This window comes from Gorilla gorilla, chromosome 7 (assembly GCF_029281585.2).
Source record: "Gorilla gorilla gorilla isolate KB3781 chromosome 7, NHGRI_mGorGor1-v2.1_pri, whole genome shotgun sequence".
In the NCBI taxonomy this organism is placed as follows: Eukaryota; Metazoa; Chordata; class Mammalia; order Primates; family Hominidae; genus Gorilla; species Gorilla gorilla.
Window position 1 is genome coordinate 128,232,021 of NC_073231.2, and position 288,358 is coordinate 128,520,378.

At 40.6% G+C, this 288,358-nt stretch overlaps 2 long non-coding RNA genes across 2 annotated transcripts; both read right to left on the bottom strand.

The window, feature by feature from the left end:
* Positions 1-32,070: 32,070 nt before the first annotated feature.
* LOC109027966 (uncharacterized) lies at positions 32,071-186,493 on the bottom strand. Its single transcript, XR_002007016.4, has 4 exons — positions 186,444-186,493; positions 185,426-185,538; positions 34,648-34,845; positions 32,071-32,349 (listed from the first exon to the last, which is right to left on the bottom strand). It is a non-coding gene; the product is annotated as an uncharacterized lncRNA (long non-coding RNA).
* LOC129524033 (uncharacterized) lies at positions 103,181-107,391 on the bottom strand. Its single transcript, XR_008667677.2, has 3 exons — positions 107,267-107,391; positions 104,964-105,043; positions 103,181-103,270 (listed from the first exon to the last, which is right to left on the bottom strand). It is a non-coding gene; the product is annotated as an uncharacterized lncRNA (long non-coding RNA).
* Positions 186,494-288,358: the final 101,865 nt, after the last annotated feature.

The window sequence follows — 288,358 nt, forward strand, 5'->3', positions numbered from 1 at the left end:
TATAAGACTCATGAAAACAGTAGATGCTCTTTTTCACCAACTTACCTCAACATAAATAGTCTTTCTGAAAATAAAAAATTAAAGAGTCAACATAGGGCATCTATTATTTGCTGTTTACTCATTCTCTTAAAAAATACAATGAGAGATATAAAGAGATAAAACTACTATATTTAGGTCATAAAAGTCATTAAAGAAAAACCTCAAATTCAGAATTCAAATCTTCTAACTATTACTGTATGCCTTTTAAGACCACAATCAATGACTGAATTTTTGTTTTTCACTTAATTTTTTGTCTTCCTTTTCTTTTCTTTTTTTTTTTTTTTTTTTTTGAGACAGAGTTTCGCCCTGTCACCCAGGCTGGAGCGCCGTGACGCAATCTCGGCTCTCTGCAAGCTCTGCTTCCCAGATTCACACCATTCTCCTGCTTCAGCCTCCCAAGTAGCTGGGACTACAGGCACCCACCACCATGCCCGGCTAATTTTTTGTGTGTGTTTTTAGTAGAGACGGGTTTCATCATGTTAGCCAGGATGGTCTCGAACTCCTGACCTCCTGATCTGCCCGCCTCGGCCTCCAAAAGTGCAGGGATTACAGGCGTGAGGCACCACGCCTGGTCGTTTTTCACTTAATTTTTAACAGCAGTTTTAAGTTCACAGAAAAACTGAGCAGCAAGTACAGAGATACTGCCTCTATCCCCTGCCCCTCCATCAGCATAGCCCCCTTCATATCAACATCCCCAACCAGAGAGGCACATTTGTTGCAATTTAGAACCTACATTGACCATCATTATCACTAAGTCTACAATTTACACTGGGGTCACCCTTGGTATTGTATATTCCATAGGCTTGGAAAAAATACATAATGACATATATCTACCATTATACTATCCTATTATACTATTCCACTGCCCTAAAAATCCTCTGTCCTTCACCTATACATCCGTCTCATCCCCCTAAACCCTGGAAACCACCGATCTTTTTACTGTCCCCATAGTTTCACCTTTTCCTGAATGTCATATAGTTGGGATCATACAGTATGTGGCCCTTTCAGATTAGCTTCTTTCACTTAGGAAAATGCAGTTACATTTCTTCCATGTGTTATCGTGGCTTGATAGCTTATTTCTTTTTAGCACTTAATAATATTTCATTGACTGGATAGACCACATTCTATTTATCCATTCACCTCTGAAGGACATTTTTGTTGCTTTCAAGTTTTGACAATTATGAATAAAGTTGCTGTAAACACTCATGTGCAGGTTTTTATGTGGACGTAAGTTTTCAACTCCTCTGGGTAAATCTCAAGGAGTATAATTGCTATATCATTTGGTAAGAGTATTTTTAGTTTTGTAAGAAACTGCCACAGTCTTCCAAAATGGCTGTACCATTTTGCATTTCCACCAGCAATCAATGAGAGCTCCTGTTGCTCCACATCCTCATCGGCATTTGGTGTTGTCAGTGTTCTGGATTTTGGCAATTCAAATAGGTGTACAGTGGTATCTTATGGTTTTAATTTGCACTTTCCTTGATGACAGATGATGTGGAGCATCTTTTCATATGCTTATTTGCCATCTATCATTTTTGGTGAGGTGTCCATTAAAGTCTTTGGCTCATTTTTAATCAGGTTGCCTATTTCCATATTGTTGAGCTTTAAGTGTTCTCTACATACTTTGGATAACAGTCCTTTATCAGGCACATGTTTCCAAGTTTTAAAATGTCATGTTTTATATACTTATTGAATTCCTATGACAAGCCCTGTGCTTGTCATAGAAATTGAGCATCATTTATGAACAGAAAGGATAGTCCCTCATAGAGCTTAAAGCATAATGAGAAGACAGACAATACAAAGTAAATCAAGAAAAACCCCCATAATTCAAACTGTGTAAGTGCTATTTATATAACACAGTTCTGAAACAGAGAACACTGAGGTAGATATCTATTTAGATAGAATAGTCTGGAAAAGTCATTACAACTTAAGCTCTACCCCCTAAAATAAGGAGAATGTAGGCATATGAAGGTGAGAGGCAAGAAAATTCTAGGCAGACAAAAAGCTTTGTAAAAATATTCAAAGACAAGAAGGAACTTGGCCTTAGCTTGTTGGAAAACTAACAAAAAGTATATGTGGTTAGAACCTACTGAGCTAGAGCCAGCCCATGCAGTCTTGTAGGCCCAGTTAAGGGATGGGGATTTTATTCTATGATTTGGGTGTCAAATGATTTGAAGCTTGGAAGTTGCCTGGTCCAATTTTCTTCTGTAAGATAACATTCTGGAGCTATATGGAAAGTAGATTAAAGAGAGCTAAGAGTGGAATTGGGGAAACTTATCAAGAGGCTATTGCAAGAGTTTGGGCAAGAGAATAAGGTAGCCTGAAGTGAGGGTGGCTGTGGTAGAAATGGGAAAAATAAATATACAGATTCAATAAAGATTAAGTAGATAGAATCAAAGGAATTGATGATTGAACAAATAACGGGTGTAGAAGAGGGAAAGTTCAAGGATGTTATCTAGATTTCTGTCTTGTGTCTATGAGTCTATGATGCCATTGACCAGAGATAGAGACTGAGGAGCAAAAGATTCCAAAGAGAAATCAAAGGTTCCAATTCAGAGGAATTAAGTTTGAGATGCCTGCTATTCACTCAAGAGGAAATGAGAACACATGAGGGCTGGAGCTCTGAAGAAAGGTCCAGGCTGAAGACTGATAATGAGACCTATGTAATGTAAAAAGGCTTGCAATGGACGGAATCTCCTCGGGAGACAGAGTTCAGAGAGGAGAGATCTGCTTTGAGCTTAAATGACCAACAACATTAATGGCTTGTTTTCACTTTTTTCAGATATGACTTCTATTGCCTCTATCCCTAATTGTTTATGTAACCATATCTTTCACTATGAATTTTGCTTTAAAATCAAATTCCCTTTTTAATTTGGATTCTATTAATTCAGAACTCATGATAACTAGGAAATCTGTGGTAAAGAAGTTTACTTTTGCATTATATAATGCAAATAAGAAATGTTTCTCCTATTTAAGTATTTCAATCCTCTTTTATAATTATCTCTAGGCATATAAATTGCAATTAGCCTTTATTGAGGACTTATTTTTGCACCAGATGCTATGGTAAATGTTTTCCATGTATTGGTTTATTTTCTTATCATATTAATAATTTTGTTAATAACACAATGCTATTATCTGGAGTTTTATATGCACAGAGATTAAGAAATCTTACTTACAATTGCAAAGTTAATATGAAAGCAACTGAAATCAAATGTATAAACTGTAATTCCAGGATCCCGTTTCACCACTGCGATAAGCCGCTTTTATTTAACTCTTATGTCTCAAAATATTTTCAATGAACACTTACAGCTTCCCAGAGAAGTTGGAAATACAGGATATAGATTTTAACATTTTGAGGCTCACAGACATATGTGACTTGCCAAATGCATGATGTTAGAACTGGAGAGGATATTTGCCATAGTGATGCTGTTCATTTATACTTGATTGGGAAAGACTTTGGAGACATCGAAAAGTGATCGGAGGCACGTTGAGGACAATGAATTACAATTGAATACATGAAGCTTCATCTAACCCCCTTTTTATTACTAAAAACTCAAAGCCTAGCCAAGTGTCTTAGTGGTATAAATAAAAATTTTCTTATAAACCTAAATATTCACCTCTCTCCCTGATTACAAAGCACTATTGTATTCAAATGACTTGTAAATAGCCTCCCTCTCCACAATGGAAGGAATGAAGGAAGAGATGGAGGAAAGGAGGAAAAAAGAAAAGCTCTATTTGCTTCATTAAAAGATTCCTTTCTCATAATCATAATTCACTCTCACTTTTCATTTAATACAACAGAATGTTTCTCAAGGAAATATAAAAAGTGGGCATTGTTCAGTTTTTAAAAAGCTCACCAAAAGGGCTATGTGGTCTGTTGAAGTCCAAATAACCAGTGGATTAATGAATTCTTTCGATCCCCATTGTTTACATGGGCCTTGCATAGATGGGTGATCCTTACTCCTTTTGAAGTTTTCATTTCAAACAGCATCTTTTCTTTTTCGGTTCTTTATAAAATATACTTACCTTAATTTGTAAAAAAAAAAAAAAAAAAAAAAAAACCAGTGGGTGAAATTTTGTAACACGCCTTGAAACTACTGGAAGCAACAACACATTGGGAACTCCCTGGTGTAGCTGCAGCCTGAATCACTCAATTGTTTTGCTGTTGTGTAGACATCGCTTCCAGGGCCAGTGATGGATGAGCGATGGGGTCAGCCTGATTCTTCACAAAATCCATTTTTGACGTGGCAGCCAAGGTCAAAAGACAAAGCTGGCTGGATCTCTGCACCTAATGTACTATTCCTGTTCTTTCAGGGGCTCTGGGGAGGGCCTTCAATGTAGGGGGGCCAGGCCTAATATCAATTCACTCTTTTTCTACTTCCCCACCCAAGATATGCTGTCACCTCATTTCCATGACAAACTCATATGTTCTGGCCATCATGTCAAAATGCCACCCATGTTTAGTGCCAAAATAGAAAAGAGGGATTTTGTTTGGCTGAGTTAATATGAATGTATTAAAAATTCCCACATAACAAATGTTGTCTGATTCAACCATTCCATTTCTTCCCAATCCTATTTACTGAGAAGTATACTTTGGCTCAAATGAGTATTAACAAGGAAATCTATGTTTGTGGTGACTGCTCTGAATGGGCCCCATTCTTACAGAAAGTCTTCTATTATACCAAAAGAAGGAAAAAAGCCTGATAGGTTGGGGAGAGTAATTCATAGAGAAAGATGTGCTGACAGCTCTGAATTGAACAGCTTTCCTCCTCTAGAGCTTCAACTCCAGTTGGCCCCCAGGCTCAGGGAACTTACTCACTCACCAGAATCCCAGAACAGCAGTCACATCCAACTAAGTCCTGGAAGTGATTAGAGAAGAGACCTCTTTCCTGAAAATGCAGCTTTCAACTAGCTACATGTGGTCTTTTTTTTTTTTTTTTAACTAGTGGGTAGAATAAGATGAGGTTTTCAGACTCCAGGTTTTAATAAGTCCCTGATTTCTCTATCTACAATGGCCTCTTGTGTTTGGTGCATGATATGTCCAATGGAGCCACCATGTTGAAATAGTTGTGGACTATTCAAGAGCAGACTAAAAGCATGAAGCCTATGATGAACTGGGATTAAATATTATCAAGTTGTTGTTTATCATGACGACAAAGCAGAGGGATGGAAGATGAGAGCATAATGAGGGTTATTTCCTTGATGTGCAGCATGATGAAAAGCAAAGAGCCATGGTTGAGAGAAATAAGTCCTGTATTCAAGTCCTAGGTTGTTGATAAATCTGGATGACACTTGAAAATGTATTAAGATTAGCTAAGTCTTAGTTCAAGCGAGAAAAACAGGTGCTCCTTGCTGAATTTAGGCACCTGAATTTTTATTTAATTTCATTTAATAATTTCATTAGTTTATTAATTTTTGCCTTAGATATTCTTTACAACATATGTTTGAATGCTTTAGGCACTGGGCATTCAGCCATCCAAAAACAGACAAAATCACTGCTGTCATAAAGCTCAAATTCCATTGCAGGGGATGATGGTTGCAGACAACAATTAAATTAAGCAAGTAATGTGTCAGGAATATAAGAGTTATGGCAGAAAGAGCAGTAGATGAATGCTAAATACCAGGATTGTAATTTAAGATCAAGTTATTAAGGAAGGCCTTACTGATCTGGTGATATCTGAGCAAGACCTGAGAGAAAAGAGGCATGTCATGGGCATATCTAGGGAGAATATGTTGTCAGAAGAGGGGATGCTGAGAGCCAAGGCCTGAGTGAATAATGCATTTGGAGTGCCCTAGAGCAGAGTGGAGCTTGGGGAAAGTGGTGGGGATGATGCTGGAGAGGTAGAGGAGGGAGGCCAGATGACACAGGGCCTTGTGGCCCATGGCATGGACACTGGCATTTACTCTAAGTGCAATGAGGAACTTTTAAAAGGTTTTCTTCAGAAAAGTACAAGACTTCCCCCTTTTTATTATGATAAATACACACAAGATTTAGCATTTTTATCATTTTAAGTGTAAAGTTCTGTTGCATTAAGTATAATCACATTGTTGTACAACCATCACCATCGTCCATCTCTAGAATTGTTTCATCTTCCTAAACTGAAATTCCAATCCCATTAAACACTAACTCCCTGTTACTCCCTCTCCCAGTCCCTGGCAACCACTGTTCTCTATTAGTTGGATTACTCTAGGTACTCCACAGATATGGAATCATACAATATTTGTACTTTTGTGAGTGACTTTTTCCACTTACCATAATGTCTTCAAGGTCCATCTATGTGGCAGCATGTATCAAAATTTCCTTCCTATTTAAGGTGAGCAATATTCCATTGTATACATATATTGCATTTTTTTTTGTCCATTTACCCATCAGTAAATTCTTGGGTTGCTTCCACCTTTTAGCTATTGTAAATAACCCTGCTATGAACATGGGTGTGCTACAGTGACTTGGTGTTACAATTTATAATCATTCCATATATTTTCACAATCCTGACTTGTGTCTGACAATCTAATCCCATTCTTCCCATCCTGACATGTAGACGCTATATTAATATACTTTTCCTACCAATCCCCTCTTTCCCCTTTACCCCTTAAGTAACTCTTTAGGAGATACTTAACCTGAAGTATCCCTGAGCAGACATTTCTCCTGGCTCACCACGGTGCTACAGATGTACTGTTGTAAACAATTAACACTGAGACTCTTATTTATAATCTTTTGGAATCTGGGAAATTTTTTAGCAAAGAATTATTTCCATCACTATGACTGCTACTACTACCATTCATGGGAACTGACACATATTTGTGAAATACTCATTAAATAGATAAATGATAACCTGGATCTATTCCCTCAATTATATACATGGAACAATTAAGCAAAATTTGTCTTAATTTCCTCCTTGTAATTATTGTCATTAGTAACAATAATCTCTTTTTATTATTTTTCTTTTTAATTGACACATAGTATTTGTACATACTTATGGAGTAAGTAAAATATGATATTTCCATACATGTGAATAGAATAGCAGTTACCAGTAACTGGGAAGGGGAGGGGGAAGAGGGGCATGGTAAGAGTTTGGTCAGCAGATGCAAAGTTACAATTAGAAAGAAAGAATATGTTCTGGTGTCCTATTGCACAGTGACATGATTATAGTCAACAAGAACCTCTTAATTTTACAGAATCACTTTGACTACTGTGTTGAAAATACACTGGAGGTTGATAAGTGTAGATGCAAGAAAGTTAGAAAGGCATGGCTAAATCCCAATGAGCAATAATGGTAGCTTGGATCAGGGTGGCAACCATGGAGGTGGTGAGAAGGGAGCAGATTATAAAGATACTGTGATGGTAGAACCAACAGGTTGCTAAATAATCATGTGGGATGTGGGAGACATTTCCAAACTTTTTAGCCTGAGCAACTGGAGACATGGAGTTGTTATTTACTGAGAACAGAAAAACTGAGAAGGTGGTATGTTTGGAGAGAGGAAATCTGGAGTTTCTGACACATCAATTTTGAAGTAATTATTAGACATACAAATGGAAGAGTCAAGTAGGCAATTTGGTATTGAAGTCTAGAATCCAGAAGAGAGGTTTAGGCTGGAGACTAAGTTTAGAAGTTACTATTTTTAAAGTATTTGAAACTGCCAGACCAAAATAAGATCAGCTAGAAAATGAGTGTAGATAAATAAGAAAAGAAGTCTAAGGACTTTCCTAGGGAGATACAAAGACAACAACAAAGAACTCCCTGTTATCTACCCAAAGACATGAAAATCTATGCCTGTGTCCACACAGAAGCCCACATGCAGACAGTCATCACAAATTTACTCATAATTGCCAAAAATTGGAAGGAACCAAAATGTCATTCAATAGGTGAAGAAGTAAATAAACTGTAGTACATCCAGATAATGGAATATTATTCAGTGCTAAAAAGAAATGAACTATCAAGCCAGGATAACACATGGATGAAACTTAAATCCAACTTAAATTACCAAGTGAAGGAAGCCAATCTGAAAATGCTACGTACTGTGTGATTCCAACTCTACCACATTCAGGAAAAGGCAAAACTATGGAGACAATAAAAAGATCAGTGGTTGCCAAGAATTGAGGGGAAGGAGGAGTGAAAACAGAGAATAGAGGATTTTTAGGGAAGTGAAACTACTCTGTATGATGCCATAATGATAGGCACATGCATTATGTTCAAATCCATAGAATGTACAATGCCAAGAATGAACCCTAATGTAGACTATGGGACTCTGAGTGATATCAGTGTAAGTTCATTGATAACAAGTGTATCACTCTGGTGGGGAATGTTGACCATAGGGGAGGCTATGCATGTGTGGGGCAAGTGGTTTATGGAAAATCCTTGTACTTTCTACTCAGTTTTAGCTGTGAACCTAAAACTGCTGTAAAAAATAAAGTCTACTTCAAAAAAGAGTATTGAGAAGTGATCTGTGAGTTAGACCCAGGTGAAAGTGACATCCCAGAAGTGCAGTCATGGAAGTGACTAAGACATCCAGCTTCAGTGTAACTTGCCCGACTCCCACTCTATTCATCTAAATCAGAGTTTATCAAACCTTTTCTGTGAAGGTCCAGAGAGTGAATATTTTCAGCTTTGTGGGTTATATGGTCTGTTACAACTGCTCAACATTGCCATTACAGTGCAAAAGCAGCCACAGACAATACGTAAATGAATGAGTGATATGGTTGATATGGTTTGGCTTTGTGTCCCCACCCAAATCTCATCTTGAATGAGATATCTCCACATATCCTCTATAGTCGATAATCCTCATGTGTCATGAGAGGGACCCAGTGGGAAGTAATTAAGTCATGGGGGCATTTACCTCCATGCTGCTGTTCTTTTGATAGCGAGTGAGTTTTCACAAGATCCGGTGGTTTTATAAGGGGCTTTTCCCCCTTTGCTCAGCACTTCTCCTTGCTGCCATCACGTGAAGAAGGACGTGTTTGCTCCCCCTTCTGCCATGATTGTTAGTTTCCTGAGGCCTCCTAGCCATGCTGAACTGTGAGTCAATTAAACCTCTTTCCTTTATAAATTACCCAGTCTCAGGTATGTTTTTATTAGCAGCGTGAGAACAGACTAATACAATGAGCATGGTTGTGTTTCAATAAAACTTATTTAAAAAAACAGGTAGGATGCTGGGTTTGGTTACAGGGCTTTAATTTGCCAACCCGGATTTAAAATGGTGGATTTAGGCTAACTGATTCATAAAGCATTAAATTATACTCTAAAAGTGTGCAGGGTCTCTGTTTTTATCTAAGACAGCCTAAGAGTAGTTCTAAGCAATTTACATTTGGATTTAGAATGTTGTGAGAAACTGACAGACATACACATCCAAACACACATTTGCTCTTCCTATAACAAACCTCAAACTCCTCTTCTATCAGTCCTAGCATCAGAAAATATATAAAACAAATCCTTTTCCTATGGGTCACAGTTACAGAATTTTCATTTTACAGCTCTATTCATTTGGCAAATAATCCAGCTGATGTCCCACACTTCCCAAGAATTTATCATGGAAGACACATTTGTACTATCAGAGGAAGAAAGGTGGGAGGTAGAAAGGTGAGAGCCAGTGCCATATACAGATCTCTGCTTTGTTATTTATCCTTAGGCCTTAACTTATCTGAAAGGAGACCTCTCTATTGAAATGACACATTTTCTTGTGAAAAACTCGGATATAAAAATGATATGTTCTTACTTACTCCAATCTCTCATCTAAATGATATCCATTTTCAGGAGACTCTTTAAGGAGTCTCAAAATTTCCCCAAGCTTCTACTTAGGGTTTGGATAAAGAATCTTCATAACTACAGCAATGCTTCAAGTTCTGCTCCTACCTGTCTGTCATCAGTCCACTACACTTTTTGTCTTGGGTTTTACTTGGGCTTCCTCTCTTTGTTCCCTTGAACAAGTAGCAATTTCACCAGGTCCACCTGGCTCTGATTTAGTTCTTCCTGCTGGAGATGCTCTGTGTGGTAACGTTACCTTGGCTCCAAATGAGACCATGGCAACATATCCCTACACTGTCCCAGGTCCCCCAGACATGCTTCCAGGACTTATCTGAAGAGGATATGGGGCAAAGTGCCAAACATAGTTCAACTCTTCCTGGTACTCAAAACACAGTGACGCATTGCAGCATTTCAGTAGGCTTCTACACATTGAAATGTCCTTCAAATCATCTTACAGTGTTATTCAACCTCACCATCCATCCTCCTCCCTACATGATAAATAATGGAATTTCAAATTCTCCTTTCTGGGCATATGTCTCTCTCATTAACCATGCTGTATAGACCATACCCAAGGACAGGGCCAGGGATGGCCATGTGAGTAGCAGTAGTAAAATGACCCCTGGTGGACACAAGAACTGAGGAAGTGAAAGAAATCCAGAGAAGGTAGATCTTGGAAATAAGAACTCATGTGGAGAAAAATCAAGGCTCTTAATACTGTTTCAGTTTCAGCTTGTATCAGCTGCACAAAAAGCAGGCAGATGGCTTTTGGCAGTTGGGTGTCCCAACTGAGTTTAGGCCAGCACTTAGAGTGTGATGTACTGGTCTCCTATTTCTTTAAGATGGAGATGATAAATGGGTCACATTGAGGGGAGATGCTCTTCAGGTACTTCTCCAAATAATTTAAAGACCACTACAAAACAGCCCTAGACGCCTGTGGTGTCTCTCATGTTTAGGTTTGTGTTTGCGAGGCTAGTGCTCAAAACCAGCTTCCTCCTATTTGAGCTTCGGTTGGGAGTAAGCATCCCCAAAGCGGTATCTTGGTTGGGGCAACAAGGTGCATGGCTAGGAAGCCAGACCTGGATTCAAATCTCTGCTCTGCCACTTTCCATATCTGTGGTTCTGAACAAGTTGCCTAACTTTTCTGAGCCTCAGTTTCAGCCTTTCCAGGAAGGGGATAATGTTGTCTACTTTGCAGCAGTTTTGAAAGACCTGCAGGCAATATGGATGAGATTCCTGTCCCATTAAAGGGGGCTATGTATTACATAAAAGTAGTACTATCTACAAGGACAAAATTGTATGTAAATATTTATGTCTTGATCTTAAAACGTACATTTGAGAAATGCACATTTTAGAACAAAATATAAATAAATGTCACTATGTTGGCATTCATTAATAGACACAATATTTGCTAGATCCAAACAGTTTCATTCTCTGTTTAATGAAACATGGCTATCTCCACAGCTTAGACAAGAATTACCTTACCAGGGATTCTCTGACTTAGAGTTGAAAAGTCCCCAAAGTATGTTCACACCTCTGGCATGCTTCTAAGTATCAAAAAAAACCCCAGGCTTCCAGCACACAAAGAAAGGGACTTCAATCAAGGTTAGAAGCTTATGAGTTATATTTTCACCTTTTTTTTTTACCTTTTCCTTAGTAATGTATCCTTCCCCTCCTTACATATTTAGAAAACCATAACATCTCATTCCTATTTTCATTACTATTCTCTTATAATTTTCTTTCCCTTGACTTACTACTTGCATAATGCATTCTTGTAAGGGATGTGTTACCTAAGGACTTATATTATGCAAAGCTCACATTGCTCAAAGCATGCTGAGTATTTCTGTTTACCAGCTAAGTGGGAGCAAGGAAGTAAATACATTTTACTGTCTACTGAGTCCTTTAACTTTGGAATTCTCCTCTTCTCAGTGAATTTTTAATTTGAAAGGTTTCACATTATTTCTAGTTGTATACATAAAACAAGGCTTCCCTAGGGCTTTTGTAATCTCACCATTTCAAATAACATGATTCAAATTAGCATAAGTTTGATTGTGTTGATACTATTTGGAGAAATTTCTTTCCAATGACCATTCCCTAACTATGTCAGAGAAGATAAGGGTAAAAATTGCTGGACTTACAGAGACAAAAGGAGCTATAGTCATGACTCAAGTTGTCACCTTTGAGCAGACACAAGGCAAGAGGGAAGAGAACCCTTTGAGGTGTCCGTAGTTTGTTCCCAAATCTTGCCCAGTCAGTGCTCTTATTTTTTATTTAACTGAGTTCGGGTTCAACAAACATTTATTACGTGTTTACTATATGCCAAGTACCCACCAATTACTTTCACATGCATTAGCTCAAACTCTATTATTCTCATTACACAAATGGAAGAAAGAGAAAACAAGGCAGGTTGAGCTTCATAACCAAGATTACACACGTTATAAAAAAGCAGAAAGATATTTAAAACCCATGTTTTCTAAACCCAGATCTTTTCAATATTCTACATACTCCAGCAGCATTTTTTAAAATCTACACAGGAATGAGATGTTGGAGGAGGGAATAGAAGGAGAGCAGAGGAAATTATAACAGAATGCAGTTTTGAAATCAGAATAATTTATAGTTTTGAATAAAGTATTAGTTGAGAGGAGAAAAAAAATCAAGCTGGTTTTAGTTGTTCAGTAGTTGTGATGAACTATGTAGCTCATGTTCCAGCATGAATGTTTTCAGTGTTCATCTGGTGGAAAAACACTATCATTCAGTATTTAAGTCAGATATTTATTGTTTTTTATTCATTGCACATTGGGTCAGTTGGATGATCAGCTAGCTGGCTGGCTGCCAGGTGACTTTGTGTAAGTCATTCAATTAAAAATAGCTATCCTTAATGCCCAGGGCTATCTCAGGATCTTAAGGATTATTACAATAAGAGACCCAGTCCTGGATAGCACACTATGCCCACATCAGATAGGTAGATGATAAAGATAGATAGATGATAGATAGATAATAGATAGATAGATAGATAGATAGATAGATAGATAGATAGATAGATCAAATAAAACAGCCACAGGGCTCAATGAAAAGAAACATTCTGTTTCCTTCCTTCTTCACCTTTTGAATATAGTCCTGCTTAGTTAGGACAAAGTTTTAATAATGATACCATGCTCTTAAAACCCACTCATTCCAAATAACTCTTCTAGCCTGGCCCCACACGCTTCATGAGTTTCACAGCCATATCGGCTCACCCAACAAAACCACTCCCCAAGAAACATATGCAGGAGGACAGTGAGGAAAGAGTGACCCTACCATATGCACAACTCCAGAGGGCAATGTTAACATTGCAATCAGTGAATAGGCCCCTAGAGTAGTGAAGGACAGAGGCTGCATGACCATAGGCATCACTATAGCTCCCAACTGGTCCCCATGGCATGACTCCAAGAGAACATTACAAACTGGATAGAATCTTAAACCTAGAAAGGATCTAAGCAATCAGTCCAATTACCAGACTAAATAGGTGAGGAAATGGTGGCGCTCGGATAAGTTGGATGAGATTTCTAAACACCGTATACAATGGCAGTGCAAGGGCTAGAACCTACCCCTCTGTGTCATATTCTTCCCAATTCAGACAGTATCTGCAGGGGCAACAATTAACATGCAATTCCTATGTGTATAGTTTATCGACTATTTCATTCATTTTATCATTCGGGATGCCTTGTTTATTAAGTACTAACATACTGGCAATTTAACTTGAGGAGCTGTGAGGATCTTCTATGCACCAAGGACTGTAGCATGGCGTGACGGTTAAGAGTGTGGGAAATGGAGTCATACAGACCCGTGTTTGAAACCCGCCTCGACATTTACTAGCTCTTTGACCTTTGACAAGTTCAACGTCTCTGAGTCTTAGTTTCCTCATCTGAGGTCTTGATGAGCAAGCAGACATTCTGTCCATCCTGTCTGTATGTACATGTATATCCCATCTGCTTCATCATTCCAGCTCTACTTCCAACCAGTTCAAGCCACAATTACCTGTCATCTGGACTCTTGCACCGGCCTGCATTCTATACACAGAAGCCATGATGCCCACCAGATTATATAATTTCATTCTAAAAACCCTTCAATGAATACTGCACTCCGAAAAAAATACAAATTCTATATTGGCTTCTAAATCTTGCATGGCCGGAAAATTTGCGTCCATCTCTGTCTTCACCCACTGTTTCTGCTCACTATCTCTCATTTCACTGGCCTTTCTTTGTTTATTGATTTTACAAAAGGCAGAGCACTTCTCTGTCTTAGGGGTTTTGCATATGTTGATTTTTCTTTCTAAAACTCTCCCTCCAATTTTAAAAAGCTAGTACGTTTTCATCCGTCAGCCTCAGCATCCTCTCCCACCACATTATCTAAAGTTGTGTTCTATCTTATCACCATGGTTGCCACATACATAGTGCAGGTTGTACCTACACAAGGGATACTGTACAAGTTTTACCTATACAAAGGACATTATGTAGGTCATACCTACACAAAGAACATTGTGCACGTTGTACCTACACAAAGGCATCCAACCAATGGAGGTCAGCAGGAATTGAGCTCTAGCTCTCTGCTCCCCAAACTCTGCAGCATATGCTCAGAGAAAGTGTCATATTCTAATTTCATTGAAGAGGTATACCATGGACCAACAGTGGCACTGTCCATCACCTAATTTATTTCCTCCTTAGAATTGTTCATATTATTTCATTTATGACTTTATTAGTTATTAGATTGCTTTCTTATTTATTGGTCTGCCTATTTGAATCCACTGCAGGAAAATAATGATAGGTCCTATATGTTTGTTTCATTTACCATCACTGAGAATGAACACAAGGGAAATGGTGTTTGACAGAAAACACCAAAAGACACAATGAAACTCCTCTGATGGAGGAAACAAATGGGACAATGATGGCTACACAGAGCAAGAGGCACAGACGCCTAGAGCTAGTGAGAAGAACAAGTTTCCCTGACTTCCATGTCTCACGGAAAACATGAAGCTGACAATGAAACTGCCTGAACAAAAACAAGATCTCATTAAAACAATTGCCAAATATAACAGTACATTGTGCTCTTATTTATTAAGTGCAGAAAACTGTGTTGTTTATCACCACCAACCCTTAACCAACCTCCTCGTAGAGCCACAGCTCCCCTACCATGCTGTTTGCAGGGTGTCCCAGCATCCCCACTCTGCTGTAAGGCCACCCAGTGGTTCCTCTTTTTTGTTGCTGTGGTTTGAGCCCTCCCACTTTGATATTAGCCTCATTAAAGCAAAAGAAAATAAACCCAAGGTCCTTTTAAGTCTTCGTTTGAGATCACCACTCTTAACCGCCTCCTGAGCCTGTCTTCCCAGCTTTTCTAAATTAATCTCATTAAGATATACCATGTCTTCTTTGGAGAAACATCTGTTCAAGTTCTTTGCTCATTTAGGAAAAGCCAGTCACTGAAGGACAAATATTGCATGATTCCTCCACATGAGGTATCCATAATAATCAAACTCATGAAAACAAAGAATACAATAGCGGTTGCCAGGGGTGGGGGGTGAGGATGGAAACAGAGAGTCGTTGTTCAGTGGATATAAAGTTTGTCATACTAGAAGAATAAGTTCTAGAGATCTGCTGTACAAGATGGTGCCGATACTTAACAATAAAATATTGTACACTTCAAAATTTATTAAGAAGATAGCTCTCAAGTTAAGTGTCCTTACCACAAAAAAAGAGAAGGTGTTGGATGTATCTATTACCTTCATTGTGGTAATGGTTATCACAAGGATTTGGAACTGTCCAAACTCATCAGATTGAACATATTAAACATGTGTACTTCTTTGCACATAAATTATACCTCAATAAAGCTGTTAAAAGATGTACTATGAATTTGTCAAGCACCTAGAATTGGAGGTGAGGGCAGTTTTGCAGATAAGTTTTTACATTATTTGCCATTAAAGAAACTTTATGTTCTTAAATCCTGTCTATTGACATCCTTTTGACAACAGTATCACTTTACCCACTTACAAGGGCCTGGAACATGGTGGACACTTAATAAATATTTGTGGAATGAATAGAGTGTAAGGTGCTTTTAACGCCCAGGCCTGGAAGTGGTGCACATTACTCTACCGACACTCCATTGGTTAAAACTCAGTCATAAGGACACATTAACTGCAATGGGCATTGAAAAATGTGTCTGGCTTCATTCCCAAGAGAAAAAAGAAATTCATATGGTTACGAGCTAGCCAATCTTTGCCACATCCATGCCCGCTGGTTTCACCTTCAAAATCCCAATTGGCAAAAATATGTACAACTACTAGATATCAGAGAAAAAAAACTCCCCTTGAATGTTATTTAACTCTATTTAATTCATCAGGTTTCATTCAAAAAGGTGTCCTATGCAACTTAAATGTCATCAAAGAAATTGAAATTCCCTATTCTATTAAAGGAAATCACATATAGGTCAACCAAATTGGGAAAACAAGCCCCTGCCTTGTTTGAAGAAGTCAAGGAAGTCAAGGGCTGGTGCCAAATCAACTATTAACATCTTAAAGAGCTAGAGGAAAAAGAAAAGTAGATAAAAATAATCATCAAATATAGTTTTAGAAGTTGAAAATAAAGAAATGGCATAAAAATCACTATAAATATTCTGTTGTCCCTCTGAAGAAGATGCACACAAATATATTTATGAGCAAGATCCATATGTTTTGCAAAAAACAATGAAACTAACAAGCAGCGCGGCAATTACGTTGTTTTCCTAGGCTGTTTCTTAGATTGTTTTCCAGTGTATGCATCTGAGCAAGGATTGGCACATTTAAGCATGGAAAATAAGACAAAATAAGGATCAACTCATAAAAAACAGTTATTGTGAAAAATACCAAATGAGTCAAGTGGAAAAGTTAAACTCAGAGTCCAATGATGGGATCATGAGGCAGCCAACTCGACTTCTGTATTCCCTAGGCTTTCCCAGCAGAAACTAAGGTGCAAAGGGGAAAGCATCACACTTCCCATGGGGTATTAAGCTAAAATTACCTCGTGGAATGGATCACACTGGAAGCCTTAAGGATGTCAGAAATCATAAAGTGAGAAGTAGCAAAATGGTGATGAGAGAGAGCACTGGTCCAGGAGTGAGGAGACACAGATCCTAGTCCTTATGCCTACTTGATGTATAATGTTGAGCACATTACTCACCCTCTCCAGGTTTCACATGTGGATTTAAATAACTTGAAAGCATCCTTTCAGCTTGACCTTCCATGATTCCAAGAAAACTTTCAACCTTCTCAGGTTGCTCTGAATCTTAAAGCAACTATTTTAGATGAATAAACAAGTGAAGTCATTGTTGAGACAACTACTTTAAATAAACAAATGAATCAAACCATCACCATTGTAAACATTGCTGCTTTAAAACGATGTTTTTGTTCAAATATATTATTAAATAGAATGCTTGAACAGAGGGAGCACGACAGAGATCAGCTTGGAAATATTATAGCCTTATGAAAATAATCTGGAAGGATTTGCTATTTATCCAAATAGGAAAAAAAATAGAAGTTCAGGTAAGCAACACCAAAAAGAAACAAATGAAAAAAGATCCTGATTTTGCTTCAGATAGTGACCTATCATATGAACTAGTTTTGTAGACTAATGGCAGTCTCTTACCATCCCTAATGCTTAAATTGGTGAAAGGGAGGAAAAAGAGGAACACAACCATATCCAAATTAGCTGTGCATCAGAATCACCATGGTGTTGAGCATACAACAGTTTGTAATAGTACTTTTGTGTTTGAACACTTGAAAATCACTGAGCTAAAGTAGAAATGTTAAAAAGACTTGATAGGCAGATGTACTGTTGGGGAATTTTCTGTCTTTTAAGGTAATTATTAAATCTCTAAGGAAAGTTAAAAAGGGGTGGGTAGTTTTAAATTGTTCTTGCTCTCCTGAAAGGTTTACCCTGTTCTGCTTTTTTGGCAATAATAAAGCTTTGTAATACAAATAATTTAAAAGGTACGTTGTTTTGTGAAGATGGAACAGCTCTAGAGACTACATGTGTTTCAAGTGTCTGTACATGTATAATTGTATATGTATAATTCTGGGGAAGAGGCCATTGGGAAGTCTAAAGTCTAATAGTGTAGGGCATAAATAACTATTTCATTTAAAATTTTCAGGAAACCTTTAAGGAAACAGAGCCTCAGAGATGTTAAACTAGCCCAAGAGCTAGTTTTAACATCTAAAAGGTTTTTGATACCAAGCAGGTGCATCCTCAGCAGCATCTAAAGACATGGCTGCTGCTGAGGATGCACCTGCTTGGTATCAAGAACCTTATCAGCTGCAGGTAAAACCAATGAATGCCCCTTGGAGAAATGTTCCAATCTCTCTCTCTCTGAAACTCTGGTGCTAAAGCTTACCAAAAAAAAAAAAAAAAATTCCAGAAACTTTCCAAACACCCAATAGTCTGATTCTATCAAAAGGCCCTAAAATTACCTTACCATTCATTCTGGGGATTTCTTGATTCCTAAAATAATAAATAAAATCACTATTTGCAAATCTCATTTATAGAAGAGAAATGCCTCATCTACTACTTCAAAAAAGGTTTGGTTTAAACACCACATGTTCTCACTCATAGGTGGGAACTGAACAATGAGAACACTTGGACACAGGGCGGGGAACATCACACACTGGGGCCTGTTGTGGAGTTGGGGGCTTGGGGAGGGATAGCATTAGGAGAAATACCTAATGTAAATGACGAGTTGATGGGTGCAGCAAACCAACATGGCACATGTATACCTATGCAGCAAACCTGCATGTTGTACACACGTACCCTAGAACTTAAAGTATAATAATAAAAAAAGTTTGGTTTTAGTAAAATATAATTTTCTTATTAACTACTAAAGGAAAGCCCCTATTCTGTCTTAAGTGGTTCACGGTGAAGGTCTCGGAAGGCCTAGGCTATCAGAAATTACAGCAGTAAATCCTAGAAATTAAAGATAATTTGTAACTTAAAGTACAAATTTTTTGTACGAATAGGTTTATCACACTTGTTCTTTCTGAGATGTATTTCACAAAAACAAACTCATTTCTTTTTGGTAGTATGTTCATAACTTTGTTCAGAATGACTTCAGCAAAGAGACTTACAGCTGAAAATGTGCTGAAATTATTACATGAAACGAAGAAAAAAACTAGATGGAGAATAAATAATTCCATTATGAAATTTTCTTGTTACTCCTCAAAGTCAAGTCAGTGAAGTAGACCACATCAAAAGTGTTAAGGTTACTCTTTGAGTTTTGTTTGGGAGACAACCCAGATTACATAAAATGCAAAAGCAGAAGAACCAAACGAGCAAGAATGAAATTAAGTGGAGACTGTTACAACATAAATAATAACTGACTCTGCATCTGCACAAGGGCTCGATAAACATACGAGAGTTTCGATTAAGCTGAGGTGTATAAACACTGGGTTCTAGTCCTACTTTCTTTTTTCATAATAGATATGTCACTTTGAGCTGGTCACATAATCACTGTATTCCTCAGTTTCTTTATTTGCAAAGGAAAAAAAAATCTTCCTATGTGATAGCCTGTTTGTTTGGACCAAATGTGGACTTAAGAGTGCTTTGTAAATTCTAACACAGCGTAAAACTGTTCTCCTTGACCACACAGTGTTTCCAAAAATTAAAAAGTGAATGAATTGCTATCATTTAAAAATTGGTAGGATAAATCTAGAGATTTAATGTGCAGCATGAGGACTGTAGTTAATAATATTGTACTGCGTACTGAAAATTTGCTAAGAGTAGATTTTAGGTGATCTTAACACAAGGAAAAAGACGTAATTATGGAAGATGATGAATATGTAATTTTGTTTGACTGTACTAAGTATTTGACTATATGTATATGTGTATATCGGAACATCATGTTGTAACACCTTAAATATAATGCAATAAAAAAGCAAAAATAGAACAGTGGGATGATATCAAACTAAAAAGCTTCTGTACAGCAAAGGAAAACATTAAGAGAGTGAAGACAGAACCCCCCCCCCCTCCAATTGAGAGAAAATGTTTGCAAATCATATATGTGATTAGGAGCTAATGTCCAAAATATATAAGGAACTCAAACTACTCAATAACAAGAAAACAAAATAGCCTGATTTAAAAATGGGCAAAATAAAAAAGAATGAGACCATATCTTTTACGGGAACTTGGATGAAGCTGGAGGCCATTATCCTTAGCAAACTAACGCAGGAACAAAAAATCAAACACCTCATGTTCTCACTTATAAGTGGAAGCTAAATGATGAGAGCTTATGAACACGAAGAAGGAAACAACACACACTGGGGTCTTCTTGAGGGTGGAGGGTGGGAGGAGGGAGGACAGCAGAAAAGATAACTATTGGGGACTGGGCATATTACCTGGATGATGAAATAATCTGTACAACAACCCCCCGTGACAAGTTTACCTGTGTAACAAACATTCACATGTACCACCAAACCTAAAAGTTAAAAAAATAGAAATTAAAATGTAAAAAATAAAGTGGGCAAAGAAACTGAATAGATATTTCTCAAACGAAGATGTAAAAATTGCTAACAGGTAAATGAAAAATGTTCACCTTCACTAATTATGAAGGAAATGCAAATTAAAACCAAATGAGCTATCAATTCGCACTTGTTAAAATGGCTATTATCGAAAGCACAAAAGGTAAGTGTTGGAGAGAATGTGAAAAAGAGGGAACGCTTGCACGCTGTTGGCAGAAATGTAAATTAGTACAGCCATTTTGAAAAACAGTATGAAGGCTCCTCAAACAAACTAAAAACAGAACTACCATGTGATCCAGCAATCCCACTTCTGGGTATATATCCAAAGGAATTGAAATCAGTATGTCAAGGAAATAGCTGCATTCCTATGTCCACTGCAGCATTATTCACAATAGCCAAAATATGGAAACAACCTCAGTGTCCATCAACGGATGAGTGGATAAAGAAAATGTTGTGTGCATACCTCATGGAATACTATTCTGCCTTAAAAAGAAGAAAACTTGCAATAACATGCATGAACCCAGAAGACATTATGCTAAATAAAATAAGCCAGGCACAGAAAGACAAATACCATATGGTCTCACTTACATGTAGAATCGAAAAAAGTCAAACTCATAGAATTGGAGAGTAGAATGGTGGTTACAGAAACTGCAGGAGGAGGGATAGGAAAACAGGAGATGTTGATCAAAGGGTGCAGAGTTTCAGTTAGGCAGGAGGAATAAGTTTTAGTAATCTATTGCACAGCTTGCTGACTATTGTTAATAATAACATATTGTATATTTCAAAATTACTAAAAGATTTTAAATGTTATCACCACGAAGAAAAGTATGTGAGGTTATGGATATGTTAGTTAGCCTAATTTAATCATTCTGCAACATATACATGTCCCACAACATCACCTTGCACCCTATGAATATATGCAATTATTATCTCTCAGTTAAAAACAAAATATAATTTGTAAGTAAAAAAAATAATATTTTAAAAATCAGAATATTTCATATAAAATGTGTATTTCAGCCTTCTATTAAAAAATCAGACATTCTAGCAACACTGGCACCACATTCCTGTATAGCACAGTTGTCTGGAAGTGAGTATTAGCTGCTCTCTGGGAACAAAATTCTCTTCAGTTTCCTTAATCCCTAAAGTTCCCTATAATCTTACTCAGGGGCCATCCACATAACCTGCTGGGGCCTTCAGGTATTAAGTTTACCTGCCTCCCCAAACCAAATAAATAAATAAATAAATTGCAAAGGAAGATTAGATGTTAAGGCTAATAGTTAGTAGATTTCACTATCACTACTTATTTGGAATTCTATTGCCTGGATTAGAGTTTGAGTCTGGGCTCATTAAAAAATTATAGGAGATGATCCATATACCACCCCTATACAATGAAAGTGTGTGCCAGTAAAAACAAACAAACAAAAAACATGCTGTTTAGAATGTAGTTATTCAGGCTACCAATATTAGCAGACAGATGACTCCTAATGACTCCTAATTAGGAGACAGATGACCAATATTAGGAGACAGATAACAATATTAGGAGACAGATGACTTTGCCAATATTAGGAGACAGATGACTTTGCCAACAAGCATTGCCACAACTTTCCCAAATTTAACTGCAATTGTCTTTAGAGAGAAAATGTTAAAATCTGAAAAACACACACTATGTAGTTGGGAAATTATTTAAAATCTCTATGCAAAAAGGCTTAAAGCAAGCATCAAATTTGAATCAATAAGACATTTTAACTTGAGAATCTTAAAAATCACTAGATATTGTTCTAGACAAGCTAACCCCCCAATTATAACTTTTTAAACTGCAAATAATATTTTTATCTTGGAGGTAGAAATTAATTATTCAAGGCCCAAGCCAAGCCCTTTTGACTACTTCAGTGACCAGAAGAGGTCAGGTTGCTTACACACAGACAACAATATACCATCCAAAAATGGGAATGCCATTAGGAAACATTTCAAATTCAAGAGCAGAAATTAGCCTACTTTCTTCTTTTCTAGTGGGGAGGACCCTGGTCATTGTGAGGCAACAGACTTTAAGTAGAGGACCTTAAGACTATGTATAAGATGAAGAAGGAAATAGAAGACTATAGGATGATGGATGCCCTGGATAAGAGAGTTACCAGTTTAAGAAGGCAGACAGGCAAGAGTTCCTAGGAGCACATTCATCCAAGTCTTATCTGACTTCAGATAAGACAGAGTGCTTCTGGCTTATGGGACCAAATGGAATCAATTAAAGGGAAACACACATATACGTGACACTAACTTATCTAATGGGATTGACTGATTTTCTTTCTTTCTTTTTTCCCTCCCTGCCTCCCTCTCTCCCTTCCTTCCTTCTTTCTTTTGTTTTTTGCACTGCTCATTTTCAAATATTCTTGGTTCCAAATGTTAGTTTCCATTTGCATAGTCAGGCCATGGGACAACACAGATGATCTACCTTCTGTGTGAGCCTCTCTGTCTCTGACACCACTTAATGCCAGAGAAGCCACAGTGTGCAACTCAGCCCTTTCCTGCAACTGGACAGTAGGCTTCACCTGGTCATTGCTTTTTTTCTTTTCCAGTCTAAAATGGATGGACACAAGGCCTCAACCACTTTTCTGTTCTCAATTCTAAAGCTTGTTTGTCCAAAAAAATCAGCTCCTCTACATCTAGGTACAGCTCCTGGATCTAGTCAAACAAATCAGAAGAGACATTGCCACAGATCTCATGATTTCCACAGGCTTACTTCAGTAGAGTTTGATTGTCTGTCAACTGTCTTTCTAGCTGGTGGTTGGTTGCTTCACCAGTTGGTTGGTTCGGTTAACAAGAGATCTTTTCTGGTTATACACAACCTGAAAGTTATTTTCTAGAGAGAAAATCGAGAAGGGAATATAAAACTTTTCCTACCACTAATGTGTAGTCGGGAAAGTGCAAAATAGTGAGAAGTTCTGATTAGCAAGGGGGAAGAACAGAGACATCAGTTTCAAGAGATAGCAGCTTTGAGTTTATTTTGTAGAATACAAAGTAGTTCTTAAAATGCAGGGATCATGGACATCCTCTGAAGACACTAAGAAAACCATGAGCCTTCTCTCTCTAAAAATGCACAATATTAGGCAGTTAAGAACTCTCTAACCCAATCCATATACTTTAAGAGATACATGGACCTCAAATGAAAATCCACAGTGAAGAATATAAATAAACATGCATCTGTTTTCAATCAAAATCTTGGTAGAAACATCAGTTATACTATCTAGTTAACAGAAAATCTGTAAGAGAGACGTTTGTCATATCAAAATATCATTTGGCATAGCATACTACAAATATATATAATTTTACTTATCAATTAAAATTAAATTAAGAAAAATATTAAAAGAAAAATGCATCATGATCAACCAGGAGTGCAAGGAGAGCTTAATATTTTAAAATATATCCAAATTTATCACATCTGCAGACCAAAGGAAATAAACCATATGAGCACCTTGATTACTGACATTTGATAAAGTTAAACAATCAATTCTATACATATATACTTAAAAAAAGAAGTCTTAGAATCTAAGAATAAAAAAATCCTTCTTTATCATGCTGAAGAATGTCTATTTCAAATGAACAACCAATGTAATACTTACTAAGTGTTCCTATGCTTTCAAGAATTAGTCAAATTTTCCACTACAACCACTATCATTAACTATTATTTAAATTTTGGAGACGGTCACATCCAATACAGAAAGATAATATAAACAGAGAGAGAGAGAGACTTTTGGGTAATTACCAACTGAAAGATTAAAAATTTAGTGCAACTTGGATTCAAAATGCTGATGCACAGGAGGGATTATTATTTATTTTTCCTATTTTACAGATTAGAAACTGAGGCCTAGAAAAGGTAAGTTGCCCAAGTTTACTGGCTAATAAGTAATAAAGCTAGAATTCTAATGTACAAAAAATCTATGTTAATGGTGGCCTACTTGTGACTCACCTCAAAATACATTAATGTATACTCAGCAGGGTTCATAAGCAGTAAGTTTTTTTCTCTTTACTTTGTAAAATCACTTAATCTACATAAATAATTCATATCTTGATTGACGTTCACATGACATCAAAAAAAGTGAAAAGTTCTATAAAAGGCAGAAGAAGAAGGAAGACTATTTTGTCTTCAATCAAGATAAGACTATTATTAATTTATTTTTAAGACACTGACTAAATATGTGATATAATAATAAAAAAAAGCATAAGGATGTCTGGATCCTTGCATTCTTGCTAAATCTCTATCAGCTACTAGCCAAATAATTTGCCTGAGCCCTCATTTGCTTCATCTGTATACTGAAGGTGCTGACATAAATATTTTCTAAGATTCTATGAGCCTGCGACTCAAGTTAGTGATAGAGAACTTTGGAAGGCAACCTAAAGTTTAGGGTTCTGCTAACATATCATTCCAAGGACTTGTCCCTAATGGACCAAGACTGGGCTGGGTGTCCCCTCTGTGTTCCCTTGGAGTCCTCTACTTCTAATACAACACTTATTACACTATTTATGTGATCATCTTTTTATCTTATTAAAATGTAAGTTCTTCATATGGACACAGGGAGGGGGAACATTACACACCGGGGCCTGTTGTGGGGTGGCGGGCAAGGGGAGGGAGAGCATTTGGACAAATACATAATGCATGCAGGGCTTAAAACCTAGATGATGGGTTGATAGGTACAGCAAACCACCATGGCACATGTATACCTATGTAACAAACCTGCATGTTCTGCACATGTGTCCCGGAACTTAAATTTTTTTTTAAAAAAAGTAAGTTCTTTGAACACAGAGGCCTGAGTCATTTTACCATTTGTTGGAGAAGCAGAATAGCATATGGGGCAAGAGCACATACTCTGAAACAACACTGCACTGCCTTTCACATCCAGATCCACTGTCTCTAGCTTTGTGCCCTTGGGAGAGTTAGCCAACCACTCTTTGCCTTGAAATCCTCATATGCAAAATGGAGATAATGATGACACCTAACACACAGAGTTGTTGTGAGGTTTATGTAAGCTACGGCATGCAAATCATTTACAAGAGGAATTGGCACATAACAGGCAATAAAATCAGGTATTATTATTATCACTGGTGTCTGACTTTTCTGGTATGTAGTAGATACCCAGATATTTGTAAAAAAAAAAAAAAGTGAAAGATTAACTGTTTTCACAACATTTAAGATGTGAAACCAAAAGACTTCAAATTAATAACAAATGCCTATGACTTTGGTTTAATACAAAATGAGGTACCTCTATTACCTAGACTCATACTTTATGTTATCTTAGGATGTATTTAGGAGCACTGTTGAGTAGTAACTCAAAATGTTCTGTGGCTGCTTTAAGGTTTTAAGCTCTGGTAAAACCCTGCCCAAACTTCATAGATGAGAGGTTATGGCAAAGGGAATCATCCCAATTGCCAACCATCTACCTTGGGATATATACATGAACAAAGACTCCAGTGGGATTTGCTCAGATGAGAGACTTGGAAGCGCTATGAAAAATATCTACGGCATGACATTTTCTGACGGGAGCATGGCCTCAACTCTTCTTTCTAGTTAATGAGCCTTAATTTATGAAAGTTCCTGTCTTGGTAGGTTTTACGTCGTTCTTCACTGCAAATCCCTTCATTCTGTTTCCACTCTGTGCCTGGGTATGTGATCATAATATTGCCAGTTTTCCTAATACAATGCTGCTAACTCACTTATAACAATAAGCCCCTTTAGAATAAATTTAGCTTGCAAATCATGTTTTGGTGTACCACATCTTTAGCTAAATAGACATATATATATATATACCCAAAATAACTTTTAGAAATCTGTTACTGTGTCACTGAGATAAATAGCCCCATATTTTAGCTTCTCTGTGCTCAGAAAATAATAAAATCCTAATAGCAAGTTCTTATTAATTATTTCATGAACAGGACAAACATTTAAAAGGGAGCATTTTTTAAAGGTATCCAAGAGACATTAACTGCTGTTTCTCCAATAAATAATTTCTATGCTTCATAAAGAAAATTCTGTTTCATATACATTTAAGCTCGATTTTCTTCAACAGATGCCGGAGTAGAAAGGTACCACCCTGCTCCATGTAAGCATAGATTCTTAACTGTGTACTCTCTAGAATTTTGACCTGAAGTTAGGGGGAGATAATAAAAGTGGGGGGTTGGGACTCACCTCCTTGAGCAAGTGTCTTGACCTCTCTGAGCTTCAGTTTTCCTGTTAGGTAACCAGAGGACTGCCAACTTACCATTCCACTATAGTATCCCATAATCCTATAATCTCACCTCTGTTGACCATTAGACCAAGTAAAATGATTTGCCTTCTTTCACTCAGTAATAAGCAAACTATACTGACAAAATACATAGCATACATCTTAACTTTGAAATATTTGGCTTCCAATGTGGTTTCTTAAAACAATAATGATGCTATGGCAGTTTTATTTGTCAGTAGGTTGACATTAAATTGTTTTCTCAGCTGTGTCAAGCAACAAGAATCAGTTCCCACACATTTATCACATGGACTATGATTTATAATTCCCGAAATAAACTTGATATTTTCTTTCACTTATATATTTTTAAATTTTAATTCGAATGCCATTTGAAGTCTTTTGGTTTCACATTTCGAATGCCAAGTATTACTCCTTTAAAAGCTTTCTTAATGACTATATCAAAGTACAAGAGGAATCTTCAAATATACTCTCTTATGCTGCTTCAAAATACATTCTTTCCAGTTGTAGAAAATGAAGCAAATAACAATGAACATATAATGCTGCACATGCACTACGATGAAAGAACTGGCAAAGTTGCTTCAAAAAAAGCTCTTAACAATTGGTCTGTACACTGTCACCAAGGCAACACCAAATGCTGACAGACAAAAATGCATTAACTTTCAGTGTGAACATATTTTAGGTAAGCTTAATTGTGAAAGAAATTAGATCAGAGTCTGATTTTATGAGAAAAGGCAGAACCTTACCCAAATTTCCTCCTGCAATGGGATGTGGTCTGTTTTCAGGGGTTGAACAATCCCTAGACTTCCGTTCAATAACTCACCATAATGTCCTGCAAGACATATTCATCCCAGCATCATTGCCACCACCAGCTACCACAATGCATGACTAGTCCATCAAGAAATAAGAGGCCTGGTGAAATCAGGTGGTTAGCTAAAAGAAGTAGAATATTCCCAGGCTCTTTTACACATGTCTTTTAAACTAGATTTCCTGAGATTTTTCCCAAGGCTAAAATGGAAGACCATATCATGTTTTCTAAGGAGAGTTTTTTTTATTAATTTGATTACTAATAAATGTAGCAACTGAAAATAGATTATAGAGGACAGGGGTTGGCACTCTTAATAAAATAATACTTTAGAATAACCCATAAAAAATGACAGGGTCAAATAAGTTTGTTTGGGGAGAAAAGTACTGTTTGGGATGAAAAATACTGTTTTCGAAAATAATCTACACGTGTAGCGCTTTATAAAGATGTTCTGTGTCCTGTAGTGTAATGCTAGCATGAATTAATACAAGCAAATCAAAAGGTTGAAAGATGATTTTATCATTGGATTTGCTTCTAAATGTACAGCTAAAATTTGAGTCAGAGTTTCAGTTATTCTGTTAAAACTAAAAGCAGTGGTTCTAACCTCACATGTTGTGAACATGCATTAGATTATCCACAAGTGTTTCTTGAATGAATGATGAAAAACTGAACATTGTTTTTCTATTCAAGTTATGTCTAGATACCTCCTGCAGTCTGAGATTGCAGTCAAGGAGCAAGATGCTGATAAACATGCTGCTTACATAAACATAGCTGAGGCCCATGAGAAGATTTTTTTTAAATTATACTTTAAGTTCTGGGGTACATGTGCAGAACATGCAGGTTTGTTACATAGGTATACAAGTGCCGTGGTGGTTTGCTGCACTCGTCAACCTGTCATCTACATTAGGTATTTCTCCTAATGCTATCCCTCTCCTTGCTACCCACACACTGACAGACCCCGGTATATGATGTTCCCCTCCCTGTGCCCATATGTTCTCACTGTTCAACTCCCACTTATGAGTGAGAACGTGCAGTGTTTGGTCTTCTGTTCCTGTGTTAGTTTGCTGAGAATGATGGTTTCCAGCTTCATCCATGTCCCTGCAAAGGGCATGAACTCATTGTTTCTTATGGCTGCATAGTACTCCATGGTGTATATGTGCCATATTTTCTTTATCCAGTCTAACATTGATGGGCATTTTGGTTGGTTCTGAGTCTTTGCTATTGTGAATAGTGCTACAATAAACATACATAAGCATGTGTCTTTCTAAATTCTACCACAGGTTCTGTAACCAATTAATTGCGTAAGCTGAAATTTGTGACATAAAATCACAAATGCATGTTTTACCTCTCTCCGCAAGCCTTATCTCCATCTCTACACTTAGATAAAAATTCAGGAAGCTCCATAACTTAAACTTAAAAATCTGCATCTTTGCCTGGCATTTTACTTTGATATTTCATATCTATTGGATCCAGTTGCCACAGTTGAAATTTTGAATTCAATATCTCGTTACTTACCCAGAGCTTGTGTTTCACTTTGAAATTTTTGTTATGGAAAAAAAAAGTGATGCCTGCATTCTTTAGGGAAAATGCAAAACTTGAGTGAGGAGCACGGGGGAACAGAAGAAATGAGTGGAGGAAAATTTTTTAAAAATAGAACAGAGTACAGTGAGTTGTCATTTTTGGTGTCATACCACAATCACATGGATTACTTTGACTTTCAATAATTGTAAAAATAGACCAAATATATGTATGTGCTTGCACACCCACAACCATATACATACATTCTACTTAGTCTTATAGAATTAAATAAGAAACTTGTCTTCCATAATTATTTATGTTTTCAATATGAACTAGATCAGTGATGTAAAAAAGTGAGCATCAACATACCAGATAAAACACAAAAAAGTGATAGACTCAAATTTTTAAAAAAAATGAATGATGTAGCTATTTCTACTTTTATTCTATCTCCACAAAGCAAATTTAAGAATTCATTTAAAGTGTGTTCTATGGATTTTATACCAAAAATATGGGTATAGAAAATAGCGTGTGAGGGCCTACTATTCAATAATAATGCTGTCAGAGTACTGTTGCCTGGACGTTCTCCATGGTGGCTTATTTTCTTTATGTTAACATAGGATTATCTGACAGAAAGCAAAGCTTTTAAGGAAAGCAATGCATTTAGCTGTTAATCAGACAACCACATCTTAGTGTGCACCAGAGTACTGCCTGTGTACCACAATTGTTTTTAGTTTTTTTTTTTTTTTTTTTTTGAGACAGAGTCTCGCTCTGTCATCCAGGCTGGAGTGCAGTGGTGCCATCTCAGCTCATTGCAACCTCTGCCTCCCAAGTTCAAGCCATTCTCCTGTCTCAGCCTCTAAAGTAGCTGGGATTAAAGGCATGCACCACCACACCCTGCTAATTTTTGTATTTTTAGTAGAGTCAGGGTTTCACCATGTTGGCCAGGCTGGTCTCGAACTTCTGACCTCAAGTGATCTGCCCACCTCGGCCTCCCAAAGTGCTGGGATTACAGGCATGAGCCACTGCACCCGGCAAGAATTGTTATATTTTAGATAGCATCCTGTGTAGAGAGCTATAGCATTAAGTGCTGAGCACTGCTTAGAATGAAGGTCTAGGAAATTAGGAGTGGAAAAGTGCAAGGGATGGATGAAGATGATGAAAGTGGATCCTAAATATTTCTGTATTTAGTAGGCATCTCAAAATGATTAAGATTAAGCTAAAATACTTAATTTCCCCTACAAAACTGTTCCTCCTTCATTCTTCCATCCTTCTTAAGTGGCACTATCAGTTACTCACCAAGTTACTCGAGCCAAAAAATCTGTGAGTCCGCCTAGATTCCTCTTTCCTTCAGCCTCCACATCAAATTCCACAGCACATCCCGTTGTTTGACACTATCTCCATATAATATCTGAGATCCATAAACATTTGTTGAGTCAATCAATGAATTCATTTTGGTCTGGCTTAGGCTATGCCTACATGATGCTAACATACTTAGGAGCAAAGTAAGAAACACAATCAATCTCCCAGATATTTTATGCATGGAAGATTTAACCTTGAGATACTTGAGGATGTGTAAATAACTTGGTTTTCTACTGAGTAACCTGAAAACATATCAGCAGAGATATGCAAACTTAGATTGTCAAGTTCTCAGAGACTGAGTCTGTGTAAGACTTATTCTTCTTAGTCAATTCTAAGTATAGATCAGATCATACATTGAGTATTAACTGTGACTTATTGAGTGTCTGCCATGTGCCAGGCACTTTGCTCAAATGTTCTTGAGAGCAGTAAACAAGACACAGCTCTTGCCCTCATGCAGCTTACATTCAGGTGTTTACTTTGTATGATGAAGCAGTTGGAGAAAATAAACACAGAAATAAAAGTAAATAAGTTAACATACAATTATTTGGTTGACTAGAGCCTTTATAATTAACCGAGAATTTTTTTAAAATGAGATCCATTAAGAGTTGTTTTATTTGTCTTTAATATGTATCTTCTATGTGCCAGGTACTGTCCTTGGTGCTAAACATACAGAAAGAAATGAAGTACCATTCTGCCTTCTAGATGTTCACTAATAAGGGAAATTGTATGTATATAAATAAGCATTTTACAGTCAATAAAAAGAGAAATACACATCCAGGATTAACTAGATTGAGAAGTTATCTCTTCCTATTTGAATATGAAGAAAAGATTATGAATAACATTAACTATAAACTAATGGATATCTGCCAATAAAAATTGTGGATTAGCATGAGAACCTAATAATCATTTTGCTAATAATAATGATTTACATGTATTGAGCATTCACACACAGTGTCAAGTGTCATTCATATATTATATAACTTGATTCTCATTCATTTTCTATGAGGTAGGTATTATTATCCCCAGCTTACATATGAGGAAACTAAATCTAAAAGAACTTAAGTAATATGCTGACACTAAACTTACACAATCTTTAAGTGGCTGAGCTGGGATTACAAAGATAATTCAGGCATTTTCCCCACAGTAGGGTCACCTGAGGTGGTCTTCAAAGAAGAAGTAATTTTAGACAGTCAGAGATTGAAAGGAAAGGCATTCCAGGTATAACAAATAGTTTTTACTTCTAACTGTGGTTGTGTATGGGCCTGGCCCAGAAGAATGGAAGACAAATCTTCAGTAATCAGTGCTGAAATCAAAACCACGTGTATTTACCTACATGATTATAAGCCTCTGTTCAACAAAGAAGAGAAATACACACATGATTTTAGATAGATTTTGATAGATATTATAGTTTTTATGTTGAAATTGGCTTTGGATATCCAATTCTTATCCTAGGTTTACCCAAAGCCAAGACCGAAAAGTAATGACATTGAGGTAAGGAGTAAACATTCTGAAAAAGAATTAATCAGAAAACAATGGGTAATACATTCGGCGAGGAAACACAAAGGAAGCTCCACTTTGCCAAAGAGACTTAAAAGTAAAAATATGTTCCCACAAGGCATAGCATAAAATTGACAAGATTTTACTCAAGATTATGAAATACCTCAGAACCACAATATCAACACTGAGAAATACACAGTTGAATCATCTGCTTTTCTCTTAGGAAAAAACAAACAGACTAGGCTTGGTACATCAGGAAGAAAATCCACAAATAATAGAGAAGATTTCAGACAGACCACTTATGGCTAAGGCAAAACTCATTGACCATATACAGAAAATTATGAGACATACACAAAATTTCAGTATCTTAAAAGATTAAAGATTTTCACATGGGAATGGAGTGTTGTATAGTTAATTACTCATATATTTAGAGTTTCTACATCATAACATTCTTGTAGTTGGGTGAGAGTCATTTTCATAGGTAATCTGATCAACTATTTCGGCCAAAACTCAGATGATTATTTTCTTTTCAAAGAGACCATTACCACATCTTCCAAGAAGGAGTTGCCCAACATCTCAGAAACGAACACAGATTAAGTTGCAGACACCTTCCAAACATCCATGTAAATCATGGAATTCAGTCTTGGTTCCCTAAAATGGGAGTTTTCATCTCTGAAAATGTAACAGACAAAAAGCTTCTGTTCACATATATAATACCTTGCTCTCTCCTACCCAAGGGAAGAGGGCCAACTTAAAACCTGATTGGTGAGCCTGGCAGACAAATATGAACATGTCTAGCTCAACAGCGTTTTCCCTTCTATTGTGAAATCTACCTATTCATGAAACTAATGAATTTGGTTCTGGACTTTACACTGGAATGTAAGAACTCATGGGTTAGGGCTCATCTGCTGAGCATTTTATTTCTGTGATTACAATATTGGAGTTTCTGTACTAAATTTAAGGCACTGTTCCTGCTTGTCTTCTCTGCAGAACTCAACTCCTTCTACTGGGTTAACTCTATGTCTAGAATTAAGGAGGTAACAATGGAAGGCTCCATCTTCTTGGTGAATCCAAAGCATTCTACAATTCAGTTTTACCAATTATAGAGCTAACATTTATAAATCTCTATCTCTGTGACTCTTGTATCTTTTTATTAATTTGTTCCAAACACAAAATGAGCAGTCAGAACCATAAATAATTATCACTCCCCTAACCCCCAAAATAGTTATCCAATACAAAGATTCATAGTTAGACCCCAGCAACTTTAAAAATCAGGCAATAGGAAATAAGTGCCCCTTGGGTTTTGCCACTTGTTCTGGACTCTTATTTTGGTGCCACCTCTTAAAATCACTATAATCTCAAGCAAAGACTCACTCCTCTATAGTTTTTTCCTCATCTCTACCAGTAGGATAATAATAGTCTGTACATCAAAAGTTATCACGGAGCTTAGTTGAGCTAAGTACAGTGGCTGACACATAATACATACTGGAAATCTGTTATTAATATTAAGAAACTGTGTTTCTGTTACCTGAACAAACAAAAATTCATCATTAGTCTCGGGGATGAAAGAGGTAAAGAACAGGTACTAGAAGCATATTGAAGGAAAACAAGAGTCAATTTCTAAAATTGAACTCAATAATTCACATATAGACCATTAAGAGGACTACATTTACACCAGAAGAAATGTATTTATTTTCAAAGAAAATTTGAGCTATTTTAGACCCATTGATCTAAGTACAGCTGAATATTAAATCAAAAGACTTTGTTAAACAAAACAAATGGAATTTATTAATTCGTCGTATAATTATTGTGTCTCTCTAAAGTGCCAGTTACTGTTTTAGTTGCTGAGGATACAGCAGTGAACATGACTAATATGAGTGTAAACACGCACAAAGTTAACTGCTTGTTAATGAGCTATTCCCAGTACAATACAATATGCTTTATCTAATGTCATTCTTATCCATCAAACTCTAAAGTTGCCTCTAGCTTGTAACAAAAATGTGTTTATACATATCTGTTCCTGCCCTTCCACTACTGCCAAGGAAACACTTTCCAAGGCCATGTATTTTTCCTAGCAGTTATTTAATGGTTACAACTAACTGGGGCAGATCACTACAACTACTGTGCATACATGGGTTTTTTTTTTTTTTTTTTTTTTTGCTTACTTCAGACACGCTGCCCTTTTTTTATTCCAGCAAAAATTATATTACAATTAGCATGACTAATTAAAGTTCAAGAAACAGTATGCTTTCTTTTTCAAGTTCCTAAGATGACAGCATCCTGCATCCACTGAGGAAAGAATCATCAGAAGCCAAATGCTGCTACCCAAGTTGCCTTGCTCTGGCATAATTATTCCAGCTGTGAGTTAAAAAAAAAAAAAAAGGACTTTAAAGGGGAATAGACATAAGGAAGCTCCTGGGTCTATTATCTGGAGACATAAATATCTTAATCTTAATATCTGTTTTGTGTAACAAACTAATACTTAGTGATTAACACAAAATAGCATTATTGTCTCCCATAGTTGTGAGATTGATCTCATCTGGACCACTTGTGCAGTTGCAGTGAGGGGTAACCTGAGGCTGCAATAATCAGAAGTCTTAACTGAGTTAGACATCCAGCCATTCACTTAACTGGAAATTAAGGCTGGTTATTGGCTGGCAGCTCACCTGAAGATGCAGACTAGCTTGCCAAAACATGGTTTCTCCATGTGACTTGCACTTCTCATAGAACAGTGGCTTGGTTCCCGTAGCAAGCATTCCAAGTGATCCAGAAAGAAGATACAAGACTTCTTAAGATCTAACCTCACAAGTCGCAAAAGTCACTTCTGTGGCACATTATATTGGTTAACAAAGTTGCTAATTTCATCCCAGTTTCAAGAGTACAGGAGAAGTAGTATGTGCGGATAGAGGAAAAAAAAAATAATGGTGGCCATCTCTAGACGTTACCTACCACAGCCATGCTCTGGCCATTACAATTCATATCCATCATATGCAAATCACACTTACTTTACTCCCAAGACCTCCAAGGTTTCATCAACTCAAAGTCCAGGATGATGTCATCTAAATCAGATTCGAGTTTAGGTGAGACTCGTGAGTGTAGCTTCTTGGTTTCAGCAACTTGAATACAGTTTCTCTCAAACTCTGTGAACTAAAGATACAAATTATTTCCTACATATCTATCTAATGGTGATAAGATAAATACAATAAACACATGCATTCAAATTCAGTGGTGGGAGGGGAGCTGAAAGCACATAGAAGTCACTGCTTCCTAGTAATTCTGAAGTCCAGCTAGGCATATATCACCATTTCTTTGATGATGATGCAGTCCTGCTGCCTGGGACTTTGTGATTCTTGACCTTTTACTCTGTCATCCTTCCTTTTTTTTAAACAAATACCTTGTGTTTTCAGTTGAATAGGTTTTACAGCTTTCTTCTTATCCAAGAAAAGTTTGGAGCCCTGAGAGCTCTTTTCATTTTGAATTGTCATTGTCCTTTTAAGTTCAATCTGATAGAACTTCAACAATATGGTTCTCTTACAAAGTGCGTGGATCTCCTGTGAATCCTGTAATTTATTTCAACAGACAAAAGTTATACCCACAAATCTCTTTGAAACTTTACCCTCTCTGACCTGGGTTGAGAACTAGGTTGTTGAGGGTCAATACCCTTTATGATGTATCTAATTGAAGAGGGTCTCTAAGGCATGTCCTTAAAACTTTCTGAAGTCTCAGTAAAAGATCTTGCAACTATGCCCTTAAGTTAATCTTTGCTTTCAAGTCATCTCTTATTTTAAGAACGTTTTACTCTGTGAAAAGGCTGGGAATAGAAATGGTTGTATTTTAAAACCCATAAAGCCATGGTTCATTTACAATTCCCCTAAATTCTACTTGAAAACTAAACAGTTCCTTTTGTTAGTCCATTTCTCTCTAGCTTTACCTTATCATAGGTGCCTGAAACCAACCAGCAATGCCTTGAATAGTCTGCCTGAAAATCACCTTAACAAAATTCACCAGTTCATTAGGTATGTTTCTATTTTCCATGTAACTTTCGAGGACAGTGTTGTGACACTTTCTGCCACACCATAACACAGTCCTTTCTTCTCAATTTTCTAATAACAAGTTCTTTGCTGTCTTAAAACCTTCACTTATGGGCTCCTCAAGGCTCTCCAAGCTTCTTCCAGCCACCTGGCTCCAAAGCTAATGCCCATATGACTTAGATTTCTGTTACAGCAGTATCCTGTTTTCAGTATAGCTTCTGTTGTGGCTAACAATCGATACATAATAAATGTCTCATAACTTAGTAACTTAAAAATATTTGACTATCTCTCATGGTTCTGTCAGTTGAATGGCCTCAGTTGGGCAGAAGCTGCAAGGATGCTTATGACTTTGGACCCTAGAAATCCAAGTATTAATTCCTTCTCACTTGATTGCTCAACAAAGTCACTAAAACCAGCACAGGCTCACACCTGTAATCCCAACACTAGGAGGCCAAGGTGGGAGGATTGCTTGAGTCCAGGAGTTCCAGACAAGCCTGGGCAACATAGGAAGACCCTGTCCCTACAAAAAATAAATTTAAACAAAATAGCCAAGCATAGTGACACACACCTATAGTCCTAGCTACTCTGGAGGCTGAGGCAGGAGGATCATTTGACCCCAGGAGTTTGAGCTTGGAGCAAGACTTTGTCAGGTAAAAAGAAAAACAAGCCCAGATTCAAAGGGAGAAACTAGGTCCCACCTCTTAAGGTAAGAAGCAGAACATACACACAGATAGAGAAGAGATTGATGACAACCATATTTGTAGACCATCTACAACAAAATTCCTTTATTATAAACACATTTTATAGCATAACAAATAGAGCATAGAAACTAACTGTGGAATTTTTAAAACCACTACAATCAAATCATATTTATTATATTGTTTTAATCTGTTTCCCCAAGCTCTGTTATTTCCCTTCCCTTGCTTACTCATTATTTTACAAATGCTATTATGTAATATTCCTAACCAGACTATTAGACAATAGAAGGTAGAAATTTGTCTTGTAGTGTTTTATATCTCTGGCACCTAGCAACCCTCTGGATGTAGTCATTCTTCAAAAGGTACTCAGTAATTGCATGTTCAAGCAATAATTAAAATTTCCTAGTTTTATATATAATGTTGCAAAACATTTTCAGGTACATTAGATTATATACATACATATCATGATTGATATCCATAGCAATAACCTGCAGCTACCAATTCTTTTGCCAAATAGAGATGAAAAATCTAGTACTGGAGGATATTGCAGCAGCAATGGAACTTAGGCTTATCCTGAGCTCTATTACTGCTCATAGCTCTGTTTTCTTCCCCAATTTCTTCTAGTTGATTTCACCCCCTAAAGTTGGTTACATACATTGCTTTGTGACATGATACTCTAAACTTGTGTAAGCTATAAAGCACAATCAGAAAAAGAAGATGAGGATTCCTTTACACAGTCCTTTTTCAAAGAGTGACCACTGCCCATTTTCCTCAGCAATATAAAAGCAGGAGTTATCACAGGGAAATTGCTTCTTAGGGATCCCTTCCATAATAAAAAATGAATATTAAGTTTCTCCTTTAAATTTTTATGTATACATGACTGTATCCACACAGTCCCCCACTGGTGTTTTTAAAAGAGCAGCTCTATATGAGTCAATACAACAGGGACAGAAGAGGCCGTGCCATTTTCAAAGCTGAACTATCAAAGTAATTGCACAATTGCTTTTGCACCAACCTAATATTAGAGTTCACCATCACCTCTCTGCCCAGTTTCCTGTCACTAGATGATCAGCACTGACTGTTATATGCCTTATCAACAGCAGCTTCTGTACAGCACCATGGTATTCTTAACCTTTGCTAATTATTTTCTGCAAGATATTGCCCCATTTTCAATTTTTTCCATGTCAGCCGCAGCCAGGGCAGGGGTTGAAATGATTGAAAGGCTTCCTTGGAAGCAGAACGAAGTAAGCAAAGCTGTAACTAGATGATCTTCCTAGTAGAAAAGATAGCTCCTCACCAGAACAAAGATGGTTTTTCAATGAAAATACTTTTTCTGCCATTTTTTGTGACTTATTAAACATATAGTGATAGAATTCCGGAAATTCATTCATTATCATTTACCCAATCACTTGTTGGTGCTAAAGATAACAAATGTCCCTTCTTCTAAGTTCCAGGTATTTCTACATTTCCTTAGGCCCCAAGTTTGTACGCTTCTCCTTGATGCTCTTCCCAATCTTAGAATGTATCTAGATAGATAGACAGGGAGATGATAGATAGACGATAGATAGATAGGTAGGTAGGTAGATAGATAGATAGATAGATAGATAGATAGATAGATAGATAGATAGATAGATAGAAGATAGAGATACATACATATATACATACACTTGTGTGTACGTGTGTGTGTGTATGTGTGTGTGTGCATGTCTGTGTGTGTGCTTGAGAGAGACAGTGGGATATACACATATTTTTTTCTAGGACTTCAAGGGACCACAGCCTTCTATTTGTGATTTAATAATATTAAGCTGTACATAAGTAAAAAGGTCTTTGACCTTTAAGTAACAGAAAATCCAATTCAAACTGGCATAAACATCCTGAAAAAGCATTAGCTCACAGAACTGGAAGTCCCAAAGTTAGATGACTTGTTTTGCAAACTTAACACAAAGGCCCTGCCAACTTCTGTGTGTAGTCTTTATTGTCAAGCTGATAAAATGTCCTCAGCTGTTCCAGACCTCACATTCTGACAACATCCATGTAAAGGAAGATCATTTCTTCCTTTAATTCCTCCTTTAAAAGCAAATAAACTTCTTGAAAGCTCCAGCTACCTTTCTTATAAGACTCACTGGCTTGAATGGGGTTATGAGTCCATCCTAAATGCATCCCAAGGAATGCATTCAGGCAACCCAAGGAATGTCATGTGATAATTGGCTTGGCCCTGTATTCCTGAACCAATCATTGGAAACAGAAGATGAGATTATCCTAAGATCACTCAGATTCACCTATAAAGCTGGGCAAGGGTTGGCTTCTCCTCAGGCATGAGACCTGAAATCAAACCAACATTTTATGATGGAGAAGAAAGGAGAATAAAGTCAACATAAAAAACAAAGTCTACCAGAGCTTGGTTGGGCTAAAAACTGATTTGCAATGGATTTCATAAAAACATCCATTCAATCACAGAAACAGTGGACATATGTCTATTTTCTCATTAAAAATGGTTGGACCCCAGCCAAGTAGGTCTGTACTGGAGACAGTTTCAGACTTGATCAGGAAGATAGTTACTTGAAGCTTTAAATAAAGGGTGGATTGGGGGCAGGGAGGACAGAGTGGGGAAGGAAAGGGAGGAGCCCCAAAGGCAAGACCAAAGAAGTCAATATCCAGGGAAAAAAGAGACACAAGTTTTTTAATTAGATATATCCAGAAATGGAATGGCAGAGTGAAACATAGCTGGGAGTGAAAACAAACTATCCAGGACTACATCCCCTTATAGGACTGGGATGTCTTCCTACAGCTTGTTCCTTCTTGGTCCTTGCTCTTAATATATGTGAACTTCAGGGTAAGTCAGACAGTTTCGTGGTGAGCAACTCCTCCTATTCCTCCTCACCCTGTTCATTTCAGGACCCAGGGTAGAATACAGAGCACCAGGCTTCCTTGGGGTCCACAATGTGCCTAACTGAATTCAGCTCCAGATAATGAGACTCATTATACAATAATTAAAATTCACTACTGAGCAGCTCTTTGGCTACGACATTAAAATGCAAATACATTAATGCCTTCATTCATACCAAGCCTTTACTAGATATCTGCCATATGTAAGATGCTCTGCTGGGCACTAGAGATCATGTGACAGTCATAGGAGTGTGCTTTTCAGCTCCTCCTTCAAGAGAGAACCTGGTGTGAGGACTGGAGTGAGTGGACAGTGTCTAACTACTGTGCTCTGTGATCCACTGTGGTGTTCATGCTGAGGACATGCTGTCATTGAGCTGCTCCCAACCAGTGACCAAGTACAGCAGGGGTACCATAGCCAAGCCATTCCCACCCAATGTGGGACTCCTCTAGCAGGTGATCTTTTCTCTGGAGCTTGCCATCAGCCTGGCTGAGACTTTCTCAAAGGCACCTTGTAGCATGAGAATCTTTCTACTCAATCTCCCTTCCTTTCCTCTCTCCCCTCACAGGAGTCAGACCTGCCTAACAGTCAGAGGCTCTCTCCAACAACTCTGGCTGCTTCTCTCCTTTATCCTTCACAGGTGTTTCTAACTCTACGTTGGTGTCTATTTCCCAGAGGATCTGAACTGACACAGATCATAACAGGTGTTAAGATGTGCTCTTCAGGCCCTTAACATCTATAGATGTTAAATCTTAAGAGCTTGAAGAACCTTGATGTTATTTAGCTCAATCTCCTTATTTATTCAGCATCTTTTCTATAGCACTGTCAAAAATTTAAGCAGCAACTGTTTGAGCACTTCTGAAGACTGGAAGTTCCACAATCAGTAGGACAGTCCACTCTGTGCCTGCGCAACTTAGCTTCTCCCTTTGTTAAACTGCCTCCTTGTTACTTCTCCCCACTGTGATTAGTTTTGTCCCCTAGGACCACTCATAATGGGCTTATGTTTTCTTCACATAGTGACATTGAAGGGCAGATGCCTACTTAACCTTCAGATGCAATATACCTGGTTCTTCCCACTGTTATCCATTTGATATGATTGGCAGAGTCATAATCATTATGCTTGTTCCTCTTTTGACACACCCAATTTCTCTATGCCTCTCTGATAGTGTATCACCCACAGCTGCAAATAATCATTGTTTGTGTATTCTGCAAAATCCACTTACTGTAAGCACCACAGGGGCAGATAGCAAATCCCTGCTCTTTATCACATAGTTAATTCACGATAGAAACTCAATGTATGTTTATTGAATGAAGGAGCTTATTGAGCAGTTTATTGAGCAGAAGTAATTGAAAAGGATACAACGCAGGTCCTTTTGGTTTAGTCAAGATGAACCCTCCACATCCTGTCTGAACGTAAACTGTCTTCATGGTAGCAGACCTTCTATCTCCTACTTGGCTGAAGGGTACAATAATCTGAAGAAATTCCTATCCTTCTAATCAAAGAGACAGAAAGAATGAAGGCAAGATATTAGAATCATTGAGGGCAAGCGAGCCTGATTACTAGTAAATATACCTCAGAAAATATTCTGAAATCCTACCAGTTTTGAGAATCATTATTCCCTCTGAGTGTAGACTGAGTAGAATACGCAATTAAAGAGGAAAAATATTTGATCTTAACTTTTCTGGATGTTTTCAGGATATTTCATTTCTATTTCTTTCTGGGAAGACAATAATTAGAACATCATTTATCTTGTTCACCATGACACTTTTATATTGTTAAGAGTGAATTATATGGGGGGATTTTTATGCCATCTTTTGCACATGCACGATATACTTGTACAGTATTTTATAGTAAGCTACACCAGACAACATGACTAGGTATATGTTAAATGGAAGAGTAAATAGGGAATTTTTTTTTCTGTGAGGTACAGGGTGAGCCTAAAGTTAGTTTAATTAACATTCTTTTTTTTCTTTTATTTTAGATTTAGGGGTATATATGCAGGTTCATTGTATAGGTAAGTTGAATGTCACAGGGGTTTAGTGTTCAGATTATTTTGCCACCTATGTAATAAGCATAGTACCAAATAGGTAGTTTTTTGATCCTCACCCTACTCCCTCTCTCTGCTCTCAGGTAGGCTCCAGTGTCTGTTGTTCTCCTTCGTGTCTATGAGTTCTCATGATTTAGCTCCCACTTATAAGTGAGAATATGTGGTATTTGGTTTTCTGTTCCAGTGTTAGTTTGCTTAGGATAATGCCTCCAGCTCCATCCATGTTGCTGCAAATAATATGATCTCATTCGTTTTTATGACTGTGTAGTATTCCATGGTGCATATGTACCATATTTTCTTCATGCGCTCTACCATTGATGTGCATTTAGGTTGATTCCATGTCTTTGCTATTGTGAATAGTGCTGCGGTGAACCTATGCACTCATGAGTCTTTATGGTAGAACAACTTATATGCCTTTAGGTACATACCCAATAACAGGACTGCTAGGTCGAATGGTAATTCTGCTTTGAGTTCTCTGAGAAATCACCAAACTCTTTTCCACAGTGGCTGAACTAATTTTTACATTCCCACCAGCAGTGTGTAAGCATTCACTTTTCTTTTTTTTTTCTTTTTTTCTTTTTATTTTTATTTTTATTTTTTTATTTTTATTGATCATTCTTGGGTGTTTCTCGCAGAGGGGGATTTGGCAGGGTCAGAGGACAATAGTGGAGGGAAGGTCAGCAGATAAACAAGTGAACAAAGGTCTCTGGTTTTCCTAGGCAGAGGACCCTGCGGCCTTCCGCAGTGTTTGTGTCCCTGGGTACTTGAGATTAGGGAGTGGTGATGATTCTTAATGAGCATGCTGCCTTCAAGCATCTGTTTAACAAAGCACATCTTGCACCGCCCTTAATCCATTTAACCCTGAGTGGACACAGCACATGTTTCAGAGAGCACAGGGTTGGGGGTAAAAGGTCACCGATCAACAGGATCCCAAGGCAGAAGAATTTTTCTTAGTACAGAACAAAATGAAAAGTCTCCCATGTCTACCTCTTTCTACACAGACACAGCAACCATCCGATTTCTCAATCTTTTCCCCACCTTTCCCCCCTTTCTATTCCACAAAACCGCCATTGTCATCCCGGCCCATTCTCAATGAGCTGTTGGGTACACCTCCCAGACGGGGTGGTGGCCGGGCAGAAGGGCTCCTCACATCCCAGTAGGGGCGGCCCAGCAGAGGCGCCCCTCACCTCCCGGACGGGGCGGCTGGCCGGGCGGGGGGCTGACCCCCACCTCCCTCCCGGACGGGGTGGCTGGCCTGGCGGGGGCTGACCCCCACCTCCCTCCCGGATGGGGTGGCTGCCGGCCGGAGGGGCTCCTCACTTCTCAGACGGGGCGGCCGGGCAGAGACGCTCCTCACCTCCCAGACGGGGTCGCGGCCGGGCAGAGGCGCTCCTCACATCCCAGACGGGGCGGCGGGGCAGAGGCGCTCCTCACATCCCAGACGATGGGCGGCTGGGCAGAGACACTCCTCAGTTCCTAGATGGGATGGCTGCCGGGAAGAGGCGCTCCTCACTTCCTTGATGAGATGGTGGCCGGGCAGAGATGCTCCTCACTTTCCAGACTGGGCAGCTAGGCAGAGGGGCTCCTCACGTCCCAGACGATGGGCGGCCGGGCAGAGATGCTCCTCACTTCCCAGACGGGGTGGCGGCCGGGCAGAGGCTGCACTCTCGGCACTTTGGGAGGCCAAGGCAGGCGGCTGGGAGGTGGAGGTTGTAGCGAGCCGTGATCACGCCACTGCACTCCAGCCTGGGCACCACTGAGCACTGAGTGAACCAGACTCCGTCTGCAATCCCGGCACCTCGGGAGGCCGAGGCTGGCAGATCACTTGTGGTTAGGAGCTGGAGACCAGCCCCGCCAACACAGCGAAACCCCATCTCCACCAAAAAAGTACGAAAACCAGTCAGGCGTGGCGGCGCGCGCCTGTAATCGCAGGCACTCGGCAGGCTGAGGCAGGAGAATCAGGCAGGGAGGTTGCAGTGAGCCGAGATGGCAGCAGTACAGTCCAGCCTCGGCTCGGCATCAGAGGGAGACCGTGGAAAGAGAGGGAGAGGGAGACTGTGGGGAGAGGGAGACCGTGGGGAGAGGGAGAGGGAGAGGGAGAAGATATGCAAATTAAAATGATCAGCATTCACTTTTCTCTGCAACCTCTCCAGCGTCTGTTATTTTTTGACTTTTTAATAATAGCCATTCTGACTGGTGTGAGATGGTATGTTATTGTGGTTTTGATTTGCATTTCTCTAATAATTAGTCATGTTGAGCATTTTTGCATATGCTTGTTGTCTGCATGTATGTCTTCATTTGAAAAGTGCCTGTTCATGTCCTTTACCCACTTTTGAATGGGGTTGTTTCTTTGCTTGTTGGTTTGTTTAAGTTTCTTATAGATTCTGGATATTTAACCTTTGTCAGGTGCATAGTTTGCAAATATTTTCTCCCATTCTGTTACTTGTCTGTTTACTCTATATTTACTCTGTTGAGTAAACAGACAAGCTACAGAATGGGAGAAAATATCTAGTTTCTTTTGCTCTGCAGAAACTTTTCAGTTTAATTAGTTCCCATTTGTCAATTTTTGTTTTTGTTGCAATTGCTTTTCACATCTTTGTCATAAAATCTTTGCCAAGTCCTGTGTCCAGAATGGTATTTCCTAGGTTATCTTCCAGGGTTTCTATAGTTCTAGGTTTTACATGTAAGTCTTTCATTCATCTTGGGTTTATTTTTGTATATAGTATAAGGAAGGGGTCCAGTTTCAATCGTCTGCATATGGCTAGCCACTTATCCCAGCACTATTTATTGAATATGGAGTCCTTTACCCAATGCTTGTTTTTGTCAAATTAGTTGAAGATTATATGATTGTAGATGTGCGATCTGAGCTTTCTATTCTGATCCATTGGTCTATGTATCTGTTTTTGTACCAGTACCTTGCTGTTTGGGTTACTGAAGCCCTGTAGGATTGTGTGAAGTTGAGTAATGTGATGCCTCCAGCTTTGTTGTTTTTGCTTAGGGTTGCCTTGGCTAAGTGAGCTTTTATTTGGTTCTACATAAATTTTTAAGTATTTTTTTTTCTAATTCTGTGAAGAATGTCGTTGGTAGTTTGGTAGCAATAGCATTGAATCAGTAAATTGCTTTGGGCAGTATGGCCATTTTAACAACATTGATTCTTCCCATCCATGAGCATGAAATGTTTTTCCATTTGTTTGTGTCATCTCTGATTTCTTTCATCAGTGTTTTGTAATTGTTGTTGTAGTGCTGTTTCACCTCTCTGGTTAGATGTATTCTTAGGTATTTTATTCTTTATGTGGCAGTTGTAAATGATATTGTATTCTTGATTTGGTTCTAAGCTTGGATGTCATTGGTGTATAGGAATTCTACTGATTTTTGTACCTTGATTTTGTCTCATGAGACTTTGCTGAAGTTATTTATCAGAACAAGGAGCTTTTGGGCCAATACTATCGGGGTGTTCTATATATAGGATCATGTAATCTGCAAACAGATAGTTTGACTTCCCTCTTCCTATTTTGATGGCTTTTCTTTCTTTATTTTTCTTGATTGCTCTGTCTAGAACTTCCAGTAGTTGTTGAATAGAAGTGGTAAGAGAGAACATCCTTGTCTTGCTCTGGTTTTCAAGAGGAATACTTCCAGCTGTTTCCCATTCAGTACAATGTTGGCTGTGGGTTTGTCATAGATGGCTCTTATTATTTTAAGGTATGATCCTTCATTGCCTAGTTTGTTCAGGGTTTTTAATACCAAGGAATGTTGAATTTTATCGAAAGCCTTTTCTGCATCTATTAAGATGATCATATGGTTTTTGTTTTTAGTACTGTCTATGTGATGAATCGCATTTGCTGATTTGCATATGTCGAACCAATCTTGCATCCCGGAGATAAAGCCTACTTTATCATGGTGGATTAGCATTTCGATAATGCTGCTGGATTCAGTTTGCTAGTATTTTGTTGGGAACTTTATTAGTATTATTATTATACTTTAAGTTTTAGGGTACATGTGCACAATGTGCAGGTTAGTTACATATATATACATGTGCCATGCTGGTGTGCTGCACCCATTAACTCGTTATTTAGCATTAGGTATATCTCCTAATGCTATCCCTCCCCCCTCCCCCCACCCCACAACGGTCCCCAGAGTGTGATGTTCCCCTTCCTGTGTCCATGTGTTCTCATTGTTCATTTGTGTCTATGTTCATCGAGGATATTGGCTTGAAGGTACATTTTTTGTTGTGTTTCTGCCAAGTTTTTGGTATCAGGATGATACCAGTCTCATAGAATGAGTTAGGAGGGAGTCTTTCCTCCCCATTTTTTTTTTTTTTTTTGGAATAGTTTCAGTAGGAATGGTATCAGCTCTTCTCTATATGTCTGGCAGAATTTAGCTGAATTCATCAGGTCCCAGGCTTTTTCTTTTTGGTAGGCTTTTTATTACTGATTCAATTTTGGAGCTCGTTATTGGTCTGTTCGGGGATTCAATTTCTTCCTGGTTCAATCTTCAGAGGTTATGGTAACTCCAAAGTACCTTCTTACCTGCAAACAACCACACTAGGTCCCCAGCAATGGTTCTTAATCAGGCTGAAATGATTGAAATAAAAGAAATAGAATTCAGAATGTGAAAGGAAGGAAGATAACTGAGATTCAGGAGACAGTTGAAACCCAATCTAAAGATTCTAAGAAATACAATAAAATTATACAGTAGATGAAAGGCAAAGAGGCCATTTTAAGAAAGAACCAAACTGATCAAACAGAGCTGAAAAACTTACTTCAAGAATTTCAAAATACAATCACAAGTGTCAACTGCATAATCAACCAAGCTAAGGAAAGGGTCTCAGAGCTTAAAGACTGACTCTCCAAAATAACTTAATCTGACAAAAATTTTTTTAAAAAAACAGTAATAAATGAACAAAGCCTCCGAGAAATATGGGATTATGTAAAGAGGCCAAATCTAATTAATATTCTGTATAATGCATTTTAGTACCTTCTTGGGGGCAAAAGCTAAACTTTCCAATGGCCATAGAAGACCAAAGGTATATATGAGGTAAACAACCCCAATAAAAATAAGACTGCAATTGCAATGATTCAGTGCAGGCCCTTTCCCCAAGTGCACAGCTACTCAGCCCAAATGGCTAAAAATACAAATTGTTGGAAAGTATTGAAAGAAGGAAACCTTTACTTTCTTATGCTGTATTTTGTTACAAATGAAAGTAAACTCAGATAAACTTTTTGGTTTCTCTATCTATCTATTTTTCCATCTCTTCAGTGTAACAGGAGCAATCAGTGTGATTTCTGAGAGTCTAACCTTGACACTGGTGAGCAAAGTTTCTCTAACTCAAGTGCAAAGCAACTCCCAACCCCTGTCTTTGGTTCTGCATGACTCCCTAGATCTTTAGGAAGTCCAGAGGTGATAATACTTCCAGAATCCAGGTAGTAAAAGCACAGGACTATGGTGTCTATATCTGTGACACTCATGGGCCTGGTTTTCTGCAATTCAGTAAGGAAAAAGAATAGGATATCCTATACTATCATCCACATTCTTCAACAGAGCTTAACACAGTCATAAATTTGGAAGTATTTTGGCACTGTCTAGCCATTAATTAAAATAACACTTTGACCACTATTGCTGCAAGTCCTTTGTATGCATACTTTATTAGCTAGAAACTGGAGGGCAAGAGCTAAAGAGAACCCTGAATTACTTAATTAATAAGTGAATTGACTCAATAAGTGACAATATTCATTCCCTGGCTCTTTTGTAAATAAAAAATTTAGAATAACATTTCCTAAACTGTGGCACAGAAAATACTATTAATAATTCCAAAAGACAGCAATATATGCTGTTTTTAAAAATAAAATCTATAGTCAAATATGTTTGGGAAATAAGAGTTAACAAAGTTAAGCAGGTTTGTTTTCTATAGCTTTTGATATCTAAAGCCCACTACAAATATCCAAGATAGAAGTGCAGTTTGTAATAGTTCCCCTAATTATTTGCTCATGAAACTTGTTTGTTTTAAGCAGAGAATATTGGAGAAACAACCTCACAGAATTTTCCTTACTTTGGAAAATTCTGATTTAGAATACTTCTAAATCAGAGCAAGCACCATTTCTTAAATAAAAAATAAAATAAAATAAAAACTCAGTAAGAACCTACTATATGCTTGGCATTGCGTGTGACATTGAAAAAATTGAAATAAGAGAAAGTATCTGCTTTCTAAGAGCTTATGTCCTGATGGAAAGGTAAGACCCAGAGAAGGCAAGACAGAAAACCAATCAAGGGTTTAATGCAACAGACCTGATATGAAAAGCAGCTCTGACTTAAGGCTGTAGGAGAAAAAGAGAAGTAGCATGGGAGGAATTCATGAGAATTGAAAGATGTTTCTGGAATGTATATTCCATGCAAGACAATGTGTTAGATACACAACATATTACATTTCATATAAAAGTTCAAAAAGAACCTTACCAGAATGTGAATATCCTTTAAACAGACTTCTCTTGAAGTGATTGCAGATTAAATTGGTAGGAGAAAGGAAAAGAATGAAATCAGAAATATTATGTTATGGGATAGTCACGGCTGATCCCAATGTTTGCAGCAAGGGTGGCATTGCTGTGAATTTTAGTTTTAGCTAAAATCCACAGCAATGAGGAGCTCATCATACCTCACAGATGAACATGATTCATACCATGGAAGTATTGAAAGATAAAGTTGTAAAGCCACAAAGAGGGAGCTTTACTGCCAACTTGGAAGCTAGGCAGAAGGGATATTTAATTGGGAGAGATTTTTTAGAAATAAAGATGAAAGCATTTTGAACCAAGAAGTATTTGAGACATCTACAAAAATAAATTATTTCCACATTATAAAAAGTGATTTTTGGAACTCCTAGCCAGAGAAATCAGGCAAGAAAGAGAAATAAAAAATATCCAAATAGGAAAAGAAGAAGTAAAACAATGTCTCTTCACTGATTATATAATTCTATACCTAGAAAACCCTTAAGACTCAACCAAAAGGCTCCTGGGACTGATAAATGACTTCAGTAAAGTTCCAGGATACAAAATTAGTGTCTAAAAATTAGCAGCATTTCTATACACCAATAATGTTCAAGCTGAGAGCTAAATCAAGAATACAATCCCATTTACAATAGCAACACACACCAAAAAAAAAAAATACCTAGAAGTATATGAAAGCAAGGAGGTGAAAGATCTCTACAAGCAGAACTATAAAACATTGCAGAAAGAAATCATAGATGACACAAATAAACGGAAAAACATTCCATGACATTTTTGGATTGGAAGGATCAATATTGTTAACATGGCCATGCTACCCAAAGTGATTTACAGATTCAATGGTATTACTATAGATCTACCAACGTCATTTTTTGCAGAACTAGAAAAAAACTATCCTGAAATTCATATGGAACCATAAAAGAGCCCAAATAGCCAAATCAAGTCTAAGCAAAAAGCAAAGCTAGCAGTATCACATTACCCAACTTCAAACTACACTACAAGGCTACGGTAATCAAAACAACATGGTACAAAATCAGACACATAGATCAATGTAACAGAATGGAATAAAGAAACTAGAAATAAAGCCACACACCTACTGCCATCTGATCTTCAACAAAATAAGCAATAGGTAAAGGACTTCCTATTCAGTAAATTCTGCTGGGATAACTGGACAGCCACATGCAGAAGAATGAAACTGGACCCCTTCTTTTCACCATAAACAAAAATAAGCTCAAGATGGATTAAATATTTAAATTTAAGACCTCAAACTACAAGAATCCTGGAAGAAATCCTAGGAAGCAACATTCTGGACATCAGCCTTGGAAAAGAATGTATGACTAAGTCCTCAATATCAATTGAGACAAAACCAAAAATTGCCAAAGGGGCCTAATTAAACTATGGAGCTTCTGCACAGGAAAAGAAATTATCAACAGAGTAAACAGACAACCTACAGAAGGGAGAAAATGTTCACAAACTATGCATTTGACAAAGGTCTAATATCCAGAATTCATAAGGATATAGCCATTCTCACACCAGTCAGAATGGCTACTACTGTAAAGACAAAAAACAACAGATGCTGGTGAAATTGAAGAGAAAAGGGAATGCTTAACCACTGATGATGGGAATGTAAATTAGTTCAGCCACTGTAGAAAGCAGTTTGGAGATTTCTCAAAAACCTTAGAACTACCATTCGACCCAGCAATCCCATTACTAAGTATATATCCAAAAGAAAATAAATCATCCTATCAAAAAGACACATGCATGCATATGTTTATTTCCACACTACTCACAATAGCAAAGACATGGAATCAACCTAAATGCCCATCAATGACAGATTGGATAAAGAAAATGCAGTACACATACACCATGGAATACTATGCAGCTGTAAAAAGGAAGGAAGTCATGTCCTCTGCAAGAACATGGATGCAGCTGGGGACTGTTATCCTAGGCAAACAGAAAACCAAATACCAAATATTCTCACTTATAAGTGAAAACATGGGAGCTAAACATTTGATACTCGTGGACATAAAAACAATATATACTAGGGACTACTAGAGGAAGGATGGAGAGAGGCAAGGGTAGAAAAACTAACTATTGGGTACTGTGCTCAGTACCTCAGTGACTGGATCATTCATACCCCAAACCTCAGCATCACACAATATAACAGGTAACAAATCTGCCCATATACCCTTGAATCTAAAATAAAAGTTGAAAAGTGTCTTTTAAAACAAAATTATCCCATAGAAGTAGCAAAAACTGTAGAAGGCATTCATGGGCACAGGGCATTTCACTGAGACCTCTGCAGCCCTGAGAGTTGTACACCCAAGGCATTCACTGTGCATGTGTTTGTGCAGTAGCAATTCAGATGCAAATAATTAGGCAAGTACAAGTATATGGCAGAACTTAGATAAGGTAGAAATTTGGAAAGATTGAGCTTTTAAGTGACTACAGTTGAAGAGAAAGAAAACTCTGTAATTAATGTATCGTCAGCTCCAAAACAAAAGTCTTGCATAAATCTCATTATGGACACGAATGGAGCAACCTAAGAAATGGAGTTATAGATATAGACTAAGGAAATGAAAAGGAAGGGGACCCAAACTAGATGTATGACCAATGCTCCCAGCAAAGGGCTTCAGCCGAAAATAAATACAGTTGGCCCTCCATATCCAAGCTTCTGCAATGGCAGTTTCAACCAACTGTGGATTGAAAATGTTTGGGGAAAAAAATAATAGAACAATAAAAAGTAATACTAATTTTTAAAAACACAGTATAATGACTATTTACATAGTATCGTATTAGATATTATAAGTAATCTCCAGATGATTTAAAGTGTATGGGAGGATGCACATAGGTTTTATGCAAATACTATGCAAATACTATGCCATTTTATATAAGGGACTTAAGTACCCATAAAATTTGGCATTGGGGGCATCCTGGAATCAATCCCCTGTGGATACTGTGGGATGACCGTAAGGACTTCCACAGGCCCTTACATGGCTACCTTTACCATAGCTATCTTTCATTCAAGGGTTACAATAAGACACACATACAGCCTATTGAAAGTAAATTCAAGATTTTACAAGAGATGCACTTCAGACTGATCCAAACCAGATTTACACAGTTGATTGCAACTGCCAAGGACAATCATTCTATCGAAATGACTGTGCCCATTCTGGAAGCGCTTCAAGTTTGTCCATCTTTCCTCTTCCCCAGTAAATGTTTTTATGTGGAGTGCTTAATTTTTCTTCTTTACTTTTCAGGCAACAAACCCCATCTTTGGTAAATTAACACATGACAATTTTCCAACATTGGTATTTCTTTATAGGGTCTATGCAGGAAGAGAAGCAGAATGAATTGATCTCCCTTCTTCTTACAGCCTTGTCTCACGGTTCTGATCCAAATTTGTTCCTCCCTTCCACAACTCCTTTTGCAATAAGTGTATATATACCACAAATTGTTACTCCTTTGTATGTGGTAAATCAGATTGTTCTTCTCCACTGCTCAAAACCTTCCCATGGCTTCCTTCTCATGCTAAATAAAAACAAAACGAAAAACTATCTGAACTCCCTACAATAGCATTATAGACCCATAGGAATGACCTCTCTGACCTCAGTCTTCCCTGGCCTGCCCTGGCTTCCTCCACTCCAATCTCCCTGGCCTCCTCACCCTCCCTTCAGCCAGCTCGCTACCCTTAGCCTTTATACTTAATATTTCCCGCCTGGCACACTCTGCCTCATCTCCCAGATAGTTTTAAGCTCATTCTCACCTCATTTGGGCTCCTGTCAAAAGTCATCTTATCAGAGAGCCCTTCCTTGACTGCTCTATGTGAATAACATGCTATTTGAATCCCATCTTTACCACTTGATATAATGTATATTTATTTGTGTGTTTATTGTGTCTCTCTGCCCAGGGATCACAGTGTTTGTGTATAATGCCACGACTGTTCAATTAAATGGGTTGCATTAATAGATTGAAAGGTCTCTAATTATTTCTTCTCTGTATATCTTACCTGACTCACTTATGCAATCCCCCTAAGACACACGCAAAGCAACCTGCCTGCCCCTTTCGTCTACCCCCACACGGGGACAGGCCACTGGAAGTTAGTCTGCCCCAGGCATTATTCAAAAATCCCACCAGAAGGCTCCTGTCCAGACCCTCTCTCTTATCCCAGACAGCAAAGTGCCTCATGCTGGCTGATCCCCTTGCCCAAGGACTCCCCTCATCTTACCTATGTTTGCATGAGTAATATACCTTTGAAATGCTTGAGGTTACTGACTCTGGTGTGGTGTGTACTGACATGCAATACCTGAAATGGGATGGAAGGGCAGCCCTGATGAGAGGCCAGGTGAGTCTGTAACACCTGCCACTATCACAGGGCACCTCCAGGTAGAGAGAGACAGAAGACTCCACCTTCATCACCCTGATTCAAACTGCTTCTCTTGGAAACTTCCTGAATCTGAACTCAATCTGGCTTTCAACCCTCTCAACTGCTAACCTTATTACTCATCCTACTATTTTCCTCTTAGTGTCTCCCTGGGATGCCATGTTAGGGCTTATTGACTCCTCTCAGGGAAGGTCTCAGTTTCAGTCTGATTCTACCGCCAATGACCACCTGTCAGTGGAGGTGACAAGTAAACTGACACCCAAGACTTGTCTCCAAATCTTGGGTGTCAATTTACCCAACACCCCAGGAACACCTCTTTTCTCTGAAGGGAACTCTGCCATGGGGAGACAATGATAGTCTATGGTTCCATAAACAATAAATATTTTCATATTTAAAGCATGTTTAGTCATTTTCAGTTAATCTTGTTATTGTTTTTATATCGTTTTCAACTAAAGAACTCCTTCAGATATTTCAGGACTCACAAAACCAAATACCTGTAGGAGCCAGACAGGTATCCTCAATGTGAGAAGTGGCTGGATATAACACAAGAGATTGTTGATACTGCCACTGTGCAGTGCAGAGCTTGTCTAGGGTCTTTCTAATTCAATCATATTTAACCTTTTCTGTGCTGGTCAAACAAAAGAGGATTCAGCTCATGGGCTACTAGATTAGAACCCCTGAGACAGAGTTAATGAAAGGTATTAGAATCAGATGGGACAAATGAGCCATTTGGACCAAGGTAGTGTTTTTCAACCGTGTCCACACATAATCACCCAGACACTTTAAAAAGTGCTGATACCAGGATCCTGTCCCTAGAGATGCTGATAGAATTACTCAGGGTTACCCAGGGCATCAGATACTTTGAAAGATTTCTGAATGATTCTAATGTATAGCCAAGTAAGCACTACTTCTTTCAGGAGTCCATTTTAATACAACTGACTATGCTTCTGGTAACATAGGTAAAGTCTGTCCACCCAATCCTTCTTTCCAAAGTAGTCAATATTTTATTTAATAACAGATATCACAAACTTAGAAGAAAAGTCAGTTGCTTATAAAAGAAACATAAACAGTAAATATTTAGGGAACTAGAGATTTCAGAGAAATACAGGGCATTATTAAAGTGGAACATAACAGCCAATTCCAAACCCAAAGTTTTCCCAACAGAACCTTAGTAGAACAAAATGCTTTAAGCACGTAGTGTACACCCTCATTGCATGTCAAAAAGAACTGGTATTATTTCAGGAAGAACAACTCATCTCTAAGGGCTTGAGCAACATTTCTGGAATATCTTAAGATTAAAAGAAACCATGTTTTCTTTGGAAGACTTGAGGGCATACATACCAGGAGGTTCATTTCATTTCAAACCCATGGATTTACCCACAGATGTTGTAAGCATCAACCCCCTTACCACCTTGTGGTGAGCGTGATGAAACTGAAATCCTGCCACATAAGGAAACTGTGCATCTTTACTAGAGGCATTGGATGGGAGACTGGATGAAGTCAGTTTTGAATGGGTCCACTTCTTTTTTGTTTACCCATGAACCACATTCTTTGAAAAAAAAAATGTCGTTTGTAGAAATGTCGTCCATAAATAGTCGGGACTTTACATTTTTGAAAATTGCTACATGGAGATTCCTGGATGCCTTAACTGTGGATTGCAATGCCTTCTCAAGCAAGCTAACCTCATCTAGAAGCATGGAGTTCATAAAGCTTGATGAGCCTGCAGCTCTCCTTGGAAAGAAATGCAGTCTAAGAGAGAGAACGGTATCTTGTGTTGCTTCTAATGATGGGAATCACCACCCTGCCTGTATCCACACAGTGCAATGATCATTAAAACTCTTGTTGTTTCAAATAAAATGAAACAGAATGTCCCATTGTGTTCTGTGAGAAGTTCTCAAAATAAGGAACGTACAGTAAAATACATTGAAGAGAGGTGTGCAATGTGTCTCCCTTTCATAGATTCACGAAGCTCATTAGTAGAGTAAAGCCTCAGGGTGGTGGGGGAGGGGAAACAGATTTCAAAAAAAGAATATCAGAATTCTTTTTTCTTTTTTTTAAAACATTTCATCAAGCATTATTCCATGGAATGAACATTTAGGGGTGTACTTTTTTAAAAAAACATTTGTGTTTAGTGCAGAACACTGTGCTCCACAGCAGAAAGCCAAGGATCTGGTCCCTTATTTGGCATGAGCACCTGTGTGACTGTGAGGAAACCACTTAAATTCTCTGTTTTCAGTTTGCAAAACTATAAAAGGAAGAATTTTGGCTCAAAATTCTAACCTGGAGCTTGGGAATTTCTGGATTCCAAATAATTTATCTACCACTCAATATTAATTCAGATCCACAATCCCTTACTCACAATTTCAAAATACGAAAAGCCTCTGGAAATTGAAAGGTTTTTGTAATTACTTAGTGACTAAATCTGGCCTGAATTTATGTAAGCCTATTTATGTCTTCTTTTTTTTTTTTTCACTTACCACGATCATTCATCTATTGGGTTGCAAACTGCCGAAGTGTTTGATTATGGGGTGCCCCTGACCCTGCTGTAGCTGTTATGTAAAATAGTATTTGCTTCATATTACTTTTCTAAAATCTGAAAAATTCTGAATTCAAAAACATATCTGTCCCTTAGGGTTTCAGATAAGAGACCACGGATCTATTGGAATACCCTGATCATCCTTATGTATCAGGCATTGTTCTAAATGTTTTAAAAATATTAACTCATCATTCTCCATTACTATATGAAGTAGAAACTATTATTCCTATTTCCATATATGAACACTGAGACACAAAACGGATAAGTAAGTTGCTTAGAGTAACACAGATAGTGATGGAGGCAGTTTTCTAATACAGGCAGTCTGTCCTACAGCCTGGCTTTTGACCACTGTGTTGGTACTTCCGAATTTATGAGTCTTATGTAAATGCCTTTGGTTTCCTCATGTGTAATATGGTATTAACAACCACCTTTCAGGGAAAACTTACAACCAACTCTCAATGGCCTTTGCAAAGGAGAATCCACTTTGAACATTCGGTAACTTTGCTATAGTATTTTATCAGTTATGTACAGGAGTGCAAGGGGTGACACAGCTGTCTGAAAGAAGATCCTACATGAAGCTGGTTACTCCTTTTGATCTAAAACATTCCCACTCTCCTGTGTAATTTAGACACCAACATTAAAATAGTGTTACACCCAGAGGCACATTACAAATTACCTAAAAGCACATTGCAACATGCCGTTTAAAATTTAAATGAAACACTATAATCTCCAATCAAAGTAGTTTAATATTAGGAATTGTAAAGTTTGGGAGCTGATGCATAATGAAGGAATTGAGGGTCCTTTTACCAGCAGCTGTTCTAGCAAGGCACCCCATGATAAACATCTAAAAATCAGGCATATGAGCTGCCTGCCCAAACTGGGGTAACAGCTGGACAAGCCACCAGGGAAATGGAAAGGCAATAAACCAAATAAGCTTGATTTATTTTTATATCTCCCCAGGGCTCTGTATATTTTAGGGTTCATATTTTGCCTTCCAGGTGCATTTGGCTAACATCTTTGAGTCTAATCTTCGAATCCACTCTGGTCTTACCTTCTTCCTTATTTCCATGCTACCTTTACCTCCAGTCTGTTTAGCATTACCCTCCTGACCTTAGGCTGATTGTCTTCGATTAAGCCTAAGGATTTCCTCTTCCTGGACCAAAGTCAGGTTACAGAGCAGGAATAATAAAAGACTGAATGGAACCGTAGTATCATAGCCAGAACCCCAATGTCAACCTTTTGAAAACAACCTGACTGCAGATACCCCATCCCACTGGGAGATTCAACACAGCGGCATTGCAATCCACCAGTTTCAGAGAATTGGCATCTGTGCCAAGGAATGTTTTTTCTAGGAATCTGGTTTCTCATTAAAAGAATTGGGAGGAGGGAACCAAGAAGAAAAAAATGCTAAGTTAAATCAAAATATGATATAAGTTCTTAAAAAAATCAACTCTGATTAATCATACTATAAGGTGATTTAATATGTTTGGAAGAAATTCAGAGCAAGTGAATTCACCAGCACTTTCAACAAATATGTACTCTAAAAAATAATTAATGCACAGCACATAAGTTAGGAATGTTTAAGAGGCTCCATGATATTCACCTTAATAGGTATAAAATGCACATGTGTACAGAATAAAGAAATAATTGTAATGAGAGTCACTTATTGTCATTGCAAGTAGAATCTTATCTATATTTTAACACAAAAACAAGCATGGTAAAACATCTGTGCTTTACCAAAGGCAATGAAAGGCTAAGAAGGCAATATTTTAAACAATGCACATTTGGATTTTTTGTATAACACTCTCAACTATCTCATCAGTAAAAATCCTCAGAACACCCCTGGGAAATAGGTAAACAATACAGAATAGTTTCTGCTGCAAAATTAAATCCTATCCTTGTAATCATAACTCTCTCTCCTCCCCCACCTCCATAATCAAATAGCCATGGAACGCCTGAGGATGGGGAGTTGAGAGCAGGAAGGAATGATGGCAGAACAGCAGCAACCTTTAGACCAGTAAATAAGTATGGGTGACTTTTGCTCATCAACATCTTTTTTTTTTTTTTTTTTATCTGAGACAAAGTCTTGCTCTGTCGCCCAGGCTGGAGTGCAATGGCGTGATCCCGGCTCGCTGCAACCTCCACCTTCTGGGTTCAAGTGATTCTCCTGCCTCAGTCTCCCTAGTAGCTGAGATTACAGGTGCACACCACCACACATGGCTAATTTTTATACTTTTAGTAGAGACAGGGTTTCGCCATAATGGCCAGACTGGTCTCGAACTCCTGATCTCAGGTGATCCGACTGCTTCAGCCTCCCAAAGTGCTGGGATTACAGGCATGAGCCACCACACCTGGCCTGCTTCTGAACATTTTATATGCAGATCTTTCCCCATTCTTTCATTCATTCCAACAAATTAGGCCACCTACCACCTTCATGCCCTTACCCTTTGCTGCTCATCTCAGCATCATCCCAGTCCTAACACCACGTATGTAAATAAACTGAAAATGTAACCAATTTCTTTGTTGCCAAATAAGTATATATTTAGTTTCAACTATGACTTATTCTGCCCATCCTGTACAGTTCCTGTGATAAACCAGGCCTTCCCAATCAATATGGCCCTAGACTGCAGTACCTCGCCACTACTAATGGTGTCAACACACTCATCTGTGGCATTCCTGCAGGTTGTGTCTGTTTGACTGCTTTGTGCCTACTTACCCGATGCATTGGCCTTCCCTGCTTTGGCCCTACTTTGTCAACCCTCTTTCTTAACTGCTGGACAGGCAGCCTGATTTTGAACGTATTATACTGACTTAGACCCTGGCACCTCTTCAGTAGACAACTTCCAATCTGCGCCTTTACAGGATGAGAGGCAGTCTATCCCCATGCCAGTCCTGCCCTGTGCACTACTATCAAGCAGGCTTCTCCTCACCAAGGCACTGTCCAACAAAGGAAAGAGATTGGGTACAAATGTTGAATCTTACGGCTATAAGAAATACTCTTTGCAATGGACTGAACTTTTCAGTTTCCGATAAAGCTGCTTGGTATCATATAGTTCATACCTAACCACTAGTCTAGAGTCAGGAAAACATATCTTTACCAATCCATTTGCCCTTACTTCTGTGGTAGGAATTCTGTATTTGCGTTTGTATCCTCTTCCACTTCCTCCTGGCTTCTAGCCCACACATTCAGATGGTTTAATTGCAATATTGGTAGAGTTTGTTTAAATTTTACTGAAGAGTTGAAACATGTGCACTTGTCTAACTTCACGTGAAAGCAGAAATATGAACAAACTATAATATTAAAATTGATTTGCAGCCTAACAGAGCCAACCTGTCTCAATAAGTAGATTATTTTAAAACTTTCCAATGTTCAGTTTAAAAGACCCTTGTCTTTTGAAGCCTTTTTAATCTTTCCATTTTGAATTCTTTCTTCATCTTTTTGTTTACCTCAGAGAGTCCAGGAGGCCAATTCATTTGGATGGATGGATAATGAAATTAATAGACAATTGCTAAAAACAAACTCTCAGGTACCTCTGCACAATTTCTTCATTATCACTAGGGTAACATGAAAACATGTGCAGCGTACTCTATAATGTACAGCTTTGCCTTGTCAGGATAACTATACACCTTTACTCCACCATCTAGATGGTATAGTGTGAGCTTCCATAGTTAAAGGGTGGATGCCTAGCCATCTTGGGGGCAAGTCATAATTACCTGCCTCACCACTTCCATTCCCTCAATCACAGTTCACTGGTCAATGGGTGGACACCAATCCCAAGTTAGACCAATAATCTCAAGTCTTTTCTTGAGATTTCAACTGGAAGTGAAGGATTATTCCTTCTTTGTGGTGGTAACTCCAAGATGAAAATCTTAAAATCTATGAGGTGGAGGAAGATGATGAAAAAGAAAAACCACATGCAGAGATGAGAGAAACAGTGTACCAATAGTGCTGAAGACCCTGGTTTCTGTTTTTCTCAAAGCAGATGCTCCCAGAGTCCTACTGATCCCACACTCTGGTTTTGAACACTACTTTGATGCTGTGAACCTATGACTTCTTCACTTTGTCCTAAGCAAGCCTACATTTGGCTTTGACTACTTATGCCCAGACAAAAACTTACTATATAGTTTATTGATTAGATACCGCTATATAACAAACCATTTCAAAACTCATTATTCATAAACTGGAAGGGTCTTCTGCTCTCAGTCGAGCATTTCAGGACATGTTGAGGCAATGGTTTTTTAACCCCAAAACTGAGAAATGGGTGAAACAGTAATAGACAGTAAAAGCTCAGTCTCCTAGAATGCACAAAAGTAAAAGTAAGGCCCCCACACTCACTGTCGCAATATCTGACGGGATTAAGGCAGTGATGTCTGGAACCAGTTCATACCAGCTCAACAAGAGCCAATGGTTAAATTTTTAGAAATTTGTAAGACAATTGTTAAATACAAGTATCTATAGGGCTGAAATATAGGGCAATGAACATTTCAATGCAGATGTTGATGGGATAACTACCTCTAATGCATGCTGCTTAATTTTTAAAAAATAACTTATTTTTGAACAAAGGTAATAAATACTCAAAACTCGTTTTCTAATTATTTTATAAGCTCTTACTATCATCTATGCTATGGAGGTTATTCATGCCTATATTATCCCTATGGTGGGTATACTATATAATCAGTAATTATATTAATTACATTCACAGCTTGAAACGGGCTATGGTGGGAGTATTTATGCCCTAGAAATCATAAAATGCTAGGAATCAGGGTTTGTTTGTTTGTTTTCGGAGAGCTGGATTGTAAACATTTACCATCCCATCGCTGGAATAAGCCATTTCAGATTAAGAATGGCACAGCATAAGGCCGAGGCAGGCAGATCACGAGGTCAGGAGATTGAGACCATCCTGGCTAACACAGTGAAACCCCGTCTCTACTAAAAATACAAAAAATTAGCCGGGCGAGGTGGCGGGCGCCTGTAGTCCCAGCTACTCGGGAGGCTGAGGCAGGAGAATGGTGTGAACCCAGTGGGGCGGAGCCTGCAGTGAGCAGAGATCGCGCCACTGCACTCCAGCCTGGGCGACAGCGAGACTCCGTCTCAAAAAAAAAAAAAAAAAAAAAAAAAGAATGGCTCAGGATAAACTTTCTAGTAAACAAAATGTGTCAGGGAAAATAGACATCTTCACAATTAAGTGAAGACAGGAGAAATGAAGAAATCAAAGAAGTATGTCTGTAAGATAACTATAACCTCCCTTGACACATGAAACTGACTAAAATTAAACAGATAAAAAGCTATAATTTGGGGGAAATTACACTGTCTAAAGAACCACCAGCCTGGATTAAACATGAATGTACTATTTGAGACTTAAAACCAACATTGGATTCCCCAGTTATCTACATGTAGATAGTGAGCTACAATCTCCGTCAGCTCCTAAGTAAGGCATATTCGCCACTGCCCTCTTCAAGCAATGTGGCCAGAGAGAATAAAGGAGAGTAAACTCCCAGAGGGTGGACCTAAAGTTCACAGTGAACAACTGAGTAGGGAGATATACCCTCCCAGCAGACTTATCAAGGAAGATTCCTCACTCGAGATAGGAGACCTTGGTAATGCCTACCCAGTGGAATTTCAAAATTGCTTCAGAAGACTGACTACTGTGTGTCTCCCATTCTTACGCTCTGTGAATGCAAGTGTTGGTAATGATAAAGTCCCTTTTCTACCTTTCATATTAATTGTGTGGCATAGGGAATTGGTGAGAGGAACACAGCAAATAGCCTTCTTAGTCCATAGGTCTCTGGATCAAGAGAAGCAACATTCAAACCCCATATAGAAGCCACTGCTTACCACCTCCTAATGCAGAAATCATCTTACATCATCAGATATCCTGTTTTTAAGCTGGATGATAAAAATGGATTGAATTTGTGAACAGATTCCTTCGAGGAGGCGATAAGTATGTTCTGCATATAGTAAAACAGTGTGAACAGGATATTGTGTGACCAGAAGTGTAAATGGTGGTAGCCACTATTACTGTCTACCAAATATTTCCACCTCTTCTCTCATGCATTTGGTGTGGCTACATTTCCCCAAATCACTAAAGATGGGTGTGGACCATATAACATGCAAGAGAAATATGAACACCAGTAGCATGGGTACATTTAAGAGCAGTGAGAAATTTATTTCTTCTTTTTTCCCTCTGCCGCAATGACCAGCAATGTTCCAAACAGTGGCTACTTTCTATCAGCATGGGTCCTAGAGAAGAGAATATGGAGAACAGCTCCCAGCCAACTCAGAAAACTGTGTCGTATGAGCAAGAAATAAGCCCTGTGGTTTTAAGCCACAGATATTTTGATATAATCTAGTCCATCCTGACTAGCACAACCACAATTCCATATTTTCTGGCAAAGCATCCCCAGAAGTAGATAAAGCTGTGTTATATTTGATTACTGAAATATATGCCAAGGTATATTGCATACCAAGAAATGCAACTGAAGGGAGGAAAAAGTTGCCAAGTCCAACAAAAATAATTTAGACATTTCAAAGCAATGAAGTGCTGGTGTTACCAAGTTATGCATCATTCAGGATTGCCATTACATTGTCAAATATCAATTTGTCTAAAGTTCACTACGACTCTGAAGAAAAACTGCTTAACTTCTGAGGTCAACATGAGATTCAACTGAAAAAAATTACAAATAGGAATGAGTGCATCAGCAGTTCGAAAGATAAAGAGGATAGTAGTGGTAAGAAAAAAAAAGAATTCTGAGTTTTAATGATTAAAAACATTTGAGTGTGGAATATGAAGAAGTTCCTTCTTATGTAATAAAAAGTGAATGTAATACAATTCATAAATCTAAATACGTCAAAAAGAGCTCTTTTAACAAGTATGACTCAAAATTCAAAATGTCAGGAAAATATCACTCACATTTCCATTTGTAAGATCATTTCTTCATCCTTAGTGATACATAAAATAATAATGTGTCTTAAAATCAATGTTATCTTAGCATTAATAAAGTAATAGAAAAGTAATAATAATCACTAATAATGATTACAGGATACAGCTGAATGGTAACATCATAATTTGTATTCAAATGAGCCATTTACTACAAGAGAGTAAAACAATTAGACTTTCAATACGTTTTTCTTAATGAGAAAGAACAAGGCCCACCCAACAATAAAATACCTTTTCCCATATGACTGTGGTTCAAAAATACGTATACACACACACACACACATGTACATAATAGAATTCTTTTTTGGTTATTTGGTAAGTGAAGAAAGAAGAAAAATGTTTTGCTATAGAGATACTTCCTTGAAAGTTCCAAAGGAATGACATATTGGATGGATAAATATGGCACCTTGACTTTCCCAAAAACTAAACAGAGGCATAAATAGAAAATAAATGACTGTAATTCTTCCCACGGAAATTTTTAAGTAAATGTGATGAAATGCCTATGAAAGAAAACAGACTGTGAGGAAATACCTATGACAAAGCATCACATGTATAGTAGGTAAAAGGCCCTTATAGATCATCCAGAATGTCCTGCGTGAGCAGACACACAGTGTCTATATTTTTTCATGGGACATTTACTTTGAGAAGTGGCCCCAAGCTCTGGCAGTCCAATACATTGCATTCTCAATCTGCCATGAAAACTGTGAGCTGATTTAGTTGTTCAGAAACAGGATGCCCAATTAGTTTTCAAAGACACATGCATCAAATCACAGTCACCGTAGAATTTTTTCTTACTACTGCAAGTTTCTCTGATTCCCTTCTCTGAAATTTTGAGTCCTTAAAGTTGTGCCTGGTCCTTTAGCACTTAATCGCGTCCTCTCTTGTGCTGGTCGCAATCCTTGATTACTTTCTGCCACCCTCCAGTCATATTATAAGTTCTTGAATGTTAAAAATATGGCTTATACTTTTGAAAACCTGGTAATAAGAGCAATAATAATAATAGCTAGCAGTTATGAAATGTTTACTTTGTGAGATACACAAGGCTAAGTGCTTTACATGTGTTCTCTTTATAATTTCCACAATAATCTGGTGACTTAGTCATGCAGCTAGTTAGAGACTCCAACCTATGTCCCACCGCATTATACTGCCACCCATGCAGCTACCTTGAGTGCATACTAGATCTTCATTAGGGCTATGAACATTCTGATTCAGACATTCATTAGCATGAATGTGTATCGAATAACCTTCCCTGACATATACTACTTATCTAATCCTCCACTCTGGACACTGGTCACCTGGTTTAGATAGCTCTTTTCCAATATTGGAGGTGTCTTTTAACTCAGAATTGCATAATCTTAGCAATTAACCCCACACATTTCAAATGGACTCAACTCTCATTACAGAGCTAGAATTATATCAAATATACAGTATATAGGTATATTTGACTACACTGCAGAATGTAAATACAATTAGAATGAGAAAGACAAACAGAAAGAGATTGATATTGAGATTAAGAAAACCCTGGGAAGCTGGGTGATAAAACAGAATTAAAACGTGAATTTACAGACCCAAAGAGTTAAACAGTTTGTGTGTGTGTGTGAGAGAGAGAGAGAGAGAGAGCATATGTGTGTGTGTACTCATTAGGATGGTTCAAGTGCAAACTTCCAATATATTCCTACTCTTTTCAAGGAATTTATTAAAATCTGAGCTAGATGAGGCCCATGATTCATCAGCATCAGAATCATCCCAAGTTGCTTATTAAACTTCAGATTCCCAAGCATCATCCGGTCTTGAGTTGGAGAGTGAGTTCTGGAGACTTAACTTGGATCCCTTAATAGCAGACGCTGAGACCAGAATGGGTAAGAGAAAATGAGGCAAGGATATAAACGTACCAACATTGAATATGTTAATGAGCAGGTCACTGCTTCACACACCTGGGGCTGAATCTCTGTGTGGGCCTGGGAGATGGCAGAGAACAGTCATTCTCAAATGTTTTGGTTTTGGAATCCCTTTACGCTCTTAAAAATTGTTGAGGACTCCAAAGAGTTTTTTTGTGAATTACAGCTATTGATACCTACTATGTTAGAAATTAAAACTAATATTTTTTAAACACAAGAATTCATAGGGGTGACATTATCACCTGTCAGGTAGCCTCTGGGATACTTCATTGTACCCTTGTGATAGAATGGGAGTGAAAGAGGCAAGTGATATCTTGATAGTAGGTCAAAAATAGTTTTGATCTCAAAGACCTTCAAAGAATTTTAGGGACCCTCCAGAGGTCCCCGGAGCACACTCTGAGAACCACTAGTGTAGAACCTATTTCAAAGTTGTGCAATTTGAAGAATAGCGACGCTGGGGTATTTGTGTCCCAACTCTCATTCCTGATTGTTGGAGGGTGTACTAGCTCCCTGGAACTTCCAGGCTGCCATGCACAGAGGTCAAGCATGTTTCTTTCTAGGTCTAGAGGGAAAGTCCCCAAGCAGAGAGTTAGAGATGCTTGTTGTATAGAGTCTTTGAGGTATACAGGAAGATGAGATGCCCGGAATATGTGCAGTGCACTGACAGCAGCTGCCACTCCTGCAAACCTCCATATTTAATTTAATGCACACTAAAGCTGAAGCACCATTGTTTTTGGGTCTAGAAGAATTATCTCTGACTCCATTCAACCAGTATTCCTTTTTGTTTTCATCTTTCTAGTCTGCACTGTGACGATTACACTTTTACATAACAGCATTTGATATTGCTTTTAGAAAACTATCAGTCTCTCAGTCTACAATGGTTCGAAGTTCAGACTTTACTAATTATGTAGTGGTTCTCAAGTGTATTTCTTATAAGGTTTCAATTTCTACCAATATACTTTACAAAAATTCCATCATCTGTAATTTATAATTTTAGAATTGACTGTTTTATTCATTTACTACTAAAACTCAACACTGTCTCTCTGTCTCTTCAATATCCAGTAATCCATGTCTCTATATTTCTGCTACAGTAGTAGAGAAATTTATAGCCCCTCATATTTTGGTACAAATAATATCTTCCAGATTGGATCCAAAAGGAAAGCAGATCCTCGTTATAAAGAAATGTTTCTGTTGGTCACTAACATACCACTGCTTGTCCCAGAGAAAAGAAGGGAAGGTTTCTAAGATCTTTCAACTCCATTCTCAAAAATACTAAAGGAGACAAGATTCAGGTCAGGCTTCTTTGTCCAGACACAGGAGTGGTTATCTGGATTCCACTTGCCTTGTGCTGGCTGACCCATAGTCCCTGAGTACGGAGGAATGTGCAGGAGGGTTAGAGCAGTGGTGTGCGGGGGCCTCTTTGCACCAGCTTGCAAGAGCTCAGTGCACATTTCTTTCCAACTCTGCATCAGCAATGTCTAACTTGTAGCTTGAAACCACGCATGGAGGAAGTACCAGGGGTATTTACACCATGAAAATTGGCAGACACTAAAACTCAGACTCTTTTGTTTTCTATTGGCCAGTTGTTAAACTTTTACCTGCACACCACAAGTAAGGAGTTCCAGTAATACGAGGCTTTACTGGCATGAGCAGCTTTCTTCTCATCTAGGTGTCTTCTCCAGGCTTATGCTCTCTACTGTCTATCCAGAACAAATAGAGCTCCTTCTGAGATTTTGAGATATTAGAATGGGCTGGTCACAAATCTTTCAGCAATGGCCACATAATACCCTATTCTTATGTCTAAGTGATCCCTAAATATACAGAGATGTAGTTGGAGTTACCTCCTAGAGTAGCACAAGTCTTTCTTTCAGGAGCTCTCCTCACTGCTACCGCACAGAAAGGTTAATGGAAAATGAAAACATTACCCTATTTACCATATTTTCATTCTGTTGGATGAAGGGGTGCCCCTTCCCTAAAGAACTCCATCCTATGGAGCATCTAAAGAGTCCCCCGTGTATTCTCACAGATGCAGAGGAGAAGGAGTCAAACCACTGTGCTTATTCTGATTAATGAACTTACCACTCTCACCCCAGGTCAAGAGTCTACATCTTTGCAAATTCTATCACACAACTCCTCACATTGCTGTGATTTTTTTTAAGTAGTTAAAAAGAAAGGAAGACCATAACTTAGAAACCTGATTATTATCAGAAAGGTTTTATACTATATGCCTTTTTAGGTTCTCACCATGACTAAGAGATACTGAGTCCTGCAGACGTATCATTATCAGACAGGAGGGTGAAATATAAAGAAAGTAATTGACCAGGGAGGTGAGCAGCCATGGAATATGGTAGGACAGGACTAACTCCAGCCTCAAAATGAACCAGCTTTACCACTCTTTTTTTTTTTCTTTCATGCTGGATTTCTCCTTTTAACAAGAAAACAGTTGGAGTTTAAGGATTGTTCTGCAACTTGCTTTCCTTTGGTTTGTATCTACTCACAGAATGGAAGTTTGAAAAGTTCTGAGAGACACCTTAATTTTAATTTTTCTTCAAATCATGATTTGTGGTGTGCTGGCATGGTTGTGTGATTCAGGAATAGCTGTCCTCTGTTGATCTTGCTGTCGGATATATCAACCATGAAAAATAACTGCCACGGCCAAGTAGCCAAAACAGTTTTTGAAATATTTCCATCAGCCTGAATCATTGAAACAGCCTCTGTCTCCCTCTATAGGCCATGTATCTCATACCCAGCTACTGATCAATAAATAGAAATCTATTATAAACAAAGATGGTTAAAATGTGACAAAATTAATGCCTGCCCCCAGGAAACCATGTAAATACAAACCTTGAGTAACAGAGGTCTCCAGTATCCCTTTCATACAAAGCTGTGATTTGGAGAAAAAAATACCTTTTCTATTGATGGGCAAGATCACAATGATCAAAGAAAGTACTAAGTTTGACTCATGAGGAAAAGGAAGGAAAAAAGTAATAAATGCCCAAGAGAGCATAGACCCAGGTGGGGTGGCTCACTGGGTATGACTGTTAAATATTCATTCCATTCTCTTACACACATGCACACACACACACACACACACACATGAAGAAATCCACAAGTTCTGGGTAAAAATGATGTTTCAATAAGACACTCTGTTCTCTGATCACATTCCTATTGGCTTGTTACATTATTGGATGAGCTTATTTTGTTCCACACCATTCCTATCATGCAAAACATAATGCTACTTGCCTCCTCCCCACCTCAGCTATCATGGTACAAGCTGTCCCACATTACACAGCCCTCTCTTGACAGCTGTAATTAGAAAGTACATAAATACAATTCTGTGGATACTTTTCACTTGGTATTGAAGGGAAAGTCTGCCTGGGCTTTTAAGCATCAGGACTAAGAGATGCACCCACTAAGTCTTCAGAACTCAGATCTCTTCCTTCTAATCAGCTCAGACAGAACAAAAGGAACCAAGCCCCTTGGAGAGTTGCTCTAATGTGCAAGTGTGTGTCTACACATTTAATGACCTGACATTGAAGAATTAGAGAAACAAATTGTTCTGATATAGATAAACAGATTCTACCCTCCAATCTCTTCTGATGGCACCACTCTCTCCATCATTTCCACAAATAACCTCTTGACAGCACAGAATATATTTCCAAATATCTCACTCCTTTCAAATGTATTTAGGCAAACAAATTTCTCCCAAAGGGACAATTTTGGCAGCTTCTTGGAGTTGACTAAAATTTTAGGGCAAAAGCAGTTAACAAGAATATATTGAGCCTCTGCTAACAGCACAGTAAGAGGCAATGTCGTGACAGTTGAGAGCCCAAGTAGAAGTGGGTTTGAACATTAGCTCTGTCACTTACTAGCTGCGGACTTTAATCAAGGCATATAATATTTTTGTGCATTAATATCTCATATAGAAACTGGAAACATAATACTCACCCATTGGTCAGCTATATGAGGATTAAATATGATAATGCATGTGAAAGCTTAACACTGGACCTGAGAGCGTTTCATGAATTATCAATATTGCTGCATGCCATGCACTTAAGATCCAAAACGAATAGAAAAAGATCAGTGCTCTTAAGGATTGCAAGTCTCATAATGAGGGTCTATTTCATTATATGAGGTCGGGTTGGAACCATGAAAACCGAGAGACAGAGTGGAGGAGTTTTGTGAACAACTTTTGGGGTACCTTCCCAGTCTCTAAGACCCCACCCCACTCACAGGAGTGGCTTCCAGCAGTCACATCTATTCCACACAACCCTTCCCTCTAACTTTGGCTTAGTCGATTCAATCAGGGAAGGACATTTGACTAAGGCCAGGACAATGAGATTCTAAATATTAAACTCCCAGGACTTTAGAAATTAGAATCTCAACCAAGAGAGTTGAGCAAGTCCTTGTGGGTGGCCTACAACAATAACACATAGGCCTAGAACAAGCATGTGGAAGGAAGGAGAGAAATTTGGTCTTCAGAGAAAGTGGGTCACTCAGCAGATTTAAAAAAAAAAAAAGATGAGAATAGAGAAAAACTAGTCTTTTTCACTCCTGAGGCCTAACTACTTTCTGCTTTTAAATTATTTGAGACATTCCTATACACACATGATATTGTCCCCTTTCATGCTAATGCTAGAGGAGGTTGGTTTCTCTTATTCTCTAAAAAATAATGTCAGGTGGAAGGTTTGCTTTCCTTTTGGCCAAAAAATGACCGCTGAGCAGAGGACCCCGGGAGACAGCATAAGGGCCACAGGTTTCAATGCTTCTGGTCTTAACCAAATAGCTTGTTCACTAAACTTCCCCCAGTAGATATATTAGGCCTTATTATGCTCGCATCTCCCAAATCCAGCCCAGATTGCTCCTCTGCACTCCATACCTATAAATGTAATTGCATACTAAAACTAATCATCATCATCAGTGAAACACTGCTTTAGGCATTTTGCATACAATCGTTTTATATAATCTTTACAACAACATTACATTATTCCCATTTTACATATGAGGAAACTAAGGCTTGCCGAGTTTAAGTGACTCACGCAAAGACTTAGGGAAGTAAGGGAAAGGATTGAAGAGTGTTGGACTCCACCCCAAGCCTGAACTCTTTTCTCTCCACTGTGTTCTGTTTGTTTGTTGTCGGGTTTTTTTTGTATTTTTTTGAGACGGAGTCTTCCTCTGTCGTCCAGGCTGGAGTGCAGTGGTGTGATCTCAGCTCACTGAAACCTCCATCTCCTGGGTTCAAGCAATTCTCGTGCCTCAGCCTCCCGAGTAGCTGGGATTACAGGCATGCACCATCATGCCTGGCTATTTTTTTTTTTTTTTTTTTTTTGTAGAGACGGGATTTCACCGTGTTGGCCAGGCTGGTCTCAAACTCCTGACCTCAGGTGATCCACCCGCCTCTACCTCCCAACTGTTTCGTAATAGCTTCTCAAGGATGTCCCATAGCTCCTCATGATCAATGAATTAAAAATGAATTCACTGGACTGGATGTGGCATGGAAAGAGTTTAAATCCTGGTTCCATTTCTTAACATGGCATGATCCATAGCAGTCATTTAAACACCCTCAGGCTCAATTTCTTCATCAGCAAACTCAGTCAATAGTAGCTGTCCTACCTACCTACTCAAGATTGTGGGGGAGATGAAGGAAGTTGATACATAGGAAAGCGCTATATAAATACGGAAAAAGTATGCCAATGATACACCATTATTATCATTTAGACTTCATGGTTTCAGCATTTGTACAATTCAGATAAAAACACCTAATCTACATCATTTTCAGAATCTTTGTGATACCTAAAGACTTAAAATAAAATGTGTGTGAAAACACTTTATAAACTCTGAAATGCTATGTAAACTAAGGAAATTTGCATATTAAGTTAACCTTGAATCATTGCATGATTGTATCAGATGGTCCCTGACCTCCAAAAGTTTGTGATTTCTTAGAGAAGGCAGAAAGTTTAAGAAAGTAAAGACATCAAGCTTTAAATATGATATACAAATTCTCCAGTGAAAATGTCTTTATCTGCCTCTCCTACTATGGTCTCTGACTTTACCTTTACCTGAAACCTTCTCTAAATCCCTTGTGCAACCACTTCCTGTGGTGCTATGTGACTGCCTACTTAGCCTTATGTATAATTGCCAGGCAAGTATTTGTTTACGTGTCCCCAGTCTCCTCTAGACTATGCTCTGTTTGGCAGCAAGGTTTATGGCTTATTCTTCTTTATATTATCAGCACCTAGCCATGTTCACTGGACTCAAGGTTCAGTAAATTCCTTCATTCATAACAAATACTTTCTGAGCACCTACTAGGTACAGATACTGAATATGCATTGTTGAATAAAATAGAAAACTCCTCCCTCCAGGAATTTGCATTCTAGTTGGGACGGAGCTGGAGAATAAATGAATAAGTAAAATATATGTTATGATAGATGGTAATAAGCATTGTGGAAAACAATAGATTAGAAAAGAGAAACATGGAGTATGAGATGGGGAAATGGTTTCAATTTTAAAGAGGGCTGACAGGGAAGGCCTTAGATGGCTATATTCATTCCTATTGCTGTCATAATAAGTTACCACAAACTTAGTGACCTAAACAATATAGATCCATTGTCTTAGAGTTTGGCAGGTTATAAGTCTAATAGAGGTCTCACTGGGCTAAAATCAAGGTGTCATAGAAGTTTTATTCTTTTCTACAGACTTGTATTAGTCCATTCTCACACTGCTATAAAGAAATACCCAAGACTGGGTAATTTATAAAGGAAAGAGGTTTAATTGACTCACAGTTCCACATGGCTGGGAGACCTCAGGAAACATACAATCATGGCAGAAGGGGAAGCAGTCACCTTCTTCACTGGGCAGCAGGAGAGCATGTGAGCAAGAATGAGGAAGTGCCACATTTTAAAACCATCAGCTCTCGCAAGAACTCACTATCACAAGAACAGCATAGGGGAAACTGCTCCCATGATCCAATCGCCTCCCACCAGGTCCCCCCCTCAACATGTAGGGATTACGGGGATTACAGTTGGAGAAGAGATTTGGGTGGGGACACAGCTAAGCCATATCAAGGCTCTGAAGGAGTATCCATTTTTTGCCCTTTCCAGCTCCTAGAAGCCACTTACTTTTCCTTACTTCCTATTCCCCTTCTCTCATCTTCAGAACCAGCAATGTTGCAGCTCTCTGAATGTTATCCTGTATTTGTATCTCCTGGTGCAGCTTCTTCTACTTCCCTCTTCTTCTTTTAAGGGCTCATAATTACATTGAACACACCAGAATAAATCCAGGCTTCTTCCCCTATTAAAGCCAATGGATTAGCAATATTAATCCATCTCCAACCTTAATAACTCTTTGCCATGTAACATAACATCTTTACAGGTTGCAGAGATTCTTTTGGGGGCCATAAGGGGTCTTATGATGGGGTCACCTATCATAGTGACACTTGAGTAAAGATGTAAAGAAGGTAAGGAATGAAGCCTTGTGGATATTTAGGAGGCAGAGCTTTCCAGGAATAGGGAAAAGTGAAAACTGAGGCACTTATGGGCGTGTATTCTTGGGATGTTGGAGGAATAGCAAGGAGGGATATATAACTTGAACAGAGCGAGAGAGTGGAAGGAGATGAAGTCAGAAATGTAAAAAGGGAAGATACTGCAGTGTCTTGTAGGCCTTGTGGATGACTGAAGGACCCTGAGTAAAATGGAAATAACTGAAGGAAGTTTACCAGGAGAATGGCATGACCTGACTGAAGCTTTAATAGAATCCTGCTTGCTACTCTGTTGAGAATTTACCATAGTAATCAATGTCAGAAGAAGGAGACCAGTTAGGAGACCAGTAAAAAAATAAAATGGTGAGAGATAATAGTGACTTGAACCTGAATCCAGCAGTGGATATGGCGAAAAATGGTCAGATGCTATAAATATTTTGAAAGTAGCGCCAACAGGGTTTTCTGACAGAATTAGTTGTTGGGTGAGAGAGAGAGGGCTTGATTGGCCTAAGCACTTGGAAGGATAAATTGCCTTTTACCTGGATAAGGATAACCACAGGAGGAACAGATCCTTGGAAAAAGATTAGGAGCTCAGCTTGGGACATAGTAGATTTAAAAAATTTATCAGGTAATCAAGTGGAGATGTCAAGTAGGCAGTTAGAAGAAGCCAATATATGTTATTTAAATCTATTTGATACCCAAGGAAATGAATGAAATACAAAAAAAAAGGTTTAAGGGTTGAATAAAAATTAAAGGAAGGAGAAGAGGAGAAGTCAGCTTTTTTACAAAATCTTTTTTATTTTTTATTATACATTAAGTTTTAGGGTACAGGTGCACAACGTGCAGGTTTGTTACATATGCATACATGTGCCATGTTGGTGTGCTGCACCAATTAACTTGTCATTTAACATTAGATATATCTCTTAATGCTATTCCTCCCCCTCCCCCCATCCCACAACAGGCCCCAGTGTGTGATGTTCCCCTTCCTGTGTCCATGTATTCTCATTGTTCAATTCCCAAGTTCCAGTGCCTAATGCAATTTGCTAGAGTATAAACAAGAATGGATTCCCAAACATTAGCTGTAAGGCCCTGGAAACAAGTGACAGAGCATAACGTGGAGAAACCTTATCAGTAATAACATCCGATCTAATTTGTCATCCTGAAAGCCTTGCACATAGTTAGTGTTAGTGTCAGGGATACGTAAACCCCAAACACTTGAGAAAAGCAGTTGGAAAAAAAACAAAGGCACTACATAATAAATTGGAACTTAAAGCTTTGTTTTGTCCAAAGAGCTTAAACTGCTTATTTCCACTCTGGAGAAAGAGTAGTAAACCTGAAGATAATTATTTAAAATGTAAAAGTATCACAACAGTTGGCTGTCTTGTCATTCCATTGTTAAAATCTCATAGAATTGCGAACATCATTTTTGGAAGAGTCATTAGTAGACATCTTATACCTTAAGCACTCAGTACACAGTACATAGCAGATGCTCAGTAATTATTCTCTGAATGAACTACTGATTCTAGTCCAACACCCTCAGATTATATGTTAGAATAATAACACTAGCACCCTTTCACACACACTTCTGGGATCCACTCCCCCATTCCTCAGTTATTTCACAGAAGCTGCCGTATTCCTACATGACCTCATGCTTCTCTGGCCACAGTTGATTTATTCCACCATAAGTATCTAGCCCAAGCTGGGCCAACCAGAGCGTTTTCCTAGGATTTTGTTTAATTTAATTTTTTAAAATTAGAGACGAGGTCTAATTATATTGCTCAGGCTGGTCTTGAACTCCTGGCCTCAAGTGATCCTCCTGCACATCTCCCTTGAGTCTCTGTGAGCAGGACTGCTCTCAAGTCACAGCTGAGAGATGGGTGGTAATGGATGTGTTACCACTAATTTGTAGTAATCATTACACAATGTATGTGTATATCAAATCATCATGTTGTACACCTTGAATATAGTCCATCTTTACTTTTCAATTAAATATTTTAAAATTTAAAAAGAGAAAAAAGTCAGTGAATCAGACCTAGTATCATTGATCACCTACTTCTACTTGTTTCTGAGGCTCAGATGTGTCCCCGTCCTTCTTGAGTTTTGTTGTTTATTGGAATCCATGAGTCAGTTAATTCCCTTTAATTAGACTTCTCTCATTTACAGCCTAATGACTTGCAACCTAGAACTCATACAACGAAAACCTGAAAACCAGAGAAGTGAAGTCTTTTATTCACAGGTGATATCCATAATTAGTGAGAGAGTCAGGAATCAATAGAGGTTTTATTCCCCCACTGAGTTCCTTTTGGAATCTCCCCACTGAATAATATAATCCAAGTGATGAATTCTACCTTAAACTATTTCCCATATCTACTCACTCCATTTCCACTGCCACCTCCCTAGTCCAAGCAACCATCATTTCTCACCTGCACTACTGTTTTCATTGTACCAAGAATAAAACCAAAACGCTTTAAAATGTTATGCAGTGCTTTACAATGCTTTTCTGACCTCAGTTAGCTGTCTCTTCACCTCACTCAATGTGTTCCAGCCATGCAAGATTTCTTTCGGTTTCTAAAACTTGAGTTCTTTCTCCCTTGGAACACCTGTATAGCTATTTTATTTTTCTGCAATGTTTCTCCCTTGACTCTGCATGACTAGCTCCTCAACTTTCACTTCCCTGGCTGTTCGTGAGGACATCCTCCACCACCTATTAAGTAGGCTCCCATCCTTTATTCACTATCTCAGCACTTCATATTTTTTGTAATGCTTTATTTGTTGTACACAATTTTGAATTTGAATTAACATTGTGTTTGCTTTAAAAAAAATCCCCCAGTAACCTATAAGCTCCACGTGGGCAGGGAATTTATTTATGTTCCTCACCACTACATACCCATGTCTCAGCCAAAAACATAGCATTCAACTTGACTTCTTAATAACTCTCACACACTATATCCAATCCATTAACAAATGCTCTTGGCTCTAGTTTAAAAATGTATTTCAAATATGGCCACTTCTCTTCATCTCAGCCACTACCACTGTAGTCTACATCAATATAATCTCTCACATGGACTGAAGTCATCGCCTCCTAGAAGGTCTTCCTACCTCCTCTATTGATCTCCTAAACCCTGCTACTCCAAAGCAGCCTAGAGATTCTCTTAAAATATGAATATTGTATCATTCTCTTTAAAACATTCTGTTGTCTTTCTATTATTAAAAAAGGTATCCAAAACTTGGAAATAAGAGGGTGATTTTATGTTCTTTCAATATGAGGCATTACTGAGGCTTACCTAAGAATTATTTAATTATCAAGGAGAATACAGCTTAATTTGTCCTTGATACTTACTTTTCACTTAAAGCCCAAATTTTAGGAAGTGGCATGTTAAATCATAGATTTCTGTCTGATATAAAAGATAAACCCGAAGGTTACAGTTATATTGTCCTCTATGATATTAACCAGTGCATATGTATTAGCAAATTTAAGTTCAACATTATTTTATATGAAAATTTAAATCACCATTCCTCCAATTCTCTTTTGAACCAGCTTTGCCATCTTACAGGTTACCTTATTAATTAATGAGTAGCCTAAACACATTTAATACATGCTTATTTTATATTTGCATAAGAGTCATCATTCCAAGATTTTGAAAATTAAACTTGACAGTTTTGGGTTTCTCACCAAGATATCCAAGTTGACTTAACTGTTGGAACCAATGAAACTATATTTTTCCAAAAAAGCATGTGATAGACATTTTAAGCTCAAACACATCTCTTTTTTTCTCCTCAAATGATACTGAAAACACACTAGAAGTTTATCTTTTTTAATTCTTCCTCTGACTCTTTGTTTTTGTTTCTGGTTCTGGTTCTTGGCCGGGTTTGATTCTGGTTTCATGATGCCTGACTCATTTTCAGATGGATTATTTTATACTGTAAAATATATAAGACTGGACCTCTCTGGACTATAAGTTTAATAAACTAATTATTAGACTAATAATAATATTATCTGACATTCATCAAATGTTTATTATGTTCCAGGTGCAAACACAAGCACTTTAAATCTATGAATTATTTAATCCTCATATCAACTTTATAAAGAGGTATTATTATTTCCATTTGACAGATGGAAAAAATGCATGCACACATATACTTTTTTATTTTTAGTTGGTTTATAAAGCAATTTCCACATACATTACTTCACCTTGATAAAGATTCTATATTCTACAAAATGGAAAGTGTCATAATTCTTATCCCATTTTACAGATGGGGAAATACAGATCCAGATATTAGATGGCTTGTCTGAGGTCCCAAGTTTTCTGCTTTCAAATATAGTATTTTTGCTTCCATACTATACTCTCTTAATATAAATGAGCAAAAATAGAAACAAAGACATCACAAAAAAATCTCAAAAAAGTAAATACAAAGAAGTTGATGACTATACTCAGGAAAGAAATTACCTTAGATAAATTTTAGATAATTACCTTAGATAAATCACCAAGAGCCAACTGAATTTTTTTAAAAAATGTTAAGTCTTTATTATAAAAATGTCTGCTACATTTAAAATAAATAAACAAAACATACACATTAAAGCCAGAATATTAAACAGAATCTTTTTATTTTACTTTGGACAGCACAAAGTTTTCTAAACTGTTGTATGTTGAACATATCAGCAGTTGTTTTTGGTAACTTCTGAAGTGAACCAAGAAAAGTCAATTTTAAAAATATATATATTTTGACAAGCTACCACTAGTGTTCTTTTTTTTATTTTATTATTATTATTATACTTTAAGTTTTAGGGTACATGTGCACAATGTGCCAGTTAGTTACATATGTATACATGTGCCATGCTGGTGTGCTGCACCCATTAACTCGTCATTTAGCATTAGGTATATCTCCCAATGCTATCCCTCCCCCCTCCTCCCACCCCACAACAGTCCCCAGAGTGTGATGTTCCCCTTCCTGTGTCCATGTGTTCTCACTGTTCAATTCCCATCTACGAGCGAGAACATGCGGTGTTTGGTTTTTTGTCCTTGAGATAGTTCACTGAGAATGATGATTTCCAATTTCATCCATGTCCCTACAAAGAAATTATGGCTCTAACTTGATCGAGCTCCAAAGGGGCTTCAGTTAAAGTTAATCTCTCTTTGCAGGATTTAAAAATTAATGTTCACCAGACTTCTTGCCAACTCCACAGGAAGAAGTAACTTAAAGTCCAAAAATATTCTTAACATTAGATTCAAGTTACATGTCAATCTGAATGGAGTGAATATAATAAACCAGCAAAATTGAACCTGAATTGCCTAAGAGAATCTGTAGATTCACTAAGGAATTCTACTCCACATTGTCATCATAACTGAGATTTAGAGATTCCTATTAAGGGCAAAACAAGACAAGATTTCAGAATCATGACACTGAAAAGTGCTTCTATTGATCAAGAATGGGATTGAAGATTACTAAAATTGAAATAATATCAAATGGTTATGAACTTCTGAATCTACCCAACTAAACTCTCCTGCTCTCTTAAAGAAGATAGTGGATGGCTACATATTTGGATGGTGATTAACCTTTTATTTCTTCCTTCTTTCAAATTATATCCTAAAATACTTCTGCTACTTCTACAATATTTTTTTGCTTGTGATACTAAAAGTTCTTATTTCAGTTTCTTCTTCAAATTACAAACCTCCTCATTCTGCTTTAGTCATCCAGAAAAAAGTATTGATGTATTGGGCACTCACTCTATGCCAGACTTTTCTCTTTTTTCTTTTTTTGCTAGATTCAATATATTTCAAAAGACAACCTATTTCTGCTGCCAATGTTTATTGGTATATTGTGAAGAAAACATGCATTTACACAAATACACTCTCACACATATACAGTAATATGTGACAAATGCTAACTCGTATTCCTCATAGAGGTTTTCTCTGACCTTTTTATAAGGCAACCACCACCCCTCTGCCCTTCTTGAAAAACACCATTAGCCACACTTCTACGAGATTAATACTAATCAGACCTGTAGCCATTTTTATGGCTTAAAGTTTACATCAACCCCAGGGTGGACACAGTGGAAACAGTGGGTGGAGGGGAGTGATATAAAAGAAATCAAGGCATCATGAAGACCAACATCAAGAATTTTATTTTTATTTTTATTGAGGATGGGGGAAAACTGGAGATAGGTTGATAAACCTGTTTCATGTGGCTTTACCTTCCAAACTTCAGAGACTGAGATTTGTATTCAAACAAGCCTCAGTTCAAATTCTGTCCTTATGAGTACTACAATCTTTAAAAAAAAATTTATTCTCTTAAGCTTCAATTTTTCTCACTTGTCAAGCTGAGATAATAGTACTTGCCATGCAATGCCAAAACCCCCAAAATTGAGATAATACATGTAACAGACTTAGTGAGATTCCTGGCACGTAATAACTATGTTGGAAATGGTAGATACGGTTATGATTATTCATGGTGGTTACCAAGTATTTATTCATCCATTCAACAAAGAATAATTAAGCTTATACTAATGTATTTTCTCAATTCTGAGACCAATCTTTTTTCACATTTCAGCAATCAAAGCGCATTTAATATACATAATGGCTTTTTTCTTCTGCAAAGATGTCTATTAATTTGCTGATATATCATAAAGTGACAATGTCCTTGGTCTAGCCACCATGCTAGAAAGTGGAGGGTGACAAAAATAAGTAAGAAAGCCTGCCCTTTTTACAGACCGTGATACCTGGCAGAGAGGCCACATGACTTCAGCCTTCAGCTTCAAAATTCTGAGCTACCACTACATACTTCCATATGCTGTCCCAATTGTTCCAAAAACTGGGGGTATCACAGACCGCTTTGAGAACGTCATGAAAGTTGTGGGCTTTCTCTACAGGACAAAAGTACACATACATATGAGTTTTACAGAGAATCTTAGGAGTTTTGTAGACTCTCCAAAGACAATCCATGGTGTCCCCTAAAAGAATTTATAAAACGTAGGTAAGAATCCCTGCTTGCCCTCTTAGGAAAATTCCCCGGTTATTCTGCAGGTCACTTCTATGATACTCCAACCCCTGGAGTTTAAGCGTAAGTATGCCCTGAAGATGAGGAGTGGAGTGCAAAGCTAAGAATCACTGGCTCAGAGAGTCCTTGACAACAGTTTATGTTGGGCTGGTAGCCAAAAGAATTCAATATAACAAGAGAGAAAAGGGGGTTTACATCAGCCTTAGGAAAAACAATGTACAACTCGTTACTTTCTTTATTCATTTAGCACAAGTCAACCAACCACAGTATCAATGTTTGATTTACTCTCCCACTATGATCACCCATCTTCGTAGCCTCATGGTCACTGCTCCAAATCTAGACTTGTGGTTTGGCTGCATCTCAAGACTTGAACCATAAATGTCAATATAAATGCACATTTTCTAGAAGGATGACAAAATTGAAAACATTCTATTTTCAGGAAAATAATGTGCAAACATATCATTATAATATCCTTTTATCTACAATTTATAAAACTCTGGTCAAAATGTTTGTCTAAAAAAATTCCTGGCAGGATGCTGATATGAGCCTCCCGGCTCTCTCTTCCTTAACATAGGCAATTCATCAGGCTACACACAAAAGCACCCAAAAGTCTGCAATGGTTCTCTTTAAATAAAGGCTTGAAGCACACAGGGGCCTTTTGTAGAAAGAGAAATAGAGGAGATCCCCAAGGTCGGGGTGCTGTACATAGAAGAAGGATCTTAAAGCAGGAACAACTCATTTGTGACATGGTCATTGCAAGGTCAGAAATGAATAAAGCCAGAAACCAAACCTGGACTCCAATGTCTAATTATTAAATACAATCAAGAGGAATGAAAAATCTATAGAAGACTAGAAATGGACATTGAAGTTGGGTATTGAGTCAAAATCTGAAACAAAGGAAGAAATGTCGTAGTTTAGAATATAAATGGTGGGAAGAGACAGTGGTGGGAGCCTGACTTGAGAGATGATCTCAGACACCATCTGGATTTTGAAGCTTGTTTTAAGGACTAGTTGAGATGTGTTGCTTGTAAGGATGGACTTGGCTTAAAGACCTGAAAATCGGGTCATAAAAATGCTTTTTTAAATATGCATAACTTTTTAAATAGCAGGGTACTTTTAAAAGCTATAGAAAAATCTCATGATACATTGAATTCTTAAATAACACATTGAATTTGGAATATCTTGGCAGGTTCCAACAAAGCTGAATATTTCAGTTATATTCATGATACTGCGTCCTGTCTAGTGATTATTTCCCAGCAGCTCATAAAGCCAGGGTGTGTTTTTAAATAGAGCCACATTCTTTCATTTGTGACTCCTTTCTCTGTACATATATATATATGTATATATGTACATATATATAGGTATATATGTATATATGTACATATATAGGTATATATGTATATATGTACATATATAGGTATATATGTATATATGTACATATATACGTATATATGTATATATGTACATATATATAGGTATATATGTATATATGTACATATATACGTATATATGTATATATGTACATATATACGTATATATGTATATATACATGTATATATGTACATATATGTATATATGTACATATATATGTACATATATATGTATGTAGTCTTAATGTGTGTATATATATAATGTGTGTATATATATATAATGTGTGTATATATATAATGTGTGTATATATATGTGTGTATATATATAATGTGTGTATATAAGTATATAATGTGTGTATATATATATAATGTGTGTATATATGTATATAATGTGTGTATATATATAATGTGTGTATATATATATATACACATTAAGACTACATACAGATATATGCAGTCATATATCTTCTTCTGATTTAAAAATAATAATAAAACATGTTGCCGGGCCCTAGGCATCTCATGCATAATTGTAGTAAATTGACCCTGGTTGTAAACACTTTTTCAGTTCTTGGTGGAACCCAATTTCTGAAGCTGAGGCTGAAAACAGAGACTCTAGGATCTAAACTCAAGGGGAAAGGGTTATGGAGATAAGACATAATGTGGAGTATTATCTACACCTGCCACAAAAGGGAGACGGAGCATGTCAACTTTTGATGTAAGATTTTTGGCTAAAAATGTACCATATTTTAAAACAACTAAAGAACATATCTCAAAAGCAAATGCACAGACGATACCTCAGTGATTCTCTACCAGAGGTGAAATAACCCCACTGAGGGGCTCCTGAGTAAGAAGGAGGGGGCTGGTTGTCATAATAACCAAGAGGAATTTGCTACTGCCCTGTAGGGGGTGAGAGCCAAGAAGGTGAAATGCCCTACAATGAGTGGACAGTCCACGTGATGAAAAACGGCCCAGCCCAAGATGCTAATATCACCTCTATGAAGAAGTCAAACAGATTGACTTAGAAGACAATGTTTAATAAAGAGAGAAAGAACAAAAGACACTATTATCTCTCTTAGTTACGTATGAACAAACTAGGAAATAAAATGTTCTGTTGAAAGATGGCTGATGATTGAAAGCAATGTTAATTGTCACTTAACCTCTTTGTGACAATTCCTTCATCTCTAAGTGGGAATGGTAGTAATTATTTCATAGAGCTATTAAGATTTCATTGAGTTAATATATTTAAAACATGTTCAATAATACCTGGCACATAGCAATCCCTAAATAGGGCTTATGTGTTTTATTATTTCTAAGAAAAAAAAATTGAACTGTAAAGATTTCCTTGGAAGAAAAGTAATTTTTATCTTTGCTTTTGAACAGAAGGCAACCAACATCTGTTCAAATAGCCTTGCTTCCATAATGAAAAGGTTTTCATCATTACCGTAGATGTTTTTCTCCTCTCTAGCTCCCAAATCCCATTCATTCACAGAAATGTGCAGGGAATGTCCTTTCCACCAGACCCCAGTGCTTCTTCAAGCAGAGACGGCACAGCCCAAGGGGATTGAGAAAGAACAAGCTGTCTCTGCCAAAACCTGTCTCCCAGAAATCATCAGACCTGCTCTGGCCCCAGCTGTACTCTGAAGCCACAACTTAGGTAATTAGCAGTGGCCTCTGCCAACCTGCTAAGTTCACAACTCCTGGTTCTGCGCTGCTCCAGAACCTCCTGAGTCAACTCTGATGCCATGGCATATGGTCTGCAATTTTGCCTGGGATTCTTTGTTGGGGATGGCTCCAAGAAGTTTACAGGGGGTGCAGCCTATCGGTACCACAGGGCCTGACATCTCCCACGTTGCGGACTGGTCCCTTAGCATCTCCTAGGACACTGCACAGATGGTGCAGGTATAGCCACTTGATTTGACAGGACTCTCCAGCTTCATTTTACCATAAACGAAGAGACTTGGAAGATTTTCAGAGTACAAAGCTAATGACAGTTTGAGGAATCCCATAATTTACATGCCGATTATGTCTTAATCCATTGACAAAAACAAGGCATATAAACAAAAAGCTAGTTTTTAATCCCAGGAGCCTAATTGCAAGTCAGTACATCAGTCTTAACAATGAGGGGGTTAGAGAGAACTGAATCCAAGGTGAAGAATGTTTTCTAAACTCTCCTGCGGGCTCCACATCCACCTAAGGAAAAAAAAGTGTCCTGACTCCGTAGAAAAGATATATTCCCTTTTAATAGTATGTACCAATAAGAAAAAGTAATTAAAATTGGTTAGAATCTTGGCTCTACTACTTACAAGGTATGAGATTTATGCAAGTTTTTGGGCTTCTCTGAGGCTCAATTTCTTTCTTGTTAATTAAGATAATAGTATTGACTGCCTGATAAGATTGCCATGAAGATTAAATGTGATAATGTACTTCAGCATTTAACAAGTACCTGGCACACAGAAAATCCTCAATAAAAGCGGCCATTATTATAACTGTTATTATTTTCATTAGCATCATGTTCATTACTTTTTTTTTGAGATGGAGTCTCACTCTTGTCGCCCAGGCTGGAGTGCAATGGCATGATCTCAGCTCACTGCAACCTCCGGCTCCTGGGTTCAAGCAGTTCTACTGCCTCAGCCTCCAAGTAGCTAGGATTACAGATGCCTGCCACCATGCCTGGCTAATTTTTGTGTTTTTAGTAGAGACAGGTTTCACTGTGTTGGCCAGGCTGGTCTCGAACTCCTGACCTCAGGTGATCCAGCCTCCTTGGCCTCCCAAATGCTGGGATTACAGGAGTGAGCCACCGTGCCCAGCCTCATTAATTTTTTTATTACATTGCCTCTCAACCAAATAATTGTGGGTTCACTATTTTTTAATTTACCAAATATTGATTGATCACCTACTATGTGTTAGGGACTTCACATGATGGAGACAGACAAGTTCTCTCCTCTAATGAGGTTTACATTCTTCTCTCTCTCTCTCTCTCTCTCTGTGTGTGTGTGTGTGTGTGTGTGTGTTATAATACAAAATATATATTTGGTCTTTGTCCCTAAATCTGGTTCCTAGCACACAGCTCCTAAAACACAATTTCCTGAATGATAAAAGTATATTTTATTATTCATGCCAGGAGCGGTAGCTCATGCCTGTAATTCCAGCACTTTGGGAAGCCAAGGCAGGTGGATCACCTGAGGTCAGGAGTTCGAGACCAGCCTGGCCAACATGGTGAAACCCTGTCTCTGCTAAAAAATACAAACAATTAGCTGGGTGTGGCAGTGGGCACCTGTAATCCCAGCTACTCAGGAGGCTGAGGCAGGAGAATCGCTTGAACCCAGGGGGTGGAGGTTGCAGTGAGCTGAGATTGTGCCACTGCACTCCAGCCTGGGCAACAGAGAAAACTCTGTCTCCAAAAAAAAAAAAAAAAAAAAAAAAGTATATTTTACTATTCGTAATGAGTTCGATTTGACCATACCTGAGCTTATGCTAAGGAGATGACTCATGGTGAGAGTGGGAGAGGAACAAGGAAGGAGCTAGACAGCTTCAGGATGAGGGCTGGTCACACCACAAAAACCAACCACATGATTAGAGGGTTAGAATGTTCAGTCCCCAGCCTCCAGAGAGAGGAAAGGGGCTAGACATCGAGTTCAATCACCAATGGCCAATGATTTAATCAGTCATGTTGCCTACATAATGAAGCTTTCGTAAAAAATCTGAAACAAGGAATCTAAGGAAATTTCTGGGTTGGTGAACTCATTATTATACAGGAGGGTGGCACACCCAAAGTTCTATGCTCCACCCCCCACCCCACTTCTCACTCCCTCCCTATTACCTCCCTCCACTGTGTGTGCACGCACACACACACACACACACACACACACACACACACACACATCTATCCCGAAACCTTGCCTTATGCATCTCTTTCACTTGGGTGTTTCTGAGTTGTGTCCTTTATGATAAACCAGTCATTGTGAGTAAAGCCGATTCTTGAGTTCTGTGAGTCCTTTTAGTGAATTATGGAACCAGAGAAGGGTTCCATTACAAATATGGGAACCTCCAAATTTGTAGCCAGCTCAGACAGAAGTGTGGGTAGCCTGGGCACCTTCTTCGTATTTGCATTGGAAGTAGGAGCATTCTTGCAAGACTGAGCCCTTAAACCCTGGGTAGTTAGTGTCAGAATTGAATTGAATTATTGCCCACTCTATTGCTGTCAGAGAATTAGAGAATTGGTTAGTGTTTGGAAAAAAACTACACAATGTGTGTATTGGGGGTGGTGGCGAGAGACAATCAACTAAAAGATAGATAGGACTCTGCCCTTTTACAAAATGATAAATGCTGTGATGAAAATGATAGAGTAGTACCAATAAGAGTAACAGATGTGGTGGCCACATTTGATAGGTTGGTAAGGGAGGCCTCTCAGAAGAGGAAACACCATGCTAAGTGCAAGGAGTATATGAATCATTGAAACCCTAAGCACTACGCAGTATATTCTTTATTTTATGGAAAAATATGCTGACGGAGAGTGAGATTAAATCATGTGCCATAGTCACCCAACAAAAAAATGGTACAGCTAGAATTCTAACTTAATTCTGTCTCATCACCCCAACATCCCTTACCTATTTCAATCTGGTCCATGCTGTCCAACAGAACTTCCCAAGGACAGTTCAATTTCTGTGCTATCCTCTGGTGCATATGTGACTATGGAGTGCTGGAAATATGACTAGAGAGACTGAGAAACTGAATTTTTTTTGTCTTATTTAATTTTCATCATTTGAATTCAAACAGTAACATGTAGCTAGTGGCTTCTATCTTGCACAGTGAAGGTCTAGGATTTCTTTCTTGTGTGACACCCCCCATCACTTGGGTTTCTTCCTGACATTCTGAAGCTTTCTGGACTCCACTTTCTAAGAAAGATGTCGTCTGGCAGCAAACACACCTGCTAACGATTAGCTACATTCAACCCCCCACAGGCCTGTGTCACTATAATTAGTCACTGTGTTCCAAAAACGGATATTAATTATGTCTTTATTTCATTTTATATTTTACATACATGTTTTTTAATGTTAAAAAAACTGCAATATTTTAGGCACACCCAAATGCCGGAAGCTTATTAAACCAAAGGTGCAAGGGAGAATGCTGATTGAGACCACATGGGCATTTTCTTAGAACAAACCTTAGAGGAAAGAAAGGCAGTGTGAAGGGAAAGCCTCTGCCTCACCAAATGGCTGCAATTTTAATTATTAAGAAGTAAGCGATGTTGTCAGGCAAACCTCACAGACAGTGACCATGGGTGGATTGACTTATTTTACTCTTTCTGCATCAAGTCCCAAAAGCAAAGATCAGCATTGCAAATAATAAAACAATGCCACAGTCCAAAACCATACTCTGGAACCTTCTGTATTCTGATTGACTGACATGAGTCATGCTATGTGAACAGAACAAAGCTCATGTGTGATTCAAAATCCATGAGTTTCAGACCCAGCACAGCCACCCAAATTTGCTAAATGACTTGGGAAAATCATTTACCTCTCTGAGCTCAGCTTACACATACGTAGAATGAAGATAAAAACAGAACCAGCTGTTTTGGTGTTTGTTGAAAATTCAATGAGATAATAATTGTGTAGAATGTAGCATGACATCTGATATTAATATCGAATATGCAAAAATGAAGAGATTAAGAAGGGAAGGTGGCTGACTAGACACAGCCAGGTGGAACAGCTGCCCCCGAGAGACTGAGACAACTGGTACACTCCTAACAGATCTTCAGAGGGAAGGCATTGAGAGTGCATGGAGGGAATACACACAAGCTGGGCTGAAGGGGGAGGAAGCTGGGAACCCTGCACAGGACTACTGCACACTGGGAAACTTGTTCCTGGCCCCCAGTGACCCCAAGGGAATGGGTGAGTTGAACTGGCAAGGAGTAATTCGCTCTTGCCACTGGCATCTGGAATCCCGGCAGAGGAGATTCCTTAACCACCATAGACACTTGAGTTGGCAGAGAGGGCTGCTTAGAGAAATGATAGGAGTAATACACCAGCTAATGCAGAGCCCAGAGGTTTCGTGTGGGAGCATCTGTAGTGGAGCACAGCCAAGGAAGCCCATCTCTCTAAGCTTGACTTGCTCCCATAAGAGACTTTAGCCCTAGGGGAACTGTCCTATCTGAACTCTGTAGGGTGGCCTTGCCCATAAGATGAAGCCAGTCCTATCTGAGCCCCCCTTGGCCTGCTGGCCTCTCCCAGGGCCTCAGCCTGACTGCGCCTGCTTGCAGGGCAGCCTCAGGTGGGAGGAAAGGGGAGGGACCTGCATTATAGCTCCTGCACTGGCAGACTGTGCCTGACCAGTGAAGAGAGCTCCAGCAGGATGGCCCCCAGCAACACAACAACCCACCCACTCCCTCCCCACACTGCAGCTTCCTCCAGGCCCATGGCAAACCCTCACATTGCTTTGCCAACATGTGTATGTGCTTGTGGGTTTTGCCTTCCTTGCCCAGTCAGCATGCCTAAGGTGCATGCACTCTGCCCTGTCACTGCTGAGAGTGTACTCCACCTCCCACACACCTCCCCCACCCCCAGACCACCATTGCACTTGGAGCCTTGGTAGGCACAGAGCTAGCCAGCCCTGACCCTGCCTGCACCCAGCCCTTGCAGGAACTAGGCACAGGGAACAGCAGACCCTCCCCCACTCTGAGCTACCTCCTCTGCCTGCCTGTGGTGCACAGAGAGGCCTGCTCCCACCTGCACCCCGCCCTCATGCTAAAATCACTGTTAGCCCATCAGTTAACACAGTTACCAGCAGGGGGCTCCCACCCCCTGCCCCAGCCATGCTGCCTCTGCCACTGTGGTGAATGTCCATATAGCCCCCGGCACCCTGGCATCAATTAGCACCCTGCTGCAGCAAAAGAGCATGCACCCTGCCACTCTGCCACTACCGCTGCTGCTGGCACATGTAGATGAGAACAGATCCCACTGCCATAGCATGACAAAATGCTTTGGATGACACCACCCATCAGAATGTAGTGACCACCGGTCTGGAAGCACCTCAGGGGCTATCCCCATTGCAGTGGATTCCTAACCTTGAGAAGCCGGAGAGCAATGTTGGAGCCCGATACAAGTCCTCTATAGTCAGAGCACACAGTCCAGGAGTCAAGAGCTGAGGATTGACCCCCTAAAATCTTTCAGAAACAAAGCCAGTTAGCTGAATCCACCTTATACCACAATCAAATCTTCAACATCATCAAATAGGATAAAAGGGAAAAAAAATTCATCCAAAGTTCTGCAACTTCAAAGACTGAGGAAACATCAACCTATGAAGATGAGAAAGAACCAATGCAAGAACTCTGACAACACAAAAAGCCAGAGTGCCTTCTTTCCTCCAAATGACTGCACCACCTTTCCAGCAAGGGTTCTGAACCAGGCTGTGAGGGCCAATATGACAGAAATAGGATTCAAAATATGGATAGGAATGAAGATCATTGAGCTACAGGCATACATTGAAACTCAATTCAAGGAAGCTAAGACTCACAGTAAAATGATACAGGAGCTGACAGACAAAATAACTAGTATAGAAAGAACATAACCAACCTGATACAGCTGAAAACACACCACGTGCATTTTATAATGCGATTACAAGTATTAATAGCAGAATAGACAGAGCTGAGGAAAGAATATCAGAGCTTGAAAAATGGCTTTCTGAAATAAGACAGTCAGATAAGAATAGAGAAAAAAATGGAAAGTAGTGAACAAAACCTCCAAGAAATATGGGACTATGTAAAGAGACCAACTCTATGACTTATTGGGGACCCTAAAAGAGATTGGGAGAGTGTAAGCAACTTGGAAAATATATTTCAGGATATCATCCATGAGAATGTCCCCAACCTAGTTACGTGCCAACATTCAAATTCAGGAAATGCAAAGAATCCCAGTAAGATACTGCACAGAAGATCATCCCCAAGATACATAATTATCAGTTTCTCTGAGGTTGAAATGAAAGAAAAAATGTTAAAGACAGCTAGAGAGAAAGGTCAGGTAACTTACAAAAGTCAGGTAACCTACAAATAACTATCAGACTAACAGCAGAAACCCTACAAGCCAGAAGACATTGGGGACCTATATTCAATATTCTTAAAGAAAAGAAATTTCCAACCTAGAATTTCATATTCAGCCAAACTAAGCTTCATAAGTGAAGGAGAAATAGAAACCTTTTCAGACAAGGAAATGCTGAGGGAATTTATTACCAGACCTACCTTACAAGAATTCCTGAAGGAAGCACTAAATACAGAAAGGAAAAACCATTACCAGCGCTACAGAAACACACTTAAGCACAAAGACCAGTGACACTATAAAGCAACCACACAAACAAGTCTGTATAATAATCAGCTAATATCATGAGGATAGGATCAAATTCACACATGTCAATACTAACCTTGAATGTAAATGGGCTACATGCCCCAAATAAAAGGCACAGAGTGACATGCTGTATAAAGAACCAAGACCCATTGGTGCGTTGTCTTCAAGAGATCCATCTCACATGCTTAGACATCCACAGGCTCAAAATAAAGTGATGGAGAGAAATCTACCAAGCAAATGGAAAACAGAAAAAAAACAGGGGTTGCAATCCTAATTTCAGACAAAACTGACTTTAAACCAGCAAAAAACAAAAAAGGCAAAGAACATGACATAATAAATAAAGGGTTCAATTCAACAAGAAGACCTAACTATCCTAAATATATATGCACCCAAGACAGAAGCACCCAGATTCATAAAGCGAGTTTCTAGACACTTTCAAAGAGACTTAGACTCCCACGCAATAATAGTGGGAAACTTTGGCTGGGCATGGTGGCTCATGCCTGTAATACCAGCACTTTGGGATGCTGAGGCAGGTGGATCACAAGTTCAGGAGATCGAGATCATCCTGGCTAACACGGTGAAACCCTGTCTCTACTAAAAATACAAAAAATTAGCCAGTTGTTGTGGCACATATCTGTAGTCCCAGCTACTCAGGAGGCTGAGGCAGGAGAATCACTTGAACCCAGGAGGCGGAGGTTGCAGTGAGCCAAGATCATGCCACTGCACTCCAGCCTGGGTGACAGAGCAAGACTCTGTCTAAAAAAAAAAAAATTGTGGGAAACTTCAACACCCCACTGACAGTATTAGATATATCATTGAGGCAGAAAATTAACAAGGATATTCAGGACCTGAACTCAGCACTGTATTAAATGGACCTGATAGACCTCTACAGAACACTCCACCCCAAAGCAACAGACTATACATTTTTCTCATCACCATATAACACATACACTAAAATCAACCCCATAATTGGATACAAAACACTCTTCAGCAAACACAAAATAAGTGAAATCATAACAATCACTCTCTTGGACCACAGTGCTAGTAAAAGAAAACCTTCAGGTGAATTAAATTTAAAGGAGTTTAATTGAGCAATGAATGATTCACAAATAGGGCAGCCCCCAGAATCAGAGCAGATTCAGAGAGACTCCAGCACAGCCACATGGTGGAAGAAGATTTACAGACAAAAAAAAGGGAAATGACGTACAGAAATTGGAAGCAAGGTACAGAAACAGCTCGATTGGTTACAGATTGGTGTTTGCCTTATTTGAACATGGTTTGAACAGTTGGTTACATTTGATTGCCCAATACTCAGTAATTGGCACAGGTGTGGGCTATGGTCAGTTTTCACTTCCACTTGTTATAGTTCGTGATGTACTGAAAAAACTTTTAGGCCTAACTTAAATATGTAAGGAGGCAGCTTTAGGCTAAACTTGATTAACAGCACTATCAAATTAGAAATCAAACTAAGAATTTAACTTTAAACCATAGAATTACATGGAAATTGAATAATGTGCTCCTAAATGACTTTTGGATAAATAATGAAATTAAGTCTGAAATCAAGAAATCATTTGAAACTAATGAGAACAAAGACACAACATACCAGAATCTCATGGACTTAGCTAAGGCAGTGTTAAGCAGAAAATTTATAGCACTAAATGATCATATCAAAAAGTTAGAAAGATCTCAATCTGACAACCTAACATCACAACTAAAAGAATTGGAGAACCAAAAGCAAACATATCCCCAAACTAGCACACAACAAGAAATAATCAAAATCAGAGCTGAACTGAAGGAGACTGAGACATTTAAAACTATTCAAAAGATTAATAAATCTAAGAATTGGTTTAAAAAAATTGGTCAAATAGGTAGACTGCTAGCTAGGCTAATGAAGAAAAGAGAGAAGATTCAAATAAACACGATTAGAAACAACAAAGGGGATATTACCACTGACCCCGCAGAAATACAAGTAATCATTAGAGAATATCATGAACACCTCTGTACACATAAACTAGAAAACCTAGAAGAAATGGATAAATTCCTAGACACATACACCCTCCCAAGACTGAGCTGGGAAGAAATTAAATCCCTAAAAAGACCAATAGTGAGCTTCATAATTAAGTCAGTAAAAAATAGGCTACCGACCAAAACAAACCCAAGACAAGACAAAGTAACAGCCAAATTCTACCAGATTTACAAAGAGCTGTACCATTGCTAATGAAAATATCCCAAAGAACTGAAAAGGAGAGATCCTTCCCTAACTCATTCTATGTGGTCAGCATCATCCTGATACCCAAACCTGGCAGAGACACAACAAAAAAAGAAAACTCCAGGCCAATATCCTTGATGAACATTGATGCAAAAATCCTCAACAAAATACTAGCAAACAGAATCCAGCAGCACATCAAAAAGCTCATCCACCGTGATAAACTAGGCTTTATCCCTGAGACGCAACCTTGGTTCAACATATACAAATTTTAAAATGTGACTCATCACATAAACAGAACTAAAAACAAAAACCACATAATTATCTCAATACATACAGAAAAGGCTTTCAATAAAATTCAACATCCTTTCACATTAAAAACTCTCAATTAACTAGGTGTTTAAGGACATACCTCAAAATAATAAGAGCCATCTATGACAAACCCACATCCAACATCATACTGAGTGGACAAAAGCAGGAAGCATTCCCCTTGAAAACTGGAACAAGACAAGGTTGTTCTTTCTCACCACTTCTATTCAACATAGTACTGGAAGTCCTTTTCAGAGCAATTAGACAACAGAAATAAATAAAGAGCAACCAAATAGGGAGACAGACAGTCAGACTAACCCTGTTTGTAGACAAGACACTATATCTAGAAAACTCCATAGTATTGGCCCCAAAACTCCTTAAGCTGATAAACAACTTCAGCAAAGTCTCAGGATACAAATCAACAAACAAAAATCTGTAGCATTTCTATACACCAACAACATCAAAGTCAAGAGCCAAATCAAGAACACAATCTATTCATAATTGCCACAAAAATAATAAAATACCTAGGAATACAGCTAACCAAGGAGGTGAAAAAGCTCTACAAGGAGAACTACAAAGCACTACTCAAAGAAATCAGAGATGACACAAACAAATTTTTAAAAAATTCCATGCTCATGGATAGGAATAATCAATACTGTTAAAATGGTTATACTGCCCAAAGCAATGTATATATTCAATGCTATTCCTATTAAACTACCAATGACATTCTTTAAAGAACCAGAAAAATCTATTTAAAAAGTCATATGGAACTAAAAAAGAGCCCAAATAGCCAAGGTAATCCTAAGCAAAAAGAACAAAGCTGGAGGCATCATGCTACCCAATTTCAAACTATACTACAAGATTACAATAACCAAAACAGCATGGTATTGGTACAAAAACAGACACATAGACCAATGGAAGAGAATAGAGAGCTCAGACGTAAGGCTGCACACCTACACTATCTGATCTTGGACAAAGCTGACAAAAATAAGCCTTGGGGAAAGGACTCTCTATTCAATAAATGGTGTTGGGGTAACTAGCTATTTGCAGAATATTGAAACTGGACCCCTTCCTGACACCAAATGCAAAAACTAACTCAAGATGGATTAAAGACTTAGATATAAAACCCAAAACTACAAAATCCCTGAAAGACAACCTAGGCAATACCATTCTGGACACAGGAATCCACAAAGATATCATGACAAAGACACCAAAAACAATTGCAACAAAAGCAAAAATTGACAAATATGATCTAATTAAGCTAATGAGCATCTGCACAGCAAAAGAAATTATCATTAGAATAAATAGACAACCAATAGAACAGGAAACAATTTTGCAAACTATGCATCTGACAAAGGTCTAGTATCCAGCATCTACTAGGAACTTAAACAAATTTACCAAAAAAAAAAAAAAAAACAGAAAAACAAACAACAAAAAACAACTCCATTAAACAGTGGGGAAAGGACATGAACAGACATGGTATTGGTACTTTTCAAAAAAAAAGACATACATGCAGCCAACAAACATGAAAAAAAGCTCAACAGCACTGATCATTAGACAAATACAAATCAAAACCACAATGAGATACCATCTCACACCAGTCAGAATGGCTACTATTAAAAAGTCAAAAATAACAGATGCTAGTGTGGTTGCAAAGAAAAAGAAACACTTATACACTGTTGGTGGGAGTGTAAAAATTAGTTCAGCTGCTGTGGAAAAAGAGTCTGGTGATTTCTCAGAGAACTCAAAGCAGAATTACCATTCGACCTAGCAGTCCTATTATTGGGTATATACCCAAAGGAATATAAATTATTCTACCATAAAGACTCATGCATGCATAGGTTCATTGCAGCACTATTCACAATAGCAAAGACATGGAATCAACCTAAATGCCCATCAGTGCTGGATTGGATAAAGACAATGTGGTACATATACACCATGGCATACTATGCAGCCATAAAAAAGAATGAGATCATGTCATTTGCAGGAACATGGATAGAGCTACAGGCCATTATCCCTAGCAACATAATGCAGAAACAGGAAACCAAGTGCCACATGTTCTCACTTATAAGTGGGAGCTAAATGATGAGCACACATGGACTCATAGAGGAGAACAACAGATACCAGGGCCTACTGGAAGGTGGAGGGTGGGAGGAGGGAGATCAGGAAAATTAACTAATGAGTACTAGGCTTAATACCTGGATGACAAAATCATCTGTACAACAAATCCCTGTAATAAGAGTTTACCCATATAACAAACCTGCACATGTAACCCTGAACCTAAAATAAAAGTTTAACAAAAGAAAGATAGTAACAACTCTCACCTCCTAAAAAGTATCACCACTAAAAAGTAGTAAATGTTCGAAACGAGTGTTTTGATGATAATTAAGAAATTATTGTTTTCATTCCATGGCCATCCTTCCTTCTGGATTTTAATAAATATTTAAAAACAAAGGCAGAGCACATAATTCATATGAGATACTCAGCTAGATGTTTCAGTATGGCATACTGAGTTCTCACGACAATCCTGTAAAATACAGGGGGATCTCCACAAGGATACTGAAACTGAAACACAGGAAGGTTAAGATATTATGCAAAGACACACACAACCAGGTGGTCCAACTCAAATTTCTGTCTATTCTCTCTCTCTCTCTCTGCATTACCAATAATTCTTGATTAAGGTCTTCACTAGTGTTCTTGAATCTTTTAACCTTATCTTAAAAATGATTTTATCTTAATGAATGTATTTTTTTCTTCATATGGACTTTAAGTCACAATGCATATTTTTGACAATTCTTGTTCTCTCTCTGTCTCTCTCTCTTTCCAATTTAGTCATCTTTCTCTAGGGCTTACCACTATATTGCATTAGGCTCTGTTAAAAAATAAACTTAGGTACATTAACATTTTAAAGGTTTATTTGAGCAAACAGGAATGCATGAATTGGTCAGTGCCAAACCACAAGCAGTTTGGACCCCACCCAGAAAATGACAGGGTAAAACTTTTATAAGGTGCTGGAAGAAGTGAAACAAAGAAAATATTTGATTGGTTAAAGCAGAAAGTCCCTAGTTAAAGATTACTTAGTCGTTTCTGATTAGTTAAGCTTGTTTTGTTTTACTATTTACAGGGAGATGAGTTTCAGTTTGCTTACATAGGAACTCAAGGCATTGAAGTCGGCTCAGCCCAATGACCTCCCAATTAATTATTTTCACAGCTCCACCTTTTTTATTTTAATTTTTGATACAGGGTCTCTCTCTGTCACCCAATCTGGAGTACATTGGCTTAATCATGGCTCACTGCAGCCTCAACCTCTCAGGCTCAAGTGATCCTCCTACCTCAACCTCCGAAGTAGCTGAGACTACAGGCCTGCGCCACACCTGGCGAAATTTTTTTTTTTTTTTTTTTTTTTTTTTGGTGTTTTTGGTATTTTTTGCAGAGACAGGTTTTGCCATCTTGCCCAGGCAGGTCTCAAACTCCGGGGCTCAAGCGATCCTCCCCATTTGGCCTTCCAAAGTATTGGGATTATAGGCATAAGACACCATGCCCAGCCCATCTTAATTTTAGTATCAGCCACTGACTCTAAATATGGGACTAAAAAACTAAGGCCTCTCTTTCTCTAACTTGACTCCAACAGTTCATGCGGTAACAGCTCCCTTAAAAGTCTCAACAAATATTTCTGGATTTTCCTAGCAGGTATCTCACATGTACTCAGGAATATAATAGATGATAGACAAATAGATGATATACAGACAGATGATAGATAGATAGATAGATAGATAGATAGATAGATAGATAGATAGATAGATAGATAGATAGATATGGAGATAAAGCTTCCCTGTGATGTCTTATTTCCCTCTTTGTCCCATCACAGTGGGTGTCACCATGTCAACCTGCCATCCCTGTCCTTTGGGCTGTGTCAACCTATAATAAGAACATCTGGATGCGTCAGGCATGCCCAGACCCTGCCATAGATGCACGGGAACCCTTGGGAGGGCAAGCCTCGCAGTGCTGTGGGAACATGTGGCTCATTTTTTTCTGAGAGGGCAAAGCAGAGCCACTGGGTGACTTGCAGCATTTTAAAATGAGCGAATGTCTCTTTTGCTCTAACTTACACTGCTAACTGTATCTCCCTCTCCATCTCAGTAGGACTCAATCATACACAGATGCTCCCCAACTTACAATGGGATTATGTTCTAACAAACCCATCATAAGATGAAAATGTCCTAAGTCAAAAACGCATTTAATACATCTAACCTACTGAACAGAGTAACTTAGCCTAACCTATCTTAAACATGCTCAGAACACTTACATTAGCCTACAGTTGGGCAAAATCATCTAACATGAGCCTATTTTATAATAAAGTGTAGAATACTTCATGTAATTCACCGAATATTCAAATACAGCTTCTGCTGAATGCATATCACTTTTGCACCATCCTGAAATCCAAAAATCCTAAGTCAAACCATGGTAAGTCAGAAACCATCTGTATTTATGGGAACCTAGTTTGAAAAACTAATGTCAGTGAAAAATATTACAACAGCCCATGAATTTTGCATCCATCCTGAGGAGGAAGGTAAACTGGTCCCCTAGAATAATTTCCCCAATTCTTCCTTATGTGTCTCACCAGATCCTGAAGTAACAGGGGTTCAGGGAGACTCACATCTCAGTTATTCAAACAAGCCCAGGTAAATTTTCCCCAGGCTCAAGCCAAAGCTTGCCTCTTAAAAACTGCTAAGTAAAATCCAAAATTCATTTCTAGGACCAAACACATACAAGGAATTCTGATTTGCATGAGAGAGAGTACAATTCGCCCTCAACCAACCCAGCGCAGAGATGTCTTTCAACACCAACGCACTTTAACATGTATACCCCACTCACTGTTTAATTCCTGTACCCAGAGTCATACAGTTCTGTCATCATAGAAAACACCTCTGGGCAAACTAATTTTTCTTGAAGCCCAGCAAATAATAACAATCTCCCACACCCTTTCAAAGACCTGCTCAACAGGCAGGTTTTTGTTGCGTGAAGTGGGAGTAGTGGTTGACTTTGCAAGCATCATCAACCTTCACGATGCACAATCTAAGCTTGTGGTGGATCAATGTAGCCCCCAAACACCTCCATAATAGTGATAATTGTAACAGCTCTGTATAATACAACATAGTTTTCAAAATAAATGAGAGATATGCTGAGACAAAATACGAGAATGCTGAGACATGGGTTAGGTTATTTGTCCAAGGCAAGCTGGGATGCAAAGCAAAGTCTGGGTGCTTGCCATTTATTCACTGTTCTCCCCATTCCCCTCCCACCTTCTTCTATCTTCTATTTAAGTTACGATTTCAGGCCTGGCCCCGATTTCTACTTCGGGAGGATCGCATGGTTTTGTACTTTTAGCACTAATTTTTCAGTGTAGGTTTCCTAATCATTTACCCTGAGTGATTCAAAAGAAACATAAGGTAGATTCTTACCTTTGAAAAGCTTTCCCAAATGTCCATTAATGATAGACTGGATTAAGAAAATGTGGCACATATACATCATGGAATACCATGCAGCCATAAAAAAGGATGAGTTCATGTCCTTTGTAGGGACATGGATGAAGCTGGAAACCATCATTCTCAGCAAACTATCACAAGGACAAAAAACCAAACACTGCATGTTCTCACTCATAGGTGGGAATTGAACAATGAGAACACTTGGACACAGGAAGGGGAACATCACACACTGGGGCCTGTCGTGGGGTTGGGGGAGGGGGGAGGGATAGCATTAGGAGATATACCTAATGCCAAATGACGAGTTAATGGGTGTAGCACACCAACATGGCACATGTACACATAAGCAACAAACCTGCACGTTGTGCACATGTACCCTAGAACTTAAAGTATAATAAAAAAAAAAAAAAGAAAAGCTTTCAGTCTAGTTGAGGCTGTGACCAATGTCCAAGAAACAAACTGAGAGTAACGTTTATTGACATCAGTGTGGGCCAGCAGAAATAGGCATTTTAAAAAGGAGAGGTCACTGCCAGAAGGAGACACTTTAAGAAAATAAATCTCTTGTGTTTCTCTTTTTATCTTAGTTTCCAGAAAGCTCAAAACCAGATCTGAAGTTTAATTATCTCAATTTATAATTTCCCTTGAAGTATACATAGCTGTGATATTTTCATGCTCTCACGGCACTAGGGTGTGGCGGGGCAGGGTAATTTGTTATTTCTATTTTATATCTTTGCTGTTATTTGTTCTACTGACACCTTAATGAAAATATCTGAGATAAAAGCTAATAATAATATTATAATAATAAACTAAAACTGTTAAGGAATACCCATTTTAAATTTATATATACTTATACTAACTTATGAAATTTTTGCAACAACTTGTAAAAGTGAATACACCACAAAGTCTGACAATTAGGCAAAAGCATAGACTAGAAATTAAGTTAAGAAGCAACAGCAAATTATTCCAAGTGCTTGAAGTTAGCTGATTACTATAATCGACCATAATTTTTTTCTTTAAATTTGATAACAACTGATATGTGGGAAGAAGGAGAAAAATAAACAAATACATTATATTTATTTTCTGATGAAAGACCACATGCCAACGTGACCAGTTCATACTAAGCTCAGCAGAAAACCTTTGAGCACGTATTGAGTGCCCAGGACATATGCATAAATAAAAAAGGTTAATTTCCATAGTAAAGTGTTTCGCATGCAAATATGGGCAAAAGTTATATTGAGGTAATTCACAGACATACCAAAAGCCAGCTAATATATTAAAATATGATCTGCTTTATTGGTAATCATAGAAATTTAAAATAAAATAATTAGAAATCAATTTTACCTAGTAGATTGACAAGAAATTTAAGGATTGTTAATATGTTAGTAAATGTTGTGAAGAAAGGATCACTTACTTTCATTGTTAGTAAAAGTATAAACTAATTCAATATTCTGGAAGGTGATTTGGCATCCATTAGAATTTACAAGGTGCATCCAATTAGATGAGTAATTCAACTTCAATTCATCTGTGAAATCTCTCCTACCAAAATAATTGCACTTGGGCACAAAGATGTTCATTGCAGTATTGCTTATAATAGCAAAAGTTGGAAAGTATAGAAATCTCCATCAAGTAATTTCATAGTCACACTAGGTAACACAATGCAGCCTTTAAAAGAAAGGGACTTTTAAAATGAGGAACTGAATACTGAGGAATTGAATACTGAGGAACTGAATATTGCATCGTCATGGAAACCTCTCCATGATTTTGTGCTAAATGAAAAAAGTTAATGAATAGTAGTCATAGTATGATCCCATTTATGTTTTCTGAAGGGCTGAACAAGTGTTTGTACATGTACATATGTAGGCACAGAAATTAATAAAAAATAGGTTTGGATGGATAGGTAATAAAAGATAAAGTCATTATGTCTGGGGAGGGAAATAGGTGACTAGTGATATGAAGTGAGGAGTGGGGCTGAGAGAGGAGTAAGGGGAAGGGTGGACACAAGACTCCATATGCTTTGGTAATATTTGAATTTTCAATAATGAATACTCATTCACGAATACTGTGTTATTTTTGAAATAAAATAAATTGAAAGTAACTAATTATATTGCAGTATGAACATGTCACCATCCTGGTCATTACTGATAAACTAGACAGCTAAATTGCCCAGATTGACCATCCTGCATTCTGATTTGGCCACCCCCAAGAAGTGCACCTAAGCACTTCCACTCTTTTATGATCTCAGATTCTCAGCATTTTAAAGAATCTTAAGAGTCATCCAATCAATTATTTATTCAGTGCTTGAAGCCCCTCTTAAATATGTGTGCAATTGATCTTCCAGGTTTTGCTTGATAACTCCTCTTGCTAGAGAGTCATTGCTTCCCAGGGCTTCCTACTCTCCCTTCCAGCAGCTCTGCTGGGAAGGACTCCCTTGTCTTAAGACACAATATGCCTCTATCCCTAATCCTACAGACTCTTCTTTTTGTTTTTTCTTTTTTCTTCTTTTTCTTTTTTTTAAACGGACAAATAATAATTGTGTATATTTATGGTGTAATATGTGATGTTTTGATCTATGTATACATTACAGGAAGATTCCATCAAGCTAATTAACATATACATCACCTCATCAATTTATTATTTTGTTTGTGTGTGGTAAGAACATTAAAAGCCTATTGGAGAGTCTTTAAAAAGGCAGTCTCATAGAAACGGAAAGTAGAAAAGTGGTTACGAGGCAGGAGAATGGCATGAGCCCAGGAGACGGAGCTTGCAGTGAGCCGAGATCGTGCCACTGCACACCAGCCTGGGCCACAGAGTGAGACTCTTGTCTCAAAAAAGAAAAGAAAAGAAAAGAAAAGTGGTTACCAGAGGCTAGCAGGAGAACGGAAGATGGGGAAAGGGGAGATGATAGTGAAAAGGTACACAATTTCAGTTAGACTGGAGGAACACATTTTAGTGAACTATTGCACCGCATGGTGCCCTTGCACCACCCTGAACAGAGCTTACAGACCCCTCTTCCTCCCTGAGAAGGAAGGTATTCTCAGTGAACACTGCCCCCGACCCTAAGTGAATTAGAAGACTTTCTCTCTACCTAATGTCTGTCATAGCACTTACCACCCACTTACCATAATTATCTACAAACCTAGACTGTAAGGCTTGAGCAGCAAGTACTTTTGTATCCCAGTACCTAGATCAGTGTCAAGCTCATAGGAGGTTCTCAGGCCCCATGGTGTAGTGGTTAAAAGTATAAACTTTATAATAATCCATCCAAATCTCAAACCCCTTTGCTAAATATAGGTTCTCATTTAGAGTAAGCAAAACATTTGAGGGTTCATTTCCTTAGTGGTGAGAATGAGATAAATATAGTAATATCTACTTCATAGTTTCCTTAAGAATATGAAATAAGAATAATGAATGAATGAGAGAAAGAATGAGTGAGTGAACCCATCCACCAACCAACTTCTCAAAGAACCCCACTGTTCCCAAAACTCTCCTTGTGTTCTGGAATTCTGTTAGAGCTTTTGAAAAAAGAAAGCACAGCTTAGTTTTGGCTAAGACCAACCTGAATTCAATCAATTCTAAAACAAAATCAAGAAAGAAAAAAAGAAAGCCTGCATCAACCAGTCACTACTTTCTATTTTTCTAGGAGGTGGGAATATGGACAGGATTGATCTCTGTAGCTCCTTTTTTGAACTTGGGACAATCTCAGATCTCACCTGTGGCGATTTCACAGCATAGCAGTAGAGGGTTAAAACTTACATGAACTTCATTTGAACTTTGTATGGGCTCCTCTCTTACTTTAAAAAGTTTTACATTAAACTTTGTAATGTAAGGAGAACATGCAATTTAAATTAAAGAACTGGAGGAGATTTGGGTATTTTTAAGCCTGGGTCAGCAAACTCCAAAGGCCTATAATTAGGTTTTCCCTCCGTTTCTTCTTAATCATTAAAACCATGAATGAGAATAAAGCTTAATCAGATAGATTGCCTACTCTTCCCTTAAGATATGGATCTATTATAGAAGCAAAATATCTTTAAGGATTTTTTGTAAATAACTCCCAAATATGCTGGGTTGGCCTAGCAGATTTGGTTGCAATATGAGATGATATATATAACAGATTAAAGCAATTCACCACATATTTATCAGTAACTTTTATAAGCCTATGTTCCACATAAATTAAGAAAAATTATTTTTATAAACTGTATTATTTAAATGCTCTATGATAGCTACCTCTTCAATGGATCGTATCTTTACGATCTTGTTATATCCAGTACTTCTTCTCCAATGCCAATATTCTGCACATCTCCCCTTGTCATGAGATAATATGCTCATGACGCTATTCACCCGGGGAAGACTAGAACCATCCCCGCCTGCCACCACTGGCTTTTAAAAAGTTCTAAGGAAGATCAAGTTTGATGTTAATGGCTCCAGCCTGTCTATTCTATATTGTTTTGCCATTCCTTCAGCTCCCATTTTTTAGATGAAAAGATTCAGACTTAAAAATAATAACTCTCTGGAGATCTCATACATACATCAGTTGATGAGCAAATCTATGCCCACCTTACTTCAAGCCATGATGAGTAAAATATAGTAGTTAACAACCCTAGATTTGGAATCAGAGGAGTCTGTTTCAAATTCCAATTCCATCAACCACCAATTGTGTGACTGTGAACCCCCTAGGAGCCTCAGTAGCATAATTTCTTGTAGTTATTCAATTAAACTATGCATACAATATAGTACCTTAAAAAGTAGCTAAGATACAATTGTAATACATCAAGCTGCTTTAAAGAAATGTACTATGGACTACAGGATTTTAGGCACCAGATTTGTGATGAAGCTTAGGGGGTCCTCTCAGAATACCAAAATTCACATCACATAGAAATATATATTTTCTGTAGGGAGCAGAGCCAGGGACGGGACCACAATAGGTCTTCAAGTCCATAAAGCCACCACCATGAACCACCATCTCCTCCCCTAGAGCCCTGCTCCCTTCCTTCTGCAGCTGCCCAGTGATTCCCTCCATCCTGAAGTCACTGCTGTAGAGAATGTGGGGAAACAGGAGGTTTGAGAGGGTAAGCATGATAGTGGGAAGCAGACAGGTCCCTCCAGGTACTCTAGACTCAAAGATGGATGTTTCCCTTTGAAGAGGTCACCAGGATGGCTATCAGTGCTAACTATAAAAGGATGGCCTCATAGTATGAGATTTACACAAGGACAGACACCTTCTGTCACAACATAAGAGGGCACAAGAGGAAGGGTGAGGTTCCCCTAAGGTCTTCAGAGTCCTAGTCATGTTCCCCAAAGTAAGGATCTAAAAACAGGAAAGGGGTTTCTTATGATCATTTGCTCTTCCTGCCTCCTTACTGTCTAAAGGCAACTGATGCTGATTCATAATGCCAGGACAGCCATGCCACAGTCACCATCCAGCCCGTGATGGAAATGGAGTGGACTCTCGTAGGACAGATGTGGGTGTGAATCCCAGGCTGTGTTAAACTGAGTAAGTAATTTAAGGTCTCCAAGCCTCAGGCTTTAGCTTATGAAATGTATCATTAAAATGTACTATTATTATTACCATCCATTGTTATTATGCTTGTTTCTGTTATCCGCACTAAAAGAGACACATTAATTTTCTTACTACATTTATGAGAGTATATTCTTTATTTCCCATTTGCACCTCAAGATCCACTTTCCACCCATCTACTCTGTGCCCCAGAAAATCTTCTATAATCTGTGTCAACATGTTCCCTTGCCCTCTAGTTTTCAGTTTTGTTCAGCTGAAGTTGGGGAGTGGATATCAGAGATGACAGAGAATGGGTGTGGGGTGTCCAGACTCCTGCTCTGCCAGGCTACTATGGGTTAGCTATGTCCCTTTACCAAAAGCCACAGCTCCTATAACAGTATTCTTTTAAAGCATCTCTCTCCAGGTTACAGTAATTGTTCCCTCTCCTTGCCTCTTCCGTCCTGGGGATGATAATGGCTCCACATTCTTGGTGCACTACGGTACTGCAGTATGCCTTGTTGATTTCCTTAAACTCTGCCTACACCTTTATAAACAGTCTCTATACTAAATTCTCTGTAATTACCCAATTTGAGTGAGCCATTATTTTCCTATAGGGGCCTTGACACATATATCCATAAACTACGTAATTAGATCAAAGTAGCATTCCAGGTAGCCATGACCAAGACACAGAAGCAGAAAATCAATGATTAATCTCTGCCTTTTTCTACTTATAATTCCCTCTCCTTAGAATCTTCACCCTAATTGTTCCTTTCCATCATAGTAGTCAACCTTCTGTCCCTAACAATGGCCCAGACTCTAAGCATTTGTTCAGTCAACTTCAGCCTAAAATATCGCTTAATTTATTTGCAGTTAAATTGTGTTTAATTTCCCTTTCCTTCTTTTAAGAATGGCCTTTATATTTCCTTTTTCCTGTTACTGCCAAAACCAGCGCTTCCCCCTTATTAACGGTGTCTTGGTTTCATGCTACTGTGAGGCACTGGTATACACAGGGAGATGGCTCCAGCCCCAGGGATAGATCATGATTGACCTTCTCCAGTCACTGCAATCACCTCTCACACCCAGTGATGGTTTAAGGTGATAGCCATGTGTGCAAGATCTAGACTATGATAAATGAGGGGAAATCTGAAGAGGGGCAGGGGAAGCAGGATGTTAGGAGAGATTTTCCTTCTTAAGAAAAAGATACAACAAAGAAAAATGTTCTCTTCCTTTCTTCTTTCTTTCCTTCCTCCCTGACTTTGATGTTGTTATTTGAAAATGTGGTGTTTGAAGTTTAGTCAGCCATCTTTTTGCCAAGAGGAGGAAGTCAAGAGAATAAGAAGGAAGCTGACCCAAAGTCCTGACACCACTGAGCTTCTGTATTAGCCTCCCTCCAATGTACTCCTCCAGATTTCTCGTTGCATGAGATAAGAAAGCCCTTTGCATTAGCCGCTTGTCTTAGTTTGGGATGTTATAACAGAATATCATGAACTGGGTGGTTTTAAAAAACAGGTATTTATTTCTCACAGTTCTGCAGAATTAGAAGTCCAAGATCAAGGTGTCAGCAGACCAGATGTCTGTTGAGGGCATTATTCCTGGTTTGCTGATGGTCATCCTATTGTGTCCTCACCTGGTGGAGATCAGAGAGGAAGCAAGCTCTTCTTTGTCTTTTCTTGTAAAGGCACCAATCCCATCATTCTCTACTGTCATGACAATTATCTCCCAGAGGCCCTATCTCTGAATACCAGCCCATTGGGGATTAGGGTTTCAGCATATGGATTCAGGGGACACATAAACATTCAGTTCATAGCACCACTTTTTTTTTCATAGCACCAATTTTATTTGGATATTCTGGTACTTGCAGCCAAAAGAATATTAAATGAATCACTACCCAAGGCTAGCTGCACCCCCACTATGCAGACATATTCCTCTCATTTATTTCCCCTATGCACGGCAGCTATCAGCTCTGTAAGATATCAAATGTGTCTTGAAATCCCTGAAAAAAAGAATGAAGATGAGAGTCTCATTAGGTGTTCTTTGTATGCTAGGGCCCAGGGTGCCAAACAGGTAAGATTCTGGCTTCCTAATCCAAAGGTTAGAGGCTTCAAATCCTTTCTCTTTCCTTTTGAGAAAATACAGGTAAGACAGTTCTGCCTTGTAAATATTAATATTAGAGACTAAAATTGGGGGCCAGCAGTGTCTTCGTGCTATTTTATCCAGACCTAGCATACAGAAGTTGTTAAATAACTATTTGATGGATAAACAGATACATTCCATACATTTTCACACAGAAGAAACTCATTGCAATAGGTAGGATTAGGTTTGGCAGCAAATGGCAAAAGAAATAACAGTGGATTAAACAAAATGGAAATATGTTTTCCTATATTCATGTGAATATAGGTGAGTGTGGAGCCTTCCTGACCCTTTCAACCTCCTTCTCTCTTATTGCCCCACTATTTTCAATGTGTGTTTTCACCATGTGCTGTAATATTTCTGCTCCAGCTCTCTCCATCACATCTGAATTTTAGCCAGCAGGAAAGAGAAGAGAGGAGTGGGCACACCACTTATATTAAGGACACTTCATACAGTTGCAAATCCACTGACCAAAGCTCCACCCCATTGGTCAGAACTGAACCTCCAGGCTTTCCCTTGGTGCTGGATATTTTCTGTTTGTCCCTTCACCACATCCAACTTCACCCTTTTCTACACTGTCTTGTGCTGTCAAGGATTTACCTGAATTGATGACATCAGTGGGCCCCCTGGCTTTCTGGCTTCTACTGAGTACAGCCAGTGGGAGACACACTCAGGAAAGGAGGAGGTGAAGGACGTTAAGACTGGCCCTCCAGCTTGCTCTCTTCTAAGTCTATATGGGTTGACACTATCCCTCTATCTAGTGCATGAGCAAGAATGGTCTACTTCAGGTTGCAAACAATAAAGGCTACATTGCCTGTAGATAATTTAAAAGCAATAAGAAAGCCAAATAAAAGTCTACCAACTTTTTATTATCACCATCCACAGACAATTCTAAACAATGTCAATAATAAAACACTCTTCCTGCCAGGAACAGACCATTCCCATCTCCACCCCTTCCCCAGGGCAGCCACCACATCTCCCAAGGCAATTCCTGTCACTCACCCCTTCCTACTCAGTTACTCCGGAGGTTTGGTGACCACTTCTTCCCCTGGCTTCTCAGGCCTAGGGATGGTAACAGCTCTCTGCATATGCTCCACTGAGTTTCTAAAAACCCTGTACCGCACACACCTTTGTAAATAGTCTGTTTATTAAACTCCGGTCAATTATCCAATTTAAGTGCGCCATGCATTTCTTACTGACGTCTCAGCTGATACTATCCAGTAGCAAGGAAGTTTTTATTCTGAAGTGGTCACGAGCCAAAACAGAGATGTTATTATTGAGAAAAAAAAATGGATAAAATAAATATTGGAAAAAATCAATCTCTGCCACTCTCTTTTATTATACTTTAAGTTCTGGGGTACATGTGCAGAACATGCAGGTTTGTTACATAGGTGTACATGTGCCATGATGGTTTGCTGCACCCATCAACCCGTCATCTACATTAGGTATTTCTCCTAAGGCTATCCACCCCCCAGTGCCCTACTCCCCGACAGGCCCCGGTGTGTGATGTTCCCCTCCCTGTGTCCATGAGTTCTCATTGTTCAACTCCCACTTACCAGTGAGAACATGTGGTGTTTGGTTTTCTGTTCTTGTGTTAGTTTGCTGAGAATGATGGTCTCCAGCTTCATCCATGTCCCTACAAAGGACATAACTCATCATTTTCTGCATGGTATTTCATGGTGTATATGTGCCACATTTTCTTTATCCAGTCTATCATTGACGGGCATTTGGGTTGGTTCCAAATCTTTGCTATTGTGAACAGTGCTGCAATAATCATACCTGTGCATGTGTCTTTATAGTAGAATGATTTATAATCCTTTGGGTATATACCCAGTAATGGGATTGCTGGGTCAAATGGTAATTCTGGTTCTAGGTCCTTGAGGAATCGCCACCCTGTCTTCCACAATGATTGAACAAATTTATACTCCCGCCAACAATGTAAAAGCATTCCTATTTCTCCACACCCTCTCCAGCACCTGTTGTTTCCTGACTTTTTAATGATCACCATTCTAACTGGCATGAGATGGTATCTCATTCTGGTTTTGATTTGCATTTCTCTAATGACCAGTGATGATGAGCCTTTTTTCGTATATTTGTTGGCTGCATAAATGTCTTCCTTTGAGAAGTGTCTGTTCATATCCTAGGTATTGATGGAACGTATCTCAAAATAATAAGAGCTATTTGTGACAAACCCACAGCCAATATCATACTGAATGGGCAAAAGCTGGAAGCATTCCCTTTGAAAACCAGCAAAAGACAAGGACGCCCTCTCTTACCACTCCTATTCAACATGGTATTGAAAGTTCTGGCCAGGGCAATCAGGCAAGAGAAAGAAATAAAGGGTATTCAAATAGGAAGAGAGGAAGTCAAATTGTCTCTGTTTTCAGATGATATGATTATATATTTAGAAAACCCCATTGTCTCAGCCCAAAATCTCCTTAAACTGATAAGCAACTTCAGCAAAGGCTCAGGATACAAAATCCATGTGCAAAAATCACAAGCATTCATATACACCAATGATAGACAAACAGAGAGCCAAATCATGAGTGAACTCACATTCACAATTGCTACAAAAAGAATAAAATACATAGGAATAAAACTTACAAGGGATGTGAAGGGCCTCTTCAAGGAGAACTACAAACCACTGCTCAACAAAATAAAAGAGGACACAAACAAATGGAAAAACATTCCATGCTCATGGTTAGGAAGAATCAATATCGTGAAAATGGCCATACCGCCCAAAGTAATTTATAGATTCAATGCCATCCCCATCAAGGTACCATTGACTTTCTTCACAGAATTAGAAAAAACTACTTTAAATTTCATATGAAACCAAAAAAAAGAGCCCACATAGCCAAGACAATCCTAAGCAAAAAGAACAAAGCTGGAGGCATCATGCTACCTGACTTCAAAGTATACTACAGGGCTACAGTAACCAAAACAGCATGGTACTGGTACCAAAACAGATATCTAAACCAATGGAACAGAACAGAGGCCTCAGAAATAACACCACACATCTACAACCATCTGATCTTTGACAAACCTGATGAAAACAAGCAACAGGGAAAGGATTCCCTATTTAACAAATGGTGTTGGGAAAACTGGCTAGCCATATGCAGAAAACTGAAACTGGACCCCTTCCTTACACCTCATTTTTTTTTTCCTTTTTCAAACTTGGAATTTACAAATCTACCAAATGAAAACACTCTTCTGATTGTTCCCAAAGCTTTCACTCCTCTAACAGCTTTTGCCACTTCCCTCCAAGGAAGCTTTCAAGGAAACTATCTCAATGGGTGCAAGTGAATGATACATCAAATTTCTAGCCCTAAAGCCAAGTAAAAGGAATTTGACTATGTCCTGATCTTGATTCAGATGTGTCCTTCAGTACAGATTGTGTTTGTAGCACTGTCCAACTAGCCAATCAGCATGGGATCCTAACCAATTAGAACAGACATTCTCCAGGGTGCCATTCCAGCCCCTACCTGCTGGATATCTTCCCTGCCCCTAGGAAAGCTGAAAGTAGAGCAACTTGACCTCATCCCTGTACCCACTAACTCTGGACACCTCTTAATATCCATGTCTTTATCCATGTTTTGCAAAGTCAGGCCTATCTACACCAACACAACCTCGCCTCCTGGGCTGGATCAGTGTCTCCACAGGAGGGCAACTTGACAGATCCTGTTTCTTAACTTTCACTCCAGCTAGCACTCACTTTTAGCTTGTCATTATCCACATAGCTACTGCCCTGGAGTATGAGTTTTATTAAGGTGAAAGCAATGTTTAGAGGCAATAACATGGTTTAGGATGAACAATTAATCGAAGAATTTTTGTTTCCCTCTCAACCTCCAAAATAAAGTACCTAGTAAATTTGGATTTCATTGTCTGGTTGCAAAACAACCTGCCCTGGGGGAGCCTCTGAAAGGAGTCACCAGGCAGTGATGAGATGTGCTTTTCAAAGCCATGTCACGGTCATGGTAATCAGCAGACAGATCCCTATTGTGCAGAGCCCTGCCGCAGGGCCCACAGGGCAGGGCTTCCTGTGAGTGGGCTGCTGGTTGTTTGTGGTTGCTACAACAAAGCCTTAGAGAGAACTTTCTGGGGGGCCAATGTTCAAAGTCCACACAAGGCTGAAATCAGGTCTCAGTTCTGCTCCTTGTGTTTGACTAGAAATGCCAGGCTCTTCAGAAAGTGAGACAGAATATTATCCAAGGAAATGTGGAGGGTGAGTTTTGTTTTGACTGGTTATTTTCATGACTGTGCCAGACACTTCACACACACACACACACACACACATACACATCACCTCTAATCTTCACAAGAGCCCAGTGAGATAAGTATCACTGTCCTTGTTTGCAGAAAAGGAAACTGAGGCTCAGAGATGTAAATAACTCTGTGGCCCCTCAGCAGCTGGGAAACAGAGCAGTGATTGGAACTCAGGTTGACCTGACTCCAAAGCCCCATCCTACAGTCCCCACCCACCTTTCCCAGAACTGTGCAGAGGGCCAGAGGTAAGGCCCGATAGATACAGACCTTCAACCATGGCCTGCAGGGGTTGAAGTGGGCTGCACAGCAGACCAAGTTGCTGCCCTGGAGAGGAAGATAATTATATTATCATGGTAGCATCACAGCAATGCAGGCCAGCTTCCTGAACCGGGTGGACAAGGTGGTAATCAGCAGAGGATGAGAAAATAAGACAAGATGGGGGAGGATGAGGTGGGTGGATCACGAGGTCGGGAGTTCAAGACCAGCCTGGCCAAGATGGTGAAACCCCATCTCTACTAAAAATACAAAAATTAGCCGGGCACAGTGGCAGGCACCTGTAATGCCAGCTACTTGGGAGGCTGAGGCAGAGAACCACTTGAACCTGGAAAGCAGAGGCAGCAGTGAGCCAAGATCGCGTCACTGCCCTCCAGCCTGGGTGACAGAGCGAGACTCCATCTCAACAAAAAAAAAAAAAAAAAAAAATAGACAAGATGGGTTTGTCAATTATCTTTTGCTATATGACAATCCACTTAGAAACTTAGTGGAGTAAGAGAGTAAAATATATTATTTCTCATGATCTGTGCTTGTGCTGGTGGTTCTGCCCCACTTTGTATCACACACGGGTCATTTATGCAAGTGCATCCTGCTGAAGGCTGGTATATTTTGGAAGTTTAGAGGCCTTCTGAAGAGTTTGGGCCTTGGTGCTGGCTGTTGGCTGAGGGGCTTCAGTTCTTTTCCATGTGGTCCTTAGTACTGTGTGGCATTTTACCTCTCAGTGTCTCTCCATATGTCCTCTCTCTTCAAGAGGATAGCTTGGACTTCCTTACATCATGGTGGCTGACTCTGAGCAAACAAAAGCAGAAGCTTCCAGGCCTCTTAAGGGCTAGTCCTGGAGCTGACACAGTATCATTTCTGCCACATTCCATTAGTTAAAGTAAATCACAGGCCAGCCTGGATTCAAGGAGAGGGGAAATAGACTCCATTTCTAAGTTGGTGGGGCAACCTGTGCACCGAGGGAGGTGGGAACTTGTTGGCAGCTATCTTTGGAGAAAATCACAGTGGATATGCCCCAGATTCCCTCAGGCAGCATATACCCTGCAGAGGCTGTGGGGAGAAGGGTATCTCTGCAGCATGGTGAAGGGCCTTGTCTAGAATGCCAGCTCTAGTGATAGGGTATGGCTGCCCAGGGTATACAATGAAAAGGCTTGTAAAGCAGCATCTGGGACCAGCAGGAAAAAAGATTTCAACTGAGTCATTCATTAATTCATTCCTCCTTTGTTTGAAAAAATATTTATCAAGCACCTCTGTTGTCCTACTCTTCCAGGCACTGGGGATAAAAGCAATGAAAGCTTATCCTTTCTCAAGGAGTTCACACTCTAGTAAGGGAACTAGACAATAAATAAGTAAATAAACGTGTAATGTGTTAGGTAAAAATTAGTGCTAAGAAAGGAAATAAAATGAATAAGTGAGTAGTGATAGGGGACTGCTAGGGTGTGAATGTTTGTGTTCCTCCAAAATTCATGTGTTAAAATCTAATCCTCAATGTGGGGATATTAGGAGGTGTGGCCTGTGAAGGTGACTGAATGATGAGGTTGGTATCCTGATGAATAGGATGAGTGCCCTAATAAAAAAGGCTTATTAGTGCCCTAATAAAAAAGGCTTGAGCCCTTCCACTATGTGAGGACATGCAAGAAGCCACCACCTATGAGGAATAAGCCCTTACCGGACACTGAATCTGCCCACACCTTGAGCTTAGACTTCCCAGCCTCCAGAATAGTAAAAATAAATGCTATATATAAATTACCCAGTCTAAAGAACTTTGTTACAGCATGAGGAACAGACTAACACAGAGGCCTCTAATAAGGTAACATATGAACAGATGCATGAATGAAGAAAGAAAACTGGCTGTGTGGGTAAGGCAGGGAAGAACATTCCAGAGGGAACGGTAAAGGCAGAGGCCCTAGTGCCTCAGTCTGCTCAGGCTGCTATAATAAATTACCATAGCCTGGGTGGTTAAACAACAAACATTAACTTCTCACAATTTTGGAGGCTGGAAGTCAGAGATGGTGGTGCCAGCATGATCAGGTGCTGGTGAGGGCCATCTTTCAAGTTGCAGACACTCAGCTTCTTGCATCCTCGCAAGGCAGAAGGAGAGCAAGAACACTCTCTTCCCAAGGGTTCCCCGTGACCTTATTATCTCCCTAATTGTACCAGCTCTAATACCATCACCTGAAGGAGTTAGGAATCCACATATGAATGTGGGGGGGCTCCATCATTCATTCCATAACACCTAGGAAGAGCATTCCAGGCACATGTGAGGAATGCTGTGGCTGCAGCAAAGTTAGCAAGGGGGAGAGTGCTGGGAAAGGAGATGGAGGCACCAGGGGCTGGAAATGAGGTTCTGTTGTAGGTGGGTGAAGATGGTCCAGCTATGTTCTATGTTGCCACTGTTTGATAGAAACGCAATGTGAGTCACGAATACAAATCACATGTCATTAAAATGTTCTTACAACTACATTTTATTTTGTCTTTTATTTTAGCTTTGAGGGTATATGTGAAGGTTTACTACATAGGTAAAGACATGTCATAGAGGTCTGTTGTGCAGATTATTTCATCACCCATGTGTTAAGACCAGTACCCAATAGTTATCTTTTCTGCTTCTCTCCCTCTTCCCACCCTCCCCCATCAAGTAGACCCCAGTACCTGTTGTTTCCTTCTTTGTGTTCATAAGTTTTTATCATTTAGCTCCCACTTATAAGTGAGAACATGTGGTATTCAATTTTCTGTTCCTGCATTAGTTTGCTAAGGATAATAGCCTCCAGCTCCATCCATGTTTTCACAAAGGACATGAACTCATTCTTTTTTTATGGCTGCATAGTATTTCCATGGGGAAATACTATCACATTTTCTTCATCCAGTTTGTCATTGAATGAGCTTTTAGGTTGATTCCATGTCTTTGTATTGTGAATAGTGCTATAGTAAACATTCACTTGTATGTGTCTTTATGGTAGGATGACTTACATTCCTCTAGGTATATACCAAGGAATAGGATTGCTGGGTCAAATGGTAGTTCTGCTTTGAGCTCTTTGAGGAGTCACCATACTGCTTTCCACAATGCTTGAACTAATTTACACTCCCACCAACAGTGTATAAGTGTTCCCTTTTCTCCACAACCTAACCAGGATCTGTTTTTTTTAATTTTTTAATAATAGATATTCTGACTGGTATGATGTGATATCTCATTGTGACTTTGATTTGCATTTCTCTAATGATCAGTGATATTGAGCTTTTTTTCACATACTTGTTGGCCACATGTTTGTCTTCTTTTGAAGAGTGTCTGTTCATGTCCTTTGCCCATTTTTTAAGGGGGTTGTTTTTTTCTTGTAAGTTTGTTTAAGTTCCTTAAAGATGCTGGATATTAGACCTTTTCCAGATGCATAGTTTGCAAATATTTTCTCCCTTTCTATAGATTGTCTGTTTACTGTTGATAGTTTCTTTTGCTGTGCAGAAGCTCTTAAGTTTAATTAGAGCTCACTTGTCAGTTTTTCCTTTTGTCACAATTGCTTTTGGTGTCTTTGTCATGAAATTGTTGCCAGTTGCTATGTCCAGGATGGTATTGCCTAGGTTGTCTTCCACAGTTTTTATAGTTTTGTGTTTTACATTTAAGTCTTTAATCCATCTTGAGTTGATTTTTGTGTATGGTGTAAGGAATTGGTGCAGCTTCAATCTTCTGAATATGGCTGGCCAGTTACCCCAGCACCATTTATTGAATAGGGAGTCTTTTCTTCATTGCTTGTTTTTGTCAGCTTTCTCAAAGATCAGATGGTCATAGATGTGTGACATTATTTCTGGGTTCTCTATTCTGTTCCATTGGTCTGTGTGCCTGTTTCTGTACCAGTACCATGCTCTTTTAGTCACTGTAGCCTTGCAATATAGTTTGAAGTTGGGTAACATGATGCCTCCAGTTTTGTTCTTTTTGCTTAGGATTGCCTTGGCTCTTCAGGCTCTTTTTTGGTTCCAAACAAATTTTAAAATAGTTTTTTTCTAGTTCTGTGAACAATGTCATTGGTAGTTTGATAGGAATAGCATTGAATCTATAAATTGCTTCGGGCAGTATAGCCATTTTAATGATATTAATTGTCCTTATCCACGAGCATGGAATGTTTTTCCACTTCTTTGTGTCTTCGCTAACATCTTTGAGCAGTGTTTTGTAATTCTCATTGTAGAGATCTTTCACCTCTCTGGTTAGCTGTATTCCTGGGTATGTTATTCTTTTTATATATAGCCACATTTTAAAAAGTAAAAAGAACTAGGTATAAACAAGTTTTAGTTTATACCTAGTTTAGTAATAGATTTTGTTTAATATAATATATGAAGTATATGAAAAATATGAAATATATGAAAAATATTATCATTTCAACATGTAATCAACATGAAATTATTAATAAGAAATTTTACATTTTGTCATACAAAATCCTCAAAACCTAGTGTGTATTTTACACTTAATAGCACATCTCAGTTTAGACTAATGGTATTTCAGGTGCTCAGTAGCCACCAGTGGCTAGTGGCTACCACATGGGACAGTATAGATCTTTAGCCTATAAAGCAGTATTTCTCATACAGAACTACCTCAGAATACTGGCCTTGATATGTTAATAAATACACTGGAAAGATAGGCAAATAATGTGTTCTGTGGTCAAATAAATAAAGCTGGAGAAATACTAGTTAAACAAATTGTAAAATGTTTTCTTTCAGCAGAACACCTCAGAACTATTAATAGGATAAGTTATTCTAGGAATCTCCTGGAGGAGGCAAAAACTAAGAATAAAGGAATCAATTTTTAAGAGCTGTGTTCTGGGGAGGCCTAGGAGCTTTCACAGAGAGACTTTGGAGAGACTCCTACCCTACTCTGGTTACAAAGCAAGTAAGCTCTGAATTCCCCCATTTCCAGTTCAGCAGCTCTGCTATCATTTGTATTTTTTTCCTTGTTTATCATTTAATATACCTTAATTGAAAAAGGGTTGTAAATCTTTTCTTAAACCCTTGGGTTCTCTAAACAGCTTTCACACATACCTCAGAAGGTGGCCTTAGATGCTGAAAGTGTTCTTTAGGAAACAGCTTTGCAAAGGAGCTTGGGGGCAAACCTCACCTGACACGGCCTCCTCTTCAGTGCAGACTCACCTCGTCATTGCTGTAGCCACAAGAAGAGCTGTGAGCACAGCCTGGTGGCACCTCACCTGAAACCTTTATCCTCACCAGCATGTGGCTGCTCTGATCTGGGCTGTTTATTCATGAATGACCAGTTCCTGGTGCTCCCTTCATACAGGAGTGTTCTGTAGTTTAAAGCAAACCTGAGGCTGGGCACAGTGACTCACGCCTGTAATCTCAGCACTTTGGGAGGCCGAGGTGGGCAGATCACAAGGTCAGGAGATTGAGACCATTCTGGCTAACATGGTGAAACCCCGTCTCTACTAAAAATACAAAAAATTAGCCGGGCGTGGTGGCGGGCGCCTGTAGTCCCAGCTACTCGGGAGGCTGAGGCAGGAGAATTCGTGAACCCAGGAGGCAGAACTTGCAGTGAGCCGAGATCGTACCACTGTACTTCATCCTGGGCAACAGAGCGAGACTCCATCTCAAAAAATAAAAATAAAAAATAAAAATAAAAGCAAACCTGAGACTTGACGGACAAAGGCCGTAATTTCTGTTTGCACCTGCAGTGGAGCCCAGAGGTCTCCTGATGGCAAATTCTCTCTCATCCATTTCAACCCTTGAGCATGGACAATACTCTGTTTAGTCCCTAAAAGAAAAGGCATTCCATGAGGCATTAGTGAGAAATGTATATTTAATTAAAGACTTATACACTGTTGGTGGGAATATAAATTAGTACAACCATTGTGGAAAGTGTGTGATGATTCCTCAAAGAGCTAAAAATATGGAACTACCATTTGACCTGGCAATCCCATTACTGGGTATATATACCCAAAGGAATATAAATCACTCTACCATAAAGACACATACATGCATATGTTCATTACAGCACTATTCACAATAGCAAAGACATGGAATCAAACTAAATGCTCATCAATGGTGGACTGGATAAAAAATACATGGTACATGTACACCATGAAATACTATGCAGCCATACAAAAGAATTAGGTCATATCTTTTGCAGGAACATGGATGGAGCTGAAGGCTATTATCCTTAGCAAACTAATGCAAGAACCGAAAACCAAACACCACATGTTCTCACTTATAAGTAGGAACTAAATAATGAGAATACATGGACACATAGAGGGGAACGACAGACGATGGGGCCTAACAGAGGATGGAGAATGTGAGGAGCAAGAGGATCAGGAAAAATAACTAATGTGTACCAGGCTTAATACCTGGGTAATGAAATAATCTGTACAACAAACCCCCATGTCACGAGTTTACATTTGTAACAAACCTGCACGTGTGCCCCTGAACTTAAAATTTTTTAAAAAAGAAAATTTAAAAAGATTGTTTCAAAGACTTTTGTAGAGAGAGCAGAGTTTAACTAAGAGTATTTCACTTTAGAAAAATTCCTGTGAGGCATGTTTCTTTTCACAAAATCTCTCCAGGATGCTCCACCACCATACTGACTTATCCATTTCCCTCCCTGTCTGTCTGAGTCTCTTTGTGTCTCATTCTGTCTGTTCTGTATCTCTCTTTGTCCTTCTCAAGCCCTGTCTCTCTGTCTCAATTTCTGTCCCTTTGTCTCTCTCTGTTTGTCTCTCTGTCTCTATCTCATTCTCTACATAGCTCTATCTCTCTTCTCTACCCCACCCCAGCCCCAACCTTCCCCACAGACAGCCTTCAGTCTCCTTCCATCTCATGGTTTCTGAAATGCCTACTTTTCTTAGGAAGAGCCATTTAGCTCTATCCCAGATTCCACACTCTCATCACTCAATACTCTACCCCATGTGTGGTACTAGAGATGATATTAGGGCCATGATTTTGATTGCACATAAAAGAAGACAGTCATAATGTGTTTTTATTCTTTTATCCATCTCAAGTATCACTCCCCCTTGACACTTAAATCTGTGAGTTAATTATATATCCCTTCATTCACTGTGCATTAGACAGCCCCAGGATTGAAGTCCAGCTCAGCCACTCTTAGCTTTGACCTATGTCATCCACTTAACCTACTGAATGGCACTTTCTGTATATCTAATACATGGGTTGTAACAACTCTGTCAACAAGTTTTTGTAAGGTTATATGTGAAAGTGGTTCTTTCATCTCAAAACATTTCACAAATGTAAAAGATTGAAATCGCTGCAGCTATTGCCTCCAGGTAAGAGCAGGAGCTTGTAACAGCAACAGACAAGCTATGCACAGAAGTGAAAATAAGTGAGGTAAAGGGGGAACCAGTGAGCGGCGGAAGGTGTAAAGGGAAGAAGCATCTGAGCCCCGGTGCCTAACTCATGTAAGTGGCCTCCACACATTCTGATTGCTTGCTACTTCCATCAGGGTCCCAGCAGAAAACAGCATGTTGAAATTAATTTGATGACAGTTTATTAAAAGGACTATTTTTGAGATGTAGCATGTGGAGAAACTACATGAGAAAGAGCAGTATCTCAGGACTAGTAACTGTGAGGACTGGTATCACTGCTCCTGGTCCTGAGGTGGCACAGAGAAGAAGCATGGACCAGAACCTGGAGACAGAGTGCCCTATGGAGAGGGCTGCTAGGCAGTCGCTGTACCTTCCATTGAGGAATGCAGCCAACCCATGGGAACATCTCGGAGAGACAGCTGAGAGAACAAATACCCTAATCCCACTCTCTATCCTCCCTTCAATATCTTGTCAGGGCCCCACATTGGCCAAACCCATTTAGAAACCGCAGAGGACAAGGAAGACACTAGTGTGGTCCATGCAGAACAAATAGCCTCCCAAGGCAGAAAGCAAAGTGAAGTGTCCTCCCCTCTGGAGCATGGATTTGAAAGGAAATAAAAAGATGTATATCACCTCACTCCCACATATAGATAGGTCATAGACATATTGGGAAAGCCACTTGCAATTTTTATGAGTCCATGAGCTCTGAGGAATTTGGAAATCCTGGAGGCACCTTGCCACAACATGAAAAAAGCCTATCTGACAACAAGAACAAGCAAAGGTAGATAGGAAAAACCGAGCAAGGGAGAAAGACAGAACCATGATGAAGTACTATGGACCGCTGAAGCCAGAGAAACCCACAGCCAGCCATAACTGAAGCTAGATTGTGAGCTGATAGATGCCATTTTCCTTAACCTAGTTTATATTGCCTGTTATCAATCCACTTTTTATTATAAATGAGGAAACTGAGGTACCAAGAAATCAGTTAACTTAAAAAAGTTCACATGTACACTAAGTGGCAGAGCTGCAATTCTATTCTTATTTTACCTCCAATGTCTGTGCACTCTCCACGACACCCCATGATGCTCTGGAGTCTCTTTTTCTCCTGAACCCTATTGTGGACAAAGATTTTCAGACATGCTTGTTTCCACTTGGGCCATAAATGCCTTTAGATGACAGATCCCCCTGGAGACACATTCCCATGGAAGTCTTCCACTGTCTTGCACTTTTTTTGTCATGCATCTACACCGTCCTAATCTCTAAAAGCCGTTCTTCACAATCTAAACAACGAAAAGAAGTAAGAGCTGTGACTGTGTGGTAAAGAAAGGAAAATAAATCTTGCTGGTTTGGGACATAGCTACAAGACAAATTTCCACAATAGCCTTTGGAATAAATGACAAGTCCCACTCTGAGCAGTGGCAGGATGCCATATTTCGACAACGGTTTCAACACGAGAAGCCTGCTGGGAGGGCAGTGTTGGTGATGCTTCCTGAAAAATCCTTTTAAAAGATGCAGCACGCTTTTCCACTTACAAATTTGTTAAGAAAAGGGAGAAAATGTCACACAGGAAAAAATGATAGGACTTTTGAAAACTTGAACAATGATATCCATTGATAAAATCATGAATGTCGTTTTTTTTGTTTTGTTTTGTTTTTTAAAAAAAAGGAAAGAAAAAAATAACACTTCCTTCTCCATTGGTAGAAATTTCAGAACACTTAGTAACTGGATCCTCACCTTGTGGCCAAAACAGTCCGACAAGGAAAAGACACAATGCACAATGAGGAAACCCCCAACAGCTCCTCCAAACACATACGTACACACAACATACACATACACACACAAAAAATACACATACACACAACATACACATACACACCACACACACAACGTACACACACATCACACTTATCATACATCACACAAAACACACATGAACACACATTATAGACATTACAACATACACACACATCATATACACACATATCACACACACATCACACACACATCACATACACATCATACACACACATCACACAACATACACATACACACATCACATACAGATATATCACACACACATCACATACACATCATACACACACATCACAAAAGATACACATACACACATCACACACACACATCACACACAAAACATACATACAGACATACATCACACACACACCACACACAACATATACATGCACATACACACACATCACATCACACACGCAACATAGAATGTACACACACAACATACACAACACATCACAAACACAACATACACACATCACACATATCACACACACACAAAATACACACACATGCACGCACGTCTTACATACCCAGTAGGTTTTTGGCCTGTTAACAAATGAACTCAAATGAAGTCAGTCTTAGAGGATGAACTCTGGCAAGCCAGGGAGCCTACCCAAATGCAGCAGGAGCAGAGAGTGCATTGGCTTAGAAGATCGAGAAACATGGACATTAAGTTTGGCTCTACCACTTCATGTTCCTGTGAATATTGGGAAAATTGCTTAACCTCTCCAAGCCTCATCTATAAAATGGAGATATTAATGCCTACTATGTTGGCTTGCTACAATGATTCAATAATATAACATCACTAGTGTTCCATAAAAAGTAGTGGCTGGGCATGGTGACTCATGCCTGTAATCCCAGCACTTTGGGAGGCCTAGGTGGGCAGATTGCTTGAGCCCAGGAATTTGAGACCAGCCTGGGCAACATGGCGAGACTCAGTCTCTACAAAAAAAAATACACAAAATTAGCTGGGTGTGGTGGTGTGTGCCTGTACTCTCAGCCACCCAGGAGGCTGAAGTGGTAGGACCACCTGAGCCCAGGAGGTCAAGGCTGCAATCAGCCATGATCTCATCACTGCACCCCAGCCTGGGCAAGAGAGTAAGACCCTGTCTCAAAAAAAAAAAAAAATGCAGTGACTGTTAATTACTCTCCTGTAGGGACTGCTCAGGTCAGGTCTCTCTCATAAGCTTTCAACCATGGCCCAGTGGTTGAAATCCTGGTGTAGTCAACTCTTAGCTCTGTGACTTAAAGACAATGAGTGCATCAGTTAGATTTTGCCACATGAGAAATGACCACAAAATCTCAGTGGCATGCAACAATAAGCACTGATTTAGCCTGAATGACCATGGGTCAACCAAGAGTCGGCTACTCTAGGCCAGGCTCAACCAGGTGGCTCTTCTGATCCCTGTTGCCCCCGCTCACACATCTTCAGGTTGGCCAGGAAAGCTTGCCTGAGGTGGCTTTCTTCACATGTCTCCTATCCTACTCCTGGGATCAGCAAACTATATGTCCCAGCCCCTGGGCATGTTTTCATGGCAATGGCAAAAGTAGAAGTAGGTGAGCAAAAGCATTCCAGGCTTCCACAGCCGGGGCTTGGCATAGGCATATCATCACTTCTGCCATACTCGATCAGTCAAAGTCAGTCTCAGAGTCAAACCCGAAGTCAAAGACCTTCAAAATATTCCCCACCCCACTAGTGTGAGGAGCTGCAAAGTTACATAGGAAAAGGTGTGCATTACAGGGAGGCTAAAGAATTGGAAAGGATAACATGATCTACCATAGACTAACTACATAATCTCTTAGTTGCTTTATCTATAAAGTAGGAATAATTGCTACCTACATCATGGGTTCTTTTAAATATTAAATAATATATTTATGTGCCCAACACACTGCTTGGCTGATAAGAAGCACTCAAGAAAAGTAAGCTAATATTTTTAGTCAGTGTAGTGGTAGCATGAGCAGGGTGGTGCTCTGTCATGCATTTTTCTACAGTGTTTTGGCATGCTTCATTCATTCATTCGTTTACTCATTTCTATAATATTAACTAATCACATAATTACCATGCACCACATGTTTTATCATTGTGCTGACCACACAAAAGGCTGAAATCAATTGATATTTGCATAGCATTTTTATACCCAGAATCAAACTGATCATTACAATTTTCCTTTAATATAGTTCTTATTATCCCTGTTAAATAAAAAATGAAACAAAATCTGGCTCATGATCTTAGTGATCTCTAGCAAACAAGCAGCAGGCCATAGATCAGAACCTCTTAAGTCAAGATTCTATATCCAGGTATCAGAGTTACTTCAAGTTGGGACCCTCCCTTCATGTCTCCTTCTTACTCCAAATTCATGGATTCTAAAATATTTGAGTGAAGCATCACAGTAATCCCATGCCACATCGAATGCTTGGCTCTGTCCCTTCTCTTTTTTATTTACTTATGACAGAGTTGTATTAGTCCCTTCTCACATTGCTATAAAGGACAATCTGAGACTGGGCAATTGATAAATAAAAGAGGTTTGATTGGCTCACGGTTCCACAGGCCATACAGGAAGTATGGCTGGGAAACTTACAGGAAACTTACAATCATGGTGGAAGGTGAAATCAAAGCAAGCACATCTTCACATGGTCAGCAGGAGAGAGAGTGAAGGGAAAAGTGCTACACACTTTTACACAACCAGATCTCGTAAGAACTCACTCACTATCATGAGAACAGCAAGGGAGAAATCCACCCCCACGATCCAATTACCTCCTACCGGGTCCCTCCCCCAGCATTGGGAATTATGATCCAACAGGGATTGGATGAGACTTGGATGGGAACACAGAACAAAACCATATCAGGAGTTCATGTCTGGCTTGTATCCTGAAGGATGAATGGGTATTTTCCTGGAGAAAGAAAGGGAAGATCAGAGAAGGGAGGGCATTACAGGCAGACAGATAGTGTAAGCAAAGCCACAAGGTGAGAAACCTCAAGGCACATGTGAGAAAGTAAAGTTCAGTTATAAGGCATTAGTTTCAAGGTGGAGATGGAGGGAGATAACGTTGGAGACGCAGTCAGGCATTTTATGTAGGATGACTTTGTATGTCATGTGGAGAAGTTAGGATGTTAGATTATAAACAGTGAAGAGTCATTGGAAGGTTTTGAAAAGGGGCAGGATAAGGACAACTCTGAACTTCCTAATGGGCCTCCTGCTAGCTGTGTGGGAAAGGGTTCTGAAGAGCATCACATCTTCATAAGGACACAGCCAGCAAGCATCCTTCCACCTGGCTTTTTTGTAGAGATGAATTAGATGGAAGGGCTGAATCTGTTGGGGTTTGGCCTGTCCTTAGGAACAAATCAGATGAAGGGAGTCATTATGCCAGCACAAAAGCAGGGCCTGATAAGAAGATCTGAATAGAGCAACACTGAATTACTGAACTGCAAGAAATCTAACAGGGTGTTTCATCATCCCCCTCATTACAGATGAGAAAATCATTGTCTACCTTACGAAACTGAGCTGCTTCAGGTCATATAGGAGCCTCCTAAATCCCAGACCTGTTCTTTCCTCACCCCCATTCAGATATCCCACCTCCTCTGAGGTCATACAGGGTACCTGAGTACCTGCTCTGTGCAGGAGCTACAGAAGTCAAAGGACTGGAGACCCCTGTTTTTGTCTCAGTAACCCCAGAATACTATGAGTGGCAGCATCTCTGCTCCTCTTTCTAGGCATGACCCTAGGAAGCTCTACTCACCTCACACTCCTTGCACTCTGTGCCCCTGTGGAAGCCAAAAGGACACAGACATTAAGGGCATGCAGGGCCAGTATTAGCTATCCCAAGAGAAGAACAGGGTCCTCAATCCAATAGAATGTCTGGGAGTGACATGAAAGCTAGTGTTGTATTAGGAGGTGACCGAGAAAAGAGAAGGTGGGATCTGTGGTTCTGAGAGAGCAAGATCAGTATTAGAACACATCAGAGACACCAGGAGACCAAATGAGGAGTCAACGAGGCAGCCCACCCTCATCTGTTAATCTGTCCAATGGACACTGTCTTCATGGTGCAACCTCTATTGCAGTTTCTATTGCCCAGATATCTGAAAAGACTGCCAGCCCCTGCCTTCTACCTCTGAACTTAGTCTTCGCTAAGTTGAAGAGTCTTCAGCCTGAGTCCTTGGTTTGCACTTAGCGATCAGTGCATGTTACCTTGACCTTGCCATTCAAGGTCTCTTGGACTATTTCTCATCTAAAGGTCATATTAACATCGCCAGCCTACTCCTCACTTCCCACTTTAAATGTATTCACAATTATCCGATGTTCCAAGCAGAAACTGCACTTAAAATATAGGAAAGGGAGGCACCTTTGCTATAACAAAAAAGTGATTGTTACCATGAATCTGAGGAAAAAGAGGGAAGATTTAAAGGATAAGTCCAAAGAAATACATCTGGGGTTAACAGACTGTTGGCAAATAATCTTTTCTTGTTTCCCCCTAAGGTCTATGGAAAGAAGTAGTGTATAATTAGAGGAAAAGCTCTTTTTAGAGAAAGATTAGCTGTGAAACAGGTAGTTCAAAAGATAAAAGGCAGGAAACCTGCTTCTATTCCAGTTGAGTTGCCCCATAGGGTTTGTGCCAACTCTGTGGGCTTTGAGACTCTGCTCTGAAAACAGAGGGTATTGGGCACGGTGATCCTCCAGCTCTAGGAGTCTATGATTTTAACCCAAAACCAGGCTGAGGAAGGTTACAAATCAAAGTTCATGACTGCAGAGGAACTCAGACTGTCTAGGTTTTATTTAGTCCCTTTATTATTTCTTTTGTAGCTTCTTTTTCTTTCCTTATGGTCAATCTGTCTTCATATAGCTTAAAAAAAAAGCCACTCCCAGAGGAAGGTCTGCAAGTCAGTGGTAAAAAAGGAGATAAGAAAAATCTGTCTGAGGGTAACATAGATGGTGAGAATCTAAGCAAACTCATGCCCCCAGCCCACTTCCTAGTAAGACATTCAGGGCAATTACAGAACTTCTCAGAGGAAACCAGGGTTCAGAACCACCCACAAATCAGCTCCAGGACTGCTCTGGCCTGTCTCCTGTTGCTAGCTGGCCTCACAGGCACTGTGTCAAGAGCTGCATCACACACAGATGCAGAGCCAGGCTGCTGCTCATATTCTGAGAGGGTCCCTTGGCATAGGAGTTGCATTGCAACAAATGAAAAATAAATGCTTCTGCTGAGAGCTTCAGTGGATGTCAGATTTCCTGCAGCTAGCTTTAAAATAAATCTAAAATCATTTTTCCACTGCTCCTCTTAGACGTGTGAGTTTAGAGAATTTGGACATTCTAGGGCTAACTATAAAAACCCAGTGACTGTATATTACCTAGATACAACAAAGATTCTCCTTATAGAAAAGGAGCTCTTACTTATAGTACAATTTTATGTTCTAGGTACTAAGCTAAGCATTTTTGATCCTCACAGCTGTCCTCTAAGGAAGCACTTTTTTTTATTAATAGACTTTTCTTTTGGCAGTTTCAGGTTTATAGAAAAATTGAGTAAAGGTACAGAGAGTTCCCATATGTTCCCTACTCCCACCTCCATTTCCCCTATTATTAATATCTTTCATTAGTATGGTATGTTTGTTACAATTGATGAGTCAATCTTGATACATTACTATTAAGTAAAATCCATAGATTATATTAGGATTCACTCCTGGTATACATTCTGTGGATTTTGACAAATACATAATGTATAGTCACATGTATCCACCATTACTGTACTATACAGAAGAGGCTCACTGCCCAAAAAAATCCTCTGTTCCCCACTCTCCACTCCGTCAAAACCCTGGCAACCACTCATTACTGTACTGCCTGAAGAAAGCATCTTTATCCACTTCTAAAGAGGAGGAAGCCAGATCTTAAAGAGGTTATGAAATTTACTCAAGTGGGAGAGCAAAGATGTACCGGGCACTGGCCGACCAGAGTCAGTCTTCCCACTCTGCATTTATTACCCAACAGCCTCTTCCTGAACACCACCAAGGGGCCAGCCAGCTACAAGTGCAGGTTGTGGGAGCAATACAATGACAAACAAAGCAGCACAGATTTCACTCTCACCAAATTCATAGACTAGTGGAAGGCAGGCATTAAATGAATTAGCACAAAAATAAATATCTAAATATAAATTGTAATAAATGTTTGAAGGAAAATAGGTCCTAAGGTATAATGACAATGCTTTCCAGGGAGACCTGGTATGTGTTGGGAGGAGGTGGTGGAGGTGAGGGATCTCAGGGAAGACCTCTCTGGAAAAGGATGAGAAGCTGTTTCTCTGAGTTAGGGGTGAGTGTGTTCCACAAAGAGAGAGCAGTTTTCATAAAAACGATGATGTAGGGTAGAAATTGTCTGTTCAAGGAAACCTTCACTCCCCCATACAAAGTGGTTTAAAGTCAGTTTTCTCAATTTATAGCTAGTCAAGAACAATTTGAATAGGAAAGTTCATATAATGTAGAAAGTTCCATGAAAATTCACCCTCATTTCTCAGCACTAATAACTAATATTAAGTGTTTCACTACAAGTTTGATAGGTTTGAATTTTACTTTCACTACACCCTCCATCCCATTTTTTAGAAAAAGAGACAGAGGCTTGGAAAGAAGTAACTCCCAAGATGGCAAAGCAGGCTCCATACCATGCCTCTGCCATGGTGAAGGATAAATGTCCTACTCCCACATCAAAGAATCAGGGAGAAGCACAGTGCCTGGGCACAGAATGGTCATTGAATCAATATTTGAAGAAGGAATGGGTGAATAGCCAGTCAAGGGCTGCTGAGGTAGCAGCTCATTAGAGTAGACAGGGCAGTGGTTTTAAACTCAGACACTGAGGCCTTCCATTTCTCCTCCAAACCCTCATAAACCAAATGGCCTTGTTTGTCTCCCTGGCCTCAATATCCTCTTCTGTTCTTCAGTAAGCATAGAATACAAAAATTGCAAAGATAACCAATAAATCAAAATATTAGACATAGTAATACAGTGGAAAAACAAAGGAAAAAGGGAAGGAAGGAGGCTAAATGTTATCTAGACTCCATTTGGTGACACACCTCTGGATTCATGACTCCCTCAACCTGGCAGATCAGATACTCCTAACAGTTGCACCCTCCTCCTTTTCTGACCACGACAGACATTACTATCTGATCATGGCACACTTTCTCAATGAGCCCACATGAGCCTCAGCACAGTGCTCCAGGCAGCAACACCAACACACCACCAATGACCCTCAAGATGAAACCTATTTGTGATCACAACACCATAAAGAGTCCTTCTTGAATATTAGCAGCTTCCAGTAAAAATTTGAGGAAAAGACGTAGATCTCACTGAAAGAGTCTCAGCAACTCTGAAATTCCCCAACTGATGACATTGTCTCAGTCTTTATAGGATGTCTCAGCTGTACCTAGGGTCTTCACTGACTTGGCAGCACTCTCTTTTCAACTGCTTGTTCTGCTGCAAACACGAGTAGGAACTTAAATGATCAGGACTTTTTCTAAGGGTTTTATAACTTCCTGACTAGGAATCCTTTCCAAATGTACCAAAACATATTGTTCCCAGCTTCCAGCTCTTCATTAATGCATCATGGCTACATTTAACGAGTCGGAGGAGGAAGCATGAAAAATTCTGATCTCTGCCTTAAATCTTGTTCCTGGGCTTAGGGTAAGGAAGGAATCAGAAAAGGCATCACACATTCCACCAGCTTTCAGTTGCCAATGACTATCTTCAAGAAGGGTTTTTTGTGGTTCACTTTTCCAAAGGCATGGAATATATTTTGACGTCTGTGAATATAGTGCATACCAATGTTTCTCAAAGCGTAAGCCAAAAACTTTCTGTCAGAATCACCTGTGAGGCTTGGAGTGAGGGGAAGTGCTTGTCAAAATGCACATTCCCAGGTCTTGCCCCAAATCTACTAAATAAGACTTCGTGAGGGAGGGTAGGACTTGTGATTCTGCTCTTTAACAACTACCTTTGCTCACTGGGACTCAAAAGCCACCAGTTGGAAAAACAGCAATTCTCATGAAGACCAATGTCAGGACTACTTAGGATTAGAAATGAGTTCAGCTTCTACTCTGACTCTTACTAATTAGGCCTCCTTGGAAAAGTCAATTAAATTTTCTAAATCTGTGCCTCTGTACAAGAGACAGAATACAATGTTCTCCAAGGTCTCTTCAGATACAACAGAGACAGAGAAAAACAAAGGTAGACCTCTAACTTCAATCCAGAAGAGATCTCTAGATCATCCAGTTTCAATTTTACAAATGAGTATTCTTCAGACAAAAGTCATTATGTAGATGCATGTGTGTTTCTTTTTCTAACAAACCCAGTATTTTTATAATTGAATTTTTTTTCCAAAGTTAAAATTGTCACATAAAAATCCTATTTCTGACTTTTCTTGAAAAACCATAAGGCCAAGCAACATGGCACCCACATAGTACTCTTTGGCATTGGGACTTCTGGAGGGGAGTGGTATGGACTTTCCAGAATAACATAGGCTCCATTCCACCCCTACATTCCACAGACCTATTTCACCTGCTTACAGTACTTGCTTGGCCATGTGAGCACTGGGTTTGAGTCCCATTCCTTGTTTTACAGGTAAGTAAACATGGACTCAAAGTAGCTTGGTCAATGTCTCACTATCAGCTACAGGAGGCAACATTCAAATTCTCAGAAATTTCTTTTTTTTTTTTTTTTGAGATGGAGTCTCACTCTGTCACCCAGGCTGTAGTGCAATGGCACAATGTCAGCTCACTGCAACCTCCAACTCCCGGGTTCAAATTCTCCTGCCTCAGCCTCCCGAGTAGCTGGGATTACAGGCATCTGCCACCACACCCAGCTAACTGTTGTATTTTTAGTTTCACCATGTCGGCCAGGCTGGTCTCAAATTCCTGATGCCATGATCCGCCCACCTTGGCCTCTCAAAGTGCTGGGTTTACAGGCACGAGCCAGTGCACCTGACCCAAACTCTCAGTAATTTCTAAAAACACAGTTTAGGGTTCACCTCCCCTATGAAGGTTTCTTTCATCCCCAGAAAAGTTATCCATGCAATGGTTACTGGACTCATCATAGTGTTCTGCAATTCATTTTAATGTAAAAATTGTTAAATGTACAGCATAAGTGAGAGCTGCCAGCCCAATAGTCACTCTCTCACCAGTTTTATTTAAAGTAGTGACATAAGCACTTACAATTCTACATTTCTCAGCTTCCCTTGCAGCTAAGAGAAGCAGTTGATCCAATTCTGGCCAGTGAGACATATGTAGAGGTTGCTAGGTGGTAATTTGGGGAAAAATCTTTAAAGAGAGGAAGTTTCACCTGGATTTGCCCTTTTACTTTCCTCTTCTACCTGCCTTGATAGAGTCTGTTGGTAGGAATACAGTAGCCATTTTGTAACCGTGAAACCAAAAGCTTGAGAACAAAAGCCAACATAAACATGTCTGAGTGTAAAGAGAGACCACCTGGGTCCATGATGACATATAGGTGAAACCACTCAACTTATGGTCAGATAAAAAAATAAAACGAAAATTTTTTAAGACACTGTTTAGTTGAGTTTTCCATTAGACACCTCTGAATGCAATCTCTACCTATTCCATACAGAAAAATAAAAACATGCTCATTACCCCAGTGAACATGCATGAATCAACCATCCAGAATTAACAAATGTTGTTTTGTTATATTTGGTCCTGTTCCTTTTATTGATTTGTCTTTGAAATAGAATAGATACAGTAAAAGTTCCATTTGCTTCCCTTCCTAAGACTATTCCCCTCCTTCCTTCCCTGGAGTCAACCACAAACAGAGTTATTGTGTAAGCTTTCCTTCCACATTTTATATTTTATTGTGTCTATCTCCTTAAACAACTTGAGCATTACATATACCTGTGTGTGTGTACAAATGTATAAAATATCATTCTTCCACTTGAATTTATCACTGAACCTCATGTTTTCTAGATCTAGCCATATGTAATCATAATAGATCAAATTCATTTTCATTTTTGTGTAAATGTACCACAATCTACCTCCCACTGTTCCACTGATGACTCTTTTATACTGTTTGTGAATTTTCTTTGTTATCGATAATGCTACCCTACACCTTGAACATGTCTCTGTGAGGGTTTTCTAAGGTATGTGCCTAGAAGTGGAGTACCTGGGTCACAGGATATAGTTTCAACTATTCTAGAATTTGCTCAATTGTTCTTTTTTTTTCACAAGTCTGTCTCCTCTTCTAGACTGTAAGCTCCTTGAGTGTCTTGAATATAATGGGCTCCCAACTACTATTTGATGAATGAAATGATTTAATTTAGATAGCAGAGCATCAAGGAGTGGCTGAGGCTGGTTTTAGCTCCACCCTGAATCCCTCCTCTGCCCAAGTCACCCTGGGTATACAGTGTTATGGGCTGGATTGCGCCCCCGCCCACCAAGCTCATATGTTGAAGCCTTAGCCCCCCAGTGCCTCAGAATGTACTGGGGGATTGGGGCTTGAAGTAGGTGATTAAGTTAAAATGAGACCCTTAGGGGGGGCCCTAGTCCAGTCTGACTGGTGTCCTTATAGAAAGGGGAAATTTGGACACACACACAGACTCGAGGGATGCACATGGACCAAGAAAACACCGTGTGAGAACACAGAGAGAAGGTTGCCATCTGCGAGCCAAGGAGAGAGGCCTCAGGGGAAACCAAGCCTGCTGGCACCTTGATCTCAGACTTCTAGCTTCCAAAATTGTGAGAAAATAAATTTCTGTTTTTTAAGCCTCCCAGTCTGTGGTATTGTGTTGTGGCATCCCAAATATGTTAATATATAGACATAGGATATAAGCTAAAGTAATGCATTGTTTCCACAAACAGAGCTTCCAAACTCATTGCCACTCCAATGCCCTTCCTCTGTATTAATGCTGAAGTCTTCCTCAAACTCACATATCCAAACTTCTAGTTTAGTAGTCTTTCCACTGCACCACTAAGCTTCAAAACTATTCCATGGAATTTCAACCTCCATGTAGCTGGAACACATTCTAAGATGTTGATAAAAGGAAGACTGAAAAGATTAAACTTTAGACTTCCTGACCAGAACAGCTTTTAAAAATTGGGCTTTCTTACTAAATTGTCTGAGTGAAGGACTTTATTGGTTCAAAAAAATTGGAAATGGCCCTGAAGATGTCGTAAAAATGACTTTCCAAGAAATTTCCAAGAGATTCAAGTTTGGAGGAAACAAAAAATGCACAACAAGGCAATTTTATTCACAATAGCCCCCCAAATTATAAACAACACAAAAGCTCATCAAAAGGGAAATGAATAACAAATTATAGTTTAGCTTGAAAATTGAATACTACTCAGCAATAAAAATAAATATTCTAAAATAAATAAATAAATATTCTACTTGTACGCACCAAAACATGGACACATCTCAAGAACAATTTGCTGAGCAAAAGAAGCCAAACAGAAAAGAGTATATCAGTATGATTCCATTTATATGAAGGTCTAGAAAAGCCAAAACTACTCTATAGTGACAGAAAGCAGATCTGTCGTTTCTGAGGCCAGGGGCAGGAGGGGAAGGACTTGCAATGGGGCCTTGGGGAATTGCAGGGGATAATGGAAATGTTCTGTATCTTGACTGTGGAAATGGTTTCACAGTGCACATATCTGTCAAAAGTCATCAAACATTACACTTAAAATTGGGCCATTTTAATCATGTAAATGTACCCCAAAAAGCTGATTTTAAAACAGTCAACAATTCGTATGTAACTTGCTCCTGATTACTCCATTATTCCTTTTTTTTTTTTTTTTTTTGGGGGGGGACGGAGTCTCGCTCTGTGGCCCAGGCTGGAGTGCAGTGGCGCGATCTCTGCTCACTGCAAGCTCCGCCTCCCGGGTTCACGCCATTGTCCTGCTTCAGCCTCCTGAATAGCTGGGACTACAGGTGCCCGCCACCATGCCCGGCTAATTTTTTGTATTTTTAGTAGAGATGGGGTTTCACCATGTTAGCCAGGATGGTCTCGATCTCCTGACCTCGTGATCCGCCCACCTCAGCCTCCCAAAGTGCTGGGATTACAGGCGTGAGCCACCGCGCCCGGCCTATTCCATTCTTAAATATACTTATATACATATATTTTTGTCATGTGACTTTGCATGCTTCAGTAAGCTCAGGAGCAAAATACTTCTCTATTATGCGCACATTTTCTATCTTGCTGCTCCAACACATTTCTTCCCTCAATTCCCAGGTGATGTCTCTGTGGAGCTTCTCTTTACCAGTTTCCAGAGCTATTACTTCTACTTCTGCCTCCTTCTTCATTTAATTTGCTTGTCTTTATGTTGTTTTGGAACCCCCAAAACACAGAATTATGTTCATTGTAATCCTTGCTTCAAGATACACTATCACCATCAGTCTATGCATAATCCTCTTTCATTCTATTGTATTTTTAAATGATATAATAAACACCCTGAACCTATTGCCCAATCTAAGAACTAGAGCATTACCTCTAATTGAGGTCTTTCCATGTGTTCTCCCAGTCCATTTAAGTCCCGTTTAATAATATAATTGTCCCATTTAATATATATAATATATTATATATAATATAATTTATTATAATTTAATATATAATTTAATATATTTATATATTTAATATATAATTTAATATATTATAATTTAATATAAATTAAGTCCCATTTAATAATATAATTGAGATTATATTCACAGCATTTATTACCACCTTGCTTTGCTTTTTCTTTTTAGTTTTTCACTAAAAGTTTTCAAGTTTTTTCTTGTTCGGTTATCTAATTTTACTTATGTTTGACTTTTCTAAAATGGGTATCATGCTTTACTGGATATCCTGGGGTAAAATGTCAATGTAACATAGTTAATCCACTGTAACAGATGCATTATTGTCCATTATGTACACACCCACAATATTTGGACCATCTTCTTTCTTGGACATTCAGGATGCTTCCAGGATTTTGCTATTATAAATAGTTCAGATATGAACATTCTGTGTTTGTCCCCTTGTGCACATATACATGGGTGTCTCTGGAGGATATATCCTAAGATTAAGACTAGTGGGTCATAGGGCATGAGAATGTACAAATTTACAAGCTAATGCAAATTGCTTCTCAAAATTCTAAAGCTATTAGAGAAGAAAAAGTCACTTTTGTGATGAGGGAATAATAACCTTTTAGAAAAGTGTATCATACCTTCTGGATATATATAGTCATTTGTTAATATAAGAAAATTAGCCATATGCTATGTCTTACTTATCTTCTTCATAAAATTACATTTGGAACATTTGTGAATAATAAGAAAAACATTTTTTCATATTTTCTAGAAAACCAAAAGCTACCATCATTGACCTCCTTTAAAACTTTTAATAAGAACAATATGAGTAATAAAACCAAGTTGAACACTTTCTGTGAGCCATGCCATGCCTTATTTATCGCTTTACAGGTCACTTAATTCTCATAACAGCCTTATTAAGAAGTTCCTATTACTGTTTCTACTTTACAGAAAAGAAGTTTGGGATTCAGACAAATAATTTTATTGAGTAACTAGCACTCAAATCCACCTTCTTTTTCCATCGCATACCTGGTCTTCTCAAGCCTTACATATATCATGAAATTGGCATGTCCACAAGACACTTCAGACAGCTTTCTCTGAGGGTTTCATCTGGGACTGTGTCATCTTGAGATCCTGCTGATTATTTACTCATAAGCATGCCAAGCTTTGTGTACCTCTTGCTTTTCAACATAGCTGCCAACTATCAGCCACAGAATCTCCCTTGGAACCATATGCTCTCCACAGTGAAAACTCCTTCTGGATTTAAGACTCAACATACTCACTCACACACACACTCGCCCACTTTTCCTCCATTCCACTGAAGTCACTGCATAATCTTTATAGACTTTTCTTGGCTTGGTGTTATAAAACTGCACATTTTGGACAAATCATGTACTCTCTTTGAAGCTAAATTTTTGTTTTTGTGAAGGTCAAATGAGATGAGTGACAGTCCTTCAGATAATATCAAGTACTAAATAAAGCCAAGCTATTATTGATGCTGTCATCCCCCTTTCTTAGAGCAATGCTATTTAAGCCCTGAACTAAACGGGCTTTACCCTGACATTTACAAATTCTGTCAGGACAGTGCAGCATACTAAAGAGAGGAAAAGCTCGAAGTAAAACACGTTTGAGTTCCAGCTAGCTCTTTAGCTTACTAGATGTGTGACCTTAAGCCTTAACAACCCCACCTTAAAAATATGCATAACACTATCTAGCTCAGAAAGCTTTGTGAAGATTAAATTCTATGATTTATATAAAGCATCGATGGTAATCAGAATTCTAAGATGGTCCCCAAGATTCTTGCTGCCTAGTATACATGCCCTATACAATTACCTACATCGAACATACACAGATCTCGTGAATATGATGGGATCTGACTCCTATGACTAGGTTACTAATAAACTAACTTTGAGTTAATAAAAATGGAGATTATCATGTGTGAGCCTCACCTACCAGATGAGTCCATAAAAGAAGTGTTAGGTCCTTTCTGAAAGAAGAGGTTGGGAGAGAGGGAAAGACTCTGACTCTCCTGTTGGCCTTGAAGAACCAGAATGCCATGTCATAAAGTAGGCCACACAGGTAGGTCTGAAGGTGATCTCTAGGAGCCAAGACAGACCCAGCCAATAGCAAGCAAGAAAGCAGGGACCTCAGTCCCACAGCTGCAAGGAACTGAATTCTACCATCAAGCACAATGAGCTTGGAAGCAGATTCTTTCCAATCCCACCCTCCAGATGAGTACACAGCCTAGTCAATGTCCCCATTCCAAGGTTGTAAAATCCTGAATAGAGAACCTGTTGAGCCACATCTAGACCCTGGCCTACAAAACTGTGAGATAAACAGGTGTTGTTTAAAGCCACTAAGTTTGTGGTTATTTGTTACACAGCAAGAGAAAATAAATATAGCACCTAGTACATGCTGTTTGCCAAGCAAACAGTACATGCTCAGTAAAAATAACATTTCTCAATGCCCTCAAAAATATATTTGCTGTATCCAAAGGTAAATATGTTCTGTCTTGCTTCCTCATCTTCATGCACGTTACTTTACTGTGCCTGGTATTCCTTTCTCCTTTACTTCTATCCAATTCTTCACCTAGCCAGCTCTTACTCATCCATGAGATCACACCTCTGTAAAGCTCTAGGTGGCTGAAAAGACTAAATCACAGGTTTTCGGTGACTACACTGGGATCACATACCCAGTCACCAATAGAGCTGAGATCATAGCCTCAATTTCCTGATATCTACAGCACCTAACATCCCTTTGCCTCTCATTTTCTCCAGTGTCCTCCCAGCTGTATCCCTGAGGATCCTTGGTTTATCTTATACACCACCCTAGTTTTCTCCCTAGTCAACTTTCCTCAATAATTCTCTTAAAACAGGCATCTTTACCTGTTCTAGACTGAAGGTTTATAACTCCACTCCCCCTCCATTCATATGTTGCAGCCCTAATCCTCAATGAGGCTGTATTTTGAGATGGGGCCTCTAGAGAACTAAGGTTAAATAAGGTCATAAGCGTGAGGCCCTGATCCAATAAGACTAGTGTCCTTGTAAGAAGAGAAAGCAGAGAACTCCCTCACTCTCTGTCTTAGTGTGTACATAAAGATGTCATATGAGCACATAGTAAGATGGTGGCCATCAACAACCCAGGGGGAGAGCCCTCACTGGAAACCAAATCTGCTGGCATGTTGATTTGGCACTCCCAGCCCCCAGAACTGTGAGAAAATAGGTTTATTTTGTTTCAACCACCCAGTCTATGGTATTTTGTTATGGCAGCCTGGGCCAACCAAGACACTACCCCAACAGTGAGAGAAATAAAAGTCCAGTCCAAAGAAATCTCCATCCATACAATGTCAGAATGTACCAGTGGGTCAAAGTATTCCCCATCAACATTGGTTGGTCTGGACCCGAAGTTATAAACAAATCACATCATTCATTCTATATCTCACCACACATCCACAGGAGGTATTTGTTAGCAAAACAACTTTTCAGCCTGGAAGGTGACTTTTATTTTCACAATTTATGGGAATAAAAACTAAATGGCATAGTCAGTTGCCCCATTAAAAATCCACTGCTAGTTCTTGTCACAAGCAAACATGATTTTAAAGGTGTTTGGTCCAGGTGGTCCTCAAATATGGTTTAGATATCAATGTTGTATAAGCCAAGTCACTGTTTATTGTACCATGCAAGCTGGCTATTGAGAAACTTTTTGTGAGGAAATTCAGGTTCCTGACCAGGTACTCAAGGCTCTCTAAACATTCCCTTACATGAGTAACCAGGAAGTGGTGCAACACTATGGTTGAGGGAACAAGAGATGCTTTCTCAGGAAAGGGACCACCCAAAGCTGTCATGATTATTATTTCCCAGTGTATTTGTTAGACATTTATTTTGTGTTTGTTCCCAGCATATTTATTAGACATTTATTTTGTGACAAACATTTTGTTAAACCCTATGGCTATAGACACAGTCCCTATCCTCAAAAACTGAAGTTCTGATAGGAAGTAGAGAAGTACACCATCATTGCAATATGGGTAGGGTATACAGTGTTATATTGAAAGTGGGTTTGATCGTGAATAGTGACACTGAGGGAGGACTCTCACTCTGATGAATTATATTGCTTTTTATAATGCCAATAGGTGGAAATGCCAAAGAAACAGACTCCAGTTGGAAAAAACAAAAAGACTTTCCTAATTGTCAGAGCTGTCCAAAAAGGAGATGGACAAAAGGAAGTGAGTGTCTCTTCCCTGAAAATACTCAAGCTAAAACTGAAACCCTATGGATACAAGAGAGTTTAACATAGTACTCAAAAGTGTAGGTGTTAGAACAAAATTCTCCGTCTTGGAACTATTGATGTTTTGGCTGTTTTCTTTGTGGGGGAAATGTCCTGTGCCTTGCAGAATGTTTAGCAGCGCCCCTGCCAGTAGTACCCACCTATTCCCAGTTGTGACAAACAAAACTATCTCCAGACATTGCAAAATATCTCCCAGGGCTGAATTGAGGAAGGCAAGGGAGTGTCCCTCCTGGTCGAGAACCTCTGGAATAGAGGAAATCAGGAATGAGTTTGAATGTTGGCTGTAAAATTTTCTTGCTGTGTAATCTTGCACAGGCTACCAATCTCATTAAGCCCCTGTTTTCTTTTCAATAAAAATGAGATACAGGGCACCACCTCACAGCTTGGAGGGAGGAGTTAGGAAATACTGAAGGTAAAGTGCTCAGCAAATTATAGCTACAGTTATTGTCGATGTCAAGTTGGCAGCCGCTGAAGGCAGAGGAAGAGTAGATATCCCACATTTAAGGTTTCTTCCAAACTGAGATTCCCTAATTCTAAGTGGAAACAACACCTAATTCTTTTATCTAGATTCATATTTTTCTTAAATACAGCTTCTTTGAAAAATATGTAAAATGTCTCACTGCAAGGAGACAGAGATTTTTCATTACATTCGGGTAATGAAGAAACATTCGCTGAGTTAACTTGAAAATCCAGATGCACTGTATTTTGAATATATTGTATATTCTGTATATTGCTAGAGCAGAGGTTCTTATCTCCCATTCATTCTTCCTAATTCCACCCATGTTGACGTTCCCCACATTGCAATAAAAGACTGTAGGAAGTGTGCTCACAAGCTGTCCACTGCATGCCAAGCACAGTGCTGAATATTTTGCACACATCACCTTGTTTAATCCAAAGAGAAGAATCACTTTCTACCTAGCATCTAGATGAAGAAGAAATAAAAGCCCATCTTTGATGCCCTTTGATATAGTTTGGATATTTGTCCCCTCCAAATCTCATGTTGAAAGGTGATCCCCAGTGTTGGAGGTGGGGTCTAGTGGGAGGTGTTTGGGTCATAGGAGTGGATCCCTCGTGAATGGCTTGGTGCCCACCCTGCACACTACAGTGGATGCTTGCTTGGTTCGTTCACAGGAGAGCTGGTTGTTTAAAGAGCCTGGCCCCTCCTTTCTCTCTCTTGCTCCCTCTCTCACCGTGTGACATGCCAGCTCCTCCTTCGCCTTCTGCCAGAAGTAAAAGTTTCCAGAGGCCTCACCAGAAGCTGAGTAGATGTTGGTGTCATGCTTGTACAGCCTGCAGAATCATGAGTCAAATAAACCCCTCTTCTTTATAAATTACTCAGACCCAGGAATTCCTTTATAGCAACACAAATCAGACTAACACATGCGCTCACCTATTTGCCAAACTTATTTTCCCACCTTTAGGATCCCCTTCTTGTATAGACATTTCTCTTTCATAAGCTTTAGGGCCATTCATGGAAAGATTTAAGTCATATATAAGAAGAATTTTAAAATGTTTACTTCATTGACATTCATTTAATCACCAAATATGTGTTGCGCCTTTATGAGCTGGGCACTATACTAGGCATTATGGTTTTAGGGAAAGATTCTACATAATCCTGAACTTCAAAGAACTCACAGTGGAGTTCCCAACCCCTAGATTCTAATTCAATTGGTTGAGAATCAGGCGTTGGGTTTTTTAAATTTTTCAGGCAATTCTAATGAACTGATAGATTTCAGAACTACTATACTGTATTGAAGCTCTCTGTATAGCAGACAGACCGCACTTAGTCAGCTAGACATTCAAACACAGCAGATGCAGTAGTGTCTATAAATATTGGCTTCACTCCTAAACCATGGATGTATCTGTTTCAGAGATCTCTGAGTTCCCACCCAGGTCAGAGAGTCTGCAGTCAAACCACTGCAGCAACAATCACAAAAGGATCTGACATTTGCTCTTTTATTGTGACTACTTAAAATACTCTTGCGGAAAATCTCTGTCACCGATCAAGCAGCTAAACTTCCAAATTCAGCAAATTTGAGTTATTCATGATATGAATTATATGTAGTCATTTGGGAGAAACATATCTAAAGCCATTTTCTTAAAAGCAATGTTTCGACAAGGACACAGAAACTTTTTGGGTAAGTCATAAATTTCACCAAATGCTATATAAGATTATTTTATTGGCCTTATTTCCCCCCAAAAATTTGGAGGGTAGGCTCCCTGAAGGCAATCAAGATAGCTTCTCGCATGTGCTGGGAAATGAAAACTTTAATTACAATTCTCATCGTCAGGAATAATTTTTGTCTAGTTGTGATTTGTGGATGGTTCTGGCGATCAATCACTGTCTAGCAAAATGGGCCAATTCAGAGGAGTGGGTGTTTTTTCACGTTATTTCCTCCTTTCTGTCAGATAATTTAGATAGTGATGGAATGGAGGTCAGAGAAAAAGGTATTTTATTTCTTATAAAAGAAAAATGCATCCCTCCATGTCTTATAACCACAGTTAAGTATATCAGCATTACAAATAGCAACTAGCCGATAAACTGGGTAGTGGTTCACCAGAAAAGAAAGTTTGGCCAGTGTAAGCTCATTGGCTCAGAACTAAGAAAACCTTCATGTTTGTATACTGTTTGGAGAGCTTGTTTAATTATACCTGCCTTTTGTTTGTTTCCCCAGATTGGACAGGACAAAGTCACATAAATAAAAATGAATACCATCAATGCACATTTTAATTCTCTTCTGTCTTTTTTCTACTTTTGACATCTGTGTGTATTTCAGAATAGCCCCAGTCATTGCCACATAAGAATGACACAACATGGATGGAGAAGGTCCAGGAAAAAATAAATGAATGACCAAAAGATTTGGCAAGCTGCCATATGAAGACAGAGAGTCAACAAAACAAAACAAAATGCCACGGGCTGAAAAGGGATATGGTTGAAATCTATTAAACTATTACAGATGTGGATGTATAGTTGGTTCAGCAAAAATCCCAAATACCAGACTTTGAGAATACCCACCTTGAGTTCCCGAGGAAGAAATTTATACAATGAACTGTATAGTGATTTCTGATAGACAAAGCAGGAGTCCTATGAGACTAGATTTTATTTCAAAACTAACACTAAAGCTTTTAACTGACCTCTGCCAAGGTTGCTTTGCTAGTATATATGAATATAAATCATAATAACACCTACCATTTGTTAGGTTTTTACCATGCACTGGCTACTATGTTAAGCATTTCCATGCTTTATTTTGCTCTTTTAATTTCATAACAACTTTTGAATATTCAGTACTGTTATTATCTGCTTTATACAGTGAGGAAGCTTAGACTTAAAGAACCATGTGAACATCTCAAAATTACATGGCTTGTGTGTAATGGAAGGAATTTTGTAAACCAGGCCATCTGATTCCAATATTCATGCTGATCAGGCCAACTAATTCTAAAACCCCTAAGCCATTTTACTTCAGTGTATATGTGTGTATGTATGTATCCTAAAAAAGGATTTGATTAGAGCAACACACACTTAGTAAGTGGCAATTTTGAGGTTAAAATTTAAGACTTCTGAATACAAGCTTATGATTCTTTCCTCTAACCAACAGTTACTTTATTTCGGACAAAGGGGAGTTTTTACGTGGTAGGTAGTAAAGTAAGTAAGTCTTGTTAACTAAAAGTAATAGTTCAGGCTAAAATATTAAGTAGCTTCATGAAGTGTTGAGATATGTTTATGCTTGACATGGGTTATCAAGAAAAGTTGGGACATTGGAGCACATCTTCATCAAGGAACATAGCTGTCCCTCTCATACCATAGCCATTGCCAGAGACAGCTGTCCAGCTCATAGGTACAGCATACGCGTCGTTCTCTCAGTTCTGGAGAACAAAAAGCCAGAATTGCCCAAAGCAAAATAGAAATACGGTCCAATAGAGTTGCCTCAGCCTTTAGATGGGACCTGGTTACCAAATTACCATGAGCAACTTTATCAAGGCCCAAGATCTATGGAAATTACACAGTCCTCCATTTCACTCTGGCTATAAGGCTTCCTTGAGAAGGAAACATAAAGGCCTAGAGTCCAGCGTTCCTTACATGGACACAGTTTCCTCCAGGTATGTACCTGTGCTTACTTGCTAGTCATGGACAACGACCCTTCCTACTTCATGCCTTTACCTCTGTTGTTCGGTTGGCTCAGGTCTACTCTTTCTTTTTGAGACGGAGTCTCGCTCTGTCACCTGGGCTGGAGTGCAGTGGCATGATCTCAGCTCACTGCAACCTTCACCTCCCGAGTTCAAGCGATTCTCCTGCCTCAGCCTCTTGAGTAGCTGGGAATACGCATGCACACCACCACGCCCAGCTAATTTGTTTGTATTTTTAGTAGAAATGGGGTTTCACCATGTTAGCCCGAATGGTCTCGATCTCCTGACTTCGTGATCTGCCCGCCTCAGCCTCCCAAAGTGCTGGGATTAGAGGCATGAGCCACCATGCCCAGCCTTTTTTTTTTTTTTTTTTTTTTGAGACAGTCTCACTCTGTCACCTAGGCTGGAGTGCAGCGGCATGATCTCAGCTCACTGCAACCTCCACTTCCTGGGTTCATGTGATTCTCCTGCCTCAGCCTCCCAAGTAGCTGGGACTACAGGTGCTCACCACCATGCCCAGCTAATTTTTTTGTATTTTTAGTAGAGACGGGGTTTCACCGTGTTAGCCAAGATGGTCTCGATCTCTTGACCTCGTGATCCTCCTGCCTCTGCCTCCCAAAGTTCTGGGATTACAGGCATGAGCCACTGCACTCAGCCTCAGGTCTACTCTTTACCTCTCAGTCTTTGCATGCTTCTCTCCATTCTTGCTTTCTTAGAAATTTGGATGGCTCACTCTGATTCATCTTTTCCCATATCCACAAGGATTACAGAATTCCAAAGGATTAATGAACCTAGAAAAATCTAATAAATACAAAAGCTTCAGCAAAATAAGCTTCTTTCATCTGTGGCCTTGAATTTAAGACTTATTTTGGCACTGTTTCATGGGATACATTTGTTCTCTGAAAATATTCATTGTTTTTAGAGCAATGTATTGCCATTAACAAAAATATAGAATAGTATCCTTGAAGCCATTTAGTTATTCAGCAGAAATCTAGGGAACATTTATTATGTGTCATGCATGAGTGAGGTATTATGGGAAATATGAAGATGAGCAAGACATCACTCCTGTCCTCAAGACAAATTCTATCTGGTAGAGGAAACAAGTCTCCTTAGTGTTCTAGCCACTATAATGTAGAGTAGAAAGTCAGCAGGTGAAGAAATCATATTACCATTTTGCTGTTCTGCTTATTAAATAAGATCATGTATGTAAAATTAAGTGCTATAGGAGGCCAAAGACAAGCTTTCCCCCACAAGATACAAGGACCACAAGCCATGTGGCAGTGGAAGTATGAATGGCTAGGAGGAGATCTCAAGAAGCTATATGTGACATAATATTTCAAAATGCATTCAAGACAAAAAGCTGATAGTTTCCTAAAAAAATGACATTTTTTCCTACCCTCACGTCTCTCCTTACTCTCCTGCAATAAGTCTGAAAGACCTTGCTGTTTCCTAGAAACCTGGCCTGTAACACAGTTAAGAATCCATTTTATGGGAGAAGTCTAGAGTCAGAAAGTTTAAGAAAGGAGAAGATTGTCCCTTTGAGAAGATAAGGTAGTAGTTTTGTGTTTTTGCTTGGGAGCCCAGAAATGTCAAATACTACCTCTGCTTGTGGCCCAAAATGCACAGAACAGGAAGGAAAGATGTTCAACAAAACTCAAACTCCAATAAGCTCTACCCCCACAGCCCAGGATAAGAGCATCTTGGGATCAGTGTTCAGCAAACATTATTCCATTCAATGTGTGTTTCCTTCAGCTGCTGGGTGGAGTTCATTGATAATAATGAGCCCTGGGCAGAGGGCCAAGCTACAGCAAGCAAAGAGGAGGAATTGTTTGAATGTGACACCCAGTGCCCTTCCTGTCTTCTCATCCCTCTTCTATCTACATGCAAATTCTGACTTTCAATATTCAGGCAGGGGACCTGAACCATTTAGTTGTATTTGGTCTTTTTTCTTTGTAATTTCCACGCTTCTGCATTGAAAGAAGGAAGCTCTAGAGGTAGCAACGAGCATTTCAATAGGGCTTCATCTATCAAACATTCTTCACATGCATTTCACATCTCCTGTGCTCTTGGCAACACTCCTGTGGGGTCCATTCCATCCATCCAATTTTATGGATGAAGACTTAAGACTCAGAGAGAATAAGCGACTTGCCCACACTGACACCATAACGGATGATGTGGGATCCATTGCATCCAACCAATTTTATATAAGAAGACTCAAGGCTCAGAGAGAATAAGGGATTTATTCACCATAATGAGTGACGTGGCAACACAAACAACCCTAACTCCAACATTTACATTCCCTTTTCTATACCACAAGGCCTCTGCTGTAGTTTGAATGTGGCATGTCCACACCAAAACTCATGCTGAGACTTGGATCCCAATGTGGTGGTGTTGGAGGGTGGGTCCTTTAAGAGGTGATTAGGTTATTTAAACGGATTAATGTCTTTCCCCCCAGACTGGGTTAGTTCTCTTGGGAATGGATTAGTTCCCATGAAAGTGAGTTGTTGCACAGTGAGATTGCCTCTCATGTTTTGACCTTTCACTTGAGCCCAGCTGCCCTTCTGTTTCTCTGCCACATTTTGATACAGCACAAGGCCCTCACCAGAAGCCACCAGATGCAGCCCTCAATCTTAAACTTCCCAAACTGCAAAGCCATGGGCTAAATAAACCTCTCTTTTTGTAAATTACCCAATCTCTAGTGCTCTGTTATAGCAACACAAAATGGATTAAGAGAGACTCTCTACTGAAAACAGCATGATTCCAGTTGTTTGTGAAAGCAAATTGAGCAAGCAGGAAATAAATTCCTCAAGGTGAAATAACTCAATAAGTCAAAAATTATGTACTCCTTAATGTAGTATCAGTCAAAGGAAACAGCAAAGGAGGAATATAGGAAGTCTTTGGGGACAATAGGCTTCAAAAAAATTCAAAGAAAATATAACTGATTCTAACTTATTTATTCCTCTCACTCCTATCTCAAAGACCTTGGTTTTTCCTCAAAAATATTTGTACAAAAAGCACGCTTAGCTAAGAAAATCATTGCAGGCAGGCTGTGTAATTTCATGCCTCTCAAAGTAATCATCACAAGGTCATCCTTTATAAGAAAAAAGCAGCCTTCTGGATTATTTATGGTAAGAGCCACCATGAGCTGAGAGCCGGCTTGGGGCCAGGCACTGTTAGAGAGGTCCACAAGTGGCTCATTTGTTGAGCAATGCAGACGGTTTTTTGCTACTTCTCAGTAGCCTCTCACACTGTGAGATGGCTGTGATTAGGAGCATCACCTAAGGGATTGCAGGTCAGAACAGAAAAAAAACAACTGACTATAGGCTTCGGCCTCACCAACTTTGCCCACCAGGTTGCCTCTCCAGCTGTAGATACCCTCCCGCTTGCAACTTCTTCAGAGAAGAAATCCTACACCAATGGGCAGTGCATATCTACAAACTCAGAGCCCCCAGTATTACAATGAAAAAAATAGAGAAACCCAAATTAAGGGATATCCCTACCAAATGTCTGACCAGTACTCTTCAAATCTGACCAGGTCATGGAAAACAAAGCAAGACTAAGAAACTGTCACAGACCAAGGGAGACTAAGAGGACATGATGACTAAATGTAATGTGGTACCCTGGGTGGGCTTCCAGAAAAAAAGAAAGACATCAGTGGAAAAGCTGGAAACTCCAAATAAAATCTGGAGTTTGCTTTAGAGTAATATATTATACCAATGTTAATTTCTTAGTTATGACAAATTACTATGGTAATATAAGATACCAACAGGAAAACAAGAAGAGGGATATATAGAACCCTCTGGATCATCTTTGCTACTTTTCTTTAAATCTAAAAGTATTTCAAAATTAAGAGTATATTTAAACAAACAACAAAAAAGGCAATGCAAATATTTATTCAACACCTACTAACCACCAGGCACTGTTCTATACACTGGGGTTACAACAGTGAACAAAACAAGCTTTGTCCCTACCATCCTGGGACAGAATCTAGTAGGAAACAACTACCCCCTGAGCAGCCCCAAGTGCCTGGGCCCTCTAAGGAAGACTTTCCTCTAATATCAGTGTAAAATTACTCAAGCCCTATTTCTTACCAGCCAAAAGAAATTCAGTCCCCTCATAAGTATTTCTGAAAATTCCTTTGGGTATAAAAAGATGGCGATTATCACCTCTTGTTAGTTGCTCCAAATTCCAGCTCAGGCTACTACAACACCATCTATGGCCTTCTGGGCACCTGCTCTTTCTGGCTCTTGTCCCACTGCTCTACATGGACACAGCCTAATCCCACCTCCTTCATTCCTACAATATTATTAACTCAAGTAGTAATCGCCTAATATTAGACTGCAAACATCACTAAGCTTAGAGTCCCCATCTCAGATGAAGGGTCCCTCTCTGACATTAGGCCATCTCCCTCTTAGGGCTTAACCCAGAACTGGAACTGGGTCCCTTCTCCCTGTACCAACTCCTTCCCTAATGTGTTAGTTAATATTTTAAGTATTTCAAGTATCAACCTGACTGGGCCATGGGGTGCCCCAGATACATGGTCAAACATTATTTCCAGGGTGTCTGTGAGGGTGTTTCCGGATGAGATCAACATTTGAATCAGTAGACTGAGTAAAGCAATTGCCCTCCCCAGTGTCGGTGGGCTTCATCTAATCCATTGAAGGTCTAAAAAGAATAAAAAATTGGATAGGAAAGAATTATCTCTGTCTCTGTCTGACTATCTTTAAACTGGGACATTTTCTCCTGCCTTCAAACTCTGACTTGGACTAGAACTTACACCGTTCAGTCTCCTGGGTCTCAGGCTTACAGATCCTGAAACTTCTCAGCCTCCATAACTGCTGAACGGTTTATAATAAATTTCCTGGCACATCCTTTAACTTATCTTAATTTTAAATAAATAAGTAAATAAATCTTGTATTGTTTCTATTTCTCTGGAGAACTCAGACTAATGCACTTATCTAGTAAATCTTCTCCTTTCTAACCCCCTTACCTCTTCTCTCCTGCGTCTGCCTATTGCAGGGCAGGAGGAAGGACACAAAAATTCATTATGCAAATATAGCTTCATTATGCAAAGGAATTTTAACATCTTCTTTGTTTCAGCCATTGGCATCCAGACCCTCTCTGGGCCTTCTTATGGAAAACAAGGGGTCTACTAGGCTGTTTTCCTGAATAATTGAGTGATTCTCTCTCCAGTCATATTTTTGCCTTTATCCTAGTCTTAATCAGGCAAGAATATAGCAGTCTTTAGATTGGTTGATTTTTGTCTTTCAAATTAGCACCACTTATTCTCCACTGTTAACATCACTGTGTCAGAGGTAATTAATGGTAGCTACCTCTTCCTTAGAATTTTATAAAATGCTTTTATAAACATTGTTTCAGATGCTCTTCACATAAATTATTTGGAGCAGGTATTATCATCTCCATTGATTGAGTGATGGCTAAGCTATTGCAACTGGTAAGGGAGAAATCTAAGATTGACTCTGGGATTTTAGATTATGAGGCCAATGTTTGTTTCACTATGTATAAGTGTATTAGTCACACACACACTAACACAGAAACTTGGAAATCTCAGAGTTGGAAGACATGGTAGAGACAATGTATCTGGATCAGCTACCAATACAGGAAATTTCTCCACAGTGTCCCAAGTCATACAGGAAACATCAAGGGGGCCAGTGTGTATGGAGTTCAGTGAGTGAAAGGGATAAAGAGAGAAAGAAATCAGAGAAGTGGCTATGGGCCAGATTAAGTAGGAAAGGCAGTATTTGAATCTTCCTGAGTTCTCCCCCAGAGTTTATGAATTTCACCTCTGCTCTCTGCACCCTGCAGGCATGGAGAGAGAGAAAGGACCTAGACAAACAAGCATCAATAATCTCAGAATACAGACAACCTGGATATTCAGCTATTGCAGTCAGAATTTTGAAGAAAATTGGTACATCCATTTTTTTAATGTCATCTAAGTGGAACTTAAAATGTAGAAATCTTGCTGTTTGGATATGTGATGTAATTCAGAATTGAAGAGAAAAATGATGTCTCCCTGGGGTCAAAAGAAAATCTGATACACAAGTTATTAAAAGCCATCCCTTAAGTCTAAACTAAATTTTTCCTGCTGTCGTTTAGACCATTTATTCTCATTTTATTCTAACAGAAGGTAATAAACCAGGGTATTTTCCTTGTAAAATACCCTCCAAGGAACTGCATTTCCAGGAGAAATTCTGCCAGGTCACATATGACAAAAGAATAGAGCAGCCTGCTCCAAATGCACATCCCCAGCTGCTCACACAGACACACACATGCATACACACACATGCACATGCACAGACAAGCAACAACGACTGCCGGGCTGTCAGGCTGGGCGCCACGTGCTTCTCACAGCATGTGTTCAATGCTGCATGTAGTAATCCAAAAAGGGGAAGAGCTCTCTTCCAAGCCCAAGCCCTGACCTTCCCCTCCCCCACACACCTACCCTTACACTGCTTCTCTGGCAGCACGACCCCTCCTCCAGGTGAACAGCCCAACTGCTCAAGGTCACCTGACCTTCACAAACACCATGAGGGAACAAATCTCCATATGCACACCCCACCCATGGCCAAGGTCACAAGGCCCCATTGGACATTATCCTTGGTGCAGATGTAAAGATTCCAGAGTCTTACCCAAGTCATTGAGAATGTTCACTAGTCCTCCAATCATCACACATTTTCTTCTAACTCCCACACTTAGAGGCATTCTCTTTTCCTACTAGTTTTCTCTCCTTTCACAACCAGGTGTGCTGGTTCATTTGTGCCTCCAGATCCGTTTTCTGTCCTATGAGCCTTAAGAGATCAACACCTTTGGGGGAGCTGTGCCACCCAGGCTCCCTTGTCCTCAGGTTTTACACTGAGTATGACTGAAAGGGACAGCAGCAGCAGGAGCGAGACCAAGGTGTTTCTTCCCTGTCCTGGTCCTGCCTGAACACTGCAGCTCCTGCTAATCATCCCCTCCATGTTCTTGTTAGGTTTCTTAACACTATTTCCTCTCTTTGTTCCTTGAGTCCTAGAGGTGGAAACAGCTTCACACTGTTCCTAGTCTCTGGGAGCATCAGCATCCTTTATTGATTTCCTTAACCCCGACCACATGGCTACGGGTAGGTCCTTTATTAAAAGCTTTTTCTAGAACCTTACTAACATACCAGACCTAGTCCATTTTCAGGCCCTTCAGTAACTGAATAAAGATGATCACTTTTCCTTCGGGGCATGAGTCCAACCCAATTTTCTCATTTCTAAACTGATTTACAGACAACCAGTCAATGTTCTTGAGGCTCCACCCACATGATTTCTTTCCCTTGGTCCTGACACTCAGCTTCTTCCTGAATCTCTCCAAAATTGTTCATTTATTCAAATAATATTTACTGAGGACTTAAGGATATCAGCCACTGTAAATACAATAGTGCAGAAGACACAGTCCTTGTTTCCAAGTGCTTGCTTTCCAGGGAAGGAAACAAAAAATGAATACACCAGAAAAATATTAAGAAGAAGCAGAAGAAGAACAACGTAACTCAATATAAGGGACAACTAATTTAATCTTGGGGAACCAACAGAAGTAATGCCCAGTGTGAGATTTAATGAATAGGAAAGTACTCCAGGCACAGTGGCTCATGCCTGTAATCCCAGCGCTTTGGGAGGCCAAGATGGGTGGATCACTTGAGGCCAGGAGTTCGAGACCAGCTTGGGCAACATGGTGAAACCCCATCTCCACTAAAAATACAAAAATTGCCAGGCGTGGTGGCAGGTGCCTGTAATTGCAGCTACTCAGGAGGCTGAAGCAGGACAATCGCTTGAACCTGGGAGGCAGAGGTTGCAGTGAACCGAGATCCCATCACTACACTCCAGCCTAGGAGACAGAGTGAGACTCTGTCTCCAAAAAAAAAAAAAAAAAAAAGAACAGGAAAGCATGATGCAGGAGAAAGGTAACTAGTAAGACAGAAGGGAACATGAGCAGATATTCTGAGACAATGTGGCACAGAGAACTGAGAGTGCAGAGCAAGTATAGTGCAAGAGAGAGTAAGGAGAATGAGCTGGGGAGAGATGAGGCAGATCACAAAAGCTTGTAAGGAGTTGGACTTTATCCAAAGAGCAATATGAATAATGATTAATAGCAATGTGATAGATCATTGAAGGGTGTTAAGGTGAAAAATACCACGATCAGATATTTTGGGAAGAAATCCAAGACAGTTGTAAAGTAGAGAATAAACTGGAGGGAGCAAAACTAATCTAGGCACAAAACGGTGGTGGCCTGACCTAGAGAGTTTCAGTGAAGATTGGAAGAGGTGGGCAGGATTATAAAAATATTTAGACATTGGGGTTAATAGGACTTGGCGATGTCCGAGATGAGGATGGGCGAGATGAGGATGTGCAAGATGAGGGAGATGAAGAAACCGACAGTCACACCCAGAAATGGTTTAAGCAAGAGTATGCTGGAACCACTCCCAATATAGAAAACACCAGGGGAGCCGAAGGTCAAGGGTTAATATTCCCTAATAAATAAAAGTGATCACTAATAAGTAAAATATTCCCTAATAAATAAAAGTGATTCTGGTTTGAGGTCCAGCCAGATCTCAAACTCAACCTCCTTGAGTTTGAGATTCTGGTGGGGATGTTTATAGAATCAGTTGAGTGTACAGGTCTAGTGCTCAGGAGCGACGGCTGGACTGTTTTCATTCCCTATTGCCCTGTACTGAGATCTGACCCTTCCATTGCCTTTGCTTGCTTTGAGGGTATTTCCAGTGGTTATCCCTAAGCTTTCCTCTCCCCTTACTTTGCTCAGAGTTTTCATTACTTTTTAAAAACCTGGCTTTCTTTTGTTTTTTATTTATTATACTTTAAGTTCTCAGGTACATGTGCAGAATGTGCAGGTTTGTTACATAGGTATACATGTGCCATGGTGGTTTGCTGCATCCATCAACCCGTCATCTACATTAGGTATTTCTCCTAATGCTATCCCTCCCCTAGCCCCCACCCCATGACAGGCCCCAGCCTGTGATGTTCCCTGCCCTGTGTCCATGTGTTCTCACATGGCTTTCTTTTAAAACACCTTAATCATCTTTTCCAGAATGTCTAAGTTTTAATTTCCTTGTAATGTCAATCATTGACATAACCAACTTGCCTCATCAATCCAGAATTCCTATTCTTCTTACCCACCACCAACTTCCACCTCTGGGCTGACACTGAACGCCTGCCTTCCAAGGCCCAAGAAGCAACCATTTCCCCATATAAATGTAATTCAAGTTCAGTTCCCGACTCCAGCCAAGGTGGTGACCCCCAAGTCCCCTTTGACGTTTGAGTAGGGATTATTTTCAGTAAGATGTAGCCAGATGAGTAAAGATAAACGTTCCCACCTGGAGGTGAAATCAATCATTTATTCAGCAAGTGAAGGGGTCCTGCTTGGAGAGTAAAACATGAGGGAAGGAAACAGCATCTTCTGCTAAGAGCAGGTGTACCTAAGCTTACAAATACTCCCACCCCCTTTCCCATTGAGTTTGCAACCCTTTCCCAAGGCCCAGGAAAAATCTAAATCAACCTTCCTTCAGCCAAAGCCAAATCCCTGCCAAGACAGCGACAAACATGTTCATGGGCCAAAGCTAAGTCTTCAGCTCTGCTTTTCTCATCAGCTACACCTGTGGCTGAGCCCTTGATCTCTCCCCAGTGACAGCAACCAGCTAAGGAACACACAGGACTCATTAGGAACTGGACATCAGTGTTCTCTTTCCTTGTCAGCCAATACCTCTTATTCACTTCACTTTGGTCCAACATACATTCACTGAACACCTATTATGTGCCAGGTTCTGTGAATAGCTCTTCGCATACAAAAAATATGAGCAAAGTTACCTCTGCATTTAAAGAGATAACTGTTTGGAGGGGAATAAAGATGTACACTATGTCATCATAATATATTGTGATAAATAGTGTATTCTAAATGCTAGAGGGATATATGTGAGGAAGCAATAAATCCTTCCTAGGATGATTAGAAGTGAGGGAGGGAACATTAGGGAAAAGTAAAAGGAGGGATGGAATGAAGAGTATGGCAAAGGAAACAGGAAACAAATGTGCTGTGGCTGGAGCCTGGAGCTTCATTTGCCAAGGTGAGGAATGAGCTTCAGTCTGTAAGCACAGAGGAGTGCTGAGCATAGTCAATCTCAGTTTATAATCCTTAGACCACGGAATGGAGCCACTCAAAGTGTGGTCCACAGACCGCAGCCACAGATACCAACCCACCAAAGTAAGTAGCAGAATTGAAAATGAGCCTTTAGAAACTTCACAATGACATGACATTCAACCACGTGATCAGTGGGCTCATATCAGGATGCAGACCAGGTCGAGTGTGGTCACACTTGTTGGGTGAGCCTCACGTGGTTTGAGCTGGGAGCTAGTATTGATTAGTGGCAGATTGAAATTTTGAAAAAATATGTAAAGATTGTCCATAGGTAACTCAAGAAGCACTGTTGCAGAGGTTTCTCAGTTGGACTTCAAAATGTCCTTGGCATCATATGTAAATGTAAAATTGTGTTTGTGTGTTCTTTCTCAAAAGACAGCCCATAGCTTTCATCAGATTCTCACACAGATACCTGACCAAATATTTTAAGAGCCTTAGAGATCATCAAGAACACGGTGGCTCACGCCTGTAATCTCAAGACCGCGGCGGGTGGATTGCCGGAAGTCAGGAGTTAGAGACCAGCCTGGCTAACATGGTGAAACCTTGTCTCTACTAAATAAAAAAAAATTAGCTGGTCATGGTGGTGGATGCCTGTAGTCCTAGCTACTTGGGAGGCTGAGGCAGGAGAATCACTTCAACCTGGGAGGTGGAGGTTACAGTGAGCCGAGATGGTGCCACTGCACTCCAGCCTGGGCAACAGAGTGGAAAAAAAAAGATTTCTTCTTTTCTTAGAACCTCCTGGACTCTAAGAGTAAGGAATGGCCCACACACAAGTGGACAGGAGTTTCATCCAGCCCTTATTCTGCAGATAACGCTGCTACCGCAGCTACCTAGACATTACGCCATGAAGACTACCACGGAATATCCTCTACACAACTGCGCTCAGAAGAGAACACAGTTGCAAGATGCTCTTCCCTGGAAAAACAGCAGAAAGTCCACTTAGAAAAAATTGATCCCAAAGAATTCAATCCAACAATATTTATTGAGCACCTAGTATAAAGGACACTATACTAGGTAAGTGGGATCACTCAGAGAACAAATAGGGGAGGGTGGACCTGCCCCCAAGGGGATGGCATTCCTGGGAGCTATATTCTAATTCACAGTGTTACTTAGAGGCGATCTTGGTTTGAATTTCTCCAGAATAGGGTTGAGTGCAAATCATGATCCCAGGAATCACCACGAGTGGTGTGGAGAAGTGAAACATGGAAAAAAGGCAGATCAAGAAGGGTGCATCATCAGGGCAGTTTTCACTGGAGCTTAATTCTACTAGGGACTCCAGAAGTCAATGTAGACCAGCACCTCAGAGTTATCGCAACTAAGGACAAAGGAGATAGTTATTTGCACACCAGCATGCACCAACCATTAGAAAGGGCTGCTGAGCATGCAGGTAATTGGAGCTCCAGCCTTACCCAGTAGAGATTGAACAGTCATTCACTACAATGGTAAATTCCAAGGAGATATGGGCAGAGCATGGATAGTATTTGCTATAGGGTTCTAAACCTTTGAATGCCTAATCCGTTCATTTGTTCACTTATTCATTCATCCATTTAGTCATCATCCATTTAATATGTCTCCTCTGCCAGGCAAAGGAAACTGGCATTATGTAAACACAGAACTTTAGAAAGGAAACTGACCTCAGGACTATTTAATCTGAAATGGGATATGCATAAAAATCACTTGAGGGGCTATTTGAAAATGCAGATTGTTGGGCCTGACCTACAGAAGTTTTAACAGATATGCAATAGATACGGCATGGGTCCCGGGAATTTGCGTTTTACCAAGCACCCCAGTAATCCTTGGACTACACTTTAAGAAACTTAGAATCTAATTCCAATTCTTTCAATTTATAAATAAAGAAAATAAAAATCAAAATGATGATAATAACAGTTGTATAGTTATAAGGTTTTCACGCCTTTTTGTGCCTTTGCTTTCACTCTGCCAAGATCTTTCTTCCCTTATCTTTTGGTTGCTTATCAAATTATTACTTATCCTGGAAGACCCAGTTCTGGCATCTCTACCTCTGAGGAATTTAATAACACATCTCTTTGCTTACTAAATTCCTATTACATACCTTTATTGTAGCTATCACCATATTTCCTTATAATTATTTTCATATATGCCCATATCCTCCACTAAAAGTTTTGAGATTAAGGTTTGTGACTCACTCGCCTTTCATCTCCAATAACTGGCTTAAATGCTTCCTTCATCCCAAGAAATTAGATCTGATTGAGTAACCTGAATCATAGGACTTTATACCCACCAGAGAGCACAGGACATGACTTCCATTAGCTGTTCCAAAACTTGAGTAGCATAACCAATTTTACAGCCATGAGGGGTGAAGGAGGAGACAAGATGATTGAAAATCATCTGGACTCCATGGAAGCTCCCTACAGGAAAAGTGACATGCTGTGACTGGAAAAAAGAGGCAAAACTCTTGAAAAGCAGCAGCTGTCTACGAAACTGTTCTGCCACTTATAAAGTGAGACCATCAAAGAATTTTTCAATCCATGAAGTTTTGTATGAATCTAAGTATCAAGCTGTCTTCATGTTTCCTTTCCAAAGAAACTAGATGTAGCATTACCAGGGTGGTGAGAACAAGGAGGGGGCTACAGAAGAAGCCATCTGAAACATTTGTTCCATGGCTGGAAGGTTGCAATGCTTTAGAGCACATTAAAAAAAATTGTAAAAATCCAGATTGGGCTGCTACCCACCCAACTATAAAACTGTCAATACCATGATATCACTTATAGTAACTTTTGAAATATCATTTATAATTGTCTATATAGGCTGGCCAGTTTCTTTTTTTACTACTAGTTCCAAGGTTTTATCATTTATCTTTCATATTTGAAGTTTCTTTGGAATACCTAACAAGTGCCATAGTGGGTAAAAAGAAAATCCAGTTAATTCTCAGAAGATTACACATAGGGAAGAGTTAATTCTCAAAAGATTGCACACAGGTAAGAGCCTGTAGCTGCTGCTTTGCCTTCCTTTCCACATAATATGTGCTTGTCACGCTCTGTCTTAATTATCCTGTGAAGGGTGGGACTCCCAGGTGGAAATAGGCAACACAGAAAATACTATAAAATAAGGTCTTATCTCTCTTCCTTTTCTGAACACTGGGATCTTAAAGAAAAAATGTTACTTAGTCCTAATATGTTCAAGCCACTCCCTGAGAACAGACACTTCGTCTCTCTGGTTTCCTTGTTATATCACCAGTTTCTTACATAGTCTCTGAAACATAGAAGGCACGTATTAAATATATGAATGAAAAAAATGGATTAACAATTTCTAAAAGAGTTCTATTCTTTCTTTACAAAATGATTAAGAACGAGAAGCATTCTACAAAGTTAACGAACTTCAAGTCATCAAGAGTAGCTATAATATAAAACTCTACAGCACCATACACACACACACACACACACACACACACACACGATACGGATGCAGCTCTAGGATAACTGGTAAACCACTTATGGCAGGGGTCCCCAAACCTGGTCTGTGGCCTGTTAGGAACCAGTCTGCACAGCAGGAGGTGAGCACAGGGCAGGGCAAGTGAGCAAATCTTCATTTGTATTTACACAGCCCCCTTGCTCTCATTACCGCCTGAGCTCCACCTCCTGTCAGATCAGCGGTATTAGATTCTCATAGGAGCAGGGACTCTGTTGTGAACTGTGCATGTGAGGGATCTAGATTATGTGCTCCTTATGAGAATCTAATGCCTGATGATCTGTCACTGTCTCCCATCACCCCCAGATGGGACCCACAAGTTCAGGACTCCCACTGATTCTACATTGTGGTGAGTTGTATAATTATTTCATTCTATATTACAGTGTAATAATAATAGAAATAAAGTACATGATAAATGCAATGTGCTTGAATCATCCTGAAACCATCCCCCTTCCCAACACCCCGCAATCTGTGGAAAAATTGTCTTCCATAAAACCAGTCCCTGGTGCCAAAAAGTTTGGGGACCACTGTTCATGAAATCTTAACTAGGAAGGAAGGTAACATGTGGTGGATATGCATGTCTGTCATCTTCTAATCTATCGTGATCTTCTGTGCTGGTCTGGGTGGCATGCTACTTCTCACAGGCCAAGTGAGACAGGTCACCCACCAGCTTGAATCAGAACTGACTGCAATGTGCATTGATGAAACTTCCCAGATAATAATCTTGTCACAGTTCAAAATTTAGTCTTTTTCTCTTTTTATCTTGTTACGTTTTAAAAAAAATGAGTAACTTGCTCTTTGGAGAAAATTTATTGTTAAATGGAAATAAATAAAGATAGGAAAAGCACTATTTATTTGTTCTTTTGTTCGCTCAGCAAATAATTCTGACGACTGTTCCAAGAACAGTCCTCAGATTAGGATATCTTACTTTCTGTTGTATCCCTAGCAGTTAGAATAGCCCTCAGAATTAATTAATAATTAATAGATCTACTCATCTATTCTAATGGATTAAAAACTCTGTCCCCAGGGAGCTTATATTCTAGTGGGAAAAGGGGGCAATAAACCAGTAAACAAATCCAGGTGTAACTAGGGCTAGGAGGACAAATCCTGAACTTTAAAAGGCTTGGGTCAATTTAATAAAGGGTCCATGGGGGAGGCCCTTCTACTTAGTTGACACGTAGACAGAAAACTGAAGGAAGTCACAGCTAGCTGAGCTAATTTCCAGGAAAAAGCATTTCAGCCAGTGGGAACAGTAAACACAAAGGTCCAGAGGCAGGAGAGTTTCTGACACACTTGAGAACCACATAGGAGGCCAGAGTGACTGGAAGTTAGAGGCAAAGTGACTAGAGATCAGTAGGGGAAAGTGGGGGCTCCTAGGCCACTGGAAGGACTTTGGAATTTACTGTAATAGAGACCAAAAGCTGCAGGAGGATTTGGAGCTACAGGATGATCTCATTTTATCTTTAAGATAATCACTTTTGAAGTTATACAACTAAGAGATTGTAGAGGCCAAAGGCAGAGACAGGGCTTCCAGTTTGAAAGCTATCAGCATAGTCCAGATGAAAGGGCAATCGTGGCTTGGACCATGGGGCAGCAGGGAAAAATTAAACTTGCAAATGCACATAAAGCACTTGGCACAGTGTCTGGGACAAAGGAAATCTTTGATACCCACAGCTGCTATTATCAATACTGTTATTATCCTATTTTACTGCATGCCAAGAACTGGAGATACAAATCTCACAAGTGGATCATTGGCCTTCTGGGCCTGAATGAGCCTGCCACTTGGTCTCCCTTATAGAATTCTTAGATATGATTTTGGTTGATTAGAAAACTGCTTGATAGTAACCTGGTACTGACAACATTCTTGGAAAGGATGAGGTCCTAGTGTTTCTAACACAAATCAGGCACAGGAACCCTAAGGATCTGCAGTTTTTCTTCTGGGCTGTGTGTTTGTGTGTGTGAGTTAGTGTGTGGGTTCTGTCTTAGGCAACTCGAGCTGCTGTCAAAAAATACCATAGGCTGGGTAGTTTAAACAACAGACATTCATATTCTCAGTTCTAGAGGCTAGAAGTCCTAGATCAAGGTGCCTTCAGATTCTTTTTCTGGTGAAGACTCTCTTCCTGGCCTGTGAAAGGCCAGCATCTCACTGTGCACTCACAGTCTCTCCTAGGTGCATTTGCACAGGGAGAAAGAGAGGAAAGCCAGCTCTCAGGTGTCTCTTTTAATAGGAGTATTAACCCCATCATGGGGGCCCAACCCTCATAATCTCATCTAGACCTAGTTACTTTCCCAAGATCTCATCTCCAAATACCACCATATTGTGGGTTAGAGTTTCAACATGTAACTATAGACACAATTTCGTTCATAGCAGGTGTGTATATCCAGCCAAGGACTGTCACAAACACCCAGTAACTAGCGACACCTGCTTCTATATGCGCTTGCCTTTGCCGGTGCTACCATCATCCCTGACTTCTCTGTCCCCTTTCCACCTGTGGAAATCCATGGAGTTTCACTCTCCACACACCTCATTATCCATTTGCCAGACTTGCTAATTTAGACCTGGATAGCCGGAGAAACAATCCACTGCCCTTTCCCACTTCTCCTTGACTTCTTAGTTGCCCCATTAAGGTGGCGATGTGGTTCTACCTATCCACTGATTCACTTTGATGTCTTCCAAATGTTCTCATAAGTGTTAGAGAACCCATCTGGGGTTAGGAGAAAGCTCTCTGGGTTGAGGTTGTTTAACTGCATGTCATCTGCAATTAAGGAAGATTGATGACTTGCAGAAGTACTTGCTGGAAGTTAAGGGTCTCTGGCTCTGGGTGGGGTGGGAGAATGGTGTTCCTTTTAATCTGCCCATCTTTTTCAAGCGAGTTATCTTCCCTTCCCCCCCACCCCCCACTCTGAGCTTTCTAAAGGCCCTCACCCTTGTGAGCATGTTTGTTTGTTTGTTTGTTCTGCAGCAAGTCTTGCATGGAGCCTTTGAGACACACCATGAAATGGGAATGAATACAGAATGAATCTATATAGTACTCCTCTCTGAAGCCAGCTTCCAGCACCCATCTAAAAGCAGAGAGGAGGAGAGTGCAATCATCAGACGACAGAATGGGATTCATCTATTAATTGTGACATTGCAGCTGGGGAATTGTGAAATATCACGGGATTTGAGTCAAAAATAACTGAGCTGCAGTCCTAGTTTTATTCTGCAATCTTTTAGCTGAGTGATTTTTATTACTTGAGATGCCTTGAGTCTCAGTTTCCTGATCTCTTTCACAGATCTTCATATGCTCTTCGTGTGCACGCAGTGCATTGGTGCAGGATTCCATGCGCAGCGTGTGAGGTGGTATCAGTAGGCTGGAGGGCGGTCTTATCCAGGGGGACACCACAGCAGTCTGTCAGCACTGGCTGGCTGCTTGGACTTCAGGCTTATATACTCCTCTACTTGGTTCTCAATAGTGACAACATCAAATTTGTTATCAAAATTTTCCCCACAAAGAAGACTTGAGGTTTTATTGCTAAATTCTATCAAATATTTAGGAAAGAAAAAAATCAACCTTACAGAAACTCTTCCAAAAAATACAAGAGGAATAAATGTCACCCCACCCCCACCCCCAACTCATGCTATAAGGTCAGAGTAACTCTGCTACTAAAACCTGAAAAGAATGTGTAAGAAACTGTAATACACACCAGTGTTCCTCATGAACTGGCTGTAAATGTATGGGTCAAGCTATTAGTCCCTTTCACAGGTGGGGAAAGTAAAGTGTAGAGGAGATACAGAACCTTCCCAAAGGCACATAGTTAAAAAGTGGCCAGTCTAAAATATAAACCTGGGTCTCTCAGACTACAGAATGCTTGCTCTTAACCAGTATGTTAGCAGGGCCCTCCTTCTACTCTGATGCATAGTAAACAAGCTTGAGTCCAAAGGAATAATTCCTAAAATTTGACCTTGGAAAGGTGAATGAGGGAGGTGGCCTTCTTAGGCCATGCAAGGGACAGCCTCCTGAACTTCAGCATGGAGGCTCCCTCCCCTATTTTAACTCCTGACCTTCAAAGTCACTTTATGTTCCCCTGCCTGGTGGGCACTTGCTCACCACCAAAAGCTACACACTCTGTTTTAAGATCCACAGTACCAGCTCAGTTAAAACCGCCAAAGTCACATTTTTTTTTTGTTTGAGTTTTAATCCCCCAGAGGCTCATATGTTCTAGAAAGACCCAGCTTAAAGCCAAATAAATACTGAGGCGGTTTGACACGTGGCCAGCGCATGTCTTGCTCATTAATGAAATGGAGCCCTGCAAGCAGAGAAACGGGTGTGAGCAATTAAGTAGAAGCAGCAGGAGTCCCAGGCCCATGGCACCCTTCCCAGCCTGGCCCCTCATCTACTCTTCAGCAATCTCCCTTGAACCTCAGAGGGAGAAGGGAGGGATACTGGCTGAGGCTTCTGGGGCTTATTTCACAGACTTGCCCTTTTGTCCAGAAGTCTGTTCCCTGATTGGCAGCCCCAACCCAGACCTGAGCCCAGGAAAGGAAAGACTCTTATCTGCTCTACCCAAGTCTGAGGCAGTCCCTGCCAAGAACAGCTTTCTACCCTCAACCACATAAACTTCACAACATATCAGAAGTGACTTCAAATTAGTAACCCCCAGCTCCAAAAGCCAGCCTCATTTATCCACTCACAGGCAGAGGTGAGAGGGCACTTCTTTTACACCAAGACTAGAAATTTTTCCTAGAAGATGAGCCCTCTGAAATCTAAAACCAGGAGGGAATATCAAACAAAATACCACTGAGATCCTTCACCTCCTTGGTTAGGTATATTCCCAAGTTACAAATGTCTAACAAACATATGAAAAAGTGTTCAAAATCACTAATTATCAGGGAAATGCAAATTAAAACCACAATGAGATACCACCTTACTCCTGCAAGAATGGCCATAATTTAAAAATTAAAAAATTACAGATGTGGGCCTGGATGTGGTGAAAGGGGAACAGTTTTATGCTGCTGATGGGAAAGTAAACTAATACAACCACTACGGAAAGCCGTATGGAGATTCCTTAAAGAACGAAAAGTAGAACTACCATTTGATCCAGCAACCCCACTACTGGGTATCTATCCAGAGGAAAAGAAGTCATTATATGAAAAAGACACTTGCACAAGCATGTTTATGGCAGCACAATTCATAATTGCAAAAATGTGGAACCAGCCGAAATGCCCATCAACCAATGAGTGGATAAAGAAAATGTGGTATATATACACCATGGAATACTACTCAGCCATAAAAAGGAACAAAATAATGGCATTCACAGCAACCTGGATGGAGTTGGAGACCACTATTCTAAGTGAAATAACTCAGGAATTGAAAACCAAACATTGTATGTTCTCACTTGTAAGTGGGAGCTAAGCTATGAGGACACAAAGGCATAAGAATGATATAATGGATTCTGGGGACTTGACAGGAAGGATGGGTGGGGACTGAGAGATAAAAGACTCCACATTGGCTACAATGTACATGCTCGGGTGCACCAAAATCTCAGAAATTACCAATAAAGAACTTATCCATATAACCAAAAACACATGTTCCTCAAAAACTATTAAAATTTAAAAAAAACACTGAGTATCCATGGAATTCTACAAGATCCCAGGAAAAACTTTTCATTCACTTATGTATTCCTCTTATAAGCATTTACTAAGGACCCATGCTAGAGCTTTCTCCAAGCCTTTAACTTACCTTTGTATCAATTCTTAGAAAGCACCCCTTTCCTCAGGCAGGTGCAGCCCAGCACAAAGGCTTGGCCAGAGGAATTGGAACTCACTCCCTAGTACCTAAGAATCTCATTCTACCACCCTCCCCATCCTAGGCAATCCTAGGCAGCTGCGTCACCCTCCAGCCACTTTACAATGGAAAGCATTTGAGCCTAAAACACCTAATCAAACAGCAAAGGCAGAACCTCATACGCCCACATTAGCAGTTCATTGAGAAAGTATTGAGGAACTTCAGAGAAAAGAATATCATGAGGTTGGAATTTAATAACAAGTTGAACAGAAGAAATAGGAACTCGACTGGATATGGTAACCAGCCTCCAAGAAGGCCACCACTGATTCCTCCCTCCTGGTTTTCAATGACCTTTGTAGTCCCCCTCCTCATTGAACAGGGCTGACTTTTGTTGTCAATAGGACACGCAGAAATGATGCAGTGTGACTTTCAAGGCTAGGTCATAAAGGATATTAAGGCCTCTGTATCACTCTTTCTGAATTCACTCACTCTGGGAAAAACCAGCTCACCTACTGTGTCAGGAGGACATTTAAGCAGCTCTCGGAGAGGCTCACATGGCCAGGAACTGAGGCTTCCCACCAACAGCACATGAGGGTGCCATCATGGAAGGGAATTCTCCTGCCCCAGGCAAGTCTTCAGAGGACTGAAGCCCTCACCACATCCTGACTGTACTGACTGCTACCTCATGAGAGACCCTGAGCCAGGGCAACAAAGCTGAGCCACTCCCAAATTTCTGACCCAAAGAAACTGTGAGACAATAAGTACTCATTTTAACTAGCTAAGCTTTTTGATAATTTGTCGCATAGCAATGGGTAACTAATGCACTGGACCTTAAGGAAGTCAAAGGATTTCAGTGCTCTGAAGTGGTCATGGGAAGGGTCCTTAGAGAGGAGAAGACTGGCAGCAAAACAAAGGAGAGACAAACTCACAAGACCCACCTGTTGGAATAGAAACATGCCTTGCACAAAGGATCAGAAGTCCTCTACTTTAATTCTCTTTATAGGGTGAGAGTTCTCCTGAGGGAGCAGAAACTTGGTTTCTAACTGGAGCCTCTTCAGACCCTCCCCCAGGAAAGTTGGGCAAAGTACTTCCATAGCACACCCAGGAATCTCCTGCCTCTAAGTTCACAGCAGCACCTAGAACAGGGAAGATAGCTTGACAACTTCAAAAGAAACCCAAGTGTAGAAAAAAATATGTTCCATACTACAAAGAGTGATCAGCCCTTGGTACTAGGATGAGGCAATGAAGGGTAGGAACAGGATGGGGACAAAGACATTTACCATTTGCTTCTGAGAATCTTTGTTGTTTAAGTTTTTACAACAAAGGAATAAAAACAAATATATTCAATTCTACTCTAGTCAGCACGTATGATTCTAAACTTGTTTTAAGAATGCCAAGTCAAGAGTAATGGGTAATTTGGTCAGTATCATTAAGACTGCCTGTCTCTTCTCCTTTATATTTAGGAAGCCTGTGTAGTTTTTTCTGAATGAGAAAGAAAAGTCCCTCTTGCCTCCACAATAGGGACTCTCCAACCAGTTTCCACATTAACAGAGGAAGTATAAAAAGAAGACATTCTGTCCTCCAGAGATCTGCCAATGGGCAGAAAGGGGAAAGGGGTGTTTGCTTCTTACAGGGTCAAAATTTAAGTTTGCTTTGCTGATTCTAAGTTATCTGCGGGGGATTCCCAAAACCAGCTCCCCAGCTGGGCCAATAAGAAAAGCTCCTCTCTCAATTCTCGGGGGACCTGGATTCCCAGGCAACTATTCAGAAATCACTTCTTAAGTCCTATCAAAAAGCCCTTCAATTTCATATTCAAATATGTTTAAATATGTTAATATAAATATACGTAATATGTTTAAATATATTCAGATTAAAGAGTATAATCCCATTTTTAAAACTGCATGACACCAAGACAAGAGAGCTGAAAGGTCACTCTAGTTATAACTGAAGAGATGTGCTTTATATAAATGTAAGGGAAATTCCAGGATGAAAGCTATAACCTTAGGACAACTGATCCTAGTTACCAGAAACACCACTAAAGGAAACTGGAATCACAGAAATTCCTTCTGAAGTCTGTAGGCACACAGTCCAATATAAAACTTTATTTTTCTCTGCTTTGACATAAGGAAGTAAGAAAGTGGGGATTCAGAGGTGGGGTCTTAGGAATGCTAATATACTGTTTCCACTATGAAATTGTTTAAGAGTGTTCTTAAAAGACAGAATAAAAGGATAGAAGAAAAGCTGCCATCGCCCAGGTGCCCAAAGCACCATGGCCAAAGTGTGCCTGAACTTGTATCCCTAAGATATTTAGAATCCAAAAGAAATTTAGGTTGACTTAAGCTACACAAGACCTAAAGTCAAGCAAACATTAGCTTAGAGTCTGAGATGGAGAACATGGAAAATACTGAGTAAAAAATAATCCAAGGTGTCCAGATTTCTTTAAAGCATGCCCTCAATCATAGATGCCTTTACATATATAACTTAATGTTTTATTCATGTTAACTTTTTTTTTTGAGACAGAGTCTCTTGCTCTGTCGCCCAGGCTGGAGTGCAGTGGCGCGATCTCAGCTTACTGCAAGCTCCGCCTTCCGGGTTCACACCAGTCTCCTGCCTCAGGCTTCCGACTACAGACGCCCGCCACCGTGCCCAGCTAATTTTTTTGTATTTTTAGTAGAGACAGGGTTTCACTGTGTTAGCCAGGATGGTCTCGATCTGCTGACCTTGTGATCCGCCCACCATGGCCTCCCAAAGTGCTGGGATTACAGGCATGAGCCACCATGCCCGGCCAACATTTTTAAGTTAAGCTAGACTATCGTATGTTTTTAGTTTATTATTACAGAAAGTCAGGTTTATTTAGATCACACATTATTGCCTAGTCACCCTTGTATATCTGAGAAGCAGCTAAGCGGGGGAACAACAGACTACAAAATCCAGCAATGTAAATACGAAACTCTGGAGAATCAGCACAGGTCAACATAATGGAGAGCTAAGGTATGGGAGAATTTACCAGCCATTCCCCAGCCTTGTTCTTCTCCTTCCCAATTTTGCAACGGCAGAAAAATCACGTTAAGGCAACTCTCACCCCTCAACCATTCTCCATAGCTGCACAAGCTTAAAAGTATTTAGTAGCCTCAGAAGCCAACAGAGAGACATTCAATTGCCTTGTAGGAATGACATGATCCTCAGTAGACTTATACATGGAGGGAATTGTGGCATCAGCTATTTCACTACTGTCCCAATATACAAAGCTGTTGTAAGTAATTCTCAGTTCCTGACATGTGCTCTTCACTGAATGGTTTATTACTATTAATTGATGATTGTCACTGTACTCACTGCCCCTCCCCACTGGGCCCATCCCTATAGGAAGGTTACACTGCCCACCCAATTGCATCATCTGTGGAGATGTGACCTGCTTTGGCCAATGAAATGAAAGTAAAAGTGATGTGACTCCGGCCACTTCTGAACAGAATTTTCTGGCTCTGCTTCCCTCTCTCCCATCTGTCATGATACCAGCAATACTTTTCATAGAGGCTGCTCATCAGCATGGGTCTCCACATGTAAAGCCAAAACCAGGCCAATGATGGAAATACATGATGAGCCAGAAATAAAACTGTGATTATAAGTCACTGAGATTTTTTTAAGTTGACAAATTAAAAACTGTATGTACTTTTGGGGTACAGCATGATGTTTTGATCTATGTATATGTTGTAGAATAGCTAAATCAAGCTAATTAACACATCGATTACCTCATATACTTAACTTTTTGTGGTGAGCACACTTAAGTTCTACTCTTTTAGTGATTTCAAGCACGAAATACTTTGTTATTAACTGTAGTCACCAAGTTATACAATAGATCTTCTGACCTTCTTCTTCTTATGTAACTGAAATTTAGTATCCTTTGATCAGTATCTTCTCAATTCCCCAACCCCCACACTCAGCTCCTGGTAACCATCACTCTATTCTCTGCTTCTACACTTTCAGTAAGACACTGGGATTTTGAGATTATGTGTTACCCCAGCATAGAGTAGCCTAACCTGCCTGATGTGTAATCATAAGCCAGATGGATCTCTGCCTTAGCACACTGAGAAAGGGATCAAAGGTAACTGGACACCTGCTAAGCCAAGTTCAATTATAATATGAAATGTGTAGTCCCCTCCTCAATAACAAGATACAATGTATCAAATACCAAGAACCTGTGGATTCCTTAGGGAATTGTGCAGCATCTCCTAAACTTCAGATATTCTTTTGCAACTCTAATCATTGTTGCATAGCTGCATACCAACTGTATTACTATTCAATACTTTCTAATTTGCTCATGATTGTATTCTAAACGTATCAATTTAATCAAAAAAACTTTGTAGCACTACAATCAATGAAAAGCCACTATCATTTATCTTAGAGTTGGAAAAACACAACCTTTTTTTTATAACTCACCTGTATCCCATTTTGACTCTGTACATAGCACCCATGCAAATCCTCTTGGCACCTGAGAAACACTGCTGCAGTGGGCTGGGCTAAGCACTAGGGTGAGACCCCAAGGTTCTAGTTTAGGCTGTGTCACACATTGTGTAATCTTGGACAACTTTCTCAGTTTCCTCAACCATTAAAAGAATTTATACTAGAAGGCCCTATCCAGCTTTAACATTATATCATATACAATTCAGAGCTGTGGGTCCTACTCTTCCTCTCTGCTACTGTGGCTGATAACAATCTGTATCTGTAAAATCACTAATAACCTAAATGGGAAAAGGAGAATTCAGCTAAGCTACAGGATGGTTCCCATTTATGCTCTGTATACATTTCCCTGCCAAAGAGATCCTATCAAAATTATAAAGCCCAAACAAGAACACATATTATTTCATCTTCCTTTATGTTTTGCCAACAACTTCTTACTATTAGTTAAAATTTTCTCGTAGTTCCAAAATGATATTTCTTCTCTCCTCCCCATGGGGTGACTTTATTTCCCTCTGAGGCCTAGGAGTAAGGAAAAAGGAAATCACAGTTCCACTTAACAGGCAGATGCTGGCTATTAATCTGCAATAAATACCATATTGGTTATGCAAAGCAAAGGAGTAGCTGTCTATTAGAAGAATGATCCCCCTTATACTAATTCCAGGACTTCAAATCCTTTCATTGTCCAAGTTCAGAGAACTCCCACTCTTCAAAAAATGAACATATGAACATATGTAAAACAGGCTTACATTAAAATGAAAGAGTTTGGAACCTGCAAGTAACCTCGGAGATCATCTGGTTCACTAACATGTTATACAGATGAAGAAATTAAGACCCCCAAGTCACATAGCTAAGAAGCAGCAGAGCTGGGATATGATTCAGATTCCAAATTCACGGGCAAGGTGATGATGTACTCTAGGAATAGTCTCTGCCAGGTTCTATTTGTTGTTCTTTATTCAAGTGAATTACCTCTCTTGGCCTCAGTTTTTACATCTGCAAAATGGGGGCACTACAATCTACATTGTAAGGCTACTCTAAGAATCAGATGAGATATACTAATGGGTCTCAAATTTGAAGGTGGAGATGAACCCCCAAATTTTAATTCAGTAGTGCAGGGGAGGAGCGGAGGGCAAGGCACAGGATTCTGCATTTCTGTCTCCCAGATAATGCCAGTTCTTGGAGTAAACAATCATGTCCTGGAAGTGATTCAGCAGTAAGGGCTATGAATTCCTGGTCCTGCTGGTATGACTATAGCTACTGCTGCAACTGGGGTTAGGGCTGGGGACAAGGATGGGACAGAGGTGCCAATGGTGCCATATAAGAGATGTCACAGGCCATGCAATGAAGGCATCCTCAGCCCAGATGCCAAGCAAAAGACTCTTCCTGCTGATGGGGCTATAACACGTGTGTGGCACCACAATAGCCAGCAAAGACTCTGATCTACGTTAAGAAAACAGACAGATAACAACAAAAAAATCACAAAAAAATATGAAAATACTACAAAAGACTCGAGACTCAAGTGAGAGAGAGAGTGACAAAAGCATTGCTAGTAGCACTTTGCAACAATTTCTAGAGTGCACCATCACCTTGCCTGTGAGTCTGGAGCCTGAATCATATCCCAGCTCTGCTGCCTCTTAGCTCTGTGACTTGGGGGCTTTAATTTCTACATCTTTATAACATTACCTAATGGAAAGACAGCCACCACGTTGCAGGGGAGCATTATTGGAGGGTTTTATGGACTGCATGTTTATGTCTCCCAAAAATTCCTATGTTGAAGCCTTAGCTCCAAGTATGAGGTATTAGGAGTTAGGGCCTTTCAAGGGGTGATTAGGTTTAGATGAGGTCAAGAGGATGGAATCTTCATGATGGAATTGGTAGTTTTCAAAGAGAGAAAAACCCAGTGGAGTCTCTCTCTCTCTCTCTCTGTCTCTCTCATTCTTTCACTGCCCCCACCACCCTACCCTGTGTGGATTTGTACTTCCCAGCCCCAGAATTGTGAAAACTCAATGTCTGTGGCCTAAACCACTCCATCTATGGTATTTGTTACAGCAGCATGAGCTGACTAAGACGGAGGGAAAAATACTTCTTTAGCCATGAAACAGATGAAAAGTCAAGGCTTAAATACTCTACTATAGGCAAGTACAAGCTCTAATCTGACCATCATCATATTAGTGCCCTCAGCCATGGAACACATTTGAGAGTGAAAGGAATTTTATTGAATAATTATGTCATGACAAGAGGAGCAATCCAGTACAGCCTGTGACAATCAGGTCATATGTTACTCTATATAAAAATACAACTGGAAAGAGGACTTCTAGAACGTTATGAAGAAGCAGGAGGATTTTATAAGTATTAGAATTTAACTGATATCTATAGCTATTAGGTCTAAACCCAAGTCTGAAATGAGTATCATATCCATCAAGAGACATGACAGCCTAATTGTTAATATCAGCATGGGTCAGAAAACCTTTTCTACAAAATGCCAGATACTAAATATCTTAGGTTTTGTAGGTTATACACAGTATCTCTTGCACATTCTTGTTTTTAATCATTTAAAAGACAGACAAAAGCCTCTCTCAATAGGCTTCACATTACCCAAATTCAAATTATACTATAAAGCTGCAGTAAACAAAACAGCTTGGTAGTGGTACAAAAACAGACACATAAGCTAAAGGAATAGAAAACTCAATATTCCCATGTAACAAACCTGCACATGTACCCCCAGTATCTAAAATAAAAGTTGATCTCAGCACTTTGAGAGGCTGAGTAGGATAAATTGCTTAAGCCCAGGAGTTTGAGACCAGCCTGGGCACATGGTGAAACCCCATTTCCACAAAAAATCTTAAAAATTAGCTGGAATGGTGGTGCACACCTGTAGTCTCAGCTACTGGGGAAGCTGAGGTGAGAGGATCACTTCAGCCCAAGAGGTCAAGATTGAAGCGAGCCATGATTGCGCTACTACACTCCAGCCTTGGCAACAGAGAAACATGCTGTCTCAAATAAATAAATAAGTTGGAATTTTATTCAAAAAATAAAAGGCAACTCCAGCTGCTGAGAACGCCATTTTTCAAGGTGATGATTTAATCACCAAAGAATTTGAGATTGAGGACACTATGGTCTTTACCACCCATAAACCTGGATGATACCAACCATATCAAGAATAGGCCACTATGCAGTGTTAGGAAGCTGTGAGACTATGGCCTTCATGGCAAATAACTGACTAACAAGAATGCTGGGGTGGAATGGGAGTGGGGCTGTCTGCTTCTAATATCTCAGAAAGTCCTGCCATAACTCTTAGGACCTAAGCTCAAAAATAGCCTCACCCTTACTATTCATTTTAAATCATCAAATGAATCTAACAATTATTGAGCACCTATTATGTGTTGGGTACCATGCTAGATGCTCTTCATATATTAACCCAGCATACTCATAACAAACATCTGTGGCTGATGCCATCACGTATTTTACAAATTATGAGCCAGACCCAGAGAAGTTAAGCACATCACTTGAGGTCATACAACCACAAATAGTGGAGAACAGATTTAAACTCAGGCCCACTCAACTTTAACCCCCATATTCTTTCCTCTACACTACCCTTTCCACTCCAGCATGCTACAGTTCTGAGCATTTCCTGAGTATCCCTGGGGGTGCAGAACTGTCCTAAGTACTAAGTGAAGAACAGAAGGAGCTTAAGTATGTAAAAGTATGAGGGTGTTCAAGAATTTTTATTGTTTTTAAAATAGAAAGTTAAGTACACAATTAAGTGAAGTTAACTCTTATGCTCACCATAGTAAACAAGACAGAATTTTTAAAGGGTCCTTTTATCAATTACATGTCCCAGATATGTTTTAGGAGATACGATCAGCCTAAGCATCTGCCCCCAAGCAGTTTTCACTTGCTGGCTTACATGAATGCAGACATTAGGAATGCCTATGCACAATCACAGCAACTGCTGAACAGTTTTAGTTAGGGGCTCAATCCTTTGGTTCAGATACATCAAGATTAGACTAAATTAGACTAGATAAAGAAGCTGAAGGAAGTAGCTAAGAATGTGCACTCAACTGACCGATCACAGCTTTGGTCAGATTGCCTCAGGTGTGTTCTCAACAGCCTCCTGTGGGTGTGTTCTGCCTATTAAGAAGGTTAACTTGATTGACAGTCGTGCACTTCAGACTCTAATGAACACACTCACAAATCACCTAGGAACCTTATTAAAATGCAGATCCTGATTCAGGAGGTCTAGGTGATGCCAATGCAGCTGATCCACAGACCACGCTCTGATGAGCAATATCCACAGATAGCTTGCTGCCACCAAAAAAATAAACATATTGGTCTCGTTTATGATGAGTCTTCTAACTATAATTAGATTTATTATAAAAAGTTGTTTCTTAGGCATACTCCTTTCCTGAGGAACACATTATACTTCTTCATACAGATTTATGTTTTCTCATATATCCAAGGAGCCTAGAAATTTCTCCCAGACAAATTTAAAAAGCTTTCTGCCTTCCCATTCAGTGGTCCTTTCAATTAATGAATATTTTATTATTTTATTGAGTGCCTACAACATACCAGGTATGTTGAGGTATGTTGAGCTAGGTGTTAAGGACACAAGATGAGCAAAAACCAATGCCATCTTTGTTTTTATGGAGCTTAATATTCTAGTGGAAGGGACAGAAACAAATCAGCACAAAAATAAAATTGAAAATGCTATGAAAGAGATATTCTAGATACAACAGGGAAGAATCTTCAGAAAAAGCAATGATCGGGGTGGCAGCTGAAGGATGAGAAGGAAATAACAGCATGAAAGAGCGATACAGGGTAGGGAATAAAAAGAGACTTCTAGGCAGAGGCATGTAGAAAAGCCCCATGGTAGAAAAAAGCAGAGAAAACTACAGTGCCTGAGTGCAGAGACCCAGGGAGAGTGTTGCACAATGAGGCTGGATTGGGAGATAAGAGTTGTCATATGCAGAGTCTCATAAGCCAAGGTAAATTTCCTCAGTGTCTACCAATAAAGATATGGGAGACTTTAAACTGTTTTTTAACATAGGCAAATACACAATCAGAGTTGTTTCTGAAAGATCAATCTGGCTGCTGTGTAGTTTATTGGCAACACCAGTGTTGGTCATAAGTATTCATCTCAATTCTATGTCTTCAGAAAATGCACTAAATTAAAATTATGCCCCTTGGGAATGGTGAGACATAACTTAGTATACATGTGCCAGTTACCATAATTCCCTCTCAGCTCTAAAACTGTGCTTCATTACCTGATGAGATAATGGAGATGGGCTCTTTAATCATTTGGTTTTTTCAAGGAGCATAATGGTATGCTTTGTCAGCAGAAGCCACTGAGGGACATTGCAGGAGGATGAGACTTCCCTTCCTAGTTGAACTCATCTCCAGTAGGCTTCTGCAGCATGTGCAGTTTTCCCTGCAATGTCCAGTAGTTGGCAGGATGTGGCATCTTCCCATAGGCAACTTCCTCTGCAACCCCTTATGCAGCTTTTCAATGCATCCTGCAGCACTACTCAGTGGATGGTTTTCCCCGCATGCCAGGCGGAGATTTCCAGCAAATCCTGCCAGTGTGATTCTTCAGCAAACTTCTCCCCCATCTTGTAAGCCATGGCCACACTCTCTCCATCTGGGTCTGAATCTCAGCCCAGAGTGGAGGTGAGGCCCTTCCATGGGTATTCTGTCCCATCCCCAGGGATTGTGGCTGCCCCTACATCTGCTGTTCATCTATTCTTCACAGTTCTCTGTACCTCTTATAAGCCAATTCTCCTGTTCTTCCAATCTACTTTAAAATCATTTATATTAAACTTTTCCTATTCACATTAGTGTGTGGTTTCTCTTTCTTGATTGAACCCTGACTGATACAATATTCCATTCTCAGGTTTCAAAGTCTTGAAGAAATAAGTCAAATAAATGTTGATGGATTTGTCTATGGTAGAATAATTGGGACAGTAAAATAAACACTACTTATGGCATTTCTGTTGGGCTTTAGGCTAAAAGGAGTGAAAGAAAGCCAAAAGGGCAAGAGTAAGAGAACATCTTACTGTTTACCAATCTGCTATGTGCCAGGCCCCTGCACATTTTAACTCACAAACCCTCACCATTAACGCTGTGAGGAAAGTAATATAATTACCAATTACATGTGAGGAATGTGAGGCTCAAAGAGGTGATGGGCACCTGTTCAGAATTATACAGCTGTGCGAAGCAGAGCTAGAATTTGTCTCATTCTACTACCTGATGCTGCCTGTCAATTCCATTGTCTCATTTTAAAAATATTTGTTTATACACTGAGTCTTTCTTATTTAGAAATCCAAAGTCTTGTTTACCTGTGCAATTTCCATAGCACTAAGCAATATTAAAAGAGAGTCAACACGGAGAAATACACACATACATGTGCACACACACACACACATACACCCCTTCACCTAGCCATGTCCCCAGATTCCACTTCAATCATTACTTCCTTAGGTTAATTTAACAATCCTCATTAAATACTTTGTGTCATCCTTCAAGTTTGCATTTAATATTGATTTTTGAGCACCTGCATCATTACTTCCCCTCTTCATAACCTCACTACTCATGTGTGTGTGATTATTTGATTCATATCTGTGGTTTTTTTCTTTATTTTATGTATCTATTTTTATGCCATTATTTTTCCCATAAAGTAAAGATGGTTATGGGCACAGATAAGGCTGCTGATTCATCAATCGCTCAACAATTCAACAACCACCCCTGTGCCATGCCCTGTGCTAACAGCCAGGCATATAGCTATAAACAAGTCAGACTTTGTTTCCACTCTCCAAGAGCTTTCAAATCAACTGGAGAGACTGACTCTGCACAAGCTATTACTTGTGTGATAAGCGGTAAGAAAACTGAAGTTGAAATGATCATGAAAAGAATAGTCAGCTTTTTGTGCACAGAATCTCTTTCTGACCAGAATCTTCCAGACAAGATGTACCATAGTGGATGCCCACCATTAAGTCATTACGCCAGGAGAAGGTGCTCTGTCTCTATAGGCCTCAAAGCTCCCACCCTTAGTGATCTGTGGAAGTGCTGAGACTATGGGCATTTCTTCTAACCGACTTTCAGATTCAGAGAAGAGGTAGAGTTATTCTCCACATTTCCCAGATTCTTGACATTTCCATCATCCAGCTTGCTTACCGTCTAAGGCCTCCCTGCCTGCTGAGAGGTTAAAGATAGGGGGAGGAAACTAGGGAGCAAACTGTCAGGACCTCGAAGACTCATCCTCTGCCTTAAATTGGCTCATAGCTCCAGCCCCAGGATCCAGGGGACACTGAAGTGATTGTTTAAAAAGTATGTGGTTGTTTCAGGAAAACAGAACCCTGAGAGGTGAAAACTTAAAAGCAAAAGACTGAGTGTCCAATTTATATTTCAACATATATCAGGCCAAGAGCCAGGTAATTTTCTTGAATTTGACATTTCTTCTCAGACTCCTAAACCCTAGCCAACAAGAATTCCTGTTTTGAGTATCATCCCCTGATTTCCTTTTAGAAGTGGAAGATTTGCCACCAGTAAAGATAGGATGCAATGTCCTTGGCTCTGTCAGCTCAAGCGAGAACAGGGCTATATAGGTTTATGTCATAGGTCTAGCACGTAGCAAATGTATAGATTACAGAAAATCTATGTCAGAAATCAATGACTGGACTCCTGCTGAGAAAGAGATGAAAGGGGAAGAAAGACCAGGATATATTCCCCACAGGTTTTGTGCCATGTACTCAACTTTCCGTTAATGAAAAGATCGTAAGCAGGAAATTATTAGTCCTCCAGCTCCCCAATTCAATCACTGCACTAATATTTATCACGTGCCTACTATTAACAAGAAAAACCAAAGAAGCAGAAATAGGCTAAAAACAGCAACATAAGAAAAAGGATGATGGACACGATGCATTCATTACTAAGTTATCTTACACATTTTACTTACATTATTATATTTAATCCTCATCATAATAATTTCACAAGTGAGGAAACTGAGGTTCAGAAGTGCTGAGAACTTACCCAAGCTCACACTGCTCATCAGTGTCAGAGGTGGGAACCTATCTCTTGCCTTTTGATTCCTTTGCCCTCACTCTTTACTGCCACACAAGGCTGGCTTCCTATCTCTCAGATGAAAAAGGGTTGAATGTTGTAACTCTTAATTATACTCGAGGGCCAGAAACACAGGTTATTAAAGTAGATGGGAAGATCCTGAGTCCTGGAGATCATGAAAACTAGAATTGGTGACCTTAGGTGTGACCTATGGTCATAAAAGTCAAGAAATGTACAGGAGAGTAATAAGATACATACACTACAGGTTAACTGCACTGCAGCCTAAAACACAAGGTTGCTCATGGTCTCTCCAACTGACCTCCCTTCCAACTGCAAAGCCTCTCACCCTGGACATTAGCTACTCATTCATTTATTCATTCAACAGATATCTAAGAGCCTATAGATATTTGGGATGTGGATCTGTTTGCTGCTTTTGTGGAGTTTACTGTTGGTTAAAGCAATAATGACACAATTAAATACATTAGATGCAAGTGGCAGTATGCAAATGGCTATGAAAAAAATGTAAAGGGTTTGATGAGAGCTTAGGCTAGTGGGCCTGATTTAGATGGTGCATCAGGCAAAGTCTCTTCAAAAAAGTGACATTTAGGCTGACTCCCGAGGGATGAGTATCATTTTACAAGAAATATGGGAGAAAGAATGTCCCAGACAGAAAAAACATGGTCCCAGATGGCTCTCACATGTCTGGCTTACCAGTTGTCCACTAGGATTGCAAGGGCCACTGAGCCGTATTTCTCACATTGTGCAATAATCTGGTCTGGGCTTACTCACATAGTGGGTGTGGCCGTCAGCAAGAGAGGACAAACCCCAATGTGCAAGCACTTTTCAAGTCTCTACTTGCATGACATTATCTATTGTCTCATTGGCCCTAGCAAGTCAAATAGCCAAGTCCAGAGTCAATGTGAGAGAATGCTACCTAAGGGCATGGATGCTGGCAAGTGAGGACAAATTGGGTGCCAATCGCTGCAGGAAAATACCATACAAGACAAGAAGGGAGGTGCTTAGCCCACCCTGGAGAGGACAGGTTGGGCTTCCCAGAGTTAAGCAGAGTCATCCAAGTGTAACACTGAAGAATGGTTAGGAATTAGTCCCATAGGATAGGAGGCCTAATGGATAGGGGTTGTTCCTATCTCCTGTGGATAGGAGAGGAAGGAAAATATTCCCAGGATGAGCATGCTCAGAATGTTGGAAGTGAAGTCAGAAACCCATGTAAGGGAATTAAAGATGTTTGGTATTATTTGGTAGTAGAGTTAAAGTCAGAAGTGATTGGGAATAAAACTGGAAAAATAAAAAGGAACCAGGTTATAAAGAGCCTTGTAAGTCATGTAAAGAAGTTTGAGCTGTATACCGTACGTAACATTATCAGATTTATATTCTAGAACAGTAGTCCCCAACCTTTTTGACACCAGGGACCAGTTTTGTGGAAGACACTTTTTCCTATGGACCAGGGTGGGGGAAGGAGGGGTTGAGGGGGAATGGTTTGGGGATGAAACTGTTCCACCTCAGATCATCAGTCATTAGATTTTCATAAGGAGTGCACAACCTAGATCTCTGGCATGCACAGTTCACAATAGGGCTCGTGCTCTTATGAGAATCTAATGCCACTGCTGATCTGACAGGAGGCAGAGCTCAGACGGTAATGCTTACTTTTACACCACTCACCTCCTGCTGTGCAGCCCAGTCCCTAACAGGCCACAGACTGGTACCAGGGGTTAGGGACCCCTGTTCTAGAAGGATCTCCACTGTTTCAATGTAAGAGGTGGGGACACCTATTAGGAAGTGTCCCAATGCAGTAGAAAGATAATAATGGCCTCACCCGGAATAGTAGCTGTAAAGATGGGGAGAAGTGTTCCTGTTTTAGATATAATAAGAATTAAAATCAATAGGACCTGATGGAATCACATATGTGGAAAAGTGGAAGCAAAAGATTGATTCAGATTTCTGCTTGGGAAAACTGAAAAATGGCAGTGGCATTTATTGCTAAAGGTAGCATGGGAAACGTAGAATATATGGGTGGGAGATGAGTATCATTTTGGATATTTTGAATTGGAATTTCTCATGAGACAACCAATTATTTTGGAAAAAATTTAGGCATATAAGTTTGAATCTTAGCAGAGAAACAAAAGCAGGGTTATGTGAATTGTCAACATACAGCTGGCAACTACAGCCATGAGAGAAGATTAGTTCAACCAAGGTGAGTGTCTACACACAGAAGAGGGCCAAATACAGAGCCTGAAAACATAGCAGTCTTTGAGGTATAAGTTGAGTAAAATGGGCCTGCCAATGATACCGTGCCTTTACCGAAAAGGTGGTAAGAATCCAGAGGTGGCATATAACACAGGTGGCAGAGGAAAAGAACATTTCCAAAGGAAGGTGTGGGCAGCAGCATCTGATAGGGCTAATTAGTCCCATAAGGTTAAGACTCAAAGGAAAACCCCTGGGCTACAGACCTTGGGAAGACCAGCGAGGGTTGACATTTAGGAGTACCGGCAGATTGGAGTGGCTACAGAAGGACCGAGAGCTGGGAAAATACAGAAAGCAAGTTAGAGAACTATTTTAACAACTTTGACAATGAAGGGGAAAAGAGAGATGCAGAACAAGTAGAAAAAAGGAGTATTAAAAAATTGTTTTTTTTTGTTTGTTTTTGAGATGGAGTCTCGCTCTATTGCCAGGCTGGAGTGCAGTGGGGCGATCTTAGCTCACTGCAACCTCCACCTCCCAGGCTCAAGCAATTCTCCTGCCTCAGCCTCCCAAGTAGCTGGGACTACAGGTGCCCGCCACCATGCCCGGCTAATTTTTTGTATTTTTAGTACAGATGGGGTTTCACCATGTTAGGCAGGATGGTCTTGATCTCCTGACCTCGTGAGCCACCCGCCTTGGCCTCCCAAAGTGCTGGGATTACAGGTGTGAGCCACCGCACCTGGCCCCAGCTTCTTTAACCTTGCAGTGTGAACTTGGAGAGAATGATGAATTGCTCAAGGAGACCCACCATCCCAGAAAAGAAAACAACCCCCTCCCTCCACTCCCAACACATCTCACCCCCCCATTATCCCTCCTGTTTTTATCACTGGAAGGCAGCCCTACAGAAACCACACAGCAGCATTAAAGGACAGGACAGGAACATTTTGTTGTAAACAGGGTACAGATGCCAAAATGTGCTAAACCCATTTGTATATAATGAATGAAGACCAGGAACAGTCGTCATTATGGCCTCTGAACATAGAAAGCAAAGAAAAGGAAGGAAGAAAGAAAAGGCTCTTCCCAATATGCGTTTGTGTGGTTTGATTGTAATGGTTGTTTCTCATTCCAGTTGTTTATGAATAATAGTGACCTTTGTTTCCTTAAAGATGAGCTGAACAAAATGATGCATCTTGAAATGATCACTCATTCTGCAGGAAGGGAACATAAGTGAAACCTAAAAGCCTGTTCAGCTGCCTTTCTTCCAATCTCCCTTTGTATTTACAGTATTTGCCAAAACATATTTAATCCTACAAAGCCCCAAGATGTACATTTTTTGGCTCATGTATAGACAGCCTTATTCTATTGGAAAAAGATGCTGTATGTCTTCCATTTCCAAAGCAAGCTTCGCAGAATGGTCTGGATGGGGAAGAGCTGGAGAAAAACCGCAGAGGAAGGTCTATAGATCTGTACCAGATGGTCAGTCACATAGTGCGTGCGTGTCCTGGGAGAGGGTCATGAGAAGCTGAAAGAAATCCTGAAAAGTGGCAGTGGGCTATATTCGCATGATGGCCATGGGACCTGCTGGAGGAGATCAAGGCTCCAGGAGGGACTCTGTCCTGAGGAGTGATCCAGATCACAGAGATGGTGGTCCCTGCCTTGGGAAGGCCTCTGTACACCTCACATAGACCTGCCAACAACCCAGAGGTTCAGATTCCTTAGGCTGATTAACGCTGTTCAGATTCATCCAAAACAACAAGCAGACATTGTCATGGCTACAATCTCCAAATCCTACCCTGCAGAAAATCACTTTAAGGTCTCTCCAAAAGGCTACTGCAGAGCAGGGCTCTTCTCAAGCCCTACTGAGTTGCTCTAGAGTTTCATTTTTCTTCGTTTTCTATTTTATTATTTTTAATCCAAGGTTGCAACTGCTTGGAGATGGGGGAGTCCACTGTCAACGTGTCAAAGTGACCTCGGGATGTAGACTCTACCCTTCCTTCCCTCAGCCTCATGTACAGATCTGTGTGCCCCTATTTCCCTTCTGTGTGACCTTGACCTTGAGAAACAAGGAGAGGGAACTCTTTGTCTCAAATTCCTCATCTGTAAAATAGGGAAACAATGCTTACAGGATCGTGGTCCAGTTTCAGTGAGTTCACGTACCTAAGCCCTTAGCACAGTAACTACTGGCCCACAAAGTGTTCAATGATATTAGCAGCTATTACCCTTTTGGGTTTTTTTTAATGTTGTTGTTTTTGCTATTTTCCTCAGATGGTCTTCAGGCCCCTTGAAAGCAGAGATCTTATTTTGTTCTTATCCATCTCCACAGTGGCAAGCATGGTATCCTGTAAATTCATGTTCAATAAAAGCTTGTACAAAAGAAAAGGAGGAGGAGAAGGGGACAAAGAAGAAGGAAGGGGAAATAAATGAGAGAAGAGAGAGGATGGGCAATAAAATCAGCTCCCGTGTGCAACTGGGATAGCAGTAGAGAGAGAAAACCCATCTTGACCCACCGAGGCAAAATACAATCAATAAAACTGATATGACAAAGTCACCTATGAAAGGGAAGCACACAAGAGGTAGAAATGTTCAGCTTAGCTCTGCCTCTCACCAACCGTGAAACCTTGGACAAATCCCTTATCCTCTTTAAGCTTCAGTTTCCGTATCTCTAAATAAAGAAGGCTGAGTGGCATGATTGCTAAGCTTCTTCTCGCAAGCAGCATAAATATCTCTACTTTAATGTTAATGTAGCCTTCATGGAGTGGACCATTAGCCTAGCAGAGAGTTAACTCAAGGATGAGCGGGATAGGAAAAATGATGGTGGGCAGGTGCACAGGCTAAACACAGGGAATCAGAGTAGAGTCAACCCAACTCTAAGAAAACAGCAAACTGGTTTATGCTGAACACAGATGATGTTCCAGGAACTGGGCAAAATTTGTTTATGTGTATTCTTTAGATCATTGAGTTGAAAATCCCGCCTGAAAGAGGAGGGCAGCCAAACTCTGACAATTTTTCAAAGCCAGTAACTCAGATGGGAAAGAAAGAGAAAAGAAAGAATCCAAACTCGAACATGACTGACAGCTTGGAGATACAAGTGAAAAAGAAGGGGCTGCTACAGGTATCCTATTACGGAATCATAGCACAAGAGAGTATCTTCAGGTTGTCATCAGGAAGGGGACTGTTGGTGGGGCCTTATAAACTGAATTGTGGAGCTGGGACCCTTAGTAGAAATGGTTTACTGATAAGGTATGCTGCCTAGAGCCAAGAAATAAAAAGAAGAGTTTGATTACTGAAATCATGGTTTTTTTCTTGTTTTTGTTTTGTTTATTTGTTTGTTTTGAGATGGAATCTCGCTCTGTTGCCCAGGCTGGAGTGCAGTCGCGCAATCTCGGCTCACTGCAAGCTCTGCCTCCCAGGTTCACGCCGTTCTCCTGCCTCAGCCTCCTGAGTAGCTGGGACTACAGGCGCCCGCCACCACGCCTGGCTAATTTTTTGTATTTTTAGTAGAGATGGGGTTTCACCATGTTAGCCAGGATGGTCTCGATCTCCTGACCTCGTGATCCACCCGCCTCAGCCTCCCAAAGTGCTGGGGTTACAGGCGTGAGCCACCGTGCCCTGCCTGATTACTGAAGTCATGTTTTCTTCCAAGAAGAATCCAATTACAATTCAAGCTAAGCCTTCACACTTGATTTTTGCATCTCCCTGCCTCTTCCAACCCCTACCAGGGGCCAAAGGCACCCTCTAAAATATACACACATCCACCTCTCTGGCTTTTTTTTTTTTTTTTTTTTTTTGCCAGTCCTGATCTCCCATCCTTTGCCTTAAAACTGTGTACTAAGGCAGCAGTCCCCAACGTTTTTGGCACCAGGGACCAGTTTTGTGGAAGAAAATTTTTCTGCGGACTTTGTGGGGGTGGTGGTTCAGCATGAAACTGTTCCACCTCAGATCATCAGATATTAGATTCTTGTAAGGAGCACGCAACCTAAATCCCTCACATGCACAGTTCACAATAGGGTTCGCAGCCCTGCGAGAATATAATGGCACTGCTGATCTGACAGGAGGCAGAACTTAGGCAGTAATGCTCACCCACGACTCACCTCCTGCTGTGCAGTCTGATTCCTAACAGGCCATGGACCAGTACTGGTCCAAGGCCTGGAGGTTGGGGACCCCATATCTCTGAGATATTGCAGATTTGGTTCCAGACCACTGCAATAAAGTAGATATCACAATAAAGCGAGTCACATGAACTTTTTTGTTTTCCAATGCATGTAAAAGTTAATTAAGAAAATTTGGTGGACACGTACCATGTTTAAAAACTACCATTCAACCCAGCAATCCCATTACTGGGTACATACCCAAGAGAAAACAAATCATTCTACCAAAAGATACATGCACTCACATGTTCATTGCTGCACTGTTCACAATAGCAAAGACATGGATTCAACCTAGGTGCCCATCAACAGTAGGTTAGATAAAGAAAATGTGGTACATATTCACCGTGGAATACCACAAAGCCATAAAAACGAATAAAATCTGAAGTGGGCAGATTGCTTGAGCCCAGGAGTTTGAGACCAGCCTGGGTAACATGGCAAAACCCCATCTCTACCAAAAAAATAATAACATGAAAATTAGCTGGGCATGGTGGCACACACCTGTAGTCCTAGCTACTTGGGAGGATTGGTTAAGCCTGGGAGGTGGAGGTTGCTGTGAGCTGAGATTGCACCACTGCACCCTAGCCTGGGTGACAGAATGAGACCCTGTCTCAAAAAGAAAAAAATAAAATGAAATCATATCCTTTACAGCAACATGGATCCAGCTGGAGCCCATTGTCTTGAGTGAATTAACACAGGAATAGAGAACCAAATACTGCCTCACCTCACTTATAAGTAGAACCTAAATATTGTATATTCATGGACATAAAGATGGCAACAAGACACACTGGAGACTACTTGGGGGGAAGGAGACAGGGAGGGAAATAAGGGTCAAAAAACTGTTGGGCACGATGTTCAGTACCTGGGTGGCGGGATCATTTATACCCCAAACCTCAGCATCATGTAATATACTCAGGTATTCATAGTTAAGGGGAGAAATATATATATGCATACATACACACACACACACACCCAAGTAACAAACCTGCACATGTATCCCCTGGATCTAAAAATAAAAATTGAAAAATTAAGAAAATTTGGTTTAAATATACCATAGACTACTATTCAGCCATAAAAAGGAATGAAATAATGTCTTTTGCAGCAACTTGGATGGAATTGGAGGCCGTTATTCTAAGTGAAGTAACTCAAGAATAGAAAACCAAATATCACATGGTCTCATAAGCGAGAGCTGGCTATGGGCACAAAAAGGCATACAGTGGTATAATGGACACTGGAGATGCACAAGAAAGGAAGGAGGGAGGGGGTGAGGGATGAAAAATTATCCATTGGATACCACATGGACTATTCAGATGATGGGTAAAATGAAAGCCCAGACTTCACCACTATAGAATTTATCCATGTAACCAAAAACCACTTGTACCCCTAAGAATTCTATTAAGTATTCAATAGAATTATGTCAAAAAAAAAAATACAGATCTTAATTGTAAAATACTTTATTGCTTAAAAATGCTAATGATCATCTGAGCCTTCAGTGAGTCATAATCTTTCTGTTGGTTATTGCCTCAATGCTGATGGCTCCTGACTGATCAGGGTGCTGGTTGTTGAAGGCTGGGGTAGTTGTGGCAATTTCAATAAGACAACGATGAAGTTTGCCACATTGATTGACTCTTCCTTTCATGAAAAATTTCTCTGTAGCATACAATGCTGTTTGATAGCATTTTACCCACATTAGATCTTTCAAAATTGGAGTCAATCCTCTCAAACTCTGCCACTGTCTTATCAATAAAGTTTATGGAATATTCTAAATCCTTTGTTGTCATTTCAACAATGTTTACATCATCTTCACCAAGAGTAGGTTCTATCTCAGGACACCACTTTCTTTGCTCATCCATAAGAACTAACTCCTCATTCGTTCAAGTTTTATCATAAGGTTGTAGCAAATCGTCACTTCTTCAGGCTCCACTTCTAATTCTAGTTCTCTCAATAATTCTACTACGTCTGCAGTTACTTTCTCCAGTAAAGTTTTCAGCCCCTCAAAGTCTTCCATGAGAGTTGGAATCAACTTCTTCCAAACTCTCACTAACACTGATATTTTTGATCACCTCCCATGAATCATGAATGTTCTTAGCGGCATCTAGACTGGTGAATTCTTTTCAGAAGATTCTTAATGGACTTTGCCCAGATCCAAAAGAGAATTCACTACCTATGGCAACTATAGCCTTATGAAATGCATTTCTTAAATAGTAAGACTTGAAAGTCAATTACTCCTTAATCTGTGGGCTGCAGAATGAATGTTTTGCTGGAGAGCATGAAAACAACATTAATCTTTACATATATCTTCACCGGAGCTCTTGGATGACCAGGTGCCTTGTCAAGGAGTAATATTTTGAAAGGAATCTTTTTTCTTTTTTCTTTTTGAGACAGAGTCTCACTCCATTACCCAGGCTGGAGTGCAGTGGCATGATCTCAGCTCACTGCAACCTTTACCTCCTGAGTTCAAGCGATTCTCATGCCTCAGCCTCCCAAGTAGCTAGAATTACCCAGCTAATTTTTGTATTTTTAGTCGAGATGGAATTTTGCCATATTGGCTAGGCTGGTCTTGAACTCCTGACCTCAAGTGATCTGCCCACCTCAGCCTCCCAAAATGCTGGGATTACAGGCATGAGCCCCCATACCCAGCCAGGAATCACTTTTTTTTTCTATGCAATGGGTCTCAACAGCAGGTTTAAAATATACATCAAACTGTGATGTAAACAGATGTGTTTTTATCCAGGCTTTGTTGTTCCATTTATAAAGGACAGGCAGAGTAGATTTAGACTAATTCTTAAGGGCCCTGGAATTTTTGGAATGGTAAATGAGTATTGGTTTTAACTTAAAGTCACTAGATGCCTTAGCCCCTGACAAGAGAATCAGCCTGTCTTTGAAGCTTTGAAGCCAGGAATTGACTTCTCTTCTCTAGCTCTGAAAGTCCTAGATGACATCTTCCTCCAACATAAGACTGTTCTGTCTATATTGAAAACCTATTTCTTAGTGTAGCCACCTTCATCAATGATCTTAGCAGGGTCTTCCGGATAACTTGCTGCAGCTTCTTGCACTTGCTGCTTCACCTTGCACTATGTTATAGAGTCAGTTTCTTTCCTTAAACTTTATAAATAAATATCTGCTAGCTTCACATTTGTCTTCTGCAGCTTCTTCACCTCTCTCAGCCTTCACAGATTTGAACAGAGTTAGGGCCTTGCCCTGGATTAGGCTTTGGCATAAGGGAAGGATGTGGCTGGTTTGATCTTCTGTGTAGATCACTAAAACTTTCTCCATATGAGCAATTAGGCTGTTTTGCTTTCTTGCCATTTTTGTGTTCTCTGGAGTAGCACTTTTAATTTCTTCAAGAATTTTTTCTTTGCACTCACAACTAGCCTGTTTGGCACAAGAGGCATTCTTCTCTGCCTATCTTGGCTTTCGACATGCCTTCCTTACTAAGTTCAGTCATTTCTAGCTTGTGATTTAAAGTGAGAGATGTGTCACTCTCCTGTCCACTGAACACTTAGAGGCCACTGTAAAATTATTAATTGGCCTAATTTAAATATCCCTGAGTCTCAGGAAATAGAGACGCCTGAAGAGAGGAAGAAAGAAAGGGGAAAAGCCAGTCAGTGGAGCAGTCAGAACACACACATTTATGGATTAAGCTTGTCATCTTAAATGGGCACTGTTCGTGGTGCCCCCAAACAATTACAATAGTAACATCAAAGATCCCTGATCATAGATATAATAATAATGAGAAAGTTAGAAATATTCCAAGAATTACCAAAATGTGACAGAGACATGAAGTCAGCACATGGCACATGCTGGCAGAAGAATAGTGCCAATAGACTTGCTGGACATAGGGTTGCCACAAACTTCCAACTTATTTTTTAAAACGCAATTATCTGTGAGGCTCCACAAGTGGAGCACAATAAAGTGAGGTATGCCCATGTTCCTCACTTTCTTCCCAGCCCCTCTGAACTGAAGATTCATTTGAACAGTCTGTCAGAGGCCACCTCAAAATTAGCTGAGGGCACCACATCCTGCAGTCCAACCCAAGATCCTAGGAAATTCTTCATCAGCTGAAGCTCTAAGTCCCAGACCCCTGCCAGGTGAAGAGTGTTTCACACAGTCTTCTCATGGGTATTATCATCTAGTCTGGGAGTGTGAACAAGTGCTGAGTGGATGAACTGGGAAAGAAAATCCTCACCTAGTTTTACAGGATCCTCACCAGGCATCCAACAGCAGGACCAGAGACAGGCTTTCCAGTGATTCTTAGAGAAGGGTAACTCACTCTGGGAAGAGGGAGGCATGCTTGGAGCCCACTGGCCTTCTTTCAATTTGTTGCCATCTTTGCTCATGCTCATCCCTCTTTCTGGAATATCTGGAAGGTTGCACCTTCAGCTAGTTTTTACCCCTTATTTATCTCTTCAATTCCAGCCTAAGCATTCTCTCAGGGAATCTTCCCTGACCAGCCAGTCTGAGATAGGCTGCTTTCCAGTACTGTATTTCTTTATTTCAGAAAAACTGAAATACTCAGTTTACAAATATGAAAAACTGAATTTACAAATATGCATTCATCAATGTAATTCTCTGATATCTGTCTCCTCTACTATAACGTAAGCTCCATAAGAACAAGCAGCTGCCTCTTCTTGCCCAATATCTCGCACAATGCCAGATGTATACAGACTTAACAAATACTTGGTGAATGAAAAAATGAGCTCAGAGAGACAGAGAAGAAAGTGCCTAGATCACCCCAAAACTGCACAGAGTTGACAGATATTCTGAGGTTGAATGCACCACCATCCTGGCCCCAGGATTTTGAAGCTGAAGTGGTAATTGTGGTTACTCGTTCCACGCTCCAACTAGCAGGAAGCCCAAGCACTGCCGCAATGACGGCCGTCTAGACACTACCCATTCGCTCAACCCCAAGACGCATGTTGACTGCTATCTAGACACTACCCATTCGCTCAACCCCAAGATGCATGTCGACTGCAATCTAGACACTACCCATTCGCTCAACCCCAAGATGCATGTTGAAATATTTATCACTTAATATCCAAAGGGCCAGGGAATCCTTAGAAGAACTGTCTAAAGATAAATAAAAATCCATTTTAAAATGCTATAAACCAAGTAACCTGGGCCATATGACATAACATGCCTACCTTAGAGAACATCAAAGTAGACTATTAATGTGGAACAAAGGACTCCAACAATGCTAGCACTGCACATTCTGATCTTTCCCAGACATCCAACAAGGAAACAAGATGTCTGCAAACATTAAAACTTCCTAAAGCGTTTTCATATTAGTATTAATAACAGATGAAGTGCTGTGCCAGAGGAAACACTTGATTCTCGGAACTCTTGAAATGATGGCTGGATTGTGTGATTCATCGATAGCATAGCAAATCACAAAAGAGATAAAACATTACCAAAGAATGAAAATAATACATATTGCAAGATAAATACACATGGAATAGTCTGTATAGAGCCTGAAGTGTACTTAACACCCACCATTTAGCCATTCCTTCCAGCCACTGTTGTTGGCAGGGTAGTAAAATGTACTGGGCATTTTTGTGATTGACAGTTATATGGCTCTGCTGTTCTGATAGAAACTTTGAAAAGATATTTTAGAAAGGAGGTGCATACTATGATGAAAGAGCATAGGTTTGGAATTATAATGAACTGGACTTTCATTATAATTCCAATTTCAGCTCTGCTGCTTACCGGTGCTGTGCTATTAGGCCTCCATTTCCTCATCTATAAAATGGAAGTGATGTTACTTGCTTCACAGGGTTATTGCAGGAGTTGATTAACTATGACTCTTGAGCCAAATCTGGCCCACCACTTGTTTTTGCAAATAAAGTTTCATTGAAACACAGCCATACCCATTCATTTTCATGTTGCCTCAAGCTGTTTTCATGCTACAATAGCAGAGTAGTTATGAAAGACCATAGGACCCACAAAGGCTAAAATATTACCTGCCTGACCTTAGGCAGAAAATGTTTGCCATCCCTTGCTATAGACTACACATGTGCGTTTTTCTGCCTAAAATAACATTTCCCTGTTTCTCCTCACCTAGCTAACATCTTCTCACTCTTCAGAGTCATTTTTTAGAGCAACTTTCCTTTACCTCCTAGATAAAGTTAAATATGTTCCTCAATGCTCCAATAGCAACACTTTGGATAAGACTCATCACATTTGTCAATACTGTTCTCCATCTGCCTTCTTAACTAACCTGTTAACTCCATGACAGTAAAGGTGATGTCTGCATCCTATATCCTTTCTTAGAAGATTCCAGTAAGTATTGCAGTTGGTTTCTACACAATTCTACCCCTTCATACTACTACCCCATCTTTGGCAGACATTCTTGGCAGTGGTCAAAGTTTTATCTAATACAGAAAAATTCCAGTTCAAATGAAATGTATTCAAATGGAGAAGCCTTCAAAGTCCCTATTGCAAATTAACAATGGTGGATTGTGGCAATCAATCAACACTGTCACTGTGAATCTGCTTAAAGGGCTCTTTCTAGGACCTAACCAATGTTACTAACCAATATTTATCAAACATCTACTCTATAAAGACATTATTTAGGTACTTTGGTGAATACAAAGAAATATAATCCATTCTGCCCATTTTATCCTAGGGCTGCATTCTGAATTCAGATCATAAGCCTAAAATTTCATATTGAACTTCTCTTTGGAAAGCAGCATACTAAAGATTAGCAAACCATCTCCCAAAAAGCCCAACACCATCATATTTTTTTTCATTTAAGAGCAGATTAAAACTTCCATGGTTTGGAATACTATACAGCCATAAAAAAGGATGAGTTCATGTCCTTTGTAGGGACATGGATGAAGCTGGAAGCCATCATTCTCAGCAAACTATCACAAGGACAGAAAATCAAACACCACATGTTCTCACTCATAGATGGGAATTGAACAACGAAATCACTTGGACACAGGGTGGGGAACATCACACACCGGGGCCTGTTGGGGGCTGGAGGGCTGGTGGAGGGATAGCATTAGGAGAAATACCTAATGTAAATGACGAGTTAATGGGTGCAGCAAACCAACATGACACATGTATAACTGTGTATCAAACCTGCACGTTGTGCACATGTACCCTAGAACTTGAAGTATAATAATAATAACAAAAAAGAACTTCCATGGTCAAGGACCAGATAAAAAAGCCAGCCTGCTTTTAGGGGGCACTACATGTGAAAATATTTAATTTTGAGTGCCAGAATCATGTCCAGTGTGGCAAGGGGGGAGACATGTAATAACTGAGACCAACTCACCAAAAAGAAGATTCACATCATCCATGTGACCTTCACTCTGGGAAAATTTCCACTAATAGAATGAGGAGTGGAACTGTCCACACAACTTAAGTTGCTCAATCAAGTGCTCTCTCTCTCTCTCTCTCTCTCTCTCTCTCTGCACCCCGCAAACACATACACAACCATATGTGCATACTTTAAATAAATTATATGTTTCTATGGTATGACTCCAACTCTGCTCTACACATCTCTTCCTTCCTCTTCTAGTTAGCTACCAATGCAGAACAAGTTACCCCAAAACTAGAGACTCAAAGCAATGCTATTATCACGTTCATGATTTTGTGAGTCCACAATTCAGGAAGAGCTTAGCTTGGGGTTCTGGCTGGGGATCTCTCCTATATTGCAGCTGGATTTTGACTGGGGCTGAAGTTGTCTGAAGGCTCAATAGGGCTGATGTCCAAAATATCTCACTCATAAGGCTGGCAGTTGATGCTGGCAGTAGGCTGAGAGCTCAGCCAGGACTGTCACTCAGAGCATCCCCACATGGCCTCTCCATGAGCACTGGGGTTCTCTCAGCATGGAAGCTGGATTCTGAGAGAGGAAGTCCAAGAAGCGTGTCCAAGAGCAAGGGTTCCAATAGACCTGTTAGGAAGCTGCAGGCTTCCTCCTAGCCAAGCCTCTGAAGTCACACAGGACCACTCTGCACATCCTACTGAATGCAAGTAAGCAACACCAGCACAAACCCAAGGGGAGGGCAATTAGACCTCACCTCTCAATGGGAGAGAAAATTGTGGCTTTTTTTTTTTTTTTTTTTGAGACAGAGTCTCGCTCTGTTACCAGGCTGGAGTGCAGTGGAGCCATCTTGGCTCACTGCAACCTCCGCCTCCCGGGTTCAAGCAATTGTCCTGCCTCAGCCTCCCAAGTAGCTGGGACTACAGGCACGCACCACCACACTCAGTTAATTTTTGTATTTTTAGTAGAGATGGGGTTTCACCATGTTGGCCAGGATGGTCTCGATCTCTTGACCTTGTGATCCGCCCACCTTGGCCTCCCAAAGTGCTGGGATTACAGGCGTGAGCCACCGTGCCCAACCATTTATGGCATCTTTAATCAGCCATCTTCCACATGGATAACGCTGTTCCCACTCTCATCTTTCCCAGTCTCTTAAAATAATTTGTGACCAATTACCCCCAATACACACACATAACAAAACCAAATTTATGTATACACCATCATAAAAGGATTTTTGATCAAAAATATCTAAATAATAATGTATCCAAACCACACTTAGAACTCAGCCAAAACCTCCACACCTGCAATGCCCATGCATGCCCAATTCAGGCCTCAAAAAGAGACCCATGCTACAATTATATCACCAGCTGTAACCAGTTGGTTGCAGGGTACTTAGAAATTTATCTGTAGGTGATGCTGCCTGAATAATAACAGTAGCATACAGGTCTGTAGAGATGGAATGAATGTGTGTGGAGAGTGTGTTATCATTTTCAAGGTGCTTTCACATTTCACTACCAACAACAGGCATGAGTCAGAGGCCTCCCAAAAGCATAGCCTGAGATAAGGATTTGGTTACCGAGTTTATTTGGGATGTGATCACAGGGAGCATTTTAAGGGAGAGAAAGACAGGGAATAGAGGCAAACCAATAACAGCATATCGATGAGCAGCTACCACTGTGGGCAATTGGAGCTCATTCCCACTGCGTGTCTCTGAGATACTGCATGGAGCACATCTCAGGGTTCCCCACTGAGCAGGGAGGAGGCTGCCCCAACTCCCTCCCCATGTTAGTTGGGGTAACTCATGGTACATTAAATCCTTGGCACTTCCAGTTATTAGTCTGCTCTCACACTGAAGTGAAGAACTGCCCAAGACTGGCTAATTATAAAGAAAAGAAGTTTAATTGACTCACAGTTTCACATGGCTGGGGAATCCTCAGGCAACTTGCAATCACCGTAGAAGGTGAAGGGGAAGCAAGGCACCTTCTTCACAAGGCAGCAGGAAGAGAAATGAATGCAGGAGGAACTACCAAACAAAAAACCATCAGCTGCAATGAGAATTCACTCAGTATCACGAGAACATCATGGGGGAAACTGGCCCCCATGATTCAATTACCTCCACCTGGTCTCTCCCTTGACACCTGGGGATTATGGGGATTTTGGGTGTGGACACAGCCAAACCGTATCACCCAGCTTTGCAGCCTGCCATACACATAAACTGAGCACCCTCCCAAGGCAAGGCCCCCCCTTCCCGCCACAGGAGAAATACACAGATAACTGTCAGTGTACGGACAATGGGATGAGGGGTGGAGGGACACCCACAGTGTCTGCTATGCTGTGTTAAGAATTCTGAATCTTATCTTTATTAATTCCCACAACGGTTCTGTTGTTATACGTTGTTGCTATCTCCATTTCACAACTGAGGCTCAAAGAGACTAATTAACTTGTCCAAAGCCACACAGCAGATACTGGTTAGCCTAATTCCACCCTCTATACTAAGCTGCATCTGAAGGCCAAGAGAGAGTAAGTGACTTGGGTGGAGCCACCCCATACCCATCCACACCACAATCAGAAATAAAAAGCATCATGACCTCCGGCTTGTCACCACACTCTGTCTTTTGGTCATCTCACACTGAGCTCCATGCCCTCCAAATGCAATGTCGTGAATAGCTTAACCAAAAACTTTTACATGTTTTTTGACTCAGCAAAGCAGACAATACATGCTGTAAGTCAAAACACATGTCATCTGTACTATACATTAAGAATTGGGGCTGCTATTGGTACCCCCAGCAGCATGGAAACAACCCGGAAGGAATCTCCTCAGCAGAATTAGAACGTGCTTTGGATGCAGAGAAGAGAAGGGTTACAGAGCACAGATTCAGCCAAGTAGAGATATCTCGAGGGCTTTGCCTTTCCTGGAATTCTACTTACAAGTTGTAGTACTGGCTCCACACAATGGAACTGCAACCGAAACAGAATTTCTAAGCAGCAGCCTGATTCAGGGGGATGAACGTTTACTAAGACAAGGCTGGACCCTGGGCAGGGATGGGCATGGAGCTGTTGGGGCTTGTACAAGAGAGTCCTGCTGGACCAGAACAAAGTTGAGCAGTTGTAAAACGAATGAGTAAACAGCGGTGGAAAAGAACTAACATTTTTTATGCAGTGACTAAGTATTCAGTCAACTCCCCTGGACAGACTTCATATCACACCCACTGTAAAGGTGAGACTGTGATGATGAGTCATTTGAATGGGTCACACAGCTAGTAAGATCAGAGTTTAGATTTAACCCTTCCCAGTGTGCCAGACTCCAAATTTCATTCCATTAGGCCTCATGACCTCCTTCATGTGTTTAATGAGCTCCTACTGTATGCTAGATTAAGTAAGCCACACGGTGCATGCCTAGCAGATAGAACAGCACCTTGTTAAATGTTTGTACTCAGGGACTAGCACAGTGCCTGGCCCTGAGAAAATTCCTTTGGGGCGGCCCAGGATTTCATAGGGGAACAAAACCTGCATGCAGAGGGAGATGTATGTAACTGTCATTGGAGTGTTTTGTACAAAGGGTTTCCAGGTATGAGTAATCACGTGGGGGCTTCCACAGAGAAGCTGGATCTGAAAGGAGGTATGGCAATTGCTGTGCTAAGGAGAGAGGAACTCTCAGAAGAGGGACAGAGACGCATACTCAGGGACGGGCATGACATAGGAGACAGCAAGCAGACGGACATGTCTGGCTACAGTTTGTGGTTTGCGTAAAGGAGAAGAAGGAGAGAAATGTAGAAAGGTTAGCTTTGTTTATACTTATCCTTGAGTGTCAGGTCATAGACTTTGGAAGTTTTAGGAAATAACAATGAAATTGAACAGATGCTTCATGTGTGCCAGACACTGTTCTCATAATCTACGGCAGGATTTCTCAGCCTGGACACGACTGACCTTTTCAGCCAGATAATTCTTTTTTTGTGGAGCCCTGGGCATTTTGGAATGTTTGGTAGCATCCCTGGCCTCCGCCCACTAGATACCAGTAGAACCTTTCCCCCAGCTATGACAACCAAAGCTGTCTCCTGACATTGCTAAATGTCTGCTAGAAGGCAATATCACTCCCGGTTGAATATATATATGACTGCTCTACATATATTCAGTCATTCCATTTTTATGACTCTGTAAGGTAGTTACTATTAACTCTATTTTACGAGTGTAGAAACTGAGGCATGGAGAAGCTATGTAATGTGCGTAGGTTCAACAGGCTTATAAGAAGCACAGTCAAGAAACTCTGCCAGGACCGATTAATTTAGAGCCCACGACCTTACTCACTATGCTGTGTTTAACATGTCAAAATATTACATTTTAAAAGTGCTGCTGGGCACATTGGTTCATGCCTGTAATCCCAGCATTTTGGGAGGCCGAGGTGGGCAGATCATGAGGTCAGGAGTTTGAGACCAGCCTGGCCAACATTGTGAAACCCCCTCTCTACTAAAAATACAAAAATTAGCCGGGTGTGGTGGCTCACACCTGTAATCCCAGCTACTCCAGAGGCTAAGGCAGGAGAATTGCTTAAACGCATGGGGCTGAGGTTGCAGTGAGCCGAGATCCCGCCACTGCACTCCAGCCTGGGTGACAAAGCAAGGCTCCATCTCGAGAAAAAAAAAAAAAAGAGTGCAAAATGCAGTAAGCCCTGGGCTTACAATTATGTAAAATTTGTATGAAGTTGCATGACAACCGGTGACAGTGCACAAAAACATCGTCATCATCAGCATCAAAGGTTTAAATCAGAGAGGTCGAATTATGGGAGTTTCATTTTTTCTTTAATGGCGTTAAAGTCATATATTTAAAATATAAAAATATACACTTTAAATTTTTTAAGTGTATTTTTAAATATAAGTGAAACATTTGATGGACCCTAGGCAATACCACTAACCTTATTTCTCCACCTGTTTTCAAGATTAATTGGCTAAAATCAGTTTGCTGCCACTCATTGTTTTGAGACTCAGCTCAGGCATTACCTCCCCCTGCAGGAAGTCCTCTCTAGCTACTCCACTTCTACCTCTGGAGTGGCTTCATGTGCTCATTGTTACTGCAGTCAGAATAGCATCCTAATTTCCTTAATTTCCCTAACACCCTAATTTCTTTTTTTTCTTTTTCTCTTTTATACTTTAAGTTCTGGGACACATGTGCAGAACATGCAGGTTTGTTACATAGGTATACACGTGGCGTGGTGGTTTGCTGCACCTATCAACCTGTCATCTACATTAGGTATTTCTCCTAATGCTATCCCTCCCCTAGCCCCCCGCCCCCCGACAGGCCCCAGTGTGTGATGTTTCCCTCCCTGTGTCCATGTGTTCTCCTTGTTCAACTCCCAGCACCCTAATTATTTCTTACTCACTATGCCTTTCTCCCACAAAACTGTGAGTTCTTTAATGCTAGAAAAAAATTCTTTCAATAATTTAATCTCCAACTACCAACATGTCTGGCATAACAGTGAATGTGCTTGAATGAATGTTTGTCAAACGAATAAGCAAGCACAGTTTTGAGGAGTCCAGGGTGACAGGCCCAATCCACTGGACAGCACAGTCACTGAGCTCTGCTCCCAGGCCATGGCTGAGCCTCACACTCCAGCCTGAGGACAAAGCTCAGTGAGTACCATGAACACAAGTGACATAGGGAAGGAGAATGGGGAGGTGTCAATATCTTTCTCCCAACAGCCCTGCATGGCCTCTCATTCCGTTAGATTCCACACACCTGCCTTTGGATAGTGTATTAGTCCATTGCACTGCTATACTATAAAGAACTACCTGAGACCGGGTAATTTATAAAGAAAAGAAGTTTAATTGACTTACAGTTCCACATGGCTGGGGAGGCCTCAAGAAGCTTACAATCATGGCAGAAGACAAAGGAAAAGCAAGCACCATCTTCACAAGATGTCAGGAGACAGTGAGCGAGGGGGAAGCTGCCAAACACGTTTAAACCATCAGATCTCATGAGAACTCACTCACTATCACGAGAACAGCATGGGGGAAAAGGCTCCCATGATCCAATCACCTCCCACCAGGTCCCCCCTTCAACACGTGGGGGTTACAATTCAAGAGGAGAGATTGGGTGGGGACACAGAGCCAAACCATGTCAGATAGAAACAGAGAAAAAGCAAAAAAGTGAGACTAACAGGGGAAAAAAATGCAACCCTTTGTTTAATACAATACCTGTGTCTGTGAGGTCCTCTTCAAACATTCAGAGCAGTATGTCCTGTGTCTCTAATGCGGAGTACGTCAGGGTCAAGAAGTGGGCTGTTCCCAATTAAACAGCAACGAACTCTAAAACCAAGTTCTACAATGACAGATTCTATTTCTCAAACAACTATAATTGATATATAAGTAACAGCTCCTTTTTATCAAATATATAATTCCCCAAATAATTACACTCTTTGTCTTTAATCCTCACAACGACCCTATTATTATCCCAGTGTCAGGCATCCGTCTGTCTCAGTTCCTTTATCTATCAAATTGGGATAACAATGACTGCTTCGTAGATCTCCACAACCATTAAATGAATGTATCCACATAAAGAGCTTAGAACAGTGTCCAGCATATAATAAGCACTCCATAAATGGTAGTTATTATTGTCTCCTATTTACAGATCAGGAAACTAACACAATCGGGATTCACACCTCTCTCTATCTTTGTCTGCCACTCTTCCCCCAGAATGATCTACCCATCAGGTTACGTATCAAAAGGGAAACTAGCAAAGGATTGTGTCCAAGGCAGCTGGCTTCAGGGCCCACCTGGATCCCACGGACAGAACTAGATTAAGTGCTGGACACCCTTGACTCCAGTCCCCTGTGCTTTGGTGCCCTCTGCTGGTCTGAAAACTCCACTGTTGGGAATTGGTGCGTGCATGGGGGCAGGAAGGAGAATGAACCAGTGTCCATCTGCTTTTTGCAATAAAACTGCCCTATACCTAGGTCCATCCAAGCCTTGTTTTCTTACTTTGTATATAAAGGAACAGGAATGGCAGAGTTTCTGAGACTAAGCAAAACAAAACTTTTAAGGGAAGAATATGAAAAGTCAAAAAGAACTTGTGTTTACTGGCAGCCTGCTATAAGCAAGGGATTGCCATATATAGTTTCTCATTTAATCCAATTTAGGCTGGCAGGGCAGCGGTGTAAGCAAAAGGGCAGCAGACTATGAGGCAGAAGAGGAGTGGGGATCTGGAGTACAGAAAGGGTGGTTATTGCTTGCAGGGGTGCAGACACACCTATTTTGATATACTAATAAATAGGTTCATTACTTTTTAGGAATATCTGTGTTCTAATATGATTTATGTTTGAAGTTTCCCAGCGAAATGCCTGGAGGGTTCTCAACAAGGTCAGAGGAGCATTCTAATGGAAGAGGAATTCACATCCACTATTTGAGAGTCCACCATGGGGCAGGCACTTCATAGATGATATTTCGTTTAAGACAATAAGGAGGAATTTTCATTGCCATTGTGTAAAGTTCTGAGAAGCTGGATAACTTGCCCTCAATCACACAGCTGGTGCATGGCAAAGCTGAGCTCCCCTGCATGCCTCACCTCACTCACTTCTTGCACATGGAACGCTTCTCCCTCAGTGGGTACAGGCACACCGGACCTCAGAATTCCTGGCCACGCTAGGGAGGGAGAAAATGCTGACCCATACTGTCGGTGTCTCTGAACCAGACAACACTCTCTCAGCTCCTAAGAGGCAGACTTCACTGCTGCCAGTCAACGGGAAAGGGAAGAACACATCTTAGAAGGGGAAAAGCTTGATTCCGAAGACGAAATCAGATTGGCTTTCCTGGGGTGACTCGGTTGCTCTGAATCATCCAGTGAAAACAAGCACTTTGCCATCTGGTAATTACCTTGGGGCCGAGGTGTCAATCCCTTCTCCTTTATCCTGCCCTCCGTAGGAAAACTCTAGCCCCTGGGTGGTCCAGATGGTCAGAGGCCTTTGCACAATGAACAGAGGCCGCTGCTCCATATGTGACTTCTTTGCCACGGAAGTCATCCCATGAAAAACTACAAGCAGGAAGATTTCGCTTCTCGTAAATGCCTCGTTAGAGAGTCAGCAACTTCTGGGAAGGAACTATCTGTGCCCTGTCCCCCACCTCCATCTCCTTTCAATTAAGGAGTCCAAAGTTCTGTGCTTCCCACCACTGTATTCATGCCTGCATAGGAGCCTCACGGAACTATCACCCTCACCAGAAAAAAAGAGAGAATCTGTTAATAACAGGCTTTGTTCTGTCTCAGCAGTTTCTACCCTTCCTCCATTCCTTCTTGACCCCTGACAGTAGCTGTCCAGAGAAACACCCCCTTGTTGGATTTAATACAGCAACCCAGGGATCTCCAACTCACTCCCACACCAGAGAGTCCCCAACAGCCCTTGAGAGGGGTGAAATCCATTAGTAGAGGCCAGAATTCACCAGTAAGTAAGAGAGGGTTTGATTACCCTGATTCTCCAAATCCCATAGCAGCTGGTACTTCTTTGTTTGTTTGTTTGTTTTTCATTTTGGTTTTTTGTCTGTTTGTTTGTTTTTGAGACGGAGTCTCACTCTGTCACCCAGACTGGAGTGCAGTGGCACAATCTCGGCTCACTGCAACCTCCGCCTCCCAGGTTCCAGCAATTCTCCCACCTCAGCCCCCCGAGTAGCTGGGATTACAGGCACAAGCCACCACGTCCAGCTAATATTTTGTATTTTAGTAGAGACAGGATTTCACCATGTTGGCCAGGCTGGTCTCAAACTACTGAGCTCAGGCGATCTGCCCGCATTGACCTCCCAAAGTGCTGAAATTACAGGCATGAGCCACTGTGCCCAGCCAGCAGCTGGTACTTCTAACATGCTCCTTGGAAGTCCTAGACAGCCTCCTGCTGATTGCTTTGTCCCAAAATTCTTTCTACTCACATCGAAAATTGAGAGACAACATAATACAGTGAAAGGCAGAACAGAGTAATATTTAAGGGCCTCAGTTAGACAGGGGTTCATACTCTACTATCTATGACTTGGGATAGTCACCTAACCTTTCTGAACTTGTTTCTACTCTATGTAAAAAAATAAATAAATAAAAGTAACTATGTAAAAGATTTTATTGTGATTATTTACCTATTGATGTATTTTCATGGCAAATAATAAGTATTTAATAAAATTTTGGCTAGTACATTAATATTGATATTGATATTAACATTGATTTTGTTGTTGATATATAGATGTTAATATTACAAGGTCAAAACAGTAGTCATATATGTCTCAGAGCCCAAAATATACAGTTGATCATCCATAGTAGAGACTTGAAACTTGCCCAGTACTGACATGTGCGGTCAGATGACTCTTTGTTGTATGGGGTTGTCCTGAGTATTCTAGGATACTTAGCAGCATCCCTAGTCTCTACCCACTAGATACCCAACAGTACCTTCCCTCCAATTGCAACAACCAAAAATGTCTCTTGACATTGCCAAATATCTCCTGGAGTGGGGCAAATTGCCCATCATTGAGGATCCCTGCTCTACCGTATCCTATACCAGTCACTCAACTTCTTAACTTTAACTTTCTTTAGTGGCAAAGCAAAAAAAAAAAAAAAAAATCTATCAATCAAATGACTACTAAGTGACAGATAATTTTAATATTAACTCATTTCATTCCCCACAATACTGTGTGCTATGCCCACTTATAGAGGAAGAAAATGAGAAATCCAAGCCCACCTAATTGCAGAGGTGACTAGCAGTGAGTGAAGGCCAGGGAGTGCGACACCACCTAAGAAAAGGGAGGACAGAGGTTGATTCACAGGTTAAAGAGAAGCCAGAACAAAAGTGAAGGCCAAGACTCACAGAAAACAAACAAGAGAGAATGACTGTGACGAAACTAAGAGATGAGACCAAAGGGTCTAGGCCTAACCGTAGTGCTTTAATGCAGGGTAAGGGGTCTGCAGGCTCTGACCAGAAGCCAAGCCAGAGAAGCAAGTGACCAGCCCTGAGGTTTTGAGGGGTTGTTTAAACCTGCGACTGCAGAGTCGCATCTTCACCCCCGCAAAACAGATATTTCTGGGTCAATAAAGATGTGCATGGTCCGCTGGAGAAAAAAAAAAACAAAGTAGGAACTGAGCATAAATGTCAGATGAATGCTAGTGACCTTCCGAGAGGACTCTAGATCTAAGCCAGGTACCAATGGTTTGCCTGTTTGTATGGTATTTTCACCCTGAAATCTGTTCTGCTGGAATAAAGCAGCTTGTAAACACTAGCCTATTCACTAAGACTGTTGTTATTAGATGACTCACCAAGCAGGAAAGACAGGGAAGAGGAAATGATCAGTGTGACTGTCTGAGGAGGAAAGCCCTGCTCCCTGAGCTCAGGGGAGAATGGAGATGAAAGCAGGGATGCTTCGTGCTGGTTGACTCACAGCTTCTTGAGTGCTAAGCCGAGCCAACTGTGTGACTGCTTGGGAATCGGGGCTCAGATGGAATAGTTCTGGGGCCTAGGTCTGCAGTCGACTAGCTGGCAACCCTGGGTGGATAATTTTTCTCCTCTGAGCTGCAATTTCTTTATCTGTCGAAGCCAGGTAATAGCACCTGTCTTGAGTAGCTGGTTAAGTAGCTAAGGTGTTAAGGAGAGAGTTGTGTGGAAAGCTACTTTGGTTGAAGAAAAGAGTCTTAGGGGACTTCCTCTATCATTAAAACAATAAGACTGGGGCTCAGGGGCCCGACATCCAGAGTCCCAACTATGAAAGAACCAACTGGTCAACTACTCCATCTGATGAGAACCCACATACACAAATTCTCTTATTGTCTTCTGGTTCTGAGAAAGTCCCTCTATCCCATTGGTTTCTTGGAAATTCATAGTTCCAGAACAGTTGCTTAAGTACAATTCTATATTAAAGGAAGAAATAAATCGTAATTATAACTCAACACTCACTCCTTTCATGCCTTGAGAATCACACTGCTGTCCAGTTCTAGTCTCCCCACCCTGATCCCCACCCCTGGCCAAAGACATAGACACAGCAGGGGCTTCCACCAGCCTTACCATTATGTACTTTTAGGGACAGAGGAGAAAAACCAGTCTTCCCCTGGCTCCAGGGAATAGATCCAAATATATTCTCAAACATGGTGTATAGAAAAATATGGTGTATTTGGTTACGCATGTCCCCCTTCCATCTCTGAATCCAGGAGTAGCCACAGGGGACATTTTATCCATATGTTTCTCATTCATTCAAATGTAACTCACTAAAGCACTGCTAAGAAGTACAAGGCCAAGATGAGTTTGCGTGCTATATCATTTATTAATTTTGCTTTTACCCCAGAAGCAGTAAATCATATTTTCCTGAGAGCAAGCGATGTCAACCCTCAAAATATTTACACTTGAGCCAAGCACAGAACTTCCACACTGTACCATGGTTGACTCTTGCAGAAACACACACCCCAGCTGTGGGAGGGCAGGATTCTCTACTGAATAGCTTGAAATAAGCATATCCAAAAATTATGGTGGAATTTTACAGTTAAAAAAAGTATATTTCCATAAAACATACAAAGTACAGAACATAAAATGTGACAATATCTTTTTGATTGTTAGAAATATACAGAAGATGCCATGATTCTCAAGTAGGTGGAGGAAATACATCAGAGTTGTTATGGAGTGTAAAGTGTTTATGTTGATCAAAAGAGGAGTTGAAATTTGAAAAAACCTGCTATAAGAGAGAAATATTACCTCTGTCTTGCTTTAGAAATTTTGAAAACATTTGATATTGATTTGTTTTCTGTTTCTTATTTTCATAGTTAAATCTGTTTGAATTAAAAGTGGAAAAATACTGACCCAAAAGTTTACCATTTTTAGCTAGTCAGTTTGAATGTCTTCCTATTTCTGCATTTGCCATTTTTTAATAGTCTGATATCAGATTGACCTTTAATCTCTGCTTAAGTATCAGTTTTCTGTCTCTTCCTTAAAATTGAATGTCTAGGTTGGTAAAAGAAAAAGAACATGAGCTTTGGAGCTAAGGAGAAGGATTCAAATCCAGCTCAACCACTCCCTAGCTTAGATAAGTTGTTCCATCTTTTGAAACCTCAGCTGTTCTATTTGTCTAGTCCTTATCACCCTCTATCTTGCTTCTAGTGCTAGAAATTCTGTCCATTTCTTATTACCCCTAACCATAAAGCTTCCCAATAAAAGAGGTAGATTAACATGAAAATAGGTCAGAACGAAGGTTTGAGGGAAGGGCAATGAGCACAGACCTAATAGATCCAGGACATAAAAGCCAAATTTCCCCAGTTTTACATGGTCTCTCCCAGAGTTGATGCCTCTTAGGTTGTCCCTGCAGTGGCTTATTAAATAAGAGGAAACCAGGAAGCAAAAAACAAACAAACAAACAAAAAAATCCTATCTTGGAGTAGTAGACAAAATAATCACACACACATACAAATATACGCAGATGTCCACGTTGTAATCCCCAGATCCTGTAAATATGCTACTTTACATGGCAAAAGGAATTTGCAGCTGTGATTGAGAATCTTACATAAAGTGATTATCCTGGATTATCCACCTGGGCCCAATGTAAACAGAAGGGCCCTTATAAGTAAATGAGGGAGGAAGGGGAGTGAGAGATTTGAAGGTATACTATTGCTGGCTTTGAGGACGGAGAAACGGTCACCACCCAAGGAATGCAAGTGATCTTAAGAAGTTGAAAAAAGCAAGAAAGTGGATTCTGCCTTAGAACCTCTAGACAGAACACAGCCCTTCCAACACCCCGACTTTAGCTCCATGAGACTCATTTTGGACTTCTGACCTCAAAAGCTGTAAAAGAACTGTTGTTGTAAGTCACTAAGTTTGTATTAATAGTAATGTGTTACAGCAGCAATGGGATACTAATGCAGTTGGTACTGAAAGCTGCATGCTGGGTGGTCAAGCTACTTGCATATGCATTCACCAACAGTGTAGGGGTATCAGAGGGAGCAGAGAAGCCTAAAGAGTCTGTCTCCCATGAGAAAAGCCTTCGAGGTAGGACCTGACAAGCTTTTCCCAATCTGGGTTCCTCTCTGTGTTAGTTATCTATCGCTGCATATCAATTTACCCCCAAAACATAGCAGCTTAAACCAGTACACATTCATCATCATGCACTGTCTGTGGGCCAGGAATCTCATCTGTGTCAGGGCCTCTCACGAACTGCAGTGAAAGTGTCTACTGGGCAGAGTCATCTGAAGATTCGACTGGGAAGCATCTACTTTCAAACTTATTCAGTGGTTATTGGCAGGATTCAGTTCCTCCTGGGCTGTTGAATTGGCTGCCTCAGTTTTCAGCTGACTGTTGGCCAGAGGCCACTCCTAGCTTTTTGTCACTTGGGCCTCTGCAATATCATAGCCTCCTTTATCAAAGCAAGCAAGAGTAAGCAAGAGTGAGAATTTGCCAGCAAAACACAAGTCACTGTCTTTTTTAACCTAATCACAGAAGTAACACCCAAGACCTTTACTGTATTCTGTTCAGCAGAAGTAAATCACTGGTGCCACCAACAATCAATGGGAGGGGATCACAGAAGGGCACAAATACCCGAAGATAAGCATCACTGGGACCATCATGAAGCCTGCCTACCGCACTTTGGTTCTGGGAAAGCAAGCCTGACCACACTGCCCAGTTCCCCTTTGGCGGCCATTTGACCGACTTCTAACCAATATAACATGAACAGATTAATGTACAACATTTCCAGAGTCCTTTTGTCCCCTGCCACTAGCAGGATGCAGACAGGCATGATGACCTTGGAAGGCATGTGTTGAAAATGGCTGAGTTTTCTTTTTTTTTAATAAATATTAAAAAAAAAAAAAGAAAAGAAAAGAAAATGGCTGAGCCAGGAGATGGAAGGAGCTTGAGAGGCTGAATCAGCAATTGAACCAGGGGTGATAGGAGGGCAGGAGACAGGGGAAGAGAGGGCATTCCCTGATCAGAAATATCATTTCGGACCTCAAATCAGGAGGAAAAAAAAAAAAAAACACTTTCTATTGTGTCTGAGCCATACAAATTTGAGGTGGCTGCTTCTAGTTCAATGTTACCTAATATATGGCTCCAGAAGGCTATGAAGTAGAAAGGGCCATAAGGGATGAAGGAGCTGCATCATGCAGAATTGCAGAGAGAGTCAGCATGATCCACATGGTCAAGGGCTGTGCTGCAGGCAGTGAACTTCTCCCAAGGATACACATGCAGAATCGACACATAGCCTTGATCCAAATATTTAGAATAAAATATATCCAACAAAACTACATAAAATGGTTATTGTGAACGTATTTCTTATGGAAAATGATGATGGGCAGAGTTTGTCATCCGACATAGAAAGAATTCCATCCAATATGTAGAAATTGTACACAGAATACATGTACAATACATACAACATAGAGGTAAATTCTATTCAATATAGAACAGAAAAAAGTAACACCCAGTGCAGAGAAAAGCAAGATATTGAAGACAAAGTAAGAGAAAATAAAATCCAGGAAGTCAGAGAAATTATGGAGAAGGTTTCAGATTGTTACCAGCCATAAAAGTGGGGTTTGAATCAATTTCAACTAAATCTCCAAGGGACAACATAGTCCTAAACCGCATCTGGGCTTGATGTGACAGAGCTCCAACAGAGGAAAGAGGAACAAGGACAAGGGCTCAGGTTAATTCTAGGAACATGTGCATATACAGCCATCTGTGCTTAAGAAATGAGAAATATGGTAATAAGACTTGGCCCAGATTGACCCAGGGTGATGAGTTCTTAAGTGTCCCTCCTGAAAAGTTCAGTGAATGAGCTTAGAATTAATAATCGCAGAGTAAAGAGAGAACCTCAGTGGACAGGGTTCACTCCAGGAAAAGTCCCTCAAGAATATATCAGCTCCTGACTGATTGACTCTGGTCCATCAATAGCTTTATTCATCTTAGCAACAATTTTGAACAGCATAAAACTTGACCATGTCATTTATCATCTTATAATCTCTGGCAAATACAAATGTTCATATCATACTTCAATCCTCTGTTTCACCTGAATTGTCACCTCATAACTTCTGGCTGATCCTCAAATTGAAACAGACCATGAAAAGAAAGACATCTGACACCCCAGCAACCATCAGATCCAACCAAGAGACTGTTTGAAGGCAACTTCAAAAGATGAGTGTCAGATACTTTTCAACAAGCCGTGCTGACATGGCCATTGTGTAGGGTCTGAAGGGAAAGCCTTGGAAGGGGATTAATCATGGAAGGGTTCATTGTTCAACCAAATATATTTATTTTATCAGTCATCAAACTTTTGTTAATCATGCCCATGATAGGAGGGAGCTAATGAAAGGCAGGAAGCGTTGCTTATTTGAGTGAAAAATAACTCAATCGAAGCAGAGTTCATCCACTGACTTCAGAAAGGCTGGATCCCAAAGACTTCACAAGGAACCACATGCTGGTTTTGGTGTGTATGCTGTCTAGTCCTTCTGTGTATCCTCTATTTTACCCAGAGACTAGAGATTAGACAGATAGGTAGGTAGATGATAGATAGATAGACAGACAGACAGACAGACAGAAAATAAACCTGGGTGAGGAGCCTTCATCCTGTTAACACCTTAACTTCTCTTAAACAGAGAGTTTTATTACAATATATTTAGCTAAAATCATTACATTTAAAACCACTATCACGCCAGCATCACCCAGTTTACTAATATGCCCTGCACTTCTTCAACTACCCATTTCCTTACTAACTTTTCCTGCTTTTTTTAGCTATGGGCAAAACATAGTCTTCTCTGCTATCAACCTTCTTCACCCTTTCTCCACTACACCTGCAATCCATAAAAACGCAATTGAAAATGGACAAGGCATTCCATTTGTCTTCAGACATTGTCTGATATCATCTTGATATGTCATCACAGCTGTTTCAGTTTGCAACTTACATCCTTCCTCTTTTCCTTTGTCTTAATGTCAGATTTCTGTTTTATTCACTTCATAGTACAAATGTCCTTTGTCTTAAGATGCCTCAAATCCATTTGGAAGAGACAATTGAACAATTGATTAAGTTTCTTCAAAAGATGGTCCTTGGAGAATGTTCTTTAGCCATCGCAATTTTTTTTTGGTGTGTTCCTTCAGTTTGGTCTTACAAGTTTTAGGTGTCTGTTTTCTCTCTTCCTGTATCTCATATATCTCCTTAAAGAGCATGAATACTAAAGACCAGACCACTGTTTCATGCCCCTGACCCTGGTCACAAGGCTTTTTTCCATTCCAAGGGCCTTAACTTAGTAACAATTACATCCAGCATTCATGGGGCATTTAAAGTGTAAAAGATTTGGGGCTTAGCATTTTTACACAAGTTACCCCATCTAATCCTCATCAGGACCCTTTAAAGGAAGTACTATTGTTATTATCACCCAACATTAAAGATAAGGAAACTGAGGCAAGAGAGGCTGAGTAAATTTTTGAAGGTCTTAAAGCGGGTCAGTGATGAAGCCAGGATCTAAAGCCTGCTAACTCAGCCCCAGGACCCTTGCTCTTAGCTGACACACCACATGGCCTTAAAAGAGGAGGAGTCAAAATGAGCCATCCCAGAATGTTCTCCCCTTCCCAGACTAGCTTCTCCCATCACTGACCCTTTCCATGAGTGGAAAATGTTACATTTCACACACCCAGTGACCTCGTACTTTCTCCTCCACCCGTCACCCCGTCCAAACTAGTGATCCTGATATGTGGGCTTTGTTCATTTGCCCTAGAACTTTTTTTATGGTCCACTAGGTTTTTGTTTTGTTGAAATATTCTATCACTGGTTACTTAAAAATATATCACATAGGAAAGCTAAGCATGGACATTCTATAATTATTCTATATTATTCTAAGAAGTTTGAAAACTTCAACTGCGATATCCAGCTGGACAATAATAGTCTCTCCCTCCTTCCCTCACATCCTGCCCACTTGAGGACATTGTGTTTTCAGTGAAAGGTCACGGCTAGGCCTGCTGTACTGAACACTCAGGGATGCCTGAGAGGACAATGAAAGAAAGAAATAAAAAGACTTTTAGTTATATAACTATGATGTAGCAACAAATTATGAACCAGACCATTAGGTCCACATGACATGGGTTACCCTGTCCCCAGTCTTCTCCCCATCTTTAAAGGATAAAGGCACTAAGTGTCTGAGGTCCTGTGATGTGGCTGATCTCTCACTCTGCTGAGGAACTAAGGTGGTCTCTACAAGCCACATCCTCTTACACCATCACATGTCCTGGATCTCAGGTGGCATCATTTGGACCACTGGTATGCTGTCTGGAATACAGTGAAGTAAAAGGACTCCGGTCATTGTGTTTGTCAATCTAAACTCAGACCAGTCGTTACAATGCACCCAGCTCTGATGCATAAACACCCACACTTTTGTCAATATGATTCAGACTTACATACACATATATAGTCTTTTGTTTTTGTTTTCTCTCTAATTAAAATAGAATCACACTAAGTAATAATTATTGTTTTGTGAATATGATGTTAGGGCTGGCTTAAAGGTAATTATACTAAATTTCTCATCCTTTGTTGGACTTTCATCTCGTATTAGAACAGAGATTACAAACTGGCTCACTCAGTCCTCCAGCCCCTGTGTAGGATACCTTCCCATACACCAGGCTAGAAAGCTGAAAACTACATTTTCCAAACTCCCTTGCAATTAGGGCTTTCCACTGGCCCAGCTTCTCTCAAGCAAACATACCCCTGCAAGACCTGAAAGGCAGAAAAGGCCATCACGAAGCAGAGCCCCACAGCTCCTCCTACTCTGTAGTAGACACATTTCGTTTTCCTATAGCCAATTTCTCAGGGATCCTGATGTCCACTGCCCAGCTATGTAGTAGCAAATGCAATAGAGAGGTCTATTTGTATCCTGCATGCCCTTCAAAACTTCTTTACTGAGTTATCACTCTCCATCACAAAGTTTTGCATCAATTTTCTTGATCTGGTCAGTTGCGTCTAACTTGACCTTTCTGAAGCTAAGTGCATTCTGGGGCCTATGGGCCCTGGAGTGTTCCTTTGCTAGGATTTCATCTCAGAAGCCATCACCTCTCCAAGAAGCAAGGCACAGAGATGAGTTGAATGCCAATGAGAAAAAACTAAATTTTTTTTATTAATCTCAAGGTCACCTTAGAGTTGATTCTGTTGAAGTTCAGATTTGCAAAAGAAACAAACTGCATAGTGGTCACTTAGACATCATTCATTTTTCACTCATTCAAAAATATTTAACAGGTGACTATATTAGGTGCAAGGGAGGCAATCCCTGCTCCCCAGGAGCTCACAGTTTAGTGAGAGAGACTTACAAGAAAACAGGAAATGCCGAGTGGGAGGAGCAGAGTGCGATGAGGGGGCACCCAGCCTAGTGTTGGGGGCTCAGAACAAGTTTTCCCTGAGGAAAGGACATCCAAACTGACACTGAAGGCTACATAGTGGTAGCTGCAAAAAGTGAAGGAGGGCTAGAAAAATAGTTCTAGGTGGCCGGGTGTGGTGGCTCAAACCTGTAATCCCAGCTCTTTGGGAGGCTGAGGTGGGCGGATCATCTGAGGTCAGGAGTTCAAGACCAGCCTGGCCAATGCGGCGAAACCTTGTCTCTACTAAAAATACAAAAATTAGCCATGCATGGTGGCAGGCACCTGTAATCCCAGCTACTTGGGAGGCTGAGGCAGGAGAATCGCTTGAACACAGGAGGCGGAGGTTGCAGTGAGCCAAGATTGCAACGCTGCACTCCAGCCTGGACCACAACGTGAGACTCCATCTCAAAAAAAGAAAACAAAAAGAAAAATAGTTCTAGGCATTGGGGACAACAAGTGCAAAGGCCCTGAGGTGAGAGGGTTAAGAGAATGACTCTCTTGGTGCCCAGTTCAAACTGTCCTGAGTATAAGGTGTATTATATTAAAGCCAAGGCCAACAGGTTAAGCACAGTCCCGATTACAGAACTTATTTGACATACTTGGATTAAATTTGATCTATTTCAACTTGAATGAAGAATTTTCTGCAGAATATATTTTGGTAAGGAAAAGAGCATGTATAAGTATAATACACAAGCAAATAAGAAAGCCAAGTACAAGGATGTGGGACGCCTGAAAGCAGGCAGGGAAGAAAATATGGCGGAAGAGATGAAAACTGCAAAACAGAGTTACTGGGAGTCAGTTTTGACAACCATACAAGTTTACATATACTCCCAAACTTTTGGGGGTCCAGAGTCTGTGCACAGTTTAAGAGGAGCCAGAATGACCACCATGGCTTCGTAGATCTGCTGTGTGATGTTGCCCTAGGAGAGCAGGGGATCTGGTAAAAATTCTCATTGCAGAACTTGCCTGCTGCAGGACAGAAGGGCAGTGTCTGAGACAACAGGAAGGGTAAGATGTTTTCCCAGTAGGAAGAGGTGGTGCTGCCTCCCAGGTGTGGCTCGTGTGCCTCCAGAACCTCTCTAGGGCCCTGCTGGCTGCAGCCTGTTGTGAGTGAGTAGACAAGGGAGGGAAGCCCTCATCTGGAGCTCCGAGAAAGGAAAGCCAACACGGAGTACTGATTGGGAGAATTTATGGCTCATCAATTCTCCATTCTCTATTGAGATCAATGTCTCCCCCACCCCACCCCCACAGCCGACACAAAGACCTAGTCCACGCCACTGGTTTGAAGTGATGTAAAATTAAAAGGCCCTTTTTCAAAGATCTCATTCCAGAAAGCCAAAGCCAAGTAAAATACACAATTACTTCCAAGCTGAATGCCTCGCCTGGCAAGCTTTCCCACTCTCCAGCTGTATGTTAGAGTTTCTTGTCTCAATGCATTAATTGACTTTTAAATCCAAACTTTATCGTTACTTCTATGGGGAAATGCTTCCAAAATTTAAAAGAAAAAATTAAAAGCTTTCTCACATACAGAACGCAGTCACAACTTGGGGTCTGAGAAGGTCTAAAATCAAAAGACTATTTTCTTTTAACCCTTGGCAGTTCTGAACAGAAAGAGTAGGCTCTATTCCCTAGCTAGGATGTTTATCAAGAACACCACATTTGCAGGGAAGTTGCTTTGGGTTTGAATTCCAGTTCTGTCACTTACCAACTGTGAGATCTTAGAAGCTCACTCCCTTTTCTGCGTCTCAATTTCCCTGTCTTTAATGGAGATAACAAGCCCTTCCTCTTGAAGTAGTTGTAAGGCTTAAATGAACAAAGCAGTGCTGCTGCCAAGCACAGGACTCAACTCACAGTAAGGGCTCAACACACAGCGGCTGGCTGTTTAGTTAATTGGTTATTTCTCTGCCATGGGGAAGCCCAGCTGACAAAAGCAGATGCAAGCAGAGCCTGGAAGGTCAGAGTTCTTATTGGATTCTGATTTCCATTGGCCACCAGGCTTCAGAGATGCCTCCCTGATGATGCTCAGGGAAAGGTAAATGAAAGAAAAGTCCAAGAGCAAATGAAAATAATATCAATCAATCAATCGATACTAGTCAGTGCTTTCCATATATACATTAATGTATTCTTTCACTGCCTCAACAAATCCCAAGCTCACTTCCAAATGTCATAAAGATTAATACAAGGAGAGGACAAGAGCTTGGCGCCTTGCTGTGTGATTGCCCACCTGGGCTTATTCTCCATCCCTCCAACAGGGAGACATCCTGGCAGTGAGTAGATGGGAATCTCAAAGGCTGTTGAGAAATTCTTATTTTCATTGCCTTTTTTTCTACGTCAATTCAACCCTGGGAAGTTATCCTGATGTAAATCTTACCTCCTCCCTCATCCATCTCTATCCGCTCCTGGAATATTGGTAAAGAGATGACAAAAGTTCCTGGGAAAAAAATCACGTACAGATTTGAGGTGGGTTGTGAGGCTAAGCTCGTGGTTGTGGGGTTCATGAGTCTGGCACAGGTTCCTGAATGTAAGCAAGAGCCCTCAGATTCATTCTTTCTCATCCGATAACCATGGCTACCAAGAAAACAAAAGAGTGCCTAGCTTGGTACCCAGCGTGTGATAGGCACTCAATAAACATTTCCTCAACTAAGCCAGACTGGAAAATGGTTTCCAAATGAGCTCTACTCGTGCACACACACACACACACACACACACACACACAGTCTTATGCTTGCACCTACTCCAATATATTATTTAAAAGGAATGAAGCACTAATATTGCTATAATGTGGGTGAACCTCAAAAACATTCTGCTAAGACATTATGCTAAGTGAAATGAGCCAGTCACAAAATGTCATATATTGCAGGATTACATTTCTATGAAATATCCAGAATAGGTAAATCCTTAGAGACAGAATGTAGGTTGGTGGTTGCCAAAGGCTAGGGAAGTTGGAAATAGGGAGTAACTGTTCAATGGGTACGGGTGTCCTTTGGGGGGTGATGAGAATATTTTGGAACGAGATAGAGGTGGTGGTTGCACAACACTGGGAATGTTCTAAATGCCACTAATTTGTGTACTTTAATGACTAATTGTATGTTTATGAATTCCACCTCAATTTGGAAAAATGAAGTCTCCTGCCTGTATTTTTAAGATCTTCTCTGAGTGTTCTTGGTCTGCCCAACCATCTTTCTTACCATCTCCCACACTGCAGCCACACAGCTTCCGAATCCCTACCACATGTTCCACATGAAAAATAAACAGCTCTCCATCAGGGGTGAATCAGGTTTTACAGGCCTGAACCTTATAGAAACTGGGGAGCTCACTGAAAAATGCAAAGCTATATAAAATCAAATACAAAAGTAAATATTTAATTCACGTGAAAAAAGAAATTATGACAAAGTATACATTTTTAAAAGCTAATACTATAAACATTATAAAATCCACCCAAAATAAAAGCATGCCATCTTTATTAATTAATTGCTTGGCATGCATCCACAATAGATTTTTGTACATTTTTAATCGTTTTGATCGCCTCTTTAACCACCTCAAATATTTTATAATATTATCTATAGAAGAAATAGAAAAATCCAGTCTTCTTGTAGCACGGCTGATTAAAATTTGTATTTTTATTGATAGTTTAGAAAAGTTCCTTTGAGCTTTACAACTCAGTATTGGTAATGATATACAAATTACAGGATTGTTGCAAAATTTAAGGACACCTCTACTAAATTTATTTCATATACAAATTGTAAGATTGAAGAGCTTTGAAGTTTTCTTGCATGTCATTTATGTGGTTACTACAATCGAATATTCTCACACACTTTCTGTGCCAGGCACCCTAGAAGAAGTTCAGTTGCCAGATTAGCTCTGTCCCTGAATATTGTGTTGGGACACTGGTGAGTCAGCCCAGTGGATAGAGGAAGTATTCCTGGAAGCCATCTCAACTACAGAACAGCCAGTAAATCCAAAAGTACACAGAAGTGACTTCAAACCACATAAATATTAATATACCGCACTAAACACAGACCAAATGTAACTCCAACTCAGGTTCCCCCTAGCAGGATGCCAAGAATGCCTGTGACCCCTTAAGCAAGAGAAGGAAATATGACACCCTGAGGAGGTATGAAAGTGGAAAAAAACAACAGTCCTAATCTAGCTTGATTCAAATATCTTAACTTTGCAAATTTTAAAAAAACAAATGACCATATGTGATATAGTTTGGATATTTGTCCCTGCCCAAATCTTATGTTGAATTGTAATTCGCAATGCTACATAGGTGAGACTTCGTAGGAGGTGTGTTTGGATCATGGGGGCAGATCCCTCACGGCTTGATGCTACCTTCCTGATAGTGAGTTCTCTGGAGATCAGGTTGTTTAAAAGTGTGCAGCATTCCCAGAAACCACTACACTCTTTCTCTCTCTCTCTCTCTCTCCCCTGCTTTCACAGTGTGATATGCCTGCTCCCACTTTACCTTCTGCCGTGAGTTAAAAAAAAACTCCCTGAAGCCTGAGGCCCCCCCAGAACCCAAGCAATGTTGGTGCCATATATGTACAGCCTGCAGAACCATGAGCCATTTAAACCTCTTTTCTTTATAAATTTCCTAGTCTCAGGTATTTCTTTACAGCAACGCAAGAATGGCCTAATACAATGTGAACATTGCTGGAGCCCCTCCATGCTTGCACAGGTGAGAGTACAGAGACTTAAGCTTCACTGGCTTGGCTGTAGAGAGGGGGAGCATGTAGCATCTTATCTTGTCTTTATTCTTTCTTAAAAATAAGTGTTTAATTTTTAAGAAAATAAAACATGCATATAGAAATTTAAAAGTCAAACAGTACTAAAGCTTATTATGAAAATAGCATAATTTGTCCCCCTCCTAACTTAGCCCAATTCCTGATCTTCACAAGCCCCTACTTTCAACTCTTATAGTTACTTTCTCTGGTGTGTATATCATTATTTCAAAGTAATATGCTTTTTCTGATGTCTTTGGAATTACCCACTTTAGACATTATCTACTTGTTTTCTATTGTTGGAAATGAAAATTTTATTCTCTTTCGCCAATAATCCACCCTGTTTCTTCCTCTTTCCCCCACCCCATACCAATCATTTCTCACCAAACTTAGAATAGAATCCAAGCAACTTTCTCTGGATGACAAGGCCCTGCTTGATCTGACCTGTGCCTTCCTCTCTGGCCTCATCACCCACCACTCTCCCCTTTGCCCACTACCACCCAGCCACATTCACTGTCTTCTGGTATCTCAGAAATGCCAAGCTTGACCCTGTCTTGAGGCATCTGCTTATTAGCTTTCTCCATGGTCTTATCACCTCATTCTCATTCCCAAACATTTATTTCTCTACACTTTGTTGTATTTTGATTGCATTCTTTTCTTTTATTCTACTCCTTTTTTTTTTTTTTTTTTTTTGAGACAGAGTCTCGCTCTGTTGCCCAGGCTGGAGTGCAGTGACATGATCTTGGCTCACTTCAAGCTCTGCCTCCTGGGTTCACACCATTCTCCTGCCTCAGCCTCCCGAATACCTGGGACTACAGGCGCCTGCCACCATGCTCGGCTAATTTTTTGTATTTTTTTAGTAGAGACGGGGTTTCACCGTGTTAGCCAGGATGGTCTCCATCTCCTGACCTCGTGATCTGCCTGCCTTGGCCTCCCAAACTGCTGGGATTACAGGCGTGAGCCACCGCGCCCAGCCTATTCCATTTTTTTTATAAGTTGACCCCAATTGTTTTATTTGAACAAGTCAACATCCACATTCATTCATTTAACAGATATATTTGCTGGGCCTTAAACTAGATGCATGGGATATAGTTAATGAATAAGGGAGGTACTGTGTTTATTTGCACAGGCCTTACAATCTTGTGGGGAAAGCCAACAGAAAGAGGAATTAGCATGAGGTGTGATGAGCATCATGATATGAGAAGTTCACAGGAAGAGTAGAAACAGTCTTACCCAGTCCAAGATACCAGTGAAGGTATTCCAGAAGAAGTGGCATTTACACTGAGACTTGAAGAATGGACAGAGTAGCCCAGTAGAGTGGGTGGGGACGAGCGTTCCAGGGAAAAGCAAGTTCAAAGACATAGAAGAAAAAGATAGAGAGTGGTGCAATCGAGGTACTAAAACAGGTCCAGTTAAATTTTCAGTCTGAATTTCTGCCTAGGGAAATGAGACATCTGCTGTTCCCACCTTACCTCTGGCAGCAATAATTTATTATTGTTGAGCTTTCAGTATATAACAGCCTTCATTATTCATACACTATGAAATAAAGTAGAAGACATTACTAGTTGCCAAGAATATACACCTGCAAGGATGAGACCTAAATCCAACTGAAATCATGATCCTACAAATTAATCATCCTGACTACTTGCCTTTAGGAAAGAAACCATCATGTTGGCTACTCCAGACAGTGGGTCAACCTAGTAGTTTTGACTACCAGGAATTCTACCTACCAGGAATTCTACCTATGATGCAAGAATACCAAAATACTGATAGTAGTAAAAGGTATCAAATTCTGAGTACTTACATACCATTTTTCTCATCTTCACTGTAACTCTACAAGGTAGGGGTTATGATTCCTTCTGTATACTTGAGGAAACTTGGCTCAGAGAAGTTAAGCAATTTCCTTAAGGTCACATTGCCAAAAAATAACCAAGTTCAAGTGTTCTTATTCAAAGCCCAGTGCTGTGTCCACAGTACCACACTGGCAAAGTGGGCCTTCTAGACCCTTCTATTAATCTTTCTTAAGATACCTTTATGACCCCTTTCTAAGCAGAGAGTGGCTTCATTCTGATCCATCTTGCTATATTTTAGGTAATTCTCCAAGTTCTAAAGGTGTTTTTTTATTTTGTTTTCTATTTCTTTTCTCCCTTGCATCAAAACTTACCTGTCCTGATCCTTCCCTTAGGACCCTGCCAGTAAAAGCAGTATGTATAGTAGAATAAGGGTCAGAATACTAGTCTGGATACCTGAATTTGTTCCCTTCTAGACATTTAATTTCCACATCTATAAAATAAATTATTGCACATATTTAGATGGGATCATAGATATAAAAGCTCCAGAGAAATCACTGTGAAGAAACTGATAGGATGAGCTCATTCAAATAAAGTTTTAGTAGCCACTAATGATTTAACGAGGTTTACATTTGAAGTGAGGACCTTCAATGCCTTAAGAGAATAACTCAAACTAGCATTTCAGATCTTCAACAAGCCATAGTAGAAGGTACTCCTTGGAATAGGATTATGGCATCAAAGGGCTTTGAGACAGCCTGGACTGTACAGCAAGACCCTGTTTCTATTAAAAAATAATGAGTCCCGTGCGGTATCACATGCCTGTATTCCCAACTACTCAGGAGGTTAAGGCGGAAGGATCACTTGAGGCCAGGATTTCTAGACCACAGTGATTTATGGTACCACTGCTCTCCTGCCTCAAAAAAAAAAAAAAAAAAAAGGAAACAAATTTTTTTCTAAACAGACAAGTACGTTTATTTAAAAATTTTTAAGGATAGTCACTCCCAAGTCATGGTAGAGGATAAAGAAAGGAGAGCCTGTTGACCAAAAGACCAATGAAGCCTCTACCGCAGGAGTCCAGCTGAGTTCATTGCTTTGTAACTCCCAAGCTAACGCAGGGGAAAAGAAGTCATTATATGAAAAAGATACTTGCGCACACATGTTTATAGCAGCACAATTCATAATCGCAAAAATGTGGAACCAACACAAATGCTCATCAATCAATGAGTGGATAAAGAAACTGTGATATATATATATATATCAATCATATATATATCATGATATATATGATATATATGATGGAATACTACTCAGCCATAAAAAGGAATTAATTAATGGCATTCACAGTGACCTGGATGGGATTGGAGACTATTATTCTAAGTGAAGTAACTCGGGAATGGAAAACCAAACATTGTATGTTCTAACTCATAAGTGAGCTAAGCTATGGGGATGCAAAGGCATAAGAATGACACAATAGATTTTGGGGACTCAAGGGGAAAGGGTGGGAAGTGGGTGAGGGATAAAAGACTACAAATAGGGTGCAGTGTATTCTGCTCGGGTGACGGGTGCACCAAAACCTGACAAATCACCACTAAGGAACTTACTCATGTAACCAAATACCACCCGTTCCTATGGAAAATAAACCTATAGAAATAAACCTATGGAAATAAACCCGTTCCTATGGAAATAAACCTATGGAAATAACATTTTTTTTAAAAAGATAGAGGAAGAAAGACTGCTGGCTAAGCATTCAGATGTGACTGATGTAATCCATGAACAAGATCTAATGATCACTTGGAATGGAGAGAGAAAAGAGAAGCAAAAGAGTTGCAGGTATCTCTAAGGCTTGGGAGACTAAATGGATGATGATCCTATTAGCAGAGATTGGCATTACCGGTAGTTTATTATTCCAAAGCCTTACTGCACTCAGTGTGTTTTATTGCTCCTACAATGACCCTGTGGTCTTACTAATGTCTTTCCCTCTTACTCATCCCTGCCATCTTCTGTTCACTTCCCCACCCCTTTCCTTATAAGCAGATAGAAAACTCATGTGAAATTCTCTCTCTCTCTCCCTCTCTCTCTCTCCTACTAGCAACTCAGCTGCACAGTGCCTTACTCATGTGTATTGACTGTAAACCTGTAACTGTCCACCTCAGTTCACAGACAGGTTCAAGGACAGCTGCCCAAGAATCAGCCAGAGGAACTTATTAAAAAGTTAAGTTTCCGCTGGCCACTCCTGTGGATTCTGATTCAGTGGGCTTGAGAGGTCACCAGGCTTGGGGACCACAGTGAAAAATGACTTATTTCACTAGGTAGGAACAGCAGGTAACAGAAACGTGTCAAAGATGCTCATGGAAAGCGAGGCCAGCCCTGTTTGAATGCTTCTAAACATCCTCCGGTAACACAAAGCATTTGAAAATTCAGGGCTTGGTGTTTGATGAGAAACAGGATGCTGTTGCACTGGTGCCTTTCTAGTCTTTTCTTTAAATGTGATCTTTTATCAGAGGCACATATGTTTTCAATACCTTCACATGTGGCTGCAGTTAGACCAGGAAACAGATTCCCTACTAGTTGAAAGGTTTGGCCTCTCTTTCACGCCCACTGAGCATCAATTTCTATCCTCTGTTGGAAAGACCCCAGGGAAATAATTAATCAGCCTGCCTGCTTGCAACACTTCCAGGGCTTGGGTCACAAGAAGTGCACTGTTCCCAACAGACGGCAGAGCAACAGGCTGGAGACCCTCTCCCTCCTCCAGCCGCCACCGCCTCTGTGGTCAGCAGTGCCCGCCTGGTTACTTCCGTAAACCTTCTCCCAGCACAGCCCTGTGACTCTAAGGAGAAATCCCTCCTCCACACATCCCTAGGACTTTCCTCTGATCCTCCTGGGTAATTCGGTTTTAGTTCAAGGTCTTGGCCAAGGAAGTATGGTGGGCAATTTCACTTACAGCCTGGAATTAGGCACAGAGTTGTCTTCAGGTGGTCAGGCCCCATTAGCTGCCTCGGTCTTGTCTATTAACAGATGACTGGCACCTAAGAGCTCCTGAAGCAGGAGCACCCAGACCCAGGCCCTGCTGGAAACCAAAGGAGGCCTCAGATGTTCTCATATTTCTAAGATCTCAGGATATTTTGAAAACGAATAATTCCCAAAACAAAGTGGTATATTTAAAGTTGCATGAGGGATGCCTCCTTCTATTGATCCTTTCAGTATGCCTGCCCATATAACCTCATTTGGAATGACTGTCAAAAGTCTAAATTCAATACTCTTTGTCAGTCACATAAATGCAAAGCCTAGATCAAGTAGTTCTCCTCTCAAGCCCTCCTCTCACCATCCTAGACCCCACCTACAGCATCTAAGAAGCCCTGTAACCAGGAAATTGGTGGTACAAGAAGAGAACGCACTAGGTAGATGACCAGATGACCTGGGCTTGATTAGGTGTTCGGCTGGGAACTCCAAGCCTACCCTAAAGTGATCTGCCTTTCATTTTCTTCTTTTTTTTTATTTTAAAGACAGGGTCTAAGATATATTTTTAATTATAAGCTATTGTAAAATGGTCTGTGTTCAGCACCTCTTGTGCTTGGTGCTCTATCAGCAGCTCAAGAGCCTGGGGCTGCCTCTTCAGGCAGAGGTTAGCATTTAAGTTTGCTCCCCTGCTCCCTTTTCTCATCATCTCACCCCTTACTGGTGGAAGCCCCGGGTTCCAAGTGGGTTACGGTGATTATTGTTATTCCCATTGTAGAGATGAGGAACCTAAGCTTCAAGAGTGCATAACTTACCAAGGCCACAGAGCTTGCAGGTAGCCAAACCAAGATTCACACCCAGGCCTACCTGACTCTGTCAGTGCCCCACAACTGCCAGAGTTATGGCCATGGCCTCGGCCTCCTAACTGGCCTTTTTGCCTTCTACCTTGCCACCCCAACTTCACTCAATATATTATTTACACTGGAGCTAGAGTGACATATTTAATTAACAGATAAAATGGTATGTATTTACCATGTACAGCATGATGTTTTGAAAGATATATACATTGTGGAATGACGACATCTAGCTAAATATAGCTATATACTACCTCATAAAGTTATCATTTTTGTGATGAGAACACTTCACATTCATAGAATGACTTTTCTAAAAGCAAATCAAATCATGTCTCTCCTGTGTTTAAAAGCCTACTGTAGCAATTCTCACACTTTGCTATATATAAAAATCACTCGGGCCAGGCGTGGTGGCTCCTGCCTGTAATCCCAGCACTTTGGGAGGCCGAGGCGGGCAGGTCACAAGGTCAGGAGATCGAGACAGTCCTGGCTAACACGGTGAAACCCCATCTCTACTAAAAATACAAAAAATTAGCCAGGCATGGTGGCGGGTGCCTGTAGTCCCAGCTACTCGGGAGGCTGAGGCAGGAGAATGGCGTGAACCCAGGAAGCAGAGCTTGCAGTGAGCTGAGATTGCACCACTGCACTCCAGCCTGGGAAACACAGCGAGACTCTGTCCCAAACAAAAACAAACAAACAAACAAAATCACTCGGCCTGACGCAGTGGCTTACTCCTGTAATCCCAGCAATCTGGGAGGCCAAGGCGGGCAGATCACCTGAGGTCAGGAGTTCGAGACCAGCATGGCCAACACGGTGAAACCCGTCTCTACTAAAAATACAAAAATTAGCCAGGCATGGTGGTGGGCTCCTGTAATCCCAGTTACTCAGGAGGCTGAGGTAGAATTGCTTGAACCTGGGAGGCAGAGGTGGCAGTGAGCCAAGATCACGCCATTGCACTCCAGCCTGAGTGACAGAGTGAGACTCCATCTCAAAAAATAAAAAGAAAAAGAATCATTCAGCAAGCTGGCAAAAAAATGCAGGTGCCCAGCAAGACCCCTCTCATTCTGATTCAGCAAAACATTATTGGGTTCAGGCATGTATGTTTTGACATATATGTTATATGTACATATGTATATTATACAACATGTATGTTATGTCATTCACACCTGATGGTCCTAAGGCAGATGGTGTAGAATGAATTGAGTGTATCAAAGGCCCCAGTCCTTTGCCCTCCTTAGAACCACAGCACTGGCCATATGAATTTATAGTTCCTCCCACTAACATCTTTAAAAAAGGACTGACCTTGGCACTAGCTCTGACCAACAGTATATTAACAAATGTGGCACAAGCAGAAACATTAAACCACACTTGAGTGATTGGGCTTGCGCCCTTCTGTGCTCTTGCATCATGTTTGGGTTAGCTTGGTGAAAGATGGAAAACACTGAGTCACCCAGTCATCTCAGCTGAGGCCATCCTAGATTAGCTGACATCCAGACAACACCCAGACATGGGAATGAACCCAATCAGTATCAACAGAAGACACCTGGCCAACAATCCCAAACATGTCAGCAATAAATGCTTACTGTTGTATGCTGCTGAGGTTGGATGGGTTGTTATAGGACATTATTGTGGCAATATATCATTGATCCATGGTCCAAAAATCAAAGAAAACACTAATCTTATAGTATCAAGTCCAAGCTTATCAGCAGAGAATGCAAAGCCTTTGTATTCTAACCACACACATTTCTCCTCCCTCTTGGCCCAACACTACTTACATATACCTGTGCTCCAGCCAGGCCAAAATACTGTCAGTTCGCCAAATGGACAGGCCTATTTCATATTTCTATGCCTTTTCTCGTGCTGTTCCCTTTGCTTGAAATGCCCTTCAACTCATGAATCTCTTCACCTTTCGTAGGTGTTCCCTGAACATACAACTTGCACCATCCCTATGGCTAATGCACAGTCCTATTGTTAAGTTTAACTCTTGGTGTAATATTCATTTACATAAACATAAACTTTTGATATAGTTGTACATATGAAACAGAAACTGGGGTCATATGCATCATTTGGTCACTGGTGCTCAATAAAAGATCATTTGATGAACAGTTAAATGCAGAAGATGCAGAGAATTGGGAGAGAGCTGGAAAGGGCCACCAGGAAGTGTGGTTGGCCATGGGATTGAGTTGGAAAAGCATTAACTTAGAACCCACTTTATTTGTCATAAACTTCAACTAATCCAGAGAGATGATCCATAGAGTAGTTTGGATCCATGAGAGGTGAGTCTATGACCTGCTGCTTCCAAGCTATGTATCTTGAGCAAGCTTTTAATCTCTCCAGACCCTTTTATTTGTTGGATTTGTTGGATTGTTTATTTGTTGGATTGCTATGAAAATTAAATGTGATAATGAATATAAAGCCTTTTTCAATCATGTTAAGTGTGGATGGATGTTGGTGTCTTTATTGTTATATCAAGCTACCACTTTCAGAATAAAACAATTCCATAAAAAACCTTTGGATGTGTAACAGTGTAACAGTACAAGAAGATAAAAAACAATTTGCTTCTTCTTCGGTGTTGACCAAGTTCTCTAATTGTCTGAACATATCTCTTTCTTCTCCTCTGGCTGGCAGCCTCTCCACAGCCCAAAAGAACCAGGACAATCTGTCCTCCCAGAGCCTTAGCCTGGCCTCTCCAGGGCCCCAAGACCAGAGCTCAATGTGGAAAAGTGACTCCTCAGCCATAAATCCAAAGTACCTCTGCTCCTACATGCGAGGTTAAAGAATGTTCCCCCTAATGATTTTATTTAAAAATATAAAAACAATATGCACTTCTGTCTTCCAGAGCTATTGCAGAATAGACATACAGAAATACCCCCTCCCAAAACAAAATACCTAAAGTTCTAGAAAATTATTTGAAAGGATCTTTATTTAAAAATATGGGGCTGGGCACAGTTGCTCACATCTGTAATCTCAGCACTTTGGGAGGCCAAGCTGGGCAGATCACCTGAGTCCAGGAGTTCAAGACCAGCCTGGGCAACATGGTAATTCCACATCTCTACAAAAAATACAAAAAGTTAGCCAGGCATGGTGGTGCACACCTGTGGTCCCAGCTACTTCGGAGGCTGAGGTGGGAGGATCACTTGAGCCTGAGAGGCAGAAGTTTCAGTGAGCCAAGATGGTGCCACTGCAGTCCAACCTCGGCGACAGTGCAAGACTCAGTCTCAGAAAAAAAAAAAAAAAGTATGCCTTTGTTGACAATAATGTGAGGGTTTCTACCAGAAGTCACAAACAGTAAGAAAATACAGTTCTAAGCAGTAAACACCAAAGGTGGGGTTTGCTCTGAGGGCATCTGCCAATCCCTGGTTGCTAAAGCTACCACAAAAGTAAATTCTCCTTAGGTAAATGCACTGTAAGCACAAGCCTCAGAGAATTTCCGCAGAAAAAGTTCCAAGATGCATGAGCTCACAAGAAAAAGTTAAAAAGAAAAAGAAAAACATGCAAGAAAAAGTCATCATGAACGACAGTCAACAAAATTAACAGCCTGCAATGTAGACCTTGCAGCCTCAAAGACTCCAGATAATTTAACCACTGTTAACAAGATATAACATAAATGTCTTGGTTTTTATGGAAAAAGTACACTGCTTGAGGGCAGGGAGTTTTGTGTGTGTGTGTGTGTGTGTGTGTGTTTATTGTTATATATGTTTTGTATATTGTTATGACCTCATAGTGACTGGAAGATCATTGGTTCATAGCAGGCCTTCAGTACTTATATATATTAAATATAGGAATGATAAGGAAACAAGAAAATATCAAAATTGAGAGGCAGATGTAAAAGCAACAGCTACAAATAAAACTTCCAGAAATTAAAATAATTGAAGTTAAAATTTAATGAATTTCATTCTAGTGGGAGGTATGGCTAAAAGGAAGACTTGAAATAAGCATTGAAGAGAGAAAAGACTAAGAGAAAAAGATCCAAATAGGAGAAAATGCATCATAGAGAAAAATATTATTGAAATGAAAGTCAGCTGGGGGCGGTGGCTCACACCTGTAATCCCAGCACTCTGTGAGGCCAAGGCAGGCAGATCACTTGAGGTCAGGAGTGCCAGACCAGCCTGGCCAACATGGTGAAACCCTGTCTCTACTGAAAATACAAAGAAATTAGCCAGGCGTGGTGGCATGTGCCTGTAATCCTAGCTACTCAGAGGCTGATGCAGGAGAGTGGCTTGAACCAAGGAGGTGGAGGTTGCAGTGAGCCGAGATCACGCCACTGCACTCCAGCCTGGGCGACAGAGTGAGACTCCTTAGCAAAAATTAAATAAATAAATAAAATAGAATATCATCATTTTGAAATATGAGAATTGTTTCAGAAAGGCTAGTTACTAAAAATATGTGGACTGAAAAGGAGAAGTATTGAAAGGAAAAAATACATAATGTTAGTAAAAACAAGATTTGTCATTTGTCAAAACAGGAAAACAGGATTGAAGAGAAGGCACAATAGACAATATTCTATGATACATTCCCAAGGGAATTATGATATTGTATAGGAACGCCTGCCTGCCCATCATATCAGACGATTGATGTCATGTCTCTCAGAAAAAGCCATTGGTTAATTTTCATAAATACAACAAACAGCTTAACATGACATTCAAGACCCTTTGCAATCTGAACCCTAGTTTTCATTGCTGTACAGAGTATTGAGATTATTATTTTACAGCTGGGCCACAAGTGCCCAGATATTTGGTCAGTTTTGAGTTGGTCCAATAGTGGTGGGCTCTGAGTCAAGCGGATCATCCATAATGTGGGTGGGCCTCATCCAATCAGCTGAAGGCTTTAATAGCACAAAGACTGATCTCCTCTGAGCAAAAAGGAATTCTGCCAGCAGACAGTCTCTGGACTTGAACTGCTGTTCTTTCATGGGTCTCCAGCCTGCCAGCCTACGCTGCAGATTTAGGACTTATGAAGCCTCCAAAATCTTGTGAGCCAATCCTTAAAATAAATCTCTCTACTAATATATGCAAATCTTGTTGGTTTCATTTCTCTGGAAGACCCTAACACTGGTATTGATAAGATTATGGGCCCTGTAATCAGAAATATGGGTTCAAGACCTGGATCCAACATCTACCAATTGTGTATGTTGGAAAAGTTACTTTCTCTCTCTAAGCCTCAGTTTCCTCTTCTTTAAAATGGTAATAACAATAGCCTCCTCAATTCTCAAGCCATAGATTGCATGGCATATAATCTGGTATCTCTATCCATTTGCTTCTGCTACTTCCTTGCCTGTCATCATTTTTCCTTATCTAATGTCTGCTTAGATAAATGTTACTTTTCCTTCCATATCTGTGGTGGTTTTAAAAACATGTCTACAAATTATTCGATATTTCTTCCTTCAAGTTTAATTCCCCTCCACTTCAGCATAAGCAGAAATTAGTGTGTTGCTTCTAATTAATAGAATATGACAGAAGTAATAGAACATCCCTTCCCAGATTAGGTTATACAGTTACTGCCATTTCCATCTTGGTCTCTCTCTCATCAGTTACAATGGGAGAAGCCAGCTGCCTGGCCATGAGCAGCCACCTGGAGAGGCCCGTGGCAAGGAACTGAAGCCCCCTGCCAACAGCCATGTGACCGAACTTGGAAGGACATTCTCCAGCCCATTCATGACTTCAACCTTAACCAACAACTTCACTGTAACCTCGAGAGGCCCTGAGGCAAGATCACCCAGGTAAGGTACTCATGGGCACTCGAGCCTAGAAACTGTGTAAGATAACAAATATTTTTCATTTTAAGCAAAGAAAAAAATTCAATGGATAGGCCATCAGTGGATGAATGGATAAACACAGTGAGGTATACACATACAATGGAGTACTGCACAGCCAAAAGAAGAAACGAAATACTGACACACACTACCACAGAGATGAACCTCAATAGCATGATGCTAGTGAAAGAAGCCAGACACAAAAGGTTACATATTGTATGATTCCATTTATATGAAATTCCCATAGTAGGTAAATCCGTAAAGACATAATGCATGTAAGTGATTGCCAGGGAATGGGGATAGAGGGAAATGGGGAGCGAGTGCTTAATGGTAATAGGGCCTCCTTTGGGACTGAACATTTTTAATGTTTTAGAACTAAATAAAGGTGGTGGCCTTTATCTAACTACGGTGGTTTATGGAGAATTACCAAATGCCACCCTAAAATGATATGAATACCACCCTAAAATGGTTAATGCTATATTATATGAGTTTCATCTCAACTGTTTTAAATGCAATAATTATCTATTTGGTTAGTGAATAGAGAACTATTAGTGAATTTAAAATAGATAACTAGTAGTGAATTGAAAATATATACACGAAGGAATTACCTAGAATGCAGAACAGAGAGAGAAAAAGTTGGGAAAAGTGAGCTAGCAGTTAAGAAACTTGGACAACAGAATGAGAATATCTGACAAATATCTTATCAAAGCTCCAGAAGAAGAAAAAAAAGACAAATAAAAATCTTACAGAAAATGTGACAAAAAGAAAAACTCACTTCTTTTTTATTCTAACCACAACTGCTTTCATTGCTTATATTCTAGGATGTATTTACCATTTCATGCCCTATACTTTTTATATATTATAAGCATAGTTCAAGTTATTACATGGTTCTCTTAATTATCATTTTACTAGTATATAACATTCTATTATATGGTTTTAGAATAATTTAATAAACTATTCTATTGTTTAGACCAAGGGTCAGCAAACTACAACTCATGAGGCAAATCTGGCCCATCACCTTTTTTCATATGGCTTCCAGGCTAAAAACAGCTTTGACGTTTTTAAATGGTTATAAAGAATATAACCATTTATAAATGGTTATAAAGAATAATACTCCATGATGTGAAAATTATATGAAATTCTAACTTAAGCTTTTTAAAATAGAGTTTTATTGAATTACAGCCATGCTTATTCATTTACATATTATCTATGGCTTCTTGCACAACATAATAGAAAGCCTGAGTATTAGAGAAAGATGCTGCATAATTCAAAAAGCCTAAAATATTTACCATCTTGCCTTTGCAGAAAAAGCTTGCCAACTTCTGGTTTATACAATTCCAATTTTTCACCACTAGAAAACAATACTCCCATGACACCTTCATGAATAACTCTCTCCTTCTTTCAGATTATTTTCTTGGGATAAACTCCCAGAAGTGGGTGTGAGTCAGAGAGTATGAGTACTTTGCTGGCTCTCTATATGTCATGCCAAATTGCCTTCCACAAGGATTGTACCAATTTTCACTGGCCCCAGAGGTGTTTGAGAATGCCAGTTGCCATGCACAGCACTTTGAAGACACAGTACCTAACGCTGGAATGTTCTGAAACCTTAGCCGCTCCCATTCTTAGAAGTGGCCACGTGTATGACTGTGCATTTTATCACAGTCCAATCTAAAATCCAGACACATCCCGCAGACAGTTGCTTTGTGAAAGAATGTACCCACAACTTAAAATTCTCAGGACTGAGGCTTGTCATTTTCATTTTCTGAGATAACAAATACTTCTTTGCATCATCATTATCTTTAATAGGACCAATTCATGAGTAGGCTCATAAACTCAGTTTCTAGATGCAAATTAATAAAGTCTCTTCATTCTGGAGATGAGCATGACTTAGGAAAAAAAAGTCAAATGTTCATCAACCTTTCACATTTCCAGTCTATGTGTTTCTCTGCCCTGGACTGAATTGTATGAATCCCTCCAAAATTCCTATGAGGAAGCCTTAGCCCCCAATATGATGGTGTTAGGGAGTAAGGCCTTTGAGAGGTAATTAGGTTCAGATGAGGTCATGAGGGTGCAGCCCTAACGATGCAATTAGTGCCCTTATAAGCAGGGACATTAGAAGGCTCTTATTCTCTCTCTGCCATGCAAAGACACACTATCTGCTAGCCAGGGAGAGGGCCCTCACTGGGAAACAAATCAGCTGGCACCTTGATATTGGACTTCCAAGCCTCTAGAACTGTGAGAAATAAATGTGTATTGTTTAAGCCACATGAGCAGGCATTTTATTATAGCAGCCTGAACTAAGACATTCCCCCACACTCTCATTTTCAACACAAAGAAGCAAATGTTCAATGTGATATAGTTATTGTACAAAATCACTTGACTAATTAATAATACATGTATGACAGGAATCTCCTTCAGGAGTTTCTGCCATTGTCCTCTGTAGTTCATCAGTGTAGGAAACAATACTGAATAAATCAAGCTCCCCAGTTAGATTTTCCTTGGTTATGCACAATGATACATTAACCTAATAGTGATCACATTTGAAGGACTGAAGTTCTGATTAGCCTCAATTTTATGGATTTGTAACCACCCAACAGGTTTTCCTTATCTGCTGCCCACATAGAGCCGATTTATCAAGACAGAAGAATTGCAATAGAGAAAGAGTTTAATTCACGCAGAGCCAGCTGAATGGGAACCAGAGTTTTATTATTCAAATCAGTCTCCCCGAGAATTCAGAGACTGGGGATTTTTAAGGATAATTTGGTGGTAAGGGGCCAAGGAGTGGGGAATACTGATTGGTGGGGTCAGGGATGAAATCATAGGGCATCAAAGGTTCCTCTTGCTGTATTCAGTTCCTGGGTGTGACCACAGGACTGGTTGGGGCCGGTTACCAGTCTGGGTGGTGCCAGCTGGTGCATCAGAAGGCAGGGTCTGAAAAATATCTCAAGCACCAACCAGGTTTTACAATAGTGATGTTTTCCCTAGGAGTAATTGGGGAAGTTTAGAATCTTGTGGCCTCTAGCTGTGTGTCTCCTACACCGTGATTTCTAATCTTGTGGCTAATTTGTTAGTCTTACAAAGGCAGTCTGGTCCCCGGGCAAAAGGGGGTTTGTTTTGGTAAAGGCCTGTTGTCATCTTTGTTTCAGTGTTAAACTATAAATTAAGTTCCTCCCAACGTCAGTTTGGGCTATGCCCAGGAATGAACAAGGGCAGGTTGCAGGTTAGAAGCAAGATGGAGTCGATTAGGCCAGATCTCTTTCACTGTAATTTTTGCAAAGGTGGTTTCATGTCCACATACTATACTTGAGCAGTCATAAATGTACAGACAAGAAACTGTTCTTCAACAATAAGAAGGCAATAATCTCTCACTTTAAATCCTTGCAGTTATTGGCATAGCATATCTAAAATGATGAGGGGGCGCAAATAGGGGGAGCAGTAAGGAGCAGGCAACCCAAATTACTTGAATATGCAGCACGTGTCCCTTGTGAGATGGTGCTCATAATTTTTTTTCTTTTCATCATCTATGTTGAGGACAATTGACAATTTTATTAGTCACAGAATGGTAGAAGCAATCGCTTAATTTTTTCAACTCATGTAGCTAGGCTTGTCATGTCCTCCTGACAGTTCTGCCACATTTCCAAAAGTCGCAAATGCTTTTCTAGCAGGAAAATGAGTGGGTTTTTCCTCCCTACCCCACCTCCGCAGGCCTGCTGTCACTAGGCTCATTCCCACAGACTACCTTGACAAGTTCTGGAAGCAAATCAAAGGAAAGAAACCCCTGACCCTGGCCCCCAGCGCTTGCCAGCACATATCCTGCCAGCTTCCGCAGGCTGGCATGAGCAATCACAGGCATGTTTCTGCTTTAGCGACCCCTGACTCCTGCACAAATCTCCTCTGAAATTTGTCCAGGAAAAAGAGCCGGAACTATAGACTTAACTTCTGTCCCTACTGTACAGATTTCATTAGAAAATCCACTTGAAAAAACCTCCCCTCTTCATGATCAATCTGTACACAAAGGCAGCAATTGAGCCTCATGCCTGGAAATCAAAGCATGGATTATTGAATATCAAAGCTCACCATGGGGTACCCCAGCCCTCCGGCCTGCTCCTCTCCTCCCTCCCTAGGCTTCCCTCCCTTTCCTCTGACAGCTTCTACCTGGATGCCCAAACCTCCTGGATTGTTTTCTCACTCATAATTAAATTCAGAATGCATCTGGTTCACAAAGGATCCTTGGTAACAATCAACAAGTGCTTACTGAGCACCTACTATGCGCCAGGCATTCTATCTATCTCTGAGGATTTAAAAATTAATAAAACCCAGCCCTTGCTTATAGTCTTGAGAGTGAGAAAGAAATAGAAAAAAAGCAAACAAAATTGTATATACAGTTTTAGTGCAACCAAATAAGGGCTATAACAAACATCTAAGTTGTATTTGTTTTTCCTAACTTACTGTGTATGTGACCCAAAGACTTGGGTTTTTGAGATCTAAAAAGAAGCGTTGAAATCTCAGCTCTGCTATATAATATTGGGGAAAATTACTTAGTTTCTCTAGGCCTCTATTTCCTCATCTGTGAAATGGACATTAAAATGATACTAAGTTAAAAGAATCTGTGTGAAACTTAAATGAGATAATATTTGTGCTTGCCGCTTATAAATCCTAAAGAACCTATGGAGGAGGTTTAGGAACCTCCAGCTTTGTGCAGTGTCTGCACAAGGCCCTGCTCAGAATATCTGTTACATCAAACAGAAAGGGGAAGACAAGAACATGCTCCAGAAATGGAGGAGAGGCTGAGCCTTCCCTTCTTCACCCTGGAAAGATAAAGTCCTATGTCAGTCCTATGGGGGAGGGTCTGGCAGTCTGTTTCTCACAGCAAGTAAAAAGCCAGAACTGTGTGTACCAGAGGCCCTAGGTTAAGCCTAAGCTGTTCTCTTCTCATAGCTGGTTAGGCCTAAAGGATGGATTGCAGTGAGGAGGAGCCACGAGTCTATTTCGTGGCTTGTACAGCAAGAGAGCCAGGAGCTAGGCACACGTTGGATCCACACAGAGCCCATTCCCAGGTCAGAGGAGAGTCTGAGGCTACCCAGGAGCCTTTTCTGTGTTGGGCTGCCACCTCGGCCCCCCGGACCTGCCACCTGAGCCTTACAGAGAGGGGGCTTTAAGAAACAAAAGAGCCACTTCCACAATAAATCTCACTGAGCTACAACACAAGGCAGTCCTACACTGAGACAGAAGCAATGGCAGGTGACCCAAAAGTGGAGGAGGGGTCTCCCCACTCCACTGAGGAGCATGACAAGGCTTCTGCAGCCCAGCCATGGCAGTGCTGAGTGATCTGGGGCTGGCCCAGCTATGGCTTGGTGGTGAGGCAACTTAGCCTCAGAGGCCTGGGCTAAGGACATCGTCTCAGGAATCCAGAGCCCAGACCAGAGCAGGAGACCAGGAAAAGGGCAGGTGGCATGGCGACAGAACCAAGCTTCTAACCACACAGGAGCCACCATCTGAGCTTCCCAGAGACTGGGAGAGAACTCTCAGGGGACCTGGTGGGAGGGAATCAGAGCTACAAAAAAAGCAAAATCCCTGCTGTTACTGTGACTTTGTTTTTGTGCCCTCAGGTTGGAGCAGCCTGCAACACCCAAATTGCAGCTATTTACTCTGAGGTGTGTTAAAAATATATTCCTAAGAGCAAATCTGTTGTCATGTAAATTCCATCTGGGGAGTAAAGGAAAAGCAAAGGAAACCCTGCGCCTCATCTCCCTGCCTTGCCGAGGGTGTTTCACGGGTGAGGCTAAAGGTCAGGAGTCTATTGCAGTGACAGAGGAGGGACACCCAGAGGTGGATGTGGGCAGGAAGGCAGCAGGAGAAAGGATGTCCTGAGATGGGAGTGGGGCTATGCAGGAAGAGAACATGGAAACTATTAACTGGCAAAGAAGTGCAGGGCAAGGGCCTGGATGTACTTGCTATTCCAAAACTGCCCTGAAGAAATCCAACTTTATGTCTTTAATTAGGACCGTGGTGCAGACAGCCTGTAGGGTGAGTGGATAGCCATACCACAAAGCACAAGCTCTCTCTGTCCATCGCTGAAGGACGTGAGGCATTGCTCTTGTGGCCGGGATCATGATTAGGCTCCTGCTGGCTGGCTCCCGCTGGAAGCACAGATCTGAAGGAACGCACATCACAACCTCCAAAGTCAAACATCTGGGCCTTTAGAAGAAGATAGGCTGTCAAGAAGAGTTAGCTGGGAAGCTTTAATAGAGCAAAAAGCTGAAAAGCCCAGCTGTGGAGCCGAGCATCCAGTTAGTTCTGATTCTTGCTTGAAGCCTGTTCAAACAGAAGCCCTTTCATTCTTGATGTAGAAAGGACAGCTTTGCTCGAACTTTCTGCCATTAATTTATCTGCACTGTTGAAAAGAGGAAGTCTTTCTTTCCCCAACAAAAACAAAACATTCTTCCTCATATTTGTGCAATAATGGAGCCCAGATCAGGCAAAGGCTCACCATGGGCCTGGGATTGGAAACCAGGTACTCACAGATGAGTCTAAGCTGCTCACTGCTGAGTAGCTTCCCTGAAATATTTTCCTTTACTCCCAGAACAAAGCCCTCTTCCTCTGAAACAGCAATTTCACAGAGTCCAAGAGCCCAGGGAGCAACTGGCCTTATCCACTTCATTTCCCCACTGCGCTCAGCACAGTGTCTGCACAAAGCCCCACCCACAATGTCTGTTACATTGAAGAGAAACGGAAAGTCAAGAAAATGCTCCAGAAATGGAGGAGACACTGAGCCTTCCCTTCTTCACCCTGGGAAGGTAAAGTCCTATGTCAGCAGTCAGCAAAGTGTTACTGTTAACTACACAGCAAGTGCAAAGGCAGAGCTGTGTGCAGCAGGGGCCCTCGGTTGAGCCTAAGCTGTTCTCTTGCAGGTCTTGTTATGCCTGGAGGAGGGATGGGGATGGGTAGCCACAGATCTATTTCCAGAGACATGGGGATTCAGCATGTACCCCAAAAGAGCCAGGAGCCAGGCATACACATTGGATCCACATAGATCCCACCCCCAGGTCAGAGGAGATTCTGAGGCTACCCAGGGGCCTTTTGTGTATTGGGCTGCCTCTTACCGTAAGAGGACAAAGCGAATATGTTAGGTTTTATGGGCCAAAAAGCAAAATCAAAGATATTATCATATGTGTACATAACAAAAATGAAACATATTTTTATAATTTTATCCAATCATTTAAAAATGTAGAAACCATTCTTAGCTCTTGAGCACCACATAAGAACAGGCAGCTGGCAGATTTAGCCTACAGGTCACAGTTTGCCAACTCTGGCCTATGTCCTCAGCTACTTCACCAAGGTCCCCCTGCCTTTTTCGTGTTTTAAATGTCTGACTTACTGAGTTTTATTTGACCAAGGCAGAGTAGAATAAGATGCAATGACTTGACATCAATTTAATTTCCACATCATTAAATGCTCTTGTTCAACTTATGTTCAAACAGTCAATACACACAATATGAAATTTAGCTCGTTATCCACACTAGCTGAGCCTCTTTTAAAATGCAAGTAGAATGTTTGGAAAACCACAGAGTTTTCACCTAAGGAAGGATACCAAAGTTTTTAAAGTTCCTGAGTCATGATAAAGTATCGGGGAAAGGAATTATCCAGAACCACATCCGTAAACTATTAGAATAAACAATAATGACCAGATAGAGTGATCATGCTCTTTAGAATCATATTCACCTGAGTCCAAGAGCCAGCTCTGCCTCTCATCACCTGTGTTACCGTGGGCAAGTTACTTAACCTCTCTGAACCTCACTTCTTCTCTGGTACAAAGAAAATAGCCCGTAATCCCAGCACTTTGGGAGACCAAGCGGGCAGATCACCTGAAGCCAGGAGTTGGAGATCAGCCTGGCCAACATGGTGAAACCTCGTCTCTACTAAAAATACAAAAATTAGTGGGGCATGGCAGCTGGCGCCTGTAATCCCAGCTATTTAGGAGGCTGAGGCAGGAGAATCACTTGAACCCAGGAGGTGGAGGTTGCAGTGAGCCAAGATCTCACCATTGCACTCCAGCCTGGGTGACAAGATTGAAACTCTGCCTCAAAGAAAAAAAGAAAAAGAAAAATAGCAAAGCCTATTCTCTTGCAGGATTAAAAATAACACGGGAAAAGCAGAAGATCCATGGATATTTACTAAATGATAGCTATTATTTCCAGCAGACTTTTAGCGGCGAGGACGCTGGGTACTATATGGTCTATCTCTTGGCAGGTTACACCTTCCATGATGGAATGTGAGAAGTGGTTGGGCAGCCCCACACTCCCCACGAAATATATTTCTCCACAAGCATCCTATGGTATCATAAACTTCTGTTTTTCTCAATCTTTTGGGAAAAGGTATTTAAAACAAACTTTAGCTAAGCGTCATTGATATTAATACTATCTAAGGAAGAACTTTATTTATACAATTTCATGTAATCCTTGCTGCAACCCTGGAAGGTGATCAAGGCAGATGTTGTCTCTAGTTCATAAATCAGAAAAACAAACAAAAAATTGAACTTGGAGTCAGAGAATCTAAGGTTGAATCTCAAGTGTGTCAAGTTCTGCAACATAAAACTCCAGCTTGTTATTTTACCTCTTTTAGCCTCAGTTTTCTTATCTGTAAAATGAGTTTCTGGCATTATGAGAGATTTTTACTTGAAATGTCTGCCACAGCATCTGGAACATGGCAGGGGTGAATACATACTAGTTTAAACTGTATTGCCGAGTGACAAAATCAGATTGCAATGGAGTGCATTGACATACACTTCTTCAGGCCATTGGTGATAAGAAATGTATCAGACAAAATGACCTAAAAGTCTCATTGTCTGTGCAGAAATGATTCTCAGGGGTCTGGTAAATTCTTTCCATCTCTGAATGCACAAAATTGCTGCCAAATCCCAGAGTCTGCTGACCTGTTTGGAATGCTTTGGTCAGACTAATAAAGACAGTCTTGGATTCTCAATACTTTCCCCTTTTTGCAGTCAATCTGGAGAACTGATGCTTCTCTACCACACTACCCAGTGTGTCTCACTCTATTAGTGAGTGACCTGCAGCTTAGGGAAGATGCATAGAACAAATACCTGATCTCCTCCCAGTAATGCCTTATAGGAATGCATGTTTAAAAATTACCCATTTAGCAAAATTTTCCTGAACACCTACTACATACCAGGCATGTGCTAGACACAACAAATACAAAAATGTGTAAGACCAAGCCACGCCCACAGCCTAGTGGGCAAGACAGGTTTGTAAACAGGTACAATACAATGTGGTAATGGTTATAATAAAAGGAAGATTGAAGTGCTAAGAAAATAACTAATTTTTCCATGGAGATTTAAAGAAGATTTCACATAGAAGAAAGCATTGACCTTGGATGTTGACATGCTTTGGCTGTGTCCCACCCAAAATCTCATCTTGAATTGTAATCCCCATAATCCCCAAGTGTCATGGGCAGGACCAGGTGGAGGTAATCGGATCATGGGGGCAGTCTCCCCCACGCTGTTCTCATGATACGGAGTGAGTTCTCACGAGATCTGATGGTTTTATAAGTGCCTGGCATTTCCCCTGTTTGCACTCACTCCATCCTGCCACACTGTGAAGAAGGTGCCTGCTTCTTCTTTGCCTTCTACCATGATTGTAAATTTCCTAAGGCCTCCTGAGCAACGCAGAACTGTGAGTCAATTAAACCTCTTTCCTTTATAAATTACCCAGTTTCAGGTATTTCTTTGTAGCAGTGTGAGAATGGACTAATACAGTTGCAAAGGATGAATAAAAGTTTCTGAGGTGAAGCACAGGGTCTCCAAGGAGAGGAAATAATGCTAACGAAGGCCCAAAGTGTTTAGTGAGATGAGACTGGGAAAAGTCAGTCCCTACCACTTGATTTGAGAAGCAGGTGATTTTGGCTATAAGTAACAGAAAACCGTAGCTCACAATAATGTAAATGATAAGGACATATTCCTTGATGTCTGAAAGTGCACACTGAGTATCCTGAGTGGATGAATTCAGCTGCTCAGCTTGTTTTAGTAGCTCTCAGTAGCTTATGCTGTATAATAAACAGAGCAATTTTGAAATTTCAGTTGCTTACAGTAGCATATGTTTATTTCTTGTTCATGAAAATTTTCAACTGGGCTTGACTGGGCTCTGCTGGACTCAGCTAGGCTTGACCAGGCTCAGTGAGTCTGAGGTTAATTCAACATTTATTTCTTCTCGTTTTGGGGCCTGGGCTGCAGGAGTTGACAACAGAGCATGCTATTGTCAAAGAAGCAAGAGGCCAGCCATACCACACAATCACACTTAAATCTTATGCTCAGGATGGGCAAATGGAACATCTGTTTACAGTCATTGGCACAAGCATGTCACCTGGCCCATGCCAAAGTCAGCAGTGTGCGTCAGTGTGGCAAAGGTGGGGCAGGATCAAAGAACTGTAAAATAGTGGTGATGATGATGATGATGATGATGATGATACAATCTGTTACTGCTGTTATCTGAATGTTGGTGTTCCCCTTAAAATTCACATGTTAAAACCTAATACCCAATGTAATAGTATTAAGAGGTGGGCCTGTTGGAAGGTAATTAAGTTATGCAGGCTCTCCCCTTACAAATGGGATGAGTGCCTTTATAAAAGAGGTTGAAGGGAACTGCGTTTCCTCTCCCACCATGTGAGGCTGCAGCAAAAAGACACCATCTATGAAGAAGAGGCCCTCACCAGACACTGAATCTGCTGATGTCTTGATCATGGACTTTCCAGCCTCTGGAACTATGAGAAGTAAATTTCTGTAAAACAATTACCATCATCAAAAATCTTGACTCCCTCTGCCTCTCTTCTCAGCCATCCACAGAACTGGCTTCATCCTGAGGCTGCTAATAGAAACTGGGACTATAGTCTTCCTGGTTCACCTCCAGCCCAGAATGGAATTCTTGGTTTGGGTCTGATAGAACCATTTTAGGTGATGTCATGTCAGGTCCCTGAATCAGTGACAGCCACCAAGAACTGTCATGTTTGATTGGCTGAGACTAATTAGGACCTATCCGTACAGCGGGGGTGAGGCTAGCCTCCCTTGAGTACCTGAGAAGCGGGTAGATACATGAGGGAATCAGAATTCTGTTAGGAAGAAAGATGTAAAAAAAAAATGAATTCTGGGTCAGCAGCTTGCAATGTGCCCCATGTAAGCATGTTAATGACTCAAAGATTAATTCTGTAGGATGTAAGGAGCCTACAGAGCACAGACATGACAAGATCTGATTTTAGGAGGTGTCACTCTCTCTTCATTTTTCTCCCACCTCTCTGATCACCTCTCAGTGTCCAAGGTAGATTCTACTCTCTCTCCACTTACAGGTGTTGCTACTTTTCCAAGTTTCTATCCTGAGGCCTCTGCTCATCTTTCTAAGACTTCAACTAGCATCTTATGCTAATGATTCTAAATCAACACTGTTAGTACTGACTTCTCTCTAAAGCTCCAAAGGTCTGTTTGTAACTGGCCAGTGGTCTTCTCCACCTCCCCATGTCTTTGTTATTGGCACCCTATTCACCTGGATGCAGAATCCTGGGAGTTTCCCTAGACTTTCTTCTCTTGGACCTCAAAATTGATCAGTTATTTTGTGCTATCTTTTATGCCCCTGATATCTGTGTCTGTGCTTGATTACTTGAGTGATGTCCTCAATGGTCTCCCTCCTCCTTGTTTTAATCTACTTCAAGCCATTCTCCACCCTGCAAACAGGGAGATCTTTCTAAAATACAGGTCTCATCTTGACACTTCCCTACCGAAATGGCCTGTCATCATGTTCACATCATAGTCCACACCTCTGAGCATGGCATTTAAGGCTCTTCATGATCTTGCTCCTCTACACCTCTTTATCCTCATCTCCCATTGTCCCCTCCCCCCAACAATCTGGCCATGCTAAACCATTGCAGCCCAGGCTTCTTGCACCTGCATGCTTTCATTAATGCGTTCCCCAGCCCCTTGTCTTCCTGGCTCACTTCTACTCAAGCAATAGCCCTGGCTCCGGGGTCACCACCTCTGTGCTGTTACTATTCCTTTTGCTCTTCTTCTTCATAGAAATCACCCAAATGTGTTGTAATTGTATGCTCACTTGCCTATTCCCCTCAGTAAGCTCTACTTGAAGGTAGGGTCTTTAGCTTCACCATCTCTGCATCCTTAGCACCTGATGTAGGATCTAGTACATGTTTGTCATATGAATGAATGAGACCTAGAGAGATCAATTTATTCTTTTAAAGTTATTCATTCATTCATTCAATAAATATTAGTTGAGTCTGTACTCTATGCCAGGTATTATTCTGGGTATTAAGGATGTAACATTGAACAATACTGCTATCACAAAGCAGACATTCTGTGGGAGAAAGGGAGTTATACTCTAGTAGAGTTTACACTGATACAAAGAGGCAAAGATAGAAATGGAATTAAAAAACAGAATGTCCAGTCCGTTCACTTGTTTCCTCATTTATTTAGTTTAATGAGCAACTCCCTGCCAGCCATTTTATTCTTTTCATTTTACACAGGCACACACACACACACACACACACACATCAAATACTGGTTTAGCATCTGTGTCTTCTCTCCCTACCCCCAGCCACCGCCCCCCACCCTGCCCGCTGACAAAATTATAAGCAATGTGAATTACTTAGTAAATATTTGTTGAATTCATGATATCTGGACAGATGGTTAACTATGAAAGGCTGGGAAGCAAGGGACAGAGTCTGCCCCTTCAATATGTTCTGATATGTCTCAATTTGTGAAGAATAAGTTAGAAACAAAAGTAAAACTCAAACTATAACTGCCATTCTTCACACACTCTTGTTTAGAGGACGGTGAAGCCATTTCCTAGGTCAGATTCTCTTCCATCAAGTTGGGCACCTGTGAATTTTGCAGAGCTTTGACCACCTCGTTCCTGAGCCCTGGAGCCAGTCGCATCCTCCGACCTTCCCTCTCAGAGACAAGAGCCACAAAGGACGTGATGAGCCAATGAGGCTCCTTTCACATGGAATGCAGGGATTCCCCTACGCCTGGAATGGTGCATCCAGCCAGCACCAAGGGGGCTGAAATTTCCCCACGGGGCCCCTCAGGCTCTAGTGAACTCTTTCCAAGGAAAAATTCTTGACGTTCCATCTTCTCTCTGGAAACTCTGGCACAAATTCTGCCTGTCCCCAATGGAGACATGCACGCCATTGTGATCTCACAGAGTCCCATCTGGAGTTTTAAATCCCTCTTATGTGGGAGCAGAATGACTGGGCTATTCTCCCAGCCTGAGCCCTCTTCTTTGAAACTGATGGAAAATTTATATCAATTCCAAGTTCCTCCCAAGGGCTCTTCTGTTTCCCGTCAGGACTGCTCTGTCCTTATTCTCTGATTAAGGGACACGTAGCTAAGGCTTATGGGGTGCAGGTAGCCCCAACAGTAAGCCCATGTATTTCTTAGAGTCAACAACTCTTAAAACTGGAAAGAACCTAAACTTAAAGATTCACAGCTGCTTCTTATTCAACAGATAAGAAAACTGAACCTCAGGTTTGCTAGTCAGCTCAGGACACTGGCACAAAATACCACAGGTGGGGGGCTTAACAGAAACTTATTTTCTCACAGTTCAGGAAGGTAAAAGCCCAAGTTTTCAACAGTCTTGGTTCCTTCTGCCGCCTCTCCCCGTGGCCTCACATGGCCTTTCCCCCATGCTCATGCATCCCTGAGGTCCCTTTTTTGTGTCCAAGTTTCCTCTTCTTGAAAGGACATCAGTCCTACTAGATTAAGTCCTACCCTCATGGCCTCATTTTTCTTTAATTACCTCTTTAAAGGACCTGTATCCAAATACAGTCATATTCTGTGGTTGGGGTGGTGGGGGGGGTTAGGGCTTCAACATATGAATGGTGGTGGGGACACAACTTGGCCCATAACCCTAGGAAGCTCGTAGGTTTCCCCAGGCCATCCCACAACTGTCTGGATCTCAACATCCAAGTCTCAGAGAGACTCTCTCTCTCTCGCCATCAAATTCAATGTTACACCCTCTCACACACTTTGTCCCCAAAACCCTATTTTGTTTTCTTCATAACCCTCACCATTTTTCACCCTGAGAAAAGCTACATGTAAGGCTTTAGAAGAAAACCCAAACTCCTTATCTTAGCCAACAAAGCCCTAATCAGACGGAGTCCCTGCTACCCTCCCCAGTATCAGCTCCATCACACTCTCCCTCTGCTGCTACCTGCCGAACATCTTGACCTGCCTTCTGTCCCTTGAAAGAACATGCCAACCTCTTTCCCACATGAGGGCCTTTGCACTTGCTGTTCCCTCAGCACAACATGCCCTTTCCTTGCACAGTTTCTTGCCATTCAAATGTAATCTTAATTATCACCCCTTCAGAAAGGCCTTCTGTGACCAGCAAACCTAAAGCCACCACCCGGTTACACGTAATTGTGCCAACACACCTGAAATTTCTGCATAGCAGTCATCACCTCCTGACACTTTCCTTGTTACTAATTCGTTTACCTGTTAATGTCCAACTCTGCCTCTCCTCTGCCCTCCACCCCACACCTAGAATGGAAGTGACAGGAGAGCAGGGGCTTTCTCTGTCTTGTTTGGAACCATATCCTCTGTGCTTCCAACTGTGCCTGGCCCCTTGTAGGTACATTAGTACGTCTAATAATTCAGAAATATTATTTTAAAAATGATACGATACATGAATGAATGATGAGCTAGGCCAGATTTTCTCAATTGCCATACTGTTGACAGTCTGGGTGAGGGTTACACACTGCAGGTTTGTGTCCCCAAAATTAATGAGTTGAAACTCTAACCCCTAATGGGATGGTATTTGGAGGTGGGGTTTTTAGAGGTAATTAGGTTTAGATGAGATGATCATGAATGAGATTAGTCTCCCCCGTGGACACAAGGGGAAGGCAGCTGTCTACAAGCCATGAAGTAGCCCTTTCTAGACACGAAACCTGCCAGCACCCTCACTTCCCAGCCTCCAGACCATAAGAAATAAATATTGTTGTCTGAGCCACTTGTCTATGGTATTCTATGTCAGCAGCCCAAACTGACTAGGACAGCTGGATAGCTCCCTGTTGTGGGCGCTGTCCTGAACTTTGTAAGATATTTAGCAGCATTCCTGGCCTCTACCCACTAGATGTCAGTGACACCCACTCCCCAATCATGACAACAAAAATGTCTCCAAACACTGCCAAATGTCCCCTGGTGGGGGAAACATCACCTCAGTTGAGAACCATTCATGAGACTGTGAGCTCCCAGATAGTAGGAACTGTATCAGGAACCATCAGATACCTAGTATGTGCACATAATAGGTGCTCAATAAATGTTTATTGAAGAGGGAAACATTGAAGTTTCACAGTGGCTATAAAAACAGACTGGTCCAGATCCGTTCCTTCAACAGGATTTAGCCACTTACTATTTACATGACCTTAAGTAATTCACTTAACTTCTCTAAGCCTCTGCTTCCTCATTAGTTAAACAGAAATATCAAAAAATTCCTACATTGTGATCCCGCTTTCTAAACCATAAAGTATAATATAAAGGTACTCTTAGTTATTTGTTGATTCCCAGGCTGTGCATTTTTACTACCTCTTGTCAGCTCTTGCCTGAAGTAACTTCGAAAGAACATATTACCTCCTAATTACCAAGATCCTGCTTTAGTATTTACCTGGTCCCTCTTGTCTCCAGAAGTTGGGGGTACTTCCTAAATTTTGTCTCTTCTTCTTTTCTTTAATTTCAGACTCACAAACAAGGTCTCTGTCTCAAACGACTCTCAGGAAAAGATTTTCCCTGGACAACTTTGTCACAGGGAGACCTGAGTTGTTTGTGGTGTCCCTACTTCACAGTCTTCAGAAACAGTATGTTTCACCTTAAATATTAAGCTGCATCTATGGCCTATTAATGTCCCAATCTTTCCTCAAGGAGATGCCACACAGAATTAGTCTTTTTCTCTCTCGTCCAATAATGGCATCTTGTTTTTATCTCTAGCATAGCACATTTCATCGCCTCTTGTATCAGAAGAACAGATGGATCTTTACTTATAACTAGACTGTGAGCTTCTCGGGGAGAGGGTGGGATCCAAGGGTGTCAGGGTAAGAGATTATAACCTATGCCCTGCCTCCTTCTGTCACCACATCCCAGAAGGAAAAACAAATAACTATCAGAAATATAATCCCCTGGGAATCATGAAAGTACATGAAATCTGCTTTTGAGATTAGGAAAGACAAGTCATATTTCTATGAATTCTAAAACAGTACAATGCAGAGTATGCATTATTTTTAATCAAAGCAAGAAAAAAAAGCACACAGAAAGATAAACTCTGAGCGCCATCTCATGGGGAAATCCACCACTGCCCCATCAGTGCCACTCACACAGGGATGAGGGCCTTATGCAGTCCACAGTGATATCCACCTCACTCTCAATCCGCCTCAACCCCATCCCCTTGTCCGTCTAAGTCAGGGCAGCAGCCTCAGCAGTAGGCAACGTCTAAGGTGAATCCTGCTGCCTGCGGTCTGGATTCCACGACACCAGGATCAACTAGGGCTCACCATGTGGCCTCTAAACCACAGAAGCCTTCACTCTAGCCTCTGTCATACGCCTTGGCCATTCCCTACACCTGGGTCCTAGCTCCATTTCCTGCTAGAGCTTAACACTTCCCTGAACCTGAGCTTTTTGAATGAGAAACCTATAGCCAAGGTAGTTCACACTGCCTTCCTCCTGGCTCAGAGCCTGTTGTGAAGAAACCAGTTGCCCCGAGCCTGAGAGTATTGCCAGCCTCCTGGACCCTCCCACTCAAGGGAGGCCTCACTTTTGGATTGGACCTCACTGCCCAAACACATACCCACCCAAACACCCAGGAACATGTCACATCCTTTGGACACTAGGGGTCAGGCCCCTAGGCCGCTCCGTGGGGCATTTGCTCCTGCCAATTAGTTTTCCCAGCCTGCTATCTTTAGCTTTCTCTCCATCCAGGGCCATGCTGTTGCAATCCCAACATGCCTCACACCTAAGCTCATATAAGTTTCAGCACATCCACCAGCGTCAAAGACCCCCCAACATGCCACACAGTGGTCCTTTAGCCAGTTCATAATGATAGATGGGGGACGCAAGACCAGCAAGTCAAAGTGCATCATGTAGTGTCTGATGATGCAATCTGATACATAATCATGAATAAGGATGCTAGAGTAAAGACCACAAACTCAAACATCTATCAGAGTCAGGAATATAAGTAAATGAATGGCATGGGTCGGGTGTTAGGCAATCCAGGTTGCAGCCAACTGCCACGGGTACTCACTAGGATAGTTATTTGTATGTGTCCATTTGTCTGGGCCATGGTGCACAGATACTTGGTCAAACATTATCCTAGATATTTCTGTGATGGTATTTTCTTGGACAAGATGAACATTTAAATAAGTGGACTTTGAGGGAAGCAAATTGCTGTCCATAATGCAAGTGGACTGTGTCCAGTTAATTAAACAAAGACTGGCCTCCACCAAGCAAGAAGAAACTCTGCCAGCAGAGGGCCTTTGGACTCTGACAGCAACTCTTCCCTGATCTGGCAGCCTACCTTGTAGATTTTCACTTGCACCTCCACAATCATGTGATCATGTGAGCCAATTTCTTAAAATAAATCAATCTATATATATATATGTGTGTGTGTGTGTGTGTGTGTGTGTGTGTGTGTGTGTGTGTATACATACATACGTATATATCTTATTGGTTCTACTTCTCTGGAAAACACTGACTAACACACCCACCTCAACAGACCAGCTATTACTATTCAGATCAACTAACTCTAGAGACCAAACAAAAACGTTTTTAGACCACTGCCAACCTCTGGGCCATCAGTTGGGATGTTTCAGCGAGAACTGAGACAAATCAAACCAGGAGCTGTTCTTAGTCAAAACTGCAGCAACTCTGCCGATCCAACTCAGGGACATCAAATCCTCCACGCCACCTCTATATCCACATTCCTTTTCTCTGCTTCCTCTAACCACAGTTCTCTCCACTCTATCCTCAGCACTAGTTCAAAAAGGAAAACAGATAGTATAATATTTATACAGACCAGGAGCATAATCATCACAATAATCCTGTACATAGACACAAGGATCCTTCCCAGTTTACAGATAAAGAACAGGCTAAGAGATGTTCAGTAATTTCGACAAGAAATTTCGCCAAGTAAGCAGAGGTGTGGGAGATCAGAGCCTAGACCATCTGAGACCAGAGCTCAGAGTCTACCAAGCTGGCTTAGTGAAGATCCTCTTAAAAATATTCATTTTAAGAAACTCAGCCTGGTTTGCTCATCTCCAATAAAAGATGACGAGACAACAGCTCCTGCCGCAAGCCATAGGGGCCATCAGGGTTCACCACATCATACAGGCAACACACATGTAAAACCCATTGGAGTTCTCCAGCAGAATAATAACTTTATCACCACAGTGTAACCTGAACATCCTCCACACAGCTGCAGTCAGAGCAGTAAATCGAAAACTGAAACCTGAGCCTGGCACACCCCCGTTTAAAACCTTCCTGAGACTTGGGGACCTCCTGTCTCTTGTCAGTATTTGCCCTGAGAGGCAGAGTGAGGCTGCATCTTCAGATGGGGACCAAGTGACCACACTGGAGGGGGAAGGAGGTGACACAAGGGTTGGGAAGCTGCTGAGCCAGGTGAACCATGGTATTTGGGAAGGTTTGAAGGAGAATTGGGGGCAGCCATATTCCTACAGTGTCCTTGCTAGTTAGGAGGATGAATGTGACCTGGCTTCTCTCTGCCCTACCCAACTCGCATGTGTGACGTGTCATCAGGTCTTCCCAGGGAGATAGAGCCACTAAGCTTCCCCTTGCATTTTCCTCAAATGCAGGTAAAGAGGGGTTCTCTACCTCTCCAAGGATTTTTTTCTGACTGTAGTTGAAAGGGTTACTCTCGCCCAAGCCGTTTCTCAACCTGGCCTCACAGGGGACATCAAGAGGCCTCCAGGCTGGCTTCAGAGTGATTTTTGGCAAAAGGAGGACTAAGAGAGGCCAGGCTTTCTGCCAAATTCTGTTCTTGTGAAAAATCAGTTAGCCCATTCTGACCAGGCATATAAAATAGCCTGTAATAAATGTCTCCTGAAAATGTTGGGGGAACTTTTCCATCTCTACATACTAAGGTTGTAAGAGAGTCATTGAAGCACAGAATTAGTCATGCAAGCTGTGGAAACCAAATATCTAATCAAGCCACAAAAAAAGGAAAGAAAAGAAATGCCTTAAAGCTCTGTTCTCTTCGTCTATGTTCCTTTCTGGTTGTTGCAAAGGTCAAAGATTACTTTCATAAATCTGTTTGATATGTTGAGATGAGACGGCTGCAGAATCTAATTGCTTGGAAAAGATAATTTGGTGGGTACAATCAGTAGCAAGTACGGCCTACATTGTACAATTAATTTCACCCCCAGAGGGATACCTGGGAATCAGAATGTGGGCGCTAAAGTGGCTCCAAATTCTGTGAAACAGGAGACCAGGTGCCTTGAGGTTAAGTAACTTATTTAGGAGAGCATGGCCAGCTATGAGCGAAATGAGGTATCCACACTCTAGGGCCATTTTTATCATCCATACATTAGCAATCTTCAAACTGAGCTACATCCTCATAAAGACCTCCCTAGGCATATGTGGGCACAAATATAATGAGTTCCAAATCTACAATTATCAAAGGTGCATTATTTTATAAAATTGATCTGTGTGAGAAAGAACCTTAAGCCAACAAGCCGGGTCCCTTCTCCCTTCTTTCATTCTGCCAAAAACAACAAAACAAAACAAAAAAAACTTCTCAGCCATATAAGTATGTAGCAAGCCCAAGGTGCCAAACAAAGAGACAATTCAAAATTTTGATATCTGCAGAGCATTCATTAATAAGCAAATATAGTCCTCACCCATGTTTATCATGAAGAAAAGCATTTCCAATAAAAATATTTTACTTTCATGACTTGTAATTGTTTATTAAAATGTACAGTATATACACATGTTATTTTGAATAATTATAATGATAGCTCAATCCAAAAGAAATTTGTTTTACAACTTGAAGCCTTGGAGTCACAGGAAACAATTTTTGTTTCAACTTTTAAACATATTTTCTTTTTCAGAAATGTTTCATAGGTTGATCAGCAGAAGACCCTCCAAACATAAAAATATGTTACAATAAGAGAAAACTCTGTCATGGGCATAAAGTAGAAATATGATTTTCATAGTTTCAAAAACATGTAATGTAGATTTCCTACTATTAAATAAAAATCCATTCATGTGATTTTTTAAAAATTAGATAGTGAATGTCAAGTGACTATGACATCTTTATGCCACTAGATTAATGTTGAAGAGTGATGCATTATTTTATATTAAAACATTCAATATTTATAACATGTGAGACATTTCATCCTTTGATACTATTTAAATTTATGAAGAAAAAATGCATAAGTCAATGTAAGAAACACGTAAGGGAGTACGTAATTTTTCATAATACATTTAGGTTATATAGAAGCAAGAACTTTGAGGACCAGTGCCTCTTACTTTCTTTTTGGATGAGCAATAGAATTGATGATCAAGAAAAAACAGTTCTGTACTTGGAACTCTCACGTGCTATTGGGCCAGTGTGTTAGTCCGAGTAGTGTGTTAGTAAGCAGAGACTGCCTAGATGCTCAGCAAACCCATTTCTTCTTCCTGGAAACACTGTTAACATTTCCAACACTCTGCATTTGGATGAGGCCATGTGATTGGTTTTAGCCCAAGGAAGGTGAGAAAAAGTGATGTGTCCTTCCAGGCCAAAGTGGTTAAGAACAATATCGATATACCTTCTCCATGCTTCTGTCTTCTCATCTGTCAGCTGATGACACCAGAGCAAACTTGAAACAATGTGTTAAACATGGTGGAGCACAAGGTAGATGGATTCCTGAGTAACCGCCTGGAGGAGCTGCCCGGAAGAACCTCCTGACAAAGAATAACTGCAATAAAATTGACATAGGCAAGAAATACGTGTATATATGTGCATGTGTGTGTGTGTGTGTACATGAAACCATTAATTATCCTCACTTACACATCTACTAATATCCTAACTATGATTTGATTCAGAAGTGTGCCCTTGCTACATTGGAAGGTGTCCTCTTATCACACATGGATGGCTTCATTTAAACCACTACTTCCATTTTGATCAGTCTGAATTTCAAAGGAACATCAAAACCATGGCTGTAATTAATTCAGTTAACTTGTATATTGTCCAAACTGGTTCTACTTAAGTAATCAAACATTCATTTTAGTTTATAATGAAGTCTTAAGCTTTGTCCTTTGAAGACTCCAAACATGATGACGGGAAGTGTTGTGATCTCTAAACCCCATGAAGTCTAATCCAGGTATTCATCTTTTTAACATTTAATTATTGAGGCAAATCTATGCAGATTGTATTCACAGTGTGACAGTAGTAGTATTCTCTCTGCCTACAACATAAAATCCAAACATTTTAGCATGGTGTGATGGTTAATTTCATGTGTCACCTTGAATGAGCCATAAAATGCCCAGATATCTGATGAAATATTATTTCTGGAGGTGTCTATGAGGGTGTTTCTGGAAGAGATTAACATCTGAATTGGTGAACTGGGAAAAAGCAGATGGCTTTTCCCAGTGTGGGTGTGGGCATCACCGAATCATCTGAGAGTCTCAATAGAACAAAAAGGCAGAGGAAGGCTAGACCTACTCTCCGCCTGATTGTTGAGCAGGAACATCGATCTCCTCCTGCCTTTGGTGCCCCTGGCTCTCAGGCCCTCAGACCCAGGCTGGAATCTACACCATCAAATCTCTGGCTCTCAGGCCTGCAAACTACACCACCAGCTTTCCTGGGTCTCCAGTTTATAGGCAGTAGATCATGGGACTCCCAGCCTCCCTAATCATGTGAGCCAATACCTTATAATTTATCTCATAGATAGATAGATATACAATATCTACTATTTGTTCTGTTTCTCTGGAGAACCTTGACTAATACACGTGGCACTCAAGATTCTTTACAATCTGATCCCAATGTGCCTTTCCAGCATTGATTGCTCAAGACTACATTTATGCTCCTTGTATTCCAGCAAAAATTAAATTTTGCTATTTTATTACCTTCAGTATAACTATGATTGTTAGGCAACATTTCTAATGATCCTAAAACCATTATGCCAAGCATATTAGTATTTCCCAAACTAATATTATAGGAAAGCTTTCAGGAAATACTAGTTCCAGGAAAAAAAAAAAACCAAAAAAAAAACAACTTCTTTCCTGCTCATGTAAATTGGTTTGCTTATTTAACACGATTAAATAGATGTCAGTTTGCCTTTAAAAAAAGTTCTCAATATGTCAATATTTAATCAAAATCTCTGGCATTTCCCAAAACTTATTGCTTTTAGGGTCCTTTTTCCCATATTGACATCCTCAGAGCACAGCTTGATTTCTCAGCAGCTTCTGAGCTGCCCCAGGACACCTTCTCTCCAGGCCCTTCTTCATGCTGTTCCTTTTTGGGCAAATGCCCCTCCATTCTCTCAACCTCTGTCTCCATGGGTCTGGGGCTAAAGCTTCCCCAGCCTTCAAGGTTCAACTCTCTACCTCTCCCATACAGCTTTCCTTGGAGTCCCCACCCCTCTGCTCGGCTTCCCGCTGCTTCTCCATTAGTGTCCTCCTCACATTCTACCTTGTTTAACTCTACCATTCACCTTTTACCTCCCTCACTAACTGGTAAGGTCTTTAAAGCAAAAACCAAATATTAGTTCTTTGTCAGTGTGCTGGCATACAACATTATGGCACAGTATATGCTCAATAATTTTTTTTGCCGTAATGATTGACAGTTCAAAGCATAAATCAACCAAGCTGAACTTCTAGTGATCTAACACATATGGTTTGGCTTTTGCATTTATTGAGTGACCCTAAAAGTTTGCAATATTCAATATAGACTGGTATGCCATGTCAAGGCCAAGTTTCCTTAAGCAATCACTGGCAAGTGATGCCGTGGGATATAGGTGAAAAAATAATGTCATTGCCTCATTATTTTAGCTTAATATATTTCTGGCTAAGAAGTAATTTCATGAGTCACCAACTTCTTTTCTATGGCACCAGTAGCTATCTTACACAATATAATAATGAAAAACTGTCATTTGAAGCAGCAACAAAGGAAAGATCAAGTTCTGACCCACGCTGAGGTTTTGGAACAGTTGGGCTTTCTGCAAGCCAGGTTGACATGGTGGGGAATGTTTGTTCTGGCCCTGACTACCAAGTCTTCAAAAAGAAGAGCTCACATTTTCCCCTGCCCTTCAATCAGGATAATGGTTTAACAGCCGTTCTAATTCAATAACCCAGTTGGTATTTATTGAGCCCAGCACAATCACCTGTGTTTGCCAGTTGCTTTTAAGAAAGGTAGTTCCAAAAAAAAAATAGTAATATGAAGAGATATGCAAAAGGCCCCTGGGGCAAAGCCTGCTATTTGTCTATAATACCCTTGTTCCTGTTCCTTATTGGAAACAACACTCCAATTTTATTGGGGGCAGGAATGCACTCAGCTAAAATTCCAAGTTTCCTCATCTCCTTCTTAATTAGACATAGCCATGAGACAAATGTTGGCCAATGATGGGTAGCAGAGCATGAGGGCCTTCCAGGAGGATTACTTAAAAAGAGCAGACTCAGCCAGGAAGGTTCATTCCTTTTGCCCTTCTTCCCATCCTCTGTCATGTTACCTGAGATGCTGCTCTAATAGTTGGAGCTCTGACAGCAGTCTTGAGCCATGAAGTAATCTTGAGATGGAAGCCCTGAAGCAGAAAGATAGAAGGAGGCTGGCTTCTTAATGATCCTGTAAGGCCATGCCTACTCTGGCTTTCTTTTACATAAGAAGATTTAAAATAAATTGTTGCTTAAAGGTTTCTGTTATAAAAAGTCTGTCTTAGTCTTTCCAAGCTGCTGTAACAAAATACCACAGACTGGGTGGCTTAAGCAACAGAAGGCTAGAAATCTAAGGGCAGGGTGCCAGGATGGCCAGGTGCTCACAAGGGCCCCATTTTCCTGCCATGCAAAGAGCTGCCTCCTCACTGTGTCCTCACATAGCAGAAAGAGAAAACAGATCTCTCCTCTCTTTGCCTCTTCTTTTTTTTTTTTTTTTTTTTTTTGAGAGGGACTCTTGCTCCGTCGCCAGGCTGGAGTGCAGTGGCACGATCTCGGCTCACTGCAACGCCACCTCCTGGGCTCAAGCAATTCTCCTGCCTCAGCCTCCCGAGCAGCTGGGACTACAGGCACACGCCAGCACGCCCGGCTAATTTTTTTTTTTTTTTTTTTTTTTTTTTTTTGTATTTTAGTAGAGACAGGGTTTCACCATGTTGCCCAGGCTGGTCTCAAACTCCTGAGCTCAGGTAATCTGCCCACCTCAGCCTCCCAAAGTGCTAGGATTACAGGCTTGAGCCACTTGTGCCTGGCCTCTTTTCTTCTTCTTGTAAGGCCACCAATACTAATAGATTAAGAGCCCACGCTTATGACCTCATTTAACCTTAATTATCTCCTAAAAGCCCTATCTCCAAATACAATCACATTAGGGTTAGAGCTTCCACATGAATCTGGGGGCAAACAAAATTCAGTCTGCTTCAGAGCCCATCCACATCAGAACCTGGCAGGTTTATGGTCCACACATTAAAGTAAATCTCAGACAAATACTGTCTGTCCAGAAAGTTAACTCAATGCTCCCTGTGCACATTAAAGTAAATCTTAGACAAATACTGTCTTGTCCAGAAAGTTAACTCAATGTTCCCTGTGCATTCTGTCTACTTACAATTGTTCTTTTCCCTTGTTCTGGGGTTGCTCATTTCTCCCCCTAACTGCATCATACCCCTTCATTTAGGCAACCACCTAGATTTACCTGCTTGCTTCTAGATTCCAGTCTCCTAGATGTCAGCCTTATTCACAGTTCTTCTCTCTACATGCTGCCATGTGTTTGGAATCTCCTGATATCTCAGATGAGAAAAACTGTCTAACATAGCCTCTAACATTGCACAAACCCTACTGGCAAAGCTGGAACTGTGGCCTAAATACCACTCTAAAGGGAAAAAAATCTAGATGTCTGTGGATGGACAGGTAGATGCCAAGGCTTCCACATACAGTTGTACAAGTTGTGCACTGCACCATTCTAAGTGGTGCCATTCACATCATAAGCGAACACTCATCTCACTCATGTATGCGTGATCTATGCTGTATAAGTAGCCTGGTACCCACTGCTAAGCAGTCAGAAGTCAGAGTGCAACCAGCCGTGCTGCTGGGCCCTCTGGACCACTGAGAAAGGAGGAAAAGAGAGCAGAGATGAATTATCAATGTCTACCATGGGAGCACTGATAACTGAGAATGGGAGGAGTGAATATAATCAGCATGCAGGTATGAACAGTTGTAAGGTAGGATATGGAAGAAAATCATTGTCATTCTTACTGATAATAACAATTGTATGTCATTATCATAGCACATTCATCTAAGTTTTCTCACTTAACACTCACAATCTCCTTTATAGAAATTATTATTAATATAATTTAATAGATGAGGAAATGAAGACTTATAGTTATATGACTTTCCTAAAATTTATTGGCCCAGAAGAGGAAGAGCAGTGCTTAAACCCAGGGTTTCCTTTTCCCCGACTGTGTTCTCTCTATCATGTGCTCACACATTGATGGTTTGGGAGCTAAGTATATTCTCATCCTCATTTTATTCTTAAGGAAAATAGAAAAACAGTTAGTTTCATGCATTTGTCCAAGGAAAATGGGAGAATCTGAACTCTGAGCCAAAATCTGACTCTGGATCCTGGGCTTGTTTCACCACCAGCATGTTACATTTCTCAAAGCATCCTTGCCAACTTGATCTTCTGCTAATACACTTGACCCCAATCCCAGTGCTGCTTTTTTTTTCCACTATGGAAAGAACATCCTAAAAACAGTTGAACTATAAAGAACACAGGAGTCTAGTACAGATGAGAAATGTGATTTAGACACATATTCAGAGCCCACCAGCCCACCTTCCATTCTCAGCTGGCTAGCCATGTTTGCTGGGTGTGCACTGGCTGCTCAGCACAACTGCAGGCACAGATCCATGCCACTGAGAAAAACACTCTACCAGGGAGACCAGAGCCTATCAGTGCAGTCTGGAGCCAACTTTAATTAGCCAATAAATGCTGCCTGGAGGACCATGTTGCAACCAACTTGTAAGACATTATCCATTTCAGGGGAAAAGAGGGCAGAGAGGGATTATCAATGCCTGCTATGGGGGCATTGATCATTGAGAATGGGGAGGGGTGGGTATTGTTAGCCTACAGGCTTGATGACCCAAGTACATAAGGATGGAATGATTTCTAAGGCACACAAACTAAAAGCAGAGTGCAAGACTCAGGACTATCTCTAGGAAGGGTTGGACAATTACACTGTAACCAGGAAATCACTCCCTTCTTCTCTCCTCTGTCTTCTCCCTATACCTCCAAACAGTCACAGACTTAACACACACACGCACACACTCTTATGAAGCCAGGTCAAATGGAGGTTAGGAAGACATCAAAGAACAAACAACATAACACAATGGTTATGTGTAGGAGGAGATGTGTTTGAATAGGAAACTAGGGTGGTCCTACCAGCTTTGCCTTTGTTAGGAGCTTATTAGAGGAAGATAATTTTAGAACTGAAACATTGATATTTGACTTGACAGAGATAGAATCTGGGGTAGGCCAGGAGAGCAAGATCAGACTTTGAGATCTAAGAAGTGCCTGAAGATTGAACAGCAGGGTCAGAGCTATCACTCACAAACAGCACTAATTGCTCCAGTCAAAATTTTACCACTTTCACTTAACATGTGCTTACAAGGCTGAGGCAACTACCCGGACCACATATCTGGATAAGGACAGAGGACAAGCAAAGGGGGCTTCAGAAAAAAAAAATGTGGGAAATGCTTTTCCCAGATCAGTTTTTGTGTCTGTTTGTTTGGTTGGTTGGTTGGCTGGTTTGGTTTGGTTTGGTTTGGTTTGGTTTGGTTTGGTTTGGTTTGGTTTGGTTTTTTTGGTCCAGGTCTCTGTCTTAGCAGTTCTTGTCTTGGGAACATGGCCTTTGACACCAGAGACTTTTGAAAATTCATAGTCCAACTTCACTTACCCACCAACCATCCCCAGCAGAAAAATGAGGTCCAGAAAGGTGGTGTGACTTGTCCAAGGAGATACCAGCAATTCATGTCAGAGCCACAAGCAGAGAACTTAAGTTATATGTGTAGAAGCCTATCTTTTAAATACTTGCAGAAGCCTCTCTTTTCAATACTTCTTTTTTTTTTTTTTTTTTTTTTTTTTTTTTTTTTTGAGAGGGAGTCTTGCTCTTGTCGCCCAGGCTGGAGTGCAGTGGTGCAATTTTGGCTCACTGCAACCTCCAACTCCAAGGTTCAAGCAATTGTCTTGCCTCAGCCTCCCGAGTAGCTGGGATTATAGGTGCCTGCCACCATGCTTGGCTAATTTTTGTATTTTTAGTAGAGATGGGGTTTTGCCATGTTGGCCAGGCTGGTCTCAAACTCCTGACCTTGTGATCCTCCCGCCTTGGCCTCCCAAAGTGCTGGGATTACAGGCGTGAGCCACCGCGCCCACCCAATACTTTTAAAATACTAGCGTGAAAGCCACTTCTTTTCTCCTGACAGCTGCCACCTGCCACCCAGAGTCACCATCCAGCTTCTCAAGATGGCTCGGCATGTGTGGAGTCTCCTGGGGACCAGTGTATCAGACAGGATTAGGTTTGGCTGCGTATAATGGAGAAGTTAAAGTAAGTGTGCATATTGCTCACTAATGAAAAAGAAGTCAACAGTACATAGCCTAGGGACGGCATATGAGGAACACAAAGTTGTCTGGGACTCAGGCTCCTACTATTGTGCCAGACTACCAAATCTGGAGGGTAGCTCAGGTTATCATCGTCCAAGATGCTCTGCTAGAGCTCCAACCTACACGTATGGCAGTAGAGGGGAGGTAAAGTTTAAAAATAAAAAAAGGTATACTTCTTCCTTTTAAGAACACTTCCTGTGTTCACTCACAACTCTTATCTCATTGGTCAAAACTGAAGTCAATCAAAAGCTTCCATCCCAATTGCAAAGGCAAATGGGGGAGGTAGTCATTTAATTATTGTCAATATGCCATCTCCTTAATAATGAGAGGAAAACAAAGCTAGAAAAACAATGCGATTTCTGCCATACCCAGGGCCAGTCTCCAGGTGACAGGAAATGGAAAAGAGAAGACAAATGAGTAAGTCAGAGAAGACTCATGCCCTGATGGCATTTGAAGCCAGAAGACCATGAGTTAGCACAAAGGAGAAAGGAGGGAGTTTTGCACGAAGGCATTCTCATAGGCAAAGGCCTAAAGGAGGGGATATTAAAAGCTAATATAATAGGAGAAAGAGTTACTGGGCCAATGGTGATGGAGAACAGCCCAGGGAACCAGGTATACAGGTAGAATGGGACAGGCGTTTAATCACCTGTCAAGACCTAATCTCTTAGTTTTTTGCATCATCTCAACATTTATTGTGCGCCTACTTTGTGACAAAAGCTACACCTACTTGAGTAAGAAAGAATGAAATAAACCAGGTGTGGTGGCTCATGCCTATTAATCCCAGGACTTTGGGAGGCTGAGGCGGGAAGATCACCTGAGGCCAGGAGTTCAAGACCAGCCTGGCCAACATGGTGAAACCCCATCTCTACTGAAAATACAAAAATTAGCCAGGTGTGGTGGCAGGCACATGTAATCTCAGCTATTAGGAGGCTGAGGCAGAAGAATTGCTTGAACCTGGGAGGCCGAGGTTGCAGTGAGCCAAGATCATGCCATTGCACTCCAGCCTGGGAGACAAGAGCGAAACTCCATCCCACCCCCCAAAAAAAGAAAAGAAAAAGAAAGAATGAAATAGCCACTAAACTCATGAACCTTAGACTCCAGAAGAAAAATAAAACACATAAACAAACCATTGCAGTGAAGAGTGATGGAGATGATCCTAAAGTTCCACGCTAGGGAGGCACCAAGAAGAGGCACTTAACACACACTTAGAAGGTCAAGGAAAGCAGAGGCCACCTGTAGAAAATGCTAAGGAAAAAAAAAAGCCATTAGCACAGGGTTAAGGAAGAGGCTCTGTGTCTGCTTTGCCAGGTTCAAATCCTAGCTCCACTTCTTAAGAGCTGTGTATCCTGGTAAGGCATTTATTATCTCTGCACCCCAACCTTCTGATCTATAAGGTAGGGATCCTAATGGTGATAGTGGCACCTATTTGCTAGGATTGCTAAAAAGATCAAAGGAGATACTCCACATGAAGTCCTTAGCATGGATCTGGCATCAAAATAAGTGCTCTGTATAGATGAGCTGTTAATAAGAAGATTATTACCAATGCTAAGAGCTAAGAATAAGTAGGGACTTGTGGAGAATAAGAAAAAAAGAGATCCAAACAGAAGAAACAACTTCTTCAAAAGGCCCAAGTCACAGAGAATCGGAAGGGGCACAGGTGGGGAATCTGAGAGAGGAAGCTGAGGAGGTAAGCATAACAGGTCATGCAGAGAGTTTCGGGCCAGGTAAAGGCATCTGGATTTTAACCAAGAGCAATATAGGACATCATTAGAGCAGGGAAGCTGACATAATCAGGCTTCCAGCTTAGAAAGATCACTCTCACTACCATAGCGTGAATAGATTGACTAGAGGCAACCTGGAAGGCCAGGTGCTGATCAGGAGACAGTCATGGTAATCCTGATGGCAGATATTGCACCAGACATAATTATTAATAAAAGCTACTTTTATTCTTTAAAATGTCCTTATTTGGAAGATAAATTACGGCACCACTGAATAACATCCCATATATACAACCCTATTAGGACAACAGGCAGAAAACTGGGACTCTTCCACCAGCCAAATCAAGCCATATAGTCACTCATCTTTCTGACACACACACATACAAGAATCCCCTATCCACAATGGCAAGTAGTCTTACTGGGACTGTCAGTGCAAGTGCCAGACGGTGAACCCATGATTCAAGGTAGGATGGCTGAACTCAGGTCTTTGAACTTGACCAGAAATGACAGAAAAACCCTAAACACCAGAAACAGCACATTCAGTCCAGCATCTTCTCCCAGTTATACCATCAAAGCATCCTGATTCCTAGACTTGTGGCACCATTGTTGTTTCTGTTCCTTTATAAACCTACTTCTCCCCTCCCATCAATTCTGTGAGCTACCTGATGCCATTGCAATATATTCCTTTTGTGCTGTTAAAAATCCTAATTGATAGAATTATAATCAGCTTTAAAACACATAATTCCAACTCTAAATTCTACCTCTGACATTGACTAACTCTGTGTCTTTGGCCTTAGTTTTCTCATCTATAAAAATAATATAATGCATACTGTCTTAATCTGTTTTGTGTTACTATAACAGAAAAACACAGACTGCTTGATTTATTTTTTAAAAAGAAATTTATTTCTTACTGTTCTGGAGGCTGGGAAGTCCAAGGTCAAGGAGCCACATCTGGCAAAGGCCTTCTTGCTACATCATCCACGGCAGGAAATAAAAGGGCAAGAGAGGGCAGGAGAGCAAGATATCACACTTGGAGCCACAGGCCCCTTTATAATCAGCATTAACCCATTTATGAAGATGGAGCATGAACACCTCCCATTAGGCCCCACCTCCCAATACTGTTGCACTGAGGATTAAGTTTCCAACACATGCTTTTGGGAGGATATATTAAACCATAGCATATACCTTATAACATTGTTTTAGAAATAAATGAGATGATATATGCCAAGCACCTGGCTCAGTACCTGCTTCAAGAGTAAGCCATCAGCTAATATTAATTTTTTTCCAATCTTGCTTTCAGTTAATATTATGTAGATTTGGTTTTGATATTTCAAACCAGTATTTAGAAAAAGGGTAATCATTGGAATGACTTTATTTATTTTATTTATGTTTAAGGCAGAGTCTTACTCTGTTGCCCAGGCTGGAGTGCACTGGCATGGTCTCGGCTCACTGCAACCTTGGCCTCTCAGGTTCAAGCAATTCTCCTGCCTCAGCCTCCCAAGTAGCTGGGATTACAGGTGTCCACCACCAAACTTGGCTAATTTTTTGTATTTTTAGTAGAGATGGGGTTTCACCTTGTTGGCCAGGCTTATCTCGATCTCCTGACCTCAAGTGATCCACCTGTCTCAGCCTCCCAAAGTGCTGGGATTACAAGTGTGAGCCACTGCACCTGTCTGGAGTTAAGCCAAGATGCATCATGGGGTCCAACTGAGATTCATTTGTACTCCTGAAAAAGTATAAGGAAAATAATAGGTGAATAGAATATTAAGTGTAATGTCTCTTTCAGTAAGAATAGTCTAGGTTGTGCTGCAGTAACAAACAATCCCAAAATCTCAGTGGTTTTTAACAACAAATGTTTATTTCTTGCTCACACTACATTTTCATTCTGAGTTCGGAGGGTGCTTGGCTCCTGTGCATCCTCACCTAGTGTGTCAGCCAGGGAAACAGAACTCATGGGGTATATACATAGAAAGAGATTTATTTTAAGGAATTGGTTCACATGGTTGTGAAGCTGAGAAGTCTCAAATCTGTAGGACACACCAGAAGGGTGGAAATTCATGCAGGGATTCTATCTTGCAGTCTTGATAAGAATTTTTTTCTCTTTGGGAAACTTTGGTCTTTGTTCTTAAAGCCTTCAACTGATTAGATGAGGCCTATCCACATTACGGAGTATCGCCTGCTCAAATTTTACTGATTTAAATGTTAATCTTATCTAAAAGTACCTTCACAGCAACATCTGGACTGGTTCTTGACCAAACAACTGGACCCAATAGCCTAGCCAAGTTGACATAAAATTAACCATCACACCCCAGCTAAAGAATCAACTACCATCTCAAATGTTGTCTATCATTGTGACAAAGGGGAAAAGAACATGGCAAATCACACTGGCTCTTAACATTTCCTCCCAGAACTGATACATTTCACTTTCACTCACAGTTCATTGACCACAGCAAGTCATACAGCCTAATTAATATTAATGAGGTCAAAAAGTACAGTCTTAGCATGGGCCCAGAATAGAGCCAAAATATGAATGGCCTTAATGAATACCACAGTGTCATAATCTCATTTTAATTTTTAAAAATCATGCCATCTCCCTTAGTCCTTCCCTTTTTTACTGTGTTAGCCGAAGCGTTCTGTGTTCATAGTACACAGAGATTCCCCTGAAGGAAGATGGGACAAGGGAGAGCCATTGATAGAAACATCTCTCATTAGGCTTCTTACCACAGGGCTCTCAGCCTCTGAGAGTCTAATCAGAGAGGGGCCCATGAGGTTTTGAATTGTCCACTGTGAAAAGCAGCAGCACCTTCTACTCTGCATATCATTCCAGAGTTTGTCCTGTACATTGAGAACCTATGAGACAGAGGATCACATTTCTTGCAGACAACAGGCAGAAATGGTGCAGATGGAAGAGGCATCTAAGTTATGATTTCTGAAAGGATTTTCAAATGTCTTTATCCTGCTCTGGGGCTTGTGCCAGATTTCCCTCCTGTGTTCGTCTAGGGGAATTTTCATAGTCAATTTATATAAAACAAGGATCTGTCCCTTGGTGCACAGTCAGCTCAGGGAGTAGCCACTTTCCCACCTTCTGCTTCCAAAAAGTAGATTGGTCGATTTATTTTATCCTGCTGAGGCAGCCAAGCTGAATTAGCATCACTGGGTGCAAATAACCTAGGCTTCTCTTCAAAAAGAAAAGAAAAAAGTCACCTGGTTGCTAAAGGCATGCAAAAGTTGCACTAATTGCTTTCTACTCAATCCCCTTGTTGGCAATAGACAGCCTGGAGAACCCGCTGAGAAGGGCGTAGACACATGTCAGTGCCCATGTGATACCCGGGCAATAAGGGTCTGCACTTCAGAGATGTGCTGAAGATCGCATGAGCTAATGACACCTGTGAAGTATTTAGCACAGTGCCTGGCCACAGCCTTGCTCAGTGGATGACAAAAGTTCTTATGGGCAATTTTGCTCTGGGGCTGCATGTACCTGCTCAGGGCTGGGCCCCTAGAGGCAGGTAATCCAGAGCTTGACTCCAGACTCAGCTACTCAGTAATCGTGGGACCCCAGGCAAGTTACTTAACCTCTCTACACTTCCATTTCCCAATTACACCACCGAAGCATCCTGATTCCTAGACCTGTGGCACCGTTGTTGTATCTGTTCTTTTATAAACCTAGTTCTCCCTTCTCATCAATTCTGTGAGCTACTTGATGCCATTGCAATACATTCTTTTTCTGCTATTAAAAATCCTCAATGTCATGGCAATACATCCCTTTTCTGCTGTTAAACATCACTCATAGTGATTCCCCCCACCCCAAAATAGAAATAAACATAGTGCACAGCACATAAGATTATTGTGAGGATGAAAAATTGACATAAACAAAGCACTTAGCAGAGCGACTACATTCATGTGTAATCTGTTCTATTAGCCCCAGCTAACAAGGGAGTCAGGACCCCAGCTCGACTGTGGTTCCTCTGCCCAGTTCTTTTCAAAACGGCACCATCTTTTTAAGGACAGTAGTCTTCAAATTCTGCCCAAGGAGCCTAGGTACCTCTGAAGAGGGATGGGGAAAGTGAGACAGACAGGGCCTCACACTTCCTGTCACCAGAAAAGTCCTGCTTTGATCTGTTCCAAAAATGCAGATGCTGTGCACAATTTTACTCCCCAAAAGCGCTCCTGTGGGCCGGACATGGTGGCTCACATCTGCAATCCCAGCACTTTGGGAGGCCGAGGCAGGTGGATCACAAAGTCAGGAGATCAAGGCCATCTTGGCCAACACGGTGAAACCCTATCTCTACTAAAAATACAAAAACTTAGCCGGTTGTGGTGGTGGGCGCCTGTAGTCCCAGCTATTCAGGAGGCTGAGGCAGGAGAATCGCTTGAACCTGGGAAGTGGAGGTTGCAGTGAGCCAAGATCGTGCCACTGCACTCCAGCCTGGTGACAGAGCGAGACTCCGTCTCAAAAAAAAAAAAAAATGCTTCTGTGGGACAATATTTGAACATTTGTTCTTCAGTGTCACCACTCATCTTTTCATTCTTAAAATCATTAAAAATGAGATAAACAAAAATAACCATTTATTCTTGATTCTTTTATCCATTTATTCATTTTGTTTATTAATGCGTACATTTTTTGGCCAGGCCCCCAGGGTTACATCCTTAAACAAACAACACAGTCCCTGGGGGCCTGCAGGTCATTTTCCAGGCAGACATAGACAAAGAGACAGGCCAAGGTAACCCAAGTGTTAGAAGCCTCATACTGGAGGCAAGTACACGATGCTGAAGGAAAAGAAACCATCCAAAAATCTTTGGGAGTCAAGAGAGATTTCTAGGGAGAATGGTGTAGAAACTGAAAGCTAAAGGGCTGGTAGGGAGGATGGGAGAAGAAGAGGGGGCAATTTTTCTAGGTAGAGGCCCGAAGGTAAGAGAGAACATAAGAAATACAGGAATAATTGCCCAGCAATTGGGAATGCCAACAGATAACACAAAGGAGAAACAAAGTATCCCAAAACATAAGGATCCAAGACCCAGCTAAAGCCTCTCCTATCCGGATAGATGTTTCATGTGCAGCAGATCAGGATGTAAATTCACTTAATGATTCCAGCCAAGAACCTGGCATCCCAATATGTCCCTTCCAAGGAGCAGTGTCCTAAATGGTTCTTGGTCGATTTCGTGAAGGAAAACTCTTTTGCGGCTTGGGCTTGAAGGCACACACTGGGAACAGGCAAGCGTGGGCACCCCAGGAGAACCCTGCCTGGGAAAACACTGTCGCTGATGCAGCTTTCTCCTGCCTCTCTCAGCAGAGCTTGTGTCACTCGCTCCCCGGAGGGGCAACTTCTTGAATGAAATCACTGAGCGGTGGAGAGGAGGTCTTTGTAAGGCTTTTAAAGTCAAGCTCTTCCCCAGGCTGGGATTGGGAAATGCGAAATTTGCTGATTGAATTCAAGCTTCTCCAAGCAGGTGCAACAAGTGTGAATGTTCTCAGATTGTGAACAAGGCCATGACTAATTCTCACTTCATGTACCCAGCCTCCAAGCCAAGAGCCACAGGTTCACTTCTTCATGCATCCCCGTGAAAAGCAAATGCAATCCTCCCCTCTGGTAGGAGCCTGGGCATGAAGTCAAGGTGGAGAAGGCTCGTTATCTTAATGGTGTTGAGATCATAATTACAATAATAGTAATAAATAATATTTACTGAGCACATACTCTGTGCCAGGTACTGTTATAAGCACTTTGCATAAATTAAACTAACTCATCTCAGAAACCCTGAAGCCAATAATACTACTATCCCAATTTTACAAAAACAAAAAGATGTCCAGAAAGGTTATACGTAGGTGGATAAGGAGGTAGAAAACCACAGAATTGTCAAAACCTGTAACACAAAATAAACAATATCCATACATAAAAATAGTAACATTTTTACTAGAACTGACTACAGGACCTCAGATTAATCACCACACATGGACCTACTCAGAAGCATCTACAGCGTATCAGGACAAAATGGACTTGAATGAGCAACGCTAAAAGCCATGAGAAGTTCAAGAGAATGCTTTTGTTGTGAGAGACAGTGTGCCCAGCTAGAGGGTATTAGGGAAGGTTTAGGGAACAGGTGAGGCCTGGGATCTTGAAGGATGGGCAGGATGTCATTCCAGGTTAAGGGAAAAAGAAAGATGGAGGGAGGGAGGAACATGTCCAAGGAAGTGCAGGAATTGGATTGTGGCTGGAGTATTGACCACACACACCGGGATTTTCAGACAGCCACAATAGACTCCAAAGGCCCTCTCAATTCATCTCTAGAATAACTCAGTTTTTATCTACTTTATCTATTGGGCTTCTGTATGCATTTCATTTGAAGAAACAATTCATTTAATTTCTATTTTTAAACCTGAACACCAGAAGGTAGAGAAAGCATAGAGGAGGAAGAGGAAACAAAGCAAGAATGCTAAGTTGGGAGAAGAGCCTGGAGAGCTGCAGTCAAGAATATCAAACCCGCACCATTCCCCACCACCTCTCTCCATTCTATGACCATAGCAAACATCGCTGGTGGAGCAGGTAATCCTTCCCTACTGTGCAGACTCCGAAGCCTTCCATAAACATCAATGACTCCAGGCATCAGAAGTGAGGCATCACAGAGCTAGGCAAGGGAGTATGGGCTTTTTTCCTACGACAACAGAGAGCATGTGTTTTTGAAACATTGTCCCTAAAGGTTCATTGATTTCTAAATAATGCTACCGCGATGGGGCCATGAATCCATGGCCAGGCCTCACTTGTAGGCAATCTCATCTTAAAGAGATCTTCACAAATGACTCCCTAAGTGTCCTGATCTTCCCTCCTACAAGGTTCAGATCCCCAACAATGATTAATCAGTGAAACAAGGAGTGAGAAAGGACTTCCATAGTGTCCAGAAGGCCAACCTGGACTGACCGTTTTTCCATTACCACACAGTGAGAAGCATCCTTTGTTAGTAGTGGAAATTTGGGGATCCAGCAGTAGAGTCAAAATCTATGTTTCCCAGTCCAGAGATGGCAGGTGATGGGGTAATCAGGCTGCTACAGAGGAGGGGTAGGAAGCAGGTGATTCAAGCAGTAAGGAAGGATAAAGGGTTATGCGGAATACAAGATTCACCTGCTCCTTTAGGTGTAAGAAGCAGGATCTATAGACATAACTGTGCTCTGCTATATATTGCTGCTTGACCTTGGACATGTCAGTTCACCTCTCTGAGCCTCAGGTTTCCCATTTGTACCTTGGAGGTAGTGCTTTCACCTAACGCCCCACCTCACAGGGTATGTAGGGAACATCTGTTGCTTATTCCCCCTTCTCCTGTCAACAACAAAATTTGCTTTTTACCAAGCTTGGAAGGGCCTTCTCATCAAGGTTTCTCCATAGTCCCTGGGCCAAGGAGTGTGCCCAGGCTGGGCCCATCTGACACCCTCACCCCGGATTCCTGAACAGGGAAATGCAAAATTGAGAACAGTCAGGACCAAGGCAGGGCAAAGGTAGAGCCTGAAGAGACGACCCCTTTGTTCCTGCTCCCCCGTCCCAGCCCCAGAGAGCTCTGGGTCCTGCCATTGTGTAACCCATCTGCATAGTTCAAAAAATCTCTCGATACTTAGATGAGCCAGGGTCACCAAGAATGCTGGCTGACACAAAGGTATCGAATGAGGACATGATGTGAGGAAAGGCGCTTAGACAACATAAAAGATGTATACAAATGCCAGATGGTATTCTCCAGAACATTCCACACTGTCAGCCACCCAAGGGTCTTATTAAATGATTGTTGAAGCAAGACTGTTGAGTGTGCTCTCTGTTCTTGGATACAACTTTTCAGAGATTCTTCTGGCCTTTTGTGCTCATGGACAGAGCTACTCACTATGGTCCTTTTCCATCCCCAGCAGGTCACAGGGCACTGAGTCACTAGAATGTGTCATCTTTATCACACGATGCTCAAAGCCTTCTGTCTCTTTTCCCTGTCTGATTTACTTCCTTTATTTCAGATGCTTATTCCTTGACAGACTAATTTCAGATGAAAAGCCATGGGAAGCAAGGCAATATTTTTGCCCTCAGTTCACACCAAAAATCTGTGAGATAATGGCAAGTGATGGCCAGATGCTCTTAGGGCTTTGCAACTCGCCAGCTTTGTGACAAAGCAAGTCATTACCTCTCTGGACCATGGTTTACTGCCTGTCAAATGCCGGTGTTAAATGAGAAAATCTCTAAGGACTCCTTTAGGGCTGAAATTCTCTAAAATGATTTGGCCCCACCTGGGTTTAATGCCAATCCATCTCCTGTGCTCCATCTTTAATGCAAAGAGATCATGGCACCCCTCTCGGCCAGGACCTTTCAGGTCTAAATAAGTATTCCTAAAACTTCTTTAAACCCCAGAACAATAAATACGTTTCATTGAAAACATCTATAGCATTCTTCCTCAAGGAAAATATCAGATCTTAAAAAGAAATAAAACCTCTACAACAAAAACTAAATCAAGCAATTTAATTAGACATCACAGAAAAGAAAAAATAACTGTATCAGATTTTATTACAGAAAATATAAAACTGAGAATTTTCCCAAATGCTTGCAGCATGCTTGCAAGCTGTTCAAAGAAAAAAAGAAAAAGTGTTCCACAGTGCCATATTAAAGCATAATAATAAAATAAAACTACCCAACGTTGCACAAATACATCCATCTCTGTAAGGTAAGGCGCAAAATAGATCCTTCGTGTCTCAACAAGTGAGGCTGCCCTTGTGAGGACCAGTTCTTTTTGCTGCAGAAATGGAAGCACTAAACTTTGAATGGCCTCTTGTTGAAATATCAAAGTGGTTAAGGCCCCCTGTTGAGTGGAGGAGAACAGAGCTGGAAAAGATTAAGTATCCTTCATTTACTAGATCTTGATTTCAGGGCTTCCCATGTGAAACCAGAGCAGCCTCATCACCAGCCTGGCAGCCCTTCAAAATTCATCTTTTCTGCTCCTAAGACAAATCCATATGTCAGCACCAGCAGAAGCGGCAGAGATCCCAAGAACTGAGCAGTCCTGGCCCCACAAGGGTGGAATTTGCTCCAAAAGCCCTGATTGTAAAAGCTGCCATCAGGCAAGGAGAAAGCAGAACCGGAGCCCAGCAGGGACACGTGGGTGCTCCCCTCTGAGGTTGGCCAGAGCCCTGCAGACAGACCCCTCCTGAGGGCTGTTGCAGGGATCCCATTACCTTAGGAGGGCAGGAGAGGTTTTTTGTTTGCATTTGGGTCCCCCTAGTGGAGTAATGAAAGTGCACTGTCCTGGTCTCCTGAAGAAGGCATGTGCAGAGACGGAACCCCCCTCAGGGAAGTTAAAACCAGCTGCCAAAACTTGTGGCTGCCTTTGCCCCCTCTTCCCCGGAGTATGCAAACAACTCTGCAGCCAAGCAACCAATCAGCATGTAATTCACACCTACTGTCTACCCAGCTTTGAAGAGCAGGGGAAGTGCAGGAGAGATCGGCATCATCTCTGTCTCTGGAGGTGCTCATAATACGGTGGGAGGGATGATGCAATGATTAGCAAACACTACACCTCACATTTAACAAGTGCCAAACTTATACATGAAGTCATGTCATGTAACAGTCCCTAGAGAAAGCCTCGAAATCAGACTGCCTGTGTTCCTCTGCCTACCAGCTCAGTGACTTTGGGCTTTTTCATTCAATAGATATAAACTGAGCACCTAATATATAGCAAGTATAGGTCTGGGCAATAAGTACACAGCAAAAGACACCAAAAATATCTCCCCTTTTGAACTATATACTCTTCACTGATGAAAAAAAAAAAGTTGTTCAAAGTACCTATCCCATAATATTGTGCAGTTAAATAAAATAACCTTAGCACTTAGTGGAATAACGAAAGTGCACTGTCCTACTCCACTTAGGCCTGGCACATGAAAAAAATCTCGGTAATGTTAGCTTTTGTTATCATTCTGATTGACCCTGGAGCCTTTATTTTGCTTCAGGGTCCTTCCAAAGATGTGCGTCAAAGGGGCAGCCATCCTGGGCTGGAGTCAAACAACTCAACTCCTAACTAGTGAACCCCAAACATCCAGGGGCCTCCAATGTTCTGATGAGTAAAATATGGTTGGTTGGAGAAGATGCTATTAGTGCAGCTCTGATGGGTCAAGTTTTCAGACTTTTACTGGGCCAGTAAAAAAAAACTGAGCCAAAAAAATAAAATAAAATAAAAAACTCTTCAACGGAGTGGTTGAAGAGTTTCCTGTGTGTAAATAGATCATGTATATATCTGTCTGTCTGTCAGGCCCACTTAATCCCAATGTCCCCTCCATTTGTACTGCCTAAGAGTCCTGCTTATATTGTTCCTCTCTTCATATAAGCATGCTGGTCGTGGCTCCTGCCCCCGTAAGAGTAGACATATGGTATAGAATTCCATGATATGGATTTGGGCTTGTACAGAGGTGGGAAACCCCATGAGGTCTGAAGCCTAGTGTGTCCTCTAATAGATCTTTTGCTGGAGAGCACTATAAGAGAATAGGAGACACTGTCCCAGTCAATGACAAATTCTCACCATTTGGATATTTCTCATCTTTGAAACCTCAAAGGGAAGAGGAGTAATTGAATTGACAGAGCAAGATCTGGCATTTCGAGGTCCTCTACCCAAATACTATTTTATGCATTTAAACCCTACCCATTTCTATCCCTGAGAAAGGAATCAGTATCTCTCTGTTATTGAGTCTCTTTGAGCCATTATACTCTAAGACCCAAGGTTAAGAGACAGAGGTTGGCCTGTGGCAAGAGAAAGCAGAAGAAAATAGTGAGTGGAGAGCATGACTGTTTTTTAGGATATTAATTATTTTAACTTGCATTAATGTAGATAGTTTTCTGAATACGCTTAATAAAAAATAAAACATGAGGCAAAGAATAAAATGTGATCTACCTTTGAAATAAAAAATCTAAGTTCAAGATCCAGTTCTACTTTTGTTATAGACAATGGAATTACTCCCCAATGACTCCAGTTCTCCTTCCAGGCACATCGGGAAATGGTCCTTCCCTTCTCCCTTGAAGTTAGGTCAGGCCATGTGGTTTCTTTAGTCAAAATGAAGTGTGAGTGTAAGAAATCTGATTTACTATCCAGTAGAAGCATTTAAGAACCAGTGTGTGGTTCTCTGTGTTCTCTTTTTTCTTCTGCATTAACTCTGGAAGCACTTGTTAATATAAGATTGAAAAAGCCTGGAATTCTCCAAACCCACAATGGACTTTGCACAATAATTAACTTTTATGTTATTAAGCCACTGAGCTTTTTAGGGTAGTTTGTTACTAAGCATAACCTAGCCTATTATGACTGATACAGCCTCTTACTAACTGTATTGTTTCAAGTATGTTACTTAACCTCTTTCAGATTCAGTTTACTCATTTGTAAATGGGGGTAATAACAGTTCCCAGCATTAGGTGAGGATTAAATGTTACAATGTATCTTTGAGGACTTACTAAATTACAAAGTATTATACACATTAAACAATTCAATGTCTGTTAACTGACTGTCTCCTATTGTCTAGGCACCATCTGAAACACTAGAAAAGTGGAGATAAATGAGTAAGGCCTCTACCCTACAGGAGTTCATACACCTTGCACAAATCACTACACTTGTTCTCTGAGCACTGAAGGTGAAAAGACACAGTCTTAGGAAGCTCACAGTTAAGAGGGAAAAGCAGACAGATAAGAGGAATCTTTCTCTCTTACCAGAGAATAAAAGGGAAGAAGTGAACATTATCATTCTGTCTGTTTTATTCAAATCTACAAAAGAATGCCCAAATGGCCTAGCAACTGCCTGTCAAAAAAAAAGAAAAAAAGAAAGAAAGCAAAAAGAAAAAGAAAAATGCAAATGATCTATTTCAATTAATCTTTGAACTCCATTGTCTACTTTCACCTTGATCTCATTCCCTCTTTTTCTCAATATATATCTCTAACCTGGAGCTCTCTGAAAGGCTCCTGACAGGCAACTCTGTCAGTCTGACACTTCCACCTGGTTGTTGTAAGAGAACCTCTAGTTCAGGAAATCTAACAACAAACTTAGCATTTCCTCCCGGAAATGCCAGCTCTTCTTCCCCATCTCTTCCCATGCACCCAGTCTCTGATGTTGGGAACATCACTGTCATCTTTAACTCTTCACCTTCCTCACCCCAAGTCCCAGTAAATTTCCAAATCCTAAAGACTCCACCTCCAAAATCTCTTGCAGTCAGTGTTTTCCTTTCTATGCCTACCACCATTCCTATACTATTGCAACGTGAAAAGGTTCCCCTTTAATCCATTCTACCTTATTCTTTAAGTGCAGCTACGATCTTCTGTTCTAAAACCTTTCATAACTTTCCACTTCTTACCAAATTAATTCAAACTACTCACTCAACTTTAAGTCTCTCCATATCCTGAAAATCTTTTGACAAATATTTGTTAAGCACCTTCTACGTGCCAAACCTACCCACTGTCCAAACTCTGAGGATGCAGACAGAAGTAAGATCAGTCCCTACCCTTGAAGAGCCTCTTGTCTGGATGAAGAACTATGGTGCCCAAGAAACACATCTCTTAGATCTTCTTTGAGAGAACCTGCTATAGGGAAGACAGTTGGCAGACCCATCCGTGACCTTCAGGAATACCAAGGCCACATTTCCCCTTAGGCTGCTCCTGGCCAATGACTGAGCATGGCCAGTCATTAAAGCCAGTTTTCTCCTGCCCAAGGTGAGGTTTTTCTGATGGGCAACTTTGGCTCAGCAACTGCCCATTGGCCTGGCTGAGAAACTCTCAAGATCATGCCACAATCTTCTTTGGTTTTTTTTCTGCCCAATCTGGCCTGCTCTCTCTCTCTCTTCACAGGTGTCAGACCAGCATTGAGGTCGGAAGGGCTGGGCTACTCATGCTCTTTTCCCCTTTATCCTTCACAGGCATTCTTCCAACAAATCAATCCCTTACCTAATTTCATCTCTGTGTCTGCTTCTTGGAAGACCCAAACTGACACAGAGTCAATCATATAAATGTGGAATTTCAGTTTGGCATGGTGAATACTGTGTAACACAGGTAGCCACAGAGAGATCTGGGAGCATAGACAAGGAGCACCTCAAACAGAATCCAGGGAAGGGAAGCTTCAGGGGACATTAGGGCATGAGACGAGGCTGCTCTGTGAAAGATGCAAGGTTCATTTCATTTGCCTCCACCTTCCTAAAAGTACTTTACACACATATGTGGAGCCTGAATTTTTGTCACACACACAAACTTATTTTATCATTGGTGGTTCAATTTTCCACACTTGAAGTCCAATTTGAAAAACAGGAGTTCCAGGTGGGAGTTCAAAATATCCCCTCTATTACTAAAAGATAGAAGGCTGAGGTTTCTTTTGTTTTGTTTTTTTATTTTTATTTTTTAGATGGAGTCTCACTCTGTTGCCCAGGCTGGAGTGCAGTGGTGCGATCTCGGCTCACTGCAAGCTCCGCCTCCCAGGTTCATGCCATTCTCCTGCTTCAGCCTCCAGAGTAGCTGGGACTACAGGTGCCCGCCACCACACCCGGCTAATTTTTCGTATTTTTAGTAAAGATGGTGTTTCACCATGTTAGCCAGGATGATCTCGATCTCCTGACCTCGTGATCCGCCCGCCTCGGCCTCCCAAAGTACTGGGATTACAGGCGTGAGCCACCGCGCCCGGCCAGAAGGCTGAGGTTTCTTGTGACAGCCAAATGAGCTCTCCTCCTTGGGGATCTCCTGAGACCACTGGTGTATAGTTTACGTTTTGCTTATAGAAGTCTCTGAAATGGTTTAGAACAAAGCACAGGTGGGCTAAGTAAACTAAGTGGACATAACCACCCTGATGCAGGCAGTGGAATTGAATAGGGCAAGCATTCCCTGGAAGAACCAAGAGGAACATGACTTCCTGAGAATAGCACATTCCCAAGAAGAAGAAAGGTAGATATGGTTGAAACATGCCCAGTCTGTGCTTCTCACAGATGCCAATCAGGTGAGTCACTCTATCTTACTTGGAGTGGAGAAAGGTCAGAAGTCAAACCGAGTTTCTTTAACACAGAAGAAAATGTAAGATGTAGGGGAGAAATGTTCTTTAACATTCTTTAGCTTTTTGCTGTCAACTCGATCATCTTTATTGTTTAGTCCATGGTCAACCTTAGTGACCATGGTCCTCACAGGACTTCACCAAAATATGAGTCTGCATCTCCAGTACAAATTACAAATGCCACTCCTGGGACCACTGAAGAGTGGTTTAGGTATTACTTCCTGAAGGCTCTGAAATGCATCAGAACGGAATCAAAATTCAAGCAATGACAGGATGACTCCAGACCTAAGGCTGCAAATTCACTCCCTAATACATCTTCCATATCACATTATGTACCACCATATTGTCCAATGTAGTGTAGCAATGAGATTAAATAACAACAGTAAAATGATCCAGTAATGAACTGCATGAAGACATTTATACAACAGAATGATTATAACCCAGAAACACTCCCTTATCAAATTCTTAAAGAAAAATATACAGTATGCCACAAAATTAAATCCTCCTAAAAGTTAAAGTCTAAAGATGTTCAAAACTGAAGGAACTAATGCCCAAAAACAACGTATTTTGTCCTTATGTATTAAAAGCTCAAAATCCATAGTCCTTACAACGTATTTTGTCCTTATGTATTAAAATCTCAAAATCCACAGTCCTTAAGTGCAATTAAAGCAAATTTCTATGTGAACACCACATAAAAGGTGAAACTCTTAAGTTGAATTATTTTTTAATATCATCACCAAAACAGTGTATGAGAAAAATGCATGTGTGCAACTAAAGTAAATATTTTATCTGCCTGGCTAAGAAGGACTAGCTTTTTCCTAGTTAACTAAATAGTCTAACTAATGGCTAACTGGATGGCTAAAGGGACAATGGCAGAATTGCCAATGTTTTAAAGACTGAGAATAAAAAAAGAAAACACTTTTGCACTTAACTATACAGACTGTGATTTAATATTGAGTCGGGAGTATCTTCTGGTTGAGCCAGAAGCCGCTCTAGAATCTTGCTGTTATTAGAGAATCATCTTTGTGTCTGTGGCAATAAAAGGCCCAGGAGGCAGGGATTGCAGCTGATACACCCTATGAGCTTTTCCATGCTGGACTGAGAGTACAGTAAGTTCAGAAGCCTCCTCTTCTCACTTTCCATTACGCAGGACATGTATTTCCAGCACCTGACAGAGTGCCAGTCACTGAAAAGATATTGAATACTATAGTGTTTCATAAATTCATGAAATTAATAGGCATTTGCTGTTAAAGAGCCAAACTAGCCAGCATCCACAGCAACGTAAGAACAGTCAACCAAATGGTACGTGGTATTTCTGTTTATTCTTCTCTCATTAAAGAGAATTATTCTAGGTACTGTTTCTCCTTTGATTACAACCACTAGCAAATGAAGCCAGGCTGCATGGCTCAGCTCCTGGTATATATGAGACATGCAGGGTTATTTGGGTTGGATTCTAATTTCACAAATCTTATCACAAGCAATAAGCATGATTAAAAATTTTAGTTATCTAGAAAGTTAAAGCTACTTGTTTTTCTTTTTCTGAAGCTTCTGGGGTGGGGGAAAACAAATGTTTTATATCAACAACCAAGAAAATAAAGTGAGAAGTTTTTGCAATTGTCTGACCCCCTCAGGCCACTTATTCAGTTCCTGCCCTTCCCCATCTCTCTTGCCCTCTGGGTAGCTTGCTCCACACTGATTTTCTCTTCTGCCCTGGCACCTGCCAGAGAAGAAGCAGATGCTCATCTTGGCTAGCCCCACTTGGCCACAGCAGGCATTCTGGTCTCTCTGCTGCCTGCATCCTGTGCATGTCCAAGCATTGCATCAGAGAACTCCAAGAGCTAAAGCACAGCCTTCCCAAGTCAGTCAGATGCAGCCAGCCCTCCAAAAGATCAGTCACGACATTCTGCCACCTCTAGTCTTCTCCACCCAGGAATCCCCATTCACATTCCACACTGTCCCCTCCCCTAGTGCCCTCAGATCACGATGCTCCTCCTTCATCACTTCAGGTAAGCCCTGAGATTGCTGCAACCCAGGGCCAAGGCGTCTGTCTTGTGACCTCTCTGGCTGGGCTGCTTGCTTGAAGAGGGCAAGGTAAACTTGCTTGGGGAGGGAAGCTAGTGGGATCATATCCTCTCAGCCATCGGCACCAGTTCCCAGGGGCTCAGGAGCTCCACACACTCCTATAAACTCGAGTTGCCTCTCCTCCTGAACCTCTTCCTTCTCTTGCAAGGCTCGTGCCATCCTTTGCCCAGCTGTCCTACCCTCTCCTCCAATCCCAGTATTGTCTCTACTTCTTCAATGCCCAGGCTTTACTTGATAACCCTTCCTGATAATCCCACAATAGTTTGGACTTATGTCTTATCAGGTTCCTGCAAACTGAGATTGGGATGGAAATCCACATGCAGGAAGGTTATTGATGGGTCCTCTCAGGATCAATACCCAAAAGACCGAAGAAAGCAGGACTAGGCAGGGGGAGAAGCTGATTGTGATACGGTCACATAGAAATCTCATCCCAATCCTATGGGGAGCTATGGATCTGCGATGGCCATTCAGAGTGTCCCACTTTGAAACACAGACTGCCCTTGTGGAGAGGACATGCTCTTGGGCGAGGCTGCTTTCTTCTAACTAGGGCAATTCCTAGAGAGAAACTCGACTGAGACCCATCAGCAGCCAACACTCCCAGCAACTGGAGGACAGAATGCCTGAATCATAAAGGGAGATCTGGATAGCACAGCACAGCATCCTTTGCACACTGACAGCATTATAATGCAGAATATTTGTTCTTTCATTTATCAAGAGGACAAAGCCCTGGAGATATATCAGCAGGCAGCTCTCACTACACTGTGAGCCTTTCAAGGACAGAAACCATCGCTTTTCTCTCTGCACCTGATATATAATGATCACACAATAAACAACTGCTGAATGAATTAATGATGCAATTGCAGAGGGTCTGATAAATAACTCTTCTTTCCCCATCCAAGTTCAAAATAACTTGAGAGACAGAAAAATCAGACCTATGGAGGCCAAAATATCACCTTTATTACTGGCAAGAGGTGCTGCTAGAGAATATGGATTCCATTTGTGCGAACGTATAAGAAATAAATAATAGGAAATCTCTAAGTTAGAAAGACTTTTCCACCTAGTCCTAAGAAGTATGGGAAAACCACAGACCTGCCCCAAGCACATGGGAGGGCAGAAAAGAGCCATCTTCTCTGGGACTGTAAGTAGAGGAAAAAGCTGAACTGAGAATAATGCTCAGTCTGTTCTCCCACAATTTGCTAAGAGAGATAAGTCACCCTCCTCCCCTGCAAAGGGAAGGGAAGGGAAAGAGCAGGGCATTAGCCTAGTGGCACCCCCTCCATGAATATGGACGCACCAGGATTAGGGAAGCTTTTTACCCCTAATAAATATGCACTGGCCAGACCCAACTGAGAGCTGTCCAGTCCCTGATTCCAGTTATTACTAAAGCCAGGTCCACCCACAACCCTGTCATTTGCCTGAGCCAATGTTGCCCTCTTGTTCCCCCTTATAGCAAGTGCTAACAGGATTCTCCCACAGCCTTGACTTCTTACCTAATATAAATGTAAGAACCTAAGAAAAACTTAAACATATTAATAGAGAGAGACTCACAGTGTGAGTAATTTAGGCTTAAATCACTGGTGGTAAATTTGGAGCATGTGTGGTTAGTATGGAAATAACTCTCCTCTAACTTCCTGTACTGGGTACTAAGAACATTTTCCTTGAAACTTGAGGTAATCTCTGGCATGAGGCCAGTGGCCAAATGCCAGGGAAAGCCACCTTTGGGGTAATGATAATATAATACTCTTGACTAGATTACAAGATTGGGAATTGGCAGCACTCAGATATGAGTTAAACAGAATGAATTCGGTCTATGGCAGTAAAAATAAATCAGATTTATCCCCAGTACTGTACTGGCCACAAAAGATGCATAACTCCGGCCCAGAAGAATGAGGAAATTAGGTTTGCATAGGAACTTGGGGCAGAGAGAGGAGGCAACATGGTTTCTAGTGAAGGCTCCAAGCCTGAAAAGAATCCCAATTTATGTCCTCTTGACAATGGCTTCTCTCCTTACAATTAAGGTTGGCAGAGGTCTGGCTTAATGTTTGGGCAGACCAGATAGTTTCACAAATTCCTCACTTAAATGGCAAGCTAGAGCTTTCATTTCCCAGAGATTTGGGAGCATTTGCATTCCCATACATTGAACTGCAGCTGGAAGAGGAACTCCAGAATCTAAACTGCTCCCTTGGCTCAAATCAAAGCCAGGACTATGAGACCTACTAGTTCAAAAGCTCCCAGTGACACACAGCTTTCTAGAGAAATATTGACAGAAGGGAAGGCTACATCCCATGCCTCTGGGTTGTGAGCAGATAATATTAATATAAGATGCATATTAATGCAAATTAAGATTAGTCATGTATTCCTGTGCTTGCAGTAAAGGACTACAATGTTGTCTTTCCTAGGCACACCTGTCTCTCTCTGGAACCTGGTTCTAACCCCAGCTCTGTCTTGGATAAGCCCTAAGACTTGGAGTAAATTACTAGCCTATCTGGATTTCTCAATTTCATCATTTGTAGAATCATCTGACAATGATAGCTCAAGTCATTTTCTATTCTAGAATAATATGCCTACAATATAGGAATGTCTACTGCTAAGCATAACTACTTGTTAAATGAAGTAATAAATAAGAGAAAAAAATGATTGATTGAAAAAATACATTAATAAGTGGAAGCTCAGTAACTTAATAGAAATATCTCTGCCCATTCGGCCATTCTCGATCAAGTTTGTGCAAAAGAATTTGCCTTAAAGCTCTAAGGCAGCCACAGTATGGAATGAATTAACTTCTCTCTATGCATCTACAATGGTACTAGCTAAGTACCAACTTTAGGAGAATTGAGAAGGTCACGGAAATCATTGTTCATGTTCTGTAGTCCCAGTTGAGAATGACAGTATGACTATTGAATAGCCAACCAATTTGTAAAGGAGCCAGAATTTGCAGAAATGTCCACGAATTTAACCAAGTCCATCAGCAAGTTCTACATGTGCTGTATGATCTGGAGACTGATCCATTCACCATCCCCATATTACAGTACATACAGACATGTACATGTGTGCTCAAGAGACAGAAAGTCGAGAGTTCTTATCCCAATCCAATCTTGTTGTGCCACCCACAACAAATTACTTCATCTCTTGGAGTTTTTATATCCACATTGTCTTAATTTGGGATCCTCCAAGCACAGATCGCAAAATAAGGATTTTGGTACAAGCAGTTTATTTGGGACCTGGCCCAAAAAAGCATGGGGTTTCTCAGCTTTGGCACTATTGACATTTGGTCAGATCTTTGTTGTGGGGGACAGTTCAAGCACTGTAGAATGTCTAGCTGCATCCCTATCCTCTACCACAAGATTAAGTAGCAACCCTCCCGCTCCAGTTGTGATAACCAAGAATGTCTCCAGATACTGCCAAATGTCCTCTGGGAGAAAAAAATCGCCCCCAGTTGACAACCACTGATATGGTGGATAGTATTATCTTTGGCCCAGATTTCCTCATCAGGATATACTACCCTAGCATTTGGGAGTGTTGGATGCTGACTGATCACAAAGGAACCCCCTTCTGGAAACTGCCCTTGGTTGAAGAGACCTGCCTCACATCCAGGTTATGCCTCTTCCCTAGGGGCTGCCTATATCCAATGACTGGTCGGTGCAGGGGTCCTAAGGCCCAGCCCCCTTACCTCAAGGCAGGACAACTATGAAAGGCCATCCCGACTCTAAGCTTGCTGGGGGATCAACAAATCCTCTATTGCAACTGCGTCCTTGTCTTGTTCCAGATCTTAGAGGAAAGGCTTTCCATTATTCCCCATTTCGTGTGATGTTAGCTGTGGGTATGACATATGTAGCCTTTATTGTTTTGAAGTATGTTCCTTTTATACCCAGTTTGTCGAGAGTTTTTATTATAAAGAAATGTTGGATTTTATCAAATGGTTTTTCAGCATCCATTGATATAATCATATGGTTTTTGTTCTTGATTCTGTTCATCTGATATATCACATTTATTGATTTGCATATGTTGAGCCATCCTTGTATCTCTTGGATGAGTCTCACTTGATCATGATGAATGATCTTTTTAATGTGCTGTTGAATTTGGTTTGTGTATTTTGTTGAGAATTTTTGCATCTATGCTCTTCATAATATGGCCTGTAATTTGTTGTTGTTGCTGTTGTTGTTGTTGTATCCTTGTCTGGTTTTTGTGTTAAGGTAATACTAGTGTCATAGGATGTTTGAGTTTGCCTCAATATTCCCTCATGTTCAATTTTGTTGAATAGTTTTCGTAGAATTTCTATTAGTTCTCCTTTAAATGTTCAGTAGAATTCAGCAGGGAAATGGTCAGGTCCTGGAATTTTCTTTGATGGGAGATGTTTTATTATTGCTACAATCTCAGTACTTATTTTTGGTCTGTTGACGTTTTCTATGTCTTCATGGTCCAATCTTGGTAGGTTGTATGTCTCCAGGAATTTATTCTAAGTATTTCAATTTGTTGACATATGTCTTTGTTTATGATAGTCTCTAATTATCTTTGGTAATTCTGTGATATTAGTTGTAATATCTCCTTTTTGTCTCTGATTTTTATCTATTTGGGTCTTTTCCTTTCTTAGTTGATGTAGGTAAAGGTTTGTCAATTTTGTTTATCTTTTCAAAACACAAACTTTTTATTTCATTAATCTTTTGTGTTGTATTTTTAGTCTCAATTTTATTTATTTCTGTTTTGATCTTTATTATTTATTTCCTTCTACTAATTTGGGGTTTGATTCATTTTTCTTTCTCTAATTCATCGAGCTGCATCATTAGGTTGTTTATCTAAAGACTTTCTGCTTTTTAATGTAGGGTTTGTTGCTGCAAACTTCTCTCTTAGTGCTGCTTTTGCTGTATCGTGTTGGTATGTTGGGTTTCCATTTTCATTTGTTCAAGCAACTTTTTGATTTCCTTTTTAATTCTTCATTGATCTATTCATTGTTCAGGAACATTTTGTTTAATTCCCATGAATGTGTACCATTTTCAACATTCCTTCTGTTATTGAGTTCCAGTTTTATTCAATTGTAACCAGAAAAGATATTTGATATGATTTTGATTTTTTTAAATTTGTTAAGACTTGTTTGCGACCTAACATATGGTCTACCCCAGAATATGTTCCATATGTTGTTGAGAAAAAGTCGTAATCTACAGCTGTTGGATCAAGTATTCTGTAAATGTCTATTAGGTTCATTTACTCTAGAGTGCAGTTTACTCCACTGTTTCTTTGTTGATTTTCTATCAAGATAATCTGTCTATTGCCATAAGTGGGGTTTTGAAGTTTCCTACTATTAATGTATTGCAGTCAATCTCCCTTTTAGGTCTTTTCAAATGTGTTTTATATATTTGAGTGCTCCAGTATTAGACACATACATATTTATAATTGTTATGTCATCTTACTGTGTTGATCCCTTTATCATTCTATAATGGTATTCTTTGTAGCCTTTTAAAAAAACTATTCTTGGTTTAAAGTCTAATTTATCTGAAATAAGTATAGCTACTCCTGCTCTTTTTTGTTTCCATTTGAATGGACTATCTTTTGCCGTCTCTTCATATTCAGTCTGTGTGTGTCTTTACAGGTGAAGTGCATTTCTTACAGACAACATATAATTGGGACTTGTTTTTATAAATTCAGCCACTCTCCCTCTTAATTGGAGAATTTAATCTATTTTCAAGACTATTATTGATAAGGAAGGATGTATTGTTGCCATTTTGCTACTTGTTTTCTGCTGGTTTTGTGGATTGTTTTTTCCTTTTTTTTTCCTCTCTTACTTTCTTTGTGGTAAAGTGATTTTCTCTGGTAGGATATTTGGATTCCATGCTATTTATTTTTAGCATATCTATTACTGGTTTTTGCTTTGTGATTACCATGAGGCTTATAAAAAATGTTTATAGTTATAACAGGTTATTTTAAACTAAGAGTGACCTAACTTTGATTGCAAAGAAAAGTAACAAAAACAAACTCTATACTTTAATACCACCCCTCCTACACATTTTGACCTATTGATGTTTCAATTTACATCTTTTTTATTGCCTAGCTCCTAACTAATTATTGTAGCTATTACTGATTTTAATAGTTTTGCCTTTTAGTCTTCATACTTAAGATGCAAGTGGTTTACTTACCACAATTACAATAGTAAAGTATTCTGGATTTGTCTATTTTTTCACCAGTGAATTTAGTATCTTCAGATATTTTACATATAATTCTAATATTACACATTAGAATCCATTTTTTTCTGAATTAAGAACTCTCTTTAGCATTTCTTGTAAGACGGGTATCATGTTGATGAATTCCCTCAGCTTTGGTTGGTCTGGGAAAGTGTCTCTCTTGTTTAAAGGATAGCTTTCCTGGGTACAGTATTCTTGGTTGTCATTTTTTTTCCTTCAGCAGTTTGAGTATAGCATCCCACCCTCTCCTAGTTTTCAGGGTTTCTGCTGAGAAATCTGCTAAAAGCCATGTTGGAGCTCTATTGAATCTAATATGCATCTTTTCTTTTGCTGATTTGAGTATTCTTTTTTGGTCTTTAATTTTTGCTATTTTGGTTATAATGTGCCTTGGTTGGGTTGAATTTGGTGACCATTGAACATCCTATACCTGGATGATGTCATCTTTTTCCAGATTTGGGAAATGTTCAGCCATTATTTCCTTAAATATGCTTTCTAGGGCTTTTTATCTCTCATGTCCTTTAGGAATATTTATTACTTGCAAGTTAGTTCACTTGATGGTATCCCATAATTCCCATAAGCCATTTTTACCCTTTTTGACCCTTTTTTCTTCTTGCTTCCCCTATTGGGCAATTTCATATATTCTATCATCAAACTTTCTAATTCTTTCCCCTGTTTGATCAAGTCTGCTGTGGATGCTTTCTAATGAGTTTTTCTTTTTTTTTTTTTTTTTTTTTTTTTTGACAGAGTCTTGCTCTGTCACCCAGGCTGGAGTGCACTGGTGCGATCTTGGCTCACTGCAACCTCTACTTCCAAGTTCAAACAATTCTCCTGTCTCAGGCTCCCAAGTAGCTAGGACTACAGGCAAGCACCACCATGCTGGCTAATTTTTGTATTTTTAGTAGAGACAACGTTTCACCATGTTGGCCAGGCTGGTCTCAAACTCCTGACCTCAAGTAATCCACCCACCTCAGCCTCCCAAAGTGCTTGGATTACAGGTGTGAAACACCATGCCCAGCCCAGTTATTGTATTCTTCATTTCTAAGATTTCTATATGTTTTATTTTTAATTGTTTCTAATTATTTGTCAAATTTCTCCTTTTGTTCCTGAATTGTTTCCCAAATTTTATTTAGACTTTTATATGTATTTATTTTCTTGTTATTCTCTTAACTTTTATAATTATTCTCAATTATTTGTCCAACATTTCATAAATCTTCCATTTTTCTGAGTCTGTTGCTAGAGCTTTGTTGGTTTCTTTTGGTGGTGTCATACTTCCCTGAATTTTCACAATTCTTGTATCTTTACACTGATACCCATGCATTTGAGGTCACAGTCATCTCTTCTGCTTTTTACAGGTGTTATTTGGTGATGTTAGACCCTTGCTACTTATTATTGGAAATTACACACTGCCCTGTTGTTTCTTCTCATTCTGGGGAGGGTTTATGGTGAGCACCAGAACTAGAACACTGCACTGGAACTAACTCACTACACTGCCATTGTTTCCCAGTCTGGGAAGGACTTACAGTCAACAAGAAAAGTTAAATGTTTCCTCGAAACTATATTGCTGCTGTGATGTCATTTCCCAGTCTGCAGAAGATTTAAGTGGGAACTGGAAATTAATCTCAAACTTTTAGTTGTTTCTGGGCCAGGGGAAGGCTCCACATTAGCACCCGGTGATACACCCAAATCTCATTTTGAAATGTAATCCCCAGTGTTGGAGGTGGGGTCTGGTGGGAAGTGTTTGGATCATGGGGGAGGACCTCTCATGAATGGCGTAGGCCATGCCCTTGGTGATAAGTGAGCTCTCACTCTGAGTTCACACAAGATCCAGTTGTTTAGAAGTGTGTGGCACCTCCCCACTCCCCACCACACCTTCTCTCTTTCTCTCTCTCTGTTTCTCCCGCTATCACCATGTGATGTGCCTGCTCTGCCTTGAGTAAGTTTCCTGAGGCCACCCCAGAAGTGAAGGAGATACTGGCATCGTGCTTGTACAGCCTGCAGAACTGTGAACCAATTAAATCTCTTTTCTTTATAAATTACACAGCCTCAGGTATTTCTTTATAGCAATGCAAGAATGGCCTTACACATCTGGGCTTTGTGAAAAGTCCATACAGGGATTTGTGCCTTCCAAGAAATTGTGTCCCTGTAGCACTACAGCACCATTAGTCTCTTAAAAGTGGCATCCCCACTGATCAAAGGGCAAAGTAGCCACCAAGGGCTACATGACAGCTGCTGCTATCAGTACCCTTCTCTCTGTCCCAATTCACCCCAGGTAATTCAGCCCTCCTGGTGCTCCCAATTATTCTAGTGGGATGAGATTGTAGTGGGTCTCCCATAAGATTCCCAGACCAGGGAAGAAATCAAATGTCCACTTCTAATTTCTTCCTCTCACCTTGGAAACTGTGTGTCTAGGGAAAATTTTTGTGAGTGTCATTATGCTGGTTTTGGGGAGGGAGTGGTACAATCTGAAATGACCAAGTCTCTTACTAGTCACGGCTTCTCTCAATTCTGTGGGCCCAAGGGGTTTCTCTGCTTTCTCCATGAGTCCTGGTAAAATCAGGGTGGTATTCTTATATTTGAATAGTTTCTAGTTGTATTTCGTGGGAGGGTGATGCTAGGGGCTCTTCTATTCTGCCATCCTGCCAATGTCTGTCCCCTCAAATGGAATTTTAGGAGCTGGATCCTCCATCAGTTGGCTGGCAATAAGTACCTCATCACTGGTGGTAGGCGGAGTACTGAGAGCTCTGGCATGTTGACATTGCAATTGTTGAAACTGTCACCGGTTCTGAACTGGATGAGATTCCTACGGAAAGAAATGCACTGGCTGGTGAATAGATAAAGCATTAAGAGGTGCGGGGCAACTGAAGTAGTAATTAGAAGTACAATAAAATCAGATGGCTGCTGCTAGGTGCTATAAATTCATTAGAGAAAGCCAATGAAATGTTGAGGTGATTTATCATTATTAAAAGGTAAGGAAGGAAAGTCAGAGGGTTTCCTTGGCAGTAAGCAAAGAGATGCTCATCTCCTACAGCCAGAGGACAGAAAAAGCTTAATTATCAGGTCGTGGAACTCCACAGAAGGTTGACATCCTTAAAGCTCTGATTGGGAAGGAATGGAACCCTGATACCTGGGTGGAAACAACTGGGTCAATGCACTGAGGAACTTTGAAACACGGGGTCCTCCTGAACCTCCTGGACCTGAAGGAGTAACCATTCCTCCGTGTTATAGGCTAGCACTCCAGCCTATCCCCTACCGCTTCACTTGAAAACAGTTTGAGTGCAGAGGTCCTCAAGTGCAAGACAACAAATGATCCCCTGAGAATCTCACCCCACCTCCTCTCCTGGCCACCAGAACAATAATTAGGGTTGAGTTACAACATGATAAATCCAGGGAAGTGCTAGGCCTGCTATGAAGGAACCATAGGTGAAAGAAGATGCTAGTCCTCACCAAGATGCATCAACAGAAGCCAGGAAAGTCTGTATAGGACTGGATCCCGAGGGCCTGGACCAAGGGGACAGAATATAAAGTTGGATAAGAAAGTTTATTGATATGGGAAAATGATGTAACACTGGCAACAACCACAGGAGATGGTGTTGATATGCATCTTGGATGGCTACTGAAAGCTTGAAGAAATTGATGTCTCACCATAAGTGAGGTACAAATGCCAGAACTTCCTCCAGACAGTGGAGGAAGGGGTCAAAAGGCTCAGAGAAGGAGGTGTGTAGCATTGTTATAGTACCTGTGGTGGGCACACCATTACATGACCCTCAATGAGCCATGCCCTTGTGTAATCCCTCCGCTTGAGTGCAGACAGAACCTGTGACTTGCTTCTAGCCAACAGTGTCTGGCAAAGGTAATGGGATAGTCATTCTGTGGTTATGTTACATTATACAATACTCTAGGTTGGCATCCTGGAATGAGAGATTCTCCTGCTGGCTTGAAGAAGTGAGCTGCCACATTGTGAGAGGCCCTGCAGGAAGGAACTGCAGATCACCTCTAGGAATTGAGAGCAGCACCCAGCTGACCATCAGCAAGAAAACAAGGACTTCAGTCCTACAACCACAAGGAACTGAATGCTGCCAATTAGCACATGAGTTTGAAAGAGGATCCTGAGCTCCAGTTAGGAGTGCAGCCTGGCCAACACTTTGACTGTAGCCTTTTAAGACCCCAAACAAAGGACTTCAGGTAAGCCATGTCCAGATTTCTGACCTCCAGACACTGTGAGAAAATGACTGTATGTTATTTTAAACTGCTAATTTTGCAGTAAGTTGTTATGTAGCATAGATAACTAATATAACACTTAAGGCTGGAAAACCCACCAGCCAGTAATGTCCATGGGATGGCCCAGTGGGTGCCTCATTTACCAAAGTAATGAGAAATATGTCCATGAGGTGGGGCACCAGCATCACTGGGATGTTCAGTGGTGGTCATCCTCTGTGGGTCACAGCTAATGCTATTACAGACCCCCTACTAGCAAAGGGACTGATTGGGTTTCAAAATAATGAAAGCCATGTAGCAATGTTGAAGTATCAAAAGCAAAGTTGTCACAATTACTGTAATGAGTGACAAGGTTAAAATGTCAGCCATGGGCCAGGCATGGTGGCTCACACCTGTAATCCCAGCACTTTGGGAGGCAGAGGCAGGCAGATCACGAAGTCAAGAGATTGAGACCATCCTGGCCAACATGGTGAAACCCCATCTCTACTAAAAATACAAAAATTACCTGGGCGTGGTGGCATGCACCCATAGTCCCAGCTACTCAGGAGGCTGAGGCAGGAGAATCTCTTGAACCCCGGAGGTGGAGATTGCAGTGAGCTGAGATCATGCTGCTGCACTCCATCTCAAAAAAAAAAAAAAAAGTCAGCCAAGGGCCTGATCCACAAAGTTCTAGAGGTATTTGGAGTGAGAAAAAAAAATGTGTGTAGCGTTTATGAGAAGATCAAATAAGAAAAATTACTGCATGAAAACTCTAGTGTTCTATGGCAGTGGTCCCCAAACTTTTTAGCACCAGGGACCAGTTTTGTGGAATACAATTTTTCCATGAATGGGGACAGGGGACAGGGGAGGAGTGGGTATGGTTTCGAGATGAGACTGTTCCACCTCAGATCATCAGGCATTAGATTCTCATAAGGAGTGTGCCACTTAGATCCTCACATGTGCAGTTCACAATAGGGTTCATGCTCCTATGAGAGCCTAATGCTGCCACTTATCTGACAGGAGGCAGAGCTCAGGTGGTAATGCTCACTCACCCGCCACTCACCTCCTGCTGGGCAACCCAGTTCCTAACAGGCCATAGACTGGTACGGGTCCAAGGCCCAGGGGTTGGCAACCCCTATTCTATGGCAATTCCAGGCTATTCACAGCAAAGAACAACACACCATGCAAAAAAAAAGTCCCTCACATGCTAGTAAAGATGGAGCCTATAACCACGGACATCAAATGATCATGCAGCCATTATGAGCTGGGTTCCCATCGTGAGCTGGATTCCCATCGTGAGCTGGATTCCCATCATGAGCTGGGTTCTACCACACCCAAGAAGTCATAAGCCAAGGCAACCCTGCAGCAATCCACTGCCACATGGAGGCAGCACATCCATAATCAGGCACTGACAAGGTCAGAGGGCATAAATAAGCCACACAAGCAGTTGGCCCAGTCCTCAGCTATACAAAGGTGCATTAATAAATGGACTACAGCTGTGGGCAACTGGGGCTCAAGCTTCCTGGGTATCCCCCAAAAGCCTCTATAGAATACACCTCAGAAAGTTTTCATCAGGGGTAAAGAAACTGGGGTATTTATCCACCAATTGCCTGCTTTCTTTGTTTGAAGATTTCTCCCAGGAGTTAACTCCCTGGCACTTCAGATCTCTTCCCCAACCCCAATACATGGGCTGAGCATGATGTTTCCACCAGAGAACACTCTCAGGCAGCGAGACAAAGATGCCTGAGTTAGAATTCCCTTGGCCTGGATGAAAACTGTCCACCAAAGCTTCTGGTGACCTCCTTGGTGGATGAATGCTGATAACCAAAAAAAAAAAAAAAAAAAAAAAAAAAAAACCTCTGTAAAATATTGAAGGAGGTTTATTCTGACCATGGCCTGGGAAACAGTCTCAAGAAAGCCTGAGAAAGTGTACCCAAGGTGACTGAATTACAGTTTAGTTTAATACACTTTAGGAAAACAGAAGTTACAGGCAAAGACATAAATCAATACCTGTAAGGTATACATTGATTTAGGCTGGAAAGGCAGAACATCTCAAAGACGGGGCTTTCAGGTCGTAAGTGGGAGATAGATAGATGATAGATAGATATCTCCCATATAATATATATATATTTCTCTCTGCTGTTTTTTTTCATATGGATATATGTGAAGGGAGGGAAAGATTTTTAAATCAAGTAGCAATAGGATATTACAGTCCATAAAAGGTAAAATTTGCCAGTGTATACACTCTCTCAAAATGTTATCAAGATCGCCTCCTCACAAATATTAAAGGGGCACTTAACAAATATCAGTAGGGCAGCATTTCTTCTTATTTACCCAACATAAATAGCACTTGCTCTTGCTACTGAGCAATCAGCTTGTTGCAAGATTGTATCATAGCAACATTCAGCCAGAGAACTTTCCAGAGCGTTGAAACATCCTTCTGGGTGGCTACAGTTGTCCTAGCAGCAAGATGGAACAGAATAAAAACTCCCAGCTGAGTAATTAGTGTACTGGGCCTTAGAGACCCAAATCTGCCACAAACTGGATGCATGACCAAGTAGTTTGGACTATATCCATTCCTTCATTTATTTAACAGATATTTACTGAGCATCTCCTAGGTGTCCAGGCTCAGAGCCACTGTGCAGGGGACAATCTCCAAAGTCTTTTTCAAGTCTAACTGGAGACTCAGAATGGCACATTTGTAGAGCTATGGAAACATTTATCAAAATCAGCATCTCCCAACATAGCCAAACCCTTGATCCTCTTGTAAATGACCCCTTTGCACATCATCCTTCTTTGTAAAAAGATAGCAGTTGTTCTGAGTCCTCTCCTTGCCCACGGAGAAGAGTTCACAACGGAAATGGGAAAGGATGGAAATGCGTTTGTCTGGGGCCGCTGAGTCAGCCAGACTCCTCCCAGCTCCTAGTCCAGTCTCTCCTCTCTTCTCCAGAGAGGCACGCCCTCTCTGCCACTTTGTGGGCTGTGGAAGCTGATTAGCATTTTGCACACTTCAGCAAACTGAGCTTTGGAATCTCACTTGTCCCCTCAGCAAAATATCAGGTGGAAGAGGAATAGATTTGAATGCAAAGGACAATTGCATAATTTGCCAAAGTCCCAGGACAGAAACGCCACATGACTTTGCTAGTTTGCTTCTTCTCTTTTGCCCTTTTCCCCAGCAAGCCTAGAAAAGTAATCCCACAGCCTAGCAACTAATCCCACACGTGACCTTTTGGCAACTGAGGATGCTTTCTTCACATACTGGAAAACTGCGACATAGCTCCAAATTAAAATGCCTTTTGCCTCTCATTACCATATTAAAGGGTTTGAGGTTGTGAGATGACAGTGCACTTAAATTGTCCAGGAAAAAGAAAAGGTCATTCTTTTATATTCTGTACCTGACCTATGCTTCTTCACGAGCTTCATTTCACAGAGGAGCAAGGGAAAATAATAAACTCACCAACTGAAGGCCTCTCAACCTCTTCCAGTTTAAAACAGCCTCTTTCAAGCTGAGTCGCTGAGAAGCAAACGCTCAGTTTTCCAGGGTTTTTTCATGCCTGGGTGCAAAAGAAAGCTTTTATCTTGCAGTAGCTAGAGACAAGACCTCAGATGTAAGACCTCCTTCATGGAAGGCAAATCTTCCCTAGGAGGCAGCTGAGCTGGGCTGGTCTCCGGGACCCAGCACAGGTATCTTCTCTGGCACAATGAGTGCCTCCCCATCCTTTTGGGACAATAAGCTGGCACCTGCTGCTGAAACGTGTGGTTCTTGCCCTTTGCTCCAGCTGAGATGTCTCTGTACAATCAGTACTAAGCCAGGCCTCTGCTGACCCAGCAGTTATTTCAGGCCCCACATCTTCTCTGCTGGATTCTTTTCCCACGGCTGTCATAACAAATTACCACAAACTACATGGCTGAAAACAGCACAAATGTATTCTTTCACAGTTCTGGAGGCTAGAAGTCCAAAATCAAGGTGTTGCTAGTACCACTGTTCCTCCAAAGGCCCTGGAGAAGAATCCTTCCTGGTCACTTCCATCTTTGGATAGCTCCTGGCCTTCCCCGGCTGTGGCAGCACCACTCCAATGTCTGCCTCCATCTCCACATGGCCTTCTTCCCTGTGTCTCTGTGCCTCAAATCTCCCTCTGTCTCTCTCTCTCTTTTTTTTTTTTTTCATAAAGACACTACTGCTTGGATACAGGACCCACCCTAAATTCAGAATGATTTGTCTCTGTGCCTCAAATCTCCCCCTCTTTTTTTTTTCATAAAGACACTACTCATTTGATACAGGACTCACCCTAAATTCAGAATGATTTTATTTCAAGATCCTTAATTACATCTGTAAAGACTTATTTCCAAATAAGGTCACATTCACAGTTACAAAAGATTAGGACTTGGACATATCTTGTGGGGGGCCACGAGTCAACCCAGTACACCCTCCAAGGGCCATCTGGGAACTACTAATTCCATTACCCCTCTTACCCCAAGTTTGCAGGCTGCAGAGAATCCGGAGTGCTGGTTCATCAATTGAGATGTGTCCCTCAGCTATTTCCCACCCACTGCTCAGGTGCTATGGTGAGGCTGGACTTCTCTGTACATCCTGGGAAACCTGGACAAGAGTTGTTCCTGCTCTAAGATGCATTAAAATTTATCTGGAGTTTCAAGCAAACCCTCCAACTCCTTGCTTCTCTATCCTGCCTCACCCACCTTCCTCCCCTACATTCAGCCTCATCTTCCCTCTCCCTTGGAGGAATGTTCTGAAAGTAAAATGAGCTCAAATTCAGAAAACCTGAGCTTGAACTCCAGGTCAGACATTTATTAACTATCTATCCTTAGGCAAATCATTGCCCCTATTCTGAATTATTCAATGCCAGGCTGCGACCATGACAGAGACACCCAGACCTTCAATCCCTTTGTTCAAGTCAGTAAGCCCCTTTCCACCAAGGAGAAGTCGGCTGCCACATAATATTCACCGAGCCACAGCTCCAGCTGCCCTGACAACTCCACCTAAGGGGAGACAGGCCATCCTCCAACCCTGCCTGCAAGGACCACAGCTTGTGAGCTGCCTAAAGGTGCCACTTGCCCAGTTCTCATCACAGGACTAAGCAGCTTCCCAGTGGCCCCAGCTCAACACTGAGCCATAATCTTAGCTGATTATCCGTCCTCTTCTAAGAGACATCCAAGGCCTTTTTCATCACACTTCGCATCCTCAATTATCTCAGGCACCATAGGAAGTCCCATCATTATATGTTTTTTGCTTTTGTTTTGTAGAGATTGGGTTTTGTCATGTTGCCCGGGCTTGTCTCAAACTCTTGGACTCAAATGATCCATCTACCTCAGCCTCCCAAAGTGCTGGGATTGCAGACGTGACCCACCATGCCTCCATCATCATATGGACACTTATTTTCATACTGCTGGTGCATCTGCTAATTAAACCATCTCCCATCCCTCATCTCCCCTCAGAACCTTTCCACAGAGCCCTCTGGAACTCATGCTTTCACCAGCAAACTCCCCTTCCTCCTCAACCTCTTCTCTGAACATTCCAGTCACCTTCCTCCACTAACTAAAATCGAGCCAGTTCCTGATGGTCCCACAGTCTTCTCAAGCAGAAATTATTATTTTTCTCCCCTAACCCTTAAGCCTTGGGGTGTGGAGGTGGGGCAGTGATACACTTTGGGTGTTGCTCCCACCCAAATCCCATATTGAAATGCTATCCCCAATGTTGGAGATGGGACCTGGTGGGAGGTGATTGGATCATGGAGGTGGGTTTCTCATGAATGGGTTAGCACCCTCCCTTTGACACTGCCCTTGTGATAGTGAGTGGATTCTCAGGAGATCTGGTTATTTAAAAGTGTGCGGCACCTCCCCCCTCACTCTTATGCTCCTGCTCTGGCCATCTCATGTGCCTGCTCCTGCTTCAGCTTCCGCCATGAGTAAAAGCTCCCTGAGGCCTCCCTAGAAGCTGAGCAGATGTCAGCGTCATGCTTCCTGTACAGCCTGCAGAACTGTGAGCCACTTAAACCTCTTTTCTTTATAAATTACACAGTCTCAGATATTTCTTTAGAGCAATGAGAGAGTAAACTAATACAGGCAGGTGTCCTCTTTGCTCCTCATTGTTTCTTCCAGCCTATTTTTCCTCCTTGCTCCATCAAAAACAAAAGCAAACAAAACTCTCACCTCCTTTGAAGTCTACTTTACCCAGTTTTATCATCACTTCCTCTCATCTTCTCATCTTCTCATGCCCCTCTTCATAATTCACTGATGACTTCGGTGCCTGGCTGCTGGTCCACCACTTCACAACCCCCCTTATCATTCCCAGTGAGTTTAAAATCACATAAATGACACAGCCAACACGCCTGTTTTTCAATTCCTTGGCTCCTTAACTCCAGCCATTTTTTTCTTCCACCCCATCCCAGTCAACCGTTCATGTGAAATAAATAAATGGTGGGAGAAGCTCATTTAAAAATGAATTAAACAGCCAGGCATGGTGGCTCACACCCATAATCTCAGCACTTTGGGAGACTGAGACAGGTGGATCACCTAAGGCTGGGAGTTTGAGACCACCCTGGCCAACATGGCAAAACCTCATCTCTACTAAAAATACAAAAATTAGCTAGGTGTGGTGGCACATGCCTGTAATCCCAGCTACTTAGGAGGCTGAGGCACAAGAATGGCTTGAACCCAGGAGGCAGAGGTTGCAGTGAGCCAAGATCATGCCACTGCACTCCAGCCTGGGCAATAGAAAGAGACTCTGTCTCAAAAAAAAAAAAAAAAGAAAAGAAAAGAAAAGAAAGAAAGAAAAGTAAAAGAAAGAAAGAAAGAAAGAATTAAACAATATGAAGAGATGAAGCCTTTGCTTAAGTGAAGTTAGTGCACAGAAGTGAGGCAGAAGCAGAGTCAGGAAGACCTCTCAGAGGAGGCGCCACTGAGGAGAATTTTTATATATAAGTCGGAGTTAGAAAGAGGTGTATGAAGGAAGGGGATTTTATTTGGAGATAGTAGATATGTAAAGACACAAAGCTGGAATGAATTATGGCAAGAGGTTTATTTGATTACAGTGGAAACTTCAAGGAAGGGAGCACTGAGAAAAGACGCTTGGAGAAGCTGGCAGGGACTAGATAATCATAGGCCTTGAATGCCAAGCCAAAGAATTTGGATGCTAGTCTGAAAATATTTGGAGCCACAAAGGTTTATTTTGGGTAGATAGTTTCCAACAATGGTCACCAGTGATTCCTTCCCTCCCTGTACACATATGATGCTCTACCTATCAAGAGGTAGGATCCCTTTCCATTCCCCTTGGACCTTGCCTAGCCTTGTGACTTGCCTTGTCCTGTACAGTATGACAGAAATGACACAGTGCCATTTCTGGGGTGAAACTTGAAGATATCAGGCAGCTTGCTATAAAGCAGCTCAGATTCCTGAAAGATGTGATACCATGTTGGGAGAAATGCCATGTAAAGGAGAAGTGAGGTGTGAGACATGTATGTGAGGTCTTCCTGAACCTTTCAGCCCAGCCAAGCTGCCAGATGGATACAGCTGGATGAGTGACTCCTAGCGTATACCAAGCAGAACAGAAGAACTGCCCAGCTGAGCCCTGCCTGCATTCTTGACCCACTGAATCATAAGCAATGGCAAATCATTGTTGCATTCTGGATGATTTGTTATATAGCGGCAATAGACAACTGAAACACATTTCATTTTATCTTCAAAATAGTAAAAGGATATAGTATTCCCTCCATTTAGATATGATGAAAATGAGACTCAGCAAATCACAGAGCAATAAAGGATTCTAAGAGGCATTCAAGATTGAACTCAACCTTTACCAACTGTAGAACCCATGCTCTTTTCACTAGACATAGGGAATAAGCCTAGTATTTAGCTAAAATTTTGGATACAGTCAGCCTCTATTCTGATTGATCTGGAGTTCCTTCTAATTACTCAGGCCCTTTTCTTTACTTGTTATTAAATATTTGGAATACTGCGATTGCCTGGGAGCACAGGATTATGAGACAAGAACCATAACCATCTTTGAAAGATGTTGGAAGTCTTTCCAGTTTATAGAAAATATCCCCCAAGTCTTGTTTTCCTGGCCTTACCAACCTGGCTTATTTTGGATACAATCAGTACCTGAGGGTGAGGCTCAGAAGTGCCATCTGGTCCTCCCATGTCTCCATGGCATATCTCATACACAGCCAGAAATGGCTGTCAGCAGGAATGCCCTACAGGCCAAACAAAAATGTACCCAGTAATAGATGCATGTTTATTTTCTTTTCCATTTCCCACCTTTCTCTCACTTTATTTCAGAGCTTTTGCTGTCTGTTTTACTACTTGGGAAAGCCCCTTGGAGTATCATTCTGAAGTAAAATTGCTTCATTTAATCCAATGTATTGCTCTTGGAAAAAGGTTTTATTTCCCATACTTGAAGCTGGGCAGTAAACAATAAGCTTCAATTTTTCCTAATCCTAATTTCCAACCTTTTCTTGTGTCTTCATAGTTAAGGGAGCTAACAAATTTGTACCATGCCCCATCATTGAAGGAGACTTTGCCTAGAGCCTGGATGGAAAAACAGATATTTCTGTTCAAATTTTACTCAACACACTCCCAGAAGAAAAGGCAGTGAACCAGTTATGCTCAGGTAGTTGCCTTCACGTTTTTAGGGAGTTGTTCTTCCAGGTTGAGTGGTTCCAAGAATGAGGTACAAATTCTTCAGTTCTACAACATTTTCAGTGACTGCATCCTGCACACGAGAACTTTCTATGCAGCTTAGCAAAACAAGGTAGGCATTGACTTTGGAATCAGAAGAACATTCGGGCTCTTCGCAACCCATTTCAATCAGACTTTTACCCCCACCATGTAACAAAGTCACCAATGGCCTGTCAAGGTCACTAGTGCCTGCATCTGACCAAGTCCAACAATGGATTTTAATTCTTATCTTACTTAATAGCAGCAACTGACACTGTTGATCCTTCTTTTCATGAAACACTTTTTTTTTACTGGGTTTCTAGGCAGTCCCACATTCTTTTTTCCCCTCTTCCCAATCTGTCTCTTCCATCTCTCCCTCACTGGATTCCCCTCTTCCTCCTGACCTATATAGACTGACAGGCCCCAGGCTCACTTTCAGCCTTCTTGTTTCCTCTCTCTGCTCTCATTCTCCATGTGATCTCATCCAGTCCATGGCTTCAAAGTCAGTCTACATGCTGAGGACGCCCACATTTTATCTTTAAATCCATTGTTTCCCTTATTAGAAATGTCCAAAATGGAATTCCTAATTTTTCCCCTTAACCCTGCTCCTCCCTCAGACTTCTACAACTCAGCAAGTGGTACAAATCCTTCACCAAGGTGTTCAGACCAAAACCCTGGAGTCCGTCTTAACTCTTCCATTTCTCATACCCCACATTTATTCAAGCAGCAAGTCCTTTTACCACCTCAACTGTTTCCACTCTAGACCAAGCCAGCTTCATTATTTTTTATTGAGACAAGGTCTTACTCTGTCACCCAGGCTGGAGTGCAGTGGTAAGATCACAGCTCACTGCAGCCTTGAGCTCCTGGGTTCAAGTGATGCTCCTGCCTCAGCCCCACAAGTAGCTGGGACTACAGGTGTATGCCACCATGCCTGGCTAATTTTTTTTTTTATTTTTTGTAGAGACAGGGTTTCACCATGTTGCCCAGGCTGGTCTTGAACTCCTAAGCTCAAGTGATCCACCTGCCTTGGCCTCCCAAAGTGCTAAGATTACAGGCATGAGCCACTGCACCCAGCCACTGGCTTCATTTTTGCCTTATTATTGCAATAACCTCCTGTGTTTCTAATAGTTTGCTTCTCCTTCCCCACCCCACTGATACTAGGCTTACACTCATGACTTGCTTTGGTCAGTGAAATGTGATGGAAATGATGTTTGTCACTTCCAGGCAGAAGAGTTCAGAAGCAGCATGTGATTCACTGTGATCTTTTTTTGTCTCTTCCATGAGACCATCAATAGCTCCAGAGGGAGCTGCTTTATCAGCTTGGGTCCTAGAGTGAAGATAATGTGGAACAGACCTGCAAAACATGGAGCATTGTTCCTTTGGCATTACTCAGCCCATCCCAATGAATACATCTACCCACTTGGCTTTCTACTTCCATGTCACCGCCCTCCCTAACATCCACCCAGTAAATTCTCGACATAGTAGTCAGAGGGATATTTTGCAAGGGTAAATTAGATCATGTCATTTCCCCACTCCAAGTCCTCCAAAGACTTCCACTTAACTTAGAATAAGATCCAGTTTTCTCATCTTGTCTATAAACCCCTTTATGGCTCAGTTCTAGCTCACCACTCTGACCACATCTCTTATTCCCTTCCTCTCTCTCTCTTCTGACACGGAGAAGTCCACACTGGCTTTCTCTCTGTTTCTTGAATATACCAACCTCATTCCAACATCAGGGATCTTGCATTTGCTGAACCCTCTGACTGGGATGTTTGTCCTCCAGATACTTGCATGGCTGACTCCCTCACTTCCAACAGACACCTGCTCAAATGTTGCCCATCTGAGAAGATTTCCTGCATATCTGGTTTAAAATAGTCCATTCCCTCTTCCCACCTGGCCACCTGCTACCTCCTTCCTCTGCTTTATTTTACTTAATAGCACCTATCACTACCAATTAATATATTTTACAATTTTTTTTATTTGTTGTTTGTCTCTCCTTCTAGAACATAAATTTCACAAGGACAGGAACTTTTTCTTACTTACTATTAAAATTCACAGAACTCTTAACACTGCCAGGTACATGGTAGACTTCAAAAAATTATATTTGTTTTGAATGAATGAATGAATAAATGATACCTGAGATTTTCACACTTACTGTCTGTGCAAATATGGGCAAATTATTTTAATTTTTGAGTTCAGTTTCCTTGTCTGTGAAATGGAGACAGCAGTCCCTGAATTTTCTACTTTCCTGGGTTATCGTGAGGACCAAATCAGATTGCGACTGCAAGTATGCCTTCCAAACAACAAAGAACTATGGAAATATTACATAGGATTATTGATACATTATCCTATTTCAGACACCAGGCAAATTTTTGGCCAAACTCTGAGAGAAAACTGTGTCTCTGATGGACTTTACCTCATTTTTCTATTACCATTTCCCCAAAATGTGGTATATGCTTTTCTCCTCTTGAATCCAGGCACTTCCTCTTATTTGTAGAATAGGAAGAGTAATACAAACCTGGGTTATCTCCAAATCTGCCACAGCTGACCTTGGAGAAGTTCCTTAACCTTCTGAGGCTCAGATTCTTTATCCATTAAATAGTGATTATGAAGAACTGATTTCGTAAAGCTATTATGAGGCTGTAATGAGTCATGCATATGAAGAACTTTGAAGATTGAGTGGGATATAGTAATCTTGTAATAAGTGTTAGTTATTGTTATTCACTTAACTATTGACTGCCTGTGCAAATGATACTTCATACATTTTTGTATGTGGATCAGATGAGGGAAGGTATGCCCATTACTTAGAATGGTGCTGGAAGCCTCACAGGTGCTTAATAAATAATTACCATTATAATTAGTAGTGGTGGTGGTGGTCGTGGTAGCAGTAGTTCAGAACAGTTGTGAATTTCAACAAAATTGTTTTAATGGTCCATGGTCTCCTGATATAATTTTGTTCTTCTCCTTTTCCAGCATTGTGGTGCTAATTAGGAGACTTTTATATAAACCTTTTCCCTAACCATTTCAGCAAGTCACAATTCATTACACCCAAAAGCATCAGTCCAAATTCTAACATAATAAATCCCATGGCTACAGGCCCTACCCCACCCCACCCCCTGAAAAAGAGATCAATGATCTGTGGGTGTTGGTTGCAATGTAAAAGTCAAAACCTGACTACAGTTAAGTTTGTAGGGGCCCTGGCACTGCTACCTGCCTAGGAATTGATGACCTACGGTTTTCAACCTCTGCTAGAAATATGAACTGGGTTCTTGGCATAGAGTCTCCACGAAATCACCAGTGCACTACTTCCTAAATACAGATATCCCTCATTCTCTTTCTCTAAGTATGAAATGGAATCCAAACTTTGGTCAAGCTTTCAAAAGACATCCTTCTCACTAATTCTTCCCTAGGATCTCTGCTTTAATCTAAGAGAATGATAGGCTGCCATGCCAACTTCCTACATCTATTATCAATTCCGAAAAAGCTGTTCCCATTTCCTTTGAGCCACATGCTAAAACATCTTCTCACCCTCACCATAAAATCATTCAATGCTGTAAGAGGATATTATAGACTTCCACTTAAAAGTGGTGGATGGAACATAAACATTATTTCTGCTACCTCCCAGAAATTCCGATAAATATTACAGCAAAGGAATTTTTTTTTTTTTGAGATGGAGTCTCACTCTGTCACCCAGCCTGGAGGGCAATGGCCTGATCTCGGCTCACTGCAACCTCCACCTCCTGGGTTCAAGCGATTCTCCCGCCTCAGCTTCTCGAGTAGCGGAGATTACAGGCACCCGCCATCGTGCCTAGCTAATTTTTGTATTTTTAGAAGAGATGGGGTTTCCCTATGTTGACCAGGCTGTTCTCGAACTCCTGACTTCAGGTGATGCACCCTCCTTGGCCTCACAAAGTGCTGGGATTACAGGTGTGAGCCACTGTGCCCGGCTGGAAAATTTTTTTTAAGCATTAAACCTCAATGAAAAAGATAACCAGAAAGAACATAAACAAATAAAATCTGGGGCTCTAGGAAGCAGATGAACCAGTGATAACTCACTTAGCAGACCTAAGGAAGCTGAACCCCAAGCTGACAATAAGAACAAGCCCGATTTTCACTGCAGAATCCCAGGGTACCACTGGACATAGGTGGGAAGTTGAGTCTGTTGACACGATGACTGGCTGGAAGTATGTTTAAGAAGTAGATAGACCCTCCCCAGGCCTCTCATCCTGCCCCTTCCCCAACCCAGACAATTGAAAGCTTAATTCCTGGAAAGGATAAAGCATAGTGGGGCATATACAGCATTGTTGAGGGCAGGGACAGTGTACTGAACACAGGAAGATTGAGTGAGAGGTTACACACTGAGTATGAGGACCTTAGCTCTCAGAGCATAAGAAGCCAGACTTAACACTCTGCTTGCCAGAGACTGAAGCACACCTCTCTAGGAAGTCTATATACTCCAAGAAAAGATATAGCAGCACTAATAACAGAATACCCCTGGAGAAGCAGATTGGCCAAATCACCTTACAAGTAGTGAGTTCAGAGTTAACAAGTTCCACTCCCACACACTGAGTTTCTAATTTGCTTTTAAGTGTCTCATTTCAAAATGTGAGCCTTAGTCAATGGCCATCAAAACTCTGAGGAAATTCCCTAACTTGAAAAATACAATTGACTCTCCAAAAACTTAACTACTAATAGCCTACTCTTGACTGGAAGACTTACCAATAACATAAACAATCACTAAACACTTTTTTTATCATATATGTATTATATATTGTATTCTTACAATAAAGTAAGCTAGAGAAAAGAAAATCTTATGAAGAAAATCATAAGGAGGAAAAAAATATGTATTTTTTATTGAGTGGAAGTGGATCGTCACAAAGGTCCTTACCTTAGTCATCTTCACGTTGAACAGGCTAAGGAAAAGAAGCAAGAGGAAGGATTGGTCTTACTGTCTCGGGGTGGCAGAAGCAGAAGATAATCCACATATTAGCAGACTCAGGCAGTTCAAATTCATGTTATTCAAGGGTCAACTGTAAAGGCCAAAATATTATGGGGGAAAAAAAAGCAACTTATAGAAAACTCTGCAGGAAAATAAAAACTTCAAAAGGAAACTATCATCAACATCCTCAGACAAATAGGAGAAGTTATTGTAATTTATTAAATAAAAACAATATTCTGGCGAAAGGAAAACAACTGTAAAACAAGAGAGTAATTATAAATTCAAATTTGACAGCCAGAATGAAAATTTCAGTCAAATAGTTAGAAGATAAATTTAGGGAAATCTCTTAGAAAGTAGAATAAAAAGTCAAAAAGATGGAAGATACGATATAAAAGATAAGAAATATAGAAAATCATTCTAGGAGTTCATCAACTGAGTAACTGAAATTTCAGAAAAAGAACTTGAAAAATAGAAGAAAAAGGACACAAGAAATAATCCAAGAAATTTATCAGTACTGAAGGGCATTAGTTTCTAGACTTAAAAGGTACAGTAAATATTCAGTACAATAGATAAAAATAAACTCACACCAAGTTCCATCATCTTAAACTTTCAGAACAATAGACATAAAAGAGGGAATTTTAAAACTTTTCAGAAAAAGGTAAAAATGATTGCTCAAAATACCAAAATGACTGTGAATTTCTCAACAGCCCCAGTAGAAGCAAAAAGGTAATGTAACAATGACTTTAGAATTCTGTAGAAAAAAATTATTTCTAGCCTAGAATTCTACACCTATCAAAGTTAACAATTAAATATTTGGGTGGGATACA